A 238343-nucleotide genomic window follows, 5' to 3' on the forward strand; every position below is an offset into this window, starting at 1 on the left:
CTGAACAGCTGTGGCAGATGGGTACTGAGCACCCACTACTCCCCCCCCCCCCGCATGAGTGCTCCAACCCCAGAGCACCCACGGAGTCGACGCCTATGTGACTGTCAAATCTTGTTAACATTAATGATAGGTTACCCCATTTGCTGTCTGTGACTTAGTTTGTCTCTGAAGTTCAAAGTGCACCTGGGGACATCTCCCTTTTAACTGATTCTGAGTCAACTAGGTCCCAAGCGCCTCTCCTGGCTCTCTCTCACCTTTGTTGCACATAATCTGATGCAGTGCTCTCAACAACAGTGTATTAGCTACACTTTCCTGAGAAAGTTTTCATCTTTTGGATCCACCATTAGATTTGCTCCAATACTTTTGGAGAAAAATTGCTATTAGAAATGTGTGTTGACACACGCCTCAATCATACACCCCCCAGGCGTTCCTGAGACAAATGTATTTAGTTGTTTTTCCCTCTACTGTCAGCTCTAGCAAAGTGCACAGCTCTCCTTGCTTGGGCCCATCTGAGAAGTCTTTTGGCAGAGAAGACTGAATTATTTTTTTAATTGTGTCCCAGCCCTACAGCCACCCAACTAATAACAATACATTGCTCTGATTGAGCAATAAGGGGAGAGTGATCTCCCCAAAATGGAACTGCCAGGGTCCTTCTGTTGCCAGCACAGAGTGCCCGAGGACAGCAACAGCGGGGTTCGTTGCCCGGTGTGCTTCGCGCCAATGAACACACCAAGGTGGAGAAGCAGACAAAGTTTATTTGAGATCTCAAAGCAATGCAAGGAAACAGGCACGTCTCAAATCATGCACACAGCTCTACAAGCAGCTTTTCTCTTTTTATACATAACTTTAGCTAAAGTCTTCCCTCCCACCCCTCCCCCGTAGCAATTACACTGAGCAGTAGCAATTACATTAAGTGGTTAAGTCATGCTTGGCATCTAACAGTCTAGTTTGTTAGTATCTCTTTTTGAACTGTTATCCTGTCTTATTCCCTTTGATCTGTTATCTTGCCCCTTAGCCAGAGGCATACAGGCCTCATTATTATTTCCTGGTACCGGTGTGAGTGGGGTTGCACCTGATAACTAGCTGCTGCACCTTCCATTCTCTGTTACTGGCTTGTTAGGTCGATTAAAGTTCAAACATGGAAGGGCTTTGGTTCATTTAGGCCTAGTACAGGGAGGCTTCATCGACACTTGTGGTCTTCCACCCTCCCGAGTTACCTAGGGTTATGCCTAATGACACCAACACTTCCCTAGCCAGTTTCTGGAAATCAGCATGAAACTCCCACTGATTTTACAGCTGGAGAGAACATGTGCGATGTCAGGGACAGCATCTCACTAAACATGTCAAGCTCAAGCTGCCAACCCAGGCCGAGTCGCCACAGACTCGGAGACTCCAAGGCCAGAAGGGACCATCCTGAGCACCTAGCCCAGGGGTCTCAAACGCGGCCGAGCCCCCAACCTCCCGCCACCAAACCACGGGGAGCGAGTCACTAAAACTGAGCGAACAGCGCCAGCCCGGGCAACCCCGGCCCCGCCCGCAGATTTTAGTTGCCGGGCTAGAAACAGGGCGGCGCGTCGCTCTCAGCGGGGGCGAAGCACCTGGGCGCCTCCTCGCCACGGCTCGGGGGTCGTGTGGGGCGGACGGCGCTGCCCGCAGCCGAAGACGCCCCCGACTCCCTCCGCAGGGCAGAGTCCCGCACGCGGCGCCCCCTCCCTGAGGCAGCGGGGCTCGAGCGCCGGGCACGGAGCGAGGCGCGCGCTCCGCCGTTAGTTTGGGCCTCCGAGCCCGCCAGGCCCCGCCCCTCTGGGAGCCCAGCCCGCTCGGTGACGTCTGTGTCCCAGACACGTTGCGGCCAATCCAGAGCCGCCCCCGCCGGACGGTCCTGCGAGTCTCCTCCCTGCAGTGGGGGAGCCGTGGAGGGGGTCAGCGCGCTGACATCTGTGCGGCGCGCGCGCCCCACGCCCTGCTTTCCCCGGGGGTGGGAGTCGCGCGGAGGCGCTCGCTCTGCGTGCAAGGGGGGGGAGGAGCGAGGGGGAGGGGCTGGTCGCGCGCCTGAGCGGCGTCCCTCGGCCCCAACCCCCCCGCTCCCCGCCTGCTCGGGGGAACTAGCTAACGTGTGTGAAACATCCGGGGGAGGGGGCGGCCATAGGAACCCATATTAAAAAAATATAAAATGTGGCCCTCTGGGCACCCTACGTGGCACCTGCGTCCAGGGCCGCCGCTCCTCGGAGCAGTGGGGGTCAGGGGATGGGTCTAGTACAGAGCCCTGAGACACCCGTAACGACACAAACAGCTCCCGCTGGGTGCACTGCGCATGCCCAGTAACCTTTGCTGTTGCCACTGCCCTCACGTCTACTTACCGCTTGCTGCCTCCTCTGGGGGGGGGCCGGGGTTAAAAGTATTAGCGGGGCTGTTACGGTCTGGGCGGGTCCAGCGACTGCAGGTGGCAGCAGAAGGGGAAAAATCAGAGGTGGGAGGTGATCGCTGGGGCGGGGGTTAAACCCAGGGGGAAGATGCTGCCAGACACTGAGGAAGAAGCAGATTGTGAGTGTTTTCGACCAAAAACCCCGTCCCTCCCGCTTCGCAACCCCCTGGGCCAGGCGGCAGCCAGTCCTGAGCCGTAGCCCAGATGGTCAAGTTGCGTGACAGAAACTGCCCCTAGCTGCAAGACGAGAGGGTTGCTAAACGTGTGGTCACACCTGCCCCGGGGGCCTGCTGATGGGGCCTGGCCCCTCAGGCTGCGGCAGTGCAGTGTAGAGATTTAGGTTGAGTCTGCACTCTGAGCAATGAAACAAGCCCAGAAGCCTCCCCCATGCTTTTTTTTTTTTTTGGCTTTTACACATTTGCACGTTGCAGTTTTGTTTTGACTGTTTAAAATTAAAACAGAATTTGTAGTTAGTGAAATAAAGTTACCCTAGTAGGCAATTTTTAACAAAAAACACAATTAAACAATTTGAGTTTAAGTATACACGGTAATGAAAAACGTTAGTATCTTCCAGTTTCTCATAAATTAAAAGAATGTATATGAACTGAATTTTTCTGGTTTTTATACTTGTGTAGTCTTTTAATAAGTCAGTGAAATCTAATTTTTTTACAATAGTACTTTAAATTGAAATTAATGCAAGTCCTGACACGATTTTGAGCAGAGCAATGGCCTAGTATATATTTGTATAAAGCAGTATGGTTTATTCCCACAAATTCACACTTATGACAGTATAATGTATTCCCACAAATTTATGCTAAAAACTTTCCAGTAGAACAGCATCCTCATTAGGGGATGTACTGATTTAACTATACTGGTAATAAAATCAACCCCATAACCAAAATAGTTAAATTGGTTAAAAATAACTGCAAAGACCTGGCCTAAAAACAAGATTCCATCATTTAACAACATGCTTTGGGAAGCTGATTCATGCTGTCTTCTCTATTTGTATTTGGTTAAAAAAAAACCCACATTTATTAAGCTTAGAATACAAACAAGACAGCTCCCAGAAGTGATCTTTAGAGATCTCTTGCTGGGAGCTTGCCAGGTGGGTAAGCTACCATTTTAAGGACCTAAAATAGTTTTTGTTCCACAGTTACAATTGAAAGGTGACCATTAGTACCATGTTGACAGACATACTGCTCTGGAACCTTATAACACACAGATTTACAATGCAAGTAAATTAGTCAAGCCTGGCTTTTCCTTCTCAAAACTATACCTATGTTGTCATGTCATGTTACTTCTCTTCAAGTTGATCTTATAATTACATTTCCAACAATATCCCCAAAACTGACATTAAATTAGCATATAGTTACCTGGTATGTTTTGTGCTACTTTTTCAAATCTGGTGTTATGCTTGCTGCTTTCTAAGTATGTTGGAATTTGATCTGGAAGTAAAGAACTTTATAACATACTAGTTAATTCATAATTTCCTGAAAACAGAAGGGGTGTGTGTGTGTAGTGTTGTGTATATGAACTTGGGACTCTTCACTCTTGACTGAATGTGTTGGCATAAGATGAAATTCCATTGATTATATAATATATTTGAAAGCTCAGACCTTTGCATTTCTCAGTATTCCTGCACAATAAAAATAGATGTCAAATAACTATCAGTCCTACCATATTCTAGATTTTTTCCCCCACAGATTCAGGGCCTAACTTTGCACTTTCTCGTAATTATTTATATTACAGTAGGACTCAGGGCCAGACCATGCAGCACCAGGTTTCCCTGGGGGAATTCTGTGTCACTGTGCATGTGCAGAATTTAAGTCCCCCACAGATTTCTTTGCTTCCCTGCAGAAAAATGACTTTCTGATGGGGAAGCCACAAGAGCCATCACGAGAGCCACCCCAGCAGTATGTTTTGGGTGCCCAGGGCAGCCAGCAGAGAGGTAAATCGCTGTGGACCATGGGGTGGGACTGGGGAAGACCCGGCTGGTGGTTCCTACCCCACGCCGGGCGTAGATGCTAGTCCTGGCTAGTCCTGGATGGGGAGGACGGACTTCCTCTTTCCCTGCCCAGCATCTGGGGCCACGTCAGACCCACCCTCAGATTTCTCCCCTGGCTGTAGGAAGCTCTACAAACTCTCCGCCGCCCTCCCCACCACTTCCTGCACCCATCACTCCTCAGCTGCAGAGAGAGGGATACCTATACTAGGGAGCTGCGCCCCCATCCGCCCAACCCTTGTACATCCAGACTCCCTCAGACCTGGACCCTCCCACTGAGCCTCACCTCCCTGCACCCAGAACTGCCCCTGAGCCCCACTCCCCCTGCACCACCCCAAGCCACCCACACCTGGATCCACACCCTACCGAATCCCAACCAGCTGCACCTGGATCCCAACCCCATTGAGCCCAACACCCCTCAGCATCTGGACCTTTTCCCCCGCCGAGCCCCAACCACCTTCACCTGGACCCCCCTGCAGAGTCCCCTTACTGTTGCACCCAGATCCCCCACTGAACTGCCTGTACCCAGATTGCCCTACACAGAACTCTTATCCCACACCTGGATCCCCCCATACTAAGCCCCTTCCCTCCACACTTGGATCCTGCCTTGCTGAGCCTGCCTGCTCATGCCTGGTGCACCTGGCACGGAGGGGCAGGCCCCTGGGGTGTTTCTGGGGCAGGCTCTGTCCTTGTGCTGTGTCAGAGTTGGGTGCAGACTCATCGCAGAGTCTGTGTCCCAGGGGGAGCTGAACAGTGCTTTCCCACCTCTATGCAGCCAGTGGCCTGTGCTCCCCAATGCCATGTTGGAGCCCCACATTTGACAAATAAAATTTGCAGTATTTTAAAATATTGTGTGCAGAATGCCCCCAGGAGTAACCAGGAGGTGCTGCCCTGGTTGTGCAGAGTTCACTGCCAAGGAGAGAGCCCATATAAAGGCCACAACTGAGACTGGAGCCCCTTTGTGCCAGCCACTACAAACACCGAGACAATCCCTGTCCACAGGGATTTGCAGTCTAAATCGGGATGGGCAAACTTTTTGGCCTGAGGGCCACACCGGGGTGCAAAACTGTATGGAGGGCCGGGTAGGGAAGGCTGTGCCTCCCCAAACAGCCTGGCTCCCACTCCCTATCTGATCCCTCCCACTTTCCGCCCCCTGACTGCCCCCCTCAGAACTCTCCACCCATCCAACCCCCCCCACTCCTTGTCCCCTGACCGCTCCTTCTCGGGACCCCCACCCCTAACCACCTCCTGGAACCCCCCCATCCAACCCCCCTGCTTCCTGTCCTGACTGCCCTGACCCCTATCCACACCCCTGCCCCCTGACAGGCCCCCTAGGACCATACCCCCTATCCCCCATCCCCTGCCCCCCCCCGAACTTCTGCCCCATTCAACTGCTCCCTGTCTGCCCCCCAGGACCCACTGCCCTATATCCAACCCCCAGCCCTGGCCCCCTTACCATGCCACTCAGAGCAGCATGTATGGAGCCACGCCTCCCAGCTGGAGCCAAACACACTGCCGTGCTGCCCTGCATGAGCGTGGCGGCACAGTTGCGGGGGTGAGGGGCTAGCTGCCCAGCCAGGAGCTCAGGCCGGGCAGGACAGTCCTGCGGGCCGTAGTTTGCCGACCCCGATCTAAACAGAACAACAAAGAGTGAGAGAGGAAACTGAGGCCCAGAGCCTTGCCCAAAGTAACGCAGCACATCAGTGGCAAAGCCAAGAATAGAACAGAGATCTAACTTCCAGTCCAATGCCTTATCCACGAGATCACACTGCCTTCTCTTATAATTCCAGTTTTATCCTCCCTTTGCTAATAGTTTACAAAACAATTGTTCAGGTATTTTGCAGTTTGACATTTCTTTGGGGAATTTTGAGGTTCTTTTTAACTTGCTCCATTTTTATAGCTAAAATAACACTATCGTTTTAATTTTCCTTATGAAATTAAATTTTGGAAGACTCGTGTTTATTCTTTATGCTAATTTTTTACATACTTAACCACATTTGTTGCTATGGCCTCTTAACTCATCTGGGATACACTGGGATGAATTTAAAATTGTGTGGTCTGGTACACGGGGCCAAGAACTCAAGAGTTCAAATCCCAATAGACTGACTGACTTCCACTGTGGCCTTAGACAGGTCTCTTACTCTTTGTGCTTCCGTTTCTCCATCTGTAAAATGAGGATGAAAATATCATATCCAAATTTTCTAAGTGTTCATAAGTGTCAGTATCAGCACCAGTGCATTATAGTCTGTACCTAATAGGAGAGGGTTTTTTTTTATTAATAAAACTATTTTCATGCCGAGTAATTTTTATAGGTCAGAAGCCTCTTATACCTTCCTGTACTAGAAATATTTACACTGGGATGTATCCAGATGATATAGCCTGAAACTCTAAGACACATTTTAGCTTCTAATTCTATGATACAGAGTCCCTGATTTTTTAATGGTTTCCTTCTTTGAGGTTTGTGGTTCACACACACACACTTACCTGCTTAGCTAATGTAGTCCGAAGATCTGTTTCCACAACAGAATGGATATTGTGCTTCCAAGAAAGGGTTTGAAAGGATAAAACCTTAAGTATACTGCTATCAAAACCTCCCTGTAATTATAGTATTTACTAAGAGCATTCACAAGGCAAACATAATACAGCACAGGAAACATTAAACAAAATTATTATAAGAAACCTCTGTGTTAGATATAATACAACATTGTCCATGCTATTGGAAAGCTTTGTTAGAAAGAGAGTGAAAGATAACTAAGTGTAGGTCTATACTTACCGCGTGGGTCGACGCGGAGAGTTCGACTTCTCGGAGTTCGAACTATCGCGTCTAATCTAGACGCGATAGTTTGAACTCCCCGCGCGCTCCGGTCGACTCCGGTACTCCACCACTGCAAACGGCGGTGGCGGAGTCGACCTTGGAGCCGCGGACTTCGATCCCGCGGCGTCTGGACGGGTGAGTAGTTCAAACTAGGGTACTTCGAATTCAGCTACGCTATTCACGTAGCTGAATTTGCGTACCCTAGTTCGACCCCCCTTCTTAGTGTAGACCAGGCCTTAATAAAACTAATAAACATACATGTTTAGTAATAAGGACTTGATTTCTTTTACAGGAGCTAGCAGACCTGCTTGCTAAATGTAGAAGGCCAAAAAGAATTTCAGAACCTTCTTTATTCTGTGAGACAAAGATTGGCTGAACCCCTTATCTGGCCATTTGGCTGACAATGATATACCTCTAATGAATCTCTTTGGCATATACAACTTTATAGAACCACCTGTTACTGATTTCATTGTGTGCTTGGGTTATCAGGTCACTGGAAAACCTCCTGCTTTATAGCCAGGGAGTGTAAAAATCAAAGCACTTGTGAGGGGCCCATTGCTGAGAGTTTTTTTTTTTATCCAGTTTTCATATTCCGTGGTTTTCAATTAATTCAGCCTTGCATACTTCAAAACCTCTTGACTTCACTTAAAGCCGATGGCCCAAGCAGAAATTTTTGACCAATCACACAGTTAATAAAAAGTTCACTTCTTGACTTGAGTTTAAAATTAATTTTGTTCTCATAGGATAGAAATGAGGGGACATGCCGGAGGGGGGAGAGTGCAGGGAAAAGCCAGACTTACACCTCCCAAAAATTCAGTCATTAAGAGTGTAGATTCAGACACAGCAGGGAACAGAAAGACAGCAAACCCTAAACATCAGATGTTGGCAGAAATATGATGATTCTGGAATTGCTATTAATTAAATTACAAATAGAGGCAGGACTTCTGTCCCTTTAAGTAATCCGTGCTGGATTAAAATCCTTCATTCTCTGAGAGGTTTCCAATATTCCAATGTTGAATTAATAATTGTTTCTAGAGAGAATACATCATGAATGACTTACAGGGTCATTTATGTCCATACTAAATGGGGGATTTGATTATTACAATAGTTGGGTTTGTGATGACTGGGAGAACCACACAGTGAGTTACCTGGCGGGTGCAAGGTTGTGGAGACATCTAGATCGATTTATGTGCAATGCTGGGGAGGTGCCAGTAATCGTGGTACACTCAGGTACCAATGATATAAGGAAAGGTAGAAGAGGGTTCCTGAAGGCCAAATTTAGGCTGCTAGTTAAAAGATTAAAGTCCAGGACCTCCATGGTTGCATTCTCTGAAATGCTTCCAGTTCCAGGCACAGGGTCATCTCAAAAGGTATAACTGCAGGGTCTCAATGTGTGGAGGATATGAAGGTGTTGGAATCAGGAACAGACTGAACTTCCCTTACATTCCAGAAATCTGGTTCTGATGTTCCCATGCCACAGAGCAGGGTTACATGTTTTCCTTTAACCTTTCCCATTTTTTCCTTATTTTTTAAAATTGATTGCAGTTTAATAAATTGTATTTGCTTTGAACTGTATATAATGATCACTGGGTCAGGGAAGTGTCCAGTGCAGAGAGAGCACCGTGGAGTGAGGACACCCAACCCCTGCCCTAAGGGTAGTGTATAAGCCAGGAAATAGAGGGACCATTCCGCCGCTTACACACACAAGTAATAATAAATCAAATTCCTGAAGGAGGAAAGAAACCAATGTAGTTCCTACTTAGCAGTAAGACTTTTAATGCTCTCTTGATGTACACATCAAAGAAGCTTTCCAAGCTTGTATGAAGTAGCAAATTTCACCAAGGTGGAGCAACTAAGTACGCATCCTAATTACAAATAATGCATTTGCACATTTATAATTTAGATGTAATAGAATTACTAAAATAAAACACATTTAAAAGGATTCACATAAGGTGACCTTCAACATCAGGATCTGCTACTTTCTCTCTGCAGGCTCAGCATTTGCACTAGCAATTCTTTTGCTTTCCAACTCCAGATTTCCTACCGTTATGCTTCAACTCCCAGTGTACTCCCTTCACACTCAGCCCAACTCTCTTACAAGACAGTCTTTGGCTTTATTGGGACCACGCACCTCCACTAAGATACCATCCTCCCCGTTCCCACTAAAGCCTCTCCTAAAACTCTAGTCCTCCCATGATCTCTCTTCCTCCCACTCAGGCCATCTGAAATAATGAGCACAGATGAGGAAGTCCTGAGTTCTAATCCAGGCTCTGCCACTGACTTTAGCAAATCACTTCACCTCCACACCTCAGTTTCTCCATTGGTAAAATAGGGATAATTATATGTACAATATCTACCTCATTGGATGGGGTGAATATTAATATTAAATGTTTGTAACATATTTTGACCATGTCAAGGGATATATAAATGCTAAATTATCTAGTGTCTACAGTTATTGACACTTTGTGAGCTGCTTAAATAGATAATTTTTACAGAGAGAGAGACTTTCAAATTCCCAATCTAGTAAACAAGGCTTCATTTTGGTTCAAACGATCCTGATGATCACTGCAAAGACAAGGATGCACATTATTCCACAGAGAAAGAAGTCAACACTTAATTGTTTGTACAGTTCTTGACACAATGGTAATCTATTCTTTCTGGGGCCTTTGGGTGCCACCATAACACAAATAAATAATAAAAACACCTTAGCTCATACATATTGGTTGCAGAAGCCAGAACTTTATAATAAGCATCTTGATATTGTTGAAGGCTTAATGCAAGAAAATACAGAGAATGACAGGTATTTATAAATGGAATACGAATGTTGATGTTAATAAATAAATACAATGAAATACCAGTTATTGTGTTTTGGAAATGTCAAACTTTGCAACTGCATAAAAAGAAAACAGGGATTCTATCTACACAAATATTTAACCATACAAATGAGAGCTGTTAGCCAACACAAATTCCACGTCTTGCTAATATAATTTTCAGCTAACACAAGCTCCTAAGTACACACTACACTTCAAAAATATAGGTGTGATGGGTTCAGTCACAGAGATCCCCTTGAGACTGTCAGCTGATATGCTGAAATTACCTCTGAGCCTGTTTTCCCTAATGGCTTGGGACTCCAGAATCCTGCCTTGTTGAGCCAGACACGCTAGCCTGCTGCAGCACAGACCCAGGTCTGAACCACACCCCCAAAGCTGCAGGCTTAACTGAAACCCACTCAGCAGGTTACTTATCTCCAGCACCTAGACACCCAGTTCCTAATGGGATCCAAACCCCAAATAAATCCATTTTATTCTGTATAAAGCTTATATAAACAAATGATATATATAACACTGATAAAGAGATATGCACAGCTGTTTGCTCCCCTAGGCATTAATCACTTACTCTAGGTTTACTAATAAACAAAAGTGATTTTGTTAAGTATAAAAAATAGGATTTAAGTAGTTTCAAGTAAGAGCAGACAGAACAAAGTTACCAAGCAAAATAAAACAAAACATGCAAGTCTAAGCCTAATGCATTAAAAACTGAATACAGGTAATTCGCACCCTCAGAGATGTTCCAATAAACTTCTTTCACAGACTAGACACCTTCCTAGTCTAAGATCAAACCTTTCCCCTAGTGCAGTCCTTGTTAGCTCCAGTTCAGGTGGTAACTAGGGGATTTCTCATGACTGGCAGCCCCCTTTGTTCTGTTCCAGACTCTTTTATAGTTTTGGCCCAAGGTGGGAACCTTTTATCTCTCTGGGTCCCCACCCCTCCTTCTAAATGGAAAAGTCCCAGGTTTAACATGGATTCCAGTTCAGATGACATGATCACATGTCACTGTAAGACCTCCTTCTTCATTACCTAGTAGCTGGAAGACAGGTACACAGGAAAGCTTGCAGTTAAACAAACCCATTCACAGTTCATTGATTCTGAGCCACCCTTAATGGCTTCCACTTAACATAGAATATCAGGGTTGGAAGGGACCTCAGGAGGTCATCTAGTCCAACCCCCTGCTCAAAGCAGGGCCAATCCCCAACTAAATCATCCCAGCCAGGGCTTTGTCAAGCCTGACCTTAAAAACCTCTAAGGAAGGAGATTCCACCACCTCCCTAGGTAACCCATTCCAGTGCTTCACCACCCTATTCTGGTGCTTCACCACCACTCAGAAACCTAACATGTTTACATCAGTAATACAAGTTTATGTCTCATTCTCCTAACATAGAAATAATACATGCAAACAAATAGGATGAACACACTCAGTAGATCATAAGCTTTGTAATGATACCTTACAAGAGACTTTTTGAATAAAGCATATTCCAGTTAGATTATATTCACATTCATAAGCATATTTCCATAAACATATGGAACTATTAATCAAACAACAAAGTTTAATATTGGCAAAACGTATGAAAAAAAAAGTAAGTAAAAGATGTAGGGCTGTCATTATACAAATAATCTCTTATGTCATCAGCTACTGAGAGCCTCCACATAATAGGCCTCAGACCCACAGATAATTGTTGCACTACCAAATGGAAATTTGAGGAGCAGGAGAATAAAATCACAAGGAATGCGAGTCGTAGTGACATAGCAAGAAATTTGTCTGCACTTTAAAATAATTTGGGAGACTTAGTGAGCACAATTAAACTTGCACTGAGCCTTCCCAGCCCAGTTTGAAGATTCTTCAGTTCACACAACCTCTAGGAAAATGGATGATGATGGCAATGGTGTAGCCAAACATGTTTCTCTCTAGGACACGGGAAGGATGGGAACTTACCTTTCTACACCAAGTAATCAGTGGATGAAATCTCATCAATGGAGAAACAATATGGTTATTACAAAATGAATTAACAAATACAGCAAAATGAAGATATCTTCCCTAAATGGCAGAATTCCAAATACAGACAGAACATATTCAGTCAGCGTTCCCCACAACACCATGCACATACTTGAACACTTACCCAAGAAGTCACACAGCAAAATAAAAGCAAAAGTTACACACACAAATCTACACATTCTTTTGATTGGAAATCTTAAATATTTTTATTTTTGTTAAAAACAAGAGCTGTGTATTTCACATTAAACCTATTTTTTGTGGTTTCTTATCTTGCCCATTCCATATTGCATCAATTTAAAAGTTTCTTTTATCAGCACTAAGACACTTTTAAAAGATATTTTGAACTGGTAAAGGGGTTTACCTATTAAGCTATTTATGCAGCCTCCAGTACTATATAAAACCTTTCTGAAGTGCAATACACATCCTTATAAAGAAGGCCAAATTCTCTCTTTGACCATATGTTCACACAAAAAAAGCAGTGGCCAAGAGGAGAATCAGAAGGAAGAAATGGTATCAGTTCTGGTTCCATGCCAACTTCAGCTCAGGAGTAGTTGTTCCTAAAAGAGGTTTATATCTTGATCCAATGGTGGTTCCACAAACTTGCCACAGAATACACCTGTTCCTGGCAGGAATAATCTGCACATGGAAAAGCATACATGGGGCTGCAAAGAGGCAACATTTGGCTCTACAATTTCTTACTTAAAAAAAAAAAAGTTAGTCTTAGATGAGATCAGGTTTCCCCCTCACCCCCATCCATTAAAACAAGGAATAAGTCAAAGTTTTACTGAAATGAATGAGATACTTATGTATTTGATCTTGAAGGACTGTGTATTAAATCTCAACTACTGTCTCTGGGGATTCTTTGAAAGAGCATAACTACATCAAACTGTGTTGTAGTTTCATTACACAAATTCCAGTCAATAAAACAACTGCACCATTAATACACTTTTGTAGCAAATTTAATGCATACTGTACAATGTTATACCTAATTTTTTCTCCGTTTGCATAATCCAGTTCCATAAATAACATTTATGCTGTTGTTTTGATGAGACTGTGTGCTAAGAATTTGCGTTAATGTGCAGAAAGATAACGTGCAATGCGTGAAATTCTCTACCATTTGAGGGCCCGCATAAGGCATAAGAACCACTTAGCTCTCTCTCAAGCTGCACAGGGATGAATTACATCCAATGAGAATATGGCAGCTCTTGTGTCTTACAGGTTCTCTTATGCAGTTGTACGTGGGATATATTTTTTAAAAGCAGAAAACTCAACAACAAAACTCCAGCACAAAGTCAAGATTAAACTTCATCCCACAAAATAAAGGACTTGAGTGTTAAAGTTCCATCTTCATCTGTAACTAATCCTCTCATGCTTAGGGACCATTCTGCAATTTATGCTGCACAACGTCTGAAGCCATCTCAGAGCCCATTTGCCTAAGCACAGCAAGATAAGAAGCTTGGGGTGGAAGTGTGAACTCTGTGGTCTTGTCTTCGCTGCAGAGTTAACTCAAGGTATCAACACTTGAATTAGCTTAGCTCAAGTGAGCGCAAGGGCACTGACTCCACGCTGTGCAAAGCGATTGTGTCAGCAGCCAATGAGTGGTGCTGACTCAGGCTGTAGCATGTATCCACTCTCAGGCCAGCCAACTTGAGTTAAAAGCCCCACTGCACTTGAGTTAAGGTTTGTGTGTGTGGTGGGGTCTCAAGTTAGAGGCAACACTCGAGTTATAACTAGAGTTAACTCAGCAGTGATGTCAAGCCCAGGGTATCCTTGTTTCTGTGGGTCCACATCAAATCCAAAATGGTATTTTTATACAGATTCAAAAAATCATGTTAAAAAGGACACAGATAAATACTTTTATTGTATCTAGTTAGAAGCCTACTAATGATTTTTTTGCCTTCCGCCAATCAGGAATTTTTACACTTGGCAATTATGTTTTCTTTCTCCATTTTGGATGACGCTGAACATTGTTTGGTTGTTTTCTGCTACTCTTGTCCTTCCATTGTGTGTAGAAAATAATCTTTCCAAAAACAAATACAATTGCATTTGCCATTCTTCAAACACTCAGAGACAAAGCAAACAATAATGCAGTGAACATGAAAAGCTTTTGCTTAATTCATACAGAATTTATTGCAACTGAAACCAAAATGAAGTTCATGCACTCAAAAGGGACCCTGTTCCCCTCAAGATCTAATTTATATGGAAAGGGACTTGCAAGCAGAATGTTTGTACTATGTAAACAATGAATACCAGTCTATTCAGGGCAGGGAAGTAGCAGAGGAAACAGGGAGGGATCAAATAGGTAAAGTTGTTCCAGAGCCAAGCTGACTGCAGTGGAAGCAGGAACAAGAAGAGAAGAGATTATATAATAGAAGGGAAGCAGCAAACAGAGAGAGCATGGATTGGGAAGTTATTAGAGAAACTGTGGAGATGCGGTGGCATAAACCACCTCATTTAGCTTGTTGCTAAATGTCACTGTGGAGACTACCCAGAATACTGGACCGAATTTGTGTCTGGTTTAACTACACTGACAGCTATTCTTCTATGGTGTACACGATGTTTTAGCAAGATCTAAAAAAGAAATAGCTTCATTTTATTCATATAAATGTGTAAAACATATCCATAAAAGATCCAGTGCCTTCCCCATTGGATAAATGTTATCAGATAGGTCAAGTTTGGAGCCAAAGACCTTGAAAGTATTGATTTAATTTATCTTAAACTGATGCATTTAAAAATAAGTCACCATCTCAATATTCTTGTCAGTTTTTTTATTGTTTTTCATCCTAAAGACGAGCACATTTACAGCATACATGGATTGGATGAACTAGGAATATATAAAACACTAACCATATGTTTATGATATATTAATACTGCCCAAAACCAAATAAATAAAAATATTTCAGTGCACAAAGCCTGGCAAATACAACAGTGTTGGGACAAAACAGTATTGTATTATACAATAACTTTACATATATAAATGAAACAAAAGGCAACTGTGCTGTGGGTGCTTTCACAGAACATACACAGAACATACCTGGCAACATTTTTTTAACCTTAGTATGTTTTATAATTTAAAAAAGTACTCAAAAAAAACATTAGACAGAACTTCATTTTACAATAATCCTTAATGTCTTTCCTGTGCAACAGAAAAGCTTAAACTCTCATGTGAAGGTTCCTATATGTTTAAAGTTTCACAGTTTTTCCTTTTAGATGAACTGCTCAAAATCTTACTGTTCAATATGCCCTTTAAGCAAGCCTATTTATGTGCATGTAATAGCAATGTTGTATATATAAAATATTAGCCGAACAATGATGCTTTACATGAAGTATATAGAAATTGGAATATTCTCCACAAAATAATGCAGTACTTAAGTTTGGTGTTCCACTGCTTTAAAAAGGTGAGCAAAAAGCATGCACATAAAGAGTTTAGGAATTCATTTAGATTAGGTGTGTATACAAAATAAATAAAGGTCACTATAATTTAGAGTGAATTTAATTATTAAGGAGTCCATAATACTAGTGAACAGCTCTAGTAATTGTAATAACTTTCTTGCATTATTCCCCCTCCAAAATTAAACACAGCGTTCCTGTGTAACAACGTAAGAATTTATATATATGCTTAACTACATGATTGAAAAATATATGAAACAAACTGATCAACTAAATGTCACCAGTGAGAAACTGTTGAGTTCTACAGAGTACAGATTACACAAAAAGAAATGTGGCATTTATTAATGGAATAGGGATTGCAGGTTTAACAGAATGAATGGAATAATATAAATCCAAAGGACCCTTACTGAAAAAAAATCTTTTTACACGTATTTGTTTTACACATTGTCAAAAAACAAACACAAGTTGTTTCATTTGGGGTGAACAGAGCAAGTGGAGTTCCTAAGCATTGTTTATGCTATAGCCATAAATTAATTATTGAAAACAGGGGCAGGATAATTAATACTTTTTACAGACTTCTAGACATATGCATATCTTACACAATATTCGCCATTTTGTTATCTTAGTAAGGCTGAAATAATAATAAAAAGCTAGTTCAGCAAAATAGTCTAACTGGCATGTGTGACACATTATTAAATGTTGAACAGCAAAAAGCAAAACGTGAAAACCACGGTACTTAAATCCCCCAGAATGTATATGGGAGCAGAATGAATATGCTCGATAGAGCAGCGAGAACACAGACAAACACCAGGAAGACAGAGAAAAAAATAAGGAACTGCCACATACATACCTTGCTGTTGCTATTCTATTCTGAATAAACTGACTGTATTTCCCATTCTAAAGCCTACTTCCTTAGAATCCAAAGAGGAGGGAGGACTTGACTATTGTATATTGGGCTAAATGTGGCTAGGGAAGATTAAACCTCATAAAATCTGGAAATTAATGTTTACATTCATTTTTTAGAATGCATACCTTTTACAGAGACTATTTTCAAGGAGCTCTGTTGAACATTTCTTATTGGATGCTTATCTGGTCACTTTAGTCATGAGATGGAATAAGTATGAGATTTTAACACATTAACAGTTACTTTGTATCAAAATAGGACATTGCTAGATTCACCAGAAATATATGTTATGATAATCATAATCCTTGCACATTATTCTGACAGAGCTCAGCTGGGCAAAATGCAATGCTAAACAGAAACACGTTTTTGTTATAGAATGATTGGGCAGTGGTGGACGTTTACAGAGCACTGTTGGGTTAGCAGGTATGAAAAATATCATCAACAAAATTTCAGATACTAACACGATTGACCTGAAGTGATATAAAAAGCCATGGAAAAATGTGTTACTTAATACACAGTACCATGAAATTTACTGACTTGCCTGTTATACTGTAAGTTACTATAAGTAATGGGGAGATAAAACTGTATTTGAATTTTGTTTGTTTGCATTTGATTAGCAGTGAGCGCTACCACATAAGTGTTCGAAAAATTTAAAAAGTTTCTGAAATCAAATAAGGCGATTATGGGTCCAATCCTGCTCCCACTAAAATCAATGGGAGCTTTGGATTGAGTTGGAGCAGGGTAAGACTTCATGTCAGTATCTGGCCTTGTACATTACTAACTCCATGTATGAAAGACAGCATTATATATACAGTAAAACATTTTAAGCTCCTGACTTTTATTGTGCTGACATTCTTTTTTTAAAAATTAAACCGTTGTTGCCTGATTGTAACAATTCATTCTACACTCATCAGACTGCCCAGGGTCCAATTAATTTACTATTTACAACATTGAGGTTTTATTCTCAGTTTTAAAAAGTATTACGAAAAGCTTAATCTCAAGTCAACTCAGTATAAAAAGATGCTATGTGAAACACCTGCTTAAGCGCCATTCATAAAATCCTTGACCATCCTGGAGGTACCAAGCTATTTCCATTTAGGTAATTATTCAGTGCTACAGTATTTGTGCATTTTACATACACTGAAGGCTATTTAAACGGGCAGAGAGTCATCAAGCTAATCTCAAACTAAGGTGTCAGAATAATCTTCATAAATTCCAATTCAATAAAGTAACATGCTCAATATAACCTAGTGAAATGTACAAAAATTGGTTATCCGATCTTGATGACAGATTCATATATTAAACTAGAGTGTATCCCCCTGTTTTAATGGAACAGCCAATTACAGGACACAGTATGCTTATGTTTCAACTTTTCCATAAGTTCCTTCTGGAGGCCTGTAATGCTTTGGGAAAGCCTTCAGTTGCAGGGAATTAAATGCATACTTGCGACATCCAACATTCTTCATTGTATTTTCTCTTCGACAACCCTCACTGGGGAAAAAAACAAGCACAAAAAAAATGACAGCAGTAAAAAGGAAAATAAATAAATAAAAGACTTAAACTAAGATGAAATGAACTGGTTATTTCATAGCATTAAAAAAAGTTGATTAGTTTCAATGGATGTATGGATCATTTGCCATTGCAAATATTAAAAATGGTGGATCATTAAACAATGCTATTAAGAAGCACATAGAATGGACACATGCTATGTTTAATTGCTAGTTTTGCATTTCTAAAAAGCAGCAGTGTATCTAATGGAACAAACCTTTTATATTTGAGATGGTTTCATGTATTTCAGGGTACTTTTACTGTGAAGTTTAAATGCCATTTCATTGCACGTGGAATCAAAAAAAACTGCTGAAATACAGTTCTGCTAATTTGTTAGTAAATTAAGTTGAAAAAGAAAAACTGCTGATCTCTGAACAGAATTTTTTAAATAATTTTATTGTCCCCTGTATGCCAGTATTATCAAAGCTTACTTAAAGAGTGAATACAAAAATAATGACTTTTCAGATAACTTTGCATGCACAAATTAATTTGAAAATTAACAAACTGTACTAGCAGAATCTAAATCCTGAAACAGCAGCTTTGTATGGGTACAAAAAAGATTGGCTCCATGTACTGTCATCACACAAAACTGTTCAGAGTTTAGATTGCAAACCTTAAATGTTGCTATGCAGTTGCTCCATACCATGAGTAGGCTCTGTGCTATAATGAAAGCTACCCCAGCTATAAGGCTTCTATATAATGGTTCTGAAATCTACTGCAAAGTCCCTTTGATTGTATGCAAAATCCTTGTTTTCCAAAAAACAGACTTACAAAGAGGAAGCACTTTTTAAAAAATGTAGGTTATAAATTAACTTAGATTCTCATGAGAATGTTTTCTTCTCTCTCTACTACAGAAGGTAAAAATGGATAACGATAATGATTTAATGCTCTATCTTGATGGCAAAATGTACATACCACCATCTTATGGCTGAAATGCTACATTATTCCTGTTTTAAAGACAGATGAAAAGCAGCATGTAACATACCCCAGATAAACCATAGTGACTTAACTTAAAAGGTTGCTTTGGGTTTTGTTTACCTTTAAAAATCTTCTTCCAACATTGTCTTATGCTCATTGCTGGGCTTATTTGATTTTGATTAATTAAACTGGTTGTAATTTTATTATTTGTTGCCTGTTTTAAATGCATTTAGCATTCTTAAGTTTGTCTCCTAAAGCCATCCTATTTAAAGTTTGAGGATTGCCTACTACAAATGTGAAGTAACTATTTTTTATAGTATGAATCCCAATATGTACATTACACCATTATTTTGTGTCTTTACACAAAATACTGCAAAAGTTGTTACAGCCAATTAAGTGAGAGAGATATATTGTGAAAAATTCTTGAATATATTTTCATGTCATGGACTTGAATTGCTTCAAAGAAGCCATTAAAATACATTTCCATAAAGGATTTGCTTTCATTTTCTCTCCTTTTCTTGGACAAATTGGGTTTTTTTTAATTGTAATTAAAACATTAAGTTTAATTGTGCAATGGTCTATATTATTATGTTCACCACTTTTACAAGGCTAGGATAAATTTTGTACCAAGTATGCCTTGTGAAATCAGTTGAAAACTCATAATCTGCTGAACGTTATTGTTTGCTAATCATTATTGTCCTGGTAAAATGTCAAGTATCAGAGGGGTAGCCGTGTTAGTCTGGTTCTGTAGAAGCAGCAAAGAATCCTGTGGCACCTTATAGACTAACAGACGTTTTGCAGCATGAGCTTTCGTGGGTGAATACCCACTTCTTCAGATGCAAGTGAAGAAGTGGGTATTCACCCACGAAAGCTCATGCTGCAAAACGTCTGTTAGTCTATAAGGTGCCACAGGATTCTTTGCTGCTGGTAAAATGTGTGCATCAACATTGTATGTGAAATTATAAGATTTGGCTGTATAGCATTGTTATACATGTTCCAAGGTTAAGAAAAGCAGGCCCAAAAAAGTTTTTCAGAGACAAAGACACACTGACACTCCAGCCAGGTGTTAAAGAGCTATCACCTGCTTAAGCAGCCATTCTCCAGCAATGGGAAGGTGTGAACAAGAAATTTACATTCCATCAGAGGGATGAGTCAGTCCACAAGAGACTACTTGTCACCTACACTCCAGCTGGGGGCAATCCTCAAAGAGGGAAGGGTGGTATAAGAATGAGGGACTGTGGCCTCCCATTTACCTCTCTCCTCCTCTATCTCTGCTCATAATATCAACCACTGTCAAAGAACTGAACTAAGGGGGCAGCGTCTCAGGCTGAAAGGAGACCCAGCCTGTGAAATTTACTGCAGCATATGGTGAGACAAAACCTTTTGCTTTTAAGTTCACTTAGCTTGTTAAGTTAGGTATTAGCTTGCATTTTACTCTTATTTTCTTCTGTAACCAACCCTGACTTTTACGCATCATCACTTGTAATCACTGAAAATCTATCTTTCTGTAGTTAATAAACTTATCTTAACCAGTGTGTTTGGATTACAGTGTATGCGAAGCTCCATTTGGGATGACAAGGCTGGTACATTATCATTTTCCTTTGATGAAATGAGAGACTTCCTATGAGCTTGTACAGAAGGATACTGAGCAGTACGAGATGCAGATTTCTGGAGGAACAAGGCTGGGACTAAGAATTTGTCGGTGTCGCCCTATATGTAATTCATGAATGACTGGTCAGAGCGCTCATGTAATTTATCTGGGAATGATTTTGAATACTGAAGGCTGTGTGAACAGACCAGGAATGGATGTTCTGACAGCAAAGAAGGGTAAAAGACACCCCAGGCTAGAGAATTAAGCTGTTCAACAGTCCAGATTGTACCCTGGGTAATGTCACAAAGGGACAGTAGCATGGGACACAAACCAGAAAGTTAGAGTATTCAATGGTAAGTTTGCAAAGAATCCTGTGGCACCTTATAGACTAACAGACGTTTTGCAGCATGAGCTTTCGTGGGTGAATACCCACTTCTTCGGATGCAAGTGGGTATGTTGCAATGGTAAGTTTAGCACTGTTCAGAATTCATCCCATCATGACTAGTTATTGCACATGTCTGAAGTGAGTCACAGTGATGGTGCTGCAAGGGCTTTTTTCCCCTCCTGTGAAGAATGTGAAGACAAGATATAATGTGCTATCACGTATCATCTTCTGTGCCAGATTTTTAGCTGCTATATTCCATCAACTTCAATGGAACTATGTCAGTTTATAGCAGCTGAGGACGTGGCTTACTGTTTAACTGGAAACAATGGTGACCAGAAATATTAATTCATGAGTCATTTTTTCTTAGGTGACCTAAGAGTGAACATAAATCCCTATTTCACCACCGCGATTCCTAGACACAACTGAATGAGTTGGTAACAGAATACTACACCAACTGGTATCAAGCTTCCTTAATTTTATTAGCTTTAGTCCTACCTTTAATATAATCTTAAATATGATCTAAAATATATTTTGATATGTGACCACAAAGGCATAACAATAATTGTTATTTTTACCTTAAATGTAGGGGTTATCTTTGCCTTAAATTAATTAAAATATATCGCACCTTAACCCTAGTACCTGTCAACATTTAATTAAATGAATGAGAAACCTCCTGCCCAAAGGTAACCAGCTGAATTGTAATGGTACTGTATTGCTCCTTCATGCCACCACCCAAAGTTACTAAAAGGTGTTCTAAAATGCAAAGAATGGCGATCTTGTGCTGCTTAATACATCTCAACTAATGGCACTTATGTTTATTACACTGTCATTGATATGACATAACAGCCATCTCCTCATTAGAAATCCTATGCAAGGGTTCGGATCGAGCAAGGTGTCAAGTAGTCCTATGAAGTGCTGAGCTTCCTCAACTGAGCGTCCGCTGAGTATATTGGGAGTTCAGGCACTGTGCAAGATTGAGACCGTAGTGAAGAACCAGAATCTTAATTATGTGATAGTTTTTGTGAAGAATTAATTTCTTCTGGTCGAGGTATGTTGGCAGAATGCACCAAGCTTTTCAGCTCTGGAGACCTGAGTTTAAATATAGGCTAGGTCACAAAGGATGAAATCTAGGCCCAAAGAAATGAAATTGAATTAAGTAGGCCTAGGATTTAACCCCAAAGTGAGACTAATCAGCTTCTTAAATTAGAGTTCGATCTTGCAAGACGATGAGCATGTTGGTCCCAGTCCAGCAAAGCATTTAAACATGCTTAATTTTAAGCACATGAATATTCACTGACTTCTATGGGACTAGTCATGTTCAAAGTTAAGCACATACTTGTTAGATTGGGCTAGTGTGCTTAGCATTTTGCTGGATCAAGGCCTTTGTCTGTACTGGATGCTTATTCACATAATAAAAACACAGAATTTGGCACAAAAGGCAGGCTGTTCAGGGGACAAATAAGGCTGGAATTAGAAGTGTGTAAAGATCAGGACTGAGATGTAGTGGCAGATGCAGAGTAATTTATACCTGCCACCAATCAGCTTTGTATTTTCCATTTCTAGCATGCCATGGTCTCAATTTCATCAGCAGTAAGCTTTCCCAAATTCATTCCAGTTTTTTTTAAATGAAATATAAATTTAAATAGATTCATCTTTTAAAAAAAAACATAAGAGGGTATCTGGGGTGAGGGAGGGGATGGAAATCAGGAGACATTGTACTGTACAATCTGATTTGGTGAAGACATAAAAGAAAATATAGCCATGTACTTTCTGATTTAGTTATAACAGGAAATTAAACATTTCCTGAATTTAAGAGTCTATTCTAACCTCAAAATTACATAGCTGCTTTTTCATCTTGCGTTATTACTGGTCAGAAATGCTTCTAAAAGACATAAAATGAATATAACAGTTACAGTTATCTAGGCTTTCTGAATGCTGCTATGTGCCTATTTGAGCTAATTATAATGATGATAGAAATTACATATTAACTCACTGTCATCTATTTACCTACCTAGGTCCTTATGTGGCTCCCATAACCATAATATCTGTGCACATAGCAAATATTTAAGAATAGAAATAACAGTAATATTTTGTCTATTGTCACTGCACAAAACCCAAATGCTTTGCCTTTGTAGTTCAGTGTAACCACACTAAGGGAGCTAACTAATATACCTCTTTTCTTGCCTGGTATATTAAATGTCAACATAATTAATTTATAAGTTATTATCCTGATTCAGAATTCTCTTTTTTATAATTTAAAAATGGAGCATCTTTCCCCAAGGAGGAATAAATGAACAATGGATCACTATCAGTCTATTTTTACTGCATACTCTCCTTTTCTGAGTCAGTCACTTAAATAGGCTACAGAAATGTATACCAGTAAACATAATGGAATAATATTGCATGCAGTACACTGCAATTCAAGGGTTATTTGAGCGGGTACAGTATATGCTATTGAAATAGATTTAGACATGAGAAAGGAACAAGACTATGGGTTCTGCAAACTGTTTACTACTGTAATTTAGCGATTATGCTTTGAAATGGAAGTAGAAAGTGTCAGATTTATTTAGTTACGTCTGTTATAAACCCCACCTATTTATTTTATTTTTTTCTCTTCATACCTCATAAAAATGAAAGGCAAGGTTAGCATACACTTAAAGATTATACAAAAAGATACAAATTCTTTTCAGACAGAGTTCCTTTCTCTGGAATACATGAAACAAGTAACACAAAACTGTATATATGAGAGAGATTCTTAGATCTGAATGTAAGAGAAATATTTGGTAAGAGAAACTGATCTTCAGGCCAGCTAAAGTAACGAGGTAACAGCCAACTTCAGACTATGTTACAAGCACTGAAAGCATAACAGTGGTTTAAACTTTCAATACAATTCCTCTTGATAAAATAATTTGATGTATATTTACAGTTTAGTACAATATAAACGTAAAATTGTAAGGCATAATAATAATTCTTGGCAGACATTGCTATGACACATTCCTTTGTCCAGCAGGTATCAGGTGGCAATACATATTTAAGCACTTTATCTATTTTTGTTTTTTTTAAGCTTGTCTTCATTTGCAACGTAATCGGGCCACCAGGTATGCTACGCTCAAAAACAGCCACACAATCAGTAAATTGGGGCTCAGAGCTAGTAAAGGAAAAGAGTAGAGGAGGCTGGGGTCTAGCCCGAAATCTCGGATGGGCACCAAGCCACTCAAGTTCTTCTGGGTGACTACCTCCCGTGTTCCAATGCTGTGAAAAGGAAGAAGTTTGGGAGAAGGGAAAATAAAACAGAAAGGAAGGCAGACATGCAACACATGTATCAAAAGAGATGGGAAAACAAGGTGACCAAGAAGTGAAATGAAAAACATGGAAGAAGCCACAACAAAATCAAAACATGGAGTAAAGGAAGAGTGGAGTAATGCCAAAAAAATCACCACAATTACAGATAAAAGGAGAGAGAAAGAGAATAAAAAGAGAAAAATAAGAAAAAATACTGTAGTCTACTGAAAAGAAATACATGTAGGTTGAACAAGAATGGTTTTCCATGTTCATTCTCTCAATTGGCCAAGCAATAGTCCATGCTGCCCTACCATGCTTCCACATGCTGCAAAGAAATGGAGCTTCGAAAAGCAACCTGAACATGAATAACCATTGTAGTATTTGACCCTTTCAAACATGCTTCAATGCGAGTTGCAGTGAATTAATTAAACAGCCTCTGATCTGTCTATTACAATGCAACGGATCAGATATTGTGCTTCAAAATGAATTATACTTATTCTCAAAATGCTTTTCCAACACACATTTGGGCAGTGTTTGATTTATGCAACTGCGGACATGGCCAGTGGGGGAATTCCCAGGTCTCAGAATCATCGTCTCCAAATGGACCCTCACTGCCCAGACTGTTTTTGAGCAAAGAGGGCCAACAGCAGAGAACACCTGTCCAGGTTAGCTGAGGTTTCTCAGCCCAGCTCTTCATTTTGGATCACTATTCTGTTCTTACTACTGTCCTTTTCAATGTGAAAGCCACAAACACCTGCAATTTTGGGGCCTAATCTTGTGAGTAACAAGTGCCTCTGTGCAAGGTGCTGAGCAACCTCAACTCTCTTATATATGAAGTTAGGGTACGAAAAGGTGAATATACTTGGGATAAGTGAGTGGAAATCAATATGTATTGGGGGCAAAATAAATGGAGGGAGAATGCTGGGGAGTGGATAAAGGGAATGTAAATGGATTTGGGTGGGAGTAGGGGTGGCAGTGAACAGAGCGCTAGAACTGAATGGAAAATGTGATCAGTGTTAGAGAGAGAGATTAGACTGAATGGGTTGGGTGAGGGACAAGGCAAAGCTTTTTGATCTTGGAAGATGAGAGGAAAAGAAATAGAATATGGGGAAGGAGAGAGAGAGAAGACAACATGAGGGTAAAGAAGAAGGAAGGAGGGAAGAAGCAGCACTGAAAGTGACAGGAAGACATACATCAAGGTTGAAAACCAGAGAACGGAAAATGAAGAGAAGGATGGGAAAAGAAAAAGAAAGAACAAAAGCACAGGAGATGTAGAGCTTGTCTACACTTGAAATGCTACAGCGGCATGGCTGAACCACTGCAGTTGTGCCACTGTGGCACTTAGCGTAAATGCTACCTATGCTGACAAGAGGGGTTCTCCTGTCAGCCTAGGTAATCCACTGCCCCAAGAGGCAGTAGCTGGGTTGATAGAAAAATTCTTCCATCGATTTAGCGCTGCCTATACTGGGGATTAGATCAGCTTAATTACACCACTCATGGATGTGGATTTTTCACTTCTCTGAGCAACAAAATTCAGCTGACAATTTTCTAGGGAAGACCAGGCCATAGCAAGTCACCTCTTTACCAACTCATGTAATATAAAACTGAATACCACTGGCATCCAGGTTAGTTAGACTTATCCCAGGCTCATGCAGACACTCCTAAAGAGCAAAAAAAAAAATCTACATTTGGAACATACTAGATTATGCCTAATGGTATGTGTTTCATTTATAATATATGGAGATATACCTATTTCATAGAGCTGGAAGGGACCCTGAAAGGTCATTGAGTCCAGCCCCCTGCCTCCACTAGCAGGACCAAGTACTGATTTTGCCCCAGCTCCCTAAGTGGCCCCCTCAATGATTGAACTCACAACCCTGGGTTTAGCAGGCCAATGCTCAAACCACTGAGCTATCCCTCCCCCACATTTGACAAAGTGAAATGTTCATAGTGAGAATAACTCTACACAGGAAAGAGAAATGGAGGAGGAAAATTCTTCACTAATCTGTTACTTGAATGTGACCTAAGACTAACTGCAAAATTTTATTTTAAAAACAGATCCATTTCCCTCCATGTTATCTTTTAATGACGGTTAGTACCACTGAAAAGATCCAATTTAGCTACACTAAAAAGGAATTATACTGCTGACTGAGATTAGATCCAAATACCTTGAATGACAGTCAGACTTCAGATCTGGGGGTGTCTGGCTTTACTGGCCTTTTGTTTGCTGTTTTGTACAGAATTTCTGCCATATAGTACTTTGTAACATTTATACTACTTAAAGGTGCTGTGTCAAGATACCTCAACTTCTAACATCAAGGGATAACTTGTCTCTAAATGCACAAGTTTCATACATAGCATGAATGAATCCAGTATCACAAAGCCATTAAACTAAGTGAGAAAAAGAAAGACTACTGGCAACCAATAAAATCTAGGAGTGAAATCATTTAAACAACAAAATTTACCAGAGTAAGAGGCTGTAGCTGCTATCATGTAAAGTATTTTCTTGTAGGCAATTGAAGATTAAGAAAGGGTCAAATAGCAAAAACATACAGAAAGGATAAGAGAATTGAACACTTTCAAGAATTTTGTGAGAAGACACACAGTACAGTATGTTCAGTAAGAGTGAATGTCAAAAACAGGACTCAACAGCATTGTTGAACTACATTAATAGAGACTAAAACTGGATTTCTTATCCTTTCTTTTGGTATGTGAAATACGGAGTTTTCCAGCAGTGCTTGAAACAAGGCATTGAACAACAATAAACAGATTTTTTTTTTTTTTAGTATTTAACTCGGCAAACATGTCTGCTGCTTCAGAATACAGAACATTGTTAAATTGATATGACAACAGAACACTGACAGGTTTTGATGGGGTTTGGTTGCTGTATCATGAAACACTCAAAATGACAATTTGCCCAGTGAGCAAACTGTTTCACTGCTAAGGAGTAAGCATAGCAAACCAGTGCAACCTGCAGATGCGTACCCTTCACATAAGAAAGAACAGAGAGGTCATCTCTGAGAAAACCTCCTGATCAAAAACTAAATTAAAAAGATAGCACCATAATGGCAGACAAGGGAATGTCACAATCATTGTGACTTTCAAGTGGGCATTAGTCTTCTATGCTCAACTGGTAGCTCAGCACTGACAGTCTGTTTGAAAGGTCTCTCTTATGTGCTTCTCTGAACACTTCCAATACATTGTCGAAAACTAAGGTTACAAATTGTTTCTTGCCCCTTAAAGAGCACCTTGTGCAAATTTGGCAATAATCAATTTTACTTTGCACAGGTCAAGGAATTTAAGATTGAAAGAGAGATGGTCTGACAGCCAACTATAGCCTGTGGGGTTTATTTTACTTTATTTTTTGATGGAACTGATCCTTTCCCAAAAAGAGACAACCACTCATCTGCAGTTTACACGGATCTTGAATTAGGAATAAGTGACTAGTGAGCAGTCCAACTCTTACCTCCTCATGCACTCCAGTGCCTGGGTGAAGACCTGAGGAGCCATTCCATGTTCATGCTGCAGGATCAAACACTGCTCTAGGGTCACTGACATGGCTGTCCTGTCCTTGGCACTTTTACAACTTGTAAATCGAACACCGTTTAGTCTCCGGCATATCTAGAGGTGGGATACACAATTCATCATTTCTTCTTTGTGGGAAACACTTTGGCTAAGAGAACACACTTATTGTCCCTCTCCTCAGCCCCCTTGTAATAGAAATTGCATTTTGCATCAGCTCACATTTTAGATCTCTGATATCAAAAGTCTTAGTATTAGAGGCAGCGTGATGGAACCACTGTACCTTTAGTTACTGGTGTTGTGCGAAAAAATTATTTTGGAAAGATATTTCACCAAGATGATAATAAGATTTGTCTTTATCTAAAAGCTCTGTCAAAAATTAGTGTTTTACATTTTTAATCTAGTGATTTCTGCCATCTGCTTGTCAGACTGGTCTCTATTATTCTATAGGCCAGAGGAGAATGGTGCAAGAGTTACTGTAGAAAGACATCTTCCAACCCTTCAACCAAAACACCCTCTAACATCTGTGTGAAGAATTTATTGGATTTAAAAGTGGATACTTTCCTTTCCAACCTTAGAGACTTGAGGTAGGGGCCACTTAAAAATCTGCTTGCAAGACAACTGGGAAATTTGGAAATATAGGTTACAAAAATAAACTTGAAAGAAGAAAGGAGAGTATATACTGTACATGTACAAAAAAGACTGTCAGAGCGTGGTAATAATTAGAATGATAAATACCTCAGCAGCTTGCCAAAGAATATCAACATTCTTATTTTTTCTTGCATGTACATTCTGTCCCAGAAACCTTAACAGTTCAGGCAGGCACGTCTGACTACGAGATCGAGGTAGGCCTATAAAATAAAAACAACTCCTACTTGTTAGTGGCCATTGGTTACACAATGATATTTTCACAGGATTTCAGTCTCTGGGAAACCAGAATCTGAGTGCAAAGTAATCACACAGAAAAACAGGATCGGTTTACTATCCTATATGTTGGGTGTCATATTTCCCTCCTCAGGAGGCCATAGTGGATTGCACCTGTTCCTGCAAGGACTCTGGAAATCTCATCTTACATTCTGCCCTCCCTTCAATGTCCATCATCAGAGTATCCACAAACTTTCAGATTCCTGTCAGCATCATTCAGCTGGTCAGAGAAGCCATTACTGAGTGAAGCGAGGCACTCTCCCTGCAGGACTTAGCATTCTGTGGATTGTTTATTAGTACTGAACTAAAATTAATTAAGGTCTTTGATTAGACTCCTACAGAAGGAAACAGCCCTTCAAAATGCCATGGAAATTTCAATAGTCACCTCTATTCATAATCCAAGCGTTATATATCATTTAGTACATAAGTATCAAGGTCCTGTACAGCAATTATTACATAATTGTACACATTGTACACATCCTAAAGCTGCAACTGGATAAATAAGGTGATATATACTGTTAGAGAATTATTATCTGACAAAATAAACATGCTGTGAACCATGTGATTCAGTTTTTGGACCACGTCTCTTCTCTCAGATGGTACCAAGGCACCGGCTAGCCGTGAGAAAAGCTACTCCTAATGGTCTGCCCTGCTGGCTCCCTACACAGAGAGACTGCCTGCTGTGGGGAGAGTGTACAGGCTGCCATTCCAAATGTTTCTCAACAGTCCAAGAGGATAAAATGGGGGAGAAACACACTTCATCTCCTCTCTCCAACCAGGAGTAATTCATGCTTCAGCGATCCTGAAGTGCTTGGATCCTACAAGTCTGGAGGGTCCTGCAGGAAGTTTCTTCTGACAATAGCAGAAAAGCAGAGAAGTTGCTTTTGGGACGCATTTACCCTGGTTGACTCCTCCTGAGTCTCCATTTAAGTGATCTTGTGTCTCCCAGAGCACTCCTTCCCTTGAACAAAGGACCAGCAGTTTCCCCAATGGCCACTCGTCCTTTGCGCTTACGTAGTTACTGATACCAACCATCTGCTTTGCAGCCCCACGCCAGCTGGGGAAATTGTTAGACACTCTCCTTGCTCTGCCTGAGCTGGGCATGGGCTCATGGAAAATAGTGCCTGTTTCAGCTTGTAACCCTGCTCAAATATTGCCGCTATGTGCTTGGAACAGAAGCAGAAAGAGAACTGCCATCACTTTGTTCCCTCCTGTAAGCATACATCTGGTTTTACCCCAGCTTTTCACAAGATGTCCCAGAAACTTCTTTTGAGGCACCTGAAATTTCCCAATTTTTCACATCACTAATCAGAGTATCTGGTTAATATATAATCACAAAACAGTTGTTCAAGATGTACTGTAATATCAAGCAGATTTTATCCCTGGTAAACACAGAGCAAATAGTCCAGTGGCAGGAAAACCAGTGTGATGAATGGTACTTGGAACGAAGAGAAAAGCCAAATGGGTATAGACACTATCAAAGCTGTTCTTTTACCCAAAGTGCATATTAGTGACACTTTTCCTATGCTTCAAGATAAATTTACTCGGAACACTAAGTTACTATAAGAAAGCTTCTAGTGCAGAAAATATGTACGTGGTAGTATTGAGGTGGAAGCTGGAAGTATGGCACCAGACCCCACTTTTAACAATAAGATGTACTTTTGTCATTTGAATGACTATTTCACAATGCTAAAGACACTATCACAAAGGTGTCCTAGGGTTTTAATTCTGAAAGTATCATACCTCCTTCCAGCCCTACAAACGACACAAACAAGAGAGGTGTGGGAGAGGAGGACACTCTGAAGGTAAGGGGAGGGACAATGAAAAAAAGATGGAGCTGCAGTGAGTGTCAGAAAGAGATTAGGGAAGATCAGAAGAAGATAAAGGCTGGTGGAGAAGATGACAGGACTTGGTCTGTTCTTTCTAGCTTAGTTGGTCTCTCGCAGGGGGAGGAAAACAGACTGCAGGATAAGGAATGCTCCGGAAAGAGAAAGTGAGAGCTAGCAAAGCAGGAGACAGAATTAAATGAGCCAAGGGAGAGAGAAGGGAGAGGAGTGAACAAAACAGAGAGGACAGAATTGGAGAGGGAAGAAAAAATGACTTGAATGACTCCTCATATTGAGAAGAAAATAAAGAGGAATGAAGAGAGAGAAGAAAAACAGGACATTGAAAAAAGCAAGAAAGAGTCCTGTGGCACCTTATAGACTAACAGACATATTGGAGCATAAGATTTCGTGGGTGAATACCCACTTCGTCTGACAAAGTGGGTATTCAGAAGTGGGTATTCACCCACGAAAGCTTATGCTCCAAAACGTCCGTTAGTCTATAAGGTGCTACAGGACTCTTTCTTGCTTTTTACAGATCCAGGCTAACACGGCTACCCCTCTGATACAGGACATTGAAAGTTAATTATTTTTTATTATTTAACATGTGGCACCAAAATATTAAAATCAAATGTAGGTTTTTTTAGGTAAAGTCTTCACAGAATGTGATTACACAGGACTAATGGGACCCTGGAGACGGGGGGGCCAGATGCTGTTCTCAGCTGCACCAGGATAAATCCAGTATAACTAAGAATGCAATTTGGCCCGACGGTGATTAAAAAGATGGGCAGTGTCCCATGTTCCTCTGTGCAAGGGAGGAAGGGGATAACATGCCTTAGTTTGGGGAAGGAGGGATCTCCCTAGCGTTGTTACTGGCCTTTCGAATGCTTATGTATTTGTTTTTGTGTGTATGTGTCTGATGCAAATCCCATAAACGTGGTTTGGAGCCCAATGGTTTTTGTATATGGAAAAAGGAAAGGTTGTGACTTCAAAGCTGTGCCAACTAACTTCTATCTTATTTTGTGGTTCCACACATATATACTTACACCTTGCCTCCAGATAAAAGAATAAGAAATGTACAAGAAGTTTGCCCTCATACAGGGTGGAATTTTGACTTGCAGCCTTCATACCTGCTCTAGCAACTGGTTCTCCACTCTTTGAAACAACCTCACTGGCTACAAATGCTATCATTTCACAGGAGCTTAAAAAGAAAAATACAGGAGGAATGGTGTGTGTCCAAGGTGTGGTGTCTTGATCTCACAACAGACCATCATGCATATGGAGAATACTACCATAGTAGCAGGCAGAGTTTCTGCCATAGTACCAGCTGTGAAAATATTCACTTGTATAATTTCCCCCCAGCAGCCATACATGTTATAAATAAATATACCACTCATAGAAGGATAAAAGTTCAATCAGAGTGAGCCGCAAATCATTTTATATAACGCTATTTAACTCTGAAATTGCAACACAGTTTCATCACTGCTCTGGTGCCATTGATACTGGAGTAGTTTCAACATTTAAACAATTAATTTGATACAAACTAATCAGCTATTTAAATGAAAAATACTAGGTCTACCTGCTATAAGTTATTGAGTACTTACAATCATCGGGCAAAACTTCCTTGAACTGCTCAAAATAGGAATTCAACCGAACTAAACTCTCCATATTAATTATTTCTTGTAACGAGGTGTCTCCAAACCTTTAAAGATGAGAAAAGGGCACAACATTAGCCCAGAGATACCTTTACTCCTTTTCTTTTCTGACATTTAAACATGAGAGGGTGACTTAAAGATTCAACCTGCGAAATTCCTGAAAGTTCAATCCTCTACTAAGATAGTGAGGAGTGCAGCTTAAAAAGCTAAAAAGAGATTTATTCCAGGAGTAAAATTATATGAAGGTGCATACACATACACACTCAGGCTTTGGCAGTTAATACTTAAAATCTTGGTTTCTCTATCTTTCAATATTAAAAGCCCATTTATTTGGAAATTTCAAGTTAATTTGGTTTGGGAAAATACCATCTGAAACTTTTGACGAGAACTTTTGCCCTGTTGTCTTGCCAGAGACAGGTAAAAGGGATACAAAACAACAATGAGTAGGACTAAGGAGGAGGCTGTAGTCACTGATCCAAAGATATGTGACTGTGAAACATGCCTTTATTTATCCAGCATTTATTTTCTTTTATGACAATAATGCAAGGTATTCCATCATCGCAGAAATGTATTTCCAGCAGGGTAAAAGATTATCTCACATCATTTAAGCTTGAATTTTTGTAATTGAATATGTACTTCTCTGCTAGGGTTTGCTGCTCATTGATTCCCACGTTGAAAAGAACAGGCTGAACTCTCAGTAGCATGCCGCTCTGAATCTCCCGGGGCAACGAATCAAACAAGGCGCTTGGCAAAGGAATCCTCACATTAAATCCATCACTTCAAACAAACAAACGGAAAATATTACAACTAAGGCATTTGCTTACTGATCCGTATTTTTAAAAATGTGACATTTCTTTTTGCAAAGAATAATAGCTGAACATACAGCAAATTAATAGGGTATCAAAGACATGCTAGTGCTTTTAAGCTTCGTACTGGTCAGAAAAGAAAGCAATTTAAAAACTGCAGCACTCAGCTTATGTCCTGGCGTGTTTACCTTTTGTGTTTTATCTGTTTACCTTGCTGTCAAAAATTAGTTTTCATTTAATTTACTACTGCAGAGTGCGCATGGCTCTGGGAGAACAAGCTGGATTTTAGTGTGCCTCACACATCATCAACAGTCCGGTAACTTTGATTTCAAAATCTTTATTACTGAAGATGATACAGAAGCAAGAAGAACCCACTTGACTTACAAGCACCAGATTGAATTTGCAGGACTGGCATTTAGGGGCTGGAGGGTGGGGTACATGTAAAAAAGGCAATTTGATACAGAGGTCAATGAGAGAACAAATACAGAATCTTTACAATTATTTTTCTGACCACAATGATACTTTAAAAGCTTTCAACCACTGTGCTAAGGAGCCTATGAAAATATTATATTAAAATAGTCAGTCTGTCTTACATTGGATGGAGGGGGAAAAGAGTATAGTTTAGGCCAAATTTGCAGTTTTTAGTGGACAGAAGCAGAACACACAAACAGCAATTTCCCCTCAACATAAAGCTAACACTACAAAAATTACATGCGCTTTTAGAAATGATGCTTCATTTTCTGTAGTCTAACTGAAGATGAAAAGACATGTTCATGTCTATATTTAATGTCTCCAATATCATGTTTTGCCATTGTGTTGGTTTTAAATCACATATTTCCTGTATTTTTCTTCTCTTATTGGACTAAAAGTACATCAGTTAAAATCTCAACTAAATTGTAAAAAAACTCATTTAGTTCAGTGAGGGTCCTGCCCTTCCCTAGCTAAAGCCCTGATCCCAATACCAGCTCCTTCTGGGCAGATCCCCGCATTCGTGCAGAGTCCTGCTGATTTCAATGAGACTCTGCATGGGTGCAAGGATCTGCTGGTATTGTGCCGGGAGCAGGACTGCGGCCTAACTGACTAGATGGCAGGTTGAAGCGTCCGATTCAATGTGTTGTTCTGACGGTGTGAAAGCTTTGCTATTCTCACCAGATTAAAGCTGTAACAAATCCTAGTGTATATTGGAAAACTGCCTTTTGTTAATTCAAATAGACTTTTTTATTTTTTGATCTTTTTAGGATGCTTGAAACCCTTGTGATTATGAAAAGCCAGGACAACTTAATATTTACATATGATAACAAGTTTGTCATCTTTCTGGAGTCATCTTGTTATGCACTTTTCAGTTTGGCTGTTTGTAAAATAAAGCAATAGTAAAAATTAATCAAGATCAGCTTCAAAATCATTCTATTTGAAATGTTGGGATTGTAAAATATATCCAGATATTGGCTGTTTTGCACTTGAGGTTCAAGTATATTTTTAATCTTTCCTTCTTCTAGCCCCACTGCCCCCCTTCTCTTCTGTTTGGGTTTACTTTTTTTTTTTTTTTACCGATTTCCTGTAATGACTGGCAGCATGTCAGCAGATGCATTTGATGTGGCCTGAGTTACTTTAAAGGTTACATTTCTCAAATCCATTATTCCCAAATTCATGTCCTCCAGCATTGCCAGCTCTTCACCTAAATCAAGGAGCGGAAAAGTGGATTGCAGTAATTACTTTCCATAAATAAACAATTTTCTCTTATCTAGTCTCAAACACACACTTGATATGATTGGGGTTCACCAGCATTCTGAAGAAATTAGGAGACCCTTATCCTTCAACTGGATCTACACGGGTAGCCCCTTGCCTCCATGCTAAAAACCTTTGACATTAATGAGCCTCCCACAAACACAAAAATAAGTAAAAGTTGATCTGATTGCAGGACTGGAGTCTTAATTGGCTTTATGAATCTTGGTAAAGATGGAAAACACATCCGTGGCTACAACCTTAAAGTATACTTTATGTTTTTTTTCCATTGATAAATAATGTTAGTAAATGCTTCAGAGGCTGGTCATATCCATAAGCACGGTATTCTGTCAATTTGTCATCAGCTCAAAAAGCATTAATTCCATACTGCACAGTAGTATGAGTGGATCTGGATTTATTCATAGAGTCATACTCCTAATACCTCTTCAGTCTCTCTATTATGTATTTAAGGAGGTTCAAGAAATTGCAAATTGTATTTTTTGCAAGTAGTTCCTCTTAACTTGGTTGGAGTTTAATTCCATTTCTCTTCAGAAAAGAACAAGTATGATCAAGTAACCACAGTCTTATTTTATGAAATATAAATCATTTAAATGAAAGAAATACAAAGCTTCTATTTCAGGGGCTGAATAAATATTTAAACTATAATTTTGTTTTATGGTTCAGTTCAAAATTCTTTGTTGTTGCTGAACTGCAAATTATTCCAAATGCTGCACACTCATTTTGCAACTGTGGCCTATATTAAGCTGAAATTGTCAATTCATAAACAATGTCCCATGCAGAGTGACTTTACCATATGTGCTCAAAAGGCTTTCAAACTGCGCCAGCAGACCAATGGTGTAGAGCTGCCTTAGGAATCCATCATCATGCAGGCAGTTCCTCAGCTTGATAATGAAACCGCAAATAAGAGCTGTCAGCTACAGAAGAGAAGAAATGCAAAAGTAAAATAACTAGAAAACGTGGGTCTCTAATCCAAAATGAAAGCATTGTAGTTTCTAAGAGATGCTGTAACAGCTGTCAAACTGATATTCTTTTTCTTTAGAAGTGACACTCCTTCCTCACAGTTCAAGAGAAATATTAATAAAAAAATGGGAAATATTTTATTTGATTTACAGGGATTCCTGTTGCCTTCGGGTCTATTAGTTTTATTCACATGACCAGTTGTATTAGAATCTAAGTTTTATTAATTAATCTCCAAGATTTCCTTGGAAAACAATTTCAATTACAGGTGTAAAAGACACAACTAGTTTTAACTCTGAAACTTAGATTTAATATTAACAGAAATTATTCCACTGACATTTTAAAAAAAGTTTAAAGGCTACAATGCCTGTTTTTTTATGCAAACATTTCCCTGTAGTGTTGTGAACACCTGCTGACTTCAGCGGAAGCAGCTGGTCTGAGCACTTCTCGGGATCAGGTCCCAATACTGTGGTGGATCTTAATTCCATGTTTGTAACAACACAGTAATTTCCAATACAACTGACTGATGCCACTAACACTGGATTATGATTTCACTGCAGAATTAAGCCGAAGGAAATGATTGATTTATGAGGGGGAATTTTTTTGTATTCAAAACACAGAGCAGCGAGTGGTTTACAGAAATTGCCCATATTATCAAATGCTTTTTGTATAAAATAGTCTCTGAATTGATCCCCATATGGAAATTCCTTTGGGGATCATTTCACCTGAAAGAAGATTGCTAAGGGCTGTTTGAACTATTTAAACTAAGTAACAGTTACTGTAAAATTAAACTTGATGATTTGAGGTTATTAGACAAAGTATAATTAGAGCAAAAAGATTTAAAATCATAAGGAATATCTGTAAGGAGAATTTGAGTATGTTTGTTCTATGGTGTGTAGTGAGTTAGCAGAATAATCCTATAATTTAGCTGATGTCAAGGAGCACTTGTTTAAGCAAAGACTGTGTGACTATGACAGGGCATAGAATAATCTACTTGCCTACTCACCAATGGCAAGTTGTCAGCTTTCCCTGGTGAATAGGAGGAAAGTAAGTATCAATTACTCAAAATTTAAGCTTTAATTTAAAATATTATGGCACCCAATTGTAGCAGATGTGAACCAATACTCAGACATCTGAAACTGAACCCTAGAGGAAATATCTACCTGAGTCAGCAGGGAGATTGCTCCAGTACCCGTGCTGCTGCTCCTGCTAAGAGCTATGCCAAGCTGCAGCTGAGTGAAAACTGACTCCCATCAAGTTTTCATTTCTACTATTCAAAACCTCAAGGGCAGCAGCAAAACTAATAATCATCATGTCGGTTTCACTCTGCTGTTGTTTGGGAAAGCTAGGAGAAACAGCAGAGACAGGCTCTGGAGCTATTCACAGAGGGAGAAGATCCTGGAAAATAGAAGCCAGAGGAGGAGGGCAGAAGGCACAGAGTAGTCAGGAGACTATGGGCAAGTCTACACTACATTGCTACATTGGTGCAGCTGCACCGCTGTACCACATGTGGTGAAGACACACTATACCGACGGGAGAGCGCTCTCCCATCAGTATAATTACTCCACCTTTGTGAAGCACAGAAGCAATGTCAGTGGGAGATGCTCTCCCGCCGACATAGCACTGGTGTAGACAGCATTTAGGCCAATCTAATTTGCGTCGATCGGGAGGTGACTTTTTCACACCCCTGAGTAATACAAGTTAGATCAACTTAAGCGGTAGCGTAGATGGGCTCGATCAGGTGAGAGAAGAGAGTGTGAAAGCTCCTTCTGTCTTTCAGCAGACAGACATGTGGGAAGCCCTTCAAATTTATCAGACATCTTCTAGTCAGAGGGAGACATGAAAGTCTGAGCCCCCAAGCAGGGCTCAGGGACAGCACGTGAGTAGAAATCCAAGCACCCTCACCTTTCCAAGCAGCTGGGGTTGGGAGCTGGACACCTCTCCAGGGAATTACCCTAAAGCCATGTCTACACTGCAGTCAGAGGTGTGACTGCAGCTCAGCTACACATAGCTAGATTAAGCTAGAGTGGGTATCTCACTAAAAATAGCAGCGAAGATGTGGCAGCACAGGCTGCTGTGCATGCCCAGGGGACCCAGAAGGGCTTGTAATAGCCCATGCAGCAATGACTTCACTGCTATTTTTAGCTGTGCTAGCTAGGTAGTGCATGTATGCTTACGCAAACTTCAAATTACACCTTCGACTATGGCATAGCCATAGCCTTAGATATTGTTGGTTCCCTCCTCCTCAAATCCTTCCACTGATAACTGATACTTAAAGCAGGGCTCCAAAATGTAACATATTAAAAATCATATTTGTCAGTTTTGCACTTGATGCAGGCAATAATGTATTGCAGGTCAGGAAGAAATGTTTTGCTGATCATATTTTCTTCTCCCTCCACCGCTTCTGTTTGTTTTTTATGTACAAAATATAACTGCATTCAAAAATAAAACAATGTAAAATTTTAGAGTCTGTAAGTCCACTCAGTACTACATCTTGTTCAGCCAATTGCTTAGACAAACAAGTTTATTTAATATTAATGATAATATTGTCTGCTTCTTGTTATAATGTAACCGGAAAGTGAGAACAGGTGTTCTCATGGCACTGTTGTAGCCAGTGTCGCAAGATATTTATGTGCCAGATGCACTAAAGATTCATATGTCCCTTCATGCTTCAACCACCATTCCAGGGGACATGCATCCATGTTGATCACAGGTTATGCTCAATAACCATCCAAAGCAGTGTGGACTGACGCATGTTCATTTTCATTATCTGAGTCAGATGCCACCAGCAGAAGGTTGATTTTCTTTTTTGATGGGTCAGATTCTGTAGTTTCTGCATCGGAGTGTTGCTCTTTTAAGACTTCTGAAAGCATGCTGCATATCTCATCCCACTCAGATTTTGGAAGGCACTTCAGAGTCTTAAACCCTGTGTTGAGTGCTGTAGCTATCTTTAGAAATCTCATATTGGTACCTTCTTTGTGTTTTGTCAGCTCTGCAGCGACAGTGTTCTTAAAATGAACAACATGTGCTGGATCATCATCCAAGACTACTATAACATGAAATATATGGTAGAATGTGGGTAAAACAGAGCAGGGGACATACAATTCTCCCCCCAAGAAGTTCAGTCACAAATTTAATTAATGCATTTTTTTTTAAATGAGCGTCATCAGCATGGAAGCATGTCCTCTGGAATTGCGGCCAAAGCATGAAGGGGCATATGAATGTTTAGCATATTGGGCATGTAAATACCTTGCAATGCCAGCAACAAAAGTGCCATGCAAATGCCTGTTCTCACTTTCTGGTGACATTGTAAATAAGAAGAGGGCAGCATTATCTCCTTTAAATGTAAACAAACTTGTTTGTCTTAGTGATTGGCTGACCAAGAAGTAGGACTGAGTGGACTTGTAGGCTCTGAAGTTTTACATTGTTTTGTTTTTGAGTGCAGTTATGTAACCAAAAAAAATCTACATTTGTAAATTGCATTTTCACGACAAAGAGACTGCACTACAGTACTTCTATGAGGTGAATTGAAAAATACTATTTCTTTTGTTTATCATTTTACAGTGCAAATATTTGTAATAAAAACAATATACACTTTGATTTCAATGACAATACAGAATACAATATATATGAAAATATAGAAAAATCAAAATATTTAATAAATTTAAATTGGTATTCTATTGTTTAACAGTGCGTTTAAAACTGCAATTAATCATGATTAATTTTTTTAAGCACGATTAATTTTTTTTAATTAACCGCGTGAATTAACTGTGATTAATTAACAACTCTACTAAATTAGTATAATTTTTAAATGAATATACAGGACAGAGATGGAAGACAATTCATTTTATTGGTAGATACCTATATGCAGTACTATTTTTCGGTGCACAAGAGGGGAGGCTGCATTTGATTTCTACACTGCTGTTAAGACAATAAGTATAAAACATTATCAGTTCTAACCACATTAATCTCTCAGACTCTTAAAAACCCACCACAAGTCTAACTGTAATCATATCAGGCAACTTTCTTGCTTACAGTTTGGCAGAAGACAACATCCCTGCGATATTGAAGGCTCAGGCACAGAGCTATTGTAGGAGCGCTATCTTGCATTAACAAAAAGACCATAGCTTTCTTTGCCTTGTCACTCATCATGGCTACACAGTCCGTGAGCGTTGTCAGCAAGGGGTAAAGAGCCTCACTCCATTCACCTGGTTAAAAAAAATTAAAAAGACATTTTAAATACTTTTATTTTGAAAAAGAACAAAATGTTAAAGCCATTGTCCTAAGAAACTTTCTGGCTCAATTTAAAGAAGAACACTATTGATAACAGGCATTTAGCATAGTCTAATAGCAGCTTATTTTTCCTGGCTGGCCCATTTATTTCCAGTGCTATTCAGCACCATACTGTAATGTGCTTAAAAGAATTGTTATTACAACAGAACAGTAAAGAAGGCTCTCCAGTGTAAGGCTGGGGTGGTGGATATTCATGAGCATATACTAGCTGCCATATTTGCCTACAGAGAGCAGGCAGCAGACTAACTGATTTATAAAGCACTATTCAAGGGGAGGAAGATAGGAGGAAAGAAAGCCGAATTGTATTCTGTAACAGATACACAGTATAGCTAATTGCTACTAAATTTCTTCTGCTCCTTGGTGTCAAAAAGGTTTCTCCTAAATCTATTTTACCCTTGTGTGGTACTTACATGGCCCCCAGTACCACAGCATCTGAGCCCCTCACAGTCGTCAATGTATTTATCCTCATAACACCCCTGTGATGTAGGGAAGTCCTATTATCCCCATTTTACAGCAAGACTAAGCGATTTCCCTAAGGTCACCATGAAGCCAGTGACAGAGCAGGGAACTGAACCTAAGTTTCCAGATTCCCATGCTAGTACCCTAACCATTGCACCATCCTTCCTCTCAAGCTCATGTACCATAAAAAGCCCCAGTAGTTCAGTTTTTCCATTATTCTACTTCCTTCCCTCCCCCCACATCTTAACCATCCTCCAGTTTTTTAAGCCTACTTTCATCATTCTGTGAAAAAAGTTAATCAGACACTGTGTCAAAACTTTTTCCATAGTACAAGACAGGGTAAAAAGGTGTTCTGCTTTTGGTCTTTTAAAAAATAGAAATTTAAAAAGGGAAAACTGCTATTTAAATCAGTTTTATTTTTAACATACAGTACGGTCCAAAAATGGAAGTCATACCACCACCGGACTAGCTGGCCGCACCATACAAGGTGATGTACGGATCAGAATCATGCAAGAACAGGATCATTTCAGGCTTCTGTCAGGAAGCTGTTCAGGACTTCAATTGAAGTCTATGGTTAAGAGCCAACAACAATACAATTTTCCCTGATAACCATCCAAAGAGGGAAGTTATGGAAACTTGCTAACAGAAACATAATAAATGACAAGTCCAGCATTAGGGTGCTTTTAAAACCTCTGTCCTATGCAGTAGACAGATAATATAATAAACTAAATGAAGGAAAGTTATTTGGCTCTGTTCCACTGCATATAATTAAAGTATCTTACTTTAGTAGCTCAGAAGAGCTAACTGAAAGAATTACAGCTCGTCTTTTATTCTCTATCATACAGTTTTTCCAAATTAATCAAATGCCCTAATCTGGAACTCTGAACCCTCAGAAAACAAAATTCAGGTTATTTTAAAGAAATTATTTCTCGTTATTTGCTTTAAAGAGCTTTGTATAAAAGGATAAAAAGAATGGAAAATATCTTCTAGAATGTAGCCATTCCAATACATGGCAATATTTAACTTTCTAAATAATCCAGGGGGAGTTAAAATTCAAAATTATTATATGTCTGTCAACAAATCCATTAAAAAAAGACATGGATACCTGTTTTAAATCAAACTGTAAATCAGTAGCATTATAAAAACAGGATTCAGAAAGATAATGCAATTCTTGGATTATTTTCCAAGGTTCAGCTATTATGTAACGGAAACTTTCGTAGCTCTGTTGGAGTGCGCTAACCTTTCCTCTATTGGTATATTTTATTTATGGCTTGGAACATCAATAATGAAATTCAAATCTTGTCATTTAACAGTGTGACATTGCTTTTCCCTCTAATCTGAGAGGAGAGATGCCACGCATGTAAATTAAAGAAATCTGACAGCAGCAACTGACTATAAACAAAGAGGAAAGGAATAGTAACTGACAGATTCACATCAGGACTGGACATCCACTGGCAGTTTTAAAATAAATTGTCTGTAGTACTCATATATTCACTTTCCTCAATCGGGTTTTTGTTTGTGTTTTCTTTAACAATATTCTTAACAGGATTTTATTGTTGGAACTATATATTCTTTAAAACAAATAAAAGATTTTGAAACACTGTCAGGTACTTTAATTCTGTTGTGACAACACAATCCACTTGAGCTCTGCTCTTACATTTTATGAAATCACCAGAACACTTTAATGGCAATACATACTCTATCGGACAATTAATAGGATGGCTTGTCCCTGAAGGGCTGGAGGGTTGGGGCCAACCAATTATGATTATTAAGAGGCCACATCTGGATATGGATAAGGTGATTTCCCTAGAAAGAGCAGCAGGAGGCTGCAGTGAAGTGCAGATGCTCAGGGAGATCACAGACAGCGAGGAGTGAGTGAGACTGAGGCTACAAGCAGGAGAGGCCTGGGAATGACCTAACAAGAGGGTAACATGGATGGATTTTGTTTTCGGGCTCTGAGTTTTACTTTTTAGTTTATTTTATCTGAATAAACCCAGATCCCAAGAAGGGGACTGTGAATGGCAAAAAGGATGTCGGAGTCTAAGAAGGCCCATGAGCATGATCCCAGGCCACAACGCTTGGGAGGTGCCCAATCTGGTGACAGGCAAACCCATAGCTAGCGTAAATCATCATAGCCCCACTGAAATCAATACAACTTTCAAAGTAAATGGAGGTGTGGAGGGATGTGAGAGGGACAATTACGCTGATTTACAGCAGCTGTAGATCTGGTCAAAAAAAGTTCAAAGTTACCATTTGTTAATTTTGTTTATAAATACCCCCCCTTTTGTTAAAATTACTACTGAAAGTTCAGACTGAAGGCCAAATCTCAGAGTCCTCACTAAGAGACAGTACCCATGCAAGTCAATGGCAGTCTTGCTTGGTAAAGGATGTCAGGATTTGGCTCCATATGTGTCTTTTTTATTTTTCTTATTGCTATTAGGAAGCCAGGAGGAAGGCCTGAATGGGAGAGACCTCCAGGGACATTTTGCTTTCCATAGGGAAGAACCTATGGAAATAATGAGATAAAAAGAATGCAGCCAAGGCTGAAAAACACTGCATAACGGAGGAAGCGAAAGAGCTTCTATAGCTGAGAGGCTGTGATGATGGGCCATGGAGCACAGAAATTAGATACTGAAATGACCTATTAAGACATATAATAGTGCCACTCAGGACTACTGCACACAAGCCCTATTGCTTTTGTCCCTGGAAAGTCTATTTAAGTTAATGTGCACACACAGAGGTGTACAGAGGGAAAGTTGTGAGAGTGTGTTTTGTTTTTAAAGTTTATATCTTTCTTTTCCACAGCAGTAAAGAGAATACAGCAGTAAAGGTAGGGTCATATATCAAAGTACTGGGCACCTGAAGCTGCAATTTAACTCTGGGAGAGCTGCAGGTTCTCAGCAACTCTGAAAACCAGATTATTCATTCAAGTGCTGACCTGTGTTTAGCCCCTGATTCAGCAAAGCAGGGCTCAACTCCATCCATATTCAACAACATATTTAAGCATGCCTTCAAGTCCCACTGACTTCAATGAGAGTTAGGTACATGCTTAAGTGCTTTTCTGAATTGGGTATGTCTACACTACAAAATTAAGTTGACCTAATTTATGTTGGCGTCCAGCCACTGCAATAATTACATCATTTGTGCATGCCTACACTTTGCTCCTTGTGTTGGCGGTGCGTGTCCTCATCAGGAGCGTTTGCACCAATTGAACTGTCAGTGTGGGGCATTGTGGGATGGCTTCTGAAAGCCAGCAACATTTGATGTAAGCTGTGCAGTATCTACACTGACACTGTGTTGAGCTAATAACATCGATGTTGACTCTACGCCACTCCCAAACTGATCTCCAATAGGAGAGAGAAATCACAGCAGTTTAATATGAGACAGAGGCAATATTTAAGCAGAATAATTTAGAGACTGTGAATAGTCTGTGGTGTTGTGAGGAGGAGAGGTAGACAATGAAATCAAACTATTTCAAATTTGTGTTCTGAAAGTTAGGTTTCCAATGGCCTACAATGCTGTGGCACACCCACAAAGCAATTACTTACCCTCTATCATCCAATCAGATTGCTCCGTTTCTTAATGCCCATTGAGAATACTAAATTTAGCACCCAATAAACAGCATTATCTAAGGTCCATTGAAATCAACAATCAGATAACAATTGACATCCATGGCCTTTGGAACAGGTCCTACGTTAGCACTCCTCAAATCAATTTACTAGAACTTGGCAACAAGAGAAATTAAAGGTAATGTCACTGACCATTTCTCATCTATCAACATATAAAGCTACCAGACTCTACAGTGAGCCTGTTCCACGTCTCTTTAGGAAATAATAACCTATCAGATTTCATGGTGAGAAAGTATGTGTTTATAGAAGTTAAGCGATACTTGTAGCTATTTCTTCTTCCATGTCTTCCTCCTACCATGTTTTTATTTGGTAAAAAGGGACTGACTGGAGAAAAATAACACTTTTCCTTGCACATCTTTCCAATGCAGTATTAGATAACACATCAGCAAAACACTTGTTTCACTGTTAAATACAAACAAAAATTGCAATTTGCAGAAGCCATGAATGGAAAACGCACATACCTGGGCTGGACTCTTCAGGAGGGGGGCTGCAATCTGCACAGAAATGGAGGTGCAACATGCATGATTAAGGAGCAGCAACACAGTCTCAACATAAGCAACTCAAATGCTCAATGCAAGGTTCTCAAACATTTTCCACAGAGTGGACCACAACTTAACAGAGATATTGCCTCATGGACTACCTCTCCTCCCAGTATGATTATGTGGACCACCTCTCCCCAACTACTCATGATCACATAATAACCATGTGGCAACTACAGCAATTGCTTCCCTAATATTATTTCCCCATGTAAGCATTTTAACTGCTTTTTAAATTTGATTTGGCAGTTGAAAAAAGGGAGGAGAAGCCAGTACCATGAGACCAGCCTGCTGTTTGTGGACCATCAGCAAGTGTTCCGTAGACCACCAATCCACGGACCATAGTTTGAGAACCACTGGTTCAGTGCAACTGTAGAATAAGCTTGCAGTAAGGCAGCTAAAACAGAACAGCAAAAGATCAGCAATAAATTTAAAGTACCAGAGCACTTAACAGAAAGTAACAGTAACATTGATGCACTCAGACTGCAACAGTAATGAGAATCACTACTCTGCTATTTCATAATATTTAGTTTGTGTTGTACAATTTATAAATCTGTTCACTCTGACCAGTATTGGGCGTATATCAAAGGCCCAAACGTACTCCACTCTGAAGCTTATGGGAGTTTTGCACTGCCTTCAATGGGAGGATTGAGCCCTCAGAAAGGAATATAGTGAAAGTTTAATAACCCCAGTCACAACGTGTCCTGAAATATTCAATATTAGTTTAGTAGATTAACAAAACTGAAACTTGTGTCATGGTAATATCAAGAATTATTAGTCAAGGAAGCAGATAATAGAGGAGAATACCAAATTCAATAGTGGTCCTGGGGACTACCACCTGAGCTAGAAAAGACAGTTACCTTTTCCGTAACTGGTGTTCTTCGAGATGTGTTGCTCATATCTATTCCACAATAGGTGTGCGTGCTCACCACATGCACTGGTGCTGGAAGTTTTTCCCCTAGCAGTACCCATAGGGGAGCACCCCAGCAACTCCTGGAGCAGCGCCTCCATGGAGCGGTATAAGGGTCGCTGTGGGCTCCCCCCACCCTCAGTTCCTTCTTGACAGACAACTCTGACAGAGGGGAAGGAGGGCGGGATGTGGAATAGACATGAGCAACACATCTTGAAGATCACCAGTTACGGAAAAGGTAACTGTCTTTTCTTCTTCGAGTGATTGCTCATATGTATTCCACAATAGGTGATTCCAAGCTATATCTGTTGGAGGTGGGTAGGAGTTCACAAATTCTCATGACGGAGCACAGCTCTGCCGAACCTGGCGTCATCCCTGGTCTGGGAGACGATCGCATAGTGCGAGGTGAACGAGTGAACTGAAGCCCACGTCGCAGCCCTACAAATGTCCTGAATGGGGACGTGGGCCAACAAGGCAGCCGACAAGGCCTGCGCCCGAGTCAAGTGCGCCTTCTCAATTGGTGGTGGAGGGATTCCCGCCAAGTCATAAGAGAAGCACAAGGTGATCCAGGTGGAGAGCTGTTGAGTGGAGATTGACTGACCTTTCATGCGCTTAGCCGAGGCAACAAACAGTTGCGAGGACTTTCTGAATGGCTTAGTCCGCTCCAGGTAGAAAGCCAGAGCCCGTCTCACATCCAGCGTGTGGAGGCAGCGCTCCTCACTGGGCACATGGGGTTTGGGGCAGAGGACTGGCAGAAAAATGTCCTGATCCATGTGATAGGCGGAGACCATCTTTGGAAGGAACGAGGGGTGTGGGCGGAGCTGGACATTATCTTTATGGAACACCGTGTACGGAAGCTTGGAGGTCAGGGCCCTGAGCGCTGAGACTTGCCTAGCCGACATGATCACAACCAGGAAGGCCACCTTCCACGAGAGGTGTGACCAGGAGCACATGGCTAGTGGATCAAACAGGGGCCCCGTGAGACGGGCCAACACCAATTTTAGGTCCCACTGCGGGACTGGAGGCCTAACATACGGAAAGAGACGATCCAACCCCTTAAGGAATTGGCCAGTCATAGCATGGGAGAATACCAGGTGGCCCTGCACTGGCAGGTGGAAGGCCGATATGGCCTCCAGATGCACCTTGACTGACGAGGGCGCCAGGCCCTGGGCTCTAAGGTGAAGGAGGTAGTCCAGGATAAGCTGGATCGGGGCAGCCCCCGGGGAAACACCCCACTCGTTCGCCGATCTGGAAAACCGATACCACTTTGCCAACAAGGCTTGGCGCATGGAGGGCCGCCTGCTTTCTAGCAGGACGTGCTGAACCCCTTCCGAGCACATCTTCTCCTCACTACCTAACCATTGAGCAGCCATGCTGTGAGGTGGAGTGCCGCTAGGTTGGGGTGGAGGAGGTGGCCCTGGTCCTGGGAGAGCAGGTGCAGGCGGGACGGCAACAGCCACAGCAGGGCGACTGGCAGGCCCGTGAGGGTCCCGTACCAATGCTGTCTGGACCGTGCCGGGCCAATCAGAAGGACCCGGGCCTTGCCCATCTTTATCTTTTCCAGGACCTTGCTGATCAGCGGGAACGGGGGAAAGGCATAGAGAACTGGCCTGACCAGGACAGGAGGAAGGCACCGGAGATAGCGCCCTGTCCCAGCCCCACCGGAGCAAAACCAGGGACAGCGACAGTTCTGCCGAGTCATGAACAGATCCACCTGGGGAGTTCCCCACACTTGGAAAAGTCTGTGCACCACCTCTGGGTGGAGGGACCACTCGTGCTATGCCCCTCGAATATATGAATGTGGAAGTATGCGTCCTGCAGATCAAGGGCGGTGTACCAGTCCCCGGGATCCAGGGAGGGAATGATGAAGGCCAGGGAGACCATGCAGAACGTGAGCTTCATCATGTACTGGTTTAGGCGTCGCAGGTCCAAGATGGGCCTGAGCCCCCTTTGGGATAAGGAAATAGCGGGAGTAGTATCCCTTGACTTTGAACTCCCCAGGTACTGCTTCCACCGCTCTTAGGCCAAGGAGCCGCCCCACCTCCTGCTCGAGCAGAGCCTAGTGCGAGGAGGGACAGGACAGGGGGTGGTTGGGCGGGGAGGAAGTAAACCAGAGGGTGTAGCCCCGGGAGATGGTGTTGAGGACCACTCTGGGAGGAACGCACACAACCGTTCGGAGAAGGGACGCTTTATTGGGGGTGGATCCCTGATGAGAACTGGTGGGGCGCCCCCAGGCGTCCCATCAAAACCGCCTTTTCCCCCACTTGCTTGCCCTTGGAGGACCCAGGCTGGGGGACAGGGCGAGACTACCTCTGTGGGAGCCTCTTATAGTCCCGTGACTTCTTATAAGTGGTCTCATATTTTGGGTGGGTGGCCTGAGCAGGAGTCTGCTGCGGCTTGAACTTAGGTTTAGCCAGAGCCGGAACATAGAGACCCAGAGTCTGGAGAGTTGTGCGGGAGTCTTTCAGGCCATGCAGCTTTGTATCTGTTTGTTCCGCAAACAGAGCTTTGTCGTCATCTGGGAGGTCCTGCAGGGAGGTCTGCACCTTGCTGGACAGCCCAGAGAGCAGGAGCCACGACGCCCTTCTCATGGACACCACTGAGGCCATGGACTGCATGGCTGAGTCTGCTGCATCCGAAGCTGCCTGCAGGGTTGCCCTGGCAGCCGCTGTACCCTCCTCCACCAGTGCTTTGAACTCCTTCCTGTTGCGCTCCTGGAGGGAGTCCTCGAACTTGGGCAGGGAGCCCCACAGATTGAATTCATACCAGCCCAGGAGAGCCTGGTGGTTCGCCACCCGTAACTGGAAGCTCGAGGATAAATACATTTTCCTTCCGAAAGAGTCCAGCTTCCGCAAATCTTTACTTTTCGGGGTAGGGACTGGCTGGCCCTGCCACTCCCTGTGGTTGACCAACTAGACCACCAGGGAGTTAGGAGCAGGGTGGGTGTATAGGTATTCATGCCTCTTGGTGGGTACAAAATACTTGCGTTCTTCTCTCTTGGAGTTGGGGGCCAATGAGGCTGGTGTTTGTCACAGGACATTTGAAATTTTTGCCACCCCTTCATGGAGAGGGAAGGCCACCCTGCCTGGTGCCGAGGAGGACAGCACATTAAACCAGGTGTCTGAAGGCTCCTCCATCTCTTCTGCTTGGAGGTGGAGGCTTGATGCCACCCTTTTTAAGAGTTCTTTGTGGGCCTGTAACGGGTCAGACTCACCCCCGCGGCGCCTCCTGCTGGTGACTCCGGGAATTAGCTCTGTCCAGCGCTGGAGCGCCCTCTGCAGGCCGGTGATCCACCTGTCTTCAGGCCCCCGTGTCCCTCCCTGGACCCGGTGCCCTCTTACATGGGGGTGCTGCCCCTGGCAGTAACCCCTTTCTCTCTGGGTCTCCCCTCCTTGGGGAACCTCCACCCTCTATCCCCACCTTGCCTCAGTATTGGCTACTGCCAGTCATTGCCTAGCCCCACACTCTGGGGCAGACTGCAGTATCAGCCTACTCATCACAGGCAAAGGGGTTTGGACCTGCTGCTTTAGCCTACCCCTGGGCTGCCCTCTGCAACCCCCAGTACCTGTTGGCCCTCTGCTAGGCCGCAGCCTGGGGCTTTCCAGGCCAGAGCTCCCCAGCTCCTCAGCCTTTCCCCAGCCCTGCTTCACCCTAGGTACCTTGTCTTAAGCTCCCTGCAGCTAGGCCCAGCCTAAAGCAGCAGCTCTCAAGCCCTGCCAGGCTGCTTTTAAACCCCTCACAGCAGGAGCAGGGTCCACCCTGCTACAGGGCCCTAAAGTCATCCCGTGGAACAGAGGGAGGCGGGGGCGTAATCACCACATCCGGGGAGGGCGAGGAGGCCAGCACGGTATTTTGATGTCCACTGGCACCGGTAGGTCCACCACCTGGTCGGTCTCTGGGCATGGTGCCGAGGATGCACATCTCACCGACTCCTTCCTCGGAGGTCTGGAGAGGGAGGCCAATGGTCCTTCTGAGGCTCCGGCCACTGAGCGAGCCCTCACGGGGGGCTGCGTAGGAGGCCATGGTGCCCACTGGTACCATTGGGCCAGCCATGGGGCCCATCGATGGACGACTACGAAGGGAGGCCAGGAAGACATATGACCTGTCTCTGTCCACGGACCGGGAGGAGTGGTGACGCTGGGAGTGATGCCGACCATGGGACTGCGATCCTGATGTGGAGGACCGGTACCATTGGTAACAGCTGCTCCACAATCAGGTCCAGCAATCGATGACCGGGACTGCGGAGGTGGTGCCATGGCGGGGTTCTGGAGCGGGATGCCAAACGGGAATGACATCGACATCCGTGCCGTGACCGGCTACAAAAATCCCTCCGAGACGAGGACCTTTGGCAATGTCTGCCTTGGTCCCGTCAGTGTTCGCTCCTCGAGGCAGATTGGTGCTTAGAGTCTCGGTCGATGGAACCCAACCAGACAGCCTGGTGGGCGTCGAGGGCGATCCACGTGGACTTTGCCCTGAATGGTTGCTGGGTGGCGAACTGTGTCAGGAACGTTCTCTCAACTGAGACCGGTACCGAGCTGGGGGTGACTGCGGAGATCCCAGCGGCGGCTTGCCACTGGAGCACAGGGCCGACATCGGCGGTGCTCCTGGTACCAGCATGGACTTAAGGTCCCGGGCCACTTGCAGGGCCTCCTGCATCAAGGGCACCCGGAGATCCGGGCTACTCCGCCTGACTTGAGTCGGAGGCCTAGTGGCCAGTGGGGATCGAGGACTGCTCGACCTGGGTCTAGCCTCTGTCCCGGTTTAGTCTGGTGCTGCAGTGAAGAAGGCCTCTTTCTAGCCTTCTTGGTGTGCCCCGTGGACAGGGAGCAGTGCCGACTAATCAATGGCGCCAAAGGGTCACCACACACTGACACCGCGGTGCCCGGTGCTGACTTGGAGCGGTGCGCCGGAGCCGGGGTCAGCGCCGACTCCATCAGAATAGCCCGGAGCCTAATGTCCCTTTCTCTCTTGGTCCGAGGCTTAAACGACTTGCAAATCTTGCAGCGATCACTGAGATGGGTTTCTCCCAAACACTGCGGACAGTCCGCGTGCGGATCACTCAGTGGCATAGAACGCCTACAAGTGTTGCACGACTTAAAACTCGGGGGACGCTCCGGCCAGGGCACTCTAGCTAAACTAAACTAACTAATTAATTACAGGTACCATCCACTGAACGAACAAACAGTTTTGGGAATGAGCTACAGCAAAGCTGGAGCAGAGCAGTTCCAAAGCACCTTCACTGGCAGCAAGAAGGAACTGAGGGTGGGGGGAGCGTGCAGCGCCCCATATACCGCGACATGGAGGTGCCACTCCAGGGGTCGCTGGGGTGCTCCCCTACGGGTACTGTTAGGGGAAAAACTTCCAGCACCAGTGCACATGGCGAACACGCACACCTATTGTGGGATACACATGAGCAATCACTCGAAGAAGCAAATATCTGAGTCTATTGCAACATTTTACTTCTAAAATATTTCTTCAGCTTTCTGGATAAGTCTCTCCTTTCACTGTTTCAGACAATGTTTCCCTTCACAACAATTCACCCTTAGAATAAGCATGGAAAATACTTTCAACAGTGCTTTCATGCCACTTTCACCAAATTTAGAACTGTTTGGGTTTTTTTCTTGTTTCTTTAATCCTGAATTATTATTAATCTCTAGCCAATGGTCATGGTTAAATAAATTAAATACGTTTCCCACACAAGTACTTACAGAAAGGAGGGTATTTCTATTCTAGATGCATGTCAGTCAAGGAAATGTGATGCTTCTGAGGGCTTGTCTTCACATACAGCACTACTGTAGTTCTGTATGTGAAGAGGCTCCTATGCCAAAGGGAGAGTTTCTTCTGTCAGCGTAGTTAACCAACCTCCCTGAGAGGAGGTATCTATGTTGATGGGCGAAGCCCTCCCATTGACATAGTGCTGTCTACAAAGTGCTGTCAGGCACTCTATTTGCAGTGGCTTCCAATTCATTTCTGGTACAATTCAAGTAGTTGGTTTTGACCTATGGAACAGCTGGGGTCCAGGCTACTTCAGAAACTGCTTCTCTCCTCATAATCTTACAGCTGGGATCAACACTCAGATTGACAGATTTATACAACTGGGAGACGGGAAGGGCATTCCTGGCAGAGTGCCCACAACTCTGGAACTTGCTGTATTCCCTCATCTAACAGCATCCAAGTTCATGCACCTTCAGGGCATATTTACGTCAGCTATTCCTGATGGTGTGGTTTAAGTGAGAAGGTTGTAGGGAGGAGGTTGTTTTGGGGGTGAGGATGGGGGTAGAGTTCCAGATGGCTACAGATATTTTCTGCTGGACAAAACGGTAAGGAGATGCATCTAAGTTCATTTTCATATGAAATGAATGTTAAGATCCAGAGTAGAAGTGGGTGAAGCAATATTAAAAGCTGTAGGCACAGTTTTAAAGAAAAGGGCTGTTCTAAAACTGTTTTGACATAAATCTTCCTGCATGGCCATGACTTCTGACCACATTTCATCCACAGCTACACCAGTTTCTCTCTAGTTCTTTTAATTAAAAATCCAAAACGTGTTTTGGAAAACTTCAGGTTTCAGTACTCCGAATGTTAACACTGAATTTATTCACATGAGACACCTAATGAGTTGAGCACAAGTGTGCACACTGAAATTTATTGACTCATCATGTTACTGCGAGCAGCGGCACAGGAGGCAGCAAACAGGGCTGCTAACAGGGGAGTTTGAGTGGGAGTTCCCATTGGAGGAGCAGTGTTTGTCTCTCTCTGTAGAGGCCCGGAGGGGCAGACTGCTGAAGGGGCAGCCGAGCCTGGATTGGCTGAGCCCTGATTAGGGGGTGGAGCCAGGCTAGGAGGGGCCTATAAAAGCGGCCGCCCAGCCAGGCAGCGGCACAGCTGCGAGCAGCGGCACAGGAGGCAGCAAACAGGGCTGCTAACAGGGGAGTTTGAGTGGGAGTTCCCATTGGAGGAGCAGGTGAGTGTCTTTGCGTCTGTTTGTGTAGTGTTTGTCTCTCTCTGTAGAGGCCCGGAGGGGCAGACTGCTGAAGGGGCAGCCGAGCCTGGATTGGCTGAGCCCTGATTAGGGGGTGGAGCCAGGCTAGGAGGGGCCTATAAAAGTGGCCGCCCAGCCAGGCAGCGGCACAGGAGGCAGCAAACAGGGCTGCTAACAGGGGAGTTTGAGTGGGAGTTTGCAGGGGGAGGTGGAAGGGGGCCGCGCCGTGTCCCCTGTGTTTCCCTAGGTACAAGCACCGAGCGAGGCCGGGACAGCAGCAGCCATGAGCCAAGCCGCAGAGGATACACCGAGGATGAGAGCATGCAGCAGCTGCGGTATGTACCTGGTTCTAGCGGGGGACCCAGAGCAGTACTATATATGCATGAAGTGCTGCCTAATAGAGCTGCTGGAAGAAAAGATCCAGGGCCTAGAGCTGCAGGTAGAAACCCTGATAGAGAATAGAAGGGGGTTCGAGCAGCTGATGGAGCAATGGCAAGCAGTAACTGAACGGGAACGCCCAGGGGCACAGGGGGAAGCAGGGGCTAAGGCCAACGAGGGGGGACCGCCAGACGAGGACGATGGGCGGTGGAAGCATGTGACCGTGAGAAGCAGGCCGAGGAAAAGGAGAGCCAGTGAGGGGGAAATAGAGCTAAGGAACAGGTTTGAAGGTCTGGAGAATGAGGAAGGGGTACAGCAGGTGGTAGCTGACGGTGGGAGGCCAAGGAAAAAGAGACGAGCGGCCAGCCCCATAGAAAGAGGGGAGGAGTCTATGGAGACAGCACCAAGTTTGGGCCCAGGGAGGTTACAGGATGGCTTAAGGGAAACCACAAGGGATGATAGGAATGGAAGGAGCGTGCAACGAGGGGGGACGGGGGATAGGTTAGAGGACCGCACTATCCCCAGGCAAAGGCAGGTCTACGTGATTGGGGATTCCATACTGAGAAGGTTGGACAGGCCTGTGACCAGGGCCGATCCGGAGAACAGAAGGGTGTGCTGTCTACGGGCGCTAAAATACGGGATGTGGACCTGAGGTTGAAAAGGATCCTAAGAGGAGCAGGTAAGAACCCTTTGGTCATCCTTCATGTGGGAACGAATGACACTGCTAGATTCTCGCTAGACAGGATCAAGGGAGACTATGCCAGGTTGGGTAAGACGCTCAAGGAAATTGAGGCTCAGGTGATCTTCAGTGGGATCCTACCTGTCCCTAGGGAAGGGCGCCAAAGGGGTGAGAGGATCGTGACAATTAACAGTTGGCTGAGGGAGTGGTGTTACAAGGAGGGCTTTGGGATGTATGGGCACTGGGAGGCTTTTGGGGACAGACAACTGTTCTCACGGGATGGGCTCCACCTAAGTAGGGAAGGAAGTAGACTTCTAGGAGGGAGGCTGGCTCATCTGATTAAAAGAGCTTTAAACTAGACACTGAGGGGAGACGGTTGGGAGAGGTCCTGGTGCTCTCCACGCCAAATTTATACATTGGGAGTGAGAACAACAAGATAACAACAGATATAGCTAGAGGGGGACAGGCAGGTTTAAGGAAGAGGGGGGGGGACGGATACTAGATCTACAGGTCATGCTGGTAGTACTGTGTCCCTATCGAGTTGGGTGAAAAGAGTGAGAGGAGCCCAACAGCAAAAATTAGGATGTTTGTTCACCAATGCGAGAAGCTTAGGTAATAAAATGGAGGAACTGGAGCTCTTGGTCCGAGAATTGAAACCGGATATCGTAGGAATAACCGAAACATGGTGGAACGGTAGCCATGACTGGAGTACAGGTATGGAAGGGTATGTGCTGTTTAGGAAAGACCGATGCAAAGGTAAAGGTGGGGGAGTAGCATTGTATATTAATAATGAGGTGAAATGTAATGAAATAACTAGCAATGCAATGGATAATACGGAGTCTGTCTGGGCAATGGTCACATTGGGGAAGAAAACTACTAGAGCCTCACCCGGGATAGTGATTGGGGTGTGCTATAGACCGCTGGGATCTAGCCTGGAGACGGATAGAGAGCTCTTTAATGTTTTTAAGGAGGTAAACACTAATAGGAACTGCTTGATCATGGGGGATTTTAACTTCCCGGATATAGATTGGGAAACAAATGCTAGTAATAATAACAGGGCTCAGCTTTTCCTAGACGTGATAGCTGATGAATTCCTTCATCAAGTGGTTGCTGAACCAACGAGGGGGGATGCCATTTTAGATCTGGTTTTGGTAAGTAACGAGGACCTTGTTGAGGAAATAGTTGTAGGGGACAACCTTGGCTCGAGTGATCATGAGCTAATTTGTTTCAAAATAAATGAGAGGATAATCAATATTGCATCTGAGACTAGGGTTTACGATTTCAAAAGGGCTAACTTTACAAAACTAAGGCGACTAGTTAGGGAAGTGGACTGGACTAACATATTTAGGGATCTAAAGGCAGATGACGCCTGGGGTTACTTCAGGTTGAAGTTGCAGGAGATGTCAGAGGCATGTATCCCGAGAAAGGGAAAACGGCTCGTAGGTAGCGGTTTTAGACCGAGCTGGATGAGCAAGCGTCTCAGAGGGGTCATTAAGAAAAAACAGAAAGCGTACCAGGAGTGGAAAATGGGAGGGATCAGCAAAGAAACCTACCTTATTGAGGTCAGAGGGTGTAGGGAAGCAGTGAGAAAGGCAAAGCGACGGGTGGAGATGGACCTAGCGAAGGGGATTAAAACCAATAGCAAAAGGTTTTTTAGCCATATAAATAGGAAGAAAACCAAGAAAGAAGAAGTGGGACCGCTTAAAACTTTGAACGGAGTGGAGATTAGGGATAATCTTGGAATGGCACAATATCTGAACAAATATTTTGCCTCGGTCTTCAATGAGGCTAACGAAGGGCTAAGGAATAGTGATAGAGGGACCGATGGGAATGAGGATATGGGGGTAGACATTACGGTATCGGAGGTGGAAACCAAACTTGAACAGCTTAACGGAAGTAAATCGGGGGGTCCGGATAATCTTCACCCTAGAATATTAAGGGAATTAGCGAGTGATATTGCTAGCCCGTTAGCGATGATTTTTAATAAATCTCTAAATTCGGGGATTGTGCCGTTAGACTGGAGATTAGCTAATGTAGTTCCTATATTCAAGAAGGGGAAAAAAAGTGACCCAGGTAACTACAGGCCTGTTAGTTTAACATCTGTAGTATGCAAAGTCATGGAAAAAATTTTAAAAGAGAGAGTGGTTACGGAGCAGGAGGCCGATGGCAACTGGGATAGTTTACAGCATGGATTTACGAAAGGTAGATCGTGCCAAACCAACCTGATCTCCTTCTTTGAGAAAGTAACAGATTTTTTAGACAAGGGAAATGCGGTGGATCTAATATATCTGGATTTCAGTAAGGCGTTTGATACGGTACCGCATGAGGAATTACTGGTTAAATTGGAAAAGATGGGGATTGAAATGAAAATCCAGAGGTGGATAAGGAGCTGGTTAAAGGGGAGACTGCAGAGGGTAGTATTGAAGGGGGAACTGTCGGGTTGGAGGGGGGTTACCAGTGGAGTTCCTCAAGGTTCGGTTTTGGGTCCGATTTTATTCAATCTATTTATTGCTGACCTGGGAACCAAGAGTAGGAGTGGGCTGATAAAGTTTGCGGACGACACCAAGTTGGGAGGTATTGCCAATTCGGAAAAGGATCGGGATATCCTCCAGGGAGATTTGGATGACCTTGTAAACTGGAGTATTAGTAACAGGATGAAATTCAATAGTGAGAAGTGTAAGGTTATGCATTTAGGGATGACTAACAAGAATTTTAGTTATAAGCTAGGGACGCACCAGTTGCAAGTAACGGAGGAGGAGAAGGACCTAGGAGTCCTGGTTGATCGTAGGATGACTATGAGCAGGCAATGTGATGTGGCCGTTAAAAAAGCAAATGCGGTCTTGGGATGCATTAGGCGAGGTATTTCTAGTAGGGATAAGGAGGTGCTAGTCCCGTTATATAAGGCGTTGGTGAGACCTCATCTGGAGTATTGTGTGCAGTTTTGGTCTCCCATGTTTAAGAAGGATGAATTCAAACTGGAACGGGTACAAAGAAGGGCCACTAGAATGGTCCGAGGAATGGAAGGCCTGTCGTATGAAAGGAGACTTGAGGAGCTCGGTTTGTTTTCCCTAACCAAAAGAAGGATAAGAGGAGATATGATTGCACTCTTTAAATATATCAGAGGGATAAATACCAGGGAAGGAGAGGAATTATTTCAGCTCAGTGCTAATGTGGACACGAGGACAAACGGATATAAATTGTCAGTCAGGAAATTTAGGCTTGAAATTAGACGAAGGTTTCTAACTATCAGGGGAGTGCAATACTGGAACAGTCTACCGAGGGAAACAGTGGGGGCGAAGGACCTCCATGACTTTAAGATTAAGCTAGATAAGTTTATGGAGGAGATGGTATGATAGGATACCGGGCTTAGTCAATAGGTTAATTAAGTGCCGCACTGGTAAATAGTACATGGGTCAATGATATGATATTCTTAACCTTTTTCTAGAGGGTATGGCTGGAGAGTCTTGCCCGCATGCTCGGGGTTCAGCTGACCGCCATATTTGGGGTCGGGAAGGAATTTTCCTCCAGGGTAGATTGGCTGTGGCCCTGGAGGTTTTTCGCCTTCCTCCGAAGCATGGGGCAGGGGTCGCTTGCTAAAGGAGTGGGGGGGATCGGCTTATGTGGCCTGCATCTTGCAGGAGGTCAGACTAGATGATCATATTGGTCCCTTCTGATCTTGAATTCTATGATTCTATGATTCTATACTGTTCTCAACCAATAAGTGGCCAGGAAAGGTTCAATGAGTGAATAAACAGAATATATTGCCACACACATTTGTTACTAGATCACTCTAAAACAGAGCAATATATTTTACTAAAATGCTCTCTATTTAACATATATGATCAATAAGTTAAAGGAGTCCACCTTCCAGCTCCTGTGTGCTATAAAGCAATCAATCAGTGTGAGAGGTCTACTAAGTAGTCTTCTCTACTAAGACTATTTTAAAGTTATATTTACAAATTACCTTGGATCCATAGATCTTAATGGCATATACATTCACATGTTCCCTTCATATATATTATTTAAGCAAATATCAATTTATGTAATTGTTGTTCTGATGCTCAAATAATTGAAGTGGAAAGAAAATACTCAATTCTAATATGATAGCTTATTAATACAAAATACCCAGAAATGTAGGATATTCTCAGGAAAAAACTCGGCAATTTAGAACATTCAGCAAATCATATGTAACAGACATTCAATTCTATACTATATGCTGTTAAAAAGTTAATTTTTAATACAAATGTTGTTTAGTTTTTAAGTTCTCTTACTGTACTAAAATATTAATAGTGGAATGAACATGAAGTCACAGGCATGCAAAAATAGTGGAAGGAAGAGGCATGAAATACCACAGAGTATGAAACATGGAAATGTTCAAAACCCAAATGACCTTTTCTGAGACTAACCACTGCTTGATCTGTTCTATGAAAATGATCATCATGAAAACTTGCAAGTGTAGAAAATTTGTAAACCTAAAATGGAGCTTCAAAGTAGGATTAGTTTAAGAATTTCTCTCACTCACATGCTTAAGGCATTATTTATTTACAATATATTTAGCACCAATTAAACCTATAGTTTTGATAGTGTTATTTAGTTTACAGCTGCACTAGCAGGAGAATAGACTAGAATGATCTTTTCTTTCCTACGTTTTATGCTTGTACTATAAAATCCGACTGATTGATTACTTTGATACCAAATATTACCGTAACTTTGCTTAAATGCTTGAGCCAATTTTAAGGCAACCTTACCATGCAAACCAACAATTACTTTTAAAATAGCTGCATGCATTATTTTCAGTCAGTTTATACATGCTAATATACAGATAAGTTCACAGTTACAACTTAAGGCTGATCCAACTGCCATTTAACTCACTGAAAAGGCAGTTTGATTGGGCCCTATATTATAACTGCCCCAGACAACCACATTGGTGGTAAGGGGGGAAAACTTGCCAGGAACCCCTCCTTCCCTCATGCTTCCTAACAGGACAAAACCATCAGCAGACGTACTACTAGCACTACTGACAGCCCCGACTGGCCGCCAGTAAGTCTGTTGGGGTAGAGGGTGCCTGGAGAATTGCACTAGTGGAAGGGTGAGAGGGAGCACCCACTACACATTTTCAAAACGTGTTGCAGAGGCCACTAGTAAGTGTGCTTTGCCCTTCCCTATTCCTCAGGGCCCCTGAAAGCATTTTGCCTACTCTGCCATTTTACAGATGGGTGAACTGACACCTGAAGAGATTACAGCCAAAATGTTCCAAAGGTGCCTGTATGTAGGCACCTAAATGCGTATTTAGCCACGTAGGTCAAAGTAGCTTGATTTTCAAATTCTCATTGACTTCAGTGGGAACTACGACTTTGGCACTTCTGAAATTCAGATCACTTTGATTTAGGTACCTATGTACAGATTTAACTGCCTCACTTTAAGGTACTCAGACTTGAAAAAATAAGCATAAGTGACCTGCCCAAGGCCATACAGCAAATCAGCGGCAGAGCCAGATGTAGAATTCAAGAGTTCCTGGCTCCTAGTCAAGTGCTCAGTCCACTACACGCTGCTGCCCTTCATAAATAAATGGTAGGAACAAGAGCATGTTATCCTCAATCATCACCAGGTCCCTCATTCACCTGAGAGATACTCATTCACTTGATGAGCAGATCAGTATGAGGATAAATATCATACACATCTTAAAAACCTAATGCACCTATCTGTTCTTAGCTCACTCTTCTGGAACCTCTCACCCAGCAGTACTTCTTTTCCATCTTTCCTGCACTCTCATTTGGCATCACACTCTGGCAGCTCAGCTCTGTTCATCAGCGTTGTATTAGTGCCTGGGCCACTTTCATGTTTTATTTTATCTTTTAAAAGGTACACTGGGATTGCCCTGAGGCAGCAGACAAGCTGATGCCAAAAGAAAAAGTAATGAGGTATTGGCATAACTGCCACAGCCTGACCTATATGCTGAGTATATCAGGCTATGATGCTTTCCAGATTCATTCTATTCATTTGAAATCTGGAATCTCAGCTCTCAAAACATCAAGGGTGAAATCCTGATCCCACTGGAGTCAATGGGAGTTTTGCCATTGATTTCAGTGGGGCCAGGATTTCACTTCAAAGGTTAGCCACTCCAAACTCACCCAGGCCCCTTTGTCTGGTATCCTGTCTATTTAAAAAATGTAGAATTTGACAGAAAGATGAATTAAAAGATTTAAGAAATATGCCAACATACAGCAAAGCAGTGTCTGTCATACGCACTTGTGTTTCTGTGAGAATGGCATGCAGAGGATGATATGGTTGAAGATGGTGGTGAGGATGATGGTGGTGAGGATGAGGTCTCATCTAAGCCTTTTGGATTTATCCAGTAGGCACGAGTATCCCGATTACCTTTCTTACTAGTACAGCTGATGTCACACTGGAAAACATCTTCACAGCTATCACTGTGCAAACGCTCTTTCTGGAGAAGTTTGTCCACTCTCTGAATAATGCACTCCAGACTTTTGTCAACATTCAACCAAACTTTTTCCTTGAAAGAAAAACATCCCCTTTTCAATTAAGAAGATCCCAACATTAGATGACAAGTATATTTGCAAAAAGGAGATACTTTGCCTGCTGTGGTTCTAGACACAACTGCTTAGGAACGTTTGCACTTTGCCATTGCATTTATACATACATACTCCATATGTATCTATATAAGTTAAAGTGAAATCCAAATGGTAAGCTGCAGAGCTGTGAGATAAATTTGTCATACAATTCTAACTCTCTTAAGCCATCTGCCCACTAATCCATCTCCCCAGGTATTATTTCAACTTCAAATGCACATTTTTTTTTTAAATCAATCAACCTAACAGGGAAAATGTTTCCTCCTCCTTCAGCCAAATGTGGATAAAGTTTAGTCCTGGGCCAGTGACAGCTTTTCAATCCCTAAAAAATTGTTACTTTAAATTCCAGTGCCCTGTGTTCTTACATAACTAGAAATGGAACTTAGTACCACTGGAAAGGGAAGTCCCCAGCTTCCCAGTGGGACCCATCACTCACTTTTAGCTTTAAAATAGGTAGAGAGAGCTTACTTTAAAGCCTTGCTATTTTTAGGTACAGAAAGACTATTTTAGTTCATTTTAGAGGGTTTTTGGTGTCTTCCTTTTGAACCCTGCATAGTTTGACTCATTGGCTAATATTTTCAAAAGTGCCCTCTAATTTTGGTGCCCGAATTGAGACACCTTAGGCCTGGTTTTCAGAACACACATCTGCAACCTCAGCTGAAGTCAATAGGACTGTAGGTAATCAGTAATTTGAAAAATCAGCCTCTAGGTCTCCCAAGCCTGGCACCCAGAAACGGAGACTTCCAAAGGCTACTTCTAAAAAAGTTAGCCAAACTAACTAAGGAATCTGAATTTACAGCTGAAGGGATACAAAAATAGTTCCAATAACAAATTTTAAAACTAAGACATTCCTAAAAGATTTTCCTGTAAGAGAGGCTGTGGTATAAAGATTTTATTGGCATTCATTTGGGACGGCCTGTATAACTCACTTATGAGTAACGTGGCCATCCCAAACTCATGCTGATAAAACCCTTATACCACAGTATCATGTATTTGTATATGTAGCTGGTGTGTCTATTCACACACAGAGTACATATGTGAATATAAAAATACACGATACTGTGGTGCACACCCATTAATTTCCCATGCATGCTATTATAGCAGAATGTAAAATCAATAAGCCATCAGATACAGAAGGAAAAGTTTACATCATTGTTATATGATGTGTCTTGTATCCAATATATACTTTTAACTGAGTAAACGAATAAGTAACTGTAGTGCAATATTAGTAACCTAATGAACTTTATGGGCTTCATTTGAAGGCCACTGAAGGGATCAACCCTATGAGAGTCTCTTTTGGAGGTAGCTCTGAAATGCAGTTTGACATTATTTCTTTTCCTCCTGTATTTCATAGGGTTAACCACTATTCTAATCAATTTCAACAGTTTTAACAAAGATTGCATTCACTTCCGTTTCACTTTCTACTACACTACACTGTTAGGACAGCTCAATTCTCATATTTAAATTGGCAACACTAGATGGAAAGTCATTTAATTCTTGATGTGACCTTTTTAAAAGGCAGCTCGTAATTAAAACAAACAGACACTTCACTTAAATATTTAGATTAAAAAAACCAGGAAAGCCTTTGAAAAGCTGTTTTTCATAACTAATATCTAAGAGTATATTGCAAGAGTTCTATTTCTTATGTTTTCTTCTTTTTTGGCTGTGCATGGAGATTGATAAAGGGACACCCTGCACAATGTTTCTTAATTGTTTAGTTAAAAAGAATACTCAATTAACTCTCAATATAGAACTGACTGCATGACAGCCAAGTGGCCCAAGTGACTGAGGGCAGGTCTGCACTTAAAATGCTGCATTGATGCAGCTGTGCCACTGTAGCGCTTAAGTGAAGATGCTCCTACACCAACAGGAGAGAGTTCTCCTGTCGCCATAGTTAATCCACCTCCCCGAGAGGCAGGAGCTACGTCAATGGGAGAAGACATCGACATAGCATCGTCTACACGGGGGGTTAGGTCTGTATAACTTAGTTGCTCAGGGGTGTTGATATTTCACATCCCTGAGCAACATAGTTAAACCAACATAGGTCTGCAATGTAGACCTGATCTGACTCTGCTATTATGCAAGAGACTCAGACTAATTTTTCAATGCCTGCTTCTGCTCCTGCTGATCAAAGGGCAGACAGAGAGAGGATGAAAGGAACATTTCAAGATACTTATCAGTGACCCCTTTGGATAACTAACATGTCTATCTATGAGGACTACAGTGGCATTTCTAAGGCACCATACCCCGTAGTATAGATGCGGTTTATAGCGATGGAAGGAATTATTCCATTGCTGTCAGAACCCCACCTCCCTAAGCTACAGTAACTAGGTTGAGCGAAGCATCCTTTCATCAACCTAATTGCGTCTACACTTAAAATATAGGTTGGCATAGCTATGGCACACGGGATGTGGATTTTTAACACCCCTGAGTGCCATAGCTACATCAGCCTACATTTTAAGTGTAGACCAAACCTAAAACATGCAGCGTTATGCTCCAAAGTAAGACTTGCAGATATCAGTGACCAGTGGCTAGTAGCTACATGCTAAGGGGCACAGGACTAGGGAATAAAGAGATACTAAAAGGGAAAAAAGGAGATGACATCAGCAGGCCTTATCCCTCCATTCAGCAAACCTACCCATTCCTCTTCATGCCAATCCACCTGCAGAGAAGATCGGCTATTTCTTCCTGTCCATCTTGCCACAAGGGTGTCTTGATCATTCCTTAGCATCACTTGTTCCCCCTCTCCAGAGGTTGGAGATGCCTTTGAGGCTATATAATCTGGCCTTGCAGCATTTAATCCATGTATTGAATTTGCCAGTAACTTGCAATCACAGACAGTGACAAGCTGCCGTGTCTAAAAACAATAGAAAACAGAATTTGAAAGCATTTTCAATTTTAAATCCTTATCTACATTCTTAGTTTTTCTTTAAAAAAAACAAAACAAAAAACACTACCCTCATTTTGTGCTGCTTATTTTACAGCAGGGCCTTAAAAGGATGTACAGGAAGCAAAAATGTGAAGTGTAATTTTCAAAAATGTGCACTGACATTTTAGGACTACACATGCTGAATATTTAACAAATATCTACAGTTCCTAGTGCCTCTACCTAGAGCCAGCTCTTCATTTTCTGTTAAGTGAAATAGTCTTAAAAAACAAAACAAAAACAAACAAAAAAAAACCACAGGCACCTTCATACAGTCCACAGAAATTGGTCTCCTCTGGTATGGCAATGTTCCATTTAGTTTAATATCCCGTCTCAGTCGGTTCCTTCAGAAGAAACATTCACCTCATTGTGCAATACTGTATCCTGGGGGGAATTTCTTCCTTATTCTGGCAAATGATGTACATAAGCCCTGAAGCATGAGGATTGCTGACCTACCTTTCTCCTAGATAACATAACTTCAGATAATATTCTTATTCACCTATTTTAAAAAAAACCTTACTAAACTATGTGCCTTGACAATATCCAGCAGCAGAGAATCCACAGGTCAGATATACACTATGTACAAGTATTTTCTTCTGTATATTTTTAACGTTAATTTCATCATATACATTCTTGCATTATGGGAAAGTATACAGGCACCCCAAGTGGGTATACAGTAAACTGACTATCGAATGCATTCTCTGTCATAGGGTACTGCTTATTTATTAGCTATGCTTTCTTAGAACTCAAAATACTACAACGAAAGAACTCTACAAAACTGCATTTGTTCTTGTCCTTGTGAATAAGTTTCATTCTGATTGCCTGTTCAGTCCATTTTTATTGAGTGGAGTGTAGCCCAGTGGGCCAGCTTACCTCTATTATATTCACTGCTTTGCATTATATTCTGCTTTATTATATTCTGCAGTAATGCAAGGAACCTACAGGCTTGTATCGTGCAAGTCATTGGCTTCAGCAGTTAGCATGAGGCTTGAGGCCTATGGCTTTGGCATAGATAAACTTAAATAACTCATAAGTTTTGGAGAATTGGAAGTAGCGTGTGTGTGTGTGTGTGTGTGGGGGGGGGGGATCTTGTCCATAATGACATCAGCCAGCCACAGAACATGAACTGATACCAACTTCTGGTTGGAACATCCGACCGCAAGAGTGCCATGACAACAAATTGACGTGTATGATAATGGGGTGAAATCATAAAAACACTGACCTATAGAAGAAGGACACCTGAACAGTGGTAAGGGGAGGAAATACAAATAAGGAAGAGGGGAGAAATCCCTACTGAATATGCATTAGACATGGTAACGTCAGCGTCACATATTATAAAAGTGGCATCCCAGGGCAGTAGGGGTAGAGAGATGTAGCCCTTGGGAGGGGCCAGAAAGATAGCCACTGATGAAGATGAGGAAGATGACGAGGAAGATAATGGCTAACATTTCAGGTTGTTCTGCAAGGGATGGTGAGAGTATGGATGTTCAGATGTACTTTCTGTATTATCTCTATATACACCTTCCTGAGAGTGTCTTTGACTTTGCTAATGTATTAATAAATTATTTATTTGTAAATATAAAAGAGCTCCTATAATGTGAGTGTTGCACCTGTGCACATCGGGGTTCCCAACTATATAATAATTTAAATAATACTGGGCCTGATCTTGGGACAAGAACTTGTCAACCCTCAAAGTGATAACCGGGGATTTTTATTCATAATCTATAGATCAGGCTACAGAAGTCAAGTATTAATTGAACAGCATCACTACAATTTGCCCCAAGTTCATGTCATTATTATACAAATGAAACGATAAAGACTCCTTGTGGTGTTCCAGTTTCTTCAAGTTCCTGTTGCATGATAGCTTATTCAGAAATGACCTCAACAAACCAGTCAGTGGCTATAGAGATACGAGTATGAAAGTGAATTTAGGATTTTCTTCTCTGGGATGTTGTGACTGGACACGTGGCGGAGGTGATACTTTAAACTTGGGGAATGAAGCCAAAAGGTATCACTCTTTTTTCTCAGTCCTCACTACTCCATCCATAGGAGGTGGAGGCAAGAGTGAGTGGAAGAGAAGAGAAAACCTGAATAAATGGTGGCAAATTCAAAAATCCCATCTGGATTTATCTTCCAATTGTGGCTGAGTGGGGCTACAAGAGAGACTATTTTGGGATTTTTCAGGGAGCTCACAAAAAAAAGGGTGCTTCAGAATGTGTCTCACTTCACTTTTATCAATGATTTTGTTTTGTTGTTCTCATACCTTATCTGCCAAAATGGCAAGTGATCTTTCAAGGCCATTAGCTGATCTATCCTTGGCAGCTCTCGAGAGCCTTTCAGCATAGTAACTGACTTGAGTTTTCAGGGTGTTGATCTGTGCAATAATCTCCTTTGCTCTAATAATGTCCTGTGGTATGTATATTATAGACTGGGAGCTTGTTGAAGTGCTGAAAAAGAAGAAACAATTTAAAGACAATCAGTAGGTATAAATGCTCTAGTCACACTTCTTCATGCCGAAAAAGGAATTGCGGACAACAAAATTTACCTAAGTTAACAATTAACTGTGGAAGACCAATGGGCAATTAAACAGCAGGAACACTTATACTTGAGCGCCTCTGTATTTAATGAAAACATTCAAATGCAAAATGACTAATGCTAAATGACTGTGCTCACAGATCATATACAGGAGGGACAATTTTCTGAGGAGAATGTGGATGACAAATTTTGCCAGCAGAGACAGAACCAGTTTCCTTAGGTTGCTTGCTCTACTCTCCCTCTTCCCAAAACACAGACACTTTACACAGTTACATCTGATATCTCCTTGCCAGGTTAGGAATTTTAGCCTTGTCTGCACACAGCTATATCACTTTAACTACACCAGCAGAGTTAAAGCTGTACAACCCACCCTACTGTGGACACAGTTATACTGATATCATAGTACTTACACTAGTATAGCTTATTCCCAGATGAGAAGGAGAATAGACTACACCAGTAAAATGCATCTTTATATCAGCGTAACTGCATCCACATTAGGGTTGACCCATTATAACTATTTTTGGGGGGACACCCTGAACTGAAATAGTTATACCAGTAGAAAGACTCTAATCCTGAAACTCGGGCTGCGGAGCTATAAAATTGCAGTGTAGATGTTCAGGCTCAGGCTGGAGCCTGGGGCCTAGGACCTCATGGGGCTTCAGTCCAAGCCATATATCTCCACTGCAATTTTATAACCCTGCAGTCAGAGTCAGCTGGCATATACCAGCTGCATGGAACAGCATACAGATGTTATATTGTCTTTGTCTCTGCTCAGGGTGTGACAAGCGTCCTTTCCTATTCTGGATGAAGTGTCAAGTCAGAGATGCCTAAACTGGCACACGTTAATTTATTTCTCCTCCTTCTCACTTCTTTCTGTCATTAATTGCGTTATTGTAGCCATTAGACATAAAAGTACCCATTGTTAGTGTAAATGCCAGCTGCTGTTTGGTGGACAAAGCCATGCTTAGCATATCAGACAGCCTAATTTCCCAGGTGCAATGCTCCAAATCACTATCTCTGAGGAGTCTGAATTCTTTTGCATTGGGGGAAGGAGAGGGGGAGTTAAGCCACTGATGGGGAACATATTTTAATTTTTATAAACTTTTTCAAAGAAACTAGAGGAATGTATATTCTACTTCTGGGGGAATTCTGCACCACTGCATGCGTGCATAATTAATGTGCCATACATATTTTTCCTTTTTTTTTTTTGGTGCAGAAAATAGCTTCTGCCAGAAAGTTGCAGCAGTTTGCCGCCAGAGGGCAATGTGGCAATAGAACAGAGCAGCTGCCCCGAGCCAGATAGAGAAGAGAAAGAGCCTGAAGTGCCTTCTTTACAGTGCCTGTCGGGCCAGGTCAGGAGACAGGGCATATGGGGAGACAGACAGCCCGGGGCTGCTCGGGAGTCAGACAGGGACTCATAAGGGCTAGTGGGGGAGGACAGACTGGGACAGGAGCTGAATGGGAGTGGAGGTGCAGGGCCACATGGGGACAGCGGAGAGGTGCAGGGCCACATGAGGGAAGGAGGATAGCTGAGTGGGGGCACAGAGACACATAAGGAAAGGGGGAGGGGGTGCAGGGCCACATGGAGATGGGGGAGTGGGTGTCTGATGTGGGGTGCAGGGACACATGTGGACAGGAGATGTAGGGATACATGGGGACAGGTGCAGATGTGCCAGACTGAATGGGAGAGGCTAGGGGTCAGGCAAGGTCTGCATGGAGAAAGTTCCCTAACAATCCCTCCCCACCCGCCCAGAAAACCTGTTCCATACTTTTCCCATCCATACCCAACAACCCTCCAAGTTCACACCCAGGTTCGTTCCCAGCAATTACTTCCCTCTCCCTCAGCTCCTCCATTACCCCTGACTCCCCCAAGCCTTTCCACTGCTTCTAAGGGGTATGGGAAATATGGTTCTGTATTGTAGTTTAAATTAATTATTACTCAGAGTTCTGTATTAATATGCCTAGTAAGGAATCTATTTGTCAAAAAACATTTTCTGAATTTTTTGTTGTTGTCTGTATTGTTACAGATATACTTACTGGCAGGTATTTTGAAATAAATTACCAAAATAATTGAAACTGGTGTGATTATATTGTGTTATTTTGACAAATAAAATATGCAGAATTTTGCAGAATTTTAAAATATTGTGTGCAGAATTTTTAATTTTTTGGTGCAGAATTCCCCCAAGAGTAATATTCACTTTTACAGAGTGCTTATGAGATAATGCAGGAGCCTCTCATGGGGCACACTTAAAAAGCAATTGTCCCAGAAATCAATCTGAAGGCATTTTCATAGATAAATAGATTTTAAGACCAGAATGGAGCATTATGATTATCCAGTCTGACCTCCTTTAAAAGGATTAGTACCATGTTTGAAGGATGTAATGCAGATATAACCCCTGAAACAGGCATCATTCTGTGTTCCTCTGGTCACACACCTTTCTACAGGGAACAGAAGGACATCTGATCCCCTACACTCCTATCCATACATGAAACAGATCTCCTTTTTAAGGACTTTTACTGCATTCTGATTCAGCCTACTCCACGGTGTCCAGTGTTACTGCTGACAATTCCTCTGAGCAATTTCTTTCCACTAAAGAAGGGTTAACATGCAGAAAGATGATGTATTTGGCAGGAAGGCCATGCAGCATGTTCAGATTAGACTCTTATTTAAAAATAAATACATTTTCCTGGGATGGTCAGAGGAAAGAAATTATTATGGCATGAAGTTTACACACATTCATTTTCCAATCTGCAATCACTCTTTCAAATGAACAGCTGTCATTCTGCATAAGTAAGCTATATTATATGCTTAATAGATCCTTATCCTTAAAATTTTTTTTAAAAGAACACACAAGCTGCATGTCACTAGATGTGTAAAGTTATAAATAAACAATTTGCATTCTGTGGTGCTTTCAGAAGACATACATGGTCTAATCTGTGGGCCTGATCCAAAACCCACCCCAGGCAATGAAAGTCTTTCTGTTGACTTCAATGGGCTTCAGATCACGCCATAAGAAGTATGATCATAATAATCAGCAAATCAACTCCAAGTACTTTAGCTCAAAGCAGAAGCACTGATTCACCATCAAACCACTGATTAACCTTTCACTTTTTCTCCTACAGCACTAAACAAAGTAGGAATAAAATTAAGGGGAAAAAACTGCACAAGGGTTAAGAACAAGTGTTTAAGTGCAGAGAAAAATTTCAAAAATATAAGCCAGGCCCATTATAACATCATAAAGGCTTAAAGTTATGTGTTATTGCATCCAGTAGAAGTGAAAGGTTCAAAAACTGTTTTGTGTAGCTTTCTCTCTGCCTCTCTGTTATCTATTTTTCTTTGGAAGTAACAGAGGAGCAGATGAACACATTGTATTATTCTAATTTGCAAAGTCTCCTGACTTCATAAAAATCAGAGAGAAGTATGAAGTTAGCTGTTCATTACAAAATAAAAGTTGCAGTTGGAAGGTCAAATTCATTCATATATCATGTTCTACTAAGGAGCTACAGCCATTTAAAGCATAATTAATGGTGTTATGATGCACAACATTAAAAAAATTTGCACACTTTAAAATACACCAATGTTTGCCCCATCCCAAAAGAAAAAAAAAACCACAACTCTCTCCACAAACTCTCAGAAACAGAAAACTCACCAACATTCCTCATAACCGCTAAAAAAACAAAACCAAAATAAAATTAGCAGTTTGTTTGCAAATACTGAAAGCAGAAAACAAAGCAAAGTAAGTTTGGGAAAATATTTTAAATTGCTTAATATTTTCAAAAAGGCATGTGCATATGATTAAACTTGTAAGCAAAATATACATATACTGCAGAATTACAGGCAAATGTGTTTTATTTGCTCTGGGCGTGGTAAGTGTACAAGGAACACTCTTGCCAACAAACGGAAAAAATAAAGGTCATTTGTACATAACACTGAAAATGAAAAAGATGGAATTAAATGCTACAATATTGGTTTGTATAGCAGCAAAGACGACCACACAAAACGGACTTCTGACTACCACTCGTATTTCCTATCTATTAATAGTGGGTTCTATTCTCCCCTTTAGAGCACACTGTCCCTAAAAATGCTAATGAGAGCTGTATGTAAACAAGGAGAGATTAGACTCTGAATACATTTTATTTAGTTACCAAAACATGCTCTACTGATTTTAATATAACATGTGATAAGGCATCCAAATTATGGGATCTTGCTATTGACACTCTCTTGGCCTAATGACATTCAGAGATTCATACAGGGACCATTATGATTATCTAGCCTTATCTCCTATATCAGGGGTGGGCAAACTTTTTGGCCTGAGGGCCGCATTTGGGTGGGGAAATTGCAAGCAGGGCCACAAATGTAGGACTGAGGCACGGGAGTTGGGGTGCAGGATGGACTGCGGGACAGGGCTCAGGGCAGGGAGTTGAGGCGGAGGACGGGTGCGGCAGGGGATCAGGGCAGGGAGTTGAGGTGCAGGAGGGGTGTTGCAGGGGGCTCAGGGCAGGGGGTTAGACTGCAGGAGGGGTGCAGGGTGCAGCAGTGGGCTCAGGGCAGGTGGCTGGGGTGCAGGAGGGGTGCGGCAGGGGGTTGGGGGCAGGAGGGGTGCAGCAGTGGGCTCAGGGCAGGGGGTTAGAGTGCAGGAGGGGTGTGGCAGGGGGTTAGGGGGCAGGAGGGGTGCGGCAGGGGGCTCAGGGCAGGGGGTTAGGGTGCAGGAGGGGTGCGGCAGGGGCTCAGGGCAGGGGGTTAGGGTGCAGGAGGGGTTCAGAGTGCAGGCTCCGGCCCAGCGTCACTTACCTTGAGCGGCTCCGGGGTGGCAGCGGCATGCAGCGGGACTAAGACAGGCTCCCTGCCTGCCCTGGCCCTGCACCACTTCCTGAAGCGGCCGGCACCACGTCCCTACGGCCCCTGGAGGAGGGGGTGCAGAGGACTCCATGCGCTGCCCTTGCCTGCGGGTACCTCCCCTGAAGCTCCCATTGGCCGCTGTTTCCCATTCCCCACCAATGGGAACTGCAGGGGGCAGTGCCTGCAGGTGAAGGCTGCACGTGGAGCTCTCTGTCCCCCGCATCTCCCCCAAGGGCCACAGGGATGTGGTGCTGGCTGCCTTGGGAGCAGCGTGGGGCATGGTAGGTAGGGAGCCTGCCTTAGCCCCAAGGTGCCACAGGGGTGGCAATCCCACAGGCCAGATCCAGAGCTCTGATAGGCCGGATCCAGAGCCCTGATGGGCCAGATCTGGCCCATGGGCCACAGTTTGCCCATCCTGTCCTATATAGTACAGTCCACAGAATTAACACTCACTACAGAAACTGACTCAGCCTCTGCAGATTGACTAGCCAATCTAACACCTGAGATACAGTATTTTTTCCATTTACCGAAGTGTTACTGATTTCTTATATTTATCACAATACTTCTGGCTTTTTTCTCCAAAGATTAAACCCTGGTGCTTTTTTTAGGAAGTATTTTATGGTTCTAATTTTATACATTAGGTTTAGGATGTGATGCCTGAATTACACATATAGGCCAAGCCCTTTGAGTCAATGTAATTTGGTTTTCCAAGTTCTGGGACTTCTCATTTTTCATTCTGCTTGCAAGGCCCCAAACTATCAAAGCAAGAAATGTTGCAAGACAGTGATGCCTGGTTAAGTGGTGAGGATGAAATGCAATAAGCATACTTGATTTTCTATGCTTCTGATCACATATATTTTAAGATGATGTTGGTAGGTACAGTATTTGTCCCTGTTCACTTATGTGATTTGGAGATTGTCTCAAGCCTCATTACAAAAGTACTCTAAATTAATATTGTAATAGGAGATACCCAATAGACTGAATAAGGAAACTTAGGTCCAACAGAGAAAGGGCCTATAATTTGTACTACCTTCCAGCAAATGATATTGCCAACAGGAAAGTTACTCTCCAACATAGGATCAGAATACCTGCAACTTTGTGAAGGCCCAGAAGAAAAATGCAGGCTGGAAATGGAGGTTTTGAATAGATTTGATGGAAAAAAGACATCAGTGGTTTAGGTGCTTAGATAAGTCAGTAATGAGGGCCCTATAAGTAACCAAGTAGGCAGATATAGAATGCTTCTGAAGGCAGATTTTGATATCAACAACAACAAAAAGTTCAGCCTAGCCTATTGGATTTATAGTCTTTGCTAATCCCATCCTGGAACACCCTGTATGTCCGATGCACTTATCGGAGGCAGTTGTTAGTACTGGTCTCAATACTGTACCATTACATGTACTAGTCTGACTCTAAGGTTTCAACTGGCACTGCTAGTAGCCCTATCCATTACAAAAATTAGTGCCACTGATGGTACAGTTCAGTAGCCTCCAAAAATACTGAATTGAGGTTGGTGTCCAGATCATCCCCTCTCTCTGTGCCTTCCCACCAGCTCTGACCCCGAGGCAGGCTGCATTCCCAGCTTCTTGAAGCTGCACTACTAAAGTCTCCCCTCGGCTGCAGCTGCTCCTGTAGCCCCCAAAGCAGGGTTCTACAGTAAAGATAATGCAGCCCAGAGTCATATTATTGTTCTCTTGTAAGCTCCTTGGGTATGTCTACATTGCAGCTGGGAGTGTGCCTCCCAGCCTGGGTAAAAAAGACACATGCTAGTTCTACCAAGGTAGCAGGCTAAAAATAGCAGTTGGGCACTGGCAATGACACGGTCTAGCTGCCCCCACCCCTGAGTCCTTTTATTCAGGTGGCTAGCCTGTGCCACTGTCTATGCTGCAACATCCACACCTCTATTTCTAAAGTGCTAGCCCAGGGGTCGGCAACCTTTCAGAAGTGGTGTGCCGAGTCGTCATTTATTCACTCTAATTTAAGGTTTCGCATGCCAGTAATACATCTTAACATTTTTAGACGGTCTCTTTCTATAAGTCTATAATATATAATTAAACTATTGTTGTATATAAAGTAAATAAGGTTTTTAAAATGTTTAAGAAGCTTCATTTAAAATTAAATTAAAATGCAGAGCCCCCCAGGACCAGTGGCCAGGACTCAGGCAGTGTGAGTGCCGCTGAAAATCAGCTCGCGTGCCGCCTTCGGCACACGTGCCATAGGTTGCCTACCCCTGTGCTAGTCCAAGCAGAACTGGCACAGGTCTGTCACCTGGGCTGCAAGGGCATGCTTCCTGCTGTGGAGCAGAGATACCCCTTGAAGCCTGAAGGGAAACTGCGTGTGCCTTCCCCTTCAGTGCACCTGGCCTTCTCGATTTCTGCCTCAGCCTGCAGTGTGAATGGCTAACCCCACAGAGAAGCCACGATGTGATCAGGAGCAAGAGGCATAGTATCACAGAGGTGAATGATCCCTCCTGCAGATTAGAAAGGAGGAGATCAATGTACAGAGAGTCCTCTCTAGGCATGCATCTAAGGGGCACAATCTGGCCTAGTATTTTTACTTTAATATGGATGGAGAACAATTAGTAACTACACAGCAGCAAAATACCTGGGGCAATATAGAGAAACCTGGAGCCACTGGCCCCATAACTAAATCCAAGTTGTTAATAAGAAACTTGCATTTGAGGAACTGCTGCTGCTTCTTAGGGAGGGTAAAACAAGTCAACTGATCTGTCTTTGCATAGAGTTCTGAAGCTCTAGTGGAAGGATCAGACGTGGACAACTCCAGTGTAGAATGGGTGTCTAAGCATGTTGTGGTTTTAGGAAATTAGTAAGAGATAGAGTCTAAGAAATTACTTTAGCCAACTTCTATCTGACTTCAGAAGGTAAATTAGAGTAATACTAATCTCAGTTCTTCAGTTAACCACAGTCACAAATAAGGATATAGCCCAAGACAAAATTTACTTTGACTGATCTGGAAAATGCTTCCCAGATGTGCCGAGGAAGCAAGCTAAAGGGAGTGAAAGTATCAAATGTAACATACTTAAAGAGAGTCCAATGATATTTTCTACCTCCACAACTAGACAGAACTTAAACTCAATTAAATCCAATTCAACACTTAAATTGTTCAGTTTAGCTAATTTAACAATTGTCCTGTAATATTAAATATTCTACAAAAAGTAATTTGAAAAGGAACTATCAGTAAACAAAACAATGGAAAAACTGTTTTTCTCTTCTCCCTCTTTGAAAAAAGCATAGCATAATCTTCATAGTATTTGGCAGAACTTCCAAATGGAGGTGCAACAAAAACATGGAATATGATGATTTTACAAAGCCTGGAGATTAAGAAAAGGCTGGTGATGAATTTATAATAACTCTTCTACTTACTGTTTCTTTGCCTCTTCAAATTTATGCAGCTTTTTCCGTAGACCCCCCGATTTAAAGCCTTGACAGTGAGCGGCTGGTGCTCCTATGGTTACTATGTCATAATTCTGATCTGGATGGACAAAAAGTGCTTACAGATGAAAGTTCACCATCTTTACTTTGGTTGAATCTGTGGAAATTCAAACTACTGAAAGGTAATTTCTCAAATACTCCTGCCAGAGACTGAAGTCTTTAGAACAATGTTGAATGTTAAAAAGTTTGGAACTGAATTAGTGGTGAGAAGCTGCCATGTTCTACAAAGTAAAGACCTCTGTTTGAAACCCGGACCCCTGTTTCTGTTGGAAGATCTACAACAGGGGTTCTCAAACTGGGGACAGGACCCCTCAGGGGGTTGTGAGGTTATTACATGGGGGGGTAGCGAGCTGTCAGCCTCCACCCCAAAGCCCGCTTTGCCTCCAGGATGTATAATGGTGTTAAATATATTAAAAAGTGTTTTTAATGTATAAGGGGGGTCGCACTCAGAGGCTTGCTGTGTGAAAGGGGTCACCAGTACAAAAGTCTGAGAACCCCTGATCTACAAAGGCAATATTCCCATGTCTGGAGATGAAGGAAGATTAACCTTGATACCTCAGCCTATCATTCCTCCTATCTGAAGGATACACAAGGCAGCTAGGGTCGACAGGTGGGTGGGGCTGAACATTAAAAGAAAGGAGAAAATTAACTCTTTTACAAAGAAGCAAGCTCAACCTAAACAAGTTAATGTCTTTTTACACATCTAAAGTGCAGCGCACATGATGGCCCCTCTCAATTAAATTCAACTTAAAAAAAAAAAAACAGGGAGGGCCTCTGATGTCATGCCACCCAGAAAAGATCCTGGTGGCTCCTAAAACCGAAGGGGATCCAGCAGATTAACCCAGTAGATACAGCACAGGGATGAAAGGTGGGAGACTTGGGTTCTGTTCCCTAGCGCTGATGTGCTACATGACCTTGGACAAGCTGATCTGCCCTTTGGTTCTGTCATCTATAAAACTGGGGTAATGATACTAAGACCTGGTCTACACTGGGGTGTGGGGGAGTGTCGATGTAAGATACGCAACTTCAGCTACGAGAATAGCGTAGCTGAAGTCGATGTATCTTAGTTCGACTTACCTCCCGTCCTCACGGTGCGGGATTGACGGCCATGGCTCCCCCATCGACTCCGTTTCCGTCTCTCGCCCTGGTGAAGTTCCGGAGTCGACGGGGAGTGCGTTCGGGGATCGATTTATCACATCTAGATGAGACGCAATAAATCAATCCCTGATAGATCAATTGCTACCCACCGATCCGGCGGGTAGCGTGGACGTACCCTTACTCAACTTTAGTAAAGTGCTTTGAGATATAAGGATGGTAGCTGCAATTAAAATGTTAAATATTATTAGTACTGCACAGAAGATACACTGGTTTTGGGGAAGCTTAGCTCTGGATGGTGGAAACACACACACACACACACACACGAACGAGAGAGAAGTACCTGATCCTGCATCATCCTGGACTCTCATTCTTTGTATGTGTAAATTTGTGGGCACGAATTCCAATTTTTTATCAGCTTTCAAGCTACTTGCTTTAAACGAAGGGCCTGAGAAATGTAACAGAAAAATATTTATTCTATATCTGCCCTATAAAACCATGACCAACTGCCAGTCTCAAAATACCAACAAATGTGGATTGGGGTTACTTTCAACACTTGTTGCACATTAGGTGGGAAGTAATACTGACAGAAATTATGTCTTGCCGACTAGCAGACTTTTAGTTGTAAGTATATTTGCAAGGAACATGATGTTAGCAACAAGTGCCACTCACCCACCTAAACGGCTGGGGGAACTGGATGGTGCCAGCAGCAAAGGGGGACCAGCCCCAGCAGCGAGGAAGGGAGATACCCACTGAGGGCACCAGGTAGGCTCCTCCCCCGTTGGAGTTTCTGGCACTCATTGGCCAGGTGTGGCCAAACTGTATGATCACAAAAGTGAAGGGGCAACATAGGCTTAATTTAAAATCCACTTTCAAGACCCTGTGACCAACTGTCTGGTATGAGAAGAATCCGTAATACTGGGGGGAAATGCCTATTAAAACACAAACCAATGCATAGTCAAATACATTATTTTCATTGTATTTTGATGGCACATGGTCTCTCTGTACACAGGTGCCGGAAGAGCATACAAGAAAACAGTGCAAGAACCTGGAGAATGTATTCTTTTAAAAGAAATACTAAACATTTTCTGATTGCAGGGGGTGAAGAAATCAATCCTACCAGAAGAACATTTATGACAGCACTAAGGAGAGAAGCAATTCTTCTAGTGCACTCCATCTCACCAGCCTGTGAGAACTCATTTGTTAGGATCCCTGTACTCACTTCCACTCCAATTTTGAGTAATTTGTACATTGTATAGTATGGGAAAATACAACTAAACTGGAGGATGTTTACAGTTGAGGTATTCCAGGTCCCTGTACAATTACTGGATTACTTTATTTATTAGTAATAAGTATCATCTCTAGCCACTAGATCTGGTGGAGTCCAAATACTAATCTAAGAAGAATGAGTTGGAGTTAGATATGCACTTAGGCCCCGATTCAGGAAGCTTTAAACACATGCTTAAGTCCCTTGCAGAATTGGGGTCTAAATGACTAGCAAAATAAGTTTATATTTTAGTATTATTATTATTTTCTCTTACTGTTGCGGATCCCTGGAATCAAACCAGCAAAGCACCTAAGCACATACTTGACTTTAAGCATAGGAAAAGTCCCACAGACTTCACTAGAACATTTATCATGTGCTTAAGTGCTTTGCTGGATCAAGGCCTTAGACAAAAATGGTAAATATGCAACAGTGTCAAAGCGACAGGTAAATTTAATGTCTACCACAGATAATTGCTCTGTGGGTCCCAATGATCCATTATGCACAGACCAATTCCAGTTCTGTGCTCAGTAATTAATATTGTAATATACTGTCACCTACACATACCTGCCCTTCTAACAATCTGAGGTGGGATGCACGCTGCAACTTTAGCATTGTGTACACTGAATCTTTCTGTTCTACTTTCCTGGGATTTGGCTTTATTCTCATTGACTGGTCAGTGTCTTTTGAACTGGTGTATCACATGAAAATCATCCCTCCTCCCATTGGTCACAGCTGTTCTGTGCTTTCAGGGAGAAATTCTTCCCCTGTGCAGGGAGGCCGGCACAAAGCCTACATACCACTTACAGCAAGTCCCTCTTAACCCTTCAAAATAGGACTTATGTGATGCCTAGACCTTTATGCTGGCCCTCTGTACAGAGGGGAATTTCATCATGAGTGAAGACACTGTATGTTAAAACAGCACCCTTAAACTATGAATGAACCCCCAGCCTTCTCCACGGATGTCAACAGGAGTTATGGACGTAGAACAAGGGTCTAATATGGCCTGACGTGAATACATAATAGTAAGAAAGGTATAAGAGTGAACAAAGTACACCCAATCATTTCCCCCATTCTGAATGAAAAGCTGGACTAATATGAGGGTAAATAAAGTTGCATCATTCCCCCATTTGTGCATAACTCAGTCAGATATAAACTGCCCTATTTCCCATTTCGTTTAAGATTTTGAAATAATTACACACACAAACATTCCTTAAAAATGACAAAACACAGAAATCAAATAATTCCCATAATACTTTAGAGAGTGCTAAGTATAGGGGGGAAAAACACTGAGAATCTATCAAACAAAGATTTGGGGATTCTTGGAATAAAAGCTAAAACCTAGATCATATAATATTATATTATATGTATAAGATTATATTAAAAATTCTAAAATTATTATTAATATAAAGAGTCAGAATGTATTGGGGATTTCTGAAGACAGTTCTTTACCTACAGAAAGTTAGTTCCTGTTTATTATTATTATTAAGCTGAATTAGCACACCAGACTTTGTATTGTCAGTTTATATATATATTACTCCTGAGGGAATTCGGTGCCAAAACATTAAAAATTCTGTGCCAAAAAATACAAATTCTACACATAATATTTTAAAATTCTGCACATTTTATTTATGAACAATTAAATGTAGAGGGTCCAGGCCACTGGCTGCACAGAGGTGGGAAATCACCCTGCAGCCCTCCTCTACTGCCCAGGACACAGACTCGACAGGGAGGCTGCCCCCGACACTGACACAGTGCAAGGGCTGGACCTGCCCCAGAAACAGCCTGGGTCCCTGCATCTCTGCACCAGGTGCATCAGGTGTGGGCAGGCAGGCTCAACCCGTCAGAAACCAAGTGTGGAGGGGCTTAGTGTGTGGGGATCCAGGTGTGCATAAGAGGGTTCTGTGTGGGTGGGTGTGGGATCTGGATGCACAGGGGCTTGTTGGGGGCATCCAGGTACAGGGACAATAGGACTCTGCTGGGAGTCCAGGTGAAGGTGGTGGGGGCTCAGTGGGGGGGGGTCTGGGTGCTGGGGCAGTGGGGCTCGTTGGGGTGGGGATGTGGGTACAGCTGGTTGGGGCTCAGTGGAGTGGTGGTCTGGGTGTAGGGGGCTCATCAAAGTGGTTCAGATGCAAGGAGGTGGGGCTCCTTGGGGTTAAGGTTCAAGTGAAGGGGGTGAGGTGGGTGGAGCTTCCTGCAGCCGGGAGAGATTTCTGGGGCTGGGGCTGGTTCTGACCTGGCCCCAGCCCTGGCCACTCCCTGCAGGAGAAGAGTAAGTCTCGTCCTCCCCTGTCCCCAGTCCAGCTGGCACTAGCAGCTGTGCCCAGTGCATGGTAGGAGCCACCAGCCAGGGCATCCCCACACCCCCTCACAGTGATTTACCTCCCCACCAGCTGCTCCGGGAGCCTGAAACAATGTGCCCATACTGCTGGGGAGGGAGGCATGACCACTCTTGCGGCTTCTCTTTGCTTCCCCATCAGATGTCATTTTTCTGCAGGGAAGCAAAGAAATCTGTGGGGGACATGATTCTGTGTGCGCATAGAGGCACAAAATTCCCCCAGAAGTAATATATTTTATTACTTATCATTAAGCATCTATATTACTTATCATTAATTACATGAAATGTAGAGGAGAGTAATGCTAATGGAAACCCACAGAAGAAAATTTATCAGGTGATAAAATTAATAATAAAATAACAAGAACAATTTAATTTATTTTTAAGGAAATTGGAGATTACTTTTTCTTTTCCAGACTTCACTCATTATCCCCTCTTTTGTATGTTAAGTTGCACAAATGACTATATTTATAAATTAGCTTCTTTGTACAATCACTATAAAACTTTAATAGAGAGTACAAATATTTTGTCTGTTGATCTTTCCTACCAAATCAAGACTAAAACCACCTTTTTGGTTCTGAAACTTTGTTTTAAAAGGAAAATAAGAAGCATAACTGAAACATATTATCTATTATTACTGAAAATAAATCTTGCTGACCTTTGTATTGATGCAAGTCAGTTAGGTTTTCCTGATAAGTCAGTATAATTGTTTGGTACTGAGTAACTATTTGTCGACGAAGGCTCTCCCAACAGGGAGACAGCTCTCCCAGCTCTTCTAGTTCACAAACCCTACAAGAAGAAAGAAAAATGTTTTCAACTCAGTTGTACACCTGAGCAAGAAGAAAATATGCAAGTGATGTCACACAACAGACTCCTCAGGCAATGCATTCTGAATTCCGTGAGAAGAGTTCCAGGCATAAGGGAATGTTTCAAAACGTACCTCCCAATACACCAGAATGGGCAAAATTAAGGAGCCTACTTTCTTTCCCTCCATTTATCCAGAGTTTTCAATAAGGGATAGATCCCAAGTGGGCCCCTATGTGGCCACACGGGGGTGGGCAAGAAGCCTCCCCTCTTCATGTGGCTGCACAGTCTCTGTGCTCTGGGAAGAACAGGAACAGCTTGCTTCTGCTCCTCCTAGGAATAAGGATAAGGGGAGAAGGAGGTGGGACCATGTCTTTGCCCTGAATCCACCAGTGCATTGTGATGAGGAGCAGCTCATAGCCTATTAGGCTGCTTCCCTGCCTTCCAGATCCTATATTTTCTCTTCCCTCCCCTCTCCATACAGAGTAGCAACTGTCTGCAGCTATCACCTGCCCCTTCTCTGTATGGGGGGGCTGGAGAGGGAATATAAACTATATGAGGGGAAGCAGCCTCATAGGCTATGAGCTGCAGACAGCTGCTTCCCTGCCTTTGAGATCCTATATACAGCACACACACACACTCACACTCCTCCTGCAGGTGTGATGCAGATGCAGATACAGATAAAAGACAGAGTGCACATCAAGGGTTGGATACCAGTTGATTCTTGCAGATGCGACCGAGATTTTTGTACCTGCACAGGGCTCTAGTTACCTTAAACACAAATTTGAGATAGTAGGCAAAGGAATCAGATCTAGCAGCTCCTTCTGTATGCTCTCTCAAGATCCCTGATCCATAACTTTTACCAATTATCTGTGTATAACTTGTAGAGTCCATTTGTGGAATTGACAGAATAATTCTCTATTAATTATATAGTATTTTAGCACATTATCAAAATTAAGCAAGTTTGTCCATCCCACAATAATCCAATGTGCTGACTCCCAACAGGCAACATATACACCTCTACCCCGATATAATGCGACCCGATATAACACAAATTCGTATATAACATGACAAAGCAGTGCTGGGGGGGGGGGGGGCTGCGCACTCAGGCGGATCAAAGCAAGTTTGACACAATGCGGTTTCACCTATAACGCGGTAAGATTTTTTGGCTCCTGAGGACAGCATTATATCGGGGTAGAGGTGTAGTATTTACCAATGATTCATAGATTTTGGCCAGAAGGAACTGTCATGATAATCTAGTCACATCCTTCTGCATAACAAGCCATATAATTTTATTCAGTGATTTCTGCAGCAAGCCCATGGTTTAAAGCCTTCAAGTGAGGTGGAATCCATCACATCCTTTAGTTAGATGTACCACGGTGACATGGACATACCCTGGAGTGCAGTACAAATATTAGGTAGACATATCCCTCTGGCTATATGCATCCTGTTACTCTTCACACAGAGCTCTTGTGCAGAAGAACTTTACATGAGTGGCACCATCAGCAGGCAGCGGGCCCTCTGAAGGGATCTCAGACACACACAGACTTTAAGGACAGAAGGGACCATCATGATCACCTAATTTGACCTCCTGCACATTGCAGGCCACAGGACCTCACCCACCCAGTACTGCACAGGGCCGGCTCCAGCTTTTTTTGCCACCCCAAGCGGCTAAGGGGGGGGAGGGGGGAAAGAGATAAAGCCACGATCGGCGGTAGCTCTACCGCACCGCTTCATTCTTCGATGGCGATTCAGTGGCTGGTCCTTCCCTCCAAGAGGGACGGAGGGACCCACCACAGAATTGCTTCCGAAGACCTGGACGTGCCGCCCCTTGGAGCCGGCCCTGGTACTGCAGTAGGCTCATAACCTGTGGATGAGTTACTGAAGTCCTCAAATCATGATTTAAGGACTTCAAGTAACTAGAGAATCCACCATTTACTCTAGTTCAAACCAGCAAGTGACCTGTGCCCCATGCTGCAGAGGAAGGCAAAAACAAACAGACAAACAAAAAAACCCCTAGGGTCTCTGCCACTCTGACCTGGTGAACAATTCCTTCCTGACCCCAAATATGGCAAATCAGTTAAACCCTGCCCATGTGGGTGAGACACACCAGCCAGACACCTGGGAAAGAATTCTCTGTAGTAACTCAGAGCCCTCCCACTCTTGTGTCCCATCTCCGGCCATTGAAGATATTTGCTAATAGCAGTCATGGATAGGCCATTGCCATTGTAGGCAATCTCATCATACCATCCTCTCCATAAAACTTTTCAAGCTCAGTCTTAAAACAAGGTTATGTTTTTTACATCATCTACTCCTGTTAGAAAGCTGTTCCAGAACTTTGCTAATCTTCTGGTTAGAAACCATCTAATTTCAAACTTAAACTTATTGCTGGGCAGTTTATATCTATTTGTTCTTGTGCCAACCTTAGCCCTTAACTTAAATAATTCCGCTCCCTCCACGATGTTTACATCTCTGATGTATTTATAAAGAGCAATCATATCTCCCCTCCTCCTTCATTTTGTTAGGCTAAACAAGCCAAGCTCTTTAAGTCTCCTCCTATAAGGTAGGTTCTTTAGTCCTCTGATCATCCTAGTAGCCCCTCTCTGCACCTGTTCCAGTTTGAATTCATCTTTCTTAAACATGGGAGACCAGATTTGCACACAGCATTCCGGATGAGATCTCACCAGTGCCTTGTATAATGGTGATATTTCCCCCATATCTAGTGTAATTATCTAGCTCATGCATCCTAAGATTGCAATAGCCTTTTCCATGACTGCATCACGTTGGCAGCTCATAGCCATTCTGTGATCAACCAATACACTCAGGTCTTTCTCCAGCTCTGTTGCTTCCAACTGATACAACTCCAATTTATAGCAAAAACTCTTGTTGTTAGTCCCTAAGTGCATGACCTTGCACTTTGCATTATTAAATTTCATCCCATTTCTATTACTCTAGTTTTCAAGATTATCCAAATCTTCCTGTATGATATACTGGTCCTCCTCTGTATTGGCAATACCTCCCAACTTTGTATCGTCCACAATTTTTGTTACTCCCACTTTTTGTGATAAGGTCATTAATGAAAATATTAAATAAAATTGGGTCCCATGACTGATCCTTGAGGTACTCCACTAGTAACCTCCCTCCAGCCTGACAGTTCACCTTTCAGCATGACCCATTGAAGTCTCCTCTTTAACCAGTTCCTTACCCATCTTTCGATTCCTGTATTACTCCCCATCTTCTCCAATTTAACTAATAATTTCTCTTGTGGAACTGTATCAAATACTTTACTGAAATCCAGGTAGATTAAATCTACTGCATTTCCTTTGTCTCATCAGTTATCTTCTCAAAGAAAGAGATCAGGCCTGGCATGATCTACCTTTTATAAAACCATGTTATATTTTATTCCAATTTCTGTTTACCCCTATGTGCTTAGCTACTCTCTCTTTCAAATACTTCCTAAAAAGCCTATATAAAGTCTGCTCTATAGCAAGTCAAAAAAAATCAAAAGCCTTAAATCTATGCTAGGCCTCACTAGTAACCCACTAAACTCATTATATATATATACACATATACACACACACACACACAGAGATCTTAATATTAAAGATATATGACACAATTACATACAACTGAGGTCAAACTAATGGGCCTGTCATTTCCTAGATCACGTTTTTCCTCTCTCTTAAATATATATTTGCAATTCTCCAGTCATAGGCTATGACTCCCCAGTTTATGGATTCATTAATTGTCTTAGCTCTTGGGCTTTCAATTTCACATGCCAGTTCTGATAACATTCTTGGATGGAGATTATCTGGGACCGTCGACTTGGTACAATTTAGCTGTTTGAGTCTAGGGCAGGTGTCCTAGGGTCAACTACTTATGACAGCAGGGGTGGGCAAACTACGGCCCGCAGGCCGGATAGCGGGACTGTCCTGCCCGGCCCCCGAGCTCCTGACCCAGGAGGCTCACACCCTTGGCCCCACCCTTGCTATCCCCCATCCCCCGCAGCCTCAGCTCGCTCGCTCCGCCGCTGGCGCAATGCTCTGGGTGGCGGGGCTGCGAGCTCCTGGGGCAGCGAGGTGCGGAGCCCGGCCTGACCCAGTCTCTGTGCTGCACGGTGGCGGCGGCTGCGTGGCTGTAGCGCCGCCAGCCAGCGGTGCTCCAGGCAGTGTGGTAAGGGGGCAGGGGACAGGGGGGGTTGGATAGAGGGCAGAGGAGTTCGGGGTGGTGGTCAGAGGGCGGGGGTGTGGATAGGGCAGAGGTGGGCAAATTACAGACCGCGAGCCACATCTGGCCTGCGGGGCCATCCTGCCCAGCCCCTGAGCTCCCAGCTGGCCCCGGCCCCTCCCCGGCTGTCCTTCCTCCCCCGCAGCCTCAGCTTGCTGTGCTGGCAGCGCGGCATCCTGGCTGGCTCCGGGGCTGGGCGGCGCGGTGCAGGGGCAGATTTACAAGTGAACACAGGGTGCCCTGGCAAAGGCCCCCCAACAACAGGGGGACCCAGGGCCGGGCACTCGGGCAACTCAACACTGGCTGCACTGAAATCATATGCAGGCGGGCGGTGCAGATGGCGGGAGCGCAGGGAATGCAGGTGGAGGACTCAGGGGGAGCACTGGGAGGCCACGCAGCCGGCCAGAGAGAAGCGGCCCTTTGAAGGGGAAACCGCCGCTTCTCTCTGGCTGTGCGGCTGCCCCTGCTCCTGTTGAGTCCTCCGCCCATGTTTGCGGGGCCACATTCCGAAAGGGGCGGGGGGGGGGGAAGATGGATAAGGGGTAGGGTCCTGGAAGGGGGCGGTCAGGGGCAGGGGGTCCTGGAAGGGGGTGATCAGGGGGTGGGGGGGGGTAGATGGAGGGGGGTCGGTTGGGGACAAGGAGCAGAGGGGTTGGATGGGTTTGGAGGTTCTTAGGGGGGCAGTCAGGGGGCAGGAAGTGGGAGGGGGTGGATAAGGGGTGGGGGGCAGGCTGTTTGGGAGGGGGCACAGTCTTCCCTACCTGGCCCTCCATACTGTTTTGCAACCCCAATGTGGCCCTTGGGCCAAAAAGTTTGCCCACCCCTGGTCTAGGGTCATGGGCTCAGTCCACCTCTGACAGGCTCCATAAGGGAGAATGAGGCCACTCAGGTTCACCTGGGAAGACTTAACTCACTGAGTAAGTGGGAGGCAGTTAATTATGTTAATTATGCAGGGAAACACCCAGGCATGATAAAAGGAAGCTACTCCCAGTAGGGAGGGAGGCTAGAAAACAGGCTCCTGGGGAAAGGAACAGTCCCCAGATTACAGAAAGAGAAGGCTCCCAAGGAGAGGGCTTGTCAGGTCAGGGGGATCATTAGGAAAGGAAAATAAGGAAGAATGCTCTTAGGTAGGAGAGGCTCTGCAAAGGAGAAGCTACGAATGCGAAGTGTCAGCAGAACCTGGCCCCCATGGAAGGACTTCATCAGTCCACAGATTAGAGCAGTGATATGCTGTTCTGAGGAAGGGTCGTCATGGTTTGACTTGTGTGGGCACTTTAACCCAAGAGGAGAGACCCTTTCCCAGATAATGACAAGAGCCCTGGCTCCAGAAGAGGGTTCCAGGTCAAGAGGGCCTTCGCTGGTAACGGATGCGGACATAAGTGAGGTTGATGGACCAAAGTTAACTCAGCCTTCTGTCCCTCCTGCTAGTGATGCTGGAGTGGAGGTCTATCTGTATAATGTTCTCCTTTGCATTAAATAAATTAGATCCCCACAGAGGCACTGCTCAATACACACAAGCCTCACTGGACTTATTGAAATCCCAATAGCGGAAACTGAGGCAGAGACATAATGGTAATGTTGCACCAGTCCACCGGGAGGACTCCAGGGATCAAGGCCCTCTCCACAAGCAGAAATCAAGATCACCCAAGTACATTTTAAGCTGTCATCCTAATGGTAGACAGGAGTGATTATACTGGCTTGCCACCTAAAGCTGCATAGTATTTCTCAAGGTTTCAGTACAGAGAGAGTAGAGAGGAATACCTGGGTAGATCTAACGTATCCTGGGAGTACATACTATTAAAGTTTTCAACCCAGATTATAATACAAAAAATAAAATATACAATAAAAATATGCATCATTGTAGGTTTTCAGTCTGCAAAAAAATTCAGACAATTCATCTTAAAGAGAATTACACCTCTACCGCGATATAACACTGTCCTGCGGAGCCAAAAAAATCTTACCGCGTTATAGGTGAAACTGTGTTATATTGAACTTGCTTTGATCCACCGGAGTACGCAGCCCTGCCCCTCCCTTCCTTCCTCCCCTCCCCCCCGAGCACTGCTTTACCGCGTTATATCCAAATTTGTGTTATATCGAGGTAGCGGTGTATTTATTAATTTAACAATACAGAAGATACTGCATGAAAATAAGAAAGAACTTCCATCTGATATTCTGCATACCTGAATGGAGAGTAAAGATATCCCAATGCCCTTCAACTAAGGGCCCATTTTTCTAAATTACAGAAAGTCGTTTTCACCTCTAAGCAATACAGTTCAGTATTTAAAAGCTTGTATTACTGGTATTTGTTATGAAACCAGAATTCAGAAGAACATTCATAGAACTTCATTACTTTACAGAAAGTATCCTTGAGTGGTGAGATTTTCTAGCTAATGCTTGAGTGAATTCCACTGAGTAAAGTCTAATATCAAGGAGTAGCTTGTCCTGTTCATTCTAATTCTCTGCTGTTACATTTAGGTTCTTTACCATGTCCATCTAAAGGGTCTAAAGCAGGGGTTCTCAACCTTTTTCTTTCTGAGGCCCCACCAACATGCTATAAAAACTCCATGGCCCACTAGTGCCCCAAATGGTTTTCTGCATATGAAAGCCAGGGCTGGCATTAGGAGTTGGCAAGCAGAGCAATTGCCTGATGCCTCATGCCACAGGGACTCCCGCGAAGCTGCATTGCTCAGGCTTTGGCGTCAGCCCAGGTGGTGGGGCTCAGGGCCCTGGACTTCAGCCTCATGAGGTTGGGCTCTGGCTTTCTGCCCTGGGCCCCAGCAAGTCTAATGCCGGCCCTACCTGGCAGCCCCCCTGATGGGGGCCTTGGACCCCTGGTTAAGAACCACTGATCTAAAGGCCACTGAGCAGAGTCCAAGAGTCTGGGTTCCAGCCTGAGCCCGAACATCTACACTGCAATTAAACAGCCCCTTAGCCCAAGACCCACAAGGCCTGAGTCAGTGGGCACAGGCCAGCTGCAGGTGTCTAACTGCAGTGTAGACATACCCTTAGCCAGCAACATTCTTACTAACCACATTTAGCCTGTGGCAGACAGAACATTAGTCAGGATAGATGCATCCCTTTACTCTTTTCACACTACTCTGTGAAATTTTAATATCCTCAACCGTTATAAAAAGAGGTAGCTATTAATGTCTCCTGTTACAGGGCACAAAGAATGCTAGCTGTCAACAACATCGTAACTACTTACGAGCCCCACCCACACTCCTTGTGCACCTAAAGACTCGTGGCCAGGTACCTGGAGGATACACTATACAGTGCAACAGTTGGGTAGCCTCCACTGGCAGAGGTCTCCCAGGAACCCCCCGAGTAGGAGATAACAAGCCCTCATCATTGCAGTATCCCACTCATCATTGCAGTATCCAAGTGTCTCAGGTACAGCTGTCCTAGCTGTCATGTATGAGTTAGGAACACTCGCAGACCCATCATATTGTGCAGCCTTTTACCTTTCAATTGGACTAAATAATGCTTGCTGCATCAAAATACTAAAGGTAGTTACGAACACTTATCATTAAAAATTTACCTCAGTATTTAAAGATGCTTTTTATAGAACTGCACATCATCTGAATAACGCAATCTCCACAATACCACTTTTGTTATCACTTTACATTTATCCTGACCACGATAAATTATTACACCTTCCTCTACATAGACACAAGTGTAAATCAAGAGTTTAAGTCAAGGAGTCAGCCCCTGACCTGCTGTAAAATGTCACAGCTCCATTTGACTTCCACAGAGCTCTGCTGATTTATACCTGCTGAGAATCTGGCCCAAACGAGATAAAGCAGTGTAAGACACTCCACAGTGAGATGAGCATCAGGCCTGTGCAAGATACAGTTCATGGCCAATCTAGTGGTGACATGAAGGTATTGACTTTGTTAACAATAAGAGGGCAGTGACCAAGTTTCTGCAGTCACTATTTCTGCTGCAATCTCTTTGTTGTTACAATTTGTTCTCTTCCAGCTCAGCAAAGGATGCACATCACTGCTGTATTACAGCACACATAAATTTGTTCACCCTTACCTGGCTGCATCTTCTTCAAGCAGAAGCTTCACAAACTGTCTGGGGATGTGCAGTGACAGTACACTCTCAGCCATCTGCTCCAAGATTCTCAGGTGGTTCCCATCAGTTGTGGGGAAACGATACATTCGACAAATGGCACCACCAAACACTAAAATATTAAAACCACTTTATGTAAATGTGTGGTTTAAGTTCAGCATTTACAAAGTCTCCCCTCACCCATTACATTAAGCTACACTGACTAGATTCAATATTGGTTGCTTGTAAAAATCCAATTTAAGTCATTCACCTATCTAGCTTTTTCAAATGCGATTTTTATAGGAGGGAGCTTTCTACTCACTGTCAAAGAAAAAACCCCAAACCCAAAGGCATTCAAAATATTTTAAAGGAAAAAAGGAACAATTCATTTTTTTTAAATTTCTTCACATATTGAACTTTTTCTCCTAATACATAAGTCTGTAGGAGAAGGAAGGACTGGCCATGGTAGATGAATGTAATGGCAAACAACTTGTAAGATATTTTGCTTCACAAAATACTGTTTGTACTACAAAGTGCTGTAGTGTGGGTGGCAAAATAAATTATGCTTATGGGTCTCAATTCAGCAACCAATCCCTATTCAACTTCAAACAAATTACTATGCTTGAGTGCTTTGCGAACTGGGGCTATGATGGAGGCAACAAGAGATTAGCTGTCACCGATACTGTAAACATGCTAAGTATAGTAAGAACTGTCAATACACCAGGGCCGGCTCCAGACCCCAGCGCGCCAAGCACGTGCTTGGGGCAGCATTTTGCCGGGAGGGCGGCAGGCGGCTCCAGCAGATGCTCCACCGGAGCCGCGGGACCAGCGCACCCTCCGCAGGCATGCCTGCAAGAGGTCCCCCGGAGCCGCGGGACCGGCGACCGGCAGCGCGCCCCCTATGGCATGCCGCCGTGCTTGGGGCGGCCAAATTCCTAGAGCTGCCCCTGCAATACACACAGAACAAATATATTAATCTGATAGCAGGTGAGCTATCAATATCTGCCCAGTTAGCTCCTTACCGGATTTTAGTAACACATCTTTCCGTAAAGAAGCATATTTGGATCGGATTCCTAAAGATTCTGTTAAACTTTCATCAACTGGCAATACAGTCTAAAAGACACAAATAGTAAAGTATGTACAATGTAAAACCTCAACACCAAGTCAAGCTAAACTGGTGAGACTCAACATAAAGAGATGAAGATAATATTCAAAACAGAAAATGTTTAAAATACATATTCCAAACATGTTTATCAGGGACCATCACTATCCTGACTGCAAACTGAAATACTAAAAACATCTAATGATCAGATCTTCAGATAAGGGATCTACTTTTTATTTGTACTGCAAACCCCCAGCACACTTCTGAGTGCTGTAAAAATTAAGGGCCAGATCCTCAGCTGCTGTAAATTAGCATAGCTCTATAGTCTACATCAATTTACTGCCAAGTTGAGGACCTGGCCCAATAAATAATGATGATAATCCACATTCTGAACACAATACAGGTATACCGATTATATGACTTCAGATGTATTCACAATACAGAGTCTGCAGCACTAAACTTGTTCTCTAAGCAGGCAGGCAACTATAAATATCTGCTCTAGAGAACACTGCTTGTTACTATCAGAAAAGACCCAGATTTCAGATAATAGTGTGGTCTGTTCTTTTAAACTATCTAATCGTATTTCTACTTCACAAGCTGTCCTTCTTGAACTTCCATTTTCACTGATAGTTTCTAATAATCTAGTTTAAGCATTTACTTGGTACTGCCTTCAGATTCACAAATGGACATCAGTGAATTTCTTGTGAAATCAGCTACTTCCCATAGACATGCATCATGCACAGTAGTAGGTAGTGGTTTTTGTGTCGTTGGTTTTTTTTGAGGGCAGATAGAATAAGAGCCCTATCTATTACCACAGACAAGTTTCCATCCCACCATCTTCAAGAACTCACAGCATTACAAAAAACTGTATATCACAGGCTGTGCCCTAAGTATTTAATCAACACTGAACTGTTTGTTACAGATTAACCAGCTAATATTTGTACAGTACATTGAAAATGTAAAGGACTATAAGTGCTAAGTAGAATTAGTAAGTGATTGGGTAGAGGGGGAGGCAATTTGCAGACTATAACATTATCTATAACATTGTCTTCAGTAATCCTGTATTTATCTGAGTCTGATACAATGTTCACACTCACCCTCCCATTAATGGTGTCAGGAGATCTTGTTACAGGAGGCTTTTGGTCCGTTTTTTCTTCCATTTGCCATCCTATAACTGTGATGTTACCTACACGATCACTTTCAGCAGACCTGCAACAAACAAGTGGTTTTTTTTTGTTTGTTTTTTTTTAAGAGAGGGATCTGTTTGTCAATAGGCGACCAATTACTACTACACACAATACAATGATCTGTGAATTCAATGAACATTTAAAATTAGGAAGCTTATAACATGGAGATACAAGTAAACTGATTTTACATGCAAGATATTAAATGACACCAATAGGAAGACATTAATCTCATTCTATAAAGATTGGCCTGCTAGCTGTATATGATCTTATACACTGTACCATATGTGGTGCTAAATGGGAGAGAGTAAAGAGGACAGCAGCATCCATAGCAAGGAATAGTCTTCACTTTGTCAGTTTTACATTCTTAATGATATTTTAAAGTTATTGTTTGCATTTAACAAAGTGCAATGGTGATTCAAACAAATAGCTGTTAGAAATAGTGCTGGAGAGTAAATGAAAAAAGCACACGAGACTACAAGAACAGATCTAGACACACATGCAGCACGGCACATGTGGAATCAAGTTTTGAAAAGGAAAAGATTGAGCAGATGTTGCTCTGCATTCTAGTTACATTTTTTAAGAGTAATGTGATAAGGGGAAGAGAGTTTCATACCCACCCACCCTTTCCCAGTCAATCATACTGCACTTGATATTAAAAAATATTTTATAATAGTTTTGTTTCCTACTCAATAATGAGAGAACACCACCTAATCGACTGATTACTCATGATACAGGCCACGTAGAACGCTAGAAAGTCTGCCACCAGCTTCCCCTGCCCCAAAACATCTCTTCTCCACAGCTGTGGATAAATAGCCTATTTTGTTACAGTCTGTTTCCTTTCTGACTCCGCTCATTACTACCTGCCCCAACACATCCTCTGTTGCCAAATCCAGTCAATTTTTCCTTTCTAACATATCGGGGGGAGGCAGGGGGAAAATCCTCCTCCTTTTGTCCCTACCATCAAAAGCCTTGTCTATGCCTTGGTCATCTCTTACCTTCACTAATGCAACCTCCTCTATGCTTCTCCCACCGATTCCTTCAGGGCATTCAATATGCTGTTGCTGCAATCATCTTCCTCTCCAGTCTCTCTGACCACGCTAATCCTCTACAAAGATCCCTTCCCTGATTTCCCTTCACCTTTCACATCACGTTCAAGATTCTCACCAATGCCTCTTTAGCATTGCCACCCACAGTTACACATTTGAGCTCAGTTCCTCCTAATTTCCTCCTGCTCCCCTCACTCTGTACAAGCTTCCAAACTTCTCCCACACTTGATTTCATACCTCCAAGCTGACCCCTAAGGGTGGAACTGTATCCCTGTTCTTTGGCACCAAGCTACCATCCCCACGAGACACTCTCCTCCCCTGAAGCTTTTCAACATTAATCCACCCAGTAAATTATTTTTTAAATAATAGTAAAGATATCTGCTCTGTTTTGAGACTGGTTCTTCCTATAGCTAGAGTGTTGTAAGGACAAACACACTAAAGTCTGTGAGATGCTCAGATACTACAGAAATGGAGACCATATAAACACCTTACATAGATAAGTAGAGAGACAGGGTGGGTGAGGTAATATCTTTCATTGGACCAATTTCTGTTGGTGAGAAAGACACACTTTCAAGCTTACTGAGAGCTCAGTAGCGAAGATATCCAATGTAAATAAGAAAAGCTTCTGGTTTTCCAGGGTCTCCTTTGTCTGTCTCACTCTCACACACCTTAGATATCAGTATAGTTAAGAGTAGCTAGTTTTGCCAATGTATGTGTACTGTGTGCTGTACACACACACCCTGCATGTCAAGGCAATTTGATGAAATACACAAAGAGAAAAGAAATTGTACTTGTGGGTACACTTTCAACTTGCAGAATTAAAGACAACTCCCAACAAACAATTACAGCACTCTCATTCCTTGTTCCCTGCCTGCTTTGCCCCCAAAAATCTATCCCAATATTTGAAAAGGTTCCTATGTTCTACATGTTTTAAATGTCACCCAATAACTGATTTTCATTAGTAGAGCCCTTGAACTTTGAACATTTATTTTAAATTAAAAATCAAGAACCATTTTCACAACATGCTCCTGGCCCTACTAATCACAGTGGTAGGAATGTTAGTTTCTGATGGACTGAAACTGCATTACAAACCTTAGTGTTAAATGCAATCTATGGTTCTTCTCCTGAAGTAATTCCTTTACCGTGAACATTCCAGAACCCAATAAATACATCTGAAAAGAGGAACACTATTAGTGTAGAAATTTCAATTCATAAAGCACCTATCCATAAGCGCAAGTTGTGTACAATGATTAAACACTACAATTATAAATAAATATTTAAGAACAAAATACTATTACAAACAGCAAATATAAATAAACTCCCCAACCAGGCCCAGAAAGCATAAAATAAACAAACAAAAAACCCACTACCTTGGGGATTTTTCCCTAGAGGAAAACAAGACCTTCACTTTCGCTGGGCTTGAGGGAAAGGACTTTCCCAACATATACAAGCCAATCCAAAGGGCATGGAAATGGTGCAGTCTTGCATGGAAGAGCAAGGGGGGTGACCTTCACTCTCTATATTAATGGATCCGAGAACAAGCTCAGTATTTCCTTCTAGGCAATAATAATGAAGGTCCTGATTGTGCCCTCCACCCTAAAGGCTTATGGGTAAGAGAGAGGATTGGGTAGGACTCAGAATGACCAGGGAGACATTTCATCCTCCTATTGACTCCCAAAGACTCTACAACCTCAGACTGTGTCATCTATTCTGCACAGCCTCCCCACTGCGATTCTGAGACAGCCACAGATGGGGGAGTCATGGGAGACCCTGATGGAGCCACAGCGTCAGGGAGTCATGGGAGAACAGGCAATGGGGCCAGAGCCAGTGCAGACAGAGAAAGATTAAGATTTAGTGAGGCCCTGGTCACAAAGAACATTTGGGTCCCCTACATCACAGGGACTCAGGGCACTAGAACTGGGAGGACCAGGGGGCCATGCCCCGCCCACTTTTTAACATAGGCATAGTAGCTTCAGGTAGGTGCAGAGCAGCAGGGGCTGCATTTCGCGGCGGGCGAGGCCTCAGGTGGGCCTTAATACCCCCTTGCCACGGGGCTAGGGTTGCCAACTTTCTAATTGCAGAAAACCCCGCCCCCTGCCCCACTCACTCCATTCCCCCTCCCTCCGTTGCTCACTCTATCCACCCTCACTCACTTTCACTGAGCTGGGGCAGGGAATTGTGGTGTGGGAAAGGGTAAGGGCTCTGGGGTGGGGCCAGAATAAGGTGTTTGGGGTGTGGGAGGGAACTCCAGGCTGGGACAGAGGGCTGGGGTGCAGGAGGGGGTGAGGGCTCTGGCTGGGAGTGCGGTCTCTGGGGTGGAGCCAGAAATGAGGGGTTCAGGGTGCAGGAGGGGGCTCTGGGCTGGGGCAGGGTGTTGGAGTGCAGGAAGGGGTGAGGCCTCTGGCTAGGGGTGAGGCCTCTGGGGTGGGGCCGGGGATGAGGGTTTTGAGGTGCAGGAAAGGGTGCCGACCTGGGGCAGGGGGCTGGGGTGTGGGAGGGGGTTTTGAGCTGGGGCAGGGAGTTGAGGTGTGTGGGGGTGTACAGGGTGTGGGCTCTGGGACAGAGTTAGGATGCAGGAGGTGGTTCCGACCCGGGGCTGGGGGTTGAGGTGCAGAAGGGGGATTGGGGTGCAGACTCTGGGAAGTAGTTTAGGTGCAGGAGGAGGCTCATGGCTGGGGCAGGGGGTTGGGCTGTGGGAGGGGGTTGGGGTGCGGGCTCCAGCTGGATGGCGCTGACCCCAGGCAGCTCCTGGAAGTGGCGAAATGTCTAGCTCCTAGGCAGAGGGGCCAGGGGGCTCTGCGCACTGCCCGTGCCTGCAAATGCCACCCCTGCAGCTCCCTTTGGCCATGGATCCTGGCCTCCCTGGCCACCCCTGTGCCTAGGAGCTGCAGGGACATGGCAGTCACTTCCAGAAGCCACACAGAGCCAGGGCAGGCAGGGAGCCTGCCATAGCCCCACTGCACGGCCAACTGGACTTTTAGTGGCCCGGTCAGCACCGCTACCAGGGTCCCTTTTCAACTGGGCGTTCCAGTTGAAAACCGGACACCTGGCAACCCTACATGGGGCCCTGCCCCTGCTCCTCCTCTTCCCAAGGCTCTGCCCCCTGGCCAGGCCAGAAACCAGAGCCAGGCCATGATAAGAGCTTCCCAGGGAGTCCAGGCCAATGTGCGGAGCCCCAGATCCTCCATCTGCCCCAGGCAGCATGCCCAGGTGTGCGGAGATATGGGCTGAGGGCTGCTCTTGGGCACCCTGGCCCCCCACCCAAGACAGGTGAAGGGTCTGGGGCTTCCCACAGCAGCTGAGGTTCCTTGGGCAGCTCTTACCATGATGTGGCTCTGGCTTTTGGCCTACCCAGTGGGTGGGGACTCTGGGGGAAGAAGAGCAGGGGGTGGGCCACCAGTCTGGTGCCAGTGGCCCCCCATTTCTCCAGTTTCCGGCGCTCCTGAGGGGGCCCTGAATTGGCTCTCACCTTGGCCACCTGTAGAGTGAAGGAGACCTCTGAATCTATGGGTTTTTCTGTGGGGAAGCAAATCCCATCCTCTCAATGGGGCAACGCCAGGGGTGGGGAGAATTTCAGTGATTCCCTTCTCCAGAACTTTCTCTTGCTCATTTTTCTGCAGAAGGGGATGAGCTGGGTCGAAGTTTTAGTTTTTCTTGGACTTTGGTTTGTTGGTGGGTAATACACATGTCAGAGGGTGAGTATCAGTCAAAACATTCACTTCAGGCTATCCTTTACTGAGGAGACGTTAGAACAGAGAATGAGTCTAATGCCTCAGACATATAAATTCAAGGGATGATCCAGAGTATCCATATGTCAGAAAGCAGATTGCATGGTTGCTTTCCTGAATGCATCTCCTGGCATTTTTGCTTCAGAAACAACCTTCTATTTTTGAATTCAGGAATTTTTGAAAAGCAAGACTGGGGTGTCAGAAGGTTGCAGGGATTTTTGATGTAGTGGAAATCCATATGCTGCTAATCAGTGATAAAGTGGCAATGCTAAGTGTTTTTGAAACAGACGGTGCACAACATTCATGATTTTTGAGTAGTTTTTAATTTCAGTATGGAGTTCCCTCCTCCCCCGGTTTTCATCAAGAACTTGAAAGTGGGCTCATTTTTGAGAAAAATGTTGCTAAGATAAGGCCCAATTTTTGAGGGAAAATGGCTTTGCATGCAGATTCTTAGGTTTTTCACTTGTTTTCAATGAACAATCGTAAAGAAAAAAATTACTATGAAGCAAAATTTGAGGTTTGTGGAATTACACACAGCCAAACTGCAAACATTTTCACATAAAAACCCTCAAAACACTTTTTTTTTTTTTTTAATTTCACACAACTCTAATTTGAGGCCAAGAGAGACTTTATCATTCTAATTTAGAACAGAGTACCATAAAGGAACAGAACACAAAGATGGCACCTTTCACTGTAAATGTGTAGGACATATTTTAGCCTTTAAATGTGTAGGACACACCAAATTAAGAGCTTTGCAGGGGGCCCTAATGTAAGAAAAGGTTTCATCATACATGAGGTGAAAATCCAAAGCTTTGGTTTAATTTAGAGCAACAGAAATGACAGAAGGATTATGAAGGAATATGCAAGTGCACTTACTGTTCCCTGAGATCTATCTTTGACATCGTACACAGAAAGTTTGATTTGCGTCATTTGATTGATAAGAGAGTCTTGAAAAAAGGCAATACTGCTTAGAAAGATAGGATTATTTGTTCCCTATGATCATAAACACAAAAGAGGTAATATTAATGCAGTGCGATATATGTTGAAAAAAATGTTCCTTATACTAGCTTCAACCTTAAATCGAGAGCAATAATACACCACTACTTACCTCAATAATCTCTGTCTGTGCATGCTTTGTCCAGAATGCCTGAGGAGGTGTAGTGACACTTACTGCGACAAAAGTATTTGGTTTTCGATCTAGCGACGGTGTGAGCAACTCACTGCAAACTTTAGAGGTTTAAGAATATAATTTTTAGAGTCATGGTCTTTCTGACATTGTCCAAAATTCTACAATTCTCATAAACATGTATAATACAAAGAGTGGGACAGTGATGAAGGGCCAAATTTTCAGTATGCTTCTATTTTGTGCATAGGTACAATATTCACTTTTGTGCATGCAAACAACAATTGCACACGGAGATCCGGTAGTCAGATTTGCAATTACTCACTATGCATATGCAAATGTGGGTATTTTTACACACAAAAAAGATATAACATGCACAAAACTGGAACATACTGTAGGATCCCAGCTGCAATTTAAAATTAGTCTCTCCCAGAAGAACCATTGTGGGAGGTTGGTGGTGCAAACATCACCCTTCCCCAGAGGGACAACTGTTCATAATAGTGCAAGGTGGTATTTCTCCAGTGGAAAGCTCATGGGCACGTTGTGCATGAAACAAGCCTGCAGTCTGCTGAACTCTTTGCTCAATAGTATCTTCTCAAGGATATCATTGGGAGTGTTTGAATACCAACCATGTGTCTGCATTGTAAACAGAAGTAGATGGTCCATCAAAACAAGAGGGCACTTTATTTCTGCTAAAAAAATTATTGTCCTTTCATTATTTTAACTACTGTGGAGGGGGACATGGAAGAGGAATCTCCTTCCAAAAAAACTGTATGTGATTGCCTTCCATACATAGATCTAAATAGAACTTTGGTATTAAGGCTGAAAATCCATGTTATCTCCAGTTGGAATGCCATCGTTATGCCTAGAGACACAAGGTGATGAGGTAATATCTTTTTCTGTACCAACTTCTATTGGTGAGAGAGACAAGCTTTCAAGCTTGCTCACACAGTGCTCTTCTTCAGATCCTGAAGAAGAGCACTGTGTGAGCTCAAAAGCTTGTGTCTCTCACCAACAGAAACTGGCCCACTAAGAGATATTATTTCACTCACCTTGTCTCTCTAATATCTTGGGACCAACACAGCTACAAAAGCACTGCATGTATCATTATGCCTAGATCTTCCCCCACTATGGTCCAAGCTATGACTGAAGCTTGGTGGACTACATGTATAGCATTAACTCTACAATTTGTCTGTGCTAGGCAAACTCTTGATGTAACCTAAATAGTACAGTAACTCCCCACTTAACGTCCTCTCGCTGAATGTTGTTTCAATCTTACGTCCCTACTCAGTTACAGAACATGCTCCATTTAAAATTGTGCAATGCTTTGCTATAACATCGTTTCGCTGCCTGATTTGTCCACAGCTAGCAGCCCCGTCAGCTCCCCTACGCACCTCCCTCCCCCCCCCCCCAAGAGCCTCCTGCCAGCTGGCAGACCTCCTGCCCGGGGCAATCAGCTGGCTTGCAGTGTTCAGGAGGCAGGGGAGCCTGCACGCCATGTCCTCGCTCCTCCCCCCTTCCTCCTGAACACCGCAAGCCAGCTGATTGCCGCAGGCAGGAGGCAGGGGAGGGGAGCGAGGACGCGGTGTGCAGAGTAAAGGGGGAAGCGGGGGGGGGGGAGAAGAGGTGGGTTAAGGGTGGGAGCTTGAGGGAAGGGGTGGCGTGAGCGGACCGAAGGTTGAGCCCCCCACCCCTGGTGCTTGCAGAGTAGGGGAAGCTGCTGCTGTTGCACAATGTGCTTCTTCTAGCCTACAGCACCTTCAGTCTCCTTGCCTGCCTCATTGTGTCCAGTGCCAGTGGGCTGTGCCTGTCTGGGGTAAGGTGGGAGCACCTCCCAACTATAGTACTGTACTGTATGGCAAAAAAAAATTCCCTGGAACCTAACCCCCGCCATTTACAAGCATTTTTATGGGGAAATTGGATTCGCTTAACATTGTTTCACTTAAAGTCACATTTTTCAGGAACATAAGTACAATGTTAAGTGAGGAGTTACGGTATTGCAGTGCTGAATACTTTTTTTATTTTCTTTGCTCATCTGTCAGACAGTAGCTGAAACCATAAAAAAATAAGTAATTCAAATTCTGTTTAATGACAATGCAGGGTTCAGATCCAATATTAAAAATACCTATTACTGGTTTCCAATTTTCATTTAAAAACCACTGTCAGATCATAAAGCTTTCAAACTTTTGTAAATTAGTTACTCAGCTAGGAATGTGCTCCACAAATGGAACTTTTGAATTTTCATTGAGAAGCTGTGTTTCTTCTAGTTTCCAGCCAGGTTAACTGATGCACAAAGAGGTCAAAATGACTTGCCCAAAATCATTCAACCAGCCACATTTTTAACCATGTTAGAAATCGGGACACTTCTGGGACCCATATTAACCAAGTGACTACAGGAAAGGATGTATAATTGGCAGTGGATAACCCCTGGAAAACATTCTGTCCTAAAATATTCCTCATCTATTTATGCAGGTGTGCAATTTTCTTAAAGATTCATAGTGAAAACAAATTGAGACTGAAGAGACAAACTCAATCTCAAACTCATTACATCTAAAAGTACAGAAGTTTTAATCTATAGACTTTCAAAAGTATAGCCTAGTTGGTTCACTACAGCCTACCATGCTATCTGTTAAGACTCTTACAGAAAGCAGGGAAAGTTCCATACAAATGCAAGTGCATATCCCTTTCAACACTTATTTATATGGTAGCCGTTTCCATATCAACAATGGTAAAAAAAATATTCAACAGCAAATCCCATGAAAACCAGAAATGGTTTTAAAGAGTAATAAAAACTACTGACCTAAGCTGAACTCTAAAATTGGCTCATCTGGATCCTGGATGTTTCCTGTAGAGCAGAAAAATTAGTAAAAAAGATTAACTCTCCATTGTTCTCATGCAATTCTTGAACTGAAGTTACAGTTAGAGAGGGGAAACATTTTAGGGAAGAAGTTAAATCTATAGAACGTTTTAGGTGACTTCTTTTTAATTCAATGAATCTTGAAAAACTATTTTAAAATATTTACATGTTTCATCTTCAACACCTACAAAGCCATTGGAGTAAAAAAAAATTAAGGCAATGGTTATGGGTTTTTTTTAAAATGCCTGAGTGACTTAGGAGCCCAAGTCCCATTTTCAAAAGCAACAAATACTTAGATTCCTAAATCTTATTAAAAGGCACCTACATCAATGCGATTAAGCGTTGTCTATACTAGAAAGTGGAACCATTTTAAAGATACAGACACAGTTAAAATGGTACAACTCCCCTAGGGTGGAAGCAGTTACACAGATATGAATGTGCTTATACCAGTATAACTATCCCCTTACAGAAACAGGAATCAGCAATACCACTATAAGGCACCTTTATAACTGTTAAATGCATCCACACTAGGGCTTGTACCAGTATAATCATATCAGTTAAAAATATCACATCCCTAACCAACATAGTTATATTGGGATCACATTCAAGTGTCATCCAGGCCTTAAGTCACTTAGATGCTGTTGAGGATTTTACCCAATGCCTAAAGTGGGGGTTACCCAGACAGTTTGCTTGCATGTATGCACACTTCCTCTCTTCCTCTCCATCTCTGACCCTTGTTCTGAAGCTTTGTTTTCCTTTGGCTTGTCCAATGATCATGGAAGATCTAGCCTAATCTAGCCTTTTCCTCCCCACCACCACTTCTAGTTCTTTGCCTAGAAAATAGGGCAAAATTAGTTTTTAAAAGGTAGTCTATTGGAATTTGAATTTCAGGATAATCCCTCCATTGCATGCACTGAGGGTAAACAGGAATGTTTAAAACTTCCAAAAAAACAACAAAAATATTTTGAAAAAATAATACTGTAAGTATGTCTGAAAGGAACATGTGGGCACCAGGTGATGCAAAGGTGCTTACCGGCCAGAGACAAACCTAGCATGTCAGAGGCAATGTCAATAGTGGAGGCCCGTTGCACAGTGCGGGATTTTGCACTGTGGCGGGGGCTGTGTTCTCTTGCTGTCATTTTGTCATGAAGAACACGTCTCTTTTTGCTGCTAGATGTTAGTGATTTGTCTTGCCGAAGTATCAGAGTGCAGCAGATTGTCTCCAGTCGCTACTCCTCCAATATCACCATGCTAAGCATAACTAAAACAAAATTAAAATGACCATTGTCAACTCACTGTAACAGTGACAAATCTATAGATTTAAAATTACCTTAAGTAACTGATAGAAAGCTAAATGCTGATAAAATGCAAGATAACAATTCACATGATTCATGCTTCTGTAGGACTTTTAATGAAAACTGTCTAAATACAGTACAACTTGCAAAAAAGGCTTTTCTGTCAGAGATCAGGGTTGAGAGATACCTATTAGACAAAGGGAAGAGAGCAGCTGCTGTGTTAAGTGATTACTGTACATCTTTAATGCTGTTTGGTGGTTCTCATAACCCCAGAGTATTGAGAGTAAATTTGTCAGATGGGGCCTCTTTCTGTAGAAATAGGACAATAGATAAGGTCAGAAGGAGAATGGCCCGCAGAATATAAATAGAAGACAGGAAATGCTGTGGTTAGCAGTCAACAAACTCTTCCATTTTAGAATCCACCACCACTAAAAAAGGTATAACCTAAAAATATGACAGATCAGGGATATTTTACATTGCAGCATTGTACCCTGTTGTTTGTAAGATTAATTATTAATAAACCTCATTACCATCAGGAAAGTTATTAACAATATTAATAATTATTACATTTTTATAGCAACTCACATTCCAACTGCAGACCATTTTAAAATGGAAGAGGAAAGATTTTCATGCACAATTAAGCTGTTGAACTCCTTGCAACATGATATAAAATAGTCCAACAATATATAAAAATAATGCCAACATTCACAGCGCACATTAGACAAGATAAATACAAGAGAGCTGTGATCTTCCCCAAATGATGCCAGAAAGAAAGAGATGAGGGCCAGTACAGGAAAGTATGACTTAAGGCATGCTAAATTTGATTAGAATGATTAATTTGAAGGTTTCCTTCCTCCCTCAGCTACATTAACACTTCAGTTATGAAACGTTTGTATCTATTCATAACGTTGTTGTGGCAACTCTTTCCATCTAAGAAGAACAAGAAGAAAAATACAACAAATGGAAATGTAGTAACTGTGACCACACATGCATCACTCTTCCTTCTAATACCTCTATACCACTTCACTCTATCATGAAACCTTTCAACCACTCTGAACATCAGAGCAATTTTTTTCCTTACAGGGTTATGAGACAAATAATACGGTCAATATCTGTGAGCACAGAAGTAACTAGATTTTAAAACAGGGAACTCACTTTGGGGTGAGTGGAGAGAAGGGATTGTTGACTATCTGCTCCCAAAACCAGCAGATGGGCCACCCTATAATTCAATTCAGAATGAATAGTATTCCTTGCACACAAGAATTTATGCATCAACTGAAAGTGCCTATAAATCAATGGAGTGATATAAATCAATTCAAAGTGAAAAAAAGGAAAACGGATTAAATAGGAAAACCAAAAGATGAGAGACTTGCATACTTGATTCCCCAAAGTGTTAGTGTGCATCATAACTAACTATACTCTTACCATAGCATGTCAGTCAGCAATTGAAGGAGATGGTTTTCCAGTTCTTCTAATTCATATGATGGTTAGTAAAGAGGCAGTCCTCCCAGAAAAGTATTTAATTTCACAAGATTTGCTCAAGTAGGAGATCGGTCATAACTCTCCACCAGCTTCCAAATCCTCACACTCCCCCTAATTTGTTTTCCTTTGAGTATTAGATTTTAGCTGACTGCTTCTGTATATAAAATGATCTCTTACTGGTGACTAACTCTATTAACTTCAGTGTTCTAGTGGAATGTAACATTGTCACAAGAGATATATGGAGGGATTTGGGCACTGTGCCACAAAAGAACAAATCATACAAATATTATTTATCCACAAAATTAAAGTATGTTCTTATGACAGTAGGCCAAGAAACAGCTTCGGTAAGTAAGGGAGACTGCCACTTCTCCAGCCAAAACCTCTGCAACTGTTGGCGCCCTTAAAAGGGATCAATATTCAAAACTGAAAGAAGACAAATTATCTTAGTTTTCAAGCTGAAGAACTCCTATTTAAAATACCAAATATGATCATTTTCAGAAACCTTACAGACCCTTGATTATTCGTCTAAGTTACAAATTAAACAATTTTAAATTCCACTTGGTGATACATTTTGATTTCATACTGAGCATACTCACTGAGGGCTGTTTTCCTCCTCTGAGACTGTGTGGTTTTGCATGTCTTCAAATCAGAGTTAAGGTCACATCTAAAAATAAACACAGTAGTATTTACAAATGTATGCACTTACAGTTTTATGAAGACTTACACCATTTCAAAGTGGTATTTTATCAAATAATTGCATTTGTACTCCTAATCGTATCCCATTCCCTTATTACTACAGAGCTGCATCTGTGCTCCTAGTTGTGACATAGTTTTGCTGTGTGATAAGCTTTGCAACAGATGTAGCAAAAGCATGTAAATTTGACAGCTTACTTCCACACAAAATCAGCAAGGGCAACAGCCAATCATAACAGAAACAAAGAGTAACTAACACTAAGAGGGTCTGATTTCAAGTCAGCATTTGGTGAGTGGATGAGACAACAGGAAGAAAAATATGCTAAAATGTTTGCACAAAAGTCTAGTACTATAAAAAGCTGTAAGTATATAACTGGCAGAATGTAAGTGGTGGGTTTTTATTTTTTTCCTACTACTCTTGCTTTTCTATAGCTAAGTCTGGACTCAAACCCACAACTTCTACAATACTTTGTAATGGCTGGCAACAAGCATCGGGAAAAGAAAGAGAAAAGAAGTTATTTATAAATACATCATGGGATAACTGGAGGTTTGTATTTGTTAGTGGTTCAGTTTCTACAAAGTAAATACAAGGACCTAAAAAGCAGAAGACAGAACTAAATAACTTTAAACTCAAAGGAGTATGAAAATTCCACCATACTTAAACATCTTGTGAAGGGCACACTATGATGAAAGTGGCCTGGGAGAACCTCACTCTCAATTTTTTGCTTTTACTAGCATCCAAGGAGGCCATGTTTATGCTACAAATTGTGATGGATGCAAACTGTGGTTACCTCAATATACAGCTGCTGAAGTTTGTATAATTGCTCGGAAGTGTGCATATTTGGCTGCACGCCACAGGTAGCCCCAGTATGCCAAAGTGCAGCTGTCTGGCAAAATGCCTTTTGGAAATTTTTGCAATATGGGATACAAATGACTGACTTAGGGACCTCTGGGAGCTAGGGGTCAAGTTCCCAGCATGCAACTTTCTCCATCTCATCATCCCAGAATTTTTGCACCTTTTAAAAAAAAAATCCCACAAACCCACATGGCACTTTTTGGTCTTTGTCATCTCTGACAGAAGCACAGAGCTTTGCACTATTCTCACGAACATTCAAATACAAGACAAGCGATTCATCTGTATTTGCAGACCTGTAGGAAATACCACAACAACTGGGGACATGAGGATTTCTTTGAGGACAGTTTGCTGAGGAACACAGGAAAAAGCAATTCAAGGTTGTTGGTGGCATTCACAGAGCAGCTGCAGATGGTGGAGCACCACTTCAGGGCCCGAGAAACAAGCACTGAGTGGTGGGATCGCATCATCATGCAGGTTTGGGAAGATGAGCAGCGGTTGCAGAACTTTCAGACGTGAAAGGCCACATTTCTGGATCTGTGTGCAAGCATGCCCCAACCCCTCAGTGCATGGACACCAGAATGAGAGCTGCACTGACTGTGCAAAAACAAGTGACACTCGCACTGTGGAAGCGATGCAGATTGCTACACATCAGTGGGAAATCATTTTGAAGCTGGAAAATCCAGTGGAGGCCACTGCCATACAAGCGTGTAGAGCCATTAATGGTCTCCTGCTACGCAGGACTGTGCCTCTTGGCAATGTGTAAGACATAGCAGATAGATTTGCAGCAATAAGGTTTCCAAACTGCGGTGGGGCGATACACAGCACATATATCCCTATATTGGCATCAGCGAACTTGCCACAGGGCGCATCAATAGAAAGGGCTACTTTTCTATGCTTATGCAAGCTCTGGTCAATCTCCAGGGATGCATCACCAGTATCAATGTAGGCTGCTCAGGGAAGGTGCATGGATACTTACAGGTTTAAGAACACAGGACTGTTCAGAAAGCTGCAAGTGGGAATATTCTTTTCCAACCAAGAATATAGAAATGCCAATAGTGATTCTGAGGGACCCAGCCTACCCTTGCTCTCCTGGCTCATGAAGCCTTACAAAGATTCAACTACCAGCTCAACTGGTGCAGAATAACTGGTGAATATGCTTTTGGTAGACTGAAGGGACACTATTGATGCTTACTCACTAGCCTGGATCTCGGTGAGAAACATATCCCCATGGTTATAGCTGCTTGCTGTGTCCTGCATAATATCTGTGAGGCAAAGGGGGTAAAGCTGCTGCCAGGCTGGAGGTGGAGCAGTTGTCTGCTGACTTTCAACAGCCAGACACAAGAGCTATTACAAGAGCCTAATGTGGAGCTGCACAGCTGAGGGAGGCTTTGAAAGAGCACTTGAACAGTCAGCCACTGTAGTGTTCTGTGCTGGACTCTTTTCTGAACTTGGAGATTTGAGTGCTGCTGAGAACTGTGTCGTGCTTGCTGCACATTTATAAATATGAATATGACTGCGTTTTCCTGAAGCTATGAATTATGTGGTGCTTGGTGTGAACTTGCATGTACTGTGTGCTTTGAGTACCACTATTCTTTCGGCAATATTTGTTGTGAACTAATACAGATAATTTGATTCTCAAAAAAAACAAACCAAAAACCCAGACGTTTATTGAGTGGGGAAAAACAGTTTTGCAAAATACCCACAGGCAATTTTAATAAATTCACAGGGTGAAAATTTAAAATTAGAAAGGGAGCTAACATTTATATCCACTTCAGTGCACAAGTGTTGTCCATTGTGGTTATGCATACACCAGTTGTGGTTCTCACAGGTCGGTGTATGTGAAGCTGTGGCTTTTCTTGCTGTCTCCCAGCATGGAGTGATAGGGATAAAGATGCAGCCTGTGATGTCACATGATATGTTGCAGAGGGGAGAGAGCAGAGACCATGGAATTCTCCAAGGACAGTCCTTTCTCTATGTTGTCGGTCTTATTAGTCCTCCAAGCCCTTCATCCACAGTTTGATGCAGCCCTGGCTTTCTTGATCTTGCAGAACATGTTCTCCCTAGTACACTTCTTTCTCCTCCTCCTCAGGGTCAGGCATTCTGCAGGTGCTGAGGGAGCAACCTCAATGCCCCCAGGCCAGAAGCTAATGATAAAAACAGACTGAGGTATCATTGGTGTCATGCTGTCTAGAGTGGCTCATGACCATGAGTGCCTACCTCAGGGCATACTGGCAAAAACAGGGCAGAAATACCAAACTGTTGGTGTGTGTTCTATAATTAGATTTCACCAAGCAAGTAACAACTGTGAACTCCTAGATCGCTTGTACAGTCTTACCATGGAGCCACAGACAATCCCTTTAGACCCTCCAGTCTATCTTGCCACCCAGACAAACTGGACTTAGTGATAAATGGTCGGTTACACCAGAAATCACACCACATTCAAGTTGCTTCCTTACATCAAAGACAATGCCTGTGGCAATTTCTGTAATAAACTCTCTCAATGTTTATTGAGCTAGGAAAGAGAAATAAGAGTTATTTACAAGTTAAAGCAAGCAAATATATACACACAAATGAGTTACCATCTAACCCCTAAGAGTGACAGAGCTGTAGTGATCTGTCAATTCACAGTGTCTTTCTGGACAGACCATGGAGATCTCTGGCTTCAGTTTAGAGTCTCTCGCCCTGTCAGAGTTCAAACAACCAAAAAGGTGGAAAATGTTCCTGTGATTTTGTTTTACTTCCTTCATTTAGCTTCCAAGTCCACATGATGAGTTGCACATAGTATTTCCAAGGTGGGATAGGGCCATTAACCAATCCTTTCTATTGTAATGTCCCTTGATGGCCCATCTGATTTTGATAGTCCTTCTAGCAGCGGAAGACGGATGATTCCCATGCCCGGGTTCACAAGTTCATAGCAAACATTTTCAAAGTTATAAAGCAAAACTTACATAGTTTCTTACAGCATGGAATATAGACATTACAAGTGAGATTAATACATCCAGCAACTTACAAGCATTTCATAGAGTCTAAACACTAAATACATTCTTATAAGACTAATACCTGGGCTGGGCAAAACTAACACACAGGTGAACTGGTCTGATCTCCAGCTATAAGTTTATCAGTTCTTAGCTAATGCCTATAGCCTGGGCAAGAAGTGGCATCTGGTTTGCCAGCATCAAAACTGGATTTACAATCACAACGGAAAGGAAAAGATAGGTTTCAAAATTCCTTTCCCTCATTGCCATAAACACTTCTGATAAGACGCTTATTGAGACTTCGGCTTTGAAGCACCTCAGCATGGCACTGCTCCCCAGCCCCCGCCATGGTGAGCATGGCTCATCAAAAGTGAGGGGGAGGGAGGATTTTCTGTTGCATGAAGCTAGGAAATTCCAGTCCCTATTCCATGGGTACTAACATAGGGCAATGGCACTGGATGCTGGCCCTATTTTCCACAGGCGGTGGGACTTTAGCCAATATCTAACTGCTCAGGGTAACAAAGGCACAGAGAGCTCAGCTGCTACTAGCATCCAGAAGCTGCCCAGGCCCATATGTTGCTAGCCTTTTTATTGCAACGACAGCAGCCAAACTCATTGCACAGTGGCATGAGAAAGTGCCCTACCACAGAGGAAGAAATAAGACAGCCTTCCCTAGAAACCCTTCCGAGAGGACTGCAGAGTATCTCCATGAAATGTTCATCGAGATCTCCTTGGTCCTGTGGTATCCCTGGCGAGGTTCCTTCACTGGCATGCAAAACTGCTGCTGATCCCAGTTGTACCCCTTTGTTTGCTTCACCCATGCCATCTGCTCGTAGATGTCCACTTTTCTATGCCTGATCTGTAACTGTATTTGCACAGCTTCTTCCCCCCACAAGCCAAGGAGATCTATGTCTGCTCCAGGCAGGAGTGTGTCTAGTGCGTGGAGTTGGCCTATTTAGTTGGGAGAGTGGCATACAACTAGGTGAGCAAACCTGGCAGGTCACTCAAGGTGGGCAATCTGGAAAAGGCATTTCAAAAACACACATAAGAGGGAGGTGGCTTCCAGTCTCTGTGATCCCGGGGCAGTGGAGTTTAAAACTGTAACCAGAGAGGTGACTGGCACAGAGAGTGGGGCACTGTGTGACAGCTGTTGGAGGACTGTTAGGGTTTACACAGGTCACACAGTGTCTACACTTGTGCTGCATCATCCTCTGGAGGTCGACCATGGCTCAACATTCTCCATGGGGATGGTTTTACTGCATCGTTGTAATAGGGTGCTTATGTCGGCCACAGACAAATTTGATGTGGACACATGCACAAATAGGTTGATGCAAGGTAATTCACATTGCCCTAACTTTGTAGTGTAGGACTAGGCCAGGCCTTGTTACTCAAGCTTGCTTGAGAACATGGTCCAAATGAGGACAGGCACAGGATGTTAGGTGGAAAGCAACAGACTGCAACTTTATTAACATAGATCAGGTATAAATCAATGGAGGCATAATCCTTTCCAAACTAAAGCTTATATAATACTAATGAACCAGGTTACTTCCTTCTGCTACCCAAAACTGCTGTCCCACCAAATAAACCTAGTGGCCCCAATGACACACATAATCCAGTCAGTATGTCAGGCCAAACCTAGTCTGGAACATGGAAATTGAGCCATCACATATGTAGATGATGAGTTTGTCCACTAAAAAAAATGACCCATTGCTGACGAAAGGTGTAACTGACTCAATACTGAACATATTTTTCCTGCAAGTGAAGGCTTCAACCATGGTTTCTGAAGTGGTGCAGAATACAGTTTGCCCTTGTCCACACTAGCCGCCACACCACGTTCATCATCAGCTCAGCTGCACCGATTGTCATCACTATTGCCAGCAGAGTCAGGGTGAGGACATGTCACTCCCTCCCCAAGCCACACTGCATGGGGCTGGCATCACAGATAGCCCCCGAAGCATTCCTCTGTGCCCCCCTATGAGGGTGCACCCCAGTTTGAAAACCTCTGCTCTATTTCTATGTCATTTCACATGCTCTGGCCACAGAGCCACATACCAGGATTGGGGGAGGGGCAGTGGCAGTGGAGGAATCTCTATCACTGACTTACATGTATGAAGAAACCAAAAGAGAATCTCATAATCATTGACAGTCTATCACTGAGGCCTGGATCCTTACAAGTGGGTGCAACAGCTATGTCCAGCCAAATCAGTGCAGATCACCACATTCCTATCAAAACACTACATTCCAAGTGCACTTGTGGACCAAGCAAGAAAGGACAAAATACTTCTGAAAAATGGCCAGGGGTTGTGACCAAGTATCATTTCCACGAAGGAGTTGTGGGTGGTGGAGGTCTTTATGAAGACTGAACTACCGTAATTTTAATAACTGTCGGGACTTCATAAATGCTCCCATTACCACACTGTCAGATCAGACTAGAGAAGCTGCTACTGTCCAATGTGCTTTGGAGAATCCAAAAAGTAACTCCAGCTGACTGGCTCTCTCAGATTGCTTCCTAGCAAGAACACTCCCATAATCAGAGACCATTTCACTTATTTGCAATGAATCAATGAAAGCCAATGTCCAAGAAGCTTGTTAAAGCAAGCATTCAGACCCACACTTTGACGACCTGTGGGGCAGTGGGCACAAGCGCCAGTTTTGTGATTTTAAGCCAGCTGAGAGTACCTCCCCACCATGAAAATTCTCACCCACCAACTGTGGCCAGGTTCCAGCCTTTTTGCACAACCTGAGCAGCACACAGAGGCTGTATCCTAACTAAGACATTGGTCCTTTGTCTATTATCAAGGGAACCCCGCATCTACTGTTAATTAGATCAACGATCCCCTCTTTGAAAAGAGTTTTGATTACCATGAACCAAAAAGGTCATCCCAATAGTCCCCAACCAGGTACCAATCATTCTCACTCTTTAAAACTCACCCAGGGATTATGCTAAAATTGAGTGCCTGCAGGTGGCAAGAAGCCACCAGCTGGAGGGCAGGAAGTGCTTTAAAGCAAATGAATACAAATACATTCATGCAGTGTGGAAATCCCCCAATACATCCTTTCACTGACATTTCGACTAAGTGCTGTGTAAACTACAGGAAGTGGTTTTCTTCCTTTTCCCACACCCTTCCCCACCTACTTAGATATGACCTATAATCACACTGTTTTTCTTCTTGATCATCCTGCAAAAGTTATTAGAAGCTTTAAAAAACTCAGTTAATCTAGAAACTAATTTTAACCACACTGTGATATTTGGGAGCACTTAACTGGAAACTGCAATTTAGGCCATTTAATTAGTCAGCTCCTTGTGTAAATGAAGACAATTTGTATATATTCACAACTGAAAAAATAAGCAGCAGATTCACTTTTTAAAATTTAATTTACTCATGATCAAAATATTCCCATTTCTTTAGTTTTATCTCCATTAATACAAAATATGTACGCCTACATCTGAAAGCAAGTATTAATTACAGAAATAAATAGCCCGTTAAGCAGACAGATCTGTATACAATAGCTAGAAAGAACATAAAGCATGGTTATGTTCTATTTTGTAGAATTTCTATACAGCTTCATCTACTAGAGGAGAGAACAACGCCATAGCAACCACAAGTCTTGCTATAATACAGTTTGAAATTCAACCACCAATCATTTTACCAAAAAAAGAAAATAAGTTAGTTTTTCAGCTTACAAATGTGTCTATCATTTAAATGAATTTTTACCCTCTTCCCATGAAATATGGAGGCTACATTCTGATGCAGTTTCTAGTTCATGGAATGATTTCTCTATGTTTTACAACCCTTGGCTATAGTTGTATAGAACTTGAACATGTATCATGCAAGAAAGAGATGAAAGACTGCCCACTTTCTCCATGATGTAGGCTGCTACAAGCACAGCAAGCTATGCTCAAGTCTCTCTACTGGCTCCCAGTCAATTTCAGATGCCAGTCTCAGGCCTTGGTCCCAATCTTCAAAGCAATTCATGGACCAAGACCCAGCTACATTAAAGACCAAATTTTGATCTATGAATTGCCAAGACACTTGTGCTCTTGTGGGACAAAGCACAGCACATGAAGTCCAGGACAAACTGCATGAGAGCTGGTAACAAAACATTCTCGATTGAGGGGATCCAGCTTGTGAACAAACTTTTAGAGCAGCGGTTCTCAACCCACTGCCTGCGGGACACATGCAGCCCAATTAGCACACAGCTGTGGCCCACAATGATAAACAGGTGGAGAACCACTGTTTTACAGTCTGACTTTAGGAAACACTTCAAAATGTTCCTCTTCAAAAAGCCTTTCCACCAGAGTAAGATTGACATTCAACACTGACATCCCCTGCTACCCAAGCACCCTCACAATAAAAGATCCTGTAAAACAAATTGACAAACCAATCAACCAAAACAAACCACAAGCAGAGTTATTACTCCATAAAAGGGAGGCAGGCCATATGATCCATGAAGTCCACTAAGGATTTCATTATTGTTATTGATTTTATGTGGAAGGCACTCAAATTGCCACCCATTTCTGGGCAAACAGATGATGAGAATGAGATGTGGGGAGACAGGAGAAAATGCAGAGAAAAAGCACTGAAATGAATAAAAATACATTTGTAAATCAGAAATTTGACACTCATTTTGTTGGAATGAAAGTCTGACTTACAGCAAAATCAATACATCTAACCATAAAGATTCCTTTTAACTACTCCATATACTAATGTACTGTATTTATTAAAGCCATTTTATTCTAATCACAAAATAATCCAACAATCATAGAACCAGTTATGTGTTGATACTATTCCCTTAATTTTGCACGTATGTTTAGTGCATTAGATTCAGGTTCTGCCTTGTCTTGATAGCATACAGTAGGCCATGATTCTGCAACGGGACCCTGCACTAGGTATATGAGAAAGTAAACCCCACAGTTTAGTCTGATATTGAGGTTTGCTGAATGGGGACAGACTGCTGAATCAGGATTTAGGTATGTTGGAATGTCTCACTAATTTTGTCCATTTTACATGGCACTTCTGTGTCTTGCAATGATACAACATTTATTTTTAAATGTCTAAAATATGAACACACACAAATATGCTGGAGGACAAGCTTAAAATATGTGATTTATTTGAGTTTCATCCTACTGTAACTAACTGACCCAGGAAATGAAGCAATTAATTGGTAAAAAATAAATGATAAACAAAGGAGCTATATTCCACAGCTGTTATTACTGGGATTTATGCAGTGCAATTTATTTCCAACAACTTTCAGTTGGTACTTAAGTTTGATCTGTCTTCAATAACCACCCCCCCATATATATTTATTTCATTATGTTTTTATATATAAACAATGAAATGTTTGTTATATGTAGCATAGAATATATGCACTGCTGAAACAATATTCTTAGGTTAACCATTTAAGAACAATTTATAAGTACCAGAATATTAATATCATAGTATTTAGGGTAAGAAAAATATTTTGCTACAAATATTTCCTATATGATGCAGGCACTGAGTGCAGTAGTACCTAATATCACCACCGATCTAGGATTATGTTGATGTCTTCCTAGTGAAATAACTGTTTTTGGTTCCAGAGGTCTGTTACCCTTTTGTTGCCTTCATTGATAATTTCTGGTACATTACCAGATTGTAATGCATTGAGATATACAAGAGCTGGAATTGCAAACTCAGTATTTCATTAATTTCACAGTATATTTTGCTGTAAAAACTATTCAGGTGACATTCAAACAGTATGTATGGAGTCCTAATTTGGGTGACATGTTCTAGGTTTGATAAACTCATACTGGCCAGAGTTCAGGGGACTGTGCCAAATACCACCTGAGGGTTTGTTTGTTTCTTTGCTACAATGCCAGTCTCCCACCACAAGATGGCACAATGCAGACCAGCTAGGCAAATAGCTGGGGACAGTCCACAAAGTTCTGCTGACTCCTCTCCTCTTACATGCTGCAGGTGGTATCTGCATGCGGAGAGGCAGGGGGGTCAGAGACAGAAAGGATGGGCACAGAGCATTTACCCTCCATTGAGATTGTGTGACCAGGAAGGGGAAGTTAATCTCTCTCACCAATTTACCCTTCCAGGATCTTGTTGCAGGGCTAAGGGAGAGAGGCCACTGGAAGAAAGAAGAAGGGGACTGACCCCACGCCCCTCCCCGACATAACGTAAGGAGATAATGCCCCATGAAGTTGCAAGTGGGGAATGGGATCAGGCCTGCTTTTCTCCCTGAATACTCTAGAGGGGGCTAGAAAGCCATTGGGTCTCCAGAGAAACACCAGGAATTACTGGCATATCCAATAAACTAGCCTGGGAAAAATACTACTGGCCAGAGAAGCCTGGGACAAGTAGAAGTGCTATCTGGGCAAGTGACAGCACCAGGTTTCCTGACTGCCAGACCAAGAGGGAAGCTGGATGCAAGCTGAATGACCTCAGGCACAGCAGCAAAGGGAAGGTGGGCTGGAAGGGACTGAAGGGGAGTGAAGTGAAGAGAACTAAGTTTCCCCTCAACAAATGTGAGAAGGGACTGAGGCTGCAGAGCTATTGGACTGAGCTCATTACCTGTACGCCATAAGTAATGCCTTGGGAGCAGGGCCAGGTACACTGCTGAGCATATCTGAGGCCAAGCTTCAGTTTGCATATATTCAGTAGTGTGCTAATCAAAGGTCTATGGGAACCATGGAAGAGACTGTTTAGGTCTGAACATTTCTGTTATAATCAGGGAGTTCAGAGAGTCCTCTGCCATAAAAGCAAATATTTTCATTTTTTTGCCAAGACAGTATAGCCATGTAGCAGTTTTCAGAGCACTACAACCCCCCCACTACCGGTCATCATCAGATATAGAACCCAAGACCTTAAGCACCAAAAATACAGCCCTCAATTATTTGAGCTAAACTAATAACTCCATTAGCAAGCACTAGTCATAGGCTCTTATCCTCTATGACATGTGAACCATCCACTAGAAGGAAATATGACACAATTTAGCCGCCTTAGCCACTGCTGCAAGACAAGAATATAATTTGGAGAGAGAAAATAAAAACTAGAGGCCACAGCTAGATAGTTCAGAGGCAGCTATATTTTTGCCAGAAAAATAAACAGCAATGTAATTTGCAACCCAAGCCAGCATAGGTTTTATTTTAAAATAAACTACAATTTGGTTACGTGCTGCTGCAAAACACAATTTATTTCAGGAGAAAGAAAAATCCTTGCTAAAACATTATTACAGCCATTGGCAATTGCAAACTTCTACTGCCACTGCCAGGTAGTTTAATTTCCTAGAGCAGTGGTTCTCAAACTTGTACCGCCGCTTGTGCAGGGAAAGCCCCTGGTGGGCCGGGCCGGTTTGTTTACCTGCCGCGTCCGCAGGTTCGCCTGATCGTGGCTCCTAGTGGCCGTGGTTTGCTGCTCCAGGCCAATGGGAGCTGTTGGACGCGGTGGCCAGCACATCCCTCGGCCCACGCCCCCCAGCACCTCATAAAATCATAGAATATCAGGGTTGGAAGGGACCTCAGGAGGTCATCTAGTCCTACCCTCTGCTCAAAGCAGGACCAATCCCCAACTAAATCATCCCAGCCAGGGCTTTGTCAAGCCTGACCGTAAAAACCTCTAAGGAAGGAGATTCCACCACCTCCCTAGATAACCCATTCCAGTGCTTCACCACCCTTCAAGTGAAAAAGTTTTTCCTAATATTCAACCTAAACCTCTCCCACTGCAACTTGAGACCATTACTCCTTGTTCTGTCATCTGCTACCACTGAAAACAGTCTAGATCCATCCTCTTTGGAATTCCCTTTCAGGTAGTTGAAAGCAGCTATCAAATCCCCCCTCATTCTTCTCTTCTGCAGACTAAACAATCCCAGTTCTCTCAGTCTCTCCTCATAAATCATGTGTTCCAGTCCCCTAATCATTTTTGTTGACCTCCGCTAGACTCTTTCCAATTTTTCCACATCCTTCTTTTAGTGTGGGGCCCAAAACTGGACACAGTACTCCAGATGAGGCCTCACCAATGCCGAATAGAGGGGAATGATCACGTCCCTCAATCTGCTGGCAGTGCTCCTACTAATGCAGCCCAAAATGCCGTTAGTCTTCTTGGCAACAAGGGCACACTGTTGACTCATATCCAGCTTCTCATCCACTGTAACCCCTAGGTCCTTTTCTGCAGAACTGCTGCCTAGCCATTCAGTCCCTAGTCTGTAGCAGCTCCTGCCCACCAATCAGCACCTCCCCCTCCCTGTGCCTCCTGCCCGCTGCAATCAGCTGTTTCACAGTGTACAGGAGGCTCTGGGACAGAGGGGGGAGGAGCAAGGGTGCAGCAGGGGAGGGGGCGGGAAGGGCCGGGGGCCTTGCGGTAAGGGGTGAAGTGGGGGCAGGGCCTGGGATTGAGCAGTGGAAAGTTGGCACCTGTAGCTCCAGCCCTGGAGTCAGCACCTATGCAAGAAGCCTCATATTAACTTCTGAAGAGCCGCATGTGGCTCCGGAGCCAAAGGTTGGCCAGCCCTGGCCTAGAGCACTAATCTGCTTAAGGGCCAGACAGATAAACAGTTCAGTCAAAAGTCCAGAGAGAAAAATTAACAGTCCTATACATAAGGGCTGCAGCTTCCAAACTTCTTGAGTCCAGGGCCTCTCTCCCACTGTTTTCCAGAGGCGCAATGGCCACACCGCTATTTTTAGCATGCTAGTTCAGTCCCCAATAGCAGTAGTCTGTCCACCCGGGCTGAGAGGCATATTCCTAGCAGCAGTGTAGATTTACCCTAAGCAGCACTCCCTTCCCCTTTCAAAAAACAACAAGAGGAAGCAGAATTCAATGACCAACTTTCCTCTGAACCAAGGACAGTGCAGGGGCATGTGTGTGTGCACGCGCGTTTTGGCATGGTCTGCACTAGAAGGATGACCCATTCCTGAAACCTGATATCAAACATAGCTTGATCTTTGTCTTTGGTGCTCTGCTGCACATTTTGCTGACGACCATCATCAGGAACAGGTTATTTTACTAGAGTGGAGACTAGGCCTGGGTGTACTTTTCAAGTGGCACTTTTAACCAGAAATTGCCAATCACATTAGTATTATTTTTGTGTGGTCTAACATTTTTTGAACAGTTAGGGCTAGCAATACTGCTGTTTACAGACTCCCCAGATTGCACTGAACTCAGTCCTGTATGCAGAGATTGAGTAAAAAGTACTTACAGACCCACAACTTGAGAATCCCTAATACGGTTGCCAGGCATCCAGTTTTCGACCGGAATGTCTGGTCAAAAAGGGACCCCGACGGCTCCAGTCAGCACTACTGAGCGGGCCATTAAAAGTCCGGTCGGTGGCGCAGTGGGGCTATGGAAGGCTCCCTGCCCTGCCCTGACTCCACGTGGCTCCCAGAAGCGGCCGCCATGTCTGGCTCCTTGGTGGAGGGCCGATCGGGGAGGCTCCGGGCGCTGCTCCTGCACCGAGTGCCAGCTCCGCAGCTCCCATTGGCCATAAACCGTGACCAATGAGATCTGTGGGGGTGGCACCTGCAGATGCGGACAGCATGCACCATGCAGAGCTGCCTGTCCGCCCCTGCGCCTAGGAGCCGGACATGACAACCACTTCCGGGAGCTGTGTGGAGCCAGGGCAGGCAGGGAACCTGCCTTAGCCCCAGTGCACCACTGACCGGGAACCGCCTGAGGTAAGCGCCGCCCCGTTGGAGCCCAAACACCCTCCCGCACCCCAACCCCCTGCCCCAGCCCTGAGCCCCCTCCCAGAGCCCACACCCTGCACCTTCTCCCGCACTCCAACCCCCTGCCCAGCCCTGAGTCCCCTCTTGCATCCAAACTTCCCCCTGGAGCCTGCATGCCCTCTCACACCCCAACCCTGAGCCCACTCCTGCACCCAAACTCCCTCCTGGAGCCTGGACCCCACACCCTTTCCTGCACCCCAACCTCTTGCCCCAGCCCAGTGAGGGTGGAGGAGAGTGAGCAACAGCATGGGGGGAGGGCCTTGGCGAAGGGGGGCGGGGCCTCGACAAAGGGGTGGGGCAAGGGTGTTTGGTTTTGTGTGATTAGAAAGTTGGCAAACCTAACCCCTAAATTAAAGAATGATAGCCATAGGCTGCACTTTAAGATCCAGCCTCTGATCATTGTGAGACCTTCTACGCTCCTAGCATAATATATTTGCTTACACTAAAACATGAAGTGATCCCCCCGCACACAGCCACCACATAACCAAATCACACGCACCTTTGGCAAATGAGATGTTGTTATTCCAAATATCATAAACCCATAACATTTTATTTTATGTTATTTCCTGTTTAAAAGGGATTAAACAACCTTGTGGAGAAGATGCATTCTTTAAATGGTTGATTGGTTGGAGTGTGTGATTTTTTTCTAAAAGACAGACGGACACCCATTTCTATGAAGAGTAATCTATAAAGTGATAGAACTGTCTAGAAACCTGACTAAATTAGCATGATTCAATTCCTATAATAGCAGGTCTTCTTAAATGTTATATGAGTCCCATAGCTAGCACTGTATCTAAAGTTGCAAAATAGTTTCAGTTATAACTTATTTTCATATGTACAACACTTTCCAAAACATTTACCTTTCTCTCTGAAATTTTCCATGTTTGGTATCTATCAAAAGGTGAATTTGTTTTTGGAAAGCGTGAGCAAAGTCCCTTCTGGGGATTTTGAGTTTTGTAAGGGAAAGTATAATAGTGACAATCATTTTTCCAACTTAAATAAAGAGGAGTGCCATGCTTTTTCAACCAAGAAAATTGAAAACAGCTGTAATGTGAAACTGGGCAATGTAAATGGTGCTTAATGAAGTTCACATCTGTGACCAAACATAAAAATAAAGATGGATTTGATAATGGTGATATCAGTGAAAAAAATCATTGCTGAGAATGCTCAGTTGGCATCTGCTAAGATTTTTTTTTAAAGCAGAGGCTAATGAAGTCCTCCCCAATCCATGGTATCACAGTACCTCAGTTTTGACACCCACCCACCCACGTTAAAAGGTCATGAACCACACCCCCAAAAATCATGAGTCTGTCTCAAAAATCATTAAATTAAAAAGAACTAATCTTGTTTTTAAATCGGTCTCCTGATCTGAACATCTTCCATACACTCCCAGTAGTGCATGTGTGAGAGAAAGAGAGACACAATGAGAGTGTTGTTAACTCTTGCAAATTTATAGTTAATAAGGTGTTGGCACATGCAGCAGGAGCTCTCACCAGAACCCTGTTGTTCAACCTTTGCAGATTCAGGACCCATTTGTAAACCTTGATGGCCTGTTGCAACCCAGAGATCAACCTGGACGTGCCCCCAGACTTGATTCCACCTCCCCCCGCCCCGCAGAGGTCCATTGAAAGGGAGGCTCCAAACCAATATTTCACATAGCCCCGACAGATGTTTCTGGTAGGGGGCCTTCCCTAGCTGTTAACTGGAGGGAGAGAGGGAGGGGTGAAGAGCCAAGATAACCCCCAAAACCACACAGCCTTCCCCATGGCTCATGGAGGGACAGAGGGCAAGGGATGAGGGGGATTTGGGAGCCTGGGAGTAAATCTGGGGGTGTAGTGAGGACGGAATTGGGATTCTGGGGGAGATGGGGCAGGAATAGGGGGAAAGATATGGGGCAGAGGGTTGGCGAGCCAACAACTCCCCAAAAGACACACACATACACACCCAGCCTGTGGGAGGCAGCGGGTAAAGGGGTGGAAGGATTTGGAAGCCTGAGGTAAACCGAGGGGGCTGGAGGAAGGAGCTGGGAGGCAGCAGGGGCCAGGATGGGTGGTTTGACAGAGGGAGAGTTGCCTGGCTGATGGGAAGGGTACATTGGGGGCGGAGTCCAGACTGGGGAGCATAATGGGGGTGTCATAAACAGATAGTTAAGGGTTAATGCCTCTTACCTGTAAAGGGTTAAGAAGTTCACCTAGCCTAGCTGACACCTGACCAGAGGAACCAATGGGGGAACAAGATGTTTCAAAAGGAAGGAGGGTTTTTTCCTTTGTTTAGTTTTCAGTTTCAGCCGGAGTGAAAAAGATCAAGGAACCAGCCTCTTATCACAGTAGTAAGTTTTAGAAGGGAATAAATAGGTTTATGTTTATTTTCTTTGTAACTTGTCTTGGTACCATTAAGGGAATTATCAAATTTGGGTATTCTTGTGTGTATTAAAATTTTTGCCCAGGGGAACATCCTCTGTGTTTGGAATCTGTTGTCTGTGAGAGTAGCTGGTATGCTAATCTCTCCCAGAGGGTTTTCTTTTACTTTTCTTTTCTTTAATTAAAAGCCTTTTTCTTAATACCTGATGGATCTAAAAAACAAGGAAAAATCAAAGGGGGTTGGATCTGGATCCACCAGGAGTTGGTGGGAGAAAGGAGGGGGGATGGTTAATTTCTCCTTGTTTTAAGATCCAAGGGGTTTGGATCTGTGTTCACCAGGAAATTGGTGAACTTTCTCAAGGCTACCCAAGGAAGAGAGTGCTTGTGAATGGTGCAGCGATACCAGATCTAAGCTGGTAATTAAGCTTAGAAAAGTGTCCATGCAGGACCCCACATCTGTACCCTAAAGTTCAGAGTGGGGAAGGAACCTTGACAGAGGGTTTGGAAGACTGGGTGTTGTCTGGCTGTGGGGCATGGGGAGGTGCATCTCATGTGTGTGTGGTGTGTGGGGGGGAAATCCTGGAGAACCTGAAACCAATTGCTCCCTCTCAGCTCCCGTCCTGTGGGGCTGGCTGGGCTCAGCTTCTCGCTCTGGGCATTGCAACCTCTGGGACAGCCAGACCACATTTGTGAGAAGGGTTTTGAGACCTGGTGCATGGGATTGCAGTGCCATTCGCTCAATTTTGACTTATCTGGCCTCCCACAATCATGACAGAAAGGCCAGATCTGAGCGGTGCTGTGATCCCATGCAGTAGGTCACAATACCCAGAGCGGGGAAGCTGAGCCCAGCCAATCCCATGACCCTCTGACGCATTCTAGTGACCCAGTTGTGTGTGGCAACCCATGGGTTGAAAAACTCTGTACTAGAGGACTCAACTGAGCATGGGCTGCTTTGTGCTAACCATTGTACAAACGCATAGTAAGAGACAGTCCTTGCCTCAAAGAGCCTGCAGGCTAGTGCCAAATACAGCAGTGAGTGTGACATAGGAGCTGATACTGAGATCCATGAAACTTCTCTTACATTGGGGCCATGAAAACATCCACTGGATGGGAACAACTTTTACTCTCTGCGGAGCTGGGCTGGATTCAAGGTGGTTGAAAGAGTTGAAAGGCTCTACAGCTCATCAGTAGGGCCCTACCAAATTCACAGCCATGAAAAACACATCACAGACCGTGATATCTGGCCTTTCTCCATTAAATCTGGTCTTTTGTATGCTTTTAGCCTATACTATACAGATTTCATGGGGAAGACCAGCGTTTCTCAAATTTGGGGTCCTGACCCAAAAGGGAGTTGCAGGGCAGACCACAAGGTTATTTTAGGGGGGTCACGGTATTGCCACCCTTCCTTCTGCGCTGCCTTCAGAGCTGGGCAGCCAGAGAGCGGCACCTGTTATCCAGGCGCCAGCTCTGAAGGCAGCGCCCTGCCAGCAGCAGTGCAGAAGTAAGGGTGGTAATACCATACCAACACCTTACTTCTGTGCTGCTGCCTTAGAGGTGGTGGTCAGAGAGTGGCGGCTGCTGACCAAGGGCCCAGCTCGGGAGGCAGCAGCGCAGAAGTAAAGGTGGCAATACCATAACATGCCATCCTTACTTCTGTGCTGCTGCTGGTGGTGACTCTGCCTTCAGAGCTGGGTGCCTGGCCAGCAGCCACTGCTCTCCGGCCGCCCAGCTCTGAACATAAGAACATAAGAAAGGCCGTACCGGGTCAGACCAAAGGTCCATCTAGCCCAGTATCTGTCTACCGACAGTGGCCAATGCCAGGTGCCCCTGAGGGAGTGAACCTAACAGGCAATGATCAAGTGATCTCTCTCCTGCCATCCATCTCCATCCTCTGACGAACAGAGGCTAGGGACACCATTCTTACCCATCCTGGCTAATAGCCATTTATGGACTTAGCCACCATGAATTTATCCAGTCCCCTTTTAAACATTGTTATAGTCCTAGCCTTCACAACCTCCTCAGGTAAGGAGTTCCACAAGTTGACTGTGCGCTGCGTGAAGAAGAACTTCCTTTTATTTGTTTTAAACCTGCTGCCTATTAATTTCATTTGATGACGCCTAGTTCTTGTATTATGGGAATAAGTAAATAACTTTTCCTTATCCACTTTCTCAACATCACTCATGATTTTATATACCTCTATCATGTCCCCCCTTAGTCTCCTCTTTTCCAAACTGAAGAGTCCTAGCCTCTTTAATCTTTCCTCATATGGGACCCTCTCTAAACCCCTAATCATTTTAGTTGCTCTTTTCTGAACCTTTTCTAGTGCTAGAATATCTTTTTTGAGGTGAGGAGACCACATCTGTACACAGTATTCGAGATGTGGGCGTACCATGGATTTATATAAGGGCAATAATATATTCTCAGTCTTATTCTCTATCCCCTTTTTAATGATTCCTAACATCCTGTTTGCTTTTTTGACCGCCTCTGCACACTGCGTGGACATCTTCAGAGAACTATCCACGATAGCTCCAAGATCTTTTTCCTGACTCGTTGTAGCTAAATTAGCCCCCATCATATTGTATGTATAGTTGAGGTTATTTTTGCCAATGTGCATTACTTTACATTTATCCACATTAAATTTCATTTGCCATTTTGTTGCCCAATCACTTAGTTTTGTGAGATCTTTTTGAAGTTCTTCACAATCTGCTTTGGTCTTAACTATCTTGAGCAGTTTAGTATCATCTGCAAACTTGGCCACCTCACTGTTTACCCCTTTCTACAGATCATTTATGAATAAATTGAATAGGATTGGTCCTAGGACTGACCCTTGGGGAACACCACTAGTTACCCCTCTCCATTCTGAGAATTTACCATTAATTCCTACCCTTTGTTCCCTGTCCTTTAACCAGTTCTCAATCCATGAAAGGACCTTTCCTTTTATCCCATGACAGCTTAATTTACGTAAGAGCCTTTGGTGAGGGACCTTGTCAAAGGCTTTCTGGAAATCTAAGTACACTATGTCCACCGGATCCCCCTTGTCCACATGTTTGTTGACCCCTTCAAAGAACTCTAATAGATTAGTAAGACACGATTTCCCTTTACAGAAACCATGTTGACTATTGCTCAAGAGTTTATGTTTTTCTATGTGTCTGACAATTTTATTCTTTACTATTGTTTCAGCTAATTTGCCCGGTACCGACGTTAGACTTACCGGTCTGTAATTGCCAGGATCACCCCTAGAGCCCTTTTTAAATATTGGCGTTACATTAGCTAACTTCCAGTCATTGGGTACCGAAGCCGATTTAAAGGACAGGTTACAAACCTTGGTTAATAGTTCCGCAACTTCACATTTGAGTTCTTTCAGAACTCTTGGGTGAATGCCATCTGGTCCCGGTGACTTGTTTATGTTGAGTTTATCAATTAATTCCAAAACCTCCTCTAGTGAGACTTCAATCTGTGACAGATCCTCAGATTTGTCACCTACAAAAGCCAGCTCAGGTTTGGGAATCTCCCTAACATCCTCAGCCGTGAAGACTGAAGCAAAAAATCCATTTAGTTTCTCCGCAATGACTTTATCATCTTTAAGCGCTCCTTTTGTATTTTCATCGTCAAGGGGCCCCACTGGTTGTTTAGCAGGCTTCCTGCTTCTGATGTACTTAAAAAACATTTTGTTATTACCTTTGGAGTTTTTGGCTAGCCGTTCTTCAAACTCCTCTTTGGCTTTTCTTATTACACTCTTGCACTTAAGTTGGCAGTGTTTGTGCTCCTTTCTATTTGCCTCACTAGGATTTGACTTCCACTTTTTAAAGGAAGTCTTTTTATCTCTCACTGCTTCTTTTACATGGTTGTTAAGCCACGGTGGCTCTTTTTTAGTTCTTTTACTGTTTTTCTTAATTTGGGGTATACATTGAAGTTGGGCCTCTATTACGGCGTCTTTAAAAAGGGCCCACGCAACTTGCAGGGATTTCACTTTAGTCACTGTACCTTTTAACTTTTGTCTAACTAACCCCCTCATTTTTGTATAGTTCCCCCTTTTGAAATTAAAGGCCACAGTGTTGGGCAGTTGAGATGTTCTTCCCACCACAGGGACGTTGAATGCTATTGTATTATGGTCACTATTTCCAAGTGGTCCTGCTATAGTTACCCCTTGGACCAGCTCCTGCGCTCCACTCAGGATTAAATCTAGAGTCGCCTCTCCCCTTGTGGGTTCCCGTACCAGCTGCTCCATGAAGCAGTCATTTAAAGTATCGAGAAATTTTATCTCTGCATTTCGTCCTGAAGTGAAATGTTCCCAGTCAATATGGGGATAATTGAAATCCCCCACTATTATTGGGTTCTTAATTTTGATAGCCTCTCTAATTTCCCTTAGCATTTCATCATCACTATTACTGTCCTGGTCAGGTGGTCGATAATAGATCCCTACTGTTATATTTTTTACTAGAGCATGAAATTTCTATCCATAGAGACTCTATGGAACCTGTGGATTCGCTTAAGATTTTTACTTCATTTGAATCTACACTTCCTTTAACAGCAAACACCACTTCACTCCTAACACAGATAGTCATATTTAAAAATGTATTATCTGGGAGTGGTCAACGGTCGGGCCTACCTAAACAGCTTTAAAACACACCCTATTTCCTTAGCCTAGCCATGCTAAAGATTCACTCCGTTATAAGTGAGGACCGAGTTTGGCCCATGCTCCTTTGACTAATTTTTCCACATCCCAATCTGGTAGATTATAAACAGAGTACAATGTAGGAGTTAACATTTTACTGCCTGCTATGTTTTTGTTCTGCACTCCTTCCAGGGCTCAGGCCATATAGGCCTGGCTGCTGGGATTTCTCAGGGACAGGATATTTTTAACTTTCGCATTTAATTTTTTTCCTTTTGGTTACTTTTAGGGAAAACAAGTTCAGGGACTTTGCTAGGGACTATGTTAGGGACTTTGATTCAAACTCTCCTACTTACTCCCTCTTCCTCATCTAGCCCTTTCACATTTCCAGTCACTATTTCTCCGGTTATGTCTGCACTGCATCTAGGTGTCTGCTTTCCAAAGCGGCATACAGACACACGCTAGCTCTGCTTGTGCTAGCATGCTACAAGTAGCTGTGTGGCCTCAGCTGGTTGGGCTAGCCACATACCTGGGAGTCAGGTGGGTTTATACTCAAGTGGCTAACCCAAGCCACTGGGGCCATACTGCTAGTTTTAGAACACTAGCTTAAGCAGAGCTAGTGGGAGTCTCTCTACCCGTTCTCGGAAGTACGCTCCCAAGCTGCTGAGTAAATATCCCCATAGAGTTCTCTCTCTTTCTCAGCAGCCCCTTCTGGAACAACATGCATCCTCACCCCATTTACTCTCCATCTGTTCTCAAATAGCTGAAACTATCTTTTTTCTCCCTTTCCCGTGTATTTAAAATAAAGGTGAAGGGAAGGTGATAGTTGCAAAGTTAAATAAAACTATTATTTAACCCCATCAAAGCATCTGGAGATGAAATATATGGAAGGCACTATGCAAAAGAAATCTGAATTGTAATGCTCATGGCTCAGAAATAAACAGCTTTTTTTTCATGAATACTGGAAAATTCCAGACTATAATTGTGTGGATTTCACAGCTGATTCACCAAGGACATCCCAGGATGGAAAAGAAATTGAACAATACTGTGAGCGTGGATGGCAATTCAGAGCTGAAATTTCAACTTTCACGTTATTACAAAGCATGACAGATACCAGAAACATTTATAAAAGACCAGTGCAACAGCACCTCAGATTTACTTTTCAATGACTATTTATCTGTTTTAGATTTATTGCCTACGATCTCACCCTTGACCTGGCAAACAATTCAACTTGTTGAATGACCTAAAACAGGGGTGGGCAAACTTTTTGGCCTGAGGGCCATATCAGGGTTCCAAAAGTGTACAGAGGACTGGGGTAATGTATTAAATTGCTCCCTGTAGGAATGTGCTACTTACAGCTGCCAGTCCTGATGCGCCGTAAGTAGGACATTCCTATGGGGAGCAATTTAATACACTACACCCGGCGGCTTCCCGGCAGGAGCTTGCCGCCCCACTGCCCAGAGCGCTGGTGACATGGCGAGCTGAGGCTGCGGGAGAGGAGTCGTGGTCAAGCTCCCGGCCGGGGAGGCTAAAGGGCCGGGCAGGACGGTCCCGTGGGCTAGATGTGGCCAGCGGGCCATAGTTTGCCCACCTCTGACCTAAAAGCATTTTATACCATACTGGTCAATAGATTACAAAATAATTAATTTCTCCATTCATAATCCAGAAATATGAATTAAGATGGGAAGAAAGGAAACCGTGGTTAATTTTTTAATCCTAAAACTACTTCTTGAGTAGGCATTGGGTCATGTGGTGGTACTGGCTTTCTAAAAACAAACAAAAACAAAATCTCAGCACAAGGTAACTTCTTCATACTATAACAACTTTAAATCAGCCTGAAAAGCCTGTAGCCTTAGATGCAAAAACATTCAGGGAAGACTTCCTGGCTTTTCTGTTGTTTTTGGGGCTATCCAGCAGGAAACAAAATCACAATAAGAACTCCATCACAATGGTCTGACCTTCCAAAGGGAGCTGGATTTGAAATGGTTTTCCTATCCTGCAAATATTTGAAAGTTAAAAGTTTTTCCTGTCTCGAATAAAATGCAAAGTTAAAATCTCAAATATTTACAAACCCCCCAAAAAACACATTTATTTTTCATTTTGGGTCAATCAGAAAGTTTTCTTTTTGATCATTTTAAGGTGTTTTGATTTGGAACATTTGAAAATACCTATTTCAGTCTAATTAGCTCAAATACTTAAAGAAAGTCATTTTTAACCCCAAAACAGCAATTTTTTTGTTTAGAAAATGTCCAAACAAATCATTTAGACTATTTCAAAAGGTCTTTTTCTCCATTTTTTTAAATGGGATATTCATCGCACCAGACCCTATTTTCCATAGTTTCAACAAATCAGCATTTTTCATCAAAAACATTAATCATATTTTCCAACCAGTTCTAGTTCCAAGTAAATAAAGATACTTGTATGTCTTTCCAGAAGCAGCAGTATAAACCTGGCCATAGGGAGGCTGGCACTTAACCTAAAAAAGGTCGCAGTAATAAGAAGCAATAAGTACTAGCCATCGCTGGAGAACAAGGTGTTAAACCAAATGTTTCTGTGGTCTGACCTGGTAATGTATGTCTTTCCTGTGTTTCTATATACATATCTCTTCCACAATTCAGATTGTAATTTTTGGATTTCATTATAACAGGAACATCCACAAGGAGCCTAAAGAACGAAGATGCTGTTTTGAGAGATTACAAATAGTTTATTGCTCTGAAGTTAGTAATTTTACATTATATTAATGCAGTTTTAGTGCTACTCTTCTCTTTCACACAAATTGTAATTTACTCCTGAAACAAAAGTCTAGTTTCCCTCTCTCACTGTTACTAGGCTGTCAACACCATCATAATAATACACTTGTAAAGTTACTGCATTATGTTGAGTAACAGCCTACACTCATATTGAAAGAGTTAGAACAAAAAGAATCCCAAAATCTCTCTCCTGACTTAAGGAATAGCAATGCTGAAAAATATTATCAAGTTTGTCTTTTTCCACTACCTAAAACTACTGCTTTAGTCATCCACTTCTAGAGTGAATATCGAAGTCTTCTCTCACTGACTGAAGCACAGTGAATAACGCTGTTTTTTACTGTTCAATCAGCTGCAGGTTTTGTAGAATCCAGTATGAAGTAAGATTTGTGGAGACTTCTGGAGGACATCTACAACTGTAAAACACAGCTGAAAGTGTGGTGGAATGGAGGTGTACGGCACTACTGGATGTTCGAGATGTTGTCAGGAGGATTGTGTCAGATAGGAACGGATTCAACTGAAGTGCTTGTCATTGGAAGGCCATGTCTGATTATGCAAATGTGGTTCAACAAACACGGCTCTGTGCAATCTCATGACATTAACTTAAGAAATGGGCTAATTTAGAACTGAATATCAGGACATCTCTCAAGACATCTAGATAGATTTAAGTGTAGTGCTAGGTAGGAGCTGGTGGTCATGGTACATGTAGGTACCAATGACATAGGGAAGGATAGGAGAGAGGACCTGCAGGCTAAATTTAGGCTGCTAGGTAAGAGATTGAAGTCCAGGACCTCCATGGTAGCATTCGCTGAGATGCTCTCAGTTCCACATGCAGTGCCAGTTAGACAGGCAGAACTGCAGAGTCTCAATGCATAGATGAGACGATAGTGTAGGGAGAAGGGGTTTAGATTTATTAGGAACTGGGGAAACTTTTGGGAAAGGTGAAGCCTACACAGGAAGGATGGGCTCCATCTAAACCAAAATGGAACCACATCGCTGGCACTTAACCTTAAAAAGGTTGTAGAGCAGTTTTTAAACTAAGGACTGGGGGAAAGCCGACAGGTGTGGAGGACATCCCTTACGGGAGGATCTATTTAGAGAGAATTTCTATGTCCTAGTGAGGATGAGAGGATGGAAAATGATAAAATACAGATAGGGTCTGATCAGAAACAGTCAAATAAAAAAGAGTCCCATTCAATTACATTGTGTAATGGCAGATAGCTAAAAGGAGACAAGTTTTTAAAGTGCCTATATACAAGTGCTATATAAAATGGGTAAACTAGAGTGCCTCGTATTAAATAAGGATATTGATATAATAGGCATCACAGAAACTTGGTGGAATGAGAATAATCAATGGGATACAGTAATACCAGGGTATAAAATATATCGGAAGGACAGAACAGGTCGTGCTGGGGGGGGGGAGTGGCATTATATGTGAAAGAAAGCATAGAATCAAATGAAGTAAAAATCGTAAATGAATCAAACTGTACCATAGAATCTCTATGGATAGAAATTCCATGCTCTAATAAGAAGAAATAGTGGTAGGGATATATTACCAACCACCTGACCAGGATAGTGACAGTGATTGTGAAATGCTCAGGGAGATTAGAGAGGCTATTAAAATAAAAAACTCAATAATAATAATGGGAGATTTCAATTATCCCCATATTGACTGGGTACATGTCACCTCAGGACGAGATGCAGAGGTAAAGTTTCTTGACACCTTTAATGACTGCTTATTGGAGCACCTGGTCCTAGAACCCACCAGAGGCGCAATTCCTGATTTAGTCCTAAGTGGAGCACAGGATCTGGTCCAAGAAGTGAATATAGCTGGACCACTTGGTAATAGTGACCATAATATAATTAAATTTAATATCCCTGTGGCAGGAAAAAAACCACAGCAGCCCAACACTGTAGCATTTAATTTCAGAAAGGGGAACTACACAAAAATGAGGTTAGTTAAACAGAAATTAAAGGGTACAGTGCCAAAAGTGAAATCTCTGCAAGTTGTGCGGAAACTTTTTAAAGACACCATAATAGAGGCTCAACTTAAATGTATACCCCAAATTAAAAAAACATAGTAAGAGAACCAAAAAAGAGCCACTGTGGCTAAACAACAAAGTAAGAGAAGCAGTGAGATGCAAAAAGGCATCCTTTAAAAAGTGGAAGTTAAATCCTAGTGAGGAAAATATAAAGGAGCATAAACACTGGCAAATGAAGTATAAAAATACAATTAGGAAGGCCAAAAAAGAATTTGAGGAACAGTTAGCCAAAGACTCAGAAAGTAATAGCAATTTTTTTTAAGTACATCTGAAGCAGTGTTAGGCCTGAATAAAGATATAGCCAACAAAACAGGTATGCAACCTGACTGAACTCAGGCTAACAGAGGTTTCTGGGTAATCCCAGAGTGGAAAAGTACTGAGAAGCAGCATTGTTTCACAAAGCCCTGGAAACGTGAGATAAACCAGGGATTGCATTCCTGGCATAGTACCAGCTGTGCTGTGTTAAGGACAGTGTTTGAAGAACTGATAAGAAACTCTAGCATCCCACAGTTCAGATTCTAACTCTCTGGTTGAGTTATAGGCTTGTTTAAAACTCCCCTGTATTTCTAACTTTTGGTGCTTGTTAAGATATAATTAATAATCTAAAGTTGTAGGCATAAAGTCTAGGCATGTGTGTATATTAAAAGTGTCTAGTTTTAAGTTGTTAAACAAAGGGGGGTGGGTTTTGCTCAAGTGAGTGATGTATGACGTAATAAAACTGTCTATATAGGCTAATACTAAGCTGTAAAGGGGGGCTGGTTCTCTCTGGAGACGAGCTGCTCTTTATTGACGCGTGCACTTGTCAATGAAGAGCTTTTGATCGGACCTTGCTGGTGTTGCCTGTCTCTCTGCGGTCAGACAACGAACTTCACTGTCGGGGTTCAAGTCCCTGACAGCAGGAAGCCTGCTAAACAACCAGTAGGGCCACTGGACGATTGAGGTGCTAAAGGAGCACTCAAGGAAGATAAGGCCATTGCGGAGAAACTAAATGAATTCTTTGCATCGGTCTTCACAGCTAAGAATGTGAGGGAAATTCCCAAACCTGAGCCATTCTTTTTAGATGACAGATCTGAGGAACTGTCCCAGATTAAGGTATCATTAGAGGAGGTTTTGGAACAAATTGATAAATTAAACAGCAATAAGTCACCAGGACCAGATGGTATTCAACCAAGAGTTCTGAAGGAACTCAACTGTGAAACTGCAGAACTACTAACTGTAATCTGTAACCTATCATTTAAATCAGCTTCTGTACCAGATGACTGGAGGACAGCTAATGTGATGCCAGTTTTTAAAAAGGGCTCCAGAGGTGATCCCAGCAATTACAGGCCTGTAAACCTGACTTCAGTACCAGGCAAACTGGTTGAAACTATAATAAAGAACAATATTGTCAGACATATAAATGAACATAATTTGTTGAGGAAGAGTCATCATCGTTTTAGTAAAGGGAAATCATGCCTCACCAATCTACTAGAATTCTTTGAGGGTGTCATCAAGCACGTGGACCAAGGGAATCCAGTGGATATAGTATACTTATTTTCAGAAAGCCTTTGACAAGGTCCCTCACCAAAGGCTCTTACGCAAAGTAAGCTGCCACGGGATAAGAGGGAAGGTGTTCTCATGGATTGGTAATTGGATAAAAGATAGGAAACAAAGGGTAGGTTGTTCTCAGTTCTCAGAATGGAGAGAGGTAAATAGTGGTGTCCCCCAGGGGCCTGTACTGGGACCAGTACTGTTCAACATATTCATAAATGATCTGGAAAAGGGGGTAAACCATAAGGTGGCAAAATATGCAGAGGATACAAAACTACTCAAGATAGTTAACTCCAAAGCAGACTTTTAGCTAGCTAACATTGAGCGTGATGGTGCTCCTACACCAGCAGAAAACCTCTTTGTATGGGTGTACGCTGTGTCTACTGGAGGGGACTATGCCAGTACAGACTCTGTCATGTAGATATAGCCTTACTCACACATATATTTCCATTGACTTCAACTGGATTACATGGAGAAGTAAATGTTCTCAGAATTGGACCCTAGGTATGGCCCCAATGAAGCAAAGACAAGTCATGTCATTCATTTCAATGGGGGAACAGATCAGGCCTTTATTGGAATCATCATATGAGGTGAGAACATAAAACACACCACAAAACTGGGAGTGGTTTGGATACTGTTTAATTGGAATAAACAAAAAAATGCAGATAAATACTAAGTTTGGGTTCTATGCATCACTGTACAGGAAACCAAGTACGTAATGAGGCACAAGGAAACTCTGTCCATTCCAGGCCCTGGACACAGACCAAGGTCAACCACAGTCCCTGCTGCTACTACTCCCTTCCTCTCTCCCTGAGGCACCTCTCTCCAAAGGGAAGAATGGACACCTCCATGCCCTTCCACACGAGTCCACAAAGGCACTATTAAGAGCAAAGTGCATCAGGAGGATTATGCAATCTATGTAAACTATCCTGCACACATGGGAAAAGTTGTGCTTTCATGAGGCAGAGCTTCTCCCCCAGTTCCCCTGAGGCAGGCCAGCTCAACACTGCCCCAACACAGGGCTGGGCCTTAAAGGCACAGTGTAACCCTTGTAAAATGCTTTAAGATCCTTGGATGAAAGGAGCTTTGGAAATGCAAGGTATTTTATACTACTACCTTCTGTTGGTAGTCATGTCCAAATTTATAGTCCCAACATTACAGATGCTTTCTCTGCCTTTGCTGTACAGTACATCAATATTTACTCATCCAATGTTATTTTGAAAAGTTAAAAAAAAAATCTGTGGGTTTGAAGAAAGGGAGAAAACAACTCCAAGGACTGTAAAGGAACAGCATCAAATTGACAATCATACTTTGAAAAGCAAACCTGTTTCCCTTAGTTATGTTACTAATAACTCTTTGGAAACAATCAGAAATCTGCCTTCAACTCAGATCTGTAATTCTCCAGTTTTCCAACTCGTATGCTCCCTCCAACACAGATTATGGGGGTTTGTTTACAAGTCCCAGTACTGGCTCCTCTCAGGCATCACACACACAGGACATGATGAAGATCACATGCAGCTCTGAATCTCATGTGCTTCCTCCTCCATTCATAAGGCCATTTCTTTTTTGTTTTTTATTTTTTTAATAGATTTCCTGTGGATGTAACAGTGTTTATTTGCATCCGAAGAAGTGGGTATTCACCCACGAAAGCTCATGCTGCAAAACGTCTGTTAGTCTATAAGGTGCCACAGGATTCTTTGTTGCTTTTACAGATCCAGACTAACACGGCTACCCCTCTGATACTTGAGTGTTTATTTGAAAATTTTAAAAAACAAGTAAAAATCGATAAAAAATGAAAATGAAGGGCAGACTCCCCACCAGCAGGAAAATGAGATGGGCAGGGAGCCAGGAAGTGGATGGGGCAGTGCTGAAGGGCCAGAGTCAGGAGGGGGCTCTGTCTGGCATGGGGGACTGTGCTCAGGGTGAAGCCTTCTCCTCCACTCTTGACTCTGGCCCTTCAGCCCAGCCCCATCCACTTCACCTGTGAAAAATTCCTGAAGCCCCAAAAATCCAAAATTTGGATGAAAATTGGTAAAACCCGAATACTGGCTTTGTCAAAACCCAGGAAATCTTCTAAGAAATCAGTAAATACTGAAAACAAAAGGGCCCTACCCATTAACTCTGCAGGAAACGTATAAGAGAGAGCAACTGCTCCAGACTGTTAGAAATGTCAATGTGGCTAAAGTGATGAGGCTGGTTGTCATAAATATAGAGAGAAGAGCAGCATAAAATCCCTCTTTGGCAGCTACACTGAATCGCCTTACCTGTAAGGGGTTAAGTAGTTCAAATAATCTAGTTGGCACCTGACCAGAAGGACCAATAAGGAAAGAAGATACTTTCAAATCTGGGGGGGGAAGGTTTTGTTTGTGCTCTCTCTTTGTTGTTCCCTCTCTGGATGGAGGGAGAAGCCAAGCAGGTACAAGATCTCCTGAAAATATACCTGATCCATCCAATATATAATCCATCTAAATTCACATAAATTTTAAGTAGGGCAAGGAAATGTGTTAGGTTATCTTTTGTTTTAGCTTGTGAATTTTCCTATGCTACACAGGTAGTTTTATTACTATTTTTGTAACTGTGAAGCTGAGCCCAGAGGCTAGTCCTCCGTGTTTTAAATCTTTTTATTACCCTGTAAAGTTACCTTCCATCCTGATTTTGCAGGTGATTTTTATTTTTTTTCTTTCTAAATAAAGTTCTTCTTTTAAGAACCTGATTGATTTCAGTGTCCTGAAGACAAAGGGTCTTATCTGTGCTCACATTGCTAAAGCAATTGGTTGGTATATTATTCTCAAGCCTCCCCAGGAAAGGGGGTGAAGGGGCTTGGGAGGATATTTTGGGGGGATATGGATTCCAAGTGACCCTTCCCGGAATTTTTGTGTAAATCACTTGGTGGTGGCAGAAATATCGTCCACGGACAAGGAAAGGAATTTGTACCTTAGGGAAGTTTTAACCTAAGCTGGTAAAATATAAGCTTAGGGGGTCTTTCATGCGGTTCCCCACATCTGTACCCCAGAGTTCGGAGTGGGTGTGGGGGGGAGAACCCTGACACTGGTATTCAGCATAACACTGCTAACTAGTATTTTGAGGGAGTGTCCCACAATAGCTTTGGAGGGAGAGGGAGGCAGGAGGGAAGGTTTGCTGTAGTTTCCTGTTTCTCTCTCCCCCCAGTGTGTGTAGGGAGAAAGTGTCTCCCAGTCCAACTACAATACTCTTCCCCCAGACCTCATAGCAGGTGGTTCCTACATCCTCACTCATCTTCCATGACCTCCCCTGGAGCTGCTCCCCTTGTGTTGCAGGAGAAGCCCTGTAGCTGGCAGCAGCCCAAGCTTGCAGGACAGTGATACTGCACGTACACACTCTCAGGCTGTTGTTTACACAGCTTTCAGAAATAACAAACTATGTTTACTGGCCAGAAACAAAGAAGCTGGAGCAAAATAAAAAACAAACAATGCAGACAGAAAATGTTCCTGGGTCAGGGATTCTAAACATACATGATTTACAACTAAGAAATGTAAGATGACAATATTCCTTTAACAAACAAATAAACCTGAAAAATTACACCCATATTTCAGCACACGGCTGCACCATACTCTTTACCATCATACTTGATTCTCACCTCACAGCACTGCTGTTCTGACAGAACATTTGTCTTCCAAGCTACTGACAATTCAGTCCATAAACAGTGTTTCTCTTTTCCTGTGGCAGTGTTCCACAGACAGACCCTGAGATCATCATGTACTTGTTTTCACAACAGAACAATAACCACTCAGTGCATTTATGTAATCATTAATTGTCAAGAGAAAAAGAAAAGACATGTCACTCTCTCCAGAGCTTCCCTCCAAGGATTTTACAACCTCAAAGACTTAATGGGCTTGGAAAAGTCACCAACCACTCATAGTTTTTAAAAAAATATCTTCTGGCTATCTAATTGCTTGTAGAATATATTGGGAGAGGTGGATGGGGAGGGAGAGAGAGAGAGAGATTGAGAGGGGAAGAAAATAAAAAGAAATGAAAGGCGGGAGCATAAGGCAAAATAACCTAGACACTATGAAAGCTCTCAAAAGACCCCCTTATGCAGTCACCTACAATGTGAGATAACTTAAACTAAGGCCCTTCTTTAAGCCTGCCAGTACAAATCTGTGAGACGCATCAAGGATGTAAGCTAAATAATCACCCTCTGCATGACATCCTGTACATTAAACTCTGGCCACACAGTGCACTTTCTAAGTAGGATGACATTCATATATTGCTACTTGTATTCATATACGCTCTATATAGTAATATCACTCTTTCAATTTCCAAGCAGTTAAACCCTGGTTGAGCCTGAGGTCGAAACAAAGGCTTACCTATGCCCTACCAACAATAAATAGCTGCCATTTAACAAAATATGACATCTCAAAACTGTGATAAAAACGTATGTGACCAACAAGGAATATAGCGCTAATAAATTAATAGGTGCTAGATCTCTTTATCTAATCCGATTACAAAAAGGACTATATTAATCCAGTGACTGAAGAGAAGATATCTTTCCAAGATCCTTGTTCCTACAGTTTAGAGTAATATACTTGGAATATTTTGCTATTGGCTTAGATGAAATGATCATATTCCTTTCCCATTCATCCTACCCCATTGGTAAAGTATACTAAAACATGCATCTATAATTCATCTATTCAACCAGGCTTCATTTTTATTGGCAACAAACTACAGATGAATTTGTTTTTCAGCTAATGCAGTAAAGTACATCCATCTATCTACCTAAGGCATTTTGTAAAGTGTCAGTCGCCATGACATGTGCGTTTTAATCTGTATCACATACCATGCAGTGAGACATGATCAGCATCTCTTCTAACAGTCAATATTTCCCATGCTTAAGGAAGCCACAGACAAGCATGCATCAACTCAGACACTAGTTTGCATTTTCTACTATGTAAGAATGTTCTTTGTATGAAGAGACCATTTTTATCCTTTTACCCCTTTTGAACTCCATCAATCCACTTCTACAAACTGACGTAAAGTCTGCAAAAATACTACTAAATACAAATTAAATCTACCCTGAGTCAGCAGTTTTAATGCTTCCAGTATATTTTTAAAGAACTTTAAACAAAATATAAAACAACAAAATGTCAAAATCTGGGGCCAACCCTGTGATCATATAGGAATGTTGTACATGGTCATGCAGGACAGCTGGATTTCATGATCAGTCCCGCTCTGATTCCCTTGGCTGGCAGAGGCAAGGAGTGTGGTAGAGGAAGCATTTCCAGCTCCACAAAAAGGGATAGATACGAAGAAAAGGAGCAAAGAAATCAGCGAGTGTCTCATCTTGTTCAGCAGCAATCACTTCAGCTAATGAAGCAACAGCATTGGCAAGTTCTGAAAGGAGTTGTTATGGCAAAACAGAATTTTCTTGAACTGAGAAATGGATTAGACTAAAGACAGATTTTCTTCCTTATCTAGAGCTCTGAGGGGGGAAAAAAAACTTATTGGAGAAAATGTTTACAATAAGATTATTTAAGTTTATCTTAAAATCGTCTCTCATAATAGGTTTATCCTACTAAAGTAGTTTATATTAGATATAGATTGACCCAACAAAAACAATAGAGGTTTCCAGAACTTACACAAAAATCATTGTGCTCAATCATATTTTTCAGAAAGTTTGAAATAAAAGTTTTTGACTCAAGATGGCATTTGTGATCCTCCATCTGAAGGCAATCATCCTTCTGAAAAGTGATATTTTGAATAGTAATATTTGAGCTCATTGCCTATTTCAAACAATCAGGACTTGATTTTTAAGACATGACCTCCTTTTTGTGCATGCAATATGGCACATGAAAACACTCAGGATACGTCTACACTTAAAGTGATGAAGCTGCATCACTGTAGCGCTTCGTGAAGATACTACCTATACCAACAGGAGAGCTTCTCCTGTTGACATAGGTATTCCACTTCTCCAAGAGGCGGTAGCTATATCTGTGAGAGAAGCCCTCTCATCAACATAGCATTGTCTACACTGGGGATTAGGTAAGTTTAACTACATCGCTCAGGAATTTCCACACCACTGAGCAATGTAGTTATACCTACGTAAGTTGGTAGCATATAGACCAAGCCTCAGGCACACATTTTTCAAACACTAACTGTGGGTTGGTGGGTGTTAGAGCTTGAAAATTGCATGTGCAAAGTTACATATCCACAAAAGGAGGGTGGTGTGAGATCCCCATTATAAAAAAATCACAGCTAAAATTTTCAAACTTGGGTGCCTGAAGTTAACCACCTAAATCCATAATACTATGGAGGTACCTCAATAAGCCCCAATTCAGGACAGCGCATAAATATATGCTTAACTTTAAGCACATGCTTAAATCCTACTGAAGTCATTGAGACTTGTTCTTTTCTGTTTTGAGATTTTAAAGTGACCTGAATTTCAGAGACAGTGAACATTGACGACTACCACTGACGTCACTGTGAGCTGCAGGTGCTCAGCATCTCAGCAAATCAGGACACTTTTAGTGAGATGCTTAAATACGGATTAGGCACTCATATTTGAAAAATCTAGTTTCGGGTCTTTAACAGTCAACTGCCTATAAAAGCTACTAGAAGGCATATACTAAAATTCAAAATAAGCAGAAATTTCTTTCTTGCCAGAAAAATACAATCCTAGGTGGGTTCCATTTACAGAGCTTCCAAAAGTCTAAGTATTTTGGTAGACAGTCGACTGTGAAGGTGCTCTTTAGGTAGAGACACAGATCAGTGTTGTAAGAGAATATACAAATGACAGTTCATCCTGACCACACCCTTATATTCAAGGCATTCAAAACTATGCTTTTGATCTTTCCTTCCCAATCCTCCCTCTCTTCTTTATCCCTATCTTCAGTCATGCACATAACCTCCATGTCATTAGACTCTTCTCTGCCTGTGATGGGTCTTTCCCTAGCCTTGCAGGTGATGGGGTTAAGTACCCATTAGTTGTGCTCTGCACCTGATAGGTGACTGATTAACTGCCTCCTGCCCAGAGGAAGTGAAGCTAGGCTGTATAATGCGCTAAGGGGGCTCAGTTCAGGGGGGCTGTGAGGTGTTAAAAGTTTGGACATATGGCAGTCATTTGTAAGGGAACAATGAGGTGCAGCAAATGTGGAGGAAATCACTTATATGAGAACTGTGTAGAACAAACAGAACTTAAAGGTAGCAAATGTGGGGTGAAAGCACAGTGCAGCATATAAAGGATGTGCAGTAGCAGAATGAGTTACAGAAATTTTAAACCATAAAATTATTCAAAACTATCATATGTGGAGGCTACCAAAAGGTAACCACTGCAGAAAATAGAAAAATAAAAACACACAAAGAAGAGAAAAGATGTAGAGGGGCACCAGAACATCTCTCTGGTCAGAGAGGAGAATATAAGAGGAATGGGAGATGATGTATTGCTGGCAGGTAAAGAGAAGTTTATAACATTCATTATAGAGGTAATTAACTTTGCCTTGCAGACACAGAAAAAACCAGAAAGGACTAAAATCATAGCAAAAGCAGCAGAAAAATATCTAAAGATAGACACCCTCTCTATTAGATTGTATGCACGCAATTTTAAACTAAGGCAATAATACAGCTTAAATAACCTGGTGCTAAAGATCCTGGGCTGGAATGCACATAGTTTAATAATGCATGGACAGGAATTTAAGAAAGCCTTCTCTGAAATGGAAAAAAAGCCTGATGTAATGTGTGTGTGCAAGAAACATCACTCATAAGTAAATTTATGTTCAATCTACCACAGTGGTTCTCAAACTTTTGTACTGGTGACCCCTTTCACATAGCAAACCTGTGAGTGTGACCCCCCCTTATAAATTAAAAACACTTTTTTATATATTTAACACCATTATAAATGCTGGAGGCAAAGCGGGGTTTAGGGTGGAGGCTGACATCTCGTGACCCCCACCTATGTAATAACCTCGCAACCCCCTGAGGGGTCCCAACCCCCAGTTTGAGAACCCCTGATCTACCAGGGTATGATATACTCTAGAAGGATTAAGGGGCTACAGGGGGGTAGGTGGGTGTCTGTATATTTATAAAAAAGAGGGACATAGCTACATTACAATGGATGTGCAGAAACTAATTTCTGAATATAATACTATTGAGATTCCCATGCAGAACAAAAAACAACTATGTATATACATGTAAAATTAGTTATTTTAGAAGTACAAAAATTAGTTAACAATGTAAAAAACCCATTCATAATTTGTGGAGATTTTAATGGTCATAATGAGCTGTGGGGAAGTGAGAAAACTGACCTAAATGGTAAATGCTTAGAACAATCTATTTATATGCATAACCTGATAATATTGAATATAGGAACACCTAGTACATTTAATTCAGTGGATGGATCCTTTTCTGTTTTGGATCTGGGAATTGCAACAAATAGTTAAGTATCAGAGAGGTAGCCATGTTAGTCTGGATCTCTAAAAGCAGCAGAGTGTCTTGTGGCACCTTATAGACTAACAGACGTTTTGGAGCATGAGCTTTCGTGGGTGAATACCCACTTCGTCGCATGCATCCGAAGAAGTGGGTATTCACCCACAAAAGCTCATGCTCCAAAACGTCTGTTAGTCTATAAGGTGCCACAAGACTCTTTGCTGCTTTAACAAATAGTTAGTAAATGCACATGGGAATTTCATAAAGATGGAATGGGAAGTGATTACTTCCCCACGCTTACGAGTATCAAAGCCAAGGAAACGTCAAAAACGCAAAAAAAAGAGTTCCTAGCTGGAATTCTTGAAAAGCTGAGTGGGGCCTTTTCGAGATTAAATATGATGAATATTTACATAGTAACTATGTACAAGTGACAACCTAGGAAATTCTATAACAACGCAATAAAAGGAATTACAGCAGCAGCTGATCTGGCCATCTACAAAACATCAAACTGCCCCCAACTTAGAAATCTGGTTCCCTGGGGGAATGAGGATTGCAAATTAACAATCAAGGAAAGAAATAAGGCATACAAGCACCATTGCAGTACACAGGCTAGTAGCACGCAGGCCTGGGTGGCTTAAGGACACCAGCAACAGCTGTGCTCTCTCTGCCTTTGTTACCCCCAGGAGTAAAATGTCAGCTAAAATCACCACCACCTGTGGAAAATGGTGCCTGCATTCAGTGCTATTGCCTTCCCATTCAACCTCAGCCCTGGCAGGCCATACACACCATGGCTGGTGCTGAGAGCGGCACTATGCATAAGCACTCTGAAGCAGAAGTGTCACTAAGCATGTCTTGTTTAAAACTTTAGGGGAGCTAGGGATGGGAGTTCTGAATGTTAACTCTCACTTTCTGTTGTGACTATATTGACAATGGTACCTCTGGTGTGTTTTAGCTTCAGCTGCTGCCATTGTGGCCTAGAGGGATTCCACCTCCACACCTGCAGAATGCCTGAGCCACATACGGAGGAGAAAGAAGAGGACATGAGATGACATATTTAATGAGATCCTGCGAGCCAGTGCTGCATCAAACCACGAGGATCAGTGCTGCAGACAGCCTGGAGAAGGGAAGAGCACACAGGAGGAAGGCCCAGTGTTCCCAGCAGGAAAAGGAGAGGGAGATGCATGAGGAGGCTTCTCAGGCAGCAAACACAGATGCTGCAGACTCTTGTGGGCCTACAGGTTCAACAGCCACGGGCTCACCTATCTCTGAAGTCCATGGAGAGCTCCATTACAGCACCTCCCTACACCTTCCCTCCCCTTCAACATTCCACGTGGCCTCAGGGGCTTGCTCCCTATCCCTATCACACCACCCCAGGGGATATTAAGGACAACCACAGCTTCATATACACTGACCTGTGAAAGCCATGGTTGCTGTATGTGCAGGTAAAATGGACATGAATGTCCTCTCCACTTGTTAAGTTCTGTTCCATTAATTTATTAAGATTTTAATTATCAGAGGGGTAGCCATGTTAGTCTGGTTCTGTAGAAGCAGCAAAGAATCCTGTGGCACCTTATAGACTAACGTCTGTTAGTCTATAAGGTGCCACAGGATTCTTTGCTGCTTCTAAGATTTTAATGTATTTGATTTTAAGTTGCACAGACTTTCTTGCACGGGTTTTGTTACTGAATAAAATTCTACTATTTAGAAAACAATTAATCTTTTATTAGTTCACAACATATGCTGCAGAGTGCTCAGCAGTTTGGAAAACACTCACTTACTTGTTACGGTACAGTGTGACAATTCATAGGATCAGTGACAAAAACAGTGTAATCATCAGAAATGTACAGCAAACACTGAAAAATTAATAAGTGCATTGACAGTGTTGTAGTCATAGACATACACCAAGCACCACACCATTCCTAACAGCCCCCAAAACAACAGGGCCACGTGCATCACAGTACACCATGCATTCCTGTTGCTCACAGTTAAAGTGCTCTTTTAAAGCCTCCTGGAGCTGCAGAGCTCCTGTGTCTGGCTGTTCAAACTCAGCAGACAGCCATTCCACCTCTATCCTCCACCCTGGCAGCAACTTTTCCCCTTTTGCATCATAGATATTATGCAGGACACAGCAGGCAGCTATAACCATTGGGATGTTTTTGTTCACTGAGATCCAATCTTGTGAGTAAACAATGTCAGCGTCCCTTCAATCTATCAAAACTGCATTCAGCTGTCACTCTGCACCAGCTGAGCTGATAGTAAAAACTTTCCTTGGTGCTGTCAAGGTGGCTGGTGTATGGTTTCACAAGCCACAGGACCAAAGGGTAGGCTGGGTCCCCCAGGATCACTATTGGCTTTTCAACATCGCTAGCGGTAATCTGCCGGTCAGGAAAAAAAAGAGTCCCTGCTTGTAACTTTCCTGAAAGTCCTGAGTTATTAAAGATGTGAACACCATGCACTTTCCCTGACAAGCCAACACTGATGCCAGTGGATCACCAGGGTTTCTTCACCAACACTTGCATAACTGTAGAAAAATAGCCCTTTTTGCTGATGTACTCTATGGTGCCAAAATAGCGACATATATGCCGTCTATTGCCCCACCGCAGTTTGGAAACCCCACCGCTGCAAATCTATCCACTATGTCCTGCATATTGCCGAGAGTCACAGTCCTGCATAGCAGGAGGCAATTAATACCCTGCACACTGGCAGGACAACGGCCCCCACAATGGATTTTTCAACTCCAAAATGGTTTGCCACTGACAGGGATAGCAATTCGACATTGCAAGTTTCCACAGTGCAATCACCACTTGTTTTTCCACTGTCAGTGTAGCTGTCATTGTGGTGTCACTGCGCTGGAGATCTGGGGCAAACTCAGCACACATATCCAGGAATATGGCCTTGCAAAAGTTTTGCAGCCACTGCTCGTCATCCCAAGTCTGCACAACAATGTTATCTCACCAGCTAGCACTCATTTCTCAGGCCCGGAAGCAGCGCTCCCCCATATGCAGCTGCTCCATGAATGCCACCAACAACCTTGAATTGGTTCTTGCTATGTCCCACAGCAATCTGTCCTCCAAGAAATCATCATGTTCCCCGTTGCTGTGGTTCTTCTTACAGCTCTGCAAATACCAGAGAATCGAGCGTCTTGTGCTTGCAATGCTTATGACAATAGTGCAGAGCTGTGCAGGCTCCATGCTTCCATCAGAGATGGAGGATAGCAAGGAGGACCATGCAGGTTCATAAGAATTTTTAAAAAGGTGCAAAAAATTATGGAATATAGATGACACTGTTGCATCCTTGGATGTTGATCCCTTGCTCACAGTCACCTCTGCGAGACTCACTTCTGCCTAACCATGCATTGCCAAAACTTCCCAAAATACAGTAGGGCTGGACGGTGGCAGGTTACACACTGAGATACCTACCTATGGTGCACCACACACACTATGCACTGACACAAGCACTCCTGGTGAACACATGCAATGCCGACGCAAGGAGCCAAGTATGCATGTGCATAAGCGATCTACTAACTGCGGCAGCTTTATGCCAACATAACTTGCATTGATCAAAGTTTGTAATGTAAACATGGCCTATGTCTACACTTAAAACATTACAATGGCATAACTGTATCGCTGCAATTACGTCACTGTAGACACTCACTACAGCAAGGGGAGCAGCACCTCCCCAAGAGGCAGTAGGTAGGTCAATGGAGGAATTCTTCTGTCGACTTAGCACTGTCTACCATGGGGGGTAGGTTGGAATAGCTACATCTCCCAGGGGTGTGGATTTTTCACATCCTTGAGAGACATAGCTATGGCAATGTAAGTTTTCAGTGTAGATCATTCCTGAATGAAAAGACATAAATAATTTTAAAAACTTGGCTAAAAACGAATGAAGAAAGTGGCTCATGGAGAATGACGCTGCACCAAAAAACAAACAAAGAAAGCACAGGACGAGACACTCAGGAGAGAAGCGGTAGGGAGAGTTCTCTCTCCCTGGGAAGGGCCTGGAGCCCATTAGTTTGGGACTGGCTGTGGCTAGTAAACAGAGTTGCAAGAAGTTTTTCCTAATGTCCAACCTAAACTGTCCTTACTGCAATTTAAGCCCATTGCTTCTGGTCCTATCCTCAGAGATTAGCAAGAACAATTTTTCTCCCCCCTCCTTGTAACAACCTTTTATGTACTTGAAAAGTGGCATCATGTCCCTTTTCAGCCTTCTCTTCTCCAGAGTAAACAAACCCATTTTTTTCCAACCTTTAATCATTTTTGCTGCTCTTCTCTGAATTTTCTCCAATTTCTCCACATCTTTCCTGAAATTTGGTGCCCAGAACAATACTCCAGTTGAGGCCTAATCAGCGTGGAGTAGAGAAGAATTACTTCTTGTGTCTTGCTTACAACACTCCTACTAATAGCTCCCAGAATGTTCACTTTTTGGCTGTTGCAAGTGTTACACTGTTGACTCATATTTAGCTTGTGATCCACTATGACCCCCAGATCCCTTTCCACAGTACTCCTTCCTAGGCAGCCATTTTGTATGTAGGAGTGGGATTAACTTCTGTGGTGGGGACCTAGAGAGGAGAGGAGTCCTGAACTAAGGTTTGCCAGGATCAGGGAATGAGGAAGAAGCCCAGGAGGGGCAATGGACTTTTTTTATTCAGAGTTCAACCCCAGAAGGCGATTGAACTGTTAATGACTTGGCCAGAGGGCCGAGCCACAGAAGACCCAGTAAGGCAGTCTGCAGAAGGGACTATCTGGGATGGACCATTGCAGCTGAGGTAGTGACCACCAGAGGGAGTGCAAGAGGCAATGTCCCCTGCAATGCGGTGTCCAGGCAGGAGGGGGTGCCCATGTCCATGTAAGGAAATGTGTTTACACTGCCATTCTCCCTCTGCACTCAGTCTGATTATTTCCTCCTCTAACGTATTAACATTCATCCTTTCAGATCTGTTGCTACTGCTAAAATACTGGTTATCTCAGCTTGACTAGCACTGTAAGAGTCAGATGGAAATGACCTGTTGGGCTGTATTATTAAAAAGTCAAGCCCAGGCCAGATACCAGCCAAACGTGCAGTTATTGCACTTATGCATACAAATCAGGTGTTGTGCAGGCAAAGTCTTGGAGATAACAAGGAGATGGCCAACATTTTCATATTTGAGTGCCTAAAGCTAGGCATCTACATCCACATTTAGGCATGTAGATAGAAGTGATCTGTTGTTCAGAAGTGCTGAGCATCTACAGATTTCACTAAAGTCAATGGGAACTGCAGGTTCTCAGCACCACTGCATATCAGCCCATTTTACCTAAACGTAGATGCTTGGGTGTAGACAAGTTATGGGCAACGAAGTTACATAACATCTCTTTAATAAGGTCTGACACATTTCATGAAATCCTTCCCATCTTTTTTCTAATGATCTTGCTTTTTGGGGAATATTACTACCTCAATCATTCCATCTCACTAAGTGGCTTCAGGGCAACTAAGCAATTTTGCTTCCTCTCTTCAATTAACGCAACTACTTTTTTTAGACACATTAACATTTTCTAATTTCTGTTGCCTGCTGCACTTTGGATAGCTCATCCATCACCCATCTGAGATTGAACAATAGGTATATCAGCTAGAGAGTACTGAATATTTTCTTTTTTGTGTGTGATCATCTGCAACCAACACTTTTTGTCCAGATCTTTTGGTCCGTTTGTGTTTTGCCAGACTGTTTTTCATCTATGTTCCTTTTCCTTTAAATATTAGTTTGTACTCCTCATACTCTGTTGTGTGTCCTCTTTAGCAGGATTACTTCATTCTATAGTATATATGTAGAGTACTAATGCACCTATGACATTGTCCAACTTCTTTGATTCAGTTGAATTGTTGGCATCAAAAGGTCTCTTTATCCTTCAAAATCCCATCAGAGATGGGGTTATTAAGCTACAATGCATTTTCCATGTGGTACATCTTGTATGCTTCAGAAACAAAGCTGAAAGGTACTAGAATGTTAGGTGCTTGGACCAGACAAGAGTTATACAAAAAAGGGACCACTATATGTTCACTATACATTTAACCCTGCAGTAAGCATGTGTATGCTCTCTTCTGTGTTTTCAATGTATGTTGCCCTTTGTACTGGCAAAAAAAATTAAAAAAGATCGGAGAAACAAGGGAACAGGAGCAAGCTACTAAATACAGTTTGTCAAAAATGTGTAACTTGCAATAACATTCAGCATTATAGGTGCATTATATTTAGAAATCTTCAAGATGTATTGAAATAGTTGACAAAAAAATGTTTTAAAGATACCTGCTGTTCTACTTAAGAAATCTAGGGCAAAATCCTACCCGCACTGGCTTCAAGAGGGCCAAGATTTCACCCTTACTGAATTACTTACTCCTCCACCCTTTCCTTCTATCAGATTGTCCTGGACTCCACTTACTTCAGGATGTGCTTTATGAGGGCAGGTGCTTTACTGAGACATCTCCCAGGTAACTGATTTAGCAACAGGCAGGAACTGCTCCTTAATGAGGACAGTATTGGCATAAATTCTGCTTAGCTGGCATGTGTCATGGAGACATTACTGAAAATGTTAACTGGTGTAATGTGTGTAATATTATATCTAATATTAAATCTGAGCTCAGATTTTTTTTTAATGCAAAAGCTGCTAAATAAAGATGAAAAGAAAAAGCAAAAACCAAAGTGTCATTCTAGTATTGCATTTCAAAACCTTTTCAAACTTATTTTTAAAAAGCGTCTTCTCTTTGGCTCCTGCAATGAACTTCAAATGGGTTTATGGACCTGCCTGTGTGAACCTCATTGCAGGATCCGGGCCTTAACTGAGACACACTTCATTAGGACAATATGCTGTCCCCACAGAGCTGTCCCAAATGCAATTGACTTTGCTGTTCTATCCTTTTCCTTATAGACGTCTGTGATTGGATGTATAGGGGTCCCAAGAGGGCTGTGATGCTCTGTTTTAATTTCATCAGTAAGAAGCACTGCTGAACTGGATGACAGTGCAGGATGTCTCCAGGCAATGCTTTTAATGCAGAGGGTATCATTCAATGAGTAGAAGGCGAAGTAAAGATGAAATGAGTCACTTGTTTTATTCCAATTCATTTTAATCCACATACAGCTGTAGTACTAAGCTGAGGGATCTGGCAATGCTTCCTGCTACTGGCAAATACACCACAAAGGACCCCTTTTAGGACCTGGAAAGACCTTCATATCCGTGCACAATTCCCAGATTATTTTTCGCTGAACTGTTCTGGATATATTATAGGGGAAAAAATTACATACAAGCCAATGAAGCATCCAGTTGTGCATTGTATTTGCATTTGTTGAGTTCCCTGACTCAAAATATTCACTAGCAATTTGAATTCCAGATTTACAAATACCAGTAATAGGTCGCCTGTCCAGGCTTTCGGATCACTGCCCCAGCAGTCTGTATCAGGACACCTTTCTGATACAAGCAGACCAGTCATAGCATGAGGAAATGGATTCACTGACTGCTGAAAAGGCAGATGGTGCAGTTTGATCTTCTAAATAAGTTTGCTCCCTCACTTACAGAAGAGCCCACACCATCACACAGCAGACGTTGGAGAGGGAAACCACAGGGAAGCCATTACTGATCACAGCTCACTGTAGCACAGCAGTTCTCCAACCTATTCATTCTGTGCAGAACTCCCTAACAGGGTGTCCTGCTGTCCTCCAGTGGATAAAGCACTAGATTAGGAGTCAGGAGACCTGTATTCTGTTCCCATCTCTACCACTGGCCTGCTGTGTGATTTACACTGTAAGCTCTGTGGGGCAGGGACTGTCTCATACGGTGTGTTTGTACTGTGCTTAGCACAGTGAAGCCCCTGTCTGGGGGGGTGTGTCTCTCTAGGTGCTACTCTAATAATAAATAATAATAATAATGAATCTGCCTTCCCTCCCTCATAACTTGCTTGTGAGAATGTTTCATCTTGTAGACGACCTCAAAGAGCTCTGCAAACACACTGGTGGTCCAAGGAATGTACTCTGAGCACCCGTGCACTAAAGCTATCCCTGTGCTTACCAGAGTGATCGGGCTGTGGCAGCTTGGGAAGCAGGCAAAGACAGAACAAGCATTGAAGCAGAATGTGTCTTACAGGGTGGATGATGGGGGAAGAGAGTGCAAAGAGCAATGAAGGGAGGGAAAGGAGAGAACTTAGACTGGAGGCCCTTTCGAGGGAACTAGATTGCAAAGCTTGGTCTTCCAAAGACGACTATTTTTTTTTTTAATTTTAACCCCTGCAGATTTTCAAGCATAACAAAACCTCTGGTAAGGATAAAGAATTATCCACAGCATTAAAATAGCATAGATGTTCACAGCATGAGAATGCCATTGAAACTGAAATCCAGAATTTGTGGGATGTTGTTAAAACCTCATTGCTTGAGATGTTGAAGTTCCCATATACAATATGTGCAGTTGTTTCCCTTCAATTTGCCTTTAAAACTTGCTATTATTCAGCAGCCCTAAAGCATCATTTACTATAGTAGTAACCAACCACTAAAATGATGTTATGTTACCTTACTCCATCTTCAGCTGCTAAAATCCAGCACAGGCATCCAGACTCAATTTGTCTTTTTAAAATAAAACCTGAAAGACAATAAGAAAAAGAATCTCTGTGTGGAACCATAATAATAGAATAAGAATATGGTAAATAACTTTGGTATGAAATGAACATATGGTCAAGTCCACAAAAATATCATTCCATTAAAAAAAACACTGAACCAAAGATTAATTTTTCCCTTTTGTAATCTAACATCTCAATAGTTGGAGAAGGAATCTTGACTGGGGACCACTTCTGAGAAAAGAAAGCATGTTAAAGGTGCAAGAGGAATTTCAGAAGTCATGTATTATTATTGTAAAGTCTTATGCTTAGAGACTAAGATTCATGTCTCCCTTATACCATAAAAATATTAGTGAAAATAGAATACATATCTATACAACTAGATTCCAGGAATGTCACTTGGTGTGTCACCCTGGAGCCTATTAGATCTGTAGAGTCTGTGAGAAGTAATGGAAACAGCCACAAGCATGGCTGAGGGCTCTTTTTCATCAGAATATCACCTGGCTGAATCATCACCAGGTTTCACAGTATGTCACCATCCAATTGTTAAGTTCTCTGCCATTTTGGCTTTTCTAATTACACTCATTGTTGTACAGCTACAATAAGGCATGTATCTATGCCTTGCCAAGAGTCCTAAACTACTGTGATATCAGAGGTAACTCAACCAATTACCACCGTACTCTACAGTTAATTTGTATGCAACAATTTCACTGTTTGCATAAAGGAGACTTCACAGATGGTGGATTATTTGGCCCAACCACCATGTCTGCGTGCCCTACTTCCACCCATACAAAAACATCAATATCCCAGCACAATCCCAACTAGACACAAATCAACACAACCACCCGCACAACACAACCAGTAACTCCAAACATCACAGATAGTCTGTTGCATCAGTGTGAAGCAAGGGAAATAACTGCAAGCATGGCTGAGAGCTCCCTTTGAAGAATATCACCAGGTCCAATCATCACTGGGTTTTGCAATCTGTTACCAACCAATATTTAAGTTCTCAGCCATTTTCAGCTTTTACACACAACTTTATGAATTACACCTGTGCAACAGCCCAGGCTTTCAGTTACTAATATATACTAAAAATGCTCTTTAATTAAATTCTGCAGGCATACTGAGAGTACATCGACCCCACAAAACCAAACAAATAAAAAAGAAACCAAAGCAGCAAGTATCAGAGCCTGGGTCGACTGATTGGGGCTTATGCTATGGGGCTAAAAATAGCTGTTTAGACAATCCCACTCAGGCTGGAGCCTGGGCTCTAAGACCTTCCACCCGCACTGGGATTCAAACCTGGGCTCCCATCCGAGCCGGAACACCTACACAGGTATTTTTAGCCTCATAGCATGAGCCCCGTGAACCTGAGTCAGGTGATCCACAGTTACCATCACAGGATTCTTTGCGGCATAGATGGACCCTAAATCTCAGGTAAGACGACGCTCTTGTATGGATGCACCCACATCATTCCACTGAGGCTAGGTCTGCATGCAAGTCCACAGGTGCTTGGCGAAGGTGGCCAACTTTCTCCTTGTGAAACCCAGACACTGCGCACTGGAACCTCCCCCGCCCCCTGCTCCACCTCTTTCCCTCAAGGCCCCCCACTCCTCTTTGCTTCCCCCAGCATCACTGGCTGCTCTCTCCACCACACTCCCCGCCAGCTGAGCAGGTCTCTAGGAGTGGAGGGGTGACTGGGGCAGGATATTGGAGAGAGAGCCAGGCGCTGGGGGTGAGTAACTGGGGCAAGATGAGGGAGGGCGAGCCGGGCTCCGGGGGTGGAGGAGTGGAGCAGGGTGGGGGAGTGAGAGCCTCACTCAGGGCACAACAGGGAACGGCGGGTACCTGAGTGCTCCACTGCTCCTCCAGGCTGCTGCTCTTCTCTCACACACACACACACACACACACACACGGCAGAGGCCAGTTACTGCAGGTGACCGGACACTGCCAGGTTCCCTTTTCGACCGGACTTTGTGGTTGAAAACTGGACAGCTGGCAATCCTAGCTTGGCGCCTGCAACAGGCTAGGGCCATCCAGACAATGAGCCAGCCCCGCACCTCTGCTGCAGGTTCTTATCCCCAGCTGCCCTGCCTTTTCTCCGTCAGCACAGCTTCCGCGGATCCGCAGCTCCAGTGACTTACCAGGGTTCAAGGTCCCTCCCCAGAAGGGGGCTCCCCACACTGAAAGGGGCTCCATAGTAGATAACTAGCAACTGAACTGGACCCATTCACTCAGTTTGCACAGACCACCAAACTGTCTGGGGGGAACCACTTTCACTCATTACAGACTCAGGCTGGATTCAAGCCTGGAGGTTAAAAAGTTCAGTTTCTCACTGCCCATCTCTGGGCCCATTCAGACTCCAAAGGAAGAACACTTTTAAAAAAATATGTCCCTGGTCTGCTCATACTGAAACTAACTACCACTGAATCACCTAAACTGTAGGAATTTTAAAGCCTAGTCATTATACATCAATATTCAAGAAGCATAATCAAGAAATTCTGACAAATCCTTAATGAAACCCCGTAATTCATCTCTCCAGGGAAACCCATTTAACTTTAATACCACACTTTCATATAGACCTGCAAATCACATATCAGGAAAGGCAGGCCCTTAACACTAATGCAGCAGAAAAGTTCTCCCCCATTAAGATTCTGCCTCTGGCTCCATCTCCACTGTGAATGCCCAGCATGCACCATACTATGATGCTATAGCAACAAGGGAACTGCCCTGAGCATGCATAGAGTCAGTCAGCTCACCACTGAATAAATATTGTCTGCCTTTCATACTCGGCATGAGACACTGTGGAAACTCTGCCGTCAGAAAGACAAAGGAATTTACCTGAGCCCATGTGGGCTGGCTGCCTGCATCAGTGTTGATTCCCCAGAAGAAAGGACATCACAGCATGGTGTATGCTGGGACACTACAGTGGAGCTGGAGCCAGATGCAGTGGCAGCAGCTTCAGGGGAACTAACTAGGCTGGTAAGCAGGGCATTCATCACACTTTGCTGAAGTAACTACCTCTGTGGCCTTGGTCAATCAATTCATCTCTCTGTCTCAGCTTACCATCAGCAAAATGGGGATAATGCTACTTACCTAACTTACAAGAGGTTTGTGAGCATGAGTTAATGTTTGTACACTGCTCCAACAAAAGGAAGACACTATGTAAACCTTAAATTTCACTCAGGTTATGTCTAGACTGGAAAAAATGGTCATGTTTAGAAATGTGTTAGCTAACTATTTTAAACAGGATTTTTCACTTAGTGTAGAAAGGGCAAGTTATGTTTAAAATGTGGTAGCTAGTTTTAGTTAACCCTAGCATCCCTACTACTTTGAATTGTATTCAAAGGTAAGATTATTAATTATTATTATTATTAAAATTGCATTGTCTGAGCACTTGCTTGGGCGTTCCCATCTTGTGACACAATTACAGCATGGATCCAATTTAAAAAACAAAATCTAGGTCTATTTCCCCTGTGCTTTAATTCCAGCTATAACTAATTTAGAAGACGACCTTCACTGCTTATTTTTGCATTCATTTGGGTATTTCCAATTATTAAGCCAGGGTAGTCCAATGTCATTTAAAACAGAAAAAAGCTAGTTGGCCATTGAGCCCCGCCCAGTGAAATCTCTCCTGTTCAATCACCATATTGTATTTATAGTTAAATTGCTTTGCAATAGCAATATGACATGGCAGTGTGTGAAAATGCTCTCTCACATTACACCAGACCTAGAACTTTTTGCAGACATTCTGCCTTTGGCCGTCCACGCAAAGAAAAAGATGGTGACACATAAAAGGTTCTTCATGCCCTGATGTGTCTTACTGCTTAAATTAAAAGTTTATGGAAATTGGCTTGCAATCTACTTAAAATACAGTTACAAGTCCTGTGCTTGCTGCCAAATTTTGAAAGTCTTTTAGGTCCCTCACTGCAGGAAATGTGATGCAGGTTTCTCCGCTCCCCTGCTGTCAGGACTGCAGACTCTCCAAGTCCCTCGCTGCAGGTCTGGGAGAGAAATAAACTTCTCAGCTGTTAACAAACATTGAGGCTCCTGTACAAATGGACAAAAGCTCCAACTGCCATCAAGTCTTGCTTATGTCATTACCCTTATTGCAGCACATACGGCATGTGACACCACCCACTGCAGAGGGGACTCCAGAAAGACAGGCACAAAGGGGTACATTTACTATTGTGAGTACGAGTATTTGTACTGAAAATTCCTCACTTCTGCCCCATGGCTGCTCACTCCCTGCACGTCCCACAGAGCAGGGACAACAAAAGCCAGTCTCTCCTGGAAGGAGCAGGCAAGTAAGCATTTTTCCTTGTAATAAACCGTGTAAATACTGCTGAAGTGTGTCTGAAACAACCCGTGATACTGTGGGTGGCTTTGTTCCCTTACAATGGGCTAGTTTATTCCAGACCTTACTGAGCTGGGCAGTAAGACTCCGCTTAGTGGCTTGCGCCTGTTCATGTTCTTACTCCAGTCATAGGGTGGGAGAACAGGCACTACCCTCCTGACATCCCGGCCTGCGAGCAAAGAGGGAATGGAGGGGGAAGAACCCTGGCTCTACCCCACCCTCTTTGTCATCAGCCAGAACGGCTGATGTGCTCCATGAAAAGGGGTGAAAGTTGCTCTCTCCTCTCCCTGAGTAATGGGGATGCCAGGGAAGAACTGTGACTGTATGAATCAGTATCTTTCCCTGGACGGCTCCTGGGACAGTGCAGCTACACGCTGCCCCTTACTCAAGGCAGCGTGTAGATTGTAACTTTACAATCTAGCTCAAAGGGAGTTTCCTGCTAACACACGTTAAGCACTTGTATTTTCGTTAGTCAGCCTACACATTTGGACAATGCTTCTCTTTCCTAGGTCAAGCTGTCTTAACTCTGGCTGTGATCTGCAGTTGAAGAGCGGTTGGATATATTGTATATCGATATTGTGTTCTGCCTCTCCCCAGTTTCTTTATTGTTTCAGAATCTTAGCCCATTTTTAAAATAGGCAGTAAAAGTTATGGGGGGGGTAATTATTTTCCTGAATGATTCGGTAAAATAATTAATTTTACTGAATGATCATCTTGTTATAAAGAGGAGAATGATAAATTGTTCTCCTTAACCACTGAGGACAAAACAAGGAGCAATGGGCTTAAATTGCAGCAAGAAAGATTTAAGTTAGACATTAGGAAAAACTTCCAAAATAAGCACTGGAACAAATTACCAAGGGAAGCTGTGGAATCTCCATCATTAGAGGTTTTTAACAGCAGGATAAACAAAAACCTTTCAAGGATGGCCTAGCTATTAAGTCCTGCCCCAGTGTGTGCACTAGATGACCTATCAAGGTTCCTTCCAGTCCTACATTTCTATGATCTGTAACTTGCCCAGGCACATCCCTACAAATATTAACAATCAGTATTCATATGGCTCCTGTAGTGATTGTTCTTGAAAATACTAATTTATACTAGACAATATCACAATTACATCAAAACATGCATGTAGAAAAAAGCAGAGAAAACATTTTCTTGGTCCAACTCCCACAGAATGGTTTCATTCTCACTTGCATTAAATACAATACTTGTACTTTACCTGCACTAAAATCCATTTCAGCTCCTGTTTTGTGTATTTTGGGATGAGAGAAAACACATGACCATGGTAGCTCCTCCCAGTAAATACTTGTGTAATCCCATGTGCCTAATAGGGAGATATCTCTTTAAGAGACCCATTGGGGAGAGGTAGGAGTGAGCTATGTCTGAGTCACTGTTGCTAGGCAGATTAAGCACTCCACATCCAGAAGCCTCTGGAATTGGGTGTGATAGTTTTGGGTCTGCTCCAATAGGTTCCCTGTTGCTGGGGTCAGACTCCATGAGGGCAAATAGTCAGGGCAGCTGCTTCGCAGAAGGCCAGGTGTGAGTTGGGAGAAGCTGAGCCCAGGAGCAGGAAGCAGGCGGTTGTCCCCAACTCTGAAGCATTTTGCAGCAGATTAGTGATGTTCTTAACCCTCTAACAGGAAAGCATGGGCATTGCTAATTATAGCAAGGGGCAATTGGGAGAGAAAAATAACTTCTATTTTAATTGTATGCTTTGAATGTTGTTTTGATTTTAGCCAAACTGCTCTAGTTAAATTGTCTCAACTAGTCTGAGTCACCAACTTTTCTTTAAATGTAGTAATGGGGATAGGCATTTTTATTTTGCCATTCTCAGGGGCGGCTCCAGCCACCAGCGCAGCAAGCGTGTGCCTGGAGCGGCAAGCCCCGGAGGGCGGCCTGCCGGTCACTCTGAGGGCAGCAGTCAGGCAGCCTTTGGCGGCGTTTCTGCGGGAGGTCCACCGGTCCCACGGTTTCAGTGGCGAGTACGCCGAAAGTGCGACCAGCAGATCACCCACCGAACCGCTGCCGAAGGCTGCCTGACTGCCGTGCTTGGGGCGGCAAAAAACAGAGCTGCCCCTGGCTATTCTCAGTTTTGTACTGTCTTGTAATGGTGTTTTTTTAATCTATACATGCAACTGAGTGGTTGGTTAATCAGTTAGCTGACTGGCTAGTGTGACTTCAGCAGAGGAAGAGTCTGCATGGAGTCCAACTGAAGATCCCTATAAGCAAGTGGAGGCAAGATGTTTTAGACCAGGGGTTAGCAACCTTTCAGAAGTGCTGTGCTGAGTCTTCATTTATTCACTCTAATTTAAGGTTTTGCGTGCCAGTAATACATTTTAACGTTTTGAGAAGGTCTCTTTCTATAAGTCTATAATATATAACTAAACTATTGTTGTATGTAAAGTAAATCCATTTTTTTAAATGTTTAAGAAGCTTCATTTAAAATTAAATTAAAACACAGAGCCCCCCGGACCGGTGGCCAGGACCCAGGCAGTGTGAGCGCCACTGAAAATCAGCTCGCGTGCTGCCTTTGGCACACGTGCCATAGGTTGCCTACCCGTTTTAGACTCAGCAGACTGTATAGATTTGGTGATCAAAGACTAACTGAGACTTAGGTGAACAAAACTTAAGAAACTGAAAGTTCCCAAAAGCTTCTCGTGTTTCTGTGGGGACTGAACTGTTCGGATTTTAATGTGTTTTCTTTATTTATGTTTATGTACAACTGTGAAGGTAATGTCTGTGGATTATTTTGCCATGTCATGTCATACAGCCATGTCATGCTGTAAAAAGTAGATTTGTTTATTTATCATAAGATTTTATAAAGTTATTTAATTAAATTCATTTTTTTAGTTCCTTTTGGGACTTGAATGTGATGAAGTTGACCCTGTGCAATCCTAGCTGAAAATCTTTAGAGACTGAAGTCTGGGTCTCCAGCTACTTTCTATGGGACCTTTCTATGGGTTTTTTTTTTTTTTTAAAGGCACTGGAGACGGGAAATGAACTCTAGCCCACCCAAAGGTTACACTTGCACACCTCCACAACTCAGTCATATGCCAAGTGTACAGTGATGGCCTGTACATTAAGAATCATTGGAAATAAGATTACAAAATCAGGCCCCAGTCTTGCAAGCTGCTCTGTATGAGCACATACTGCCCTTGTGTTCTCTTTTAAATGTTAAAGGAAGGCTCTGTTTTGTCATCACAGATGTATACTATGGTCCAGCCCAGTGACTCAGTAATACAGAGTGACTTCATGAGACAGACTGGAGAAGGGAGGAAGTGACTGAAGAGTACATGAAGAGTGAGAAAATTCTGAATGAGGACGGGTCACATCTGCCTGACTCACAGGTCGGAGGGTGAAGCACATTCTGAATTAGTGGACACAAAAATAGATGTGTTTTATAAACAGGGCTCTCACTTTCTGTAATTCTGTGTCAAATGGGAAATTCAGTGCTGGTGACAGGAATCTGTCAAAACTTGGCTGCAATGTTCTATGACATCTCATCCATATACTTCTCTCTATCTCCCATTATTTTGTCAGTTTTAGAGATCCTGGTTAACAAGCACTAATGCCGATCAAGCCAAAGTGTGCATTACCTCCTCAGGAAGCCTGCGAGGGGAAAAAAGAGGTTTCAGTCTTCTGAATATTTTTATTTGATGTATTTATTTTTCAGTTAAAATTCCCCCTTTCTGCTACATTGTTTACCAAAATTTGTCACAAAGCATCGTACTTCTGCAACAAAGAGCCCCTGAGCTCCAGGGGCTTTGTCTAAAGTCTTGACAAAGAGCATACGAGACTGAAAGTAAATGTGACCAACTACCATCCTGTTCAGACTCATTATACGGAGAAGCATGAGAAGCAACTGCAGAATAAATCTGTTTTTTCTCCAATGGACAACTGATCTTAAAATCTGAGCATAAAACACAGCGAACACACACAAAAACATCTGGCTATAAACCATCTTTCATTGAAAGTTTTAGTTATTTCCTAGGCATTACAAGTAATGGGGTCTAAAGTAGACTAAGTAGCCATGGGATACAAGGGAAGTAATGTACATTAAGTAGCCATGGGTAAGAAGGAAGGTTCTCTCATGGATCAGTAACTGGTTAAGGCAGTGTTTCCCAAACTAAGGACGCCGCTTGTGTAGGGAAAGCCCCTGGCGGGCTGGGCTGGTTTGTTTACCTGCCACGTCCACAGGTCCAGCCAATCGCGGCTCCCACTGGCCGTGGTTCGCTGCTCCAGGCCAATGAGAGCTGCTGGAAGCGGCGGCCAGTACGCCCCTTGGCCCACACTGCTTCCAGCAGCTCCCATTGGCCTGGAGCAGCAAACTGCGGCCAGTGGGAGCCGCGATCAGCTGAACCTGCGGACTTGGCAGGTAAACGAACCAGCTCGGCCTGCCAGGGGCTTTCCCTACACAAGCAGCATCCCAAGTTTGGGAAACACTGGTTTAGTGGTTAAGACACTCACATAAGGGGTGGCAGATTCTTACTCAAATCCTTTCTCCCGTTCTGGCAGAGGGAGGACTTGAAGTGGGGGTTCCGACATCCCAGGTGAGTATCTCAACTACTTGGCTAAAAGTTATAAGGGAGGCGGTCCTCCTCCTCTTCCTCTCACACACAAACCCAGCCAGTTTGTGTAAGCTCACCCAATGCAGCAGGTGAGTTACGAGACAGGGCCCCACAGGTGAGTTACAAGGTTTGTGAATCGCTGTGGGGCATAGACATTTGAACTCCTGGTGTGAGGCTTGCAGGGTGCATGCGCAGAGTCAGAAACAGACATCTAGGGAACTTTTATTGCAAAAATGTAGGCACCAAGTGAGTTTAGGTGCCTATAGGGTTCAGAGGCAGATGAGCATGGGGGCTGTGAATCCCAGTAGTGTCTGATTCTGGGATTTAGGCATGTAAAGTGGCAGTTAAGTGCCTAAATCCTTTTGTGAATCCAGCCCAAATTGCCCAGGTAAACTGCAAGGTAGGGGGATTTTTTTTTTTTTTTTTAAAGTTTTGCTCTTTTTAAATTGATGTCCTTTTCCATGTCAGGGTATTAATCCAAACCCTGAGTTGAGACACACAAGATAACCGGCAGCCCTGGAGTTAACATAGCACTCTGTTGCCCTGCAGTGGTCACTCTTCTGAGGTCACAGAAAGCAAGAGTGGGTTGTGAACAAAAGCAGGGTGAAGAGAGGCTGCATTCAAGGCAGCTATTGTCATTTTTACTAAATAAGTTAATTTAATTTGTTTTGAAAATGTTAACTGCTAATAATTTAACTGTCTCTCTCAGTTGCAGTATTGCAAAGCCTGTACAACTCCCACTGAAGTCCTTAAAAGGATACTATTTTTTTTCCTTACTCAGTTTACAGATAGGAACGAGACAGAATACACATTCTACATACTCATCATACACATATTCAAAACTAAGTGCACATACACACACATGCGCGCACACACCCTCCAAAAATGCAGAGAGGTTTGAGGAATGTTTTCCTTATTTCAGCCAGTTCAGATACCCTTCCCTTTGTGTAGTAGACACTGTTAAGGTTCCGTCACAGGAGAATCTAGGAAGCAACCATCGTTTGCCTCCATAATATTACATAGAGAGAGAAATACAGACATAGGTTTTACATACCTAAACAATGAAATTACTCTGACTGAAAATCTGCTCTGGGAGAAGGAGAGCCAAGAGCTGAACTTTCTAAAGACCATTCTCATGCTACAACTTTTTAACTCCAATGGCACCTGAGGTCTAAGACTTCTACTAGCACAATGACTGAAGTAAAGACATGTGTTAGACTCACCTTTCATAAAGCGATAGGAAACAAATTAGAATCTCCCTAATTCACAGCAATGACAGAAAACCATTGTGAATCAGTACAATTTGCAAGTAATTAATCACTCAGAAAAAAACCTGGGATGAGGTAGCACAGTTCTGAAAATTGTAATTTACATTGGTTTTAATGCTTCATAGTACACAAGCAAACAAGCCCTGGTATCTTTCCTAAAAAGAAGTGCATCTTAGTGGTGTGAGACCTCATTACAGAACCCTCTCTGCTAGTAAATCTTTGAGAAATGAGGGACGTGCGTCCCTTTGGTACAAATGATAAGGTACGGAGATTAATGAAGCTCTCTTGTAGTCAAAAGTGGGTCAGCCAGTGGCCAGCTTTCTAAACCACCTTCTTTCTGAGATTAACAGTGCAACACAACAGATGACCAGGCTGCAATAGGTTATTAAGAGCAATTACCAACTTCATTGTACGGTGCAACCTAACAGACAACTGCCTTCTGAATCCAAAATATACAAAGAAATATGCCAAAAGCATAAAACTAAGTTGAACACATGACTGCAGCTGAAAAGGAAAGATTAACAGGAGGACTTGTGAAAGGAAGGATACTATTCCAGACCAAAACTGATGAAATACAGTAATCAGTTATGAGGGGTACAGCAAAGACTGAAAACTTAGTAGGACTCCACCTGAGGATTATTAGCAATTTTGGTAATTTTTATAGTGAATGCCAATTTGCAAAAACACTACTTTCATCACTTTACAAATTTAAGCTAAAGAAAGTCAAGCTTCTGAGCCTGAGGAATTGACTAGCACATGTTCTGTTCTTTGCAAACAACAACAATTAGAGCAGTATATATTGTAAACGTGTATTATCTGGGGGCACAAAAAAGGGAAAAAAGCAGCAGCTGGAGATACTGTTTTAAGTACTTGAAGCATTGAAGTTAACCTAAGAAACATTTACATTGAGGCAGTAAGGTACAGGTCACACCCAGCCTCATACATGCACAACCTTAACACGCAGGGTAAACTAATGATGTAATTTCAAATTTAAATAGTTATTACAGTGATCCTGGCAAGGCTGTTTTTGATTCTGGAACTGCAGAGATTCAGAAGGTGGCAAATTTGGTTTTAATGCATGAACTTGAACAGGAGTGCTTTCCAAATAATGAACAGAGTACTGTGTAATAACTCTCATTGCCCTAATACCTAACAGCTCTGCTCCTTTGAAAGAGGTCCTCTATCCTTAACATGGCTGCCATGCATTACATAACATAGGATGCAATAGTGAATGAGTGTATCATTATTTTGTTTTGTAGCGCATGTACCACCCATTAGCCATACGATTCTCTGTATGCCATTTCAAGCAGCAAAGATGATGCTCAGCAATAATAAGGCTGCAAGGATCAGCATCCTCTGAGGAAAAGCAATGCATATGAAATTCAACCTTCCCAAGCTATTCAGCTCCCTTTTCCCATCTCTCTCCCTCTAGTGAACAACAAACATTCTTACCTTTAAAAAAAAACATTACGAACACAAACTGATCTTGCTCAGCAGAGCCTCCCGAGTTTCAGCCATGCCTGCAGAAATATCTTGGCACAGTTGTCTCCTGCAGCAGGTAATCAATATCAGTCTGCTTCTTCTACTGCCAGAGCTGCTCCATCTGAATTCTAGCTAATGTGAACACTGACAGTGTGAGTCATATCAGCGACTCATAGCAGATGCAGAGCTGCAGGAGGAGTTTAAGTTTCAGTGTTTCTCACACACACACACACACACACACATATATATTATGCACACACACCCCAGCCCACCCCAGCTCTATGCTGCTTCTTTCACAAGAGGTGTTAACAGCTTCATTTCCCTCTGTGTACATTTACTACATCAATTCAGCATAGTTAGTTATTAACTGCAAATCCAGGAAGCCACTTCTTTCCTCACCAGAAACATTATTTTTATTTTAAATGTAAAAGGTTGCTGTGCAACCTTGCCGAACTGTGCAAGTGTCTAATACTACAGCTATTGAATGTATAAACCTGGCAAAAGTCTCAACACAAAACTCTTGAGCTCAGACCAGTAACAAAGAAGATGTGGACTGGGGGAAAATTCAAGTAGCCCACAGGAATTTCCTAAACGCAGAAAATTTAATTGGGGTTAATTTCCTTCATCTACATAAGCCCAATCCGTCATGCTTCTACATGCCAAAGTGCCAAGGAGAAAGTAGATTGGGGAGGGTGTAAAAACCATTGGATTTATGTATATATTTCTATGCATTAGAAATATATAGATAAATGTAACAATCACCATAGAATCTATGGGCAAGCCTACCTCCCCAGCCTGGGACCAGGACTTGGGGTTATGGTGCTGCGCCCACAACCCTCCTGTACTCCAGCCACTTTGCTAATGTGTGGGTGTTGGGGTGACATGATCCAAGAATGGACCAATCCCCTGGCCCCTCCTGCAGCCTGCCCCCATCACTGCCCTCCATGTGGAGCTGGCACAGAAACACTTTCTGCAGCACTCTAGAGGAACAGAGGACCTTGACCTGTGCTCCACTTGTGTAGCCCCAATGTAGGACTTAAGCAGCATGGAGGGCCTTATGCTGGTGAATTTCACCCTGGAAAGTGTACATTTTTTAAAAGGCACCAGTTGCATACACATAATAATGAGGAGATCCACATTTCCATAAACTTAGTTACCAATCTACTTCTGAATTGGCATATTATACCAGGGCAGTCAGAGTGCTGAAACTCTCCTCCTTCAAAACACACTCGGATACGTCCTTCTAGTCAGCTTGCAGCTCAATAGAACAAAGTAATAAAGAACTATGGGACAACTAGAACAGCGTCATCAAAACCTTTCATACTTAGATTTATCTTTTCTTGGTAGGACGACTATTCTTTACAGCAGAAGCTGCTGGCTAAGATAACGGTGCCATTAAAACTCATAGACCTGTGTATGAGTCCTTTTATATAAACATCCTAGATAGTTTAGAAAAAAGGCATTTGGTTTCTGTCAAAGCATTTATATCAGATGATCTTCCCCCAAACTCAGTAAACATCTGACTGGATATCGCCCAGAAGAAGTAACTGAAGAAGTAACGCCCAAAGCAAAAACCACAAGAAAAGACTAAGAAAAGCTTGTATGACCAAGAAAACATGGTGCATTTCCTTACAACAGTGCAAACGCTAAGGAAATCGTGAGATAAAGAAAGTCACATCCAACACAATACCAGTCTACAAGCCTCATCCCACTAAACACACGCCACTCAACCACACCAACACAGTAAAACTGCAAACGTCTCCGAGTATAGAGCATCTGAGCACCTAGAGAGACAGCAGCACATACTACAATATGGAGATGTGAGGGGGAAGCTATGGTAGGGAAAACAAGGAAAAGCTGAAATAATGTTTGAAAGCTTTCCCCTTCCGCCTCCTCTTTTTTACAAACAAACAAACAAAACAGTTTGGGGGAGAAGGAAATGGCACCAGCATTTGCCAACTGCTACTCTTCACCACCCTCTGGCGATTACAGATAAGCCACAGAAGGGAGCATGAGTTGTTGACCTATTATGTTAATCACAAGTTATATTTTCCCCTCTCTTTAAACCCGTCCTCTTGTCCTGATACTAAGATCACTGTTGCTTCTCAACAAGGAACATCATGAGATCTCCAAAGCAATGCTTTTCTCCCTCCTGGCACAGCTATAAGCAGAGACCAGACTGAACAGCATCCTCAAGACTCCACAATCAAAACAGCCAATAGGGGTTACTAGGATAGCCCAAACAATGTTGGCCCTACACCAAATAGTGTGCCAGGCAAGGAGCGTCTTCAGTGCCTCGCTTCCATTTGTTAAACTTCCATATACCTGATTTTTATTGCATTTGTAGCCCACTTCACAACTGTGATGCACGATTTGCATGCATTACTTATCCATGTCATGTAAGACAATAAATTTGCAAGCTAGGATCTGTAAAGCTGTATTTATTCATGCCATATATAAGCAAACACAAAAAATCATTTAATCTAAGCTTATAGAAACTTTTAAATTTTAAGAATAACTGAAATGTACTAACATCAAGAAATTGAACTGTCCGCCAACACTGGGTGGACCAGTATTAAATAAATAGTGTTACAGTTGGTGACAACCTTAGAACGTTAACCCTAGCCCTTTAGTTCAAAAGGTCACTTTTCTCGCCTTTGTCCTTGTGAACTGAAGCACAACGTCAGAGAGATCTAAAGACTGGTCAATGGCATTTTAAAGTGATAAAATAGCAAAAATCTATGTTCTGCAGTCTTAGAAAGTCATCAGACATTACATGGTAAGCATGACAAAAGTAGTAACAGTATTTCTTGTATATTGTTGCATAGATAGGGGTTTGATAGATATCTCTGGCGTCTCATTAAATATGTCCTTTATTAATCACTACTTACTCTCTAAGTCTTAAAACACAAATTCACAATAAGACAAGGTTCACAGTATCGCAGCTGGGCTCTCACTTTACTTCATTTCGTTTGTATACCTCACTGACTGACGACACACCACCCCTTATATACCTGCAAGGACCTGGCTGACAACATTCTAGGAGGTTCAAGGAAAATGTTGTTCTCAGAAAGTTTGGAAGGTTCAACAAGATTCTGCAAAGGTCCAGAACATTCTGGGAGGTTAGTGAAAAATGAATCCACATACAGAATACCTGAAGTAATAGGCAAGGGTGCATATTAATGAATGCTAGAATTAAAATTCAGATTTGCACATGGTTGTAGGGGAATCATTTTAGGGAACCACTAGCAAAAATTTAAAAGGATGAAACAATACAAAGAAATCAAATTTATTTCATTGAAACTCTGCTGTGGTTTCTCTTAAGAAGCCAATTGTTTCACTGTTTAGTTAGACAAGTGGAAAGCACTTCTGTCACAGAAGTTATTTAGCTGGATGAGACAGTTAAAGAAAAGTTACAGTCTCATGTCCCTATTGGATGCCAGACCACCACACAGTAAGCTCATCTGCTGTCCTTTTCTTCCTGAAGGATTGCTTCCCAGTTTTTTGGTTAACAACCTAAGGCTAGGTCTACACTGGGGGGGGAAAAGAGGGAGTCAACCTAAGATACGCAACTTCAGCTACGCGAATAGGGTAGCTGAAGTTGGCGTATCTTAGGTCGATTTACCTGGCTGTGAGGACGGTGGCGAGTCGACCGCTGCTACTCCCCCGTCGACTCCGCTTCCACTTCCGCTTCTCGTGCACGGTGGAGTTCTGGAGTCGACGGCAGAGCAATCGGGGATTGATTTTATCGTGTCTACACTAGATGCGATAAATCGATCCCCAATAGACCGATCACTACCCGCCGATCCGGTGGGTAGTGTAGACATACCCTCAGTAACAGGAGAGCAGGGTCTTTCATTCCTGCTGAAAATCCTGATCTTCATTCAGGTCTCCTGGCAAGGCATGCCCTGCATAGAGGAAATTTCTCTGTCTCATTCCCAGATAACCTATATATAAACATAAGACAAGCTTGCTCAGTAAAAGTAGAAATCCTGTCCTGTGGAGTGATTTAAAGATCACAGGTTCAACATGCTAATTAGACTGACGCACGAGTTTCTAAACACAAGGATGTATTTAAAACAGCTTAGAATACACAGGCACTTTCGTTCTAGGGTATCTCATAACAGTGTGTTCCGATATACTGTTTCATGGCAGTGCCATACACACAAACATTAACTATCTCCATGTTATATATTTTTCTTCATCATACCTTCAGATGCACAGTCCACCACATACCCCATAAAAGGACATCTGTATGGCGCTATAGGTATAAATCATGTGGCCTCCATGTCAAAACACACAAAAGAATTATTGGATTCTTGAAGGTGTGGCCATTGGCAAGGCATAAACAAGGAGTTTTAGAGCAGCTGATGCCTCATGAAAAACAATTTCATTTAGAAAGATTTTTTCCCCTACAACCAGTGTTATTGCAAGGGATGAGTACATCCTAGGAGAGCTGTAAATTCCTGCCCTGTTTTTTGGATTTATTCTGAAAGTGAATCCCTGTGAGCCCCATCAAGCTTTGATAGCTTTCTTTTTCCAACTGAAATGGCATATCTGGGCCGAGGCAATGCAGCACAGAGTGTTTACGGTGGAAAGAAAGCTATTGCCGTTTTGATAAGCAACTACCAGGCCTCTGTGAAGCATGAATTCAAATGGAATCTACAAGTGGGGTAGTAAGACTGAGGTGCCTCTAATGAAAGGTTCTGTAAAGAAGGCACTTTCACATAACAGACTGAGCTACTTATCCTTTTCCTTTTATCTTTCAGAATTACAAAATCTAACTACCTTCTACAGCACCCATGATTGTAGTAGCTAAGCACTTCCTAAGCAAACGAAATCCACATGGTGAAGTCCCTAGTAGAACACATTATTCTTCTCCTCTCCCTGTCTAAGGCTTTGGCTACACTTACACTTCAAAGCGCTGCCGCGGCAGCGCTTTGAAGCGCTAAGTGTAGTCAAAGCACCAGCGCTGGGAGAAAGCTCTCCCAGCGCTGTCCGTACTCCACCTCCCTGTGGGGAATAACGGACAGCGCTGGGAGCCGCGCTCCCAGCGCTGGGGCTTTGACTACACTGGCGCTTTGCAGCGCCGCAATTTGCAGCGCTGGAGAGGGTGTGTTTTCACACCCTGCTGCAGCGCTGCAAATTTGTAAGTGTAGCCAAGCCCTAAAAGAGGCTCTCAAGGGGGAATAATTAGTTTTTTTTAAACCATCATCCTGCTGAATATGGTGGAAATGCTCCGTCAAAAAGAGAACAGTCTTGCAGGGTGCCCTGAAGGATGTCACAGTCAGGATTAATCTGATGTGCCCTGGAAGCTCGTTCTATGTCAAATCCCCTCCAGTGAGAACATTCCAGTTCTTATGGGCTTCATCCTGGGTTTTAGCTGCAGTGTCTCAGAGAAGTGCAGCTTTCTTGCTGGGAGATGTAGCCGCAGATGGAGCTGGATCATGACCCACTGATGGCTTGAAGATCAGAACCAAAAAGCCTTAATCTGGCAATAGAAGCAGACTGGGAACTAGTGAAGGAGTCAACAGTGAACTCTCCTGCCATGCAGCCACATGATGCACCAGCTGGAGCCTCTGAACTATATCCTCCTTTTGCCCGAGATACAGCAAGTTTCAGTAACACAGCCTGGAAGTGATGAATACATATGTCACTGTAGCCAGATCCTCGATCAGGAGGAAAGGGAAAAAACTTCCAAACAAGCAAAAGGTAGAGAAGGGTTTTTTGCCTCTGATTCTACCTGGTTGTCCAGGCTTTACAGAACAGAACAGAACCCAAAGGCTTTGCAGAACTTTGATACGGGTGAACAGATGCCTTTGATAAAAGAGGAAAACAGTCTTCCCCTCTGACCAGGCTCATATTGGTCTTGTCTTTATTGTGGTTAATTGTGTTACAGTAGCACTAAGAGGCCCTACCAGAGACCAGGACCATGCTGTGCTAGGCACTATACATATAAAACGTAAGAGAGACCCTGCCCCAAAGAGCTTACCATCTAGTATATATGAGACAAAGAAAGAGAGAGAAAGGAAGTATTATTATCCTATTTGCAGATGGGGAACTCAGAACCCGAGAGGTGAAGTGACTTGCTCAAGGTCACACAGGAAATACGTAGCAGAGCCAGGAATTTAAACAAGATTCACAATGTCCAGGGTCTTAGCAACAAGAGTCTTACAAGACTATCGATCCTCTTGTTCAGTTTCAGCCAAGTGCTCCTCCTTCAGGTGATTATCTTTTGCAGACACTGTGATACGCTTGTGATAGTGCTGGTTGCTTCTGTGAAAAATTAAATATACAGCTGGGAGTATTTTTGAGAATGGAGTCTGTGGCATCTAACCTCCTCTCCAAGTGGTCAAGTGTAGACATTGAAGAGGAAGAGCTGCAGAACAGATCCTCGAGGAACTCTTCATGTAAGGGTTCTTGGGGTGGAGCAGTAGTTACCTATCACTGCACTCTGGGATTTGATGAAGATAAATGACTGGAGTTATTGTAGTGGTTGCCATTTAATTTTAGCTATGTCACACACACCTAGTGGTCAACTCTGTTAAAAGCTACAAAGAGGCTGAGTGCTCTGGGGACTGAGATAGGGCCTATAGCCATTGCCAGGAAGAGGTCACCTTTCAGTGGTAATAGGGCTGTCTCCTTGCTGTGACCCATTTTTAAAATATTTTATTTCCCCAAAAGAATTCAAAGCTATAATTATCGTACACTGAAAAGAGACAATAGTGTCAATAAGCCAGAATATACTGTACACAGATCTTAGAGCAATGTACTTTTGCCTCTAGTGAAAAAGCATTTAAATGACATAATCACCCATTTTCTTTTTATGCTTTCTATTAACATTCCAGGAAAGTCCATCCCGCTTCAAGAGCAACTTCACTGAATTGTAAAAGGACTATATGGGGAGTGACAGAGATACAAATGATACAATGGCGCTGTATGGACAGACAATATGTCAAGACACGGAATGCATTTCAGACAAAACTCATTTGCTCCTGCAGCTCATTACTGATCTAAAACCAATCCTGTGACAAATAACCTGTGACTGTGAAACAGTCTCTGACTCTAGGTAGGCAATAAGCAGCTGGCGCAGATAGCTTTGGCTGAGCTGCATTCCATGTCCTGACATATATTTCTGTCCACACAGTTCCCTTGTATCTTTGCCACTCCTTGTACTCCTTTAAGGATTCAGCAGTGGGCCAGACTCAATTATCCTGTTCCAAAAAAAGGTCTCTGGTAATAAAAAGAAAGAAAAAAAAACTCTGGAAAAGGAATAAAGAAAAGGGGTTTTCTTACATGTATTTGTAAGTTCTCAGCTCATTTTTTAAATGATATAAGAAGAGAAAGTTTTTCAAAGCTTTTCAGACCTATAAAATGCCCACATAACTTATTGGTCAAAAGTGCTTTTAAAAAAAACTTTAACACTAAGGGTCAGATTGTGACTCGGGCTGCACACCCGCACAAGATAGTAAAGAAGAGTAACAACTTCCTTACACCTACAATACAAGCCTGATACTGGGTGTAGGTACAAAGTGGAAACTGCATGCCTGTCACTTCCACCCTACCAGAGCAGATGCTGTCTGCATGGGTTCTCCTTTTGTTAAGACTCCTACATTAGTCCATGGTAGTCAAGGTATTTGGGGCTTTTTTGTCCCTTAGTTGTAAACTAGCTCTTTGATGTTAAATGTACACATGTGTAGGTAGTACGTTTTTTGGGAAAGGCACCATCTTGTTAATTATATTATTATAATATGCGTGTGTTACATGCATAACACAATGGAGCCCTGTTCCCCAATCGGGGCCTTTAGGTGCTTCTGGAACATAACATAATCTGTTCGATTACTAACATCAACATGTTTTCATAGCTAATTTTCAATCTGCATTTGGCTGAAAACAAGCATCATACGAACAGAGCCTCTAAAGCTGAAGTAAACTCTGAAATATGTTTAAACCTGTTGATGAACCTAACATAACTGTTAGATGCTAAGAAAAATACATCCTAAATCATCATTCAAATTTCATAATTCTGGGTTTTGGCAGGAAGATTTTTTCTTATGCTTTGTTCTTAGCAGATGAGGCAAATAGCTCAATTTTCAACTCTTAATGACTGCTGCTCAGAAATAAGCTAACTCAAGACTAGCAAAATATACCTCATGGCAACAAAGGGTATCAGCCAGATGGACTGACAGACACCACTGTAATTTTTTTTGGGGGGGGGAAAGGGGAGTGTTGAAAGACAATGAATGCATTAGCTGAGTGTGAAGGGTCGCCCAGAGGAAGGATATGGTTCCCCAGAACATACTCGATGCAAGTCTGACGGGGCTGGCTGTGTGGCATCTGCTTGGTCCACATGTATCTACCCATTTCCATGTTCTTTAATGCTAATATCAGTCCATGTCTCGTCTAGATAGGGAAAGTGAATAAGACCTTGATAATGTATTAATTCTGATAACCATGCTTTGAAACTTTTTCAATTAGCATCATACGATGTGTTTACACCAAATCTGCCTTTTTATTAATTTCCTCTGTTACAGCTTAATCTAGTTCACATTAAAGTCAATAGAAAGACTTTGAAGGCCCTGACCCTATCCTAAAGACTTCATAGAATGGTTTTGAAGATGTTGGTAACCTGAAATCATAGCTTTGGATAACAGAGGCAGCACCTCTGAAAACCATGCCTGGCCTTCCCAACTTCCTTCAACAAATAATTGTGTTCTAAGCTTGTTCTAGATGAAAAGACATTTCCTTAAATGCGTGTGATGCATGCAAAGTTCAAACAAAACATGCTTATTTTTATCTACTATGATTGTTTTTCTCTACCTCTTTCTCTGACCATTGTGTCCAATGAATCTTTTCTGATGAAATCTTCAACAATTGCACAGCTATTTCAACTGAAAAGCTATATTAATCTGTGAATCCTAACAAAAGTGAAAGTCAACCCCAAGAGTGAATTCATTTTGAGGCAATGACATGCTATTGTGTGTCTTGAACATCACAATTCCATACACTGTTGAACAATGCTATGCTCTTGTGAATTGTTTACGTGCACCAGTTCTGTTCATTCAGTGAACACTTTACATTCTCTGGGTCAAGTTTCCTGTGTGTGCACAGTGCAGGACTTGTAAATCTTATGCTATTTTGTGTTATATATTGATTGTTCGGTTCTTCATTTGCCAGAGAATGCACCATTGTTCATGCTCGAAAAAGTATATGCAGATACTCCATTGTTTGCTTTAAGTGCACTTTCTGCCTTGTGTAAATTAAACTGGAAAAAAAAGAACCAAATGTAATTATATTTTTCTTTGTCTTTTCATGGTAATGTATTATCAAGCTTGCTTGTCTTTTTTGGCCACACTTAAATTTACACAACACACACCACAGAATACCAGGCCTTGTTTTTAAAAACTATATTTTTTCAGAGAATAGAAAAATGGATTCTCAGTTTTCTTTCTGATAAGCAATTCCATCCAAACTCATTCGCATTCTGTTGCAAGTTAACCTGCCGCAAACCAAACACTACTATCTGCCTAACAATACCTGCTTAGCACCTATCTAAGGGCCCAGTTCTGCTACTCTTACGCATGTTGGTTAGTACCTTAACAGGCAAGCAATCCCATTGACTAGTGAAAGAAAAGTTTTCAGGATTCGGCCTTAAATGTCTGTTGGCTAGTAACAGATTTTAAAATGATGAGACTCAAAAGTATTAAAGAACAGGTTTCTCTCTTGCTCTAGTCAATTAGTTCCCTTCTCAAAAAGCAACTCATGATTCAGTCAGTCAATCAGAACATTATCTGCAAGATGGTAAAAGCTTCTGTTACTAAAAGTGGACCAGATTCACCCACCCTTACTCATGCTGAGTAGTAGTAACTTACTCCTCAAATTAGTCCCATTGAAATCATTGGACTCCGTTCAGAATAAGGTACTACGCAATTTGCATAAGGGGTATCAGTATCCAGCCCTGTGTGAGCTTGAGGAGGGAAAGCTTATTAAAAAATGTTAATAAAGAAAACTAATTCCTTCATGATTAATCTAAAGATTGACATTCAAAATGTAATTGATTTTAGATCATTTGGGATTTTTTCCAAAATTAGGCCAGGCAAATTTAAAGGGGGAAAAAAAACGTACTTAGCTAGACAAAAAGTGTCACCTCAGCATTGTTAATGTGGCTCCTACAAATCCTGATCTCACGTGCCATGTGTATTTGCCCATAGGAAGGCCAACCTTAGGCCCAGTCATTCAGCACTCAACTGAAACAGACCAGATAACAGTAGGATACGGAAATAGCAAGATAAATAAAAGATGGCGCTTTAGTGTAAAAACCAACCATTTCAAAACCTTCACATTGGAACAACCAATTTTAATATTTTTCTTGATTAAAACAAAATATGTGAGTGGTTCCATCGCTACATTATTTTTGTTTTCCAAAGCGATGGAGGCCTCATTGTCTGGGATGCTTACATTTGAATGGGAGAAAACAATAAGACTATACAGTGTAGAGAAACAATCGTACACTGACAGGGGCAGGGATTAGGTTACTTTAATAGGTCTTTTCCAACTCTAAATTCCCATCAATTCAGTTTTATGAGGCAAGGTAGATGAAATGCTGAAAAGCTCCCTACTATTATTTTAGCCACCAAACCATCCCAACTCTGCAGAAAAATCACGACAACAGCACTACCTGTAAACTTCGGCTTAGTTCCACCAGCCCAGGCCAATGAGAATGCCTACAGAAGTCCTTTAATTAAAAGTGAAGTAATTTGTGGTTTTCACCCACTCTGTTCCACTAGTTCCATCTTCTCTAAATTCTACCTGTCTTTGGTACTTACACGGTCCCCAGTACCTTAGTATCTGAGCACCTCACTCTAAACTTTAACCACAACACTGCTGTGAGGTAGGGAAGTGATAATATTCCCATTCTGCAGACAGTGTCTCTGTGACTCAGTTCCCTAAGTGACTTCTCCATGGTCACACAGGAAGTTGGTGGCAGAGCAGAGAACTGAGATAGGGCTCCTGAGCCCTAAACTATTGCTCTAACACTGGAACAGCTTTCCGTCAAGATGAGACACGGTAATTGCTCAGTAATATGTACCTTTGGGAACAAAAAGAACTACTAATTCACCATCCATATCCTACAAAACTGGTTCTAAACTAGTTTAGGTTTGTTTTAACAAGATGTTACCAATACTATGTTAAGTATCAGAGGGGTAGCCGTGTTAGTCTGGATCTGTAAAAGCAGCAAAGAATCCTGTGGCACCTCATAGACTAACTGACGTTTTGCAGCATGAGCTTTCGTGGGTGAATGCCCACTTCTTCGGATGAAGAATACCCACTTCTTGCATCCAAAGAAGTGGGTATTCACCCACGAAAGCTCATGCTGCAAAACGTCAGTTAGTCTATAAGGTGCCACAGGATTCTTTGCTGCTTTTACAATACTATGTTGTCCATCTGGTATAGCTGCAAAGTGCTGGTCAGAATGTCACTGTGGCATTACGCCCCATATTCTTCACAGTAATATTATGATGATATGATTATGGCACAACTATGATGTATTTTATGCAAAATAGGTCATGTAGGGTTTCATTGAAAAGATTAGAATAATCATATTCAGTGAATCATATTTGTATGCATGTATCATTTTGGTATCTAAAGTTAGGAATATTGTCTATGCATCTATTACAAATGTGTTTACACCTGGGGAATGCCCACTACACAGAATGCAATCAGTCTAGATGGCTGGCTGGGAAGGGCCATTAGAGAGAGCAATAGATCTTAAAAGATGCTAATCTCCCACCGGGGAGCCTTCCTAAGGGTGTTACAAACAGCCTGAGTCATGACTGCTACGGCCCTACAAAGGCATTTGACCAAGTCACCTGGTACTGAACTCAATCATAGAAAACTAGTGTTTTTCCATTGAAACGCGTGGGAACTAAACCTGGAGACAAAGGGTCCCCACCATATGCAAAAGCTATTTTAGGCAGGGGAGTTACATCATCGGGACTCTTCTTCTGACTCCTGCCCAAAGGAGATGCTTGAAAATGCCTGAGAAACAAGAACTGAACTAGGGAGAAGGGCTGAACCCGGGATAGAGTGATTTCTAGCCTGTGAGAAGAATACCTGGGGTTTTAAGATGCAAGCAAGGGCATTTGGCCCCAAGAATCGCTGCAAACTGCTTAAATCATCATTTAGAGTGAGAAAATTTCTTTAGTATATTAAGCTTAGATTGTGTTTTTGTTTTATTTGCTAGATAATCTGCTTTGATCTGTTTGCTATCCCTTATAATCACTTAAAACTATCTTTTGTAGTTAATAAACTTGTTTTTGTTTTGTCTAAAACCAGTATGTGGGAATCATAGCTGGGGGCAAAAAGCTGTTGCATATCTTCCTCCACATTGAGGGAGGGGGTGAATTTCATGAGCTTACGCTGTACAATTTCCTGTGCAGCGCAAGATGGTATAATTTTGGATTTACCCTCCAGAGAGAGGTGTGTGCCTGAGAAGCTGGTAAGTGCCCTAGCTGTATAGCCTTCCCATGCAGGGACTGGTCAGAAAGCCTGTCTGCAAGTTACAACACCTGGGTGTGTCCGTACCTGTGTGTATGCTGATTGAAAGAACAAGTTTGGAGAGCTTAGCAACTTGTCACAGCAGTACAGTGTGGGAGGGAGCCCAGGCTCATGGGTCAGGGGGCTCTGTGGTACCCCAGTTCCAGGCAGCACCCCAAGGGGGAAGGAACCCATCACAGTCACCATGACCTTTCATTTGTAGGATGTCATTGTGGTTGTTCAGTTTCCTTACAGATCACTATCTTTAGGTGACAACCCTTACCACTGTAGTGTATAATCAGATACAGCCACTCACATTCTTACAAAGGTGTGTCTAAAGTGCCTTTGCTAGCCATAGATTTTGGGAACACTCAGGAAGTGATTTCAGAAATCCTTAAGGAAGAGTTATTGAAAAGAGATGAATGTGGGTGCAAGCTCACTTGTGTAAGTCTGGGGAAGTGGGAATTAAGGCGCAATAATACAGGGATGATCTAATCAAGACGTCTTCCTCACCTTGCTCCAAAATACCATTCATTCTCTGTTAGCTGTTCTTAGGAAAGCACAACTCTGCAAAGACATTAGTCATTAAACCCACAAGAAGGGCCTTCTCAAATGGAACATGGACACATTCTTCTTATCAATTGTCAGATTCATCAAGCCTGAACAGATGTTGGCAAAGACACCATACTGAGTAAGGCGAAAGATGACGGAAGCCGTCATGTGTTCTATAAGAATGACAGGTCTAACAAAGCGGTTCTCACAATACATTCTTCCCCAAATTTTTCTCCAGAAACATTAAACTACCCTGATCTCTGTCTGTTATCTCATACAGGCTGCAGCACTCCTACACTATTCAGCTAGGAAGTTACAAGTGGATAAGCATAGAGGAAGTGTTCGAGTCAGAGTGCAGCTCCCTCTGCCATCACCATGCACAGCAGTGTAACAACCAATCAAAAAAAATACCAGCCTGTTTAAAGAAACTTTTCTGTGGTCTCTGCCTATGCCTGTGGGAGGACTCTGAAAATACAGAGATTGTAGTTCAGTCTAACAACTGTGGTTATGATGAAAAAGGAAACTGACGCAACATTGAAATGAAAGGAAGAACAGCTAAGCTACTCTCACATCATAATTTTTAAGGAGTGATTTTTTTTTTATCCAGTTTAAAAAACAGACAAGGCCCTCACAGCAGCCAGCATCTTTTTTTGCAGCATTCTTAGACAGCCTGCCTTTTTAGGCAGCGTACAATAGATTGAAATATTACAAATACTGCTCTAACACCAATTCAAAGAGTCCCACTTGCAGCCAACTATTACGCGAATGAGCTAAGAATTTATTTCTATAGATTATGCTTTAGCCATCAACTCAGCAGGATTTGCCAATGTATTTATTACACATTTTTTCCACCTCACCCTTTCTCTCCCACCCAAAAAACCTTCATGATATAATTGCAGACGCAATTTTAAAAAAAAAGTGCAAACCCCTGCTGAACCTTTTTACAAAACATAGAATCCAAAACTTCAACATCTGTGAGAGAAATATCAGCAATTATGGAGTCTTAAAGGAAAGGATCATTTTTTAACCCACAGAAATAATTAGATGAACTTTGGAAATAGTTAGGAAAACAACAGGGTAGGGCCACATTTTGAGTTTAATAAGTTTGATGATACTTATTTAAAAGCCTACTCAAACCTATTAGCCAGATGTGCCAAATCAACACCTAGTAACAATCTGCAATATAGGTGTTAAAAAAAAGGAAAAAGAAAAATATGCACTTCTTTTGTAAAAGTTTGTCATTAAAAATGTTTCAGCAAAAAGGGAAATATATTAAAAAGGAAACTGGAAAGTAAAGCCAGAAAAATCTATTTATTCCCCCTTCAAATGCTGAATGCCCACATTGATCAGGCCCAGAAGAGCATTTAGAACATAAACAAGTAACATTACCTTTTAAAATTCTATAAAGGTCTGAGACTTTATACTTCAGAATTTTGAATGCAATCTGCCATACACTCCCTTGGTCTGGGTTGGAGAACTATTAAACAGAATTAACAAAAACGTCCAAGAGAGAATCAGAGGATACATGTGCTGTAATCTCCATTTAAGAGAGGTGATGAAATCCTGAGGAATAAGTTTATGTGCTAAGGCAGCCTAGATACTAGCCAGTCAGGCCGGCTGGTGAAAGGAGGGCTCAGAATAAGATAAGATATAAACTAAGGTAAATGATCTGATAATTAGCTATGGGATTTTTCTGAAAAATGACAGGCAGAACAGGAGAAGAGGTCAGAGCTTGAGAACCAAGTCTATCAGTCAGGCAAGAGAGGCCAATGTTATTAGCAAGGAGGTAGTTTAAGCAGTGGGATTCCTGGTTAATACACCAAGAAAGCAAGCCTGAAGGCAGGGGACAGTTGGATCTAAAAAGCGGTCTTGGCAGGGAAACAGTTACAGTATTCCTCAGAAAGAGAAAGGAGGTTAGTGGAATGGTGGGGCGTAGTAGTGGCCGCGTAGTTTAAAAAGGAATTGTAGAGACAGGAAGGCAAATTGCTTGAGAGAACAGGCGCTGGGCAGGAATTGCTTAGCTGTGTTGTGGAAGAGAAGAGTGATTGGTACAATGCTAATATGGCAATAGGAGAGTGACATGAAGGGAGAAAGCAGGTGGTAAAGAAGGGCAGATAGAAGGGCAAGAGAGGATGATACAAGAGAAGGGCTGAAAAGACAAACTAGGCAAGATTAGTAGAGAACAGACACACTTGGGATGGGGAAGAACATAAATAGGTAGGTAGGTAGGTAGGTAGACAGGGAAAAAGCAGGCAGCATAGGACTATGAAGTGCTTTGGATAAGGCTCTGGAATGGTACAGGGAGAAAGGCAAAGGGGAGGTTAAGTTGGAACAGCAGGACAAACAGGGAGATGGGAGGAGACAAATCCAAAAAACTTTATAAAAATGGCAATTTTGGGGGAGAGTCTAACATTTGCCAAGTGTCATGGGAAATCTACTTTTTTCACTCAGTGAAACTGTCCACTCCTCCAAGATTGTTATTTTTTAGAATGGGGCTAAAGACTTCACAGCACTTATTTGTTCTCATTCACAGTGAGAAGGACTCTGCCAATGACAAGGCCAACCAAAGAGCTGTGCTGCAATTACGGCTGTGCGAGTCCTGCAGGTTTCAGTTTGGGAAAGGGTCCAGACTGAGTCTTGCCATTCGGTTTGCAAGTTTTAGAGGGAAATAAACAGCTTCTGGCATGATTAAAAGTTGGAGTTTGATCAACAAGTCAGTGGATGATGGAGGATTCCATAAGGTTCTAAACCAGGAGTTTCAAAACTCTTTCCCTAGCATGGAATGTGTCTCAATAGAGAGACTGCCCCATAGATCCCACCTCCCTTCCCATTCATAGTCAGGTAGTATCTTTGTGGCTAAAACAGAAATTGCTCACATTTGAAAGTAACATGAGCAAAGTATTCAATGTATGTTAGCCTCTTTTAATGCAATATAGAAAACCAAAGGAAAGCCATGTGACCAGCTCTCTCTCCATGGGCCATAGATTGGGAACTGCTGGTCTGAACTATATCTTAGAAGCTGCTAAATATTTTGCTATAGTGGCTGCAAAGGGCTAATACATAGGTAAGCAAATCTCCCACGATCCCAGTAAATTGTTCCCATTATATGGTAGCTCAGTTATAGAAAACCAATGCTTGGAATGTTGCATCTGGATGTGGCAGTGGTTCATTCATCCCTGCAGCTACTGGCCTTCGGTTCCTGAAACGTTGTGTTATAACCTTTAAAATGGTCTTCTGAAATATCTTGCTGTCACTGATTGCAGCAATGGGACTTTTCAGAATTGCCAGGCTTTGGTTGTAAAACAGCTGGAGTGGCTTTAAAACAGAGACTAGTTTAAAAATATTTTTTCAGGGGCATTTGTTCCTTATGCAATGACTTGGACAAATATTGTCAGAATATTTGCCTTCTGAAAACCTAGCACAAACAAAAACAAGAGAATGAAAGCTTAACTTGGGAAACAGCTGCATATGTAGACAGGACACTAATTGGCACCTGAGGCCAGAGTATACCAAACAGGAAGAAAAAGGGGATTCAAGTAATGCTGGGAGTGCCACTTCATGGAGTTTCCGCAGTATGATTCGATCTGTGGGTTGTGCCCGGAGATAGCACAGCCTCCAATACCCCCCAGACGTTCATGGGGGAAAGCAGCTCCAGTCCCACAAAGCCTGAAGCTTCTGTTACGCTCCATCACCAACCCCCTGAACTTAATGGCAATACAGCTCTCTGAAGCTGTTGTGCTGCAATACCCATGCACTCCTTTCCCTTCTGCAGGGAGCAGCAGGATGCACAGTGCCAAAACAGCATTAACTTCTGCCAGGAAACTCAGATTAAATTCAGCTTGTTTTGAGAGAGACATGTTGTACAAAGTGGCTGCTTTCCAGCCCCGGCCTCTTCCTGACATGCTTTCACTCTCTTCCCCCTCAACTGAGCCCTGACCATCAGGAGCTGTCACAAAGCAGCTTTCTTTAGCTCCTGCGGAGAAAGGTGATGAACATGGGAACAGGGAATATGCCACAGAGCTGCTGCTTTCCCCTTCAGTAGGTTTTGGAGTCTTTCCTCCCCTTTTTGGTTCAGCACAGGCCCCTTGGGCTTTTGTTGGCTAGCAACATAAAGGCTTGGGGGTGGGAAAAAAGAACAACACAATATTAGCAGCAATTTGGTGTTCAGGTCTCAATCAGTGGCTGCCTGTTTCCTGAAAGTGAATGACAACATCAGACACATGAGGTACAAGCATCTGATTCAATCCCAGTGGATCCAGAGAATAAAGCATCAGAGTGAAGATTTGTCCTTTTCTTGTTTAACCCTCAATGTGTTGTAATTTGTGTGTCAAACAGGTCGGACTTACTGTTTCAAAATAGCCTAAAACTAATCCTAATGAGACATGACCCATTGGATAACTTCTATGGAATACCCTGCTATTTTCCCGGGGGCAGCGTCGAGAGCAGCTGGTGTTGAGCATGAAGTCTCTAAGCTAATCACTAAATTGGTGCCAAAGTCCCAGTGTGTCTTCAGTATCATTTATATGAATAGATGTGAGAGACTTAGGAAATTAGTATTACTCTCCCCTCCCCTCCCCCATCCTCATCAAAAGCAAAAGACAAGCTCCACTGTTAACATACAATAAATGGTGGAAGTGACATTCCATATTTTAGAAAGAGACCATACAGTGGAGCATCAAACAGTGTTAAGTCCTCTGGAGTATATTTATTATATTAAGGGTCGGATTCAGCATTCAAAACATGGCCCATTTCCCACACCATGGAGGCTCACACATGGCCACTAAAGGAGATTTTGTGAGATCTCTTAAAGCTTCTAAAATGTAGTATTTTCTGTCCAATCTCCCAGAATAAAACTCTAAACTTTTAAGTGATAAAAAGACAAGATGAAACCAGTCAGTTAGAACAAACTAATTAACAAAACACTTCAGAGGAGTATTTTTCATGGTACTGCACAGTTCAACTCTTTCATGCCAAGTCTGTCATCTTTGTCACCTTTTGATGATTAAAATAGACTTGCCACAAAATTATGCACAGCTGATTACTTACCTGAAAATGTGTCTAGGCAAGTGCAACTTTTAGAAGTATAGGCAAAAAAAACCCAGAATATTCTCTTGGCAGCCTTTAAAGAGAGTAAGCTTTATGCTGAGGAAATGACAACTACATTTACAAGAAATCCTGTACTGACCAGGAGACATTTTATTTAGAACAACAGACTATACAGCCTACAAAACTGCCATTATTTTAGGACTGGATTTATCAAGTTCAGCAAATGTATGTTCACAGGGGTTATGTTTTTGCAGTGATTGGTGGCATGGGGTGGCTGGCCCATTAAGGGGAAATGGCCCCAGCGCCACCTGCGATACAATTAGTTTGCCTCCCAGATGGGAAAGATCAAAAAGAATGTGACTGGTGGGACATATGACCCAAACAAGTCTTCTGGGGAAGAGAGAAGAGCAGAGGACCGCAGAAGAGCTGGAGGGAGTTTTCAGAAGGTTCCTGCAAGCTGCAGAGAGCAGGAACCCTGAGAAACCAGGGGAGGGCCAGGAGAAGGGGTTTATCCGCTGGCCCCTCGAGTCGAAGAGCAACAGAGAGATGTAAAGAGCACCCTGAATGTAGGCTGAAGAAGCCCAAACAAGATTAAATAACTTTTGGTTTGTTTGTACTTTTTTTAGACTCTTGTTACCCCAAAAGGGGACTGAACTCTGAAAGTGACCCAGCCAGAGGGCTGAATCACATGAATCCCTGGAGGAGTCAGAAAACCCTGAGGAAACAGACAGGGCACTGCAGAGCCACACCAGGCCACAAGAAAGGGCTCCGGAGGTGGCATACCTGACCACAATGGGCCAGCTCTCAGTGTTGATGGATGCCTTCCGCAAATAGTATAATGCTGCAGAGAGAGTTAGGAGAGGAGAATGCAGACAGAACCATCATCTAAAATTAACAAAAATATCTCAGCCCAGAGAGGGAATGGGCAGGATCCTCCCCCATTCAAACCTAGGCCCAGGGGGCAGCAGCAATAGGATAGACTGCTCTCCTGGGCTAGGGGCAGGGTAGTAGCAGTGTCAAGAGTTTCAGAGATAGTATGGAGCAGCTGGCAGTGTTGCCAACTCTTGCAATTCTATTGCAAGTCTTGCAGTAGTTGCTGTTTGTCTTAAAGGCTCAGTTCCTATAATTATGTAATTATGAGGGAAACTCAGATTCAATTAAAAAATAGTAAGTGTGTCTCCCTCATGGCTGTGCAGAAAAGCTTGAAAACATCCTCCCTAAAGGCTCAGGCACTGTAATGCAAATAAAAGGAACCCATATTTTTGATTTTTTTTAAATCTCATGATTTTTATGCCTCTGACTCATATTTTTAGTTGACAATACTGCAGCTGCTCCCAGCTGTCTTAGAGTTCCCTGGACTGGAGTACTGCAGAAGCACTCCAACCCGTACTTGCCCAGCATAAGTAGAAAGGAGCCCTGGCTGCTACACATGGTGAGGGACTAGGTTGCCAATTCACCTGTTGGCAGGAGAATGTGGAAAAACAGCCAATCAGAGAGGCTTCTCTGCCTCAGCTAGGGGTTTTTCCCCACAGACCCTGGAGAAGGGTTTGGAAATCCACGTTACCAAAAGCACCATGTTACCAAAAGCACCAGCAGCTAGAGCAGAGACACAGTCATGCAGCATGCCTGCACAGAATCTCTTGACAAGCAGTGCCAACCATACAGTGAAACAAACTACTCTTGTGTCATGTGAGAGTGATGAATTCCTTACACTGATTCACTGCACTACAGGGAGTGTTTGCTCCTCCCCCACTTTCTTCATATGTAAATGTATCTACTAATTAAAACGAGCACATTACAGTTCTCAGCTGCAAAAGGTCAATATAATTTCTGAAAATGAACCTTTGTTCTCTCTTTCTAATCAGCAGCCAGACAAAAATAAGTACTAATTCACTATCATTAATGATTCTAGACAGATGCATGAGGTAGAATGAGTACATCTTATTTTTCATAAGCTGCAAGTGATCCAGCAGAGTAAAAATTAAGTCTTAAAAGATTGATCTGAATAGGAGACTGAGTAAATATGGCAGATGTCATACAGTAAATTGCATGTGTACCAAGGCTTATCTCCCACCCACCCCACATAATACCTTTATAGAAACAGTATTTTCTCCAAATAACATTTTAGAAAGTTCCTCATCAATATTAGTCAAAATAGTTTGTAAAAAGGGTGGCTCTGAAATATACACATAGCTGCAATTCACCTGAAGAGTAATGTTAACATTTCAGACTAGGAAAGCCCAGCAACAAGATTAGGTGTTGTTTTGCATTTTCACTAGCCTGTGGAAACCACAAAGGAAGATAAATCTGTTGTGTTGACCTAAAATACAAATCTCAGGGAGAGACAATTAAAAACAACATAAACAACAACAATGCAAAAGTTGCAGTAATCCCAGGAATAAGGTCAGAAGCAACACGTAGTTGGGCATGCAGGGTCAAGTGCCACTTCCACCCACCCGATTTCTGTGAGTGCTGCAGGGCTTGCTCTGTTCGAGCAGGGAAGGGGGCTCTCTCCTTCTCCCGCTGCACCTCTCCCCCGGCACTTCCAGCTCCCTTGGCCCCTGGATGGGCTGCTGCTGCCTCCCCAGCAGGGCTCTCGCAGCCAGTCACCATGCTGCCCAGAGGCAGCAAGGCAGAGCCGCCACCCTCAGCTGGCGTAAGAAGCGGCTCCATCCTGCCCTCTCTGCTCCCCGCCTGGGCCTGGCTACCAGGGACATGGGTCGAGCCCGCCAGAAACGTGCTGGGGGTAGGGTGACCAGATAGCAAGTGTAAAAAAAAAAAATCGGGATGGGGTGGGGGATAATAGGTGCCTATATAAGAAAAAGCCCCCAAAATCGGGACTGTCCCTATAAAATCAGGACATCTGGTCACCCTAGCTGGGAGAGGCGCAGCAGGAGAAGGACAGAGCCCTCCACCCCCAGCAGGTAACACTGGCAAGGAGAGCGCAGTTGCACTGGGCCAGAGGGTCGCTGGGGAAGGTGCCGGGAGCAGGGTCCCTCTGCTCAGCTGGAGGTAGGGGCACTGCCCGTGCCCCTCCCCCTGCTAAGAAGTCTGTGAGGGCAGAGGAGCTCCGGGGGAGACTCTGGTGCTGTGAGTTTGCCTAGCCCAGAGGCATGTGTGCCTCACTCCTGTGGCCCCAACCCCCCAGGAACAAGCAGGATTGGCTGCCCTGGCTCAAGTAGGTGGGGCTGGAAGGATCCTCCCAGAGGCAACACATGGGGCAGTCACGTGGCCTCCCTTTACATTGTGCCCCTGCACTATCATCACAAAGTTGTCACTGCGTAAGGTGATTCAGGAGCAGGGGCGGCTCCAGGCACCAGCGCAGCAAACACATGCCTGGGGCAGCAAGCTGCGGGGGGAAGCAGCCTGCTGGTCGCCGTGAGGGCAGGAGTCAGGCGGCCTTCAGCGGCATTTCTGCAGAAGGTCAGCCGGTCCCACAGCTTTGGCGGCAATTCGGCAGAGGGTGCGAAAGGCACAGGACAATCAGATCACCTGCAGGAAACACCGCCGAATCCGCGTCACCAGCAGACTGCCCGCAGGCATGCCACCGAAGACCACCTGACTGCCGTGCTTGGGGCGGCAAAAAACATAGAGCCACCCCTGTTCAGGAGACAAGTGAATCTAGGATTAAACTAAGACAGCTCTAACCTACTGCTCTTTTGAATAACAAAAGAAACTTGTCATTCATTGCCACAGATTCTCCAGCGGCAAGCCACCGTCCTGACCAGATGGATTTCAAAGCCTCGTTTTTGGTAAAATATCATAGTTGCACGACTAAGGTCAATTTTACCATTTAATTTAATATTTATCCAGACAAATCAATGATTCATCAGGCTCTTCAAATAATTATATTAGGGAACCTTCTTGGCACAAATTTGCTGTATCAAAATAAAAGCAAAAATGCCAATGAAAATTAGAAACAGTACTGGGTGTTATTTTAACCAATTAACATGATTGTGTATACAGTACTGTACATACAATATCTGTATTATTCGTATAATGAAAGTATCACATTTGGACAAACCATGAATAGTTTCTTTAAAAAAAAATGATCTTGGAAAGTACCAATTAGCTTGATCTTCCATTAAAAAACCATCCCTTACCCCGTAGGGCATGTCTACATTACAAACTTAAGTTGATCTATATTAGGTCAACTTATAGTCTGCGGTGGTTCATGTCCACATTACCCTCTTTCAGTCAGTGATATGCATCCTCACTAGGAGCACTTCCTCACCTGCCCCTCTTAGATCAGTGGAGCTCAGACCCCAGGATCTCAGCTCCCCACTGATTCCCCAGCCTCCTGCTCTCCAGTCCCCTCTCCCCACCGGGAGCGTGGCAGCCGCCCGGGCTCTCACCACCCCACTGGGAGCGGGGCAGTCATCCAGGCCTCAGCAGGTAGTGGGTAGGCAGGAGCCTCAGTGTAGCCGGGCTTCCTGCATGGAGCCCGGGGGCAGCCCGGCTCCAAACAGGCAGCCCAGGTAGCGGACAGCAGCCCAGCTGTGAGCAGGGAGGACTTTTTTGTCAATTTCACAGCTTCATGGTGGAGCCCTGAAATTGTCAAGAATGACACCCAACAGTTGATGTAAGTAATACAGCATCTTCATGGACACTGCATTGCCTTAATACACCAACATAAGCCCTACGCCTCTCACGGAGGTGGAGTTATGATGTCAGTGTAGTAGGATACTTACAGCGGCGGGAGGAAATCTGCAGTATAGACACTGACGTAGGTAGGTCAACATAAGCTGCCTTATGTCGACCTAACTGTAGTGTAGACCAGTGGTTCTCAAACTGGGGTCGCCGCTTGTTCAGGGAAAGCCCCTGGCAGGCCAGGCCGGTTTGTTTACCTGCTGCATCCGCAGGTTCAGCTGATTGCGGCTCCCACTGGCTGCGGTTCGCTGCTTCAGGCCAATGGGGGCTGCAGGAAGGGCGGCCAGCATGTCCCTCAGCCCGCGCCGCTTCCTGCAGCCCGCTTTGGCCTGGAGCGGTGAATGACGGACAGTGGGAGCCGTGATCGGCTGAACCTGCGGATGCGGCAGATAAACAAATCGGCCTGGCCCGCCAGGGGCTTTCCCTGAACAAGCGACAGCCCTAGTTTGAGAACCACTGGTGTAGACCAGGGCTCTGAATGGAGAGAGGTCTTGAGAGATTTCCCATTAATGACCTAGGATATGGTTATAGCATGGAGCACCCTCAAGTTATTGTTCTGAAGAGTGCTTTCTGTTCATTTGCTCCTGTCCTCCGAATTCCATACCCATATATCCACAAACAAAGCCACTTCAGCTTCTCACTTCCTCTTACACCAAGTCATTGTAATCTTTTCCAACCATTTTCTGATTTGTCCTGGGGAAGGCTCAGCAACGCTTATCCTCCCTCCAGTTAAGAATGATTCCTTTAGGAGAAGGTTCTAATACCCTTACTCCTGTTGGGTAGCACCTTACTGCACAAGTAGTCTCACTGAAGTGAAATTAGGTACTATTCAACATGAATAAAAGAGTTTCAAAATCTAAACCTTTTAAATTAATGTGCATTTAATATCTAGGCTTAGGTAGATGACAGGATGGGGAGCACAAGCACTGGGCCCCTGCACTTTAAAAAAAAAAAGGAGGGCCATGCCCCCTGCTTTTTAAACTAAAGAAACATATGCGCTGTGAGAAAAACAGGATTGTACTGCTAAAGGCCAAGATGCATTATGAGATTGGATTAGATGCATTCCTAGATATTCACTGCAATCCTAGATAACCATGTAATCGCTTGATCAAAATTGCTTAATAGCTACCGTATTGCTTCTATCTGCTACAGTCTGCTGCTGATGTTTGTTAGGTTTTCTAAAAATATATTTTTTTATTATTATAAAACATTAGAAAAAATCATTTTATATGGTCTTAGGTGGAGACATGTTTACCTCCCTTCAAAGTTGTTTGTTGTTATTATTACTTATTTTGAAAATGACTTTTTCCATGGAGATTTACAATTTAGGGTTACAATTGTTAAAATATGCATTATATAGAAACACGGATGATTCAATTGTAATGTTACAGAATTGCAAGTTACAGTTCAATAACAATAATAATAGTGCAGTATTAATAGTGGAGTACAGGTACTAAAATGATAAATGCAAGTGAAGTACAATACATGAAATGCAAAAATAAAATGCAGTCCCAATGTTTAGAACTAAAGTTGTCCTTATTTTTTTCATTTGTTTGTACTAGAATTATACCTTAAATATTATAATTTGGCTACATTTTGTATTCTGGTTATTTACATGACAGTTATATTCTGCAGGATATTTAAGTAGTATTTTAATTCCCCCTCCACTTTGGCCTTGCCTCCACCCCCCTTCCACTTCTTCAAATGTTCTGGAACCCTTGGTGGGAAGGATCTAGATGCCCATGTCAGGTGTCTGAACAGGGAGCTCTCAGGACAACTGACAATCAGAAAAGAGGAAGAGGATATGCTTAATCAAGGTATGATTATTTCTTGAAAGTACGTGCAGGAAATATAAAAATGGACAAAATATAGTGATTGGTCCTTGCACTCAGATTGGCTAAGCACATTCCATTTCAACAATGAACATTGCATTAAAAATGGTCTGAGAAGGTTCTAGGATGGTCAATCAACACATGCAAACCATCACACAAAGCACAATATGGTGAGGCCTAATTTGGCTGTACTCCAAAGCTTTGTTAGTTACATCTAGAAGAGGTGGATCACATGTGATGGTACACCTCTGCCCTGATATAACGCTGTCCTTGGAAGCCAAAAAATCTTACCGCGTTATAGGTGAAACCGCGTTATATCAAACTTGCTTTGATCCGCCGGAGTGCGCAGCCCCGCTCCCCCGGAGCACTGCTTTACCACGTTATATCCAAATTTGTTTTATATCAGGTCACGTAATATCAGGGTAGAGATGAATATGCATAAATGGGAATAAAGAGTGAGAAAATCCATTGCAAAATTTAGTATACTTAAAAATCCTGCCTAGCAACTGTTTCCGTATTCTACATGTTTAATACAGTACAACTATTTACAGTGTTATAGTGGACGGAGAACTCAAAAGATTTTTGAAAGCAAAAAAGTTTAAGTGTGTTAGATCTCAAGTGATTTAAATACAATGAAACCAATAAGCATCCTCATGTCTCAACAAACCGCTCCTAAGTATCTCCAAAAGTACGGAATATAATTCTGCTCTACCTTTATTAAAGGACTGATTAAGAGACTGATTTTTTTTTGATGGTCTATTGGCTTAAAATTTGTTTGAAAAAGATTAAATTACCATTCTTGTAATTATACTGTCTTCTGATCAACCCCACCCCCAATTCCAAACAAGAGAAAAGAGAAAAAAAATAAAGTCTCACACTTAACCTGCAAGACTGCTGTGACGGGTTGCATCACAGGAACCCCCTTGGGAGCTGCCAACCAATGTGCCAAGACTACTTCTATCCCTGTTTTCCCTGCCAGCTCAGGACTCCAGCACCCTGTCTTGCCAAGCCAGACACTCTTGTCTACTTCAACAAAGACCCAGAGTCTGAATTACCTGCCCCAAAGCTGCAGGTTTACCTGAAAACAGCTCACAGAAGCATGCTTGTCTTTAGCACCCAGATGCCCAACTCCCAATGGGGTCTAAACCCAAATAAATCTGTTTTACCCTGTATAGAGCTTATACAGGGCAAACTCATAAATTGTTCACCCTCTATAACACTGATAGAGAGATATGCACAGCTGTTTGCTCCCCCAGGTATTAATACGTACTCTGAGTTAACTAATAAGCAAAAAGTGATTTTATTGAATACAAAAAGTAGGATTTAAGTGGTTCTAGGAGGTAACAGACAGAACAAAGTAACTTACTAAGCAAAATAAAATAAAATGCGCAGATCTATGTCTAATCAAACTAGATACAGATAGGATCCTCACCAGTTCCAGAATGCTCCCTTTTACAGGCTAATCTCCTTTTAGCCTGGGTCCAGCAATTGCACACACACCCTGTAGTTACTGTCCTTTGTTCCAATTTCCTTTAAGTATCCTGGGTGTGGGGGTGGAGAGGCTCCTTCTTTAGCCAGCTGAAGACAACATGGAGGGGTCTCCCAGGGATCTAAATAGACTCTCTCTTGTGGGTGGAGACCCCCCTCCTCACCCTGTGTAGAATACCGTCACCAAATGGAGAGTTGGAATCACATGGGCAAGTCACGTGGCCAGGCATGACTCAGGACTTGCAGGGAGCAGCCATTACCCACATGCTACCTTGAATGTCTTCAGGTAGATTTCTTATGTGGATTGGAGTTTTCCAAGCTCTTTTGTCTGTTAAATGCTTCCTGATTGAGCACATTCCTCTCCCAAGGAGTGACCAAATGTTTTAACTAAGGCTACTTAGAAATCAAGCAATTATACAGCCAATGTTCATAACTTTGAGCACACAAATGGTGCCTACATACAACTAGGATGAACATAACCTTGACATAGATATGTTACATGGCATATGCAGCAAAACCCTATTCCAGTTATATCATACATACATTTATGAGCACCCCCACCCCATAAAGCCTTATGGAGTACACTGTCACAACTGCTTCACCATTTCCATCACCCACTGTACCAACACTGAGGGTATGTCTACACTACGAAATTAGGTCGATTTTATAGAAGTCAATTTTTTAGAACTCTATTTTATACAGTCGATTGCATACGTCCACACTAACCGCATTAAGTCGGCGGAGTGCGCCCTCACTACCGTGGCTCGCATTGACTTACAGAGCGGTGCACTGTGGGTAGCTATCCCACAGTTCCCGCAGCCTCCGCCACCCACTGGAATTCTGGGTTAAGCTCCGAATGCCTGATGGGGCAAAAACATTGTCACAGGTGGTTTTGGGTACATGTCGTTCTTGGGCATCTGTGTGGAGAAGGCTATGGAACATGGGGAGGAGGGTAGGTGGTTATACAGTGGATGCAGCAGGAGTCTGTGCTCTTGTTGGCTTTCCTGCACTCCAACACATGCTTCATCATGTCCGTTTACTCCCCCATTAGCCTCAGCATCACGTCCTGCCTCCGCTCTTCACACTCACTTAATTCTTTTCTGGCCTCTGCCACTGAATGCCTCCATGCATTAAACTGTGCCCTATCAGTGCGGGAGGACTGCATGAGCTCAGAAAACATGTAATCACGAGTGCGTTTTTTTTCACCTTCTAATCTGCGATAACCTCAGTGACGGAGATGATAGGGGGAGCATAGAAACATTCTACACTCTACAATTCTGGGGGGACTGCATGGTCACCTGTGCTGCTGAGTTCGCCACGCTGACCAAACAAGAAATGAAATTCAAAAGTTCCTGGGGCTTTTCCAGTGCTGTCCAGAGCGGTCACAATGGAGCACTCTGGGATAGCTCCTGGAGGAAAATACCATCGATTTGCATCCGCACTACCCCAAATTCGACCCAGCAAAGTTGATTTTAATGCTATTCCCCTCGTCGGGGAGGAGTACAGAAGTTGATTTTAAGAGCCCTTTAGGTCAATGGAATGGGGTTGGTTGTGTGGACACATTCATTTTTAAATTGACGTAGCATGGCTAAATTCGACCTAACACAGTAGTGTAGACCAGGCCTGAGTGTTTGAATTTCTTCATCTATGCTAGGTTGTCAATGCCTTGGACCTGGGACTAATCGCGCCTTAGCTGTTTGCACAGTATCAAATACGCTTTCACAACTAATAATGCCATTTAAAATTAGCAACACAAAATTAGTCCGATTTGTGTAAGGTGTATAAATATGATTTCAATAAAAAGTTACAGATACTAGTTTTGCAAGTGAATCAACTGGGCCACTGAACTTCTGTGGAACTCCTGACTCACTTTGGTTTTGGCTAACTGAAGAACTGTCATGAGATGCTAATTCTAAAGTTTTTACTTTGACCCAAGTGAAACATTAATTGATGATCTCCTTTTCACAGCTGGCATGGCTGAAAAGTTCAGACTATCACACTCCTTATCAGGCATGAAGGGATGAACGATGGGTATGTTTTTCTACTTCCTTTAATGGATCTAGGTGTATATTTATTTTTATTTTAGTACATCAGGGTTGAAGGTTGGGGATAGTGTTGGAGCTCTAACCTTGTATGGTTTATTTTGACCTGAAATTCCTTATGTTAATATATGCAAAATGCTTTGAAGATGAAAACGTAACTATGTACTAGAACGGCATTTTACTATTATTTCCCCTCCCCCTAGGCTTTGCTTTAAAATTGCAATTAGTACCCACTCTTGCACAACAAAAGTGAGGTACAAGGACAGAGTTCTATTCCAGTGGGTTTGGGGGGAAGAGCACAGTACAATCTGAAAACCCAGCAGGAGTAGAAGTAGAGAGAAGGCAGGAGCCAGCGATTAAGGGTAGGGACAGGGCAGGAGCTAAAACAATATTTTTCCTGTTCTTCTACCAGCAAACATGCATCGGTAAGAACTAGACCTTTGATACTTAGTTCTCAGACTGCCACAGAATGTTAACCATTTTGTTTTCATTTTCATTTTTTCTTCTTGATTAAAATAAAATCTGGCAAGTCCTAGTAGTATTATTCATTGTTTATACCTGGATTGTTATCCTGCACTGTGCTTGCCTTCCCTATTTTAAATTTTCCAGATTTACATTCCATCAACGAACAACAGCCCAGTTAATACCTGGATATGGATGGACCCTTTGATTGTTCTTTTATGTACAGCATAATTATGTCCATATATTTTCATGAATTTTTTATATCTGTAATGATGGATGTATCCTATGCATATAAATATGATATAAACCATTTCCTTCCTTCCCAAGCATGTTTTGGCTTAATGTTCTAAATTTGTAGCAGCAACTACTAGATATAAAAATTACAGGAAATGGTTATAAGAATTCAATGAAAATCTACATTTCAGAGTACTTAATACAAAATGAACAGTAAAGCTTCTATAAACTGAAACAGCTGTTAAAGATCCAAAATCATATATAGAGATTTCAAGAATACAGGAAGTCAAATACCCCTCAGACATCATCTAAGACATCTTATTCTGCAAAGACAAATATCTAGGACTGCAGGATTGGCCCTTAAAAATGTAACGAAAGTCTGCATTTCCTGTGCTACAGAAGATATCTGTCTCTGCTTAAAACTTCAAGGAGTGAAACTGGACTATAGATCATGTGACTTACAGGTTTAATTGCCTGCAAACAATCATGACTGATGCAACCCTCAATAGGAAGTCAATTAAGTAAACTGCAAAGCATATAGCAATTGCTAAATATATATTAATCAAGACGACACTCTAAAAAACACAAAAAACACCCCACTACATTTCTTACGTTACCTACATTTTTCCTGCAGCTATATTTAAAGATCCTTCTTCTATACCAGCCTCTGAGATTTTCACAGCACTGAGGGCCTGATCCAGCTCCCATTGAAGTAGATGGGAATCTTTCCACTGACTTCAGTGGGAGATGGGTCGGGCTATAATAGAAGAAAATGCTTCTAGAAAAAATTAGGTGTGACCTGTTCAGTGTCTGGCTTTAGTTGTTTGTGGTACAAAACATCAGGAGCAGAGCACAACGAACCCTGAATTTGAGACTTATCAGGAAGGGCTGATTTTCCAATTCATTCTTATTTTATGGTATATCTGTCATCATTAAGTCTATGCATACATTGTGACCTACTTATGATCTTGCATCAAAAAAAAAAAACTTTGCAATTAAGAAAAAAAATTGTTAAAAAAATTAAATTTGTCCCTCTGTCTTGCTCTTCTCCAAACTTCTCAGTTCCCTTTCTTCCTCTCCGTTACATTGAAAAATCACTGGTTATGGCTACTAAAGCCTAACTACAATATCTTTCCCCCCTGGAAAGGTATGTGTACATGAACACTCAGTAGCATGATTGTGTTAGGCAAGTCCAATCTGTAGATACTTATTCTTATCAGATCTAGAATAATGGATTATCTTATTAATGCTTTTTCTTATAAAGGCTGCCTAGAAAAGTAAAGCTGTTGACAGATCAAAAGGAGAAGGAACTTATACTCCTTTGATAAGTTTTTCCACTGTTTGGAGAAGGTGCGTAGGTAACACACTGCACAGTTCCAGATGTGAGCAGCTTTTTTACTTCAGTGAAATTAAAAACCCATTTTTAAGCTTAGCAGCAGTAATGCACCAATAAATTATTATTATAATTTATTTTCACTGTCTAGGCTGTTTCCTTTTTTGGACTTCACTTTGCTTGTGCAATGAAAACAGATCAGTCAGTACCATTTTTAGGTTCGCATGCATTCGCACAATTTTGCTGTCTTAACATTCCCAACACTGCCAGGAAATATTTTCACAAAAAAACATGCACAGAATTGTTTCCACTGCAATTACAAAACAACACCTCTCTCATATTATTTTGTAAAACCATACAAACATTTAAAACATGTAAATAACTAAATTTGGGGCCTAAAACTAGTCATTTCATTCAAATCTCCAAAATGCATGGCAACCTGACCACTGACTAGTAATGTCTGTCACAGCCATCTATGAAACTGGTGTTTGATCTCACCTCCTCAAATCAACAGCACTGTAAATCTTGTATTCTCAGCCCAGCGTCAGGAGGTACTTTATGCCACTTACTACCAGCCTGTCTGCTTGTTGGGAACAGAATGGACAGGGACCCATTCAATCCAGTCCTTCCTGGTCAGAAGACTGTTGCAGCACACGCACGCACATGAGTGTATGCATGTACACACACATATGGCGGAAATGGGCATGGTGAAGAAGAGGAGAACCTGAAGACACTGATAGGGATGGGTACTCACACTCAAACGAAAACAAGTACGTGAATTCTTATGATATCACACTGATATTTTCAGTATTTTAAAAGACGTTAACAGAAAAATATGAATAAATCCTCATCAGCCAATGGAAGCATAGAGTCTATATTAAAGTCTGTCACTTTCCTTGTGCATGCAGCCAAAAATTAGATCTGGGATTCAAAAAAAAATATATCAAATGAATCTTGTAGGATTTGTTTTGTTTGGGGGAAAGGTTTAAAACATTTAATATGTTTAATTTATGTTCACCTTATCACATTGTAGGGAAAATTCCAGACAATGAATTGTAATTTCATGGCTTTATTGTGAGGGTGGGGCTAGGGGAGGATACAGAAAAGAAAGTAACATACAGAACAAAAAGTCTGATCGGTTTGAACAAAGTCCCTGAAACTACATTGTGTCTGAAGTAAAACACAAACCAAAACAGTTGAAATGTCTCAGATCCAGAATAGAAAATGAATGCTTGTCTGATATAAATCCCATATCTGCCGATAGTGGATCTTTATTATTAATTGCACATGAGAATAAAATAATCCTCTCTTCCTTCCTCTGCCTATTTAATCTACAGATAATATGTCAATCTCCTTCAACAATATACCTCAAGACAAACAGGAAGCAATTCCACTACCTCGCAGATTGCATTTCCCCACGCATGGTCTTTACAGGCTTCTTTCTCGCCATGAAACCACCACAAATTCAGGCACAAGAGAAACAGGAGAAAGATCTCTTTGATCAGATGTGGCTCAAATGTAATTTTACACCAACTCAATAAATTAGTTTTTCCTTATCCTCTCCCTTTCTTCTTGCACTATATCTTAAACATTGTTTTGCTTTCACCCTTAAATTCTTTACTACATTTGAAATGAAAACAACTCAAACAGTGTACATGTAAAAATAGGTTTAGGAAATGTTCTGAAAATATCTATGAAAATGATTGTTTAAATTACAAATGAAACCTCTTTCAAGGCATAAATTAAAGCCTGTAGTATTTTCTCCTCAAACTGAAAATAAACATCCTCCCATTTTCAGCTCACCACTCATCACTTTATATTTCTGAAATAAGAAATATAATTTGAATCATGACTATGTCATTAAAGTTTTTTTTAAAACTATAAACTTAGCGCAGCAAAAACAAACAGCTGGCCCACAAGAATTTGCTAAAGTTTCTTTTTATAGGGGGAAAAAAAGGAACTTCCTACCCTAAGGCTTTTTTAAGTATTCCTGTTGACTAAGATTTGATACTGTCTTTTATTACTACTACAGAGGCAAGGTACAGGCCATTTAATAGTAGCACCTTAGATTAGTGGAGATGTCTTTTTTATTAAAAGGTGCATTGATCAGATCATCATAATATCAGTAACAGATGTCATATTTCAGGCCGTGTTGCAAATTTTAGAATAATTTTTTTTCTCCAGTGACATGTAATGTGAACTTCAACTCTTCAGGCTTGTTTACACAAACACTTAGTTTACAGCAAGATGGGATGTGAATCTACCGTGCACTGAGGCCTGGTCTACACCTAAAACTTAGGTTGACCTACCTACGCCACTAAAATTCACACCTGGGAGACGTAGTTAAGATGACTATGCCAGGGCTTAGGTTACCAGTTGGTCAACAGAAGAATCCTTCTGTCAACCTAGTTACCACCACTCTAGGGTGTGGAGTTACTATCACAATGGAAAAAACCCTTCCGTTGCTGCAGCAAGTATCTACACTACAGCAGCACAGTTGCAGCACTGTAGCTGTCCCACTCTAGCGTCTGTAATGTAGACATGCCTTAAGTGTCCATGTGGACTCTGCTGCTCACTAAAAATTCCCACGTGCCCTTTAATTTGCTCCCATTTCAAAGAGGAATAGATGAAAGTGCATAAGGGAACCTTTAGTGAGTGACTGCCAGGTTCACACAGTTAGTGTGCAGCAGGCTAATGCAGGGTAAATTTACACCCCAGCTTGCCACAAACTAAGTGTTTGTGCAGACAAACCATTAATAGTTCAGAAAGTTTTTACATCTCACAATCATAGGACTTGTCTACATTGGGACACTTAGGAAAGTTAATCCAAATTAACTGAAGATGTGAATTTAAAGTGGATTAGTAAAACTGCATTAAACCCAGGTATAGACACTCTCATTCAGAATATAAATGGCCTTAATCCAGTTTATCTTAATTCACTTACAAACACTTCATTACTCCAAACTGTCAGTCTAGCACCTTTCAACTAAATTCCCCACACAAAGATTCATAAGAACCTAAGAACAGCCATACTGGCTAAGATCAATGGTCCCACCAGCCCAATATCCTGTTTTCTGGCAGTGGTCAGTGCCACATGCTTGCAAGAGAATGAACAGAGCAGGGCAATTAGCAAGTGATCCATCCCCTATTATCTAGTTCAGGCTTCTGGAAGTCAAAGGTTTAGGAAGACCCCGAGCATGGGGTTGCATCCCTGATGATCTTGGCTAATACCCATTGGTGAACGTATCCTCCAGGAACTTACCGTATTTTTCCACGTATAAGACTATACTTTTTCCTAAAATCGTTAGACTAAAAATTGAGGGTCGTCTTATACACGGAACTAAGCCCCTATCCACCCCCCACCCCCAAACTCCCCTGCTCTCTCTCCAACACCCCCTCCCTGCCCCCTTACCGCGCTTCCTGGACGTGGCTGGAGGCGCTACAGTTCAGCCGCGGCTGGAGCTAGGAGCCTGGGACGCGGGGCCGGGGCAGGAGTCGCGCAGCCGGAGGACGTGGCGGGAGCCGGGCGGCCAGAGCCACGCAGCCGGAGCTGGGCAGCCGGGGCTGCCGCTGCGCCCGGACCCGCGCTGCTGGAGCCCGGCCGCATGGCAAAAGAGCAGGAGCCGGGCGGCTGGAGCCACAGGGCCAGGCAGTGTCCGGAGCCGGGCATCCGGGTAGGTGGGGTCGCGGCCGCCGCAGTGCCCGGACCCGCACTACCGGAGCCGGGGACGCGGGGCCGGGGACGCGGGGCAGGAGTCACGGGGCTGGGGACGCGGGGCAGGAGTCACGGGGCTGGGGCCAGAGCCGCGGGGCCGGGGAAACAGGGACGCGGGGCCGGGGACCCGGAGCCGGGTGGCTGGGGAAGCGGGCGGCGGCCGGGGACACGGGGCTGGGGACGCGGGGGGCCGGGCGGGGCCGGGGACGCGAGGCCAGGGGGCCGGGCGGCCGGGGAAGCAGGCGGCGGCCAGGGACGCGGGGCCGGAGGTGGGCCGCCGGGGAGGGACGCGGCAGGAGCCGGGGTGCCGGACCCTCCTCGTTCCCTCTACCACTACCTCGGCGTCCTCTTCCTGGGCCTAAGCGGCAAAGTCAGGGGGGGGACACCTGCAGCACGGCCGGAGCGGCAAACCAAAAACAAAAAAATGGCCGTGCTGCCCTAAGATTGGGTGGAATGCAACCCCATAGAATATGACGCCCCAAGCACCAGCTTGCTCAGCTGGTGCCTGGAGCTGGCCCTGCCAATCACTAACCTCCAATCAGGAGGGAAACTGGTAGCTTGTCTCTGCAAACAGGCTTCCTCCAATCAGGAGCCTTATGTAACTGACGTCAGCTGATGCTGAACAAACCAATTGGAACACATCCCGTTGGAGGTGGAGAGCGCGTAGGCAGTGCGCAGATGCGACAGGGACCGGTATTGTCGGAGCGTTCTGAGCCCATAAAGATGTCGGAAAATAAAAAAATAAATAAGCGAATGTCTTACTCTACAAAATTCAAACTGAATGTAATCAGTTATGCAAAAGAGCATGGAAATAGAGCTGCAGAGAGACAGTTTGGACCTCCTCCCACTGAGTGTATGATCAGACAGTGGAGAAAACAGGAAGAACAACTCCTTAAGATGCCAAAAAAGAAGGCCTTAAGAGGAAAACCAGCAAAATGGCCAAACTTGGAGCAGAGGCTTAAGACTTGGATTATGGAGCAGCGCCAGAGTGGCTTATGTGTGTCAACCAAGCTTATTCAATATCAGGCAAGAATGTTTGCAAGCGAAATGTTGATTTTACAGGAAAGGCAAAATGGTGCTTCAATTTCATGAGGAGAGAAGGGTTGGCCATGAGAGCACGAACAAAGTTAGCACAGAAAATGCCACCAGTTTATGAGGATAAAATCCAACAGTTTCACTCCTATGTCATGCAACTTCGGAAAAAATATGATTTTGAACCAAGTCAGATTGCAAACATGGATGAGGTGCCTCTCAATTTTGATGTGCCTTCCAACAGAACTGTTGATGTGAAAGGAATCAAAACAGTGGCAATCAAAACAAGTGGCCATGAAAAGACACACTATACTGCTGTGCTTTCATGCTGTGCAGATGGTACTAAACTGCCTCCTATGCTTATTTTTAAGAGGAAAACATATCCTAAAGAGACCATACCACCTGGCATTATTGTGCAAGTTCATGAGAAGGGATGGATGAATGAAGACATTATGGCCATTTGGTTTGCAAAGGTTTGGTCCAGAAGACCTGGAGGGCTCTTAAAGAAGCCAGCTCTACTTGTCTTTGATCAGTTCCGAGCACATTTAACAGAAAAGACAAAAAGGGTTGCATCGGATTTGCGAACACAGCTAGCAGTTATTCCTGGTGGACTTACAGGTCAGTTACAGCCACTAGATGTTTCAATCAACAAGCCATTTAAAGCCCTGGTGAGAGAAGAATGGAGTAGATGAATTCAAAAAGCAGGTGGTAACTTGACACCGACAGGAAGAGTGAAAAAAACAACCATTACTGAGGTTAGCAATTGGGTTCTAAACTCATGGTATGGCGTCAAACAAAAGGTGATTGTGAAGTCCTTCAAGAAATGTGGAATCAGCAATGCCATGGACGGAACTGAGGATGATCTCATATATATAGACAGTGACTCAGTAGACAGCAGTGATGCAATAGAAGTTGAAGAAACTGATATGTTCGAAACTAATAGTGATGAAGAAGAAGCAGTGATGCAATAGAGGCTGAATAAAGTGATTTGCTCAAAACTAAGTGTGATGCATAATATCATAGTACTGGTATGTAAATGTTGCCTAATTACTAAATAAAAATGCATTCTATGTTTAAAATATTGATTTCTGAATTTTGGGTTAGAAAAGTGGGGGGCATCTTATACATGGGGGTGTCTTATACACGGAAAAATAATCTAATTCTTTTTAGAACTCATCATACTTCTGACCTTCACAACATCCCCTGGCAACAAGTTCCACAGGTAGACTTGTGTTGTGTAAAGAATACTTCCTTTTGTTCGTTTTAAACCTGCTGCCTATTCATTTCATTGGGTAACTCCTGGTTCTTGTTCTATGTGAAGGGGTAAATAACACTTTCTTATTCACTTTCTCCAAACCATTAATGATTTATAGATCTCTTTTCTAAGATGAACAGTCCCAGCCTTTTTAATCTCTCCTCGTATGGAAGCTGTTCCATACCCTTACTCATTTTTGTTGCCCTTCTCTATAGCTCTTCTGAAAAGGGATGACTAGAACTGCTCATAGGTTGTAACACTGCCTGGAGTGACTCAAAAGCATGAATATCAACTTCAGGGCAGACTGTTAGGAATCAGAGCACAAACGCCAATTGGTTGTGAATTCTATACTTAGATTTCACCAACCAGTTATTCCCCAGGTACTTTAACAGCTCATAGAGTCACTGACAGTCGCTTGGGTACTCTGATATATCTCGCCACCCAGGGGACAAACTTTTGTGACAGAGGGTCCCTTACACCAGTGGCTCTCAACCTTTCCAGACTACTGTACCCCTTTCAGGAGTCTGACTTGTTTTGTGTACCCCCAAGTTTCACCTCACTTAAAACCTACTTGCTTAAAAAAATCAGACATAAAAATACAAAAGTGTCACAGCCACTCTATTCCTGAAAAATTGCTTACTTTCCCATTTTTACCATATAATTATAAATCAACTGGAATATAAATATTCTACTTACATTTCAGTGTATAGTATATAGAGCAGTACAAATTAGTCATTGTCTGTATGAAATTTTAGTTTGTACTGACTTCGCTAATGCTTGTTGTGTAGCCTGTTGAAAAATTAGGCAAATTTCTAGATGAGCTGATGTACCCCTTGGAGAACCAGTGCCTTACACCAAGAATCACAGCAATATCCAGGTTACCCCTAGTCCCAAAGGACCAGTCACTTATACCAGGTCATTTGCACCTTAAATCTCACACCAGAGACAATGCTTGTTATTAATCCTATAATAAACTACATAAAAAATAGAAAAAGGAAATTAGAGAGTTATTTACAAGGTTAAAGCAGGTAAACATAGGTACACAAATGAGTTACAATTTTAAAGTTCAAAAGGTAATATAAGCTTTTATAATCATCATCATGCTCTGTATGTCCTCTGGGGCTAACTCAGGTGAAGCAGCTGGGGATCTCTTGTTTATGCCTGGAACAACCTTGCCCCCCAGAATCCACACGGTATAAAGGTAACTAGTTTCTTTTGTTTGGGGTTTTATCCTCCTACTGCTCTGAGCTGCATACCCAGCTGATGGGAGGAATCCACCTGCATGACTCATTTTCACAGGGAGGAGAGCTAAACAATAATCTTTTGTCCTCTCCAGTGTCCCAAAATAGTCCGTCTGGTGTCGATGGATCTTTTCTGTTGGAAAGGATGTAACCGCCTTCTGTTGCAGATGAGCACTTCAAACTCATTAACGTCTCTCTCTCCTGTCTGATGACTTACATAGGGACAGAGTCTCACAATACAACTGCTCAAATATTACCTTACAATATGGGATGCACAAGCATTCAATAAAGTCTAAACACTAAACGCATGCTTATAATTCTAATACCTATTTTAACAACAGTAACACATAGCAGGAATCAGTCTGGCTCATCTATGTATTTGTCAGTGCTCAACTGAGACATGGGGACTTTGGCACGAGCTGGCACCTGGTCTGCCAGTGTCACAGCAATAGTCAAGGTGTAGGTGTACCATGGATTTATATAATAGCAGTATGATATTTTCTGTCTTCTTATCTATTTCTGACTGTCACTGCACACCGAGCAGATGTTTTCAGAGAACCATACATGCTGACTTCAAGATCTCTTCTTGACGTGTAACAGCTAGTTTGGAATCTATTATTTTGTATATACAGTTGGGATGTTTTCCAATGTACAGTAATTTGCATTTAACAACATTGAATTTCATCTGCCATTTTGTTGCCCAGTCCAATTTCGAGAGATCTCTTTGTAACCCTTCGCAATCCGCTTGGACTTAACTATCTTGAGTAATTTAGCAAACTTTGCCACCTCCCTGTTTATCCCCTTTTCCAGATCATTTATGAATATATTGAACAGCACAGGTCCCAATACAGATCTTTGGGGGACCCCACGATTTACCTCATTCCATTGTAAAAACTGACCATTTATTCCTACCCTTGGTTTCCTATCTTTTAACCAATTACTGATCTACGAGAGGACCTTCCCTCTTATCCCACAACTGCTTACTTTGCTTAAGAGCCTTTGGTATAGGACCTTGTCAAAGGCTTTCTGAAAGTCCAAATACCACTGATCACCTTTGTCCACATACCTGTTGACACAGACAAAGAATTCTAATAGTCTGGTGAGGCATGATTTCCTTTTACAAAAGCTGTATTGACTCTTCCTCAACATATTGTGTTCATCTATATAGCTGATAATTCTGTTTTTTACTACAGTTTCAACTGATTTGCCTGGTACTGAAGTTAGGCTTACTGGCCTGTAATTGCCAGGATTGCCTCTGGAGCCTTTCTTAAAAGTCCACATTATGTTAGCTATCCTCCGGTCACCTGGTAGAGAGGCTGATTGAAGTAAAAAGTTACATACCATAATTAATAGTTCTGCAATTTCATGTTTGAGTTCCTTCAAAACTCTCAGTCTTGGTCATCTGGTCCTGGTGACTTATTTATCACTCTTTAAATTTATCACTCTGTTCCAAAACTTCCGCTAGTGACATCTCAATCTGGGACAGTTCCTCATATTTGTCACTTTAAAAAAAAAAAAAGCTCAGGTGTGGTAATCTCCTTCAGATCCTCTGCAGTAAAGACCAATGAAAAGAATTCATTTAGCTTCTCTTCTACCCCTTGTCTTCTTTGAGTGCTCCTTTCACACCTTGATCATCCAGTGGCCCCACTGATTGTTTGGCAGGCTTCCTGCTTCTGATGTACTTAAAAAAAAATGTTGCTATTAGCTTTTGTGTCTTTTGCTAGTTGCTCTTCAAATTCTTTTTTGGCCTGCCTAATTATACTTTTACACTTGCCTAGCAAAAGTTTATGCTCTTTTTTATTTTCCTCAAGGGGATTTGATTTCCAATTTTTAAAGGCTGCTTTTTGTCTCTAGCCATGGTGGCATTTTTTGGTCCTCTTACTATGTTTTTTTCATTTGGGTTATACATTTAAATTGAGCCTCTATTATGGCGTTTTAAAATAGTTTCAATGCAGCTTGCAGGCATTTCACTCTTGTGACCATCCCTTTTAATTTCCATTTAACTAGCTCTTTCATTTTTATGTAGCTTCCCTTTTTTAAATTAAATGCAACTGTGATGCATTTATTTGGTATTTTCTCCCCTACAAGAATATTATATTTAATTGCATTAAGTTTGCTACTACCAAGTGATTCAGTTGTTCATCTCTTGCACCAGATCCTGTGTACTTCTATGGACTAAACCAAAAATTGCCTCTCCCTTTGTGTGTTCCAGAACTAGCTGGTCCAAGAAGTAGTCATTAATGGTGTCTAGAAATTTTATCTCTGCATCCCATCCTGAGGTGACATGTATCCCGTCAATATGGGACTAGCTGAAATCCCCCATTCTTATTGGGCTTTCTGTTTTTGTAGCCTCGCTAATCTCCCTGAACATTCACAGTCACCATCACCATCCTGGTCAGGTGGTTGGTAGTATATTCCTACTGCTATACTCTTATTATTCAAGCATGGAATTATATCCATAGAGATTCTATGGTACAATTTGATTCCTTTAAGATTTTTACTATATTTGACTCTGTTTTCTTTCACATATAGTGCCACTTGCACACCAGGGTGACCTACTCTGTCAATCCTATATAATACCAGGTGTGGCAGAGCTCTGACCTTGCTCCTGTGGGTCCTGCGCTTCTAGGCAGTTTATGCTAGCCTCAGTGTCTCACTGTGACCCTCCACGTAGCCCTTCTCTCTCTAGGGCCAGGGTTACAGTCTACTGAGCCCTTTTCATCATAGGCTGCAAGGAGGTAGATGAGAGAACTCCCAGTGTCTCTGTTCAGCCTCCTGTCCTGACAGGGACCTGACTTCCCCTCCCAGGAGCTGTTCCTGTAGTGGTGGGTTGGGGGGAACCCAGGCCCGCCCTCTACTCCGGGTTCCAGCCCAGGGACCCTAATGGTAACAGTTGTTGGCAGCCAACCTTTCACTGCCAGAGTTGCTACATTTCCCTGGGCCACTTCCCCACAGCTCTCCTGCTTCTCCCTTCTTCACCCTTACCTTAGGGCTCCTTTAACGATGTTTTACGGTGTCTTCAGTAACCAGCCCTTCAGCCGCACTTCCTCTCCTCTGGCTCCTCTGCCTGACTGGAGTGAGCCCTTTTTATAGTAACAGCAGGGCCTTAATTAGAGTCAGGTGGTCACATTAACTGAATGGCCTCACCTGACTCTTTACAGGTTAATTAGAGTCAGGTGTTCTCATTAGCCTGGAGCAGCCCCTGCTCTGGTCAGTCAGGAAACAGAAAACTGTTAATCCAGTGGCCAGTACATCTGCCTTCAGCTATTCTGCTGTACCCAACTGGCCTGAGTCTATCACACAGGGTACAAAATACTGTGTCCCATTGATTATCATCATTCCACCAAGTTTCTGTGATGCCTATTATATCAATATCCTCATTTAATATCAGGCACTCAAGTTCACCCATCTGAGTATTTAAGAAAGCCCTGCAATTAGCATTTCTGAACACATCGAGGCTCTCTTGCTAGAGACGTCATTTGCAACTAAGATAGTGTGAGAACCTTGAAGTCTGGTTTCCATCCAGCTTTAGCAGTAGCCTAACAAGAACTAAAACCTCATGACTCAATAAATTATTTCCCAATTTTCAAAATGAAATGCTCACACAAAATATAATCTACTGTCTTGGTCTCTTTATATAAAACCAAGATGGTAAAACTGGAAAGAGCAGAGAATTGCAAACTCTGATTTATTTGCTGTTTTCACTCCAGATTAAGAATATAACGTCTCTACCACCAAGACTCACTATAGTAATGCTGATATAACTAGATCCCTACAGGGCTGAATTAAGATAATTTGGATTTCAAGGCACAGGCTGCCGCATTTTGGATGTTGTTGATGGCCTCCTTCTCCCCCAAGCAGAGGGTCTCAGAGTTAACACCTTCCTAAAATGAATGGAGCATTTACACCTTTCAGCGCTATTATTTCAGACTGTCCCCAAACTCAGGCAGATGTCGCTGCATTGGTTATGCTCAGCTTGTATTTTCAAACTTTTCTTCACAACCACAAGGGATAGAAACTTTAATTAAAAAACAAACAAAAACCAAGCTAAGATTCTGGATCTAAACAAATTATTCCTGGAATCAGGACCCTAGATACAGGCCTGTAGTGCCTACACTTTAACTCTTCCCTGGTTCCACAAGGGTTAAATCGTGATTTAAAAAAAAAAAAAAAAGGAGAGAGAGAGGTCAGCCTTTCCTAGTATGAGGTTGTAGGCTACTGTTTTCAGCATTGAGCCCACAGTCAGAGATCCTAGTTCCAAGGAAATGGGAGTTTAACCCAGTTTAGGAAATGAGATGAGAAACCTGTTCAACACACACAACAGAACCTCATTTTACCAAGACAAGGCTTCTCAAATGATAAGAAAGCCACTATGGTTTCCCACTCTCCCTCCTTGCACACTTAACGGATTGAATATACTTCTGTCTCTAGAAAAGAGTATCTATTACATACAGTTCTAGACTACTGCTGCTAATGATTCATATAAGGACCATTACTAATCTGGGATCTCTGCCATCATTTGGCAGTCAGCACCGATTGAAGAGATTCAGCAATACCAAAAACATAATTCAGCATCTCTCACACTGTTTTGAAAACTGTGATTGCAGTTTCACACATGCTAAGTCTAGTAGGTAGCCATCTGCAAAATCTCATACTAATGCATTCAGAGACAAGATATCTAGCTAGGCATTTGAGTTGTGGGAGCTCAAATAAATAAATGGTTTGCTGTAATACCATTACACAGATGCCCTCTATAAAGAGATTAAAACCCCAACTTAAAAAAAAACTATACTTTATTTTTTATTATCAAGGTTCATAACAAAGACATTTCAAAGTGCTGCACATACTTGTATTATAACGGAGTGGTATAAAAATATTGCTATTTCTCCAAATTAAAATCGAATTAAAAGACAGGATGACTTCTAAGAATTCAGCCAGCTGATTGTGATATGACATTTCAGACTCTGATAAATTATTTAAATTTGATGTCAAATTCCAGGAGCTCTGTATTTTCTTATTTCCTCCTGTATTTTGCCCTGTGCACAAAGTGACAAAACTCCCCACAATGTGAGCAAATCTCCACTACCGCATAGTAGTTTTCTGGCAGAATGAGCAAGGATGGAAGTAGAAAAGGCAGTGGCTCACAGTCCTAATCATTTTACAATACTGCCATTTTGGCTAAAGAGCCACAGTCAGCATGGTAAAGGAGCAGACAGCAGCAGACTTTCCTTGATTCACTTTCTATCTTAAGAGTTCCAACTGGATTTCCATTTCTAGCTAAAAGTAAAACACAGAAAGGTAAAATCTAGTGGCCTGGATATGGAAATTCAGTTAGTCTAGGAGGCAAAAGCAAATTCTCGTAGCTTTTACTACCAGGAGATTGCAGATGTGAACAAGTAGAGCAGAGATGGTCAACTTTTTATCAAGTCTGTTTTCTCCTGTGTTTCAAGGCTCCATTATTTCTATATTGCTAGTCCACCAATCCAGACTGACAGGGTACTGTCATCTTCGCTAGGAGGCCACGTCTACACACGAAACTTCTGAGAGAATAGCAACGTTCATTAGGGGCATGATTTTTTTTTTTAAAACAATATTTCTAAACTGGTAAAAGCCCCCATGTAGATACAGTTATACTAGAAAAAAGTGGTTTTGCCAGTATAGTTTATTTTATTTGAGGAATCCGTATACACTGTGTCTATACGAGGAGGATTTGCCAGCATAGCTATCCTTTTCTAGCGTAGGCTAGGCCTGACTACTAGTCAGCAGTGACAAATGGCAGCTACACATTTCTGGTGCCTTCCAGCATGTTCTGTGTCCCTCTCTCCTTCTGAATCATTGCCAAGAAGAATTTTCCCCACTACATCCTCTGTCTCCAGGAGTAAGGGTCACGCAATACTGCTTCTCCCACTGCAGCTCAAACCCCACTTCTTCCCCATCTTCTCTACACAACATCCTCTTTTCCACTGTCCACATCTGTTCACCTCCCCTGTCATCTCAAAAGATTTCCTCATGCCCCTCCTTACAACCATGTGCCTTCTTCAGGTTCCCACCTAGAACCCTCACTTTTCCTTCCAGCCCCGCTCCCCCGTCCATATACTCTACTCCTCTTCACATTCCGCTTTTAAACACGGCTCTGTATCAGTCTTGCTGCGTATAAATAGAACACGGATAGATACTGATATGTATCAACATTTAAAAGCTGAACATGGCAGGAGAATAAGGGGCTTTGTGGGTGTCTGGGTTGGTGGGTGGGAGAAGCTTGGTGAACAGTAAGGAGACTGAATAGGAATGAGCAGGGCTTTTTGTGTAGAGGAAGCTGTGGAAGGGATGGGAAAGGGGACTTTGATGGGGGATCTGGGAAACAGTGTGTCTGGGGGCAGGGGGGAACTGGAGCAACAAAAGGAGGAAAATACATATTCACCTGGACAGCTACCAACATAGATGACTTTCAGCACTGATTAACACCTCCTTAAACACTTGGCACATCTCCTCCCCAAACGGAAATCTCCATTAAATAGTGGTTGAGGTTGACCAAATTAATGTTCCACAATCATTAAAACACACCACCATCACAAACAGGATATATGTAGCTGCATCCTTCTCTGCAACCTACAACCATTATTTCCATCTTCTTAACATTACCTCCCCCATGTCTCCTGCCTCCACCTCCATGCAAAATATGCAGTCTTTTAACTCCAACCACAAGTATCAATACTGAAAGATATAATTGTATTTTTCCTCATTACACCATAGATACCTGTATTACAACCAGTAACTTCCCATAAAGAAACTCTTATTGCAAAGTATTTCCACTTTTAAAAAATTGCTCCATTAGCAGTCATCCAGCACAATAAATTTAAACAGGTGAACTAAATATCCCCCACACAAGTCTTCAACTTCAGAACAGCATCAATGTTTTATACAAGTGGTCACACTAGATGATCACAATGGTTCCTTCTGGCCTTATAACCTATGAAACAAACATTCTCCATCATTAGAAAACGTTCCCGTCTAACCACGCTACATGATCAGAGATAAAGACTGCCCGTTTGCATAGACATAGAGAAGAGAGGCATGTGGGGTAAGTGGTAGATGTGAGCAAGATAGTATGGAGAAGATAAAAATCACAGTTGTGCGTGTCAAGGAATGGCTTAACTAGGGCCTTCCTGGATTTTTTGCGGTTTTGTTGGTACAATATTCACTTGGGCAACCCTTAATTGTTTTTAACTACTTATTTCATTTGTGAGAATTAACCAGCTTTGCATAATTTATTTTTGCTCATAGTGTATTTAAAAGAAAAAATTACGAGAAAAACATCATCTATTTTTCCATGATCAATTTTCATAGTAAACAGACTTGGTATCTGGGACAATATATTTTTATGCCAGTTTTGCAGTGCTAAATATATTATTTGCACGTCACCCACAACTAACATCTGGTTCTACAGCTGTCCCCACAGAAGCTAATATAGGAACTCTTGTTTATTTCTGGTTTTGCTTTATGTTGCTGCTTCTGAAGCTATAGCAAATTCCTATCTGTAATTCCGATTCATTATGATGATAGTCTACATCTCGCTCTTCTAGGATCTCCTACTTTTATATTAATTAACATTTGCACAGTACACTAACAGTATGCATTGCTAAACATTATTACTTCAGTTACTTCCAAACTTTAATTTACAGAAGGTCAGTCCCTTCCCCCTTTCAGTTTCTTTCTGAACAGAGTAAATCCCTCAATACTGAGCTGCCCCCTTGCTTTCACTTTCCCACCATCTGTTTCTATTAATAAAATGTTGAAATTCTCTTTGCATTCACAGTTCCACTTCCCCTGTTTTTTTATTGCCTGCTTCTTGAAATTATATGACTACTTTAGCACAGTAGTTCTCAAACTTTTGTACTGGTGATCCCTTTCACATAGGAAGCCTCTGAGTGTGACACCCCCCCCTTATAAATTAAAAACACTTTTTAATATATTTAATACCATTATAAATGCTGGAGACAAAGCGGGGTTTGGGTTGGAGACTGACGGCTCGCGACCCCCCACCCCCATGTAATATCCTGGCCTTGCGACCCCCTGAGGGGTCCCAACCCCCAGTCTGAGAACCCCTGCCTTAGTAAACTCCTTTGTGATTTTACTCCCATAATTCTGGAGGATCTTTTAATATTCCCTCCCACACCCCACTGTGTTACTAATACAAATAAGTAATTTTATCGCTGTCTGACCCATTCATCTTGTTTCAAATGATTTTTACTCTCTCTTTCCTGGCTTCTGCATGGACTTTGTTTATTAGTTAAACCAGGGGTCGGCAATCTTTCGGAAGCGGTGTGCCGAGTCTTCATTTATTCACTCTAATTTAAGGTTTTGCGTGCCAGTCATACAGTTTAATGTTTTTAGAAGGTCTCTTTCTAGAAGTCTATAATATATAACTAAGCTATTGTTGTATATACAGTAAATAAGGTTTTTAAAATGTTTAAGAAGCTTAATTTAAAATTAAATTAAAATGCAGAGCCCCCCGGACTGGTGGCCAGGACCCAGGCAGTGTGAGTGCCACTGAAAATCGGCACGCGTGCCATCTTCGGCATGCGTGCCATAGGTTGCCTACCCCTGAGTTAAACTGTCCCACACAGAAGTCTTTCTTCTTAACCAGCACACTGTTCAGATGCAGTTCATCCCACCTGCTTAATGTAAACTTATTTTCTTCCAATTAGAACCATAATGCCCAATTCTTAACCTTTCAGACTCCGCAGGCAAAACTGCATTTCTCAGAAAATTACAGACGGCTCCACTTTCATTCACTTCAGGGATTTGTATTTATTTCTTCCCTTCTACGCCAAAAAATCAGTTGGCATACTGCTTAGGAGGAGTGAAGATACTCACCTTCCAGACCCTCTAGAGACAGGGATTGTCAAAGGGAAGGTGAGGTGCTTCATTTTCCTCATGGCTGGTCAGGCTGCCTCCACAGCACTCCCAGCCCAGAAACCAGGGAAGGAGAAGGGCAAAGGCAAACATAGCTTATACCACCTCTGGGTTCCCCAGTTTGACCCCTAGCATAAATCAGAGATGCCACAGGCTCAATCTAATTTACAACAGCCTGCAATGGCTCCCAAAGGGCCACTGGAGCAGACAGGAATAGGCAGTGCACAGTGTGCTCTGGACATGGCTCCCTGCACATCTCCCGTGTGCTCAGAATGGGTGGAGGCTGGCACAGAGCTGCCTGTGGAGATTCATTACCCAGCTTGCCTCTTTGGCCAGATTTAAGGCTTCCTTATGAGGGCCTGGCCCAGAATCTCTCACTCAGAGTCCCCATATTGTTCTACTCCTGGGACTCCCCTGGAGGGTCTGTTCCTTACTGCACTCTTTACTAATCCCTCAAAACACTTTCCAAGTGTTTCCCTGACTGAATCAATATGGGTAGATATTACTGTCTACTCCCCAGTCCAGATCAGCAGCTTGTACATAATTGTGCATCATGAACACCTAAAGCAGTGAATCATGTACAAGTCAGAGTCACCACCGCCCACTGTATGAATTTGCACATTTTTAGGAGCCCAAGAAAGGTGCATTCGTACTATCAAAGGGACACAGGCTTAAACACTACAGTGATGGGCACTCCAGAAAACCCAGAAATGGACAGATTTGGTAGAATTCCCAGCCCTTCCTCTATACTCGAGAATGGTTATCTTCAGTGTTGCCTCAGTTCATAATGTTACTGAGTCGCACAATATTTGGGGTTTTTCTTAAAGCCCAAGATCCTGGAATCATGCTTTAAGTACGACTCTCAGCTTTCATTTTAAAAAATAAGCCTTTTGGCCTTCATGGTTGTTGAAAAGAGCTTGAAAATGTGACTTTAGTGAACCCTATTGGCTCAAAAGCCAGGATGCTAATAAAGAACCCAAGATGTATTATTTTTAAGCCACTCATGAATTTTTGGGGCTCGACTCATGGTTTTTGAGCAGAGGGTTGGCAGTGGTGTTAACATAACATTCCCCACATTCTCCTTCACCTGTTACAAATAAAAGCCAAGTCCTGCAACCTCAACTGGTGATAAGAGGATTATTCAACACCTGTTTTTCATTTGGGGCTTGCAGGCGAACACTCTCCAGCCAACAAGTCATTCCACAGAGGCTCTCAGAGCCCAACAGTTTCAAAGAACCCCTCCCACCCCCTGACCCCGCTTCCAACAACAAAACCCAGACAGGATCATAATCAAACTAGAGATGCCAGCCTGAGGTGTGACCAGCTTACCCAGGGAACAAGAAATAGCCACGAATGATGATGCCACAAAGAGAGAAAAATGCACATCAACGTTCCCAAGCTGAGAGCCATCAGAGTGGCCCTGGCAGAACGGTCACTCAAGAGGAACTCTGCTCCCATGCTGCAGCTCCCAGGGAGGTGCATTCTCTCCTTCACCAGCCACCCCTCCAGCAAGCCCAGCTAGTCAGACCCGCCATGGAGAAAGGAAGATACTGTTTTAAGGGGTTACTATACATCTGGGAAATCCCAGACATGACCTCTTTTTTGATCCTCTGATCTCCATCCAGGTGGCTTTTTGAAATATGAAGAAATGTCTGGGATTTTTCCTTGTTCATTGCAGATCAGAAAGAGCTGTTTCTTTGCCCCAATTGGTCCCTCCTCTGCATATGCAGCTGCTGACCCTGCCCAGCCCGACCCTGCCCACCAGCTAAGCAGAGCTGCCAAGTGCCCCTCAGCCAGGCTGCCTACCCTGCTGTGGGGTCTCAGAGCCCTGCCGGGAGGGTGACAGGGACAGGCCCCAACTCCCTGCCCTGGGGAGGGGGAGAGGCCCACAGGGAGGTGCTGACTGATAGGCTGGTGCTGTGTCCTGAGCCTGTGCTAGCCGCCCTGCCATGGAGCAACACTGCCACTCATTTCAAGAGAGAGGCCGCAGGTACGCTCTCCTGCAGCTCCCAAATACCCTCTCCAGCACCCCCCACCTCCTCCTCTCTCCAGCAGTGTCCTCTATTTGGGAACTTAAAATATGGTAACCCTGTTCTAAGGAATTATAACCATCTCTATGGCTAGCTAATTTGACCACACATGCATCTGCATTTTGCCTTCTTCATACAAAAGCAGATCACCCAACAGAAACTGAACAACGGGCTGAGGGCTATTACACCCTTAGTGGCTAAGAGGCATTATCTGGTGATGGATTTAAATCCACTATTTCCTTTTTGCTAGAGCAATTCAGCTGTACAATACGTCAGTTATAAGTGCAGTAAAAGCTGTCTGTTAAAGACAAGTGACAGAAAACTATAGATTAGAAAAGAGGTGGCTTACTCCTGGCAATATCCTGATGGGATCCAAGAGCTAACTTCAAGGGGTTAATCCAGTATTGTGCTAGAGGGGGCTTGTGGAAGCCCCTTATTAAAATTCTGCAGCTAAAATGAAGGCCAGTTTGAGAGGATTTCCTTATCTCTGACAAACTCTCCATTGCATCCATCCCTCCTCTTTTTAAACATGCTTACCTGCCTGCCTGCCACACATGGCTTATCAAAGACTGGGGGGCCGGGGGCACAGCCCTGGGCTCCTTTTGTGTCTGTCTGGAAAGAAAGAGGCAAAATTCCCCACACATTGTTGCCGCATAGAAACTTTATTTTAAGGACCAAAAAAGGGGGATTTTCAGCTACATGTTGTTCCTGTTCCTTTTGTTTGCATCTGCCAAGCCACTTAACCCCAACAGGCTGCCACTAAGGCCATTAGGGTCAACCCCATCTCCTTTTGTCTATCCTTGGACAGTCACATGAACAATGGGAACATCCAGATTTACTACTGTAAGAATCAACTGACTGATTAACTGACTAATGGGGGCAAGGGAGAAACTTCCACTGCAGGCAAGTTATAACCTACAGGGAAGTGCTATGTGCATGGGCAGCAAAGATGTAATTCTCCCACAGGGGAATCTGTAAATTGCCTTAGAGCACAGCAGTGGAGATAAAGCAGGAAAATGAAGCATTTTTCTGCTTGTGTCATGTTTGGCCCCCTGAAATTTATAACTCTCTTGGCTAAGTAAGAAATAAGATTTATTAGCAAAATGTTGGGACAAGCTAACTGTCACCTGCTGCTACAAAAGTGAGGAAGCAAAGTAGTCTCAGATCACAAGATGGGGCTTTAGCATGTGTGTGTGGGGCCTGGTCTACACTGGAGGGAGAGGGGGGGGGGAAATCAATCTAAGTTACACAACTTCAGCTACGTAAATAACGAGGCTGAAGTTGACATACTTAGACCTACTCGTCGCGGTGTCTTCACTGCGGTGAGTTGACTACTGCCGCTCCCCCGTCGAGACTGCCTGCGCCTCTCACGGCGGCAGAGTAAAGGAGTCAACGGGAGAGCGCTCGGAGGGAGAGGGGGGTCGATTTATCACATCTCAACTAGACGCGATAAATTGACCCCCGCTGGATCGATCGCTGCCCACCGATCCAGCGGGTATTGTAGACATACCCTGTGAGGAGGGATATCAACCCCAAACCACTGGTACTTTCCAATGAGGAAGATTGATTAAAAAGCTTGCGTCTTCCATCGTATCTCTTTCCATTTGCACCCCACTTATTGTCTCCCATTGCATGTGCCTCACACTGCGTCTCTAGAGTAGCTCTTCTGTAACAACTGTGTGCGTAGGAGATTGGCTTGGCAGCTACTCAGGGGCGGGAGCAGAGACCCTTGCTCAGCAGGAGCCTATTCTCCCCAGGCAGGATTATCCTGCTTGGAGATAAGTGGCATTGCAGTGGCACTGAAAAGCAATGCAATTCCCTGCACGTACAGATAGCTAATTTAAAGCTCTAGTTGAGCCTGTGATATTTTTATAATGGCTTTATTTATGCTCTGCCAAATCACTGTTATAAGTCTAGCCATCCTATCTAATAAATGTTGATGCCGTTGCTAATTTTGGACCCAATACTACAGAGTGCTGAACACCTCAATTCCCCCTGAAATCAACAGGTTCCCACAGTACCTAGAGACAATGGGCCTTCTACCATTCCTGGGCTACTGCATTTTGACTAGCTGAGAAAACAGAATTACTGAACATTTTATCCAATCAAGACAATCTGATTCATAAACATTATATAATTTTTTACTGAATGACTGAAATTCTCTCAAAGTTTAATCAGTTAACAATATGAATTAGGGCTGCCACTTTTGGTTGGATGTATTCCTGGAGGTTTCATCACAGGACACAATCTTTAACTAAAGATTAATCTTTAATTCCTGGAGACTCCAGGACAATCCTGCAGGGCTGGCAACCATAACACAAATCCACCCAGCACTCTCAGCACAGGATTCATTTAGTACAGGAGACCACTTTTACATTTCTTATTAATTATATTTCGCTCTGCTAGCTTTTTATATATTACATAGACAAGAATGAGACATCTTTCTGGGCATAACAGATTGTGTTTCCAAGAAGCCTTCCTGCCAGGAGAGAACAGAGTTGTAGCCTGACCTCAGTGTATTTAGTACAGAACACTTTAGATATTGAGACAGTGTCACATAGAAAGCAACATGAAAACTCTATCTAGGTTTAACATAGAACCTTTCACAAAATGTAGCAGGAAACTTGAATTTAAATCTTGTGTTGAAGGCCTTCTTATTGTAATGTAATAGGTACCCCTACATATTAAGTAATCTTAATAGAAATATAGTTCTTACCAACTCCTCTTGGAAAGTGAAATATTTAATTGGGCTAAAACATAAGGGGCTAAACCATGCCAAGTTAATATAGAAAAAAAATCAACTATTCCTTGTGAATTTTCTTCTTGCAACTATTTGAAATGTTCAAGAGTTTTAATTTTACTTACAGAATGAAATAAAGGTCTATTCCCTCAGGCTACAATTTTGTCAGGTGTCATAAGCTAAGCAGGATCAGACCAGTTCATTATTTGAATGATCGAAAGCCTAGATCAGGCCTGCACAACTCATAAAGCGGCGAGGGCCACATTCCTCCAAAGAAAACAGCTGAGGGCCGAAACCTCCCGGCCCCGCAGAAACACCCCACCCCAGGGCCGCCCAGGCCTGCAGAAACAAACCCTCCTTCCCCAGCGCCACCCCACCAAAACAGCTGTGGGCCAAAAAGGAAGGTTGGGGATGGGGAGGTGATACTTTATTTTAAATCAACCAGGGGCTCCCAGCTGAAGAGGTGGCTGAGAGCCCTCAGGGGCAAATTAAAGGGCCCGGGGCTCCAGCGGCTGGGGGAACCCGGCAGGGCCGGCTCTAGGTTTTTTGCTGCCCCAAGCAAAAAAAAATTTGGCTGCCCCCCGTCCCAGCCCTGGGCTCCCCCCCATACCCCCCTGCTGCCCCAGTCCTGGGCTCTCCCCCCACCCATACCCCCCGCAGCCCCAGCGCTGGGCTTCCCCCTTTCCTCCCCACCAGTGCCCTCCCTCCACCCTGCTGCTGCCCCAGTCCTGGGCTCTCCCCCCACCCACCCACCCACCCACCCACACACCCTGCCGCCCCAGCGCTGGGCTTCCCCCTTTCCTCCCCACCAGTGCCCTCCCCCCACCCCGCTGCTGCCCCACCCCTGGGCTCCCCCCCACCAGTGCCCCCACCACACCTCCTGCCGCCCCAGCCCTGGGTCACTGGTAACTCACTCCCAGGGTGGGTCATTCAGCAGGAATTTTGGATGTGCACAAAACACAGACAGGATTGGTTCCCATATGGTTACAGAGCTGCAGTAAAGTGGAACAATTTTCAGTTTGTGTGATTGGAGGATATCTGGATGCATATTATAAGACTGTCCTCCATAAATGAGGAAAAGTTGAGGTGCCTTTATTATTCTTTTGTTCCACTCTTTCTTTCTATGGGGAATTTGCCAATGCAATATCACTGTCGCCTTTTTGTTTGTTTAAAAGGAAAATGGCTGTTGAAAATAGCAATTCCAGTCCTAATAAGCATTTCTTGCTCAATTTTATCCTACTTTTTCTACAGCAAGTTACAGTGGATCAGTATATTTGATTTGGGAGAAATGAAGTAACAGCTGCCCAAACTGATCTTGAGCACTCCTGAATTTTGAGGTGTTCAAATCTGGAAGACAGGTGCTGGGACGGGGGGCTGTAGGCTCCGCGGGGGGAGCAGCCATGTGTCTGGAGCTGCATGGAGCCAGACACGCTGGTCTCAGTGGCACGGTAAGGGGGCTGGGGGTTGGAGAAGGGGTAGGGAGTTCCAGGGGGCAGTCAAGGGACAGGGAGAAGGGGGGGTTGGATGGGGCGGAGGTTCGGGGGGGCAGTCAGGGGACAGGCAGAAGTTGGATAGGCATGGGAGCCTCAGAGGTTCATCAGGGGACAGGTGGGGGTGAGATCCTGAGGGGAAGTTGGGGGGGGGGAATCTCAGGAGGGGGCAGTTGGGGACAAGGAGAAGGGAGGCTTAGATAGGGGCTGGGGTCCCAAGGGGCAGGGGTCTCAGGAGGGGGCAATTGGGGGACAAGGAGCAGCGGCATTTAGATAGGGGGTGGGGTCCTGGGAGAGGGGTATCAGGGGACAATGACCAGCGGTGTTAGATAGGGGTTGGGAGTCCTGGGGGGCAGTTAGGGCAGGGATCCGTGGAGGGGGCAATCAGCGGCCGCGGGCCAGGATTCAAAGGGCTCTGGGCTGCCCTCCGCTGCGGGCAGCGCAGAGCCCTTTGATTCCCCGCCGCGGCTGGGATTCAAAGGTCTCTGGGGTGCTCGCAGAGCGCCATGTGCGGGGGATTCAGAATCCCCCCGCGGGCCGCACAGTGAGGCTCCGCGGGCCGGCCGTATGTTGTGCAGGTCTGGCCTAGATACTGTTGGCAGTTCATTTGGTAGCACCTGTATCTGAGTTCATATTGAACAAAATGTTTTTCCATGGTGTTCAGAGACTCTGTGCTGCTCACAGTGCCATGTGTTATTGTTTTGGGGAGAGTGGAGGAGCCAGTGGAAGATGTTATGACATGGGACATAACGCAGAGATCCTGCACTTTACATTCTTTATTGTTCCCATGGCACCTAACAAAAGGGGGAGGGGCCTTTGTGTTCTCACCAATGCACACTACAGGTATCATTATTAAGGTTGCCTAACACTTCCCATTACAAGACTCTATTTTCAATTGCCTATAACTTTGGCAAACTTTAACCATGTGGGCTGAAGTTTTCCATGCCAAAATGGTTCAGCTGTAGCCTCTTTCTGAGAACAAAGCTAGGAAATAATACATTATTTTGTCTGTTTAAAAAAATTATTGGGACCTTTTCTTTGAAATGATCTAATGCCCCTACACAACAGAGCAGGGATTTGAAATTTGGCAAGGGTGAGGAGGGTGGCCTGTGTGTCAGGGAGGTGCCCTTTGACATCCCAGGGGAAATCAGCCCAAATTTAGACACACTATAAGCCACTGAAAAAAACTGCAGTTCACACACACACACACACACACTCAACGTGAAGGAAGAAGCCATCTGATTTGAATGCAGAGGGGACAAAGCCAGATCAGGAGAAGGGAAAGGAGTAGATTGGGGTGAGGAGTCTGGTGAGACTGGAACTGGATGGAGGGAAGGGGAGAAAGGAACTGTGCCTGGGAACTGAAGGTGAGACTGAAACTAGTTACACAAGGAGCCTGTGATGAAAACTGGGATTGAACAAGAAGCTGGGGCGTGTAGGAGAGATTGGGAAGAGGAACCAGTAGAGTTGCTAAACAGAGGAGAACTAGGATTGCATGAGCAAAGAGACTGGGAGACAGACTCATGGAGAAGGTCGGGGTGGCTTGAGGTTGGATGAGAAGCCTTGACGGGTGAGAATGGTGACACAGATCAGACAAGAAGCCCAGGGGGGGAGGGGGAGGGGGAGGGAAGGAAATTAGGACAAGGAGGTGGCCGAGTGTGGCAATGAAAACGCTGACAAACTGACTGACACACACAGAGGGTCCAGACTGTAAACTGCACAGGCTAGTTCTGCCAGCTTGGAAACTGGATCGAGGTTGCAAGTAGATAAGGGAAACAGGCATACAAGTTTCTGTTATTTTAAATCCACGTCCCTAAGCACTTTGCATACACATCTAAGGGTTTTGACAGTTCCTTTTTTGCCTTCATAGCTTTCCACTAGTCAATCACTGCCCAGGGCCCAGATATAATTCATGCATCTTCAGTGGCTCACTACTTCCTCTGCTATCTCAACTACCATCTTCTTCCAATCTGACCATCTGTGTCCTCCAAACTTTCATTAGCCTGGTCCTGTAAAACACTGGAATGGTTGCTAAATACAATCTGGAATCTGATCTGCATTTCTTTGTCCTTGAACTTCTCTATTGCTATAAACACTCTCATTGTCCAGCTTTGTGATCTTTTTTACTTGAAGTTGTAATGTACCCACTAAAAGATAATGATCTGAGCCAACATCTGCTCCTCTGCTTACTCTGATATCCCTCCAAAAAGACCTCCATCTCTTATTTATAAACACATGATCTATCTGGCTGACAATCACATTGCCTGGCGATATCAATGTGACCTTGTGAATCCTCTTCTGCTAGAAGAGACTGCCTCCTACCTTTAGGCTGTTCGTGCCACAGAAATTCAAGAACTGTTTGCCATATCAGTTTGGATGCCTTCTGCTGTTGTGCCCAAATTGCCTTCCCAGCCAATAGAGCTATTGCCAATTTGTGCACTGAAGTTGCCTATCAAGTTAATGTCATGGTTAGGCACATCAAATACTTGCTGCACCTGTGCAGAGAATGCATCCTTTTCACTGTCACCTACTGCTTTTGTGAGTGCATATACTCGGATTATTGCATGCTTGATGTGTCTTGTTTGCAGCCTGGCTGTTATTCTGTTGTTCACTGGCTCCCAAGCCAGCAGAGGCTTTGTTGTGATGTTATCAAACATAATTACACCTCTTCTGTCCATTCCACATCCCAAGTACAGCAGAACTGTTTAACCAAGCCTCCATTATCCAGCTCTCTGTATTAACCGAACCACCAGCTGCCTGGGGCTCCAGCTGTCAGCACGACAGCAGGAGTCCCACTGCCCGGGGCTGACAACCTGGGCCCTACCACTCATTCTCCAGTTTATCTGGATTTTTGGTTATCCGACATGGCCCCAATCAGATAATCGAGGTTCCACTGTATAAGATTGCAGCACCATCACACACCATCTTCCCACTTCCTGGCCATCTCGTTTCACTGACACCAAGTATGGTTAGATGGTACTTTTTTCATTTCTCAAGTAACCTGTGCCAACTTTCCTAGACTATACAAAGTACATACATTCCATGTACTTACTTTTGTTACAGATTTGGTCATTAGAATTCAATGTCACAAGATCTCAGCTTTCATTGAGATCTGCCATACTTGGGTTTTTGGCTCCATTTCAGGGAAAGACAAAATAACAAATGTGAGAGTAAGCGAGCTGACAGAGCGGGACACCACAGAAAATATCAAATAAGGAGATCAAAGAAAGCTCAGGTGGTTGCAATGTGTATGCCCTACAGAACAAGGGAGACATCCTGTTGCTACCCAGTGGCACATACAGAGAAGACAGCAAAGAAATAAAGAGGAGACTCAGGTAAGATAGAAGTAACTGGTTTCAGGAGAAGGCTGAAGAGGCAGAGGAAGCAGCACAGAGGGGAGATGTCAAGCAGCTCTATAGAACAGTGATAGATCTCTCAGGAAGAGCCAGACAGTCACAGGTGATGCTCACCAGGGACTCTTGGGTACAGATGTTGAAAATGCATGAAGAACTAGCCAGACAATGGCAAAAATTTCCATTCCATATTAAACTGCTCGGGTTTGATCATGCTCAGGTTTAAGAGAAATGCCAATACTAAATTAGAAATAGAAGAGGGACCAATAACATTTCATGAAATTAAAGCAACCATCAAAGACCTCAAACAGGGGAAAAAGAATTCAAGTAAAGACAGGAGGCAAATTCTGAGTACACAACTTAACACAGTAATGAAACATTGGTGAAAGAACAAGTGCCACAAGACTCAAAAGATGGTATCACAGTGTCATTGACTAAAAGGGTGAATGAACCTGGGAGCTATTGTACTGCTACCAACCTCAGGCAAAGTATTGGGCACCGTTATGCTGAACAGAATGAAGCAGATGAAATATTATGAGAATAGGCTGGGTTCCATCCAGGTACATCATGTTGTGAACAGATATTCACTCTTTGACAGATCATCGAAAAAGCTGCTGCTTGGCAAAAGCACACCTTAATCAAATGTATTGGCTTTAAGAAAGCATTCGACACCCAGTGGAATATTGCTAGCTACAGGATCCCAGACAAGCTCATGGAAGTAGATGAGCAGTATAATCGGATGCAGGCCTGGGAGAGTAATTTGATATTGTGCCTGGAGTTAGACAAGGGTGTGTGCTACTACCAATCGTCTTTGCATTAGAAACACACTGAGCGATGAAACAGGCAACAAAAGGCACCATGGATGAAGTAAAACGGGTTATTGGAGATGAGTTATACAACCTTGACTTTGCAATGGCCATCCTAATTCTGATATGGCCTAACTTTTTGATGTTTGACTTTGCAACCTTGACAATGTTCTATTAACACAGGAGTTTTTTGTATGTGATAAAGATGTAAGTTATCACAAAGGATAAAAACCCAGTGTCTCACTACTACCTTAGCGAACTGGCTAACTTGCATGTACAGCATTGCCTTCTACTCTGCCCTCAACTCTGTAACATTCCCAGAATCCTTGCGCTCAAGTGACAGTGGCCTATGATTTTGGGGCAGGAATTAAATTCTAACCCTACTATCCCTATGAAGTTCCAAGTCGACATAAGGTGCAGCATAATGATGAGCACAAAACCCCAGGTAGCCACAATTTTATTCAGGTGCATGATTCACAGAGAGCAGAATAGTCCCATGTTACTGGCTTCCTGCTCCTGGTTTCCATCTGTTAAACTGGTTTTAAAGACAGCTAAACACATTACTTCCCTAGCAATATTTTTTCATGTAACTGTCTATTGGGTGTTATATGATTGTGAAAAAAAGGGGTATGGGTCCACAGAATCATGACTGGAAGGGTACAGGGTCCACAAAATAATTCCTCTTTTAACATATAAACCATACTAGGAAAGTGTGCTAGAGTGCTACATGTAACATTTCCACAGGATTTGACATGAGATATTCTTTAAAAAAATGCTATAGTGTTTGTTTAAATAATACTGACACACAGAAGACTTCCGGCAGAACTGTCAACACACTAGTACTTATCAGCCTCACCCTATGGTGAAAATACAGCTTTTAGCTGACTGAATTCATACCGAATAATGTTCATGTTTCATGAAAAGCTACATGAAGAGGCCTTATAATGAGCATTTCAAAACACAAACAGAAATTTTTTGCATTAGTGTCAATTCTAGTTGCCGCCAACATATAATTTCAAAACTAAACCACTACATTGCTGCCCTTCCTTCCAACACCTTCTTCACAGAAATTGCCTTCTAGATACAGACAAATTAGAAACTTAAAGTGCTTGTCCCTGTGTGTTCTCCATTAAAAGTTCACAATATTCACATTAATTATCAAAATGTGTTTTTGTTTTTCCTCAAGTAATGTTTGGTCATTGCACTCATTGTTAGGGTCAGACAATTTAGTGGCTGTATATTTAAAAATGCAAATTAAAGAAAGAAAGATTCAGTGTCTTTCTTAAAAGCGATACTCTAGTTCAACCAGAATGTATGGACTTGATGCAAGAATTACAGGGTGAGGTGCTATGGCCTGTGTTCTGCAGGAAGTGATCATCTAGTCTGACAATGGTCCCTTCTAACCTTGACATTCTATGAAATATGGTATATAATCCACTTTGTTTGGCAGCAATAGTGAGCTCAGCACTATACCGTGCATCAAAATAAAGACAGTTCCTGCCCAAAGGAGCTTACAGTTTAAAGATTACATACATAGACAGGCTGCACTGAGAAATCTACGAATATGGGACAATTTAGTTTTCCCCATCCTTCATTATTAATTCAGTTCTTGAGGGCATCAGAGAAGACGTGTCTTCTGTTACTGTTTTTTGTTTTTTGTTTGTTTTTTTAAGTGCGATGTGAATGAACAACGTGAGAAAGTCCATTCCATACATATTGGACAAATGCAAAGAGAGTGGGGAAGAGAATGAACAGGGCACTAAGGCAGACACACATTAAAAAGCCTGATGAAAAGCTGTTCACTTGATGCAGTTTGCTAATATTAAAGTTTCACTATACCTCTCATTCTTGGAGGTTATTTGTGAAAATACTTACGAAGTCTACATCCACACCACACAGACTAGCAATGGTTAATGCTTTAAATGGAAGCAATCTTGAGCTATAGGACCACAGAAAGACAATACCTCATCATTAGCAGTAAAAAGGTACTACACTTTTCCCCAATGCAAAGGCGCTAAGTAGCAGAACACGTCCTTGGCAAAGCTAATAGTTCTCTGACTGCTATTATTCTTGGTGATTTATAGGTTATGCATTAGAAAATTCCCTCCAGGAGAAATGCCGGTCACCAAATTCAATCTGTGTATGTTACACCTTAGCTTTGGAGTTGTACGTACTACAGGAAAGCCTGCTTATATGGAGTGGTATTACTCTGCAAACAGCTTATTCAAATATAAGATTAGTATTTGTTTCTTAGCACTGAGGGAAAAAAACAAGAAAATGATACATTGTAGAAGTGTTTGCAAACAAGTAGAGATATAGTTCATAAGTTTAGGATACAATGTGGTTTACTTCACTGTATCTGTAACTACTCATCTACAAACTGCCCTACCTCATTCTAAATATGCTGCCAAGCAAAGTTAGGGTCAACTGTAAAAATAAAAATTTAAATTCTTGTTGAATCTTTGCACATACACTGCCAAGGATCAGATGCATTAGGGTGCAAAGTGTAATGTATAATTATTCTTAAAATGCTACACATAATTGTATTGTATGTGTGGGGAAATATATTTTCCCAACAACAACAAAGACATCTGTGTGTGTGAGCAGATGCCTTTCCCTAACTGCTCCAAGACACTGACCACCACCCCACCTAGGATCCAAGTTCACCCTCTTCCTGCTGTTCGACTTTTATTAACAACCAAACAGATGAAAAACTCTAGTCTAAGGCTGCTTCTAGGGATCCTCACTCAGGGCTGATGATCAGCCTATGCCCAGACCCCTCTGTCGGGAAAGACCAGCTTAGAAATCTGCTTCCTCTCTTTTTATCGCCTCCAGACTTGATATTCCTGGGAGAAGTTGTGGATCTAGGCCAACTACAGGCCATCTGCAGGACTATTAAACCCTTCGTGCACTGTCCATCCCATCACAAATTACAATCTCCAAAGACTCCAGCATTGAGCCCCGAGAGACAAAAAGAAACTGTGGGAGGAGAATTATGGGTTTATTTCCCAGGTGCCCCATGTCTTCTACCTCCCTTGTCCTTCATTTCTCCTCTCTCTATAGTCTATCCCTTCCTACTCCTGTTCTAGCCACAGTATGGGAGGGCTGTTCCTTGCCACTCTGCTGGGTCTGGACTGCTCCACTACATTTGTCTGCAACATGTGTGCAGAACTGACAGCAATTAGAGACAGTCAACTCTCACACCGCAGACCTCACTGTCAGCATGACAGAACTGCAGACGTGGCTGTCATGATAAATGCAGGACAACTGAGAGGTACATATTCTTATCAATATGCAAGACACCACAAGAATATCAACGGTCCTCTTCTAAATAAATGTATCCCATTTCTTTAGTAGTTTGTCTTAATGAGATTTCACTGTTTATGAGAATAGTATTGATTACTGGACATACGGGTGCATGCAACCTGCTATCCAAGGAAACCTCAGGAACACAAACGTATTTATTAATGCATTATGAGCAACCAAAATGGATATTATAGGTCAGATTTACACATTTAAATAAACAATTCTTCCACCTAAGGTAAACCTGTTATGCTCATACAAAGCACACAGGATCTTTTATAGGAGAAGGCAAATATGCAGCATTTATTGAAAATACAACAGTTGGCATATGCTTTTTAGTTACACACACACACACACACACACACACAGAGTCCTGCTAGTTGATGTTTATAGTTACCAGTCTGTTGTATCTCGAGTCAATCTAATGGCCAGTTAGATTGAGCACGAGTGAGGAGCTGGGCTCTGTCTGTCTCAATCCGATGCTCCGAGGCTTTGCAGGACTGAACCCAGAGTTCCATGACAAAACACCCCAGCTTTATAGTTGTAAATTCCCATTTGAGTCCATGAATTTTGCAATGTCATCCTGTAACCATTAGTCCTTAAGTGGTATCATTAGATGGTTATTGTCAGGCTTCCCATTGTTATCTCCTATTTGTTATCTCACCTTGGGGGTGCCTGCCTCACCTCTGAGATCGTCAATGCTGCTAACATGTTTAGCATCGGATACAATGGATGTTTTCTGACTGTCTCCTGGTTTTTCCAAGTCTCACTTTTTCTTGACCATCTGGACATTAGTGATGGTTTTCACACCTTATCTTTTCCTGATGCATGCATTCCTCATTTACACAAACAATCTCTTACAGAAACCTTCAAAGGTACACAGACAGCAGTATTGTATATTCAGCAGAATACATTGTAAATCAAGCCTTGCTAAATCTTATAACTAAAACAATTCACATTGGGGCTTCAGGCCCTCACCATTCCTCTAATCTCCTTAACATAGATACAATACAAGATCCTGTCTCTTACTTACTAAACCTTAAAACAAATAAATGTATATTTAACTAGAGTGCCTTATTTGTAATACATATAGGAAAGCATAGTAGATATTATAACTTATCCTAAAACAAAAGGATGACCATAATCAGTCATAAGGATTGTTCTGGTCTGTCATTCTTTTCTGCTATTCAAAAAGAGTGGCTGGCAGGATGAAATCAAATCATACATTAATTCTCATAGTGCATATAAAATCCTGCTCCTACAAGCTCTCCAACTTGATTAATACTTAAAAAAAAACAAAAAACAACCTTACTGTTATTCTCTCATATTTAATAAAAGTTGCTTACTTAAGTAATTACTATGCTCCTTAGAGCACACTATCCCACTTTGTTCATTATTTATTATGTATTTGCTAAACAGTGTGGGTGCTGAGCTATCCAAACTGGCAGACATTTAGTGATGAGTATGCAATGGGCTAGAAGGGGGGAATCCCTCTTCCTGGTTAGATTATACCTTCATTCTATCTCCAGCTTCAAAATAATTTTGAAAGTGCTAACTAATATTTCTGGACAGTTGGTAACTTCCTTTCCTCTCTAAGAGATAGAAAAGCATCTGCTTTAATGGAAATAAGTGGAAATAGGAGCCAAGCATGCTCAACCACTCTGTATTGATTGAACCAACATGACTGAACCTTAATTTCTGAAGAGGAATGAGGACAGCACAGAGACAAGATCCAGGCAAGTGCTTGAGGAGTTAGTCTGCCAGACTCTTGTTTTGGGTAACCTAATTATAGTGCAATGCAAACGACAAGAGCCAGCTGTATCTGTATTATCCCTCTAAAGCCAAAGTCAGCCTCATCCTCTTAGTTGCTCCTTTTATTTACAATGCTCATTGTGGCACTATTGACATGAACTGTGACCATATAGATCATTGCTGTAACCAAGGTCCTATAGTTGCACCAAATCTTGTACAAAGGAGGTCAAGTAAGGTGTCTATGGAATGGTTGTAATTTGCTGGTTATGATTATGCTGTATGTATCATTTTTTAATTTGAAGTTATGAATATTGGCTATGCACTTGTAGCGCAATGTGTTTGATTCTAAGTAGCATCAATGAAGCATTTGGTCAGCTTCTTGAGAAAGACCTATTCTGAGTAAGTGCCCAATCAAGAAACGCTTAACTGACAATGGACTTTGGGAGATGCCAATCCACATCTGAGCTTTCCTGGGAATGTTCAAACTATCATGTAAACAATGGCATTGGCCTGCAAAAAGCTGAATCACTCATGGACATGTGACTTGCCCAGGTGGCTACAAAGTCCATCTCGTTACTGTGATTTTACACAGAAGAACAAAGGAGTTTCCACCCACAAGAGAAAGACTATAAAAGCCCTGGACGCCTCTCCATTTGGTCTTCAGCTGGCTCAAGAGATGGCCTCTCCACCCTAAAGAGATGCTTGAAAGAAACCGGAATAAAGGATAGTAACTACAGGGGTGTAAGTGATTGCTGGACCAAGGCCATAAACTACAACATTGGCCTGAAAAGGATTGGGCCCAGACTAGGAAGGAGTCCAGTCTGTGAAAGAAGCTTATTGGAACATCTCTGAGGGTGATATTTACCTGTATTCAGTTTCTTACTGTATTAGGCTTAGACTTGCATGTTTTGTTTGATTTTGCTTGGTAACTTACTTTGATCTGTCTGTTATTACTTGGAACCACTTAAATCCTACTTTTTATACTTAGTAAAATCACTTTTGCTTATTAATTAACCCAGAGAGAGTCATTAATACCTGGGGGAGCAAACAGCTGTGCATATCTCTCTATCAGTGTTATAGAGGGTGGGCAATTTGTGAGTATACACTGTATAAGCTTTATACAGAGTAAACATGTATTTGGGGTTTGGATCCCATTGGGGGTGTCTTGGTGCTGGAGATAAGTAACCTGCTAAGTGGTTTTCAGTCAAGGCCTGCAGCTTCGGGGGACATGGTTCAGATCTGAGTCTGTGTTTGCAGTAGGCTAGCATGTCTGGCTCAACAAGCCAGGGTTCTGAAGTCCAAAGCTGGCAGGGAAAATGGGCTCAGAGGTAGTCTCAGCATATCAGGTGGCAGTACCAAGGGGGGTCTCTGTGACCAGACCTGTCACACTCATCTCTGACTTTCCCATTTTATTTGCCCACCCTTCGTTTTCAATCAGATTTCTTCTTTGTCTCTTTTCACTTTTTGCTCTGACTCACATGATATGGTGACTGTGAGGAAGGGATTTCCAAATAGGTGAGGCAGCACAAGTGAAAGAACTAGTTATGGAGGTGATGGAGAGGCCACTGTGACTGCATCAGATGAGTATTAAGCTGGAGAGACAGGGCAGACAGACAGGAAACAGCACAACCTTGTCTACAGTGAAGATGAAATCATGTTGGAGAACCAGCATTAAACATGATTTTAAAACAGTTCAGGCTAAGACAGTTTAAATCTGTTTCCCTGGTTATTGTAGACCAGACACAGCCATTCTAAAACTTTTTGAAAAACGTTAATCCACAACATGTATTTTTTAAATATGGTTTCTAGTTAAGCGCTTTTAGTTAGGTATATAGCAATTAAATAATAAATCCAAGGAAGAGGGGGCGTAGCTCATCAGTGGACAGACCATCGGAGAAGGGAGAAAGGAAGAAGTGAAATGTGGTCCATATAGTGCTCAGTGAGTGAAGAGTGTGTAAAATGCAAATACAGTTTTAGAGGTTCACACTGCATAGTAATGGATCATTGATCTCAGGTCAAGAACCAAGGATTGTGGGCAAGATTCTGTGCCTCACCTCTAAGTGGTAGATCAATGGAAGAGGAACAGTATTTTCCTCTTGAGAGAGTATAGGATGGAGGCTCAAGAAGGATCTTTTAATTTTAAAAAGGTCAATCCTAGGTCACAATCTATATGAGATTGTAAATTGGAGCAGTCTACCTTTTTTTTTTTGCGGGGGGGGGGGCTGTTTCCAGTCCTATCAATAAGTAGATACTTCTAAGTATTGAGAGATGGACATCATCACCTGTTCCAGGTTACTTACCCCATGTCTATGCTTACCAAACCAAGCCAGAATCTGGACAATATTTGGCAAAAGTATTTTCTGAGACTGGAGAACTCTCCCAATCTCTTACAATAAGTGTTGATCAAGGATATTGGGCAGTAACCAGCATATTTATCTCAGCTTTTGCAGTATCAAGATAAGGGCAGTTCATAAGAATGGAGCTAGGACACCATCTTTTAGAAAGTCTCAAAAATACCTGTCATGAATGGTCTAGTTATTATGTAGTCCTGCCTTGAATGCAGGGGACTGGACTAGAAGACCTACTGAGGTCCCTTGCAGTCCTATACTTCTATGATTCTATGCAAATTAGGGGAACGGGTAGAGGGCAAATGTTTCAGCATTTCTGTACTGAGAAACTATTATTTCCAGGTTTGCCAGGCTGTCTGCTCTGGATTGCTCCCTGGACCCCCCCAGCTGCCAGTTGTCATCCTCGGATATCTAAATGTGGCTTAGATGCAGATGATCTGTGCACCCGATCAAAGTCTGTGACCCAAGGCAGCTTGATCAATATGCAATGAAAGAATTAGCATGCTTGCCAGGACCCTTATATTACAGTGCTGAGATCGTATCCCCTTTCTCCTGCAGGGCTTTTATCGAGTCAGGCAGATTCTGCCTCCACTTCTTGTACAGCCCAGGATTGGTCTTCCAAAGCCAAAACCTGTTCTTCAGCCTCTGCTATCCACACAGTCAGATCCTGCAGCATCATCTGAACTGTGCCTAGAATGTACTGCACGCTAGTGACGTCATCAGAAGTAGTTCTGCACGAGTGAACCTGCTACATGGCTGAAATTCCATTCTCAGTCTGCGTTTTGAGTGGTAGAGGTGTCAACTCTTTCGACGTTCTTTGCTCCATTAGAGATTTGGAAGGTTTTGCTATCATCCCTCTTAAAAGTGCTGTAGAAACTTCTTGGGTAAGGATGATTTAGGCAAACATTTAATTTGTAGGGATCTTGGTCACAGAGTTCAGAATCAGGCAGACATCTTCCTTGTACAGCTCCAATGACTCCTTGTAATGATTATTTCTTGGTATTCTCAAAAGGTACTAGGGCAGATTAGGGATTATATTAAAATTTGATCATTAAAAACAAATTCACTCCAGTGTAAAGCTGTCATATGTCAGTCTCTAGGAAACAGGTATGGCACAGGTGCTGAAAACAGAGTACTAGAACAGAAACTAACTGAACCTGGTACTACTGGCTGGGAAGGGAGCAGCAGCAAACTCCATGTCTAAATTTGGACTAGCCAACACAAAGTGCTAGGGTTTCAAATTTTAAAATATTGAAGTTTATACACATGTAAAGGTCTATTGCATTTCCACACCAGTCTCAGCTCCCCTCCAGCATTTAACACTAGTCTTGAGTTTAGTGAGACGCTGGGAGGAAAAATAAATGACTTATATTCACCTAGGAGTTCCCAGAGGCCAAGCAACCTGTTGAACTGAAGCTTCAGAAGAAAAACAGAGCTCAACAGTGAGCTTTTAAAAACAGGAGGCTTTGAGACAAACACAAGTATAAAGCTGTTTTCACAAGGGGAAAGAGTGTGTTTTCTCCAGGACAGCCTGCACTTTTAAACTCACCTCAACTGACGAGACTGAGTTAAGAGTTTGAATCAAATGCACATACAACCACCTCTGTATCATTCCCTTTGGTTTACAAAACCAAAATTAAAAAAGAACTAGATACACTGATGGAGGATAGGTCCATCAATAGCTTTTAGCCAGGATAGGCAGGGATGGTGTCCCTAGCCTCTGTTTGCCAGAAGCTGGGAATGGGCGACAGGGAATGGATCACCTAATGATTACCTGTTTTGTTCATTCCCTCTAGGGCACCTGGCATTGACCACTGTTGGAAGACAGGATATTGGACTAGATGGACCTTTGGTCTGACCCAGTATGGCTGTTCTTATGCTCTCCGCTGTTGATATATTCTGCTCTTGCACATGGATAATAAAATCCAAGATATGTACAAAACAAATAAGCAATCTGCTTCCTTTTAGGGCTTGTCTGCATGTGGAAATTGACCAGAATGGTTATTGCAAAATAAGATATTCCAGAATAGCTCCCAGTGTGGACACTCGTATTCCAGAAGAAGAATGCCTTTTTCCATTTTAGCTTAATCCACTTTCAAAGTGTATGATCTCTCAAATTTTGTACTCCCTCTCCATCATCTACTCCACCCACCTGGGTCATGTTTGTCATGTTCTTTGTCCATATGACTATAGTCCTGATTCTGTGGCCTCTTTCTGCCCCTTGCATGATAACTTAACTGGAAAGACAGAGATCACAAAAGCCCTCATGGCATCCCAGGTACAAGCAAGCAATCTGGTTTGCAGATGAGGGATTAGAACCCTGCTCCAACTTATTTTTTTCAATTTGAGCAATGGGGGTTGCACTGGATGGAAAGAAACTCCTCCCACTCAAGCTCTGGAGTAACATCAGGTGGCTCTTCCAACTCAGAAGAGTCACTTGCAGAGGAGGTGGATACAACACACTGTACCATTTTGAGCTTAACACTAAGTGTTAAGATCACAGTACTTCTGTAAAAATAGACATACAATTTAGATTGTAAATTCCTCAGGTGCAAAGAGCTTGTCATCAAGTATTCCTGTAAAGTATCATGTACACAAACATCACTACACAAAATAATAAAAGAGGTATCCATGCTAATGTCAAAGCACAAGTTCTGTGATAAAATACCCAGAAACATGGATGAAAATAAATGACAATGCAAATGTCACATAATAAAAAATTCAAATGGATTGCTGGGCAGGGTTAAGTACAAAAATCTGTTTTTAAGTTCTGCATCTGTCTGCAAGATAGTTATTTATATGCATTTATTTTTTCCCTCAAAAACACCACACACTAGGCACAGCTATTTTATAGTGATCACAGTAGCCCATTTCTCAAGATCAACAATACAGAAAACAAAATTATGCTGACATGGAAAAAATTAAATATGGCCTACAAACAGCTGGACTGGGTATTTGGAAGAAAACGATTTTTGAAATTGGAGAGAGACCTTAACAGTGCCTGTTAAGTAAACATTAAGCATCATAAGCCTGTTCAAAATGGATACTGCATGTGAACACCTTAGCCCGCAGGATTAAGTAGGGAAACTCAGCATTCCCCATTATTTGGGTAGAAAATACAGCATAGCCCTTGACAGTCCATCCCTGATTCCTAAGCCCACAAGGAGCAGCAGCCGCCAGGCCTGCAGGTTAGCCCACAGCACTGCAGCTGGGCAGCTGTCGCGCAGACACCCGGAGATCTGCTTTTACTACTTGCACATCAGGATTCGCTCCCTCCCTGCAAACTGCTGCCCTCGGTCTCTGCACCAGCCAATCGCCGAGCTGAGGCACGAGCCGAGCTGCTGTCACATCCCGCCCGGCGCGGCGCGGCGTGGCCGGCTCCAGGCAGGGGCCCGGGCTGTCACTGGGGCACCGGCACCGCCGCAGCCGCGCTGGAAACCACCCGCAGCCCCGCTCACAAACGCCCCCACCACGCGCGGGCTGCTGACACCGCGGCGCTTCCCCCGGCCCCCCGGGGAACCGGCCCTGCCCGCGGGAGCAGCGCCAGGGGCTGAGCGGAGCCGAGCGTCCCCTGGCCATAGCCGGGGCGCGGCGGGGAGCGGAGCGGAGCAGGGGCCGCTGCCCCGTCCTGCTGCCGCCCGCTGGCCCCCGCGGCTGCTGCACCGAGCGCAGCGCAGCGCCCGCCCCCCGGGCCCGGCATCCGCAGGCGCGGGCAGCCCGGGAAACGAGCCTCCGCCTTACCTCCGCCGCCCGCTCCTCAGCCGCTCCCGCCCAACGCGGCTCGCAGCAGCAGCGCCCCGCTCCTCAGCCGCCCCCGCCCCGCCGCCGCGGCTCCAGCGGCGCCGACACGCTCCGCAGCGACCCGGTTGTGACGGCACAGGCCGCCCGGCCCCTCCTCCCGCCGCGGCGGCGGCGGCTCCTCGGCCCCCTGCAGGGCTGCTCCTGCCACAGCATCCTCGGCCGCAGCGCCGGCAGGCCGGCGCCACCGCCCCCAGGGGCGCTCAGCGGGGCGGGTAAATCCCCTTCCCCTCCGGCAGGCCCGGGAGCCTCTTGTGTCCGGTGCGCTGAGAGACCCTGAACCAAGCTGTAACCCTGTAAATGGTGGAAACCACTTCAAGCCAGGGGGTGCCTGCGCCCCTAGTTCCTTCCAACGCTTATGCTTCTTGTGTCTCCACCTGCTGTACATAGGCCCGCACTTCCAACAGGAGGGGGCTTGTGCAAGCCAAAATGTGCAGCTGAGCACTATCCTGCAATCAGCACTGTGTTACTTAGAGCCAGTAGAGTGCACCACGCTGTGCAAGGTACAGAAAGAGACACTCCCTGACCCAAATGCCTTTGGCACTTCAGTGAGCACATGTGATCAGCAACCACACCACAAGCTGTGGCCATCCAAGCCTGTGGACAGTACTGCTGCGCTGCCAACCTCAAACTTTCAGAACTGAGTCAGTCTGGTCCCCACCCTATGAACTGGAAATTCATGAATGTCTGAAAAATAAATTGAGGTTTTGCTTATTTGTGTTAAGGTTTTGGAGCCTTCTAGGTGCACTCAGTCACATCTTCAAGCTTTGCTTTGAAACCATGAAGTCTAGAAAGTTACTTTAAACAAAAAAAAGTTAAAGCTGAGGTTCTGACCTCAGTCTCCAGGAAGCTGGACTTTAAATAAACATTGAATATCCATAAAACCAGCAATGAAATTACATCTGTTGGCAACATATCCAGGGGGATAGCTCAGTGGTTTGAGCATTGGCCTGATAAACCCAGCATTGTGTGCTCAAGCCTTGAGGGGGCCATTTAGGGATCTGGGGCTGAAATCTGTCTGGGGATAGCTCCTGATTTGAGCAAGGGGTTGGACTAGGTGACCTCCAGAGGTCCCTTCTCCCACCCTGATATTCTATGAATTTGCTTTAAAAAGGGGCATCGTAAGAGTATTTAAGTTTTGTATTAAACATAACCTTACTGATTTCCTCTTCAGTTTTCTCATTTGATTTAAACATTTCCTTCAGTTTTTGAAACGTGAGCATCTGAAAACAAAACTGACAATTTTTTTCTCCATGTCCTATTTAAAGTGCAAAAGTAAACTAACAGCACATGTAAGAAAAAAAAATTTGACTGTTGCTGACTTTTATTAAAGTTATGTATTTTGAACAAGGCAGACTAGGATTTAAGATGAGACATAGCTCCAATGTCATTATAAAATAAAGAAAACAATCCTGCAAGAATCCCTGTGCAGGTGCAGAATCCCAATCCTGCAAGAAGCCCTGTGCAGGTGGACCCCCATTTATGCAATCTAATTGGGACCAGGGCCAGACCCGCTAATCAAAAATTTGGATAATCAGAAGAATCAGTGGGGCTCCAGTAGTCAGTCCTGGGCAGCAGCTGGGTTCCAGCTGTCAGCCCCACCATCTGGTTCAGTTAAGATGGACAGCCAGATAATGGAGGCTCAGATTATTGTATTTTGAAAAATTCAGGGGGCCACAATTGATATTTTAAGGCAAGCTTTCTGACTCATTTTATTTCCTTTGCATAGCTCAGTGAATACAAATGGAGCAGGTTCTACCCCCAAGTCACCTGCTGTAGATTCCCCTTAATAGTTGACAGATAGCTCCTGTGTGCAGGGAACATATCAGCATGAAGAGTGGTTGGAGTACAGTAACTCCTCATTTAACATTGTAGTTATGTTCCTGAAAAATGCAACTTTAAGCAAAACTATGTTATCTAGTCCAATTTCCCCATAAGAATTAATGTAAATGAAGGGGTTAGGTTCCAGGGAAATTTTTTTCACCAGACAAAGAATATACATATATACACATACACACACACTATAAGTTTTAAACAAACAATAATGGTACACAGTGATGATGATTGTGAAGCTTGGTTGAGGTGGAGGAGTCAGAGGGTGGGATATTTCCCTTACTGCTAAATGATGAACTAGCAATTGGCTGAGCCCTCAAGGGTTAACTCTCTCACTCTGCAAGGCAGCAGGAATGGAGGGAGATATGCGCATTTCCCTTAATTACACTGCCTTGTTAATTAGATCAGCTTGCTGAGACCACAGCTGCTACAAGCTCCCTGAGTCCTGCTCTATGGAAGATGGAGTAAGCGGGGTGCAGGAGCAGTGGGGGATATCCTGACCCCTCTTCCTTCCCTCCCCCCGGCACAGCAAGCAGGAGTCTCAGGGAGCAGCTCCAAGGCAGAGGGCAGGAGCAGCACATGGCAGTGGGGAAAGGGACATAGCTGAACTGCAGGCAGCTGCCGCACAGGGAACTTATGGGAGCGGGGAGCTGATAGTTCACCCTGGTTCCAAGCCCCCACCAGCTAGCTGCAATGGGCTGCTCTTCCTGCAAGCAGTAGACAAAGCAGGTGGCTGCCAAACGTTAAAAGGGAGCATTGCACAACTTTAAACGAGTATGTTCCCTAATTGATCAGCAAAGTAACAAGGTTAACCAGGATGACTTTGTCGGGGATCTCTCTTATCCCCAACAGCTCAGGTTTCGTTGTCCGACCGCAAAGAGACAGGCAACGACCAGCAAGAATCCAACTATCAAGTTCTTTATTGTAGCATGCCATACAACAGAGAACTGCCCATCTCACTCCATACAGAACCAGCCCCCCTTCACAAATTCAAACTGCTCTTTATTAGCTACTCTGTCACATCATCACTTATGTCGTGTCATCACTGTACTTTCCCAGCATACAAGAGAGGAACAAAGAGCAACTGTTATTTCTTGAAAACTTCATGGTTAGTACAAAAAAGAATACACGTTACTTTAAAAAGTGTCTGCAAGCATTTTTTCCCAGCCTCTACAAGCATTCTCTTATCTAGGAAGGTCACACAGATGGCTTGTGCTGGCCTGTCTACCCCAGCCAGTAAATTAATCAGTAGGCCTTGATTAGTTGCTAAGCTGAACTGGGGTGCTAAGCAGAACAGAGCCATCAAGGCAAACTCTTCAACTTTAAGTGAGGAGTTACTGTATACTACTACAGTAGAACCTCAAAGATATGAACACCAGAGTTATGGACTGACCGGTCAACCAGGAACCATGTGAAACCGGTAGTAACCAATCAGGCAGCAGCAGAGTAAAAAAAAAAGAAAACAAGGGAAAAGGCAAGTACTATACTGTGCCTGTATTGCATCTTAAAGGTAGGCACATCTGGATGCCCTGTCCCCACCCCAACCCCACTTGCAGGGAAGCCACTTACAGCAAGACACTTTCTGGGCAAGCGTGCGTGTGTGTAAGGGACAAGCTTGCAAACTTATGCTGGGGCTGAGTACAGAGCTCAGTTGCTGCTTAATCCTGGCCTGGAGTGTCAGCTCCTGGATCCTGAGCCCGAACTGCGCTTTGTTCAGAGTTACAAACATTTCAGAGTTAGGGACAACCTCCATTCACGAGGTGTCCATAGCCATATACAGTAGACCCCCTTAGAGCTATCTCCAGCTGGTATGTATGCCCTGTAGAGAACTGCTGCTAGCTGCTGACTCAAGTTAGAGCAGGCCCCAGGTTACTCTAACCCAGCTGGAGCAGAGAATCAAAGAGCCATAATTGTCTGCTTCTCTTTTCCTTTCTCCTGAGCAACTGTGTGGAGAAAGAAGCCATCTTTTGCTAGGTGCTCCCCTAGGTTGAGGCAGAGCCAACAGAGCTTCCACCCACTGCACAACAGTGAAACAGGCAATGGAGCAACCAGAGCACCTCCCTCTCTTGTGATGCAGCAGAGAGTCTGCAGGGGAGCTGTGAAGTTGCTCAGAGTACTCGTGGCTCACACCAGAGCTACTCCAAGGGCTACAGGGAAAGTGGCGGTAGGCAAGGCCTCCTATCATCTCCCTGCATTGACTTGGCTGATTCAAACACATAAAAATCACAGAATTGTAACTCAGAGAGCCTATTTTCAATTGATAATCAAACAAATGTTTTTAGCATTTGCCTGTATCCAGTGGTGTCCAAACTGTGGCACTCAAGGCTCTAACCTCTGATCTAAACTCAGAAACAATACATATTTAAAAATGCATACAAGCATTATTCAAATTAACCCTCCTTAAAAACAACAAAATAAAATAAAGAGGAAGAGTCACTAACCAGATTTCCTATGTCCACCATAAAAAAAGAAAGTCCCTCCAAAACAAGCCATCTGCTCATAAAAAGCCTGAGTGCACAGCCAGAAGGTCATAAAACATGTGCTCTGTCAGACCAAGATGGGAAATGAGTTTCAAAATAGGGGGCTCTCCGCTGAGTATGCGCCACTACCAGCACCCATAAGTATAAATCTAGGAATTTCAGCTCTAAGGTCCCTGATGATCTCAGCTGCGAGAAGAAAGAGGCAGTTAATCTGATACCCAGGACTCAAGCCATAAAGGGCTTTGTATACATTTTATCCTAGTACTGAACAACATGAATCTAAAGAAAGGATTTTAGACAAGTAATGTTCTGAGGTCTATGCCTGAAGCACACACTCTTCCTATTTATTCTCACTGTGCCCACCATGCCAAGGACCCACAGTTGGTCTCCTCTGACCTAGACCTCTGTATCTACAATCTGCAATAGTATTGTTCAACCCTCTTGATCACCCTTCAGCAGTAATTGATGGAGTACAGCTGGGTATGTGAGTAAAAACCATCAAGAGATGTTGCAACAGACATCTACTGAAAGATGTCTTCACCCCCCTCAAAAAAAAAAAACTTGTGGGAAAAACACATCCCTGGCCCCAAATCCACAAAAGAATAATTAATTCATAAACCTTACCACCCCAGGCATGAATTAAAAAAAAATTATACAATGGAGTAACTAGCATCATTTAACAAGAACATATTTTAAAATTAGAATCTATGAAATAAGTAACCATCTTCAGCCTGTAAATAAGTGGGGAGAAGTAACTGACTTTCAGTACTCCCAAAAGGCCAACTTCGCAATTTCAGCATTCAGTAAGCCTTATTTATTTACTGTTTCTTTCCCAACTCTTGTTAGATCCCTATTAAAAAGAAATCAACAGTCAAAATAAGAAACTTTCAATTTGGGGCTGGCTATGATGCTGTCATAAATCAATTGAGACTTAATTGTGTAATTTATCTCACCAAAAAACATGGTGGAATTACTGCAATTACTTCCTTCTGTCTCTTGCAGCCCATTGATTAATCCCTATTCATTAAGAACAGAGAACATCAAAACTCTCATAAAAAACACAGTTTCATATGAAAAAAACCCTAAGAAATATTTATTAAAATACTGCGTCAGAAAAGTGTCTTAAATACATCACCTGCTAGTGACCTCATTATGGTCACTCATAAGGGTGTTCCTGTCTCTAAATGGTAGCTTCTTCTCCCTTCAGTATCTATGAGAAATATTATTAATCAACCTATTTTAAATCCTGAAAATAAAACATAATGCAGTGCAAGAAACAACTCTCCATATACGTAATATTTTTCTGAAAAATCCTCATACAGCAGTGAACATCAGGGACATGATGTCATGGACAAAATTAGAAGATTAATCCCAGACTAGAATTAAAATGCTCTCAAGAACTTCAGAATTGTTTGATATTGTTCTGATGATGTTTGCATCAAAGCCACACCAGCACCAGCTAAAACAAAAACAGTCTGAGAGACATTAAGAACATGGAAGAGAGGGAGGAAAGGGAAAATAAAAAGGTTTTAGAAATTGTATTTATATTTTAAAAAATAAAAACGATGCTACATTACCAATTTGAAGTTTCTGGTTACTCAAGCCTCAATTGTGAAGAATGATGCAACTCAAATCACATATTATGTAAGTTGCACACAAACACAACAGGTGTACTTACATTGTTTGTCCACATCCCTCAGGTGCATCAGCTGCCAGAAAAGTCCAGGTACTTGCTATAGTTGCACTATCTGGGTTGAATTTATGTATTATAAATAAAAATATTTATTGTCATTCTTTTAAACTTAATTTTCACCCCCAAATTTGAAATTACTAGACACTTTAGAAGCTTTTCAATACCTAAATTCTGCAGGTGGATTTTTAGAAATTGACACTTTCAGTGCTCAGAAGTCAGGCAGCCCATGAAATCACCGAGTGGTTTTACTCTCAGATTGCCTGGAAGTCTGACTGGTTTACAAAAAAAGAGACTTTGTTTTTTTAAAAAGTCTATTTTAGAAGCCTAGATTTTGTTAATCCAACTTGCTTTTTCACAGAACTTAAAATGAAAAGGCAAAAGACAACTAAGAAAGAAACATCTCACTTCTTACTATTATCAGCTGAACAATGGAATTGTCTGTTTCCAAAATCTACAGACAGACTTTGGGAGGCAAAACGCTCTGAAATTTAAGAAACATTTTATAAAAATAGATATTTTTTCTATTGGTTGTCTTTTGATGGATATTCTTAAAGAATTTACACATTGGCTAATATATACTTGCTAAATAGTCCCAATTCCTAGGATACACAATTAAGACCTTTGCCAACCCAATTTGTGCTTTTCCATCATATTTTACAGCATAAAAATAGGTTATTTCTCATTTACCCTCTTCACAGTCATTAACCCATTAGTATTTGGTGTGGACAACGTGCTTAGCGCTGAGAGCTAAACAATAAGAGCAGTCCCTGCCCTGAAGAGTTTACAATCTAAAAGAGAAATTTGGGCCCCAATCCTGCAAATACTTATACATAATTAATCTAGTTTCATGCTTGCAGTTATGCAAGTGCATAAGTGTTGGCAGGATTGGGACCATAGACAGAACACCATGGGAAAATTAGATGTAGTGATAACCTATACCAGGGATTGGCAACCTTTGGCATGCGGCCCACCAGGGTAAGCACCCTGGCGGACCAGGCCAGTTTGTTTACCTGCCGCATCCAAGGGTTCGGCCGATCGCGGCTCCCACTGGCTGCGGTTCACCATCCCAGGCAAATGGGGGCGGCGGGAAGCAGCGTTGGCCGAGGGATGTGCTGGCCGCTGCTTCCCGCCGCCTCCATTGGCCCGGAGCAGCGAACCGCAGCCAGTGGGAGCCGAGATTGGCCGAACCTGCGGACACAGCAGGTAAACAAACCGGCCCGGCCCGCCAGGGTGCTTACCCTGGCAGGCTGCGTGCCAAAGATTGCTGATCCCTGTCCTATACATTTATTTTATTTATAATATATGGGTGGGATTTTCCAAAGCACCCAACATTGCCTGACTTTCCTCCTGTTGAAGTCAATAGGTGTTAGGCCAATGATGAGTGCTTTAGAAATCTGCATCCTAAACTAATTCTTATTACGTAAATACATTTTTACTATCAGATATAGTGGAGACAACTGTACTGATTCTAAAAAACAAACAACAACTCTTCTGGACTTGTGATAAATGAAAGGGGTGTGTGTGTTTTAACTCCCTTTTATGGACCCAGCCATCCAGTTAGCTATAAAATCCCTCTTAGTAGCTGTTCTCTACTTGCTTTACCTGTAAAGGGTTAAAAGTCTCACTGCTATTCATAGCTAAAAGGAAGTGAGTGGGCACCTGGCCAAAAGAGCCAATGGGAAGGCTAGAACTTTTTAAAATTGAAAGAAGAGTCCCCTTTTGTCGTCTGTTGTTCTCTGGGGAGAGGCTAACAGGACAGAGACTACGCTATAAGAAGCTTGGGGCCAGGTATGAAAAAATCATCAGGATCATACTTAGAAACTAGTCATTTAAAACCCCAGATATGTAAGTAGATCAGGAAATGTCTAGGAAGACACGATTAGGTTTACCGTTTTTATTTTTTTTTATGGCCTGTGGACTCCTCTGTGCTAACCCCAGGTGTTTTTGTTTTGCTTGTAACCTATAAGCTGGACCTCAAGAAACTATTCTTGATCCTTAATCATTGTAGTTGCTCTTTTAAAATCTAGCAATAGCCTAAGTTGCTAGATGTATTTTCTTCCTTTTGTTTTTGAATAACATTTACCTTTTTTTTAAGAACATCATTGGATTTTTGTGTCCTAAGAGGTTTGTGCAACAGCTCATTTCCTTTGTTTTTCTTCTCAGTTCTTTGAGGGAGGAGTGTGTGTGAAAGGGCTTGAGGGCACCCCACAGGAAGGAATTCCCCTGTGCACCTTCCTGGGTTCTCAAAGGGGTTTTGCACTTGGGTGGTGGCAACATCTACCTATCTAAGGTCAGAGAAAAGCTGTAACCTTGGAAGTTTAATACAAGTCTGGAGTGGCCAGTATTAATTTTTAGAGTCCTTGCAGGCCCCCACCTTTTGCACTCAAAGTGCCAGAGTGGGGAATCAGCCTTGACAGGACCTATTCAACATTTTTAAAGAATAAGATTAAAAGTATTTGGTTAATTCATCATCACCACCACCAGCACCTTCAGGTTCTGCACCTCCAAGCTCTGGTCACGGAAGGAACTAGTTAAACACAGCAAAAACCTTTCTTACGGTATTTGTGGCCTAATTTCTGTATATGGCATAACTAACAATAAGTCACAGGACTTAAACAACAAAGATCAAGACATTAAAAAGACAAAACTAATATTTATACAAAGGTCTGTAAAAAAGAGACAACAGGAATAACAAACGAATCATATAAAATATAAATGTATGTATCATAAGTTATGGTTCTGATCAAACATGGAATGTTATTTAAAATATTTTATATAGTTATTTTCTATTTTATTTAAAAAAATGTAGAGAATTAAATTTAAAAATGTTTTACCTAGAAACGTGAACAGCTCTCAGCCATGGCAGAGTGGTTCAGATCTCCTGGGCAGTTATGTAATTAGGCATATTTTTAAACAGAATATTATGTTATCCAAGATTAGAGTGTAGCAATTCTGATCTCTTGAGTAAATTTGCATTCAGAGTAATTTAAAAATGCATATTATATACATGTTTCTATGGTGCCCTAGAAAGTCTAACAAACAGTTCTAGTTCCAGACTATGACAGTAAGTAGTCCTGTCCTAAATAAAGTGCAAATGAGACCCGTATGATACAAAACAAGCTAACCTCAAGGCACCAGATAAGTATTTATGAAGTACTGAAATCTCAAATTGCAAATATTTGACTATTAAAATGTAACAATGTTTGATCAACCTTGGGTCCACCATATATTTGAAAATAATGCAACAATTACCAACTCATGTTCTGCCAGAACTGTCTGTCAAACGATTTCCAGATGAAGTTTATGGTGTTGGTCTTAAGAGATACTTGAATGATTTAGCTGGTGCCTTGGGGACTGCCTCCCAAGTTAGGTGCAGTCTTCTAAACTAAAGCATTCAGACTAACAATCCCCTCCTTTAGGCAAGATGGTGGCACAGCACTCTCATGTGGGAGCCCTTGACTCAGCAAGTCATATAGGCCATCCCCCTCACCTGTCACAGCTAAGATTTGATGAACTTTAAGATACATAACAAAGCCTTATCTTCTCCTCCACCCCAAGATTTTCCTACAGAAGAAGGAAATGAGGCACATGCTGCCTAGCATTGTGTCAATTTGTTTTACACATACTATGATGTTTCATTCCATATTCTTTATGAAAAGATGTTTATGATATGAATGATCTGAGACATACTTTATGCAAGATGGCTCATATGAGATATCATTGGCAAGGTTATGATTTACTCAATGTGATTATCCAATTTGTATGCCTGTATCATTTCTGTATCTGAAGTTAGGAATATTAACTATGTATCTGTATTTCAAATGTGTTACTTTGGGCATCACCCTTCCACCACCACCCGCTCCTGACCCCCAATGCTTCAGGTACAACAATGGAAAAGCCAGACAAGGCTAATAGGCCATTAGCAGAGACAATGGACTGTGAAAGTGCTTAGTCTTCCTGTGGACACTGGAGACAACCTAGGAACAATGGCTTCCACAGCCCTGCAGAGACATGGGTCTTGTCACCTGATACTATACTTTGATCTCAGCTCCATTACCTGGGACTTCTTGTAACTTTCCACTGGAAAGGAGGGTGTGTGTGTCAAATTTGGGAAATAAAGGATTCCCGCCTTATGTAAATCCTATTGAAGGGTGTGGAGGAAGGTAAAGGGGCCTCCTCCTCCTCGCCATGGCTGTCTACCCAATAAGAAAGACTGCAAAAGCCACCTGAAGGCAAGGCAAGGGGGGCGGGGTGCAGACTGAGATGAGGTCCAGTCTGAAAACTGAAAAGGAATACAGCTGGAACTCTGAACCACAGAAACTTTACAACCTGCCTAAAATAACATTTGGGGTGAAAAATTACATTTTGTAACCTGTTTCTTAAGTATATTGAACTTAGTTTGCATATTCTGTTTTATTTGTTCAGTAATCTGCTTTGTACTGTGTTATCTCTTATATCCACTTAAAATCCACCTTTGGTAGTTCATAAACTTATTTCTTGTTTATAATATAACCCAGTTTATGTAATTTCTAACTGGGAGGTGAGGGGGGAAGAAGTGTGCACACCTTTCTTCACATTGAGGAAGAGGACGGATTTTTTATAAGCTTGCACTGTGCAGATTTTTCTATACAGTGCAAGACAGTATTATTTTGAGTTTATCTCCCAAAAAGGTTTGTGCACGTGAGTGGTGGGGGAGTCCCCTCGCACAGAGCTGACTTCAGTCTGTGTCTGCAGCGGGGTGTGTGTGTGTGTGCTGCAAGAGACCAGTCAGCCTAAGTCAGTAAAGCAAGGAGAGGGAGCCCTGGCTGATGGAGCACGGGAGGCTCAGTTAAACCCCAGCACTTCAGGTGGCATCCCAGAAGGGGGAGGGGGTCCAACCCAACACACATACCATGTAACTCCTGGGAGAATTCTGTACAACCGTGCGCACACAGAATTCACATCCCCTGCAGATTTCTTTGCTTCCCCACAGAAAAATGATTTTGTGAAAGGGAAGCAGCAAGTGCGGTCATGTACCTCTCCCCAGCAGTGCGAGCATATGACGTTATTGACATGAACTGGGACCATATAGATCATTGTTGCAACAAAAGTCCTGTAGTGGCACCAAATCTTGTATAAAGGGGGTCAAATAGGGTGTCTAAGACAAGGTTATGGTTTGCTGGTTATGCTATCTATATATGTGTATTATTTTGTAGTTGAAGTTATGAATATAGGCTCTATACTGTCTGTATTTCAAACTTATGCTGTGCTTCTGGGTGACACCCCAGACAAGTTGGTGTCAGCTCTGCCTAGCCTGCTTGATGGCCTATTAAGGACCATCAGCTATACAACTGACCCATTGAGAGAAGGCAGATACACCTTGTAACTCAGCAAAGTATGCAGGGACTTGCCCATGTGACTCCAGACTCCATTTTGCTATAATTTTTCCACAGTAAGGACAAAAAAGTGTTCTTACACCGGGAAAAGACTATAAAAAAGGCTGATGCTTCATCTCCATCTTGTCTTCAATCCTGCTTCTTACTCTGGAGGGACTTCGCTACAAACATAAGCTCTACACAAAGGATTGATGACCCATCCCAGCTGTGGATATACTCCAGAGACTTGATTTGAACCTGCAGTTTATTCCATCACTGCGACAAGCCTGAACCAAGAACTTTGCCATTACTGTATGCAATTGATTGCATTTAACCAATTCTTGCTCTCATCTATATCTTCTTCCTTTTATGAATAAACCTTTAGATTTTAGATACTAAAGGATTGTCAACAGCGTGATTTGTGGGTAAGATCTGATTTGTATATTGACCTGGGTCTGTGACTTGGTCCTTTGGGATCAAGAGAACCTTTTTTCTTTTACTGGGGTATTGGTTTTCATACCCATTCATCCCCATAATGAGTGGCACTGGTGGTGATACTGAGAAACTGGAGTGTCTAAGGGAATTGCTTGTGTGACTTATGGTTAGCCAGTGGGGTAAAACCAAAGTCTTCTCTGTTTGGCTGGTTTTGTTTGCCTTTGTGTGCGTAGAAACCCCAGCCTTGGGCTGCAACTGCCCTGCTTTAAGCAATTTGTCCTGAATTGGCACTCTCAGTTGGGTCATCCAGAAGCACAGCAGAAGTTTGAAATACAGACTGTATAGAGCCAATATTCATAACTTCAACTACAAAATGATACACATATATAAAGATAGCATAACCAGCGAACCATAACCTTGTCTTAGACACCCTATTTGACCCCCTTTATACATTACGCAACTTTAAACAAGTATGTTCTCTAACAGATCAGCGACATAACAAAACGAAGTTAACTGGGTCAACATTAAGTGAGGAGTTACTGTACTGTCACATGTTCCAGCAAGAACACACTGACTTAGGTGGTTGCCGACATTTCTGATTGCATTATGGTGCCATTCTTTCATATTTCAGAACTTGGTTTCATGGTTATTTGCATTGTTCTAAGATGAAATAACTCAGTTCAATAATTTTTTTGTAATTAAGAGTAAGTATCTGAGCTAAGCCTATTAGAAACAAAGTCTTCCTCTCTTGTTACTGTTGTTCTCATTCTAATAAATTAGTGCTTTAAAATATATGACAGGTCAACTGACCAATTATTTTTGGACCTTGAAATGCCTAACTCTAGGCAGCATATATAATAAAGAACATCCTCCCATACTTACATGTTACAGACAGATCTGGCACTGGGAGGAGACATCCTTGATTTAAAAAACAAAAATTTTTTTCCTTTCCCCCCATTTATAGTTTGGCCTTCCAGTTGAACTACATTATGAATCATGCAATTATACAAACTTGTGAATTAAGTAGCACAAAAGGAACATGTGGAAATGCTAAGAGTTTAAAAAACAAGTTTACCATAGAAAACCAGTCATAATTTAAATGAATGTGAAC

General features: G+C 42.8%; 2 protein-coding genes across 12 annotated transcripts in view; both read right to left on the minus strand.

Moving 5' to 3' along the window:
• LOC123363838 (inosine-uridine preferring nucleoside hydrolase-like) overlaps positions 1–1788 on the minus strand; it is a 19591-nt gene extending 17803 nt beyond the window's left edge. The window contains 1 exon segment of the mRNA XM_045005293.1: positions 1599–1788. The gene's annotated coding sequence lies outside the window, so the exon portion shown is untranslated.
• A 13037-nt stretch (positions 1789–14825) lies between these two features.
• INPP4A (inositol polyphosphate-4-phosphatase type I A) lies at positions 14826–225457 on the minus strand. 11 transcript variants are annotated; one of them, XM_045005397.1, is made up of 28 exons: positions 225381–225457; positions 161312–161429; positions 145764–145833; positions 101921–101988; positions 99581–99808; positions 98491–98535; positions 95676–95794; positions 95444–95560; positions 91932–92011; positions 89704–89815; positions 88527–88617; positions 87490–87637; positions 79079–79209; positions 75165–75269; positions 73658–73766; positions 65166–65349; positions 62615–62833; positions 59633–59900; positions 44363–44395; positions 39556–39728; positions 35354–35477; positions 34369–34495; positions 32651–32791; positions 31964–32061; positions 28351–28463; positions 27557–27711; positions 22636–22690; positions 17750–17857 (listed from the first exon to the last, which is right to left on the minus strand). In XM_045005397.1, exons 5-27 carry the CDS (start codon positions 99684–99686, stop codon positions 22672–22674), a joined length of 2817 nt encoding a protein of 938 aa, XP_044861332.1. In that variant the 5' UTR covers positions 99687–99808; positions 101921–101988; positions 145764–145833; positions 161312–161429; positions 225381–225457; the 3' UTR covers positions 17750–17857; positions 22636–22671. The 11 variants fall into 11 exon arrangements, with proteins under 11 accessions (XP_044861348.1, XP_044861307.1, XP_044861332.1 ...); XM_045005405.1 differs by lacking the exons at positions 17750–17857; positions 22636–22690 and adding exons at positions 22824–22853; positions 23486–23513; XM_045005339.1 differs by lacking the exons at positions 17750–17857; positions 22636–22690 and adding exons at positions 23771–24060; positions 157453–157669.
• Positions 225458–238343: the final 12886 nt, after the last annotated feature.

The sequence above is a fragment of the Mauremys mutica genome, chromosome 1 (genome assembly GCF_020497125.1).
Source record: "Mauremys mutica isolate MM-2020 ecotype Southern chromosome 1, ASM2049712v1, whole genome shotgun sequence".
NCBI classification, from domain to species: Eukaryota; Metazoa; Chordata; order Testudines; family Geoemydidae; genus Mauremys; species Mauremys mutica.

Coding starts and splice junctions, on each gene's coding strand:
- INPP4A (XM_045005323.1), bottom strand. CDS start 99,686: ATGACAGCAAGAGAACACAGCCCCCGCCACAGTGCAAAATCCCGCACT. Junction 62,834..65,165: donor TTGCCATTTTGGCAGATAAG/GTATGAGAACAA, acceptor TATTGTTTTTAG/ACACGGCAGCTTGTCACTGT. Junction 35,478..39,555: donor ATGTTGTCTTCTGCCAAACT/GTAAGCAAGAAA, acceptor TCTCTTCTGTAG/CTGACAGCTCTTATTTGCGG.